Below are 288,358 nucleotides of genomic sequence, written 5' to 3' on the forward strand. Positions count from 1 at the left end.
TTCATGCTGAATTCAGGAAACAATATAAAAGTTTAATGACTGCAATGCTCAGTCAGCATGATCGTCTTAACCTCTCCACTGCCTGGGAGTGGGAACCATGTGATTACAGAATCAGTATCTGTAATCAATGTGCATTTGCAGCACTGCATCATAAGGCAAATCCTCCATCCCAAACCGGTCTTATTATCTGATGTCTGACAAATGATGATTTTACAGCTGTCCTGCTGCCTGCCTCTGAACATCTTTATGTCCCAGCATTTTCCAAAGGGGTCTCTTGTGGCTAACACCCACTCTGGCTGAGAACTGATAAACAACTTGGGGATTAACTTCAGAGACGCAGCGCATGTGCCAGGAGGCTTTGAGTCCCACAGCTAGAGCTTTAAGTAAAAAACAGAACAATGGGGTGTCCCTGAGTCAAAAGAACAGCGGCTCTGGGTGATATTGATTGGTGTGTTTATCCCTTGTCAATAGAGATATCTTCCCCCGACCTACAAAGCTATTAATTATAAAGAAAGACTCATTTTCCAGCTCAGTTGTGTCAAGGTCGATGGTGCAGAGACAGACTATTAGTAGCCAAAATGGGGAAAAACAAAAAGCTGCGTTTGGCAGATTAAAACTCCAGTAAGAGTTTGGACTTTGAGAAATTGTATTCTTTCTTTTTTTTAATGGGGAAATTTTCTGTGAAGGAGACAGTATGACTGTGTTAGATATATTTTTTAAACTGAGCCGAGAAAGAGGAAAAAAATATTCTGTTTTGTAAAAAAAAATTGTACCCTTACAAGAAAATGTAGGTGGCTGAAAAAAGACATTTTTGTCAGCTAAGCTCTTTTACAAGAAAACAGCACATGTCCATATGTAAGTATATCTTTGCATATGTCATCCTACAACTCATCAAAAACATGTGCACATGGTCTGTCCTTTTCACATGTGACAACTAAAATTTACAAAATAGTATAAAGTATATTAATGTACACAGGGTTTAATATCTATTGGTGGATGCTGTGAAGTTTTACTACGTAGTCCGTAGTTTTTCTTGCATTGTATTCTTGCCTGTCCCTCCAGCTGTGTCCCCATGTCTTCTGTCCTAGTCTCACCTCCATGCACCCTCTGTAGAAATCAGTCATGTGTCCATGTTTGATTACTTTTCCGTCTCTGTGTCAGTCTGTGTTTCTGCGCCTGTCAGGTCTCAGTGCTTGTTTACCTTTGGGCCGAGTGTGGTTTACAGTCCCATGTCAGGTTTAGTCTGTGGGTCTGTTTGTATTCTGTCATATCTCTCTGTTGGTATATTTGGTTATGTTCATCTGTGGTCCCTGTCATGTGTCTGTGTTCTGTTACTCTCTCCCTATGTCTAGTTTGTATGTCTGGCTCTCGGTGTGTTGTGTTTCCTGTTTTGACAGTCTTTTAACCCATGCATGTTACGTGCTGCTTTACTTCCTGTCTCCTGTCAGCTAGATTCCTTTCAGCCACGTTCCTCAGGTGTGTCCCCTCTGCCCTGTACATTGTCTGAATCTCCCTTTGGTCTTTGTTGTGTTTTCGTCATTCTTTTCTCATGTATGTGCAATGTTCAGTCCGCTTTCTTCTAAGTTACAGTATAGTCTGGGTTTTCCAACTGACAATGACTGCAGAGTGTCCGGTCTCTGATGAAGTGCACCATTAAACTCATTCACTTATCTTTTGTTGCAGCATAGTATGCTATGCTGTAGATTTCCTGCACTACTTTGGCCTAACAGTCGTAATATAAACAAGGCAAATTGACTTGTAAGAAATGTTTTCGGTTGGTCATTGTATACCTGGAGTCGAGTGTTTTGGTCAGTGCACAAAACCATGTATCTATTGATAGAAGTTGTCGCTATTATCCTTATGAGTCTTAATTATATGATATGCCAGCAAAAGCTTTTCTCTAACATTTGACTCTGCAGCTGATGGCTCTTTTTGCTTCTCATTCGTAAACTCTCTCCACACTCTTTCACATAATTCTTGCATAGATAGCACAAGAGGTTAATTGTGTTGGTGTCTGTGGTGGGGAGCAGTTTGTGCCATGATTTTCATAACATTTCATAACCTACAGAGGTAGCCCCTCATTTCTGAATGAGGACCTCAATTTATTTTGATGGTCCTTCTGTGGCGCCATGGTGACTACTGCAAGCCTCATCTAAATAAACTAAGAAGCATTGCAGTAAAGCAGGGGTCTTAAACTCCAGTCCTCGAGGGCCGGTGTCCTGCAACTTTTCCATGTGTCCCTGTTGCAGCACACCTGAATACAATTAGTAGGTCATTAGCAAGACTCTATAGAACTTGACTGCATGCTGAGATGGCAATTCAGCCATTTGATTAATGCTACAGCAGCTCATGAGTGAACGAACGTGGTGCAATAAAAATACTTTTAGAAGTGCATTTTTCCAAACATTTACTTAAATTTACTTGAGTATGGTTATGGGTTGCCACTTGAGCATGCAGTCAAGTTCTATACTCTTGCTAATGACCTACTAATTGTCTTCAGGTGTGTTGCAACAGGGACACATGGAAAAGTTTCAGGACACCGGCCCTCGAGGACTGTAGTTTGAGACCCCTGCAGCAAACTGTATTTTGGGACAGCAAGGAATATATGCTAGAGTATAATAGGAAACAATGGACAATGGATGATCATCATCTGATATATTTCGCCATATTGCATAGTCCTAATGTGTGAATGACGTTGAATTGTTCAATCAAATTCTTAACTAGGCGCTCCATGCCAATACATATATAGACAACCACACGTGCTGTATGAGCAAAGTGTACTTATTTATTATGTATGTTGTATTTTTGGAATTAACCGTTTTCCCAGTTTTATGAAACTGTAAAAAAGGGAGAATATTTAAAAAGCTGTGGTGTTCTCTGGCAGGGGAAAAAAACAGTTTACTGCACTTTTATCTCAGCAGTCTTTCCTTCTGAGACCAGACTGGTGGTGCTGTTAGGAGCATAAACGAGAAAGTCACCTTCCCGCCATTCTGTAGTGATAAACTGTTATATGGCATTCATATGGTATTATAAAATGCATGATAGCATCTCGCTATAGGCCACAATATTTCAGAAGCTATTTATATGTCTCCAGTGGTTGTCCCAGTGACCTTAGCATCTACTGGTCGATGCTTCATTGGTGATACAGCTTTGGAAATGGTCATCTTAATCTGTTCTCCCTCCTTTTTATATACGGGGAAAGCACTGTCGGCCTCCCCAAAATTGAAGTGCATATGTCTCGTTACCTGACTTGCAGATTGATTGTCATCGCTGCCATCGCCAGCGTTAAAAAGCAACACGCTCAATAATTTAAGGTACTTTGTGGGCATGTAATGGGTGATGAGTTGACAATGCCATGTGCCATTACTCAGCTAGATTGATGGAGTCTGAAAAACATCAGATTGTCTCTAGTCATCTTCCATCATAACATCTCAGCTGTCATGTTTTTGTCCTGGTGTTCTTGGCAGATGACAAAAAAGCCTGAACTGTGACATGTTAATAACTGGCCTCCCACAATCTTCTACAAAATCCTTTCCTCATTAAAGGGCCTGAAATATTTCAGTAAGTAATTTGCCATGCGTGAGCAGCTTGTAGAAAGACACAGCTCCTTTTTCTGCCATTTCTGCCATTCATTTAAACTCCAGGCCAAGGAGAATGATATATTATATGGTTTTACTTTGAGAGGCTAAAAGCAGGTAATTACACACAAATGGATGAAGGTGATTCAATGTGGCTAGGTGAAAGGACCAAAACCAAAACTACGCCTGGAGTCATTATGCTTTAGAAAGAACAGATTTATTCTTATTATCATTATTTTACACCATTAAAAATCTCATTTTCCTTTTGGGCTGGCATTCAGTGAGATGTATGCATCAAAGCTCCAAACCTGGCAGGTTCCAATCAGTGGGGAACAGGAGGATGCCCGACTTCCTGCACCATAAAAGCAAAAATTGTGGAGGCTCCATGCATCCCAAATGGCATGACAAATGCTGATGACTAATGATTAAATAGCCTCATAGACCTGCACCACCTGCTTACTGATCACTGGTGCCAGAAACACAAAGAGATCTTGCTTGAGGGCAGAATGAATTTATCTGCCACCCTGCAGCAAGTTGTTGGAAATCCACCTGTTCTGTAGGAGACGTGAGTTTCAGCAGAGCTGTGCCAAAAACAAAACCTCGAAAAAGAAGTTTCATGTGTGTGGTGAAGAAGTATTTTGTTACTGATCCTGAATAAAATCTATTCTCTCTTAGAGAACATTAGGCACATTTGCACTTCAGCGAACACTCTGCACTGTAAGAAAAAAGACTTGCACATTAAAATGCATCAACTTGCACACAAGAACTCTGAAATATTTATTGGTTATCTATTAAACATTCTAATGATTTGTGTATGCTTCTGTCTTCCACGCACTTGAGCAGCTATTCTGTGTATGGTTGACAGATCCTGTAAGCGACTATATTAGCCGTAGGGAATGAAACAGATCGTGTGGTTCAACTTATTGTGTGTAGGGCTGTTGGTTTAAGTGCAGTGCTGACTGAATTGGGTGGAGTGCTTCTTCACTTGTTTGGTCCTTTGACTACAGAGCTTTGAACAGCCTTTGAAGGTTCCTTGAGAAACGGAGTCTCACCAAGTTGCTTGTGGATTTTAGATATTTGACTGGTTTTTGTGTAGCTTTTTATGGTATACATATTATATGCAAATATGATACATGGCTTAGTCACCTTTTGGTGAATATGCAAGCATCCCTGTTAAGACACAAGCAAGGTGAGATTAACCTTTCCTAAAAAGGCTGCCTGTTTCCTTGCTGTGGTTGCTGCTGGTCTATACTCTGCCTCTGCATTTAAGCTGCTCACCAGTCATTCATCACCATATAAAAATAACTCGTTTCCTAATACTTTCAGAATTTGAGTTTCAGGGGTTTTTTTTCTGATGAGTTCTGATGGCTACTGGACTCACTGACTACATTCAAATTGAAACCCGGGAGAGACACATGAATGATTATGAATACAACAAAAGATTTGGCAGGGAATAGTTAAATAAAAGGAAACGATAACAAATAAAGAAGCAAAAGTTAAACCTGCTTTAATGAGTATTTCATAATAACGTAATAACTATTCTATCAGTGCTGTTGATAGAGATTTTCTACCTGTTCCATTTTTTCAATCCACAATAAAACCTCAGAACGTGCAGCATACTGTCAGCCCAGCAGCAAATGTCAAACACAAAGCTTGCAACTAGACTGGAGTACATAGTGCAGCCTTTAGCAGCTAAATAAGTAGTTATTTTCTCCTGAAGCCTGTACAGAGAGTGTAATAGCATATTAAGGCCAATGTGGACAGAAAAAAATATATACTTGAGGCTCTATTCTAAGAAAAACCTTCTACAAGGAAAATATAGATATTTTCTTGAAGTGGAGCAGTTATGAAGGAATAATGTGTTCATTTTGTCATGCCACCCTTTTGCTTTAATTTGCAAGGCTGGATTAACCATCACACCACAGATGCCACCTTAAGTATCACGATTTCCTCACATCTGTCCTTGTGTCATAGTAGCTGATAAAGCAGAATCTCTCACCTTCTCAAAAGCTGAATGTTGATTTTATGGGATATGGTACAAATTCACAGAAATGCCTCTTTATATGTTAGATGTTTGTTGATCGTGAGCTAAAATCTCAGATTCTGTCTATCACTTGTGTCTGTGAGGTGATTGCAACCTGGCAAATCAAAGCAGTTTGCTACCATTACTGAAAAAAATAAAGAAATAAAAGGAGGGAGGTTTTCTGCACCGCTTATGCTTTTTTTAAAAAATGTTAGATAATATCAGTATTTTCTAATAACTGTCTCACTTTAATCTCAGCTGATACCTGAGGAAACCACTGAGCAACAGAGCACATAACTTTGGGAAACATGGACCAAGGGAACACACGGCAAGGAGGGAGGATGCGACAAAGGATGAGGAGAGGATGCAGACATACAGAAGGTAATGAGGCGAGGGGAAAAACAGGTGGGACAGACAGCAGGAACAATCAGCAATAATGAGACAAGGAAAGTTAAACTAGACACAGTGCACATGGAACGAAGGGCTAATAAAATAAAACTATAAGTAACTAAACACAGGATTGCAAATGAAAGCTTGGCAATCACAGGGGAAGCATGATAACTAAAATGAGCAGAACCTATAAGGAAAAACTAAGAATACTTGAAACTAGAAACACTAAACAGAAAGTGAAAACAAAGGATAACAAGAACAAAGGGTTAAACACTGAGGAATTACAACTAACTTGACATAAAGATATACAACACAAATTTCTGTGAATAATTTGGAGCTCCACAGAAAAATCAAAGAAAAAGTGAATCAAACACTGAGCCGTGAATAGGCGGGGGTGGATTGTAATTCATTATTTATTCAAAAATGAGATCATTGTTAAACAACACAGATTTACAACTAAAAATGTCTTCATATCCAAAAGTGATCCCATCCCCCCTCCTGTTTGTATGGGTGCAATAGTTTAAACTATAATTTAGACACAGTGTTCCAATTAGCTCTGCATTACCAGTGTTGTCAAACCAGAGCCATAATACAGTTTATTACTAAAGATTATTAATTAATAATAAAAGTCCTATTTGTTTTACACATACATAACATTAAGAAGCACAGGATAATTTTTTTTGTAAAACTAAATAAACACAAAACAACAACACATATCAATATTTTTTCCAACACGTTTTCACTCCTAAAGCGTAACATTTTACGCTAGGTGACAAATCATTGATATATTATGCTTGCGGGCACCTAACACGTCCCTATATTACGAGATCGGAAAAATGAGGAAACATGAGAACCATTTTGAATGAATCTACACATTTATGTTTATTTTTACTTAAATCGCTTTGGAAAACACTGACGTCATTAAAGTGCTGGTTAGGGATAAGATTATGGTTAGCGCTGGAATACATGGCTGGAACATGTAGCATCATTCTACTCGATTTCATCCATAACCGACGGGGGGCCGACGCAACAGCTGCCTGTGAGCAAATACACACAGTTACAGCAAGACTTCAGACACAAAACCCAGAGGCTTTCATCATTATATCTGGAGACTTTAATCATGCCACACTGGATTCTACTCTGGCTGCTTTTCACCAGTTTGTGAATTGTCCCACAAGGAGCAACAGGACAATTGACCTACTGTATGCCAATGTGAGAGATGCATACAGAGCCACCCCCCTCCCCCCACTAGGGAAGTCGGACCACAACCTGGTTTACCTACAGCCACAATACACACCCCTCGTCCAAAGGCAGCCTGTCACAACACGCTCCATCAGGAGATGGACCCCAGAAAAGGAGGATGCTCTGAGAGACTGCTATGACACCACAGACTGGGATGTGCTTCTGAGCCCACATGGTGAGGACATAGAGGGGGCGACACACTGTCTTACAGACTACCTCAACTTTTGTGTGGACACGGTCGCCCCTGCTAAGACGGTACGGTGTTACCCTAATAACAAACCGTGGGTAACACAGGAAGTCAAAGCTGTCCTCAACATGAAGAAGAAGGCTTTCAGGAGCAAAGTGAAGGAGGAGATGAAAGCAGCACAGCGGGAGGTGAAACGCTGCCTGAGGGAAGCAAAGGACACCTACAGGAGGAAGGTGGAGCAGAAGTTGGAGAGGAACAATATGAGGGAGGTCTGGAATGGTGTGAAAACCATCACAGGCCACAACACCAAGAAAATCACAGTGGGGGGGACTATGGAGAAGGCAAACGAACTCAACAACTTCTTCAACAGGTTTGACCAGCCCACAACCCCCCCACCCTCACCTTTACTACAGAGCCCTCTCCCCACTCTCCTTCCTCCCTCGCTCCCCCCCCTTCCTGACACTATGATGACACCCCCCTCCTCCAATCCCTCTCTCAACAGCAAGACATCTTCCCCCCCCCTCCTTCCAATCATCTCCCAGTGTCACAGTGGATCAGGTCAGGAGACAACTGAGGAAGCTTCGCCCCAGAAAGGCAGCAGGTCCAGACAAGGTGTGTCCGAGGATGCTAAAGGCGTGTGCTGCTGAACTTGGGGAGCCGCTACAACGAGTCTTCAATCTCAGTCTGCGACTGGGGAGAGTGCCCGCCCTATGGAAGACATCCTGCATCGTCCCGGTCCCCAAAAGGAACCGGCCCAATGAGCTGAATGACTTCCGACCGGTGGCACTGACGTCACATCTTATGAAGACTCTAGAGCGGCTCTTCCTCAACCTCCTCCAACCACAGGTACAACATGCCCAGGACCCACTACAGTTCGCCTACAAGGCGGGTGTCGGAGTGGAGGATGCCATCCTGTACCTCCTGCATAGAGCCCACTCACACCTGGATGGGGGAAAAGGCACGGTCAGGATCCTGTTTCTTGACTTTTCCAGTGCCTTTAATACCATCCGGCCCTGTCTGCTTCAGGAAAAACTGAACAGGATGGAGGTGGACCCCTGCCTGGTCGCTTGGATCTCCGACTACCTCACCGACAGGCCACAGTACGTCAGGCTGAAGGACATCACGTCTGACACTGTGGTCAGCAGCACAGGAGCACCACAGGGAACTGTGCTGTCCCCACTTCTCTTCACCCTGTACACCTCTGACTTCTGCTACAACTCTGAATTATGCCACATTCAGAAGTTTGCAGACGACACAGCCATCATGGGGTGTATCTGTGATGATCAGGAAGAGGAGTACAGAAGTCTGGTGAGAAACTTTGTCGCATGGAGTCACACAAACCACCTGCAACTCAACACCTCAAAGACTAAGGAACTGGTTGTGGACTTTGGGAGGTCCAGAGCAGGTCCACTGCCGGTTCAGATAGAGGGGGAGGAGGTGGAGGTGGTCAACAAGTACAAGTACCTCGGGCTGTGGGTGGACAACAAACTGGACTGGTCATGCAACACAGAGCACCTGTATAAAAGCTCCTGAGGATGTTTTACCAGTCGGTGGTTGCTGGAGTACTTTTCTATGCTGTGGTGTGCTGGGGGAGCAGCACAGCAAAGAAGGACTCATCCAGGCTGGAAAAACTGATCAGGAAGGCTGGCTCTGTGGTCGGCATGAAGCTGGACACTCTGGTGACAGTGGCAGAGAAAAGGACACTAAAGAAACTGCTGGACATTATGGACAATGCTGGGCATCCTCTGCACACGGCCATAAACAACCAGAAGAGCCTGTTCAGTGACAGGTTGCTTCTCCCCAAGACAAGAACCAACAGACTTAAAAACTCCTTTGTCCCACACGCCATCAGACTGTTTAACTCCTCTCTGGAGGGGAGAGGGAGGGGAAACAGGAGGACAAAGGAGGGGGGAACAACTAAGCTGTAGTGCCTCTTCACCTCACTGTGCAATTACCTTTGTGCAATACTTTTTGTTAATAGTCAACGGTGCAATAGACTCCATACTTGAAATGTGCAATTCACTTGTATTTTTATTTTTATTTTATTCCTATTTATTCTATTTATCCCCTTTGTATATTTTTATCTATATATGTCTTTGTATTTATATATGTGTTTGTGTATATATATATATATATATATATATATATATAATATTCTGTAACTCTATAACTTCTGTCGGTGCTGTGCTTATTTGGAACCGAATTTCCCAGAGGAACCCACCCGAGGGATTAATAAAGTTTTATCTTATCTTATCTTATAACCTGGCGTGTAGCATAAGAACGCGGAAGGTCACCTTTCGTGTTCCTCAGGAACGTCTCGGGACTTGACAAATCATCGGTATATTACGCCTTGGGAGTGAGGGGAACTTTTTTTTTTCATTGACTGAGCATGCATAAACGTTATCGCTGAGACTGAGTGTCATTGTCATAAATAGCAATAATATAAATCCCAAAGTAGCCTAAATAAATTCAAAATAACATTCAGTGAAGTAGCATTATTCCTGATAACGCATTAGCATACACATGCTAATTTATACTTGCTAGTATTAAACATACAAATAATTCATAGCTACACAGCTTATTAACTGAGTAACTTAACTTAATATACTCAAATCATACTGAGTCAAATAGCAAGGTGATAGCAGAGGCTTACCTGGGCCAAGATTTCACTTGGTTAAAACTGTACCTCTATGCAATTGTATTAGCTAGCTGTTAGCCTTAGCTTGGTATTACAAACCTTCCAGAATACCTAATGTGACCAAGAGGGCACCAAATTATAATAAATGAAGCAAAGACAATTAACACAGTCAAACACACAACATGATGCATGGCAGTGATATCATCATGCTGAGGGATTGTTTATTTGGCTGCATTTATCCATCTTTCAGTTCTGTTTAGAAAGTTCCTAGAAAGAAATTATGGCTCTACTATCGTCTATACCAGCGGTCCCCAACCTTTTTTGTGCCACGGACCGGTTTATGCCCGACATTATTTTCACGGACCGGCCTTTAAGGTGTCGCGGATAAATACAACAAAATAAAACTAGTACCGGTACCGAAAAAAAGAAGATTTATTCATAACACACGTGAAAAGACCCAGGAAAACCGAGTAAACGATAAAAACGATAACAAAATAACGCTGAAAACCGATAAACACCCTGAAAACCATACATTTCACACCTGAGCCTCAACTCTCGCGGCCCGGTACCAAACGACTCACGGACCGGTACCGGTCCGAGGCCCGGGGGTTGGGGACCGCTGGTCTACACTGTATTCACATTATAAAGAGTTATGTCAGTTAAGATTTTATAATATATTTATATTTAAAGCAAATATATATTTATTCCACTACACACAAATAGTTGGTGTAGTAGGTAGGTTTTATTTCTTTCAGTTCATAAATAAATTAAACGAAAAGGCGAGTACATTAAACTCTTACACAGCGCTCAGGAAAAACAACTCCTGAGATTAGCTATTAAACCACTTGGTGTTAGCCATATGCAAATTCATGTTCCCTTTATTTCAATAGTAACTCACACCCACACGGAGCAGGAGAATTGCTGCTGGACGGGAGTGGGAAGTGAGCCTATTATTTGAGGAATCTCTTTCACGTTGTGCACTGGCTTTAAATACCACCGTTTAATTGCTGTGTCATGACAGGATAATTACCAACTAATCAAGGGCATCAACAGGCCTGCAGACCGCACAACACTATTCGGTGTGTTGCCACGATTCTGTTGGGAATTGTGGTTGCTGTTTGGTGGAAAAATAGTGATGGAAATAATATGAACATTAACTAAAAAGATAGAATAGTGGCATAGACATTCAAATAGAGAGGGAAAGGTATTGCTTCAACGTGCATCCCTTCCAGCTTTGGTTGAGTGCTAATGCACTCCTCACACCTAGCCAGACCACAGCAGTAACACAAGCCATGTGTCAGATGTTTAAGGGTTCTGACAAGTTTCTGTGCATCTGCTAAAAAGCGGCATTTCACAGCTTTTCTGTGATGCAAATGGCCATCATTTGAAATTCGATGAATAATTATTTGTCTAGAGTCATTCAGCCTTTAGCTGTGTTTAATAAATACACTGATGCACTTATCATGGGTTTTGTTGCACATTTTTGCTCACATTATGAATGCAGTGTGCAAAACCTGCATTTTAAATACAGATCCTGTCAAATTCTTCCAACCTTGAGCTTCGACTGATGTTTCCAAAAACTAAAAATCCAGAGACACAAAAAACATAAAATCATGCATGGTCACCTGTTGGGTAAAGAAAGAGCTAAAAAAAAAAAAAAAAAAAAAGGAGTTTGGAAAAAAAGAGAGGTACATTTTAGTGATATCTCTGAGTACTGAAGAAATCAGCATGTTTCACAGGATTGTTGGTTGGCTGCGATTTCTGCCCAGCTGAAGAGGTCTGTGAAACTGGATGCATTTCAGGTGCTAAGAGAGATGAGAAACCTGTGTAATAGCCAATGTAGAAATGTGCTGATCACTAAAATAAGGAGATAAATGGAGATAAAAACCTTTCATAACACTGAATTTTCAGTGTAAGGTCTGCCTATTTTTATGCAAAGGTAAATATTCATCAACAGTGGTAAACCAAGACTGCAATGATTATCAGAACTTTACAATGAACCCCTGTTAGCTGGTTTCAGGTCTATTTCCTCTTAATCCACTTTCATTATTGTGATGTTAAGCGTGCTTCCATTCCCACAACGTTTACATGCACTGGATAGCTATTAAACAGATGAAATATCTGACTACCAATTCTTGACATAGATGGCCATCCTGTCTCTATACTAATTTTTTTCATGTTTTTAGTTAAAATTTGCTCTTGGTCTGTTTCTATTATATATTATATGCACAACTTTTAACTCTTTGAATTCAGGTGTTTTCTGTCCCATTGCCACGGGTGTATAAAATCAAACACCTAGCCATGCAGACTGCCTTTACAAGCATTTGTAAAACAACTCTAAAGAGCTCACTGAAACTGAGCATGGCACTGTAACAGGATGCCACAGTTGCAACGAGTCACCTTGTGAAACGTATTCCCTCTTAAATATTCCACGATCAACTATAAGTGGTATTACAAAGTGGAAGTGCTTAGGAACCACAGCAGCTCAGCCACAAGGAGGTAGACCACATAAAGTTACAGCGTGGGGTTTGCTAAGGTGCTTAGTGTGTAAAAGTCGCCAACCTCTGCTGACTCGATGACTGCAGAGCTCTAAGAGCTCTGGCATTAACATCAGCACAAAAACTGTGTGCTGGAGGTTCACGGCATGGGTTTCCATAGCTGAGCAGCTCATGTAGGTGGAATGTGTTCATGGCCTAGTATTTCTTTTCCATATAGTGTATAAGGAGTTACGATCTTTAAATCCAGGAATTATTCCTGCTACATTTCCCCAGAGTATTCAATGAATTGGGGAAAAAGTTCATTCAGATACATTTTGATCTGTTGATCTGATACATTTAACTGTGACAAATTTACAAATAAGCAAAAGGGGAGCGGGGGAATTAAATTAGCAGGGGGTCAAATACTTTTTCATGGGACTGTACTATTAAAAATATTATAAACCAAATCAAGTTTGTGGTGCAAAATCTTGGACTGAATAATATAGTGAATAGTAATAGAGCTGTTAAATAAAAATAAAAGGACAGAAGGATAAAGTTGTGCAAAATTTTTATTTAAATACCTCAAAACTGTACTGAAGCACAGTTATTGACTAACTGAGTTAATTTTCACCACTGGGAAATGTTAAAACATGGGAGAATCAGATGAGAAATACTATCAAGGCAAGTCAAATCATAATCAGGAATCGTCCATCGATAAAACAGAGATAATTAAATCTGCAAAACATTTAGGTTCAGAGAGAGAAGCTAAAACATGTTTTCATGCTTAGTGCAAGAATACTTTCCCACCTTGGACCATAAAGATCTGAATCAAACAGGTAAGGGTTTTTATGCCTCTATCAGAGCAACAAACACAAAAGAAATTCACAACCTTTAGATTGGTTGAGGATCTGCTCACTGCAGAGCTCAAATAGATCCCAGGCGGCAGTCTGCATCTTCAGGGTGGTGGAAAGTATACGTGCTTGAGTTGCAAGTTACTATATTCCTGTAGCATTTCGAAGTCAAATGAAATGAAGCTTTGATGAAAATGTGACTCTATTAAAGGCAAAATTGTGTGCACTGACCCAAAACACTAATACCTGAAATCACCCCTTGATGACCTGCATGGATTCACTGTCACTGTGTGCACTGAGCTAGTGAAAATTTGTTGAGAAGGAAATCTAAGGGGTATGACATTGTGAACACTAGACAGGTAGGTTTGATTTTGTGTCATCTCACTGACATGATTTAAACAAAATGAGACTCTACAGAGCTTGGTTTTTGGTGGAATATTTCTAACATTTTGAGTTATTTTCCAGTGTTAGAAAATCAGCACTGCTCAGTGTTAGTCTTTGTTAATCTTCAAAATTGACTAGGTTACTTTTAAACATATAACACTGTCAAAAGTGTTAATTTAACACTCAACAGTGTTGTATTTAGCATTCAGAGGAGTGGACCCCTATAGACACTCTCTAGTGTTAATTTAACACTGGAGATTTTGCTGTGTGTGTGTGTGTATTTATGTTATTGCAGGTTCTCCTTGTATTGCACTGCATGGTGTATAACTGTGTTTTATAGGAACAGAGCGTTAAACACGCAGTATGTTCACACCTATTTCAAGATATACTTGTATTGTGGAAATACATATTTACTGGCAGGGTTGAACTCAGCAGGGGTGCTGAGAAATATACTCCGCAGACAAAGAGCTTTTTAGTCCAAACGAGGTGTCTTGATTGCAATACAATAGCCCTCATCAGGGAAACAGAAAGTCTGCAGATCCAACAGCTGGCCTTACTATTTATAGCTCTGGGAGGGAGTTATTATTTTCACAGTTATGCTGTAGATTGCCTGAGAGCTTAAAATTCACATAAATGTTTTGCAGTTGTATTTGCTAAAAGGCGTTGATTTACAGGTATTCAGAGCCAGAAAAGTCACCTTGATATCCCCTGCTACACTAAATATTTACTAGTCACAGTCTGTTATTTTGTGTCATGTGTATGAGTTGTGCAGATTATACTGAGAGCAGGTCTGAAAGATGAATCCAATCACAAAATGTTCCCTTTTCTATTTAATTCATCTGATTAAGCCAACAGGTTCACGTTTGAACACCTAAATGCTCCGCATGTGATTGCATCTCCATCTAGTGGGCAAGGTGTGAACTGCTGACTGATTCCAGTAGTGAAGACTCCCGCAGGATGCTTCCCATTTTTTCTTACTTTGCAGTAGTTAAAAAAAAAAAAAAAAACATAAAAAAAGCAAAACAGTACTTTCAATATTTATTTCAGTTTGTTGCATATTCAGTTAAATATTACTTTTAGTTTAGTCAAGTTTGGACTATTCCAGCACATCATTTTCATGCACTGAGCTGAGAGTTCTGTTAATTTTTATGCACTAAATTAATTTTTTGGTTGAATTTTGCTGGTGAAAAAGCCAAATGCCTATGCACATTGCTACAGGATGTTATGAAAAACACCAAAACTATGCACCAAGCAAGAGTTCAGCACATCATCTGCAGCTATTAAGTATTATAATTTGCTTTCAACTAATTACTCTCAATATTTCTTGCTAAATAATGTAATTGCCAAGTCAACACACATAAAGACGTTACTTATTTTGTTTTCATCTATGTGCAACTTAAGCTTTATTTAAAACAAACAAATAAAAGATATGCATGTAAGATGGGGAAAAAATAGGAATAATAACATTCAAGTAGACCCTGAGATGTAAAGTATATCTGAGAATCCATCAAAGATCGGGGCACTAGAAATACTAAGAAATACTAAGTCACAAACCATGGTCAGACTACCTGATTTGGAGGGACCATGCCCCGAGCCTGACTTCCTTCAAGACTCTTTTCCTTCCTAAAGGAGAAAGCTTATTTATAAGTTAGATGGCTCTCATGTTAAATTAAAGTTTTGTGTGGTTCAGAGGATCAAGCATGGGAACTGTCACCATAAGAGTTATTCAGTTTGGATCACTGAACACCAGCACCCATGAGGAAGAGAAGTGTCTTACAACAGGCTGCTTTTGCTTATTTTGTTTGGGAACATAATCTGTCAGTATTACCTCTCCAAGATCCGAGTTGTGTCCAAGTACACAATATTTTTAGTTTTTAGTTTTTCTTTTTTTAGTTTAGGTTTTACTAAAAAAAAATGTTTTTTTTGTTTTTTTTTTTATATAATAGCAGGGTGGCTGATTTAAGAACTTCATAAGAGGTAATACAACTTTGCTGTGTTAACTCACAGCGCGTTTAAGCTAGGTTTCATATTTGTCTAAAATCAACTTTTTATTTTATTTTCACTCCTAGTTTTAATTTGCTTTTAGTTCCCTGAAATAACCGGTCTCAGTGCTACCCTCCATTGGCGGTTTCTATGTAAAAAAAATAAATCTTTGGTTACCCTTGACTACACTACCCATAGTGCACCATGGTATGCGTCCGTTACTGTGATTGGTCCAGGTTGGTTAGAGACGTTGTTGAACTGCAGGTCGGAGAGAAAGAGCAAACAGAGGACCTCGGAGTTGTCAAATGGTTGAATTATGGCTGCTCCTGTTGGCATGTGCTGCCGTCTGTTTGACAGAAACGGCGCTTTGACACGTATTAGGAAACTGTTTGCACGGCGCGTGAACAGAAGCATCGCGCGGAGCTGTTCCGGTGTTACGCACGAGGAAAATGAACTTGAACTCACAGGCTCGACTATAGCTGGTTCCAACTTCAAAACCAGGGCAACACAGGTAAGTCAACCTCCAAAACAGTAACACAAGCCGGGCCTGCAGCTAAGATTGTCTTGTCTGTGTTGAGTCGCAGGCTGATTGAAACCTTTAAGGACTAAAGGTGAGAAGCTTATAACCTGAACAGGTTATAAACTGGGCCCAGGAAACACTAAACTAAGGAATAAATATTAAACCAAACGGTTATCCATTATGACAGCGTGGCTGTGATATAAAAGGGGGTCATGGGGTGTATTTTTGGCGTGATTGTGAGAACCAATCAGAGGGGGGAAAATCAGAATCAGAATACTTTATTGATCCCTGGGGGAAATTATTTTTTGTTACAGTGCTCCATTATAAACCAACATTAAGACAAGACAGACAATACAATATGAAAACAACACCTCACCTGCCTTACGTTTGTCACTGCTTTGTAGTTTTACATACTTGATATCATGTGATAAGATAGATGTGATAGCCAGCATGCTGCAAGTAGGAAAAGAATTGTTATAAACTAATAAAGTTGGTTGAGATTAAAAGTAAGTTTTTCTATTTGGATTGAAGTTGTGCTTTAGATGATACAGATTTTGACTCTTTTGGAGATCTTTTGGATCCAAAGTATAAACGGTTTAAGAGGGTGTTATTGAGATAGTCTACTTCTTTAAAATATTGTTTCTACCTCATACATACATACTCTATCCATGTGCTTGATAATCAGAGATGATTAACAGAGCAAGCATGCTCCTGAATGTCCAGTAGTCAAATAACAGAGTAGCATTCATTGTTCATCTTCTTGCTGTGTCTCTCTGGGTTGCAGGTGCATATTACATCAGTGACTATAATAATTATGATAGGGCAATAATAGGGAAAAATTGACAAAAGTGTGCATAAGTGGCTTTTATATGAAGCTTTTTACCTTAAGAAACAATGAAGGGACTTGGGAAGGTCTAAAAAGATCAGTGCAGTTAAATGATCAGCCTGTTGATTAACAGAGTGTCTCCGAGCAACTGCTGAGTCACTGGTTTGCTTATATACTGGTAACTTTTGACATAACCGCAGGTGCTCATGAGTGATGGGCAAAGGTCAGGAGCTGGGACACAGATTTGGCTTCAGCTGACATTATTGTGTCTCTGGCATGATGGGACTCAGAGGGGCTGTTGTGTTTGATTCAAAATAAGACTGCAGTGATGCCAGGGTATATAGTTTGATCGGTGTCTTTTCCCGGTTCTTTTCCTCCCCAGAAGAGGCTCAGGGACGACAGCATACTCCCCTTTTCAGCGTTCTTGACTGACAACTTTGGCCGCAGGCACAACTACCTACGAATCTCCCTCACAGAGAAATGCAACTTCCGCTGTGAGTAAATGTTTATTTTCTGTGGATCTTATCAAGAAACCATTGTTACATTCCCAGCCCACTAGTGGAGCAACATTATTAGACAAAGTTAACCATCGCAATTAGTAAACCTTTCACAGAAGTGCACTAAAATGCCCAAATTCTGCTGACCTACTGGAGAAAGAAAAAGTTTTTGGTTTGTCCCCTTGTTCCCTTTTATTTTGTTGTGTTACTTCAGTATTTATCGTAGTAAAAGAAGGAATTCTCGCTAATGTAGGCTAAAATACATCTTTCATCTTTCTCATTTCTAGGTCAGTACTGCATGCCAGAAGAGGGGGTGAAGCTCACACCACGGGGCCAGCTGCTATCCACCTCTGAGGTGCTGACCCTGGCTCGCCTCTTCGTCCAAGAGGGGGTGGACAAGATCCGCCTCACTGGAGGGGAGCCGCTCATCAGACCTGATGTGCTCCATATTATCAGTAAGAAACAAGGAGAAAATAGTTTGTGCAGGCTTTTTTTTTTTTTTTTCAATAATAAAACAACTTGGAAGCTGTTTTGAGTCATTTCACACTTTTTTAACACTTTGGATCAGCTTGTAGCAAACATAAACTTGCTTTCTTCAGTTTACCGTATGACTAAAATGATGTAGTGACACTGTTTTCAGAGGAGCAAGTCAACATTGGCAACCAGGCGACCGATGATTCATGTGCTAACTCTGCTGACTTGACTGCAGCTGAAGTGAAGAGAAACAATTTTGCATGCATGCCTTCAGTTTAAGGGTTTCTGTGGAAGGGAAAATGATTTGTTACACCGCAGTTGTGTTTTTGGTCTAATGATGTATTATTGCATCATTTGAATTTTACAGCCTGATTTTAAATTAAACTTTGTAAGTGAAGCCTCTGCAGCAAGAAAAAGCCTGTCGTGAATGAATGAGGGTGTGTGGCAGGACTAGTGGGTCAGGTCTTTTTGGAAAGAGGACCATTGATTGCCACTAGCTGTGTGTGAGGCTCATGAGACTTCATGCATAACTTGGATTTGGTTGCACTAGTTATTTCAGGAAGCAAGAGGATCACTTGAAATAACGGAATATAATTTATTGAAGTGTGGAGTTTGACTAATAAATGATTTGCCGACATTGGTAGGAAGAAATACACAACAGTATTGCTGATGGAGATTAGAGTTGGAGACTCTGATGAGGCACATTGAGCATCCAGAATAAAGGTGGAGATGAGGAGGAGGCAGAGCACACGAATGAGAGTCTGAAACGACTGCACTGAGATTTAAAGCTCAAGGAACAGAGGCTGAATGGCTCACAGGAGGAGGGTGAAAAAGCTGCAGTGAAGCTGGTTGTGTTGTTTTTGTTGGCTCACAGAACCGCTGATGTGGCGTGTACAGTTATAAACAGGATCCACAAAGATCTACTGGTTACAAGTAATGGTAGTTGGCTAGGTTTACTGGATGGATTTAGTTGCATTGTGGTGCTGTGTGTGTTTGTGAGTTCAATCTGCATGATCTTTGCCTAATGTCAAAATGACCGGAGTAACTGTACTAGTTATTGATAATAAAGACTTTAATAACCCATAAATTTATTTAAAGAAGTTTTTTCATTGATAGGCATTCAAGCAAGGAAACATAATTTCACGGTGGCACAATATGCTGCATAGTAACAGATAAAGATATCCACTTTACATGGCTAAAGATTTTGTTCTGTTATCATGCTGTAATGATTGATTTATGTATGGATAAACCCATCTGTTATATAATATTTCAACCTAAAGGTAAAAGTTCACTCATTGCATTCATCAGTTTTCTCTCATTCTGTCTTGCTTTCCATTTCTACTCTGCAGCTGAGCTCAGAAAGTTGGAGGGCCTCAAGACTGTCGCCATGACAACCAATGGCATGAACTTGGCTCGGCTTTTGCCAAACCTTAAAGACGCCGGATTGGACCTGATCAACATCAGCCTGGATTCATTAGTTCCTGCCAAATTTGAGTTTATTGTCAGACGGAAAGGTATGGAAGCGTCGTCAGTATATCAGTGTCAGCTGTGTGAGACATATGATCAAAACACCAATAGTGTGCGTAGATTGAGGAGGGGAAAAAAGCGACATCACGAGGCTATAACTGATTGACGCTGTAGTTTAGGAGTGTATAACCACAAAAGTGTCAGATGGTCAGTGAGATATTTTCTAAATCCCTACGTCTTTAGAAAATATGAAGGAGATAGTGATTTGGTGATGGTGGAGGCCATTTGAGTATAATGAACTCATTGTGATGTTTAAGATGCCAGTTTTACATGATTTGAGCTTTGTGACGTGGTGTGTTATCCTGCTGGAAGCAGCGGTCAGAAGATGGGAGATATCACTGTCACTGTGGTAATAAAGTGATGGGTACTGAGCAACTGTACTCGGACAGGCTGTAGTGTTTAAATAATGCTCATTTGGTGCTAACTGGCCCAAAGTGTGCCCAGATAATTGGCTGATTGACTGACTTCAGATGAAATTAAACATAATTAATATTCTTCATGTGTGGCTAAAAACTCTCACTGTCTTTATGTATGAAACTGTTCCTTTTTTTTTTAGTGTTTCCCTAGTTCAGCTTGTTTGTTGTGGGTCCATCCCACAAGCTTAGGGAAGAAGGCTGTAAGCTGTAAACACTGCAGGTGACAGCAGGGCAGAGCTATGGGTGGTTGGCTCGTGAAAGGCAGACACAGATGGACTAACTGAGATTAGGACATGAAAAAGAGCGGAGAAAAGAAAACTGGCTTTACAGCACCTGCCTTCTTGTGTTTGTAATAGAAGTTACTGTTGAAATCTTGTTTCTTTTCTTTATTCAGTACAAATTGCAGTTATGCAAACTGTAAATAAAACATAAGCCTCATCCTACATAAAGATCCTGCTTTGATTTAATTGTTTTGAGCAAGTGAAAACAAATAATGACTCTGACCTTGACAGTCTGCTTTTCAAAAGCTTGAGCTGCTGTGGAGGGATTACATGTTTCTATATAAGTGGTTTGTGGTGAATTACGGACATTATCAGCTTAGTTCTGATCTTTGTTTTTGTTGTATGATTCAGTGCATTTTTATTTCTCAAAACCTGCCTCCAATCACACCTCATTCTCAACTTTAGTCGTAGTTTAATAACATACAATTTAAAGAAACTTTACTATTATTATTTATTAGTAGCATTACTAATGCACCTAATGTAAAATGTTAATCTTAGTCACATTTAATTTTCTACTTGCCTTTTCCAGGGTTTCACAAAGTAATGGAGGGCATTGAAAAGGCCATTGAATTGGGCTACAGTCCTGTGAAGGTATTTGTTCATTTTCATTCATTATTAAGTCTCTGTTATGGAAAATATCCCCACTACGATTCAGTGTCTTCCTTTTTGTTACTGTTTAACATTTTTGCCGTTTATATATAAGTATTAAAATGGGTAAGATTTAATTGCAGGACAAGTGTTTCACAGTTGCAGAAATGTAGCAAGTGCAGAGTGCCCCAAAACTCTGAGATAATCAGCTAATATCAGTGAGAGAAAACAATAAAATCATGGTTAGGAAAGGTGAATTCCCTGTGATGACTTTCATATGGTGTTTTTGGATAATGCGTCAGAGTGAAAGCCTGGAACAGGAGAACAACAAGGGGCTGAGGATGGAGCCTTGGGGACCGGCATTTATACTGATCTAAGATCAATCCTACCGTGGCGCTGAGAAGTCAAACGCACTGAAACCTAAGCAAGTAGAAATGTTGCAAAAGCTGCTCCGCTCTGGATCAAACCACCAAAAATGTTGGTGGTTTGATTCTGTTTGCATGCCAAATATCCTTGGGCAAGATACTTATTCCAATTTGCTCTCCAATGTATCCATCAGAGTATGAATGTGTGTGAATATTTGATAGAAAGTACTTATGTAGGAAAAGAACAGAAATAAGTGCTTGTATGAATGGGTTTGAATGAGTGAATGAGGCAAGTCATATAAAACACTTCGTGTGCTCAGTTAGTAGTAGAAAAATGCTGCATATGAATCAGTCCGTTAACCAAAATCAAGCAATGACCACTATTGTGAGCAATTCCTTTTACTTTTTCATAATGAGAGACACAAACTGTTTTGCAGAGTGCTTTGGAAGTTGTCAGATTTTGGTTGTAGTTTACTGTTTCCTCCAGTAGCTTCTCGTAACCTGATTCCCCTTTAGGAAGAGTGTGATTTTTATAAGGCTTCTCTGTTGCGTTTAGGAATGCCAGCATAAAATAACATTATATGTCCATTACCTAGTCTAAAAAATTGTTGTTCTTCATTCTGTTTTGCTAAGCTGTGCGGTTAGCTTGATGCCCCTGACTGCATGTTGATCAAGAAGTGTTGGGGTTCAGCCTTGGGTCAGTGAAGGACCTTCATTTGTAGATCTTTAAGCATCAAATGAGTCACATTAAATCTGCTAGACTGTTAAAATAAAACATGATGCTGTTTTAAACTTTCACATTATTTATCAACTCTTTAAGAAGGCAAGAAAACGCTTATGTGGACGGGTCTCCTTTTGAAAAATTTAGACTTTAAAAATATAGTGAATTATTCCAGTCATTAACATCACTGGATGAATTGTCATGTATAGTTCATCAAAGTCTTATAAGACTGTTATTATTGTGTTACATAATTAAATATTGGCCCACACATCTTCAGTAAGTCATTTTCTGTCGGTTGTTACATAACCAGCTTGTTAGGAAAATAATGGCTCAGTAATCAGTGGGCTATTGTTGTTCACTTCTCTCCGTAGATCAACTGTGTGGTCATGCGAGGCCTGAATGAGGATGAGCTGCTTGATTTTGCAGCACTGACAGAGAAGAAGCCTCTGGAGGTGCGCTTTATAGAATACATGCCCTTCGATGGTAAGTGCTCACGCCCCATGAAGAGTTTAAAATGCTCGTGCAAACGTTTTAAACATCCATTGTTTAAACCCACACTGCCTGGTTTGTCTCCTCTCTGCAGGCAACAAGTGGAACTTTAAGAAGATGGTGAGCTACCAGGAGATGCTGGACCGCATCAGGCAGAAGTGGCCCGACCTGGAGAAGCTTCAAGCTGGACAGACAGACACAGCCAAGGTCAGTGTCTCCAACTGTACTAAATTACTTTGGAGATGAAACACTGACAAAGATGGTTGATTAATTATTATATTTATACTGAAAAATAAAAACTCATGTTTCTTGTGTTCCTCTGTGCATTTTCTCCGACACATCCGAGTCCCTCTGATCAAATAGACCTGCAGGATTTTTCTGTATTTCTGCTTAAAACATCATCAGATTATAACACAAGTCCTAAAAAGCAAAAAAGAAGACAACTCAATTAAACACATTAGACTAAAACATCACAGTGTGCAAAGTTTCAGGTGTTGGAGTCCAATTAAGCACTTTTTGTCACTGGTTGTAATTGGAAGTATATTTCACACTTTTCCCCCCCTGTTTTGAAACAGACATTTAAAGTGCCAGGCTTCAAAGGTCAGCTGGGCTTCATCACCTCCATGTCTGACCATTTCTGTGGCTCCTGCAATCGTTTACGCATCACTGCAGACGGCAACCTAAAGGTAAAGCCGATAAAGCTTTAAAGCTGTGCATGAGGTCTGTTATTGTCCTATGGCACAAATGACCATGTATGCATGTGTGCACTTATAGATGGGCGGAGCTTGTGGGAGGCAGGTTGTGGAGCAAAAAGGGTGGTTTGTGATTTGTTAATAAGTGACAGAATCTTTTGCTGTTACTTGAGTTTTTCATAATTTTGATGAGAATCTTATTGCTTTTATACATTTTTCTTCACCTTCATGTATCAGTGTCCCTTTTTCTTCACCATTAAGGTCCTTTGATTCTCCTTCTGGTCATTCCCTTTGTTTTTGAGACAAAACTTTTAACTAATTAGCATCAACATACACTGAAGGTGTAGAGGAGGCTGCATACACTTCACTCTGAAACACTGATTTCAGTGGTTTGTGCCAAGCAACAGGATACAAGCACAACTACAGAGCTGTTGCAGGCGCTACGGTCAAAGTTCAGCAGAATGTAACTTTGACCACTGTGAACTATAACGACTGCCTGTCTACCCAATAAGAAGAAGGCATCTCTTTCTACTGGTAAGGTCAGCTACAGGTCATCTCTGCCTTCAGCTGAATATGGCAGAAGATGGTATCTCCTTCTATTGGCCACAGTGAGCTGCAGAGCAAAGTAGAGGAAATGTTTATTATGATGCATTTGAATTCATTAAATTATACAACATTTGTTTGGGTTTGTATCGAGACCAATGTGTTAGACTGAGTATTTCTTCACCTCTCACCTCTTTTATATCCCCACGTGTTACATACCACTACAGCATGTCATTGAATTTTGTCTAATCTCTCCCTTAGTGTGTTTTGTCCTGATTTTTTATTTTTTATTTTTATTTTTTTCGCCTGTCCCGTTTGGTTCTTTTGCCATCAGAATTATTGTCTAAAGGCAAAGAAAGATGCCCAACAGATTTACTTTACCAAATGGACCCTCCCAGCCTTGCCGTATTGGTCTATTTGATTCACCTTTGCTTTTATTGTTTATTTTACTTTATTTTCACATGCTACACACGGGACAGACATGACTGGGGGAAAGAAAGGGGAGAAAGAAAAACAGCGGGGAAGAGGAACGGTGATAAAGGGCAAAAACCAACAAAACAAACAGATAAAAAATACATATATCAATCACCTGGATCACCTGTTGAGAAAGAAAAAAGAGAAAACAAGCAAAAAAAGAGAGAGCAATATAATAAACAACATCATCGCGATGATCTATGCGAATATAACAGTGAATACTAAATATTGAATATTATTGTGCAGCACATTGGATCGACAGCGCACAGTGTGCTTTGAGGTAGGGGCCAAAAAGGGTGTAGTTTGTGTCTGTGAGCACCCGTGTGTACACCTGTGAGCATGAGCACGCTTGTATTTAAAAGGTTCCTTCATGTAATGATCTGCTAGAGGGTGTGGGGAGCCACAGCCCTGTCCTCCTGGGCATGAAGCAGGTATGGAGGAGATCAAAACTCCAGACATCCAGAGGCCCTCAGAGCGCTGGGGGTGCTGATTTATTTCTGCTCTCTTTCTGTTTTATCTTCTCTCTTTGTTCACAGATAATAACTGCATTTACGTTCAGCATAGAAATTATACTGTGTACAATGTATGTGTTAAATACTGTGGCAACACAACAAACCTCGTTTTAAAAAAAAAAAAAAAAAAAAAAAAAAAAGTCGGGAGTCGGCTCTCACTTGATGGGAGTCGGCTCTTCTGTTTCACTACAAAGCTCTAAGAGTGGATGCTTTTGCTCATGGCACATCACTAACATAGGAGGCTTCAGCCACACACAGACAAAAACTGGTTCATCCCAAAGACAAAACTCCTAAACACAAACTTAACAACATAGTGTATGTGTATTTGACCTCAATAAATTAGATAGCTCCTTAGATAGCTACAGGCTCTGTGCATGCACAGCTCAGAAATAAATGAGCTCGGCCCTGAGCAAAACGCTAACTTCAGTGTCCACTCTATTAATCCACAGTTTAAAATTGCCTATGCAGTGCTCTCTAGCCTGTGTGCCATTTGTTGCCATTCAAGATTTCCCCTAGGTTGGCGCCGGTAACACGTCCAAAACTGAAAATGCTGGGTCTAAAACCCAGGATAATAACATTGTTATTGTGCTTTAAGTGAGAGATACATCAGGAAATTACAACAAAGTAACATCAACATCTACAGGAGGAATTATCTTTCAGTTAATCTGTTATTTAAAAAAAATTTTCGGTTGTGGAACTGGTTGTACCTGTAACAACCTGGTTGTACCCTTTTCAAAAACATGAAGAGTAGCTGTTTATTATCTTTTCATATGTACAATCATACCTTTAAACCAGCAACAGTTAAATGAGGACATTCTTCTTTGCCCTCAATTCAAAGCACAGTCATAGCTAACTGTACATTTTAACAAAATGCTTTTGCTATCAGTTTTTTTTCTTATAAAGGCAGAAACAGAGGAACCTCCCTAAGCTTCAGATGCTGAAACTTTCCTTTTTATCATATCAGTATAGGAACTAATGTCATCTGACTGTTAATAAACTGTGTATAATACAGAAAACGACTAAATCAATCAACACTTTGTTCAAATCAAACAATATGATGGCAACTGTTAAATCCTGATCTAATTATATCTTATAGAGGGAGGAATTACCTTTCAGTTTTTCTGTCATTTAAAATCATTTCATTATAGCTCTCTACTTGGTTTAAAAGTATGACTGTACGTATGAATGTAAAACTGAAAGCACAGCAGACAAAAACAATAACAGCTGCTCCGCCCATTTTTAAAAAGGGCACATCCAGGTTGTTTCAGGTACAACCAGTTCCACAATCGAAAGAAAGAGGACATTCTTTGATCTAAATTCACTTACCTTTGAAGCTAAAAATTTCTTCCATCGAAAAACTGAAAACATCTTTGTGAAAAGAAGTTAATTCGGTATTAAATAGGTTAAAAGTACCATTTGTGCTCGAGTCTTGCAAGGAAGGAGTGCCTCAAGTGAGTATCTGTTACTATTGAATTTTTTGTCTACGGGTTGTTTTTTTCCCTTTTGATTGAAAAACCATTTTTGTAGAAATTTGTCTCACCAAAACAGCTTGTGTTAAATGTATAGAACAGTAAATGAAAATATTTATACTCTTCAGTCATATAAATAACTAAAATAAGCATGTGCTGTATAATCTCTTGAATCAAACCAGAAAATGATTATAGTTTTTTCAGTTTGTGGGACTGCCATGGATACTCCATCTGACCCCTTTGAAAACAAAGAACTTTTTGAAGAAATTAAGGAAGCAATGAATAAAAGTCATGAAGAAGGGGCTGCTAAGATCATGGAGCTTTTGGATCAGCAGAAAAACACTCCACTAAATATTGCCATCACTGGAGAATGTGGTTCTGGGAAATCCACCTTTGTTAATGCTCTTAGAGACCTACCAGATGATGATGAGAACTCTGCGCCTACTGGTCCAGTTGAAACCACCAAAGAGGCCACACTATACACCCATCCAAAGTATCCCAATGTTAAAATATGGGATCTTCCTGGAATTGGCACCACTAAGTTTCCAGCTGCTAAGTACCTAGAGCATGTTGAGTTTCAGAAGTTTGACTTCTTCATCATTATCTCAGACACTCGCTTCAGGGAAAATGATGTGAAACTTGCTCATGAGATTCAGAGGATGAAGAAAAAGTTCTACTTTGTTCGCTCAAAGATTGACAACGATTTGCGTATGGAACAAAAAAAGAAAGGATTCAATGAAGAGGAGACTCTTTCCAAAATCAGAAATACCTGTACTGAAGGTAAGTTTGTTTTGTAATACAAAACATTAGTATAGAAATATTAGTGCCTTCTTAAATAATATTGTAAAGGTGGCATTTTCCTGATTTTCCTTTTTATTTCTTTAGTTTCATTTTTGTTATTCTAAGAGTTAAGATTTTATAAGGGCTTCAAAATGAAGGTCTAGAGTCCCCCCAAGTATTCCTGGTGTCCAGTTCTGAGCCCCACATGTACGATTTCAGCCTTTTAGGGGAGACTCTTGAAAAGCAACTTCCTGCACAGAAAAGGCATGCTCTGCTGTTGGCCATGCCCATCATCAACCTGGAGATAATAAGAAAGAAGAAGAAGATTTTTCAGGACAAGATAAAATATTATACTGCTGTAGCAGTTATTTCCTCATGTTATCCTGTTTTGGAGAATGTCATCAATGAATACCAATCTGGGTTTGGTCTCGATTGTGAGTCACTGCAGAAACTTGCCGATAGAATAGGACTGCCTTTGAGTGATTTAGAAGCTGTCATGAAATCTCCTCTTGCTGATAAAGAAAGGGTCAAAGCTCTTTTCACAGACATTCTGTCACTATCGGTGCGTTCAGCCTGTGCAACTGTGGATAGTGAAAAGTCTAATTTTTGTTCAGCTATAGGGCTCGTAGGATCAGCAGCATTGTCATGTTGGTCAACTTACAACAGTATAAACCGTTTGCTGGATATGTTTGTTGATGATGCACAGAGTGTTTTTACAAAGGTTTTAGACCATGTGACTGCTAACCCTTGATGGGCTGACATCACTCAGAGTAAGTTAAAACTTAAGGATCAACAAGTTGAATCTGTTGAGCAGATGTGCTATATACACTGCCTTTACTCTTTGAAGACGAATGGTCCTTGTTGGTATGATGATATATCTGATTCTGAAGTTTGTATAAAATCCTAACTAATCATAAATAGAGAACATTTTGTGAACAACTGTTGCATAACATTAACATGTCATATTTTTCTAGTGTTTTTAGATCAAATATACCCTTATGGATTTATGTTTTGTGTGTAGCTGTGTCTTTTTATGGTTGCTCAGTGTAAATTGGAATGATCATGGAAATCAACACGTTACATACTTGTATATATTTTTCATAGAAAAATGAAGAAAACAGAAGTTTCCTACCATTAAAGGTAGTAATCTTACATACCTTATTGGTTCTAGGTGACTACAGGTGATACAGGAAGTAGATTTGGAGACAGATGTGATGTTTGTGAATGAAAGGGAAAATCGGAATATAAGTCCTACAAGGGATATTTCTCACTCCAAAAAGTTCTAAATGTTTGTGAATATAATTGTGCATACTGTTGAGTGTTCTGTAGTATGAACAAATGTGTTTTTACATGAGTGTTAATAATTTAGTGGTCTGGGTAATAAATTTCTCTGAGTTCCTATTCTCTTCTGCAATTTCTTTTGAAATCAGTGCATTCCTGAATCTTTTTACTTAGTTGTGGTTGGTTTTTTGGGACAAATGGTTTTGCTTTCTCAAGTTGTTCTCTGCAACCAAATTTGCCTTTTCCACGCAGCCACACTTTGAATAGGCAAAAATATCATGAACATGACTCCTATTGATCTACTGAACTAATTCCAGTCTACTTGCAAAACTATACACACTCTAATCTCAACTTTAATGAGTTGAGGGTTTTATTGAGCTACAATGATACATAGAGAGGATCGTCTAAATGATCCTTTCTATGTATCACAAACAGTACAGATGAACGTTCAAACGTTTTACATGCTGAAAATTGTTCACAATAGTCCTTCATTCAGTTAGAGCATGCCTAGGTGAGTATATACTATTAAATCTTTTATTATAATTTTTATGCACTCAATTCAAAGCACCGTCATAGCTAACTGTACATTTTAACAAAATCCTTTACAACCAGTTTATTGGTATCTCTTTTATTCTCATTACTAATAATCAAACAAGGATAAGAAGGTTGTAATATTGCTCATGTAGGTATGACATCTTTCTGCATATTAAATAGGTCAAAGTGTGTGTGAAACATTGTCATAAGCAGGAGCGTAAAGGATAGAATTCACACAGTGATCTTTGCATACCATAGATTGTGTTGAATATTCGCTCCCCTCCAGTGTCTTGATGCATGCTCAATCATCCAGGTAGGTAAATCCCAAAAGATTGATTGTGTTCATCTGGATGTAGCGTTTTCATTGGTTTCGTCACTCATCCAAGTGACTTCTTTAGTCTCAGCTGACTGCAGGTTTCCCCAATCTTACAAACAGTGCATTTGGATAATGGCTGAAGGAACATCACTGAAGGAACAGTGGGCTGGGAGGTCAGTTCCTTGATCATTAGTATGCAAATTCTCATGACCATTGATCAAAGCCCACTGATCAATGGCCATCAATGGCCATGAGTACCATTCACAGAGAGTTCTCTCTTTCCCCTTACCCCAGAACCCGTCACAGCAGCGGATGGCTACCTCTCCCTGACCCTGTTTAAAAGGAAGTTTTACCTTCCCGTCATCTCAAAAGTGCTTGTTCATAACAGACCACTTGATTGTTGGGATTTTCTCTAAGAATCCTGTCGAGTCTTTACCTTACAGAATAAAGCACGCTATTGCTGCTGTTAGCTTAATATAAATAAACCTGGATTGAAATGAATTTTAGTGGGTTATTGTTATGGCCCTGAGCCTTAAGAGTGAGAATGCCTTTTTATATTTATGCAAATCCAAGTGTGCTAGGACTTGTGGATGATTGGTTACTGGGAGACCTGTGCCAGCCCTCTTCTATGCAGATTGAAGTGTGCCAGTCCACGCAGACGATTGGCTGCGTAGGGATCCCATGACACTCCAAGAGGAAATGACTGGCTGATTGTGTGCACCTGCGGGTATAAAAGGCTGAAGAGCCTTTACACTATGGGGACTGCTGCTCAGAAGTTAACATACAGTGTCCCCCTTGTCTGCCTGTCTTTTCACCTTTGTTTGCTAAACTTGTTCAGTGTTGCACTTTGTTTGTTAAACCTGGTATACAGCTGAACTTAGTTTTATTATAGTTTTGTGACGCTAGCTTGCCTTGGTTAACCCTTAGCTTTTACTTTTTTTTCTTTATGTATTAATTGGTTGCACAATGGTCTGTCAAACAGCCCTGTCCCTTTTCTGTGTAAAGTTTGCAATAAAACCTTTTATTTTACTCAGTTTTCATGTGGTGGCTTGTGTATTAAAATCTTAAGCAATTTTTGATATTAAAGTGAACTTTTTACACAGACTCCAGGGAGCCATTTAGTTCCACAGTCTCCAACCTTTTTTGCGCCACGGACCGGTTTATGCCCGACAATATTTTCACGGACCGGCCTTTAAGGTGTCGCGGATAAATACAACAAAATAAAACTAGTACCGGTACCGAAAAAAAGAAGATTTATTCATAACACACGTGAAAAGACCCATGAAAACCGAGTTAACAATAAAAACGATAACAAAATAATGCTAAAAACCGATTAAAAACCCTGAAAACAATACATTTCACACCTGAGCCTCAACTCTCGCGGCCCGGTACCGGTCCGAGGCCCGGGGGTTGGGGACCGCTGATTTAGTTAATATCTGTTTGGTGTCTATACTTGGATTTGGACTGCATTGCATTTGTGAAAACAGCTTTTCACTCTTTCCCGTCCGTCTCCTCTCTCAGGTGTGTTTGTTTGGTAACTCAGAGGTCTCCCTCAGAGATGTCTTACGCTCTGGCGCGTCTGATGAAGAGCTGCTGCAAATTATTGGTGCCGCTGTGGGCCGGAAGAAGAAACAGCATGCAGGTAGAAATCAATACATCATACAATTTTATGATTATGCGCACAGATTGTTGTAATATTTGTAATTTATTCCTCTTTCTCTCTTCAGGCATGTTCAGTATCTCTCAGATGAAGAACAGGCCTATGATCCTCATTGGTGGGTGACACAGCTGTACGTACAAAGACCTCTTTTGTGTTTCTTTAATGTTTTGTATTAGGATTGGAGCAAATCCACATCCATGCACTTTCCTTCTTAAAGATCAGGGAATGTTGAATCAAAAAGTTTAGCTATGGCTGAACGTCACGCTGGTTGCAACCACTTCTAAAACACTAGTTGGCAGCCAAGCAAAGTAGTTATGTCAGTATTCTTGACTCATTTATTTTTATTTTTTCCAAATGTTTTCCAGCAGGTACCACATCTCAGACGTTCCTGCCAAAGCTACAAGACAGCAAGAGGGCTTTCCCCATTAGTTCCCAGCTTAAAAATGACACGTTCCTCTCTCCAGCAACAACTCATCATTTAGGCAGCAGGAAAGTCTTGAATAGAGAGGATTGTTTGTGCCTTTCAGACTCCACTAACTTAACACAGGAAGCCAGTGTTTGCTGCTCTGGAACCTTAATGAGTGGGGGTACCCATGTTAAGATGCATATCAACACAGAAAAACCTAACCACAATGAAGTAGCATCCCTTCCCTCTGCAGAGATTGATAATGATCACATTAGTTGTCACACTACGACTGAATGTTTCAGAACATGCACAAATGTCTCAAGCTATGTTAATGAAGTCTGTCTCAGGAACGCACAAGCCCTGAGTCCTAATGTTCTGACGAGCCACGTGTCCAGGACCACAGGAGCAGCTGTTTTTTGCACACTGCTGATAGATGCCAAAATAAATCAGAGAAACCACCCTGTTAGATTCTGCCACAGTCAAAATTCCAACAAGGTTGCCAGTTGTAAACAGTCTGAGAGCAACCAGACAACAGATCTCAAAGCTCAGCTGACACATACAGACGCCCAGGGCCGCGCCACCATGGTGGATGTCGGGGGGAAACTTCCCACATGTCGAACAGCCATAGCCTGCGCCACCGTTAGCTTAGGCCCCACCGCCTTCCGCCTGCTTCGAGATAACCAGCTGGCCAAGGGCGACGCCTTGACTGTGGCGCAGTTGGCTGGCATCATGGCTTCCAAGCAGACCTCCACCCTCATCCCCCTCTGCCACCCTTTACCCTTAGACCACACCTCTGTCACATTTCACCTCGATGAGCTTCTTAATGCCGTCGTCATCACAGCGACATGTTGCACCACGGGCAGGACGGGAGTGGAGATGGAGGCTCTGACCGCTGCTTCTGTAACAGCGCTCACAGTCTACGATATGTGCAAGGCGGTGAGCCATGACATCATCATCACGGATATAAAACTGATTAGTAAGACAGGCGGGAAAAAGGACTTTCATCGTCATTCAAAACAGGAAGAATGAGATCAAAGACTGCACTATGGTTTTCCACAAATTAAACTTTGTGCCATCAATGAAAAACACATCCTCTTGGGCAGTTATCTCTCCTAGTCTGAATCATTTTGTCTAATATGTAATCTACTGAAGTTTTATCAATATTTTCAGTGTCATAATTCCTGTTTTTCCCTCCAGAGGGTGCACAAGTATTACATTTATAGTCCTCCCTGGAGGTTTTTGGAGTGAAGAAGAAACTGATTGCAGATGGCACTGATAATGTGCTTTTAAATTTGAAAGAATTGAATTTATGAAACTTGAAAACTGAACGTGAACAAAAGAACAGAGCAGCAAACGTTTCAGTGCATATTCCAGTCAGTCCCATACTCGCTTGCTCTTTTTCTTAACTTGCTTTTTATTGCAGTGACTAACACTACCACTATGATTGTTTTAACCTTGCATTTTTTTTTAGATAATTAGGATATGAAATTTTAGTTTTGATGTTTTCCTACCTACCTCTGTAGTACACTGCAAACTAGATTTGTACTACATGAAAGTAGAGGATGGTAGTAAAATAAACTTATCAAATGACTGATAACCCGTTACACAATACCACTTTTGTGGTGTCTTTACCAGCCGTTTTCTTTTGCTTTCGAAGAGCTGATTATTATGATTTTCATTGGTTGCATTATGCATTCACTTCACATCATCACACAGCTCTTTTTTTTTTTTTTTTTTTTTTTTTTTTACATGAAGTATGGCATGTTTTATGTTCATTTCCCCCTCAGAAGAATGGCAGTATTTTCCGGTTATATCATAATGTTCGTGCACTGGATATAAATGTTGAGCAATGTGTGACTGCACAGGGTGGTTCCACTCTGGTTACAACACACACCATGTTCCACTATGTTCTTCAGGTTATTAAAGAAACACTAACAGTCTTGGTACTTTTGCTGTAAAATTAATACCTTATTACTTATTAACTATAATTACAGGTTTAGCAAGACTAAAATAAATGAATCTGGTTATGAGTTATTTACAGCGGTAATACTGAATCTGACTGCATATATAGTAGATATTGAAGCTCATGTACAAGCTGATCTTGTACATGGCTTGGCTCGGGTGATGATATCTCCCCCCCTGACCTGTCGTGCTGGCTCCCCCTTGCCGTAGCATGTATGTTGTAGCTCATCAATCTCTAGCAGTTCATTCCATTCTTCCAAATGTTGGAACACTGAGCTACTATCGCTGTTTTGCCATCACTAAAATGCCATCATCCTATTTATGTAATTTGGGATTACTTGCATAGTAGCAGCTTACCATTTTCGTCTCTTGCCCACCAAGTCCCCGGTTCCTCAACACCTGACATGGACCTTGTTGTACTTCTCTCTCTCCTTGGTTAGCAAGGACCCCTTTTTTTTTTTCTTTTTCTTTTTTGCCTGTCCCGTTTGGATCTTTAGCCATCATAATTGTTGTCTGAAGGCCAAGAAAGATGCCACGTGAATTTACTTTACCAAGTGGATCATCATGGCCTTGCCATATTGGTCCATTTGATTGACCTTTATATAATTATAATTATGTATTATTTTATTTTCATTTTTGAAAGACGGACAGACATGACTGGGGGATAGGACAGGGAGGAAGAGATGGTGGGAAAGGGGGGAAGAAAAAAAAAAAAAAAAAGAAAAACAAACAAAACACCTGGATCACCTTTATGGAGAACCAGAAGAGAAAATAAACAACAAAGAGCAACATAATAAAAACAACACCATCACAATAAACTAGCTAACAATAGATAACAGTAGATACTTTAATTTCACCTGTTGAGAATGAAAAAAAGAAAACAAGCAGAAGAAAACGAGAGCAATACAATAAACAACATCACGATGATATATGGGAATATAACAGTAAATACTAAATATTAAACATTATTGTGCAGCACGTAAGATTGACAGCGCACAGTGTGCTTTGAGGTAGGAGCCAAAAAGGGTGTAGTTTGTGTGTGTGAGCACCCGTGTGTACACCTGAGCATGAACGCGCTTGTTTTTAAAAGGTTCCTTCATGTAATGATCTGCTAGAGGGTGTGGGGAGCCACAGCCCCGTCCACCAGGGCATGAAGCAGGTATGGAGGAGATCAAAACTCCAGACATCCAGAGGTCCTCAGAACACAAGAGACCAAGGTAGACCAACAGAGGGGCAGCTGCACCACTATCCCAGAAAGAGCTGAGGAGAATCCCAGATGAGGGGTCACTCAGCAGCTGTAGAGCAGAAGCCAGGGGGAGGGTTGCAGTGACGCGCCCGGGAGCTCCGCCGGCAGCCAGCTGTGCCAGAGTGACCGAGCCCCAGGTTGACCGGGGCCCAGTGCAGCAGCGCCGCCCGGCCCCACAGAGCCCGGGACAGCCCACCCGACCCCACCTCAGAGGAAACTGCACCCACTCCATCATCCACTCATCTTCCAGACTACACAAGACAATAGACGCCCAGGCTGAGATCTTCCTCCACCTCTCCTGCAGGTGGGAATTGAACCCTTGACTCCTGCTCCAAAGGCATGTAGTCTTACCACTATCTATCTATACACGTACCATTATATCTTCTCCTCTGTATTACTTCAATCCCTATACTGATCAGAAGTAGGAACAATTACATTATCTCCTATTTACATATTCCTTTATACATACTTTAATAATTTGATTATATTGATATATATTACATGTCTTACATACTGTAACAGGGAGAGTGTCTGAAATAATATCTGCCTAAATAAAATGGTTAATGTTAGATTAAAAATAGAAAAGATGCGTGATGTCAGGTAGAAGGACAAAGAGATGATGAACACTGGATGCTCAGATGCACTCCAATAGCTGATTGCTCTCCAATAGTAGGTAGGCCTGGCCTGCCTCCAAACAGCTGGAGGTGGATCTTTCCCCACTGATAACGCTATGTCTAGATCAACAGAATCAACGTTTTGGGAGTATCTCAAAAGTAAACGGTAAGTCTTATTATTTCCATTAAAATTTAAATCAGTGGCTGCAGTCATACAGTAGATGTTTTCATTTTTCACACAGTCTTTTGTTGCAAAAAGTTCAAATTATTTGCCTAAAACATGTTAAAAAAAAAAAAAAAAAAAAAAAAAAAAAAAATCATGACGAAAGTTAAAGAGATGAAAATAATAGCAGCCATCACCACCACTATTATCTTCAAGTGACATTGTAATTGCACCAGAGTCCACTCAGTTTACACAAATATTTGGAGCAAAAGTAGTCCCAAATAGGACACACATGATGGAAACACTCGGGAGACTAACAGTACAATAAAAAACAAAACAAAAACAAAAACAAAAAAAAACAAGGAAAACTTAAATACACATGAGGAAATTAGGGAAAGAGACACAGTGGGTGGAAACAAGGCACAGGTGAACAGATTAATGAGAAAGAGGGAAGGTGAAATTGAACACGACACACACCAGACAAGAGAGTCTCAAAATAAGACAGGAGACAGACACTAAGACACATAAACCTGACAAAATGTAAACACAAAGACAGGACTGACTAAACATGGGAGACCTAGAACACAGGCTAGACACAATGAACATAAGTGATCCCGCCCTGGTCCCCAAAGCCATACCCAAAAGCCAATTTACTGATCAAGGTGCTTTTATTGCTACCAAAAAACGGAAAGCATTAACTTCGAGGTGAATAAAGGCCAAAATAACAAACAAAGCATGCCACTCCAAAAAGGGAGGCACTACCTAAACCCTGTGTGAAACAAAAAACAAACCTTACCTCGTTTACAAGTGAAAGAGTATTTACACATTATATACAAAACTTAACAATTCTTTAAAGTCACGCGTGACAATTTGTCACAGATGACTAGGAGGCCAAGGACGGGTCTGCTGCTGCTGCCCAGAGACAACTCCTGGAGAAGGTTTTTAAAACAAACACTTGATGATGGAAACCATTCAGCAGCTGCTAGCTCTCCAATCGGGAAGAGGACCTGCAGAGAGACTTAAAGGCACATGACATACACATTGAATAAAATCCAGACACCGTGATTCCAAATATGGACATGGCCGTAACAGGGATACATCGGGAATGACCAATAAAATAACATCTACATCTCATCAGAAGGAGAAATTATCTTTCAGTTTATCTGTCGTTTAAAATTATTTAATTATAGCTGGTTTAAAAGTGTGACTGTATGTATGAATGTAAAACCGAAAGTTCAGCAGACAGAAACAATAACAGCTGCTCTTCCTGCTTTTGAAAAGGGAGTATTCGCCCAGGGCACCAAGGCTAGGACTGCCCCTTAAGTAATGTCACTGTTAATAAACTCAATTGTTAAATCGCGATTGTTAAATCACGATCTTAATATGTCTTTCAGAAAGGGGAATTACCTTTCAGTTTATCTAATATTAAATTTTATTTAATTATAGCTCTGTTTGGTTTTAAAAGTATGACTGTACGTATGAATGTAATCGAAAGTTCAGCAGACAAAAACAACAGCTGCTCCTCCCATTTTTATAAAGGGCACATCCAGTTGCTTCACGTACAACCTGTTCCACAGTCGAAAGAAAGAGGACATTCTTTAATCCAAATTCACTTACCTTTGAAGCTAAAATTTCTCCCATCGAAAAACTGAAAAACATATTTTGTGAAAAGAAGTTAATTCAGTAATACGTTGGTTAAAAGTATCATCTCTACTCGAAAGCAAGGAAGGAGTGCCTCAAGTGAGTATCCGCTAATATTCCGTTTTTTGTCTAGGGTTTTTTCTCCCTTTTGATTGAAAAACAAATTTTGTAGAGATTTGTCTCGCCAAAACAACTTATGTAAAATATGTAGAACAGTAAATGAAAAGATTTTTGCTGTTCAGTCATATAACTAAATTAAGCATGTACTGTATAATCTCAGAAAATCAGTTTGTGGGACTGCCATGGACACTCCATCTGAACTCTTTGAAAACAATGAACTTCATGAAGAAATTAAGGAAGCAATGAATAAAAGTCATGAAGAAGGGGCTGCTAAGATCATGGAGCTTTTGGATCAGCAGAAAAACACTCCACTAAATATTGCCATCACTGGAGAATGTGGTTCTGGGAAATCCACCTTTGTTAATGCTCTTAGAGGCCTATCAGATGATGATGAGAAATCTGCGCCTACTGGTCCAGTTGAAACCACCAAAGAGGCCACACTATACACTCATCCAAAGTATCCCAATGTTAAAATATGGGATCTCCCTGGAATTGGCACCACCAAGTTTCCAGCTGCTAAGTACCTAGAGCATGTTGAGTTTCAGAAGTTTGACTTCTTCATCATTATCTCAGACACTCGCTTCAGGGAAAATGATTTGAAACTTGCTCATGAGATTCAGAGGATGAAGAAAAAGTTCTACTTTGTTCGCTCAAAGATTGACAACGATTTGCGTATGGAACAAAAAAAGAAAGGATTCAATGAAGAGGAAACTCTTTCCAAAATCAGAAATAACTGTACTGAAGGTAAGTTTGTTTTGTAATACAAAACATTAATATATAAATATTTAATCTGTGCCTTCTTAAATACTATCATAAAGTATTATTTTCTTCATTTTCCCTTTTTTTTTCTTTAGTTTCATTTTTGTTTTTTTAAGAGTTAAGATTTTTCAATTAAAATTAATTTATTTTAATGTTGACAGTATATTTAGATGACATAAAGTCGCATGCATTAAATACCTTTTGTACTTTATTATACAGGGCTTCAAAATGAAGGTCTAGAGTCCCCCCAAGTATTCCTGGTGTCCAGTTCTGAGCCCCACATGTACGATTTCAGCCGTTTAGGGGAGACTCTTGAAAAGCAACTTCCTGCACACAAAAGGCATGCTCTGCTGTTGGCCATGCCCATCATCAACCTGGAGATAATCGGCAAGAAGAAGGAGATATTTCAGGGCAGGATTAAATATTATGCTGCTCGAGCTGTTATTTGCTCAAGTTTCACTATTTTGAAAGATGTCTCCAGAGAATACCAAGCTGGGTTTGGTCTCGATTGTGAGTCACTGCAGAAACTCGCCGATAGCATAGGACTGCCTTTGAGCGATTTAGAAGCTGTCATGAAATATCCTCATGCTGATAATGAAAAGTTCACTGCTGTTTTTACAGATATCCTCTCATTATCGGCGCGTTCAGCCTCTGTAGCTGTGGGTGAAAAGTTGAATATCTTTTCAGCTATAGGGATTGTGGGATCAACAGCATTGTCATGTTGGTCAACATACTACAATATAAACCGTTTGCTGGATATGTTTGTTGATGATGCACAGAGTGTTTTCAGAAAGGTTTTAGATCATGTGGCAGCTAAGCCCTGATGGGCTGACATCACTCAGAGTAAGTTAAAACTTAAGAGTCAACAAGCATGTACTCTTTGAAAATAACTCTCTTATTGAGCAGATGTACTATGCTATATACACTGACTTTAAGCTTTGAAGACGAATGGTCCTTCTGGGTATGTTGATATATTTGATTTAAAAAAGTTTATAAAATCAAAACTAATCATAAATAGAGAATGTTTTTGTTAGCAATATGTCATATTTTTCTTGAGTTTTTAGATCACCTATACCCTTATGGTTTTACATTTGTGTGTGTTGCTGTGTCCTTTTATGGTTGCTCAGTGTAGATTGGAATGATCATGGAAATCAACACTTGTTGCATACTTGGTACTATACAGTATTAATATATTTTATCTATCTTTGCTGTAATTTCATTTGAATTCAGTCGGTTCCTGAACCTTTTTAATTAGTTGTAGTTGGTTTCCTGAGACAAATGATTTTGCTCACTTTGGTTGGTTAGTTTCTCTCAAGAAAGCTGCAACAAAATTTGCCTTTTCTGCCAACCACACTTTGAAAAGGCAAAAATATCACCCTATATTAGAACATAACTCCTACTGATCAGCTGAACACATTGTGGTCTACTTGCAAAACTACAGACTGTCTCATCTCAACTTGAATGAGTTGTTTTATTGAGCTATGGTGATACATAGCTAAATCATCTGAATTATCCTTTCAATGTAGTATATGTAATTACTACAGATCAAAGCTGAAATAAAGTACATGATCAAAATTGTTCACAGTATTCCTTCATTCAGTTAGAGCGTGCTTAGATGAGTATCAACTATTAAATCTTTTATTAAAATGTTTCTGCCCTCAATTCAAAGCACTGTCATAGCTAACTGTACATTTTAACAGGATGCTTTTACAACCAGTTTTATCAGTATCTCTTTTATTGTCATTACTAATAATCAAGCAAGGATTAGAACGTTGTAGTATTGCTCATGAAGGTATTACATCTTTCTGCATATAAAGCGTGAAGCACTGTCATAAGCAGGGGTGTAAAGAATAGAAATCATACTGTGATCTTTGCATCCCGCAGATTGTGTTGAGTATTCACTGCCCTCCAGTGTTCACATTGTGTAACTACAACAGAAATAAGTCAGGAAACGTTCATCACCAGTAAATTGTGTTCTTAATAAACATGTGAGCACTAATCCATTTTTTTAATTTGTTTTTTTTGTACACACACACACATTGACCGCCCACAGGGGCGAGTAGGGAATTTTTTTTTCTTTATATATATATATATATATATATATATATATATACTACAAATTTTATATAGAGCAATTCATTGCAAAACAAGTGTTTCACAGTTATGGAAGCATAGCAAATGATAAACACAAAGCTGTCAGATTATTGAGCCAACACCAGTGATAGGTAACAATGAAACATGCAATGAGGTCCCCAGATGTCTCTGTGATGACTTTATGTTGCTGTAAGTTATGGCAACACATGCCCTTTCTTTAGTATTAAATGACTAGTCAAAAACAACCATATATGATTGATTAATATGAGAGCAAACCTCACACTTTGCCCCCAAAAATTTGTACCTGTCATCTGTTTCAGTGAGAGGTGATCATCAGTCAGATTTCTCTGACATCACTCGACAAATGGGTTGAATATTGGTTCAAACACGCAGTTTATGCAGAATGTTTTTACAATTTAAATCCAGCACCAGTAACCACAGCAGAAACTAAGAACTAAGATCTATCAGGGTAAAAACCAAACATTCATCAGCATCAGCGGTTAAACATGGACCATTTGTTACCTTGAATAATTTCACTTTTTCATAATGAGGCACAAATGGGTTTGCAGAGTGCTTTGGAAAATGTTAGATTTTGGTTGTAATTTAGTTGCAGTCCAATAGCCTCTCGTAACCTGGCTCCAGTTAAGGAAGATATAGGCAGGCTGTGACCTGTGCATGAATAAAGTAACATCAAGATAACATGCCACTAAACTCAAAATGAATACAAGCATCTCCTCATCCTCCTCATGATCCAAACACTTGACATAACCAATGAGAGTGAAGGAAAGAAAAAACAATCTGTTGTAAGGGACAAAAGTTTATTGTAACCCTACAAAAGACACAGGGTGAGAGAAAATACAAAACCAAAACAAAAGGAATGAAAAACATACAAAAGAAAAGCTTCTCGTTCTCATACAAGTGTCAGAACTATCCATCATACACGGACCACAGTTTAATGATTCTGATTTTTAATATAACATTTGTCGTAATGCGTCGTGTACATACAAAATATAGCAAACTAAATAAGGCAAATAAAACAAAACATCACAGTGAACAAAGTTTCAGGTGTCGGAGTCAAATCAAGAACTTTTTGTCACTGGTTGTAACATTTGAAAGTATATTTCACACTTTTTTCCCCTGTTTTGAAACAGACATTTAAAGTGCCAGGCTTCAAAGGTCAGCTGACCATTTCTGTGGCTCCTGCAATCGTTTACGCATCACTGCAGACGGCAACCTAAAGGTAAAGCCGATAAAGCTTTAAAGCTGTGCATGAGGTCTGTTATTGTCCTATGGCACAAATGTCCATGTATGCATGTGTGCACTTATAGATGGGTGGAGCTTGTGGGAGGCAGGTTGTGGAGAAAAAAGGGTGGTTTGTGATTTGTTAATAAGTGACAGAATCTTTTGCTGTTACTTGAGTTTTTCATAATTTTGATGAGAATCTTATTGCTTTTATACATTTTTCTTCACCTTCATGTATCAGTGTCCCTTTTTCTTCACCATTAAGGTCCTTTGATTCTCCTTCTGGTCATTCCCTTTGTTTTTGAGACGAAACTTTTAACTAATTAGCATCAACATACACTGAAGGTGTAGAGGAGGCTGCATACACTTCACTCTGAAACACTGATTTCAGTGGTTTGTGCCAAGCAACAGGTTACAAGCACAACTACAGAGCTGTTGCAGGCGCTATGGTCAAAGTTCAGCAGAATGTAACTTTGACCACTGTGAACTATGACGACTGCCTGTCTACCCAATAGGAAAATGGCATCTCTTTCTACTGGTAAGGTCAGCTACAGGCCATCTCTGCCTTCAGCTGAATATGGCAGAAGGTCTTTTATTGGCCACAGTCAGCTGCAGAGCAAAGTAGAGGAAATGTTGATTATGATGCATTTGAATTCATTAAATTATACAACATTTGTTTGGGTTTGTATCGAGACCAATGTCATAGACTGAGTGTTGTAAAGACTCACCTTTCAGCACATTCACTTCACCAGATGCACCTTGTTTCTTTTCCTCACCTTTGATTGGGTGTGGTGTTTGGCCTTAATTGCACTCACCTGTCACTCGTTATATAAGGACTGCACTCACCTACCCCTCACTCTTTCTTCACTCCCACATGGGGCGGCAGCTGAGTGATAGCAGTCCATGTGTGTCTTTCCTTCCTTTACCCATTATTCAATAAAACAACAAAACCTGTAAATAATTGACTGCTTATTCTCATTCTAATCGGATGAGCCCATGATGATGACTACTTAAACCCTAAACCTTCCTTCCTCCAAAACACTGAGTATTTCTTCACCTCTCACCTCTTTTATATCCCCACGTGTTACATACCACTACAACATGTCATCGAATTTTGTCTAATCTCTCCCTTAGTCTGTTTTGTCCTGATTTATTTCTTCTCTCTTTCTGTTTTATCTTCTCTTTCTTCTCTCTTTCCCCTTACCCCAGAACCCGTCACATCAGCAGATGGCTGCCTCTCCCTGACCCTGTTTAAAAGGAAGTTTTACCTTCCCGTCAATTCCTGCTTTTCCCTCCAGAGGGTGCACAAGTATTACATTTATAGTCCTCCCTGGAGGTTTTTGGAGTGAAGAAGAAACTGATTGCAGATGGCACTGATAATGTGCTTTTAAATTTGAAAGAATTGAATTTATGAAACTTGAAAACTGAACGTGAACAAAAGAACAGAGCAGCAAACGTTTCAGTGCATATTCCAGTCAGTCCCATACTCGCTTGCTCTTTTTCTTAACTTGCTTTTTATTGCAGTGACTAACACTACCACTATGATTGTTTTAACCTTGCATTTTTTTTTAGATAATTAGGATATGAAATTTTAGTTTTGATGTTTTCCTACCTACCTCTGTAGTACACTGCAAACTAGATTTGTACTACATGAAAGTAGAGGATGGTAGTAAAATAAACTTCTCAAATGACTGATAACACAAATAACCCGTTACACAGTACGTTAACCCATTATTGCTCAATATGTTGTTAAAGTCTGTGTTCCTGTAACTTCCCTCCACTTGTGTGCTGTCTGTACCAGCCGTTTTCTTTTGTTTTTGAAGATTGATCCACTGGACTCTGAGACCATCACAGTGGCAGACTGACCCTCTTCATATGGGTTCTTGGTTCTGTATTCTCCTTCCAGGGCACAGCAAAACAGCTTCATGTTGGCTGTCCAGTGGATCATCATGGCCACTGTGTCTATCTCCAGCTGTTGACACCTTGGTTCTGTCCTGCCTTTGATCTCTCTGGTGTAGTTGTCGCTTGGCATATCTCAGGTATGGTTCCTGTACTTCTGCAACCTTGATCTTAGCCTCTAGCCAAGCATCTCACTGATTACTGCTGCCCTATTGTAGTGATCTACTTAGTCTCGATAGATATTGTACACAGTGCTGCATTAACATCAACATCTAGCAGACCTAATATGGGGGTGGTGGGGGTGATGATAACTCCCCCTGACCTGGCATCCTGGCTCCCCCTTGCCGTAGCATTTATTTTATACCTCCCTCCTTGTCAGGGTGCCCTGGTTCCTCAACACAGACCTTGTTGATCACTTAGCAGGGGGTGGGGAGTCTAGTCTAGCCTAAGGACCCTTATTGGATACAGACACTCCGGGTGGGAATCAAACTTGCGATCCTCTGCTCCAAAGACGTGTAGTCTAACCACTACTCTAGTCTCTACACTACTATACTCTCTTGTCTGTGTGTTTTTGTCAATTTTGCCTTCCCTCTTTCTCAGCTGTTTGGAGGCAGGCTAGGCGTACCTTTATCACACATCTTTTCTATTTTTAATGTAACATATGCCATTTTATTTAGGCAGATCTTATTTCCTACACTCTCCCTGTTACAATATATATATATATATATGTATATATGAATAAACAGAAATAAAAGCAGGAATAAAAAGCAGGAATAAAAGCAGCTGGACAGTGTAGTGGTAAGATTACATGCCTTTGAAATAGGAGTTGCAGGTTTGATTCTCACCTGCAGTGTTTGCATCCAGTATAGGGCCTCGCTAACCAAGCTTACTGCAGAGAGAGAACTCTAACAAGGTCCACGTCAGGTGTTGCGGAACCAGAGACGAAAATACTGAACTGCTACGTGAATAGGATGATGGAATTTTCATCCATAAGTGTGTGTATGCAATGAGGACTCCAGATGACTTTATGTTTCTGTAAGTCTTGGTAACACACGCCCTTTCTTTAGCATTAAATAACTCGTCAAAAACAACCATATCAGAATGATTAATATAAGAGCAAACCTCACACTTTGCCCCCCAAAATGTGTCATCTGTTTCAGTGAGAGGTGATCATCAGTCTTTCTGGCCGTCATTTTATACAACACATTGTGCTCTGCTCTGAAATAACTCGAGAAATGGGTTGAATATTGGTTCAAACACGCAGTTTATGCAGAATGTTTTTACAATTTAAATCCAGCACCAGTAACCAAAGCTGAAACTAAGAACGAAGATCAATCAGGGTAAAAACTAAACATTCATCAGCATCAGTGGTTAAACATGGACCATTTGTTACCTTGAATAATTTCACTTTTTCATAATGAGGCACAAACTGGGGTTTGCAGAGTGCTTTGGAAAATGTTTTGGTTGTAGTTTAGTTGCAGTCCAATAGCCTCTCGTAACCTGGCTCCAGTTAAGGAAGATTTAGGCAGGCTGTGACCTGTGCATAAATAAAGTAACATACAAATAACCATTTCCTGGATGGAGCCACTTTATTTCTTCATCACTGGAGCCAAATACTTTCCTCAGGATGATGTAGATGCACAGAGAGTATTCATAAAGCTCACAATTTAGGATTTAAATCATCCATCTTCTTAAGACACTTGGTCACTTCATTCCTACATGCCATCAGGAAATTAAGCTCATTGGAACAAGTTAATTTGAAAACCATTGACATTTTTCAGAAATTTGATTTGAATGGCTGCCACTAAACTCAAAATGGATACAAGCATCTCCTCATCCTCCTCATGACCCAAACACTTGATATAACCAATGAGAGTGAAGGAAAGAAAAAACAATCTGTTGTAAGGGACAAAAGTTTATTGTAACCCTACAAAAGACACAGGGTGAGAGAAAAAAAACAAAACCGAAACAAAATAAATGAAAAACAAACCAAAAGAAAAGCTTCTCGTTCTCATACAAGTGTCAGAACTATCCATCATACACGGACCACAGTTTAATGATTCTGATTTTTAATATAACATTTGTCGTAATGCGTCGTGTACATACAAAATATAGCAAACTAAATAAGGCAAATAAATAGAGGTACAATTTACAGGAAAATGGAACATTCCTCATGTTTTCATCTTTTTTTTTAATCTTAACTCAAACATCAACAAACGTGTACAAAATGCTTTTTTTTTTAAATTTCTCCAACTGTATATCTTTCAGGTGGAGGATACGTTTTTCTTTTTCTTCCAAACATGAAAATACTGACTCCTCACATTTAAACAAGCTCGAAGAATGGGTGCAACTTTTCTCAGGCAGTACAGGCTGTAGTTTAACAGGTGTGTTTCAGTTTGCAAGCAGTTTTCTACGAAAGGAGAAACAATTCACACTTTGTGCACCCATCTTTAGGCATGCAGCTCAACGCCATGTAATGACAGAAATGTGGTATTGACATAAAATACCCCACCCACAACCGCCCCCCAATCCCTCTTTTTAAATTTTTTTCTCCAGACTCACCAAACCAGGAGACAGGACCTGCTCTGTACCACAGTCGCCTCTTAGTTTCCCCACAAATCCCATCTCTGCCATTCAACAGACTCTTAAAGTGTTCCAAGCGGCCCAGCCGGAGTACTCAGCCTCACTTTCCTCCCTTTCCTATAAACACCATCTTTAATTTCTTCTTCTTTTAAATTTTTTATTTTTATTTTGCACCACACTTTCGTTGCACCCTTCTAGTTTCTTGAGGGACCTCAGCCCTCGCTGCAAATGGAAATGTCCCATCATCAAAGTGCATTGAAACAAGCTACTTATTTCCATCTTTACACTCAAAAAAACCCCAAAAAACAAAAAAACCCATCAGCCAGTCAATGGCCAAATAGACATCCAACCATGTAGCAACACAAAGGTTTTAATACTGACAATACCCCTCAGGAAATAGTCTGCACTACAACACGGGTTAAAGCTCTGAATGAAGGGTTTAAAGAATCTGATGAAGTATAACTCAAAAAGGATCAGAGGCTAGAAAACAAAAGGACTAAAATATACACAAGATGCTGGTTTATTGAGAGAAAATCAGGTAATATCCTCTTTTTAAATTTTAAAAGTGTTTGAAAGTTTTAAGTGATTTTGGTTCACTGGTTAATCTCTGGGATACAATTTCTGTCTCACGTTGTTTTTTTTAACCTCACGGCAGCTTCTCTCTGCTTCAGAGAGGGGAAATGAAGAAAATGAACTAAAAGTGTGGAAGAACTCATAAAAGGAAGTGAGTGAGTTTAGCTGTGCACAGGTAACACATAACCCCAAACCTTTCTGAGGAAACATTTAAGTGCACCTGCTGAACTTATTTGGGAGATACTGGGTAGAGCTGTTTTTGACAGGTTGTGAGGTCAGTGAAGTGCACTATAATCGGCCACAAGATGGCGCCATATCCCTACCAAATTCTGTAAGTTTGCTTTGGAAGCCACAAATACAAAAGTGAAAACAGGATGAGAGGCACTTAAAACTGAACGTTTACACAACGAAGAACAGAAAAAACTCCAGAAAGGACAAACTGGGGAAGTCGCTGTTAGAAATACAAACATGGTGGGTCGAGACCTCTCTTCTGACTCTGAATGAATGTGATGGTTAACATGTAAATGTATGCTTGATGTTGACTTTACACCCCACGATTAGAGCCGTCTCTGTGTGAACACATTCTGCAGAGAAGCTGAAGCCAAAACCAAACCAATGCAGTGCCCAAAACTGCAATTCCTTTAATGGCCACTGGAGGCTAGCTCCAAAAGTGAGTCAATCTCCATAAGACTCCCATGTTAAAATGACCAGCTTAAAGCAAAAATAAACATAGTTTTGGTCTTTTTAGCCACTTTCCTACTTTATAACAATTTTGTTTGTGTAACTCCCCCATTTAAACATTATTAAAGATAAACATATAATTACTATCAGGTCCGTGGCCTCTTTTACTGACAGATATCTGGCAGGCTTTATCTCCGGAAACTGGAGACATTGATTGGTGTCTGGTTAATTGCATACAGACTATCTGTGCTCCAGTTTTCACAACTAGTTAAATTCTAGTACTTCATCTGTATGTTACTTAGCAGACACTTAATTAAAGCAAATGTTAGCTAAAAAATTAGCATTCCACCCTCTCATCCAAATATGGTCACTTCTGGTCCAAAAAATAAAAAACAAAACAAAAAAACCCCTAAAAGAACAAAACAAAATGAAAAACAAAAAACAAGCAAAAGAACAAGATGGCTTTATAATGGGACTTCAAAAACCAATGAGTGACATCATAGATGCTACATCCATCTTTTAATACAGTCTATGTGCACTGCTATATATATTTTTGTTTTCAAAAAGAATCAGATGTTAATACTGATTACACTACAGCCTCACTCCTACTGCTCTCAATACTTCAAATACCTTATAAAAAGGAGGTTGGCTTCCCTTTGTGGGCCTGATTTGACTGACTTGATTGACAAGCTGGAGAAAAAGATGAAAGTACAAATTCTTTTCTATGATGTGCTCTGATGTTTTTTTCCTGTGTGTGTCCCACCTATCCTCTTTAAGTGTTTTGTTGTACCCTGACATGACAATGAGAGATTCATCACATGGTGCGGTGTGACTCTACCACGGAAAAAGCTGAAAATTAAAAAAGAAAGCAGAGAGATACTGAATAGAGTGAGAATTTAACCTTACTGCAGTAAAGAAACTGCAGCTTGTGCCTTTAAATGAATTTCATGGCATTCCTTCATTATGTTAGTTACAGATAATCTGACAACATACAGGACGCTGTCATTGGCTTGTGGACTTCTGAGTGTAAAGTTTACAAAAAAAGCTGCAGTGCAAACAAGACGTACAGATGTGAAAAGTGTGAGCGATTACCTGTTTTTTTTTTTCTTTTTTTACATAAAGCGCAAAATGTATAGAAATTCACTTCAACGCCAACTTGCAACACCAACAAATAATGCATTGCGTGTACAAAAATCCCAAAACATAAAAAAAAGACCTCTTTGCAATTAGCTTGTCTGCATCTAAATATAAATATATATCAATGCCTAATTGCAGTATGTTTTGTATTAATACATTTACATTAGTTTTCTCTTTCCTTTGGCACTGTTAATGCCAGAACAATGTTGGTTGAAGGTGAGGCCTGACCCATGTGGCACAGTCATGTTTTAAATCAGGTGGATCAGGCTGAGAAGTTTCCTTGAGAAGAGCTGAGCACATCGGGATAGCCACGTCCTTCCCGGAGAATGTTGGTATGAATCTGGATCCTTCTTCACTCTTTCAGAAGCCTACAAATCATTCTGGGACGTGTTGACTCCTTGACTTTCTGTGGTTGAGAAGTCTCTTTTCTGGGGAACACCTGATGGTCGAGGTTATTGTTTAGTTCCCTTCAGCTTCTTTTTTCCCAAATCTGCCTGGAGACGCTTCATAGTCCTTTTACCAATCCTTTGTCTTTGCCTCGTGACTATATACAGTGTGACTGTCCGATCCCAATGTCCTGTGTGCTTTAAAGCCCAGTAGTTAAATGACAGGGCTTTTTCAGCACCGGAGAGCTTGCAGAGGATGTGTGAATGGGGGAGAAAAGTGAAAAAGACTGGGGTGATAGACAGCGAGAGCCTTGAGCACAGTGTTAAAGGATATGGTCAAATGACATGGGCTAATGTGTCACAGTGGTGTGTCCACTTGTCCATCCTGGTAACATCCAGAACAGACGGAGTGGAAATAGCTTTACAAGACCAATCAGAGGAGAGCGCTGCATCCTTCAACACGGTTCGGCCGTTCTTGCAAGTCCAATCCAGCCGTTATTTACATCCTCTCCAATGTCAGCGGTCACTGTCCCACAACCTGGACTAAAGGTGTTAAAAGCTCAATGCAATGGCAGATTTAAGGTGTTTTTTTTTCTTCCTGTTCCCTGACCTAGTAGTTAACCTTGGTGACGGTTCTTTCCCGGCCGCCACCCTCCGCCAGCTGATTGACAGAGCGTTTGCGATTTCGCTTGAACTTGTTCAGGTCTTTGTCGAAGACCTCGCCGGAGCGCAAAGCTGAAACCAAGTCGTCAAACTCCCCGCCGACTTCTTCCGTGGTGCCGCTCTTTTTGGCCCGTCGTTCCCGCTCCCGTTGATCCTTAAGCTGGTTAGGAATAGAATACAGAGTTATTGGAAAAAAAAAAAAATTAACTGTCATCACTGCCTCAGGTGTATTCTCTGCTTGTGTGTCTCACCATCGCCTCCATCCGGGCCCTCCGCTCCTCCTCATCCTTGCGTCGCTGCATGTTCTCGAGGTCCTGTCGTGCTTCGGTGAACGACTGCAAGAAGGTGTCGAATATCCCGAAAAACTCATCCGGCTGCATTCTCCCTTCTTCCTCCCCAAAGTGCTTCAGAGATTTGGCAAACTGCACAAAGCACATATACCGTCATTAATAAACAATTTTAAACACATTGAAACCAAATGTGTCATTATACAGGCTGGACATGAGCATATGAGCCTGCTCTTCAAATTCATCTACTGCCATTCATGCTGGAAATTAACACACACACACATACACGAGTAAGAAATGACTGCATGATTTGACCACCGTATGTCCACCCAGTTCTGTTCAAGCTGTTCGGTGCTCTGCGCCAGGACAAAGCCTGCGGCCAAACACGCTCTACATTCCCACACTGAGCTTTGTGCTGCAGTACTATAGACCACTACACGCACACACATACACACAGGCCCAGTCACAGTCCTAAAACACAACAAGATACAATCCGTACTGCGCAGAGGCCATGGTTTGAGGCAGATACTAGCAACACATCTGACAAGTTTTGCAAAATAACGTGCGATAGGTTATTTGTGGAAAAATTTGGATTTCATAAAGCGTAACTGTCACACATGTATTTGGTTTAAGACGATAAACAGGCCACACTGAAAGAGTGAAAGTGAGAGTCAGTATTCTTTAAAAGGGTAGCAGCTGTTCATTCTATCATCTGAAAAAAAAAAAAAAAAAACCAAACATTTGGGCACTTTTATAAATTTTGCAAAAATAAAATTTCAAAATACACTCAGGGTGAGGCTACATTCAAGCACAATCTGCAAAGCGCATTTGAAGTTGGTTTTTTTTGGCCATTTGGTTGGAACAGAACAAGCTGGGTAGTTATTCTTTATTTATCTCCATTGGGAAAATGTAAAACATCCCAAGTGTTAGGAGAAGCAAGTCCTCAAAAGCCCCCAGGTGGTTTTTGAGGGTTCATTCTCCTGTGCCCAGGTCAAGGGCACGGGGGAATGAACCCAATGCATTTTTAACATCGGAGAAAAACAAGATCTCCTGGAAAAACTCCAAACCCAAACCATGAGTATTTATCCATACTCTGACTTCCTAGATATCGCTAAAGGCACCATGGAAATCTCAGCTGAAGAAAATGCATGTGATTTCTCAAAATCCAGTTCAGCTTAGTTATTAGCGTTCTCTCTCATTCGTTAATTAAATTTCAGTTGAACTTTATTTTATTTATACAGCACCAAACCATCTCATGGTGCTGTTTATTGTAAGTACTTGAATGGTGGGAAATGCGGGGAAAAAGAGAAGAGAAAACAAAAACAACAAAGAATAAAATCAAACTATGGGAGCAGGCAAATGTTGAAAATATATGCCATGCTGAAGACAAAGAGAGTGAAAAGAGGAGAGTGTGCATCAAGAGGAGCATCCAATAGTCTGAGCCTATAGCAGCATAACTTAGGGATGGTTCAGGGTCATCTGATCCAGCTTCTAATAAAAGTTTCATCACTAAATTAAAGTTTCATCGTCATCACTGCTTTCATATTCATTTTTGTTTCACTCCTTCCTATTCTCACAGAGTCACATTTAAAGTCAAAATTCCCCAGCTTTTAGGGTAAATAAAATATATCTCATCTCAGATCACTAACAAAGACTCTTCATATATTTACTCTTTTGGTTGATTTATTTCAATAAAATAAACAATAAATGGTACATGTTAAACCCTTTAAAAACAGCCTATGTTGTTCTCTTCTGCACTGTGCTATTATCCTCTGTCTCATCTTCAGGGAGAGTTCAGTGACAGTAAACATGACTCTAGTTTATATGAGGTTAGCATCATACTGTAAATGGTCCTCGTGTTGTGATAAAACCATCCTGTCATTATGGTACTAGTCTCCATGGCAACCCCACCGTCATCACTCTCTCTCTCCTAGTAATTATGTGTCTGGTCAAATCTGTTTCCTCTCGTCCCCTTGGGTCTGAGCTAAATGAGTAAACACACGCACACACACACACACGCGCGCATGCACACACACACGTACTCCTGCACACACAATAAAATGAAGAATGTGAAGTTACAACACTGTGCAGCTCATTTCACACAACCACTAAAATAAACACAAGCTCTGTGAGAGAGCCATTATCTCTTTGCATTCTCTGATTATTTATTGTGCCTTATTTTTATTAATAATAGATTTTAAATTATGACTTTTTCTTTTAAAAAAATGAATAAAAAATAAAACTCTGTTTGTTGTTCAAAAACACTCAATGAAAACCTATATGACTGATCTGTTTACACATTAGATAAATCATATTTTATCCAACATGAAAACCCTGTACGAGATGATCGGTCCTCCTGTGATGATCAGTGAGCAGCGGTGTGGTTTCATGCTTAGAAAGAGCACCGTAGATGTAATTTTTGCTTTGGAAGATGAGATGTTGATGGAGAAGAACAGAAACAGTTGCTCTGTGTCTTTGTGGATCTAGAGCTAGGGTACCAGGGGAGAAATCGTTGTGCTCTATGAGAAAGTTAGGTGAGACTGGGGTATGACATGTATAAGGACAAGTGTATGTTAGGAGTGACAGATGGGTTCAAAGTGGGAATGTGATTACATTGGGGATCTAAGCTCCTTCTTGTTTGCAACAGTGATGGACAGGTTGACAGATGATGTCGGGCAGAAGTCTCTGTAGACTCTGATGTTTGCAGATGACATTATGATCTCTAGTGAGAGTAGGGAGGAGAGTCTGGAGACCAGATTGGACAACATTAGAAATGAGCACATCAGAGAGATACCCTACCCTAAAGGTAGCAGCTGAAAGAAGCAGATGATACAGCTTCACAAAAAGTGATAAATGCTGTCAGTACTCAGCTTTTAGAGGCAATTTATGCACCTTAAAATAAATTAATTAATTACAAAAATAGTCAAAGGAAATCCTAGGGTAAGTACAGTTGCTGAATGGAGGCATTTATTACAGCATGACACACTAAAAGGCCCCAACTGACAGAGAGGAGGATGCACATGCACAGTCAGCCTCACCAAGTCATTTGTCTGGAGGCATTGGCTAATACGAACATGCTGCCAAGCAAGCTAAAGAGGCACTTAGAAAGTAAACATTACTTCTGAGAAAAACTCTGGCTACTCAAAAAGAGTGCTGGCTCTGACTCAAGCATCCTCCAATGCTTAAACATCAGATACTCCAAAACCCAAGTACTGATCAGCCACAACAACCTGCTGGCCTAAGATCATGTAGGCACCAAAAGAGCTCAATGAAACCTAAAGGTTCCCAGTTTAAACTTGTAGCAAGACTATCAGTGTTACATCTTCTGGTGTATTTCCAGATGAGTAAAAGTTCTAGACAACTTTCAGTCATTTTGGTATATATGCTTACAATCTGAGCAATGCTTCTGATTTTGAGTCTACCATATCTGCAACCAGTCAGTCTCAAAATAATTTAGCAATTGTTTACTTCTTAAAATAGTCGGAGGCTCTAACAGAACTGCATAGAGCAAAATCTGTCTACTAGCTGGTAAGTTAAGCTTAAGCAGACCCTTTAACTTTAACAATAACAACGACAACAACAATAACGGTGGTTAACACTGTTGCCTCACAGCAAGAAGGTCCTGAGTTCAATTCCATCATCAGGTCGGGGTCTTTCTGTGTGGAGTTTGTATGTTCTCCCCGTGCCTGGGTTCTCTCTGGGTACTCCGGCTTCCTCCCACAGTCTAAAGACATGCAGTTAGTGGGGATATGTTAATTTGAAACTCTGAATTGCCTGTGGGTGTGAATGTGAGTGCGAATAATTTGTCTGTGTCTATGTGTTAGCCCTGCGACAGACTGGCGACCTGTCCAGGGTGTACCCCTGCCTCTCGCCCCAAGACAGGTGGGATAGGTTACAGCCCCCCCACGACCCTGAAAAGGATACGCGATAGAGGATTGATGGATGGATAATAATAATAATAATAATAATAATAATGACAACAGGCAAACGTGAAAAATGCTGTGATGGATTAATTTGATCATGTCTCTACAGGGTGGTCATTATGTTGATCTTTAAAGACTTAATAGACAGAGTTAATAAGTACCTGTAAGATGGCAAAACAGGCACTGTATTAAAACTACAGTTCAGAAAGCTTTGGAGAAGGTTTAGCAGCAGTATAAAGAAAAAACGTCATTTAAAACAAATGGACCCAAACATCCAGGGACTCTGGTTTGGTTGTATGAACAACGAAAGTGTGACTTGAAAAACTCTGTTATGAAGGCAGATTGATGACACAGGAACAGTCTGTAATGTTCTTTTTGGTGGCCAAATTCACATTAGTTCTTGAACTTTTTCAACAGGCCACCTTTACCACTATTGCTCATAATTCTTTTAATCTTTTGATTTTTCATTCAGTCCACTTGGCTTTCTCTCTGACTTTTTTTTTTTTGACAAAGCATGAAGCTTTGATTCTAAACTTATGGGTCTGAAAATGTAAGCCAGTGCTGAGTTTTTTAAACAAGCATTCTTTCTGACAGCCAGCAGGGGGTGTCTCGTCTGGTTGTAAAAATGTGATCGTGTAGAAGCCTTTAGGAAAATGTACCTTGTTCTGTAAGATCATTTAACAGTTAAAAAGGTCTCCACTGCTAGTTTCCAGTCTTACTAAACACAACATGATGTTCGTTTTGTAAATTAATGACCATATTAGAGTGAGAAAGAAGGGTGAAACGGGGTAAATATGCTTATCTTTATATAAAATCTTTGACTGTTAATATAAACCAATCCTGGCTTTTTTGAAATAATTCCCTTCCCTCCTCTTGAAACGTCTCTCTCTATAACTCACAAGAACAACCGTAATCCTTTCTAGTGATTTTTCCACTGTGTGTATCTCCATCGCTGACATGCATGCAGACATGCTTGTTGCCATGGATGCTGTGTGAGCCTCAGCAGGCTGCCTGCTCCATTTACTCGTTTTCTACCTTGTTGAGGATGAAGCGTACGCCCACACTTCCATCTTTTTATTCCTCTGGAAACTTAACAGGGCGTCAGAGGGCCTCGACAAGCACTGAATCAGTGTGTCAGACTCCCCACTTAACAACCACACAGACACAGTCTGGGCTGGTGAACACAGGTCTTTTTGTTTTACAGCGGTGCCCAAATCCTCCCCTTCTCTTCCAGTGACGTTCCAACTAGAACATTTTCCCTCCATTTTTTTTTTTTTTTTACTGACCTACTCCTTCAACAAATAATTAAGCAAAGACGAGGCTCAACCTGAAACACACGTCCTCCTTTCAATTGGTTCATGGCATAGACTGTATATAAAATATGCAAATGGACAATGTAATGCCACTTGTTGGCTTTTTGAAGACAATTCTGATGATAAAATATGCTAATACTAAGATTCATAAGGTTTCAGCGTGCCAGAATCGACATGCTAAATGTGCAGCAGATCCCCGAAGGCCTGGAAATTAAATAACGCGTTCACATAAATCTTTTCAACACTTTGGGATTCTCAAAGTCCCACTGATATCTTCAACTTACATACCTCCTGCTATACATCAATACATGAGACAGCATGGTTCAAAGGGCATTTGTCCCAGTGGTAAAAAAGAAAAGTGTGTGGATTTAAAACACTAACATTCAGAGACAGACACAAAGAGAAGACGCGGGGGGAGTACGGGGTAATCTTTCAATGCTGGGTTTCCCCGACCTGCCTAAAGTCATCCCGCTGGACAAAGAGGGATGCTCAGAAGTTTCTTTTCCCCCCCATCAGTTTCTGTAATTTTCATCTTTCCTGCTATTCTGTCTTTCTGACATGAAAGCTTGGCAAGTTGCCTCGCCACCCACACGCTCATATGAACTTACACTTACAGTACGACCCAAATATGAGCGGTTAAATATTTGGTTACCTTGTCCTTGGCTTCACTCAGCTGGTCCTCCAGTTCAGAGAAGCTGAAGCCAGCCACTGTGATGAAGTCACCAATCACGGCCACAAACTTATCCCCTCGTTCCCTCGTCCTGCTCTGCTGGTAGTGCAGCTCCTGATGCGGGTAAAACGAGACGAGAGGCGTGTGATTGGTCGGTCTCTGAGGCTGAAGCATGCTTCATTACAATTAGTTTCACTTAAGCTTTCTTGGAACTCGGGTGTGCGTATTTGTGCTGTAGCGCTCGTGTTCGCGTGTGGCAGAAAACATGACGTGTCGCTTTCTGTGTCGCAGAGCGTGGAACATTACCAGCATTTAAACACCTCGCCCTGCTGCCCATCTCCGCACTGCTCGAAAACATAATTACAGACAGGAGAAGAACCGATGGGAGGGAGTGTGACACAAACGCACAACAACTTACCGCCTCCAGTGCCTTCAGTCCACTTCTGATACTATGCACTTCTTTTTCCAACTCTGACAAACTGCAGAGGAAGGAAAGACAAATATGAAGACAAAATTTGTTAGCTGTTTATTTATGTGTGTCACAACTCACATTGTCTGTTGCTTTTTAAGAATTTCCTCAACATATTAAAAATCATAAACAATTTTACTCAAGTAACAGCTGACACGGTCCTACTGTAACCACATGCAGTCAGAGGGAGAAATGCTCTTTTCCCTCAAGTGAAATATTGCACACTTACTTGACTTTGGCAGCTTCTGGTAAGCTGCCGAGGTCCTGCTGGATGTGAAGCGTGTCCGGGTAGTTCTTCTCAAAGATCATGATCAAGTAGTGCAACATGGTTATGTTCCTATCGAATAATAAATAAAAAGAAAAATAGAATCAAGCAAAACAGAATTAACCAAAGTAATTTATGGAAGGATAAGGAATAGCCTCCTTTATTTTTGCTCACTTTATTTAAAACACAGGTCTTTGCTATTAATTCCATACTAACTATAAGATACATCAACATATACAGAAATTGCACTGGCACAACAGTTGCAGTACATGATATTTACTGATCGATGTACTCAATGAGTGCACCCGCTGAGCATGGCATGGTTCTGTGCATGCAACTGATGCAAGCAGTGGCTCTCTCTGAGTTAGGATTTAGTATAACTTTGCACAATCAACATCAGTATCTGAGGGGTTTTTTTACCATTTAAATATGAGCAATTGCAACATGAAAATGAGACAGAGCTGAGATACTAAATCCTAAGGCAAAGGTGTAAAGTAAACTAACAAAAGGAAACAAATGTACTTGTTTCATTTGTATTAGGGCTTAAGGTTCAAATTATTAGGGCTGTGGGCTCTTTGACTGATAGGTAGATGGAAACACAGCCAGCTGTGGTTGCTAGCTGCCTGCTAAGATTTAGCTCAGCCTGTTAGATCATTGAACTAGATCTTGGGAGCATGTTTGTGCTGCTGGTGTTCTTTAGATAATTTTTAGTGCACCTACAACTTTTAATGCTTGCTATGCGGGTAACTGTACTGACAGACCATCCAAGAAGTCTGTTGTCAGCTTTTGGTAAGTGAAATTCTTGGATTTTATTCAGCATTTTATGCACCCATAAGTCCTATAAATGCAACTTGCTAACCGAGATTGCTAAAACTGTCAACTGACCTATCCAAATAAACTAAATGGTAAATGGCCTGCATTTGTATAGCGCTTTTCTAGTCCCTAAGGACCCCAAAGCGCTTCACACTACATTCAGTCATTCACCCATTCACACACACATTCACACACTGGCGATGGCAAGCTACATTGTAGCCACAGCTGCCCTGGGGCGCACTGACAGAGGCGAGGCTGCCGGACACTGGCGCCACCGGGCCCTCTGACTACCACCAGTAGGCAAACATGGGGTTAGTATCTTGCCCAAGGATATTTGGCATGCAGCCAGGATAAAGCACTTATCCAAATATAGTTACTCCAATAAACAAGCAGGCCCGCAGCGTGAGTCAACACTTGTAACAAAGTGGGTTAACTGAAGACAGCCCACCTGTCTATGCTGGACTTGGTGTCAGCGATCTTGTTGAGGCTGGAGATCTTAAATCCGAAGGCGTTGCCTCTCTGGCCTTTGTTCATGAAGTTGCCGAAGGCCAGCACCACCTCCAGGACCTGAGTCAAACGTTTGCTCCGGACCACCTCCTTGGACGCATTCAGGATGGCTGTAGGAAAATGAAGAGGGAGGAAGAGAGAGAGAGAAAGAGAGAGAGAGAGAGAGGGTTGCAGCTGGAGACATCATTTAGCTGGTGACTAATATGTGTGCACTCTCAGCTTTTCATATTACATAACACTCTGGGCTTTCACCATCTCCTTCCATTCTGTTACTCTACTCAAACCCACAGACACGCATACAACCTAAAAATCACCATCCTTTCCTTCATTTCTAACATCCTTCATGATGAGTGATCAATATTTCCCAAAACAACTGGGCAGCTCGGTGGGGAAACCCATCGAGTCCTTCCATCCATCCATAAAACAGCAGGGGGAGGGAATATTCCAAACATAACTCTGTAGTGTCAGCCTCTTTCCTCCAGAGAGCTGCAAGGTCTGGCAAAGTGCAGGTGGTTCCCTGTTTCCACAGAGGAAACCTCAGTGTGAATGTGAAAATCATTAACAAGTTTCATCTTATTATTGTTACAGTTCTTTGTGCTGTGATGCAGCATGGGAATCAGTCTTCTGGCTCTGCTGTCAGGGTTCTGCTGGCTGAACACCGCGCTGTCTTCTGAAAGGCTTCTATTGAACCTGCTGGGTGGTCCAGGAAAATATAGACCAATGCAGAGTATATGACAAAGCAACATGAATAATAATAGGGGATGAACACTTTATTACGGTCATCCACAAACCGTGGTTTGCAAATATTTTGGGATTCTGGAGGTCTGAGTGGATCCACCAACTCACAGGATGCCTGTACTTTATTTCCAGTCCATCGAGGGATCAGAAGCAGAGGCGCCGAATTCATTTTAGAAGAGGGGATCCAAAAAAAGCAAACAAATAAAGTCTGTATCCAGAGAGATCTGGACCGGAAGTGAAGCTGCTGTTTATGACTAAAAAGCATGTTTTACTACACCGGTGACGTTTTTAGAATGTGACCAAAGTGAATAAATACTGTGGACATGACATGCAAAATGTCACTTAAGTAACAGTAACAGTGTTACACACGCGCTGTATGTGTGGTTAATAAAAGCATTTTGCCCGTATTCATTATGTGTGTTAATGCTACATAAAACACAATCTCTGCAAGCTGTGCAAGACATTAAAGACAGGAGTCAAATCTACGTATTTAAGGTATTTTTCACCACTATGAGGAAATAGTAAAAAAACAAAACAAAACCAAAAAACGGGGCCTACACTGAAAGAAATTATTCATTTATTTTTTGTGCTTTTTGGCTTCTACTTCAATCACTGGTGATTAGCTGTAACATTTTACTTGTTCCCAGACAATCTGACAAATGTCCCACAGCACACACAAGCTGAACTACCAGTCAGCAAATAAAACGTTGCTCTCATAAGTGATGTGATGCTCCTCAAAGGCCAGAAAAAACATTCAGGCCAGCAGAGCAGTGTCTTTAAAGTAGATCTGGCTCAAAGAGACTCAGTCACGACACACCCTGTGCATGCACGTGCATGCACACATGGCTATGAACCTCACTGGAAGCCTTTTCCCTCACTCTTTGAAGTTAGCTGCAGCATTTACAAGAGACGCTCTCCCCTCTTAACATGGGCCAGCTTTCCAAAACAGCCTCCCTGGTAACCTGAAAGCTGGCTTGATGGGGAAAAAAAACCCCATACATAGTTGACCGCCCTCTCGCATCATGCACACGCACACACAAATCTAACACAAAGGTAGGATTGTGAAAAAGCTTTGGTCTTGGTGTTAGCGGCTGATGACATTTCTAGTGTGGGAAACGTTGTTTTGTTTCTGGGTGTGTAACTGTGTGCCCTAAAAAGAAAATAAGTGCTCGAAAATGTAATCTTCTTTTCCATTTTTCTGTCAAACTGCGTCAAAAGACTGTTTGACGACAGTTCTGATGCATGAATCAAATCTAAGGTCAACTAATATTTCTGGCTTTCTAAGGAAAAGCTGCCATTATGCAATATTTTATGACTGTCTCCACCCCATCTGAAGCAATCAGCTGCGAGCTCCATTCTTGCTCAACATAATCTGTAAAAATAGGTCACAAATACATAGCTCCATTTTATGGCAACTGTGTGTGTGTGTGTGTTTTTGTTTTTCCTCTCATTACTCAGCAGCAGCACTGAGGGGCACTGGGATTACAGTTCTGTTTTAAAAGCCAAATAATCTAGTTAATTTTTCACTGTTTGCTTTTCACTGTTCATATAATTAAACATTTTTTTAACGATATTTTTCTTTTCCTTTAGCTGCCACAAAATTTAAATCCCTGCTGGATTTGGTTTCCTCACGTCAGCGCACATGTGCAGCTATGGTGCAGAGAGAAGTAGCAAGACAAGCCTTGATGAAAACATGAAGCAAAATTTTCATGCACATTGAAAGCCAATGCAATGACGGGGCATTGGCACAAGTTTGAGCAGGGCAACACAAATGGAGGTGAATTCCCGTTTGCACGAGTGAAACTGTCACTGATGTGTTTTATACAAAAATGGGGATCCAAGAAACAAAGTTCATGTTTACATAACCTTACAGTGGCCTCTGAGGTGTTTGTTCTTACCTTCAACCTTAGGCTTTGTTTCAGCAAGACGCTCTGCAAACTTCTTCTTAAAGAACAGAGCCTGCAGTCTCTGCTGGTAATGGTCAATTCTGTTGAGGAGAAAAGAGTGACAGAGGGGGGAAAAGGGGGGAGGTGAGTTACATCTGTCTCCAGGGGACTCCAAGTTCAAAGCTAGAAGTCACTCAACTGTGCAAAACTCCCTCTCTCAGTTTTCACTGCATTATCATCCAATAAGCGCCTATCAAAATGGAGAGTTGACAAATGGATTTGTTAAACTTGCTCAAAAGTTCACCAAAGGAGGGGGTGGGGGGGATTTCAAAGAGGGACTCAGGATATTAAATTGCAAAAAAAAGGAACTAACTAATTCCCAGATGTGTTCCTCAGACCAGCGGATATGTGGTCAAAAGGGTAGTAGCAGAGGAAACAAAGCAGAAAGGTGATATTTCATTAAAAGGAAACAAATAGATTTATCTGTCAGAAAAAAAAGAGTTCTGAGAACAAGAACAGCATCCAGGGAAAAGGCATTGATTTAGGCATTGGTGTTACTACAGTTGTCAAAACAAGACTAGTTTCTTCAGCTAAAAAAAATGAATCACACCCAAGCTTGAGGCTTGTTTGGGATTCCACCCTTGTCTCCGTGCATTGAAAGCTATCAATTTAGCACCCATTCCCTGACTGGATGATCTTTTCATTTTGCATTAAATCTGTTGCAGCTTCTTAGAAATTAAGTTCCTTTAAAATTAGTAAATTAAAACTGCAGTGAAACATATGAATTATACGCCTAACCTAGCATGGATGTTGTTACCTGAAGCCGAGTATCACACTATGTTTACCTGCTCATCTCAAAGAGGAAGCGATCAGCCCGGGCCATCCTCTCCAGCTCATGTTTGTGCTCCTCCAACAGGTCGATATCACTTTTCTCTGGGACAAACTTCAAAAGCTAGAAAGACAACAAAAATCCAAAAGTTCACGCAGAAGACTGTTGGCAGCATTTTAAACGACAGAATCGGGTCTGTTTTAATGCCGTGGAGCAACAATATTTAACAACAGATTGTAGCTTTGTGCCTTGTGTACAGAGATTTCACAGGCTGCTCTTAATCTAATCATGAAATTAGTAACTGTAGATAATCTGCAAATTCTTCTTTATTTTACATTTAGACACATTATTGTTAAACTCCATGCAACGAACAACATCTCATTTTTTTACTTCTACTCTTTGCGAAATGTTTCACCTTGTTATTTTACTTTACAATAATGCACCAATCCCAAATAAATATATCATTAAGATTTACTAACTATTGCATTCTGCTTTTATTCACTTTTTTTTTTTTTTTTTTTTTTTTTTACATTGCCTCACATTCCTTTGAAGCTTGATTATCATCAATAATTACATTTTCTTTCCATAATAAAGCAAGTATAGGGACATTGTTTTGACCCAACCAGTCGCAAAAAACCTGAAAAGCTTATTTTCACTGGACCATACCTGCTCCAGCATATCTTTAGCAAGCTCTTCTCTCTCATCCATCTCCAGGATTGCCCTCTTGATTTCTTCATTGCTCATTTTTAATCTAAAGAGTAAAAAAAAAAAATCTTTATTACAGTAAAAGAACTACTAGTGGACTAGCTCATTGCTCATAATACCAGCCTGGACCAGTGACAAACCCCAGGAACACTGCCAGCTGTTTTCAGTGCATCTGATCACTGAGCCGGGTTGCAATCAATAACAGCATTGTTAGTCTGTGCAGCAAACCCTTATTGACCAACTGCTGACCTCATTTGGGTCTAGTCTGTAGCCCAGGGTCATTTGCTATTGACACGAAAAGGAGTTCAGGGACCACGCTGATGTTTTGTCAGACACACAAAGAGCTCAGAAAGCATATGTATTGATCTGTAGAGGGGGTAGAGCTTAAATTATCAAAAGGGCTTCGGACCAGCGCTATTAGGAGACAGACAAATAGGAGCCATATTGCCAAGTGGATCTTAAATGATGACAATTGATTTAGGTTCAGATGCAGAGGGATTCAAAAGCCCTTGGGTGGGGGACTAGGGTTGAATAAATGCAAGTTAATATAATGTAAGCGACTCAATGTAGAGTCTGCTTGTAGCTGAATGTGTAATAATAGACTGAATTTTCACAGTAGAAATCAGAACATTACTTTCCAAGATGTTGCTTTAGCTATATAATGCTTTTAGATAAAGATGTATGGATTGAGTTACACTCACAGATGGCCTAGGTGTCCATTAAAAACACATTTCTGGCTCTAGATGCATGAGGCCATCATCCCAAGCAGCTCCCACACAGAGTTAGTGCTCTAACCCCTGACCTAATGTTACTTATTTATCAGTGGCCTGCGCTGAGGCCATTTCTTCAGCACTATAAAACTAATTAGCAGATAATTACTGTGGTTGAGTGAGCTCCAACCACTGCAAATACAACAAAGCAAAAAAATAAAATAAAATAAAACAAAAACAAAAAACATGCTGCAAGTAGTCCAGAAAAAAAAAGCTGGGAAACTCTTGGAAACAGTCATGTTGGACCTAAGCTGAAGGAATTAGCTGGAAAAGATAGGTTTCCAGAGAAGATCTGAATATGATTAAAAAGAAAAGATTAAAACGGCCTAAGTGAAAAGGTCCTGTTAGAGTTACACTAGGCATGAATCTAGAAATCAGGACTAAAAAGCTACTGGTTTAATGGCCTAAGCGAACCAGGCTTAAGAGTGTTCCAGGTCTGACAAATAGCCTGAGACTATACGTTTCACTTGTTTATAATATTTTAAATATTTTTTATAAAATTATTGCTTAATTTAATGAGGAAGTATCCAATATAACACTGTCACCATAGGCAAAAATATTCCTACATTTACTTCTCAACTATCAGGAAATAAGCCTGCACACTTCAAAATAAAACCAATAATCTCTCCAGACTGTAGTGGAGACTGGATGTAATAAAAGCATGAAAGACCTTCTCAAGCTCGTTAAAATAAATAAAGAAATAAAAGCCGTCTCATTGAAGAAAATAATCAAATATGAAGCCAACATTCTTCATATGAGATTTGCATGCTGAGAAGAGTCCGGTGTCAGCGATACATGTATACGTGGGAGGACAAACTTATCATACATGGTATATAGAAGGGACGGAAAAACCTTTAGCTTTGAAATAACCTGATCTATAAGTCTAATTCAAGAGAAAAATTAAAAAATAAAGCCAGACTTTTTTTAGCATAACAGTTACAATTTGTTACAGCATTTACAGAAGACTCACATGTATGTCATACGTTAGTGTAATCTGCATAAGAGTAACTCAAAAGGCAGCTTTGCAAGTTGCAGCGCATCGAGATCTCACAGCAGACGCTAATCAGCTGTTCACTGATGATGCGATACACTATGATTAATCATTCAAGCCGAAGCCCCTTACTTTGAAAGCAGGATGACACAATTCTGTGCACGTCTGCCATCAATGACTGACAGCTCTTTGACCTTCCGCGTGCTGACGTATATGTCATCCATCGAGCCAGTCTCTTTCTGCAGAAAGACAGAAAAACAGATTACGTTTTGCTCGCATAAAACGCAAAGCGTGCACACTGTAACGTCTTTTCCTCGCATCTGCATGACATCTTTAGCTGGTTGAGAGACGACCCCTTCTGAGCGTTTAACAATGTGATAATTTAGAACAGATTCACGAAACTCTGCTTTAAACTACCAAAGACAGTTTGTTGCAGTTGTTTAATCATTTATCAAACTCAGACTAAAAGGCTGCACTCTGGCCAAACACTTTAGTCATTCCCCCGACCTGTTTTTGCAGTTTTCTGAGGCCATAACGCACATCTCATTAAACATTATAAACTCCTTGACTCAGGATGGGAAAGGGCATGAAAACATGTGACACAAGCTGTGGAAAAAAAACAAAACAAAACAGCAGGTCTTGGGCGAGGACATTTTTTTGGTGAGTCACCATTGCAAATCCAATGCAGGCAAACCTATAAACTTTGCAGAGCAACAGGAAACATGGCTGATAGCTTGATGCAAGCCAGTCAGATATTTCTGTAAGCTCTGCACAAATGTAATATTAAAATGCACCAGGGGAAAGAACACATGTCTGAGAGGACTGCATGTTAAACGCATTCTATTTATGGTCTGATCTGCTTTCCTCCCTGCCAGAAAATGTTCTTCCTGAGGTCGTTGAGTATGACATTTGTAAAACAGATGTGGCTTGTAAAGAAAGTGTCGTTTTTCCATGTCCGTGCTGACCCAAGGTGCCTGGCAGCCGACTGAGGTTGGCACCGGGTTAGGGGGACAACTCCCATTCACTGAAAACTGCCAAAGCCCTCTCTGCACAAGCGGTGAAAGCTATTGTGCCAACTTAACCAAGTGTAACTGGAGACTTTATCTTTTCTAACAGCTATGAAGTAACAATGATGGAAATGTGGCGTTTACAATTGCATATTCAGGCTTTTTCCAGCTGAGATTATAATGAATAATTAAAGAAATTAAAGATGATTATTGTAATTATGGTAATCAACACAATAACAAACAGGCAAGATAAGGAGTAATAAGGCAGTGATGATTGGGATTAATGTGGACCCTCTACTCATTTGTATTGGCACCATTATATTATCCAGTGATGAAAATCATATCTTTAACACTGGAGAATTATTAACCTTAGTTTAAAGCAGTGCAAAATAATCTGATTTATGAAGCGTGTATGACATAAGATAGTTTTCTGGAAGTTTTCTGCACTTCTAGAGAGATGCCAGGAGAAACCTGAGACCAACTGGCTTCAAAATTTAAAAAAAAAAAAAAAAGACTGCACTTTTAGTTAATTTTTCTGAGATTTTTTTTTTTCCAAATTCTCCACCGTGCTCACTGGTTAATGTTGTTGCTAAATTTGGTTTTACTCCACTCATCGAGACTCTTTTGGTGAAGAAAGCTTTGGCTGGAAATGGTGCTAACAAGGGCAGTGAGATTGAACGGAAACTGCAAAACCATGGGCCATAAAACCAAAACAATTATCTTAAAGAAACGGTAAGCCTGTTTCAGCAAAAACAAAACAAAAACAATAGGTTTTTATACTAGGTGACCACTTTGGTGCCTAAACTGACCAAACAGAGAATGGAAAAAAAAAGTAATTAAGATAAGATCTCGAATGGCACACAAACTTGTGTTTCCTGGTTAAAAGTCATTTATCTGATTTGGACCAACACCATGCCCTCTGCCTCTCTTTACTGCCTTTGTAGTACTAGAGCCTAGAATTAAGCTGAAAAGAAAGCCAACACAAAACTGCAGTTCCTCTAGTGGCCACTAGTGGCCGCTAGCTCCCACAGTGTGTCAACCCGCAAAAACTTGCACGTTAAACCATTTAAGTTTACAGCAAACATAAACATGCGTACAGCTTGGTAAAAAAAATTGTTCATAAAAATTTTACAGTGCCTAATTTCTTTTCTTTTTTAATAACTTCAACACCTGGATATTGGCGGCTTTGTTAGAGAGGTATATGCCCACATAGGTAATGGATGCTTGTAGCTGTCTTGCTACACTATGTTTGTGAAGTTGGTGCCTTCTGGATAATTACTAATAAAAATATCTAGAAATTAATATGACTTGTTGGTGGATGTGCAATTGTATGGACCATACAGCAGTTCTGGTTGGTTTTAATGTTTCCTTATTCTGTTAGCAAAATTAGCAGATATGTGGGTCTGTCTATTGCAAACAAGCTAGCTTGCATTTGCTGCTAACATATTAGTCCACTGTCATCTAAATATAGTAACTTCTGGCTCCAAAAAGCCAGCATGGTGGTAATGGTGATGCTAATCTTACAGCTTTACAATGTCCCCAAAGCCAAAAGGTGATATCACTATGGCCACATCCATCTTTGATATACAGTCTATGGTTTTTGCATATCAACTCCACACAATGCTAGAGAGATATTTGATTTGACTGATGTTTTTGTTCTAACATATTTAGGTATAATAATGTTTAGAAACGTTCAGGGCTGCAGTGCACGTGTTCTGTCGTTAAGCTATGAGAATGCTTTGGCATTAGGAAACTGCACAGGATAATTTTATGTCATAACTTTTACACTGTATGACTTATCATTAATATTCAAAATCTTGATGCTAAGGTATGCCGATCAAAGTTCATACATTCAAACCCATTCATTACACTATTCTAGCTGGCTGGCTGGCTGCTTCTTTGTTGCAGAAGAGAAGATAACAGAGAAATAAAGATGGTTGAGAAGCTAGAGGATTTAAACTCACCTGTTTGAAGGATTGGTTAGTGAGCAGGTCCTGCCCAGGCAGTCGAAGAGTGCAGAGAGACACAAAAAAATTGAAAACACATGCAAAGATTAGCACATCAAGCAGAAAAAAGGTGGTGGCTAGAGCAAAGAAATATAACTACGCACACTACAAGCTGAAGCCGGGAAGCCCTCTGTGAGAAAAATCATCTACCGTCCGAGTCATCAGGGGCTCATGAATCTAAACCTCTCTGTACTGCATAAATTTGGTTTCTGTCTTCTCAAAGAGGTCGTGATTGTTATAATGAATTCTTTTGATTGCATCTACATCTGCCCTGACGTGGAAAAACACAACCATGAAAAATGACTGCGGTAACTAATCCTACCGAGGGCAAATGTAAACAAAAGCCCATTTTTAAAGTAGAAGGACCAGTGACAAGCTTAAAATAAGTAATTATGCCATGAATAAACACTGCAATACTGTCCAGCTGAATCAAATCTAGCCAAATGGAATCGAGTTGTCAAAGCCAGGAAGATGTTGGGTTTTATGTGGCTACGTCCATAGAGATCTGAATTTAACCGTTGGCCTGCGCCAATAAAAACCTGCTCTGTATAAATAAATAGCCACAGTAAATCACTGTCAGAAACAACCTCAAGTGACCCATTCCTCTTTAATAAAAGCCTGCAAAGAGAGGATGGGCTTAAGGCTGTCAGAAGGCTTTTAAGCGACACTGTAAAATACATTACAAAGGAATTCAACAATGTTAATGCTTCAAAAGAGACTTTGCATTGAGCCAACTAATTAGAGCAAATCAACATTCCACTTAAACATATTTAAATCTGCGTAATATATCAGTTTGTGTAATTCCACCCAATATTACCACATGACAAGTGGTGTGCAATTAGTTTGTGGCACAGAGGGGTGTAATTGCGCCGCACTGTATGGTGTTGCCACCAAGACAATTATCCTATTAGTTAGTGCCATGATTTAGTGAATGCCCTCTTTATTTTAGCTTTGGTAAAAAGTTTCCTGTATCGTGACTCCTCGTGACTTCAGCGGTTTCCTACATGTCGCCCTGATTCATGAGCCCATGAAGAACCAGTCAAGGTCTCACACAAATGCTCTGCAGACACTAGTGCAAAGCAGCAGCTCTGTGGTATCTCTATAATAAGGCATTCAGCAGTGAACAGCTGCTCATGTTAGCCCGGAGCTGGACCTTGGCACTCTCAAAAGTTCCTTTTTACACAACCCACCCTTTAGCCTGTCACACACACTTTCACTAATACACACAGTTCAAGAATCTAGGCCAATATGGTACTCCACACACACAAAACAATTGCTTATACGCACACACTCCCACACTCACTTCCAAGTCATAAAACTACAAGCCACTTCCAAACAAATCCAAACCTGTTGTCTCTGATATGCTGAAAACATCTTCTCTATGTCTTTCAGGTCGAGGATCTTGAAAGCTCTCAGATCATCAATGTCGCTCCAGATGGTGCCATTGATCATGTTCTAAAAACAGGGTGGAGTGACATAAGAGGTTCATGCGTATACACTGATTCATTCACAATTGCTCATTTTAAAACGGTTACAGTTCAAAATATGAGGTCAGCATATGTACAAACAATCCCCGCGCGCCAAAATTTTCAGGCTTCAGACTGCTCTAAACACTCCACTTCAGGATGTTTTTTTCATCCTCTCCTCTGTGGGATGTCACAGAGTGGGGACATCCTTACATGGTTGCTGAGGCAGACAGCTTTGGCTGTGAGCACAGAAGCTGAGTGAAGTGGTAGATGGGACCTAGAATATGATGAACTGAAGGTGAACTGAAATGAAGATGCAGTGTTACATAAAAAAGGAGAAAAGAAAACCTCTGAGGCTGAAAAAGCAAATGTAGAAGTTCCAAAAAATACATTTCCACAAAGCAGATATGCAGGTTACCAGAACGCCAAAGTTGAGGCTTCAAAATGAGACTCCATCTTTCCATCTTTTATATACAGTCTATCCCCAGAAGAGTCCAAAAATGATAATGTAGACAGAAAAAGCACAATAGGTCCACTTTAAGTGCTGATTTGAGTTTTATTATAATTCATATCCACTTCATATTTATTTTTTGCTATTTCAGAGTACTAGAAGTAATACTAGAAGTACTAAAGAGGAAAATTTTCTAATTTTGACAACAATATACAGACATATATATGTCACAAATTAATGGCCGGACATGTTCACCTTTTATACACAAACGATAGTTCAACCCTTTTATGTTAATGTGCTTACATTTTGGGAAACCCATGGCTTGAATGACCCCCACCCATTAGTTTAACAATGCAGTTTTCCATGTTCACTCACCTCTCCTAGTTTGGCCCAGTTGAAGGACTTCAAAGGATGTGAAGGCTGAGGGATGGACTTGGAGTGCATGCTGCTCATCGAGTTAAACGATGACGGAATGGGAGGAGGCGGAGCTCCAAAAATAGGTGGGGCTCCTGGTGGAGGAGGTGGTGCCCCAGGTGGAGGAGGTGGAGGTGGGGGAGGCGGGCAACTGAATGGTAGAGGAGGTGGGGGTGGAGGAAAGCCGCATGTCATAGGTAGTGGAGGCGGAGGCATAGGGCCGCCAGGAGGAGGAGGAGGGGGAGGTGGGAAGGATACATTTCCGCCCTGCTGGAGGTCAAATGAAAGATCAGTTACTAAATAAACCATAAAAAAAGTGATTACAAATTACTTTAAATTGATGAATAAATTAAACATAAACATTAGCAGCTCACAGCGATGTCACTGATGCGCGACGACAGGTCCAGCACTTGTTCCCGGGCCGAGCGCAGCTCCACACCTTCACGCTGTAGTTTATCCTTCATCTTGTTCAAAGTCTTCATCATGTCCTCTTTTTCCTGCGTTTTGGTCTCACACTCCCGCTCTTTCCGCTCCAGTTTAGCTAGCAGCTCTGCATGCTCTAAAATCAAACAGTGGTGGAGCAATGGGTTGGCACGGTGTTAGCAGATTTGGATAACAGTGAATACAGGCAAGAAGAAAGATAAAACCATGATGGGTTCTGGTGAACTTTAGCTTTACCTTTTCTGAATTTCTCTGCTTGTTCTCGCCATTGTTTCACCTCATTTTCATTGACCAACCTGTGAGGCAGACAGACAAAAATAAGCACAGAGAAAGTGGACACTGGTCTGCAAAGAATTCTTGCATATAAGAGGAAACTTCAGTCCAAACATGTCAATACAGGACATTTGAGAAACCCATTGATCAGGGTTACTTCTGCTTTACTTCATCTTTGCGAGAGGGATTGAGATTTATTTCCTGCATTGACCGGTTTGTTGCAGTTTCCTCTTTTAAGCATCGTTATACAGCATTAGTGCTCAAATAAAACCTGTCAGTTATCTGTTATGAGTTCTAACTCCTGGTTCTTGGCTCAGATTGAGGTTAAAGTTATGTTTAGTTTTAAAATTAAGGTTAAAGGAGGTAAGGAATGCACATTGCTGATCATTGTACATGTAAACAAAAAACACAAATATGAGATATAAGTGTAAGTTAATAAATATATTGTATTTAGTGGGATTTTTTTTTTAATTGTAGTAGAAATAGTGGAAAGTGAAACCTTGAGCTCCACTGGTAGCTTTGGCTAGAGTTGAGAGAAAAACATGTTGCATCATCACTACTCACAGAAAAGCTGTGCTTAACAAGGAGCCTAAATACATAAAATATTAGACAATCAATGCACCAAAAATAGGATTGCAATAATAAATAATATAATTAAAAATATCATTTTTTTTAAAAGAAGAAATTTATTTTTGCATTAATTGCTGTGTTTTGATTTATTTGCGTGAATTTATCAATTTACCCACTTAAATTTTGTTTTTTGTTTTTTTTAAACTTAACTTGTTAAATAATACATTAAGAAAATAGATGTAACTATGATTATATTAAAATACAATAGTTACAATAAATAAAATATTGCTTTCATTTATTTTTCATTATTTTTTATAATCTATTCAACAATTTAAACCAAAAAACAACAGGTAAAGATTTAGATTGTAAATATAAATCGTAATTTATTCATATATTTATTTATTTGGTTTTCATAGTTTTGGAAGTTTTGGATAGTTTTGGCACTTTTGGTCCTCCATAGCCTGGCTGCCACAGAGGACAATAATACCCACTGTGATGATGGTTCACACTTAAAGGCATCAATTCACACCAGGAAAGCAAACTGGGCATTAGTCAGTTTCGGGGCCTTTAAAGTGGTCGTGTTTAAGAAGTTGATTACAGAGTCAATACTGCTCTATTTATAGTTGAAGCAATGTTAAAAGGATCCAACTGATTAAAACAAAAAGACACAATCAGTTTTTGTTGACTGGTCAAATAAACATTTTTGCATGACTGTGGAAAAATGTGATTTGTACAAGAGCGTTAATTCTGGGGTCGGGCACACGTGTGAATATTCAGAGCCGTCGTCATAGTGACCACAGATGATGAATGACTTTGTCTCCCGGCTGTTTTAACATGTGCTCCACCATCTGAGCTAACACGGCACTAGTCGTACGTTCTTACCCGTTAACCGTCAGGACCTCCTGCGTGCAGCCGATCCGGTAAGGAAATCGCAGCTTATGCACGCTTTTTCCAGGCAACATTTATTCTAAGAGAGTTTATGGAAACACAACAAGAGGCTGGCAGCAAATGTAAAGTGAGGGGAAGGTTTCCACCACTCTGATGCATCTTCAGTTAATAGCAATGGGCATCCAGGCTCAGATGCAGCATCCAAGTTTGCATTCTGATCGCTACTGGAAATAATTCTGCTCAAGCGTGCTGATTGCACTAACAACAGTGGGTGAATACTTCACCAAGCTACATGTTTTATGGTGCTTTCACCACAAAGACTAAACACATTCATCTGTTATGGTAAGCTTGCTTTTAAAAATAACAAAAATGAGGAGAACTGAAGGGAAGAATGACAGCACCAAGCTACGGCAAAGACAGAGCTCTAAATTCAGTCTGTGTGCACTTGTCATGTACCGAGACCCTGACTTAGCAATGATCATTTGGCTGTGCAAACCTTCTCGTTCCAAGCCATAATGCTTCCCCTCTTGTCTGCCTCGCTGCACCTGAACATGGCTGACTTGGCCCAACAGCCCTCCTAATGCGATTAGAACAATTTCCTTTTGATCTCTGGCTTCCACTTCCATGCCAGTTCACACACATAGCAAGGTTTCCTCCGATTCAGTCCAAGACCCCCTGCTGCCACCTTCACATCACCTCAGCTTCCTGTAAAATTACATTCCCTGCTCCCTTTTACCACGTGCTCCTCTGCAATAGCCTGCAAAACCCTGTGGTTTATTGTATATGCATATGCTCCTCTATACTAAAACACCATATTCCAGTGTTTATCTCTCCCAATCTTTGATATAGAAGAAACACATGATATCAGGGCTTTGATCTCTGTTGCTAGTGATGCTGATTAAATGCATTAACTACAAGATTTTCTCAGAAAGTTGGAGTGTTTACAGTACTGGGGGATGAGGAGAAGCTTTTGAAAAAGGCATTGAGTGGTTGATTGACTTGAATCATCACTTGCAGCAATCATTCCCAACTTTTTCCCGGTGGGCATGAGGTACAAGCAGCCCTGGCAGGGTATCAATCAAGATCCTGTCATATAAATACATTACTATAGTAAAAAGCTTCATTAGCAATCATGTGTCTACTGTTGATCAATGAGAGATTTCACTCACATGCGAATGATGTTCTTTACATTGAAGTTGTCCAGAGGGGAGATATCGGGGTCCTCTCCCTTGTCGTCCTGCATGACGATCTGCTGGAGGATCCGGTCTAAGAGCTGCCAGTGCTGCAGGGTGCCACCACTACGCTTATCTGTTTTTTAGGGTTTTTTTTTCATGAATAAAAAGCTCAATAAGCTCAATATAAAAAGATGAACACTGAAGCAAAGTATAGCCTAGAAATACTTGATGTTTTTTCTCCCCAGGTAAACGTGAGTACTCACAGGGCATCTGCAGACAGTGTTGCAGGATGGAGAGGAGGTGTGGGTAGGAATCTGTGTGGCTCAGCTTCTTCTTGATCAGCTCAAACATGGCACCAGCACTTTTAGTATCTACATGGGTCTGTTGAGTAAACAAAAGGAATCGGTACCACACAGCTGTTTAATTAAGTACAATCGAAAAGGAACACACTAATGTCAAACCAGGGAAAACTCACCATATCAAATCTTTTGGCCAGCTCAGAGTCGTCCTCGTTTCGCACCATCTCAAAGAAATCCAAATGCCTAAACAGAGAGATAAAAAAAAATGTTCCTTCATTTGATCCCAAACTTCTGTATTTATTTAATTACCTTTAGAATTTTACTACTTGTTAATAATAACTGCTTGTAAACATTGGGGGTGGGGGTGGGGGGGTAATGAAAAGGGGACAATGCATTTCTTTGTGGAGTTTCAAATGTTAAAGAGGGCTTACTCTCCTCATTTCCAGCTCCTTATTTCTATTCCTAGACTGTACTAGGGTAGCATGATTCACTATATCTGATTTGGTCTTGATTGGATTTCCCGTCTATTATCTTAATCAACATATAAACATATAAACCCTGTTTGAGACAACAGTACCGCAGTGATACTCCATTTTAGGAAAATTAAATGAAAAGGGGGGGTGTCTTATTATTTTTAAAAACACATCAAAGATTTAAGTTTCCATTTCTTCATCAGTGACTCACCTATCCAAAGTGGCGTTTTCATGCTCTCTGAGCTTTTCGATGACCGGCTGTATGCCCAACATCAGGAACTCGTACCTTAGATGGAGGCGAAACTCCAGGTTGTCCTGAACATAAAGGATCAAACAATAAGAGAGGACACGAAGCTGTAATAAATCCGTATGTCATATTTAATGGGACATCAGATACCTCAGAATCTAAAAAGTGTTGCATGTACCTTGGTATGTATCATCTTTAAGCAGCATTTTAGCATAATTACAAAAAGAAGGCTTTGATTCCAAAACCCACTGCTATCTCTAAAATTCTCTAACAGGTCCTGTCTTTTATTTTGTTTACTCGGTACAAAATCTTTAACTAAAAAGTCAACAGTTCTTAGAGGAAAACACCATCTATGTTGATCATGATGATCCACAAACAAAAGCCATGCCACTCCATCCATAGTCAAAGCATGGCTGCACTTTATCGTATATTTCACTCAATTTACCTTTAAGCTCAGAATGAAACAAACTTTATTATTTGTGAACCATAAAAAACAAACAGCCTCTCCTGATGCTTTAGTGACTTACAAGTATTTAAGAAATCTCTTTCCATGAGAGTTACACTCATTAAGTTTTGTATACAGTTATTTAGAGTGTGTTTAACAGGCATGAGGCTGTGAATGCAGACCTCTCCAGCCCCAGCGTTGAGCACGGCGTTAATGAAAGACATGATGGCGGTCTTTAAGTTGACCTCGTCTCTGTAGCGTCCTGTACTTTTGTCCAGCTCATTCAGCAGCGTCTGGAAGATCAGAGGAGACGGCAAAGTTAGTCAGCAAGTGCGTTTGATCGAAAAAGAAAAAGAAATTAATTGGATAGTAATTTCAATCTATATTTAATTTAACAGGGAAGCAGCACAGGGCTGCTGTTCTCAGTTCTTGCCCCCTTCTTTGCCTCTTAAACTGACCTTTGGCACTCTTTAGTATCTTAATCATAATTCAAAGAAACATTAAAAGCCCTCGTAAGTTTGAATCACTCAGCTCCTGTGGTGTTAGCTTAGCCAAGGTGGCATGATTTACCGCACACCCCAGGGGATGTATGAGATGTGGTTTGTTGATTCAGTCCTGCTAGTCACTAAAGCACTACACATACTGTGACCTCCATAACTTAAGATGTCCTCACCTGCCTTTAATAACGCATGTGTGTTGACGTAACCCAAGGCCAGCCGTCTGAGGCACTGAAGCACAATTCTCCAACTTATCAAAATGACCGCAGCTTGATTTATTTTAGCATTACCCAGAAATATTTGTCTGCCTTTACCCATAATCTATGTCTGCCTCACACTGTCAGCAAAAGCTCCTCAAGCCTGAATGTGCCACGTGACATGCCCCTGCGTTAACCTCAGATACTAACAAAAAAAGCTTCTCTTACCTGGAAGCGAGTCCTCTCAGCAGCATATTTCTGGTAATGTGCCATGGCTTGAAGCACCTTCTTGTGTCCATCTGGCACCAGGCACACCGCCCCAAGAATCTCCAGTACTGCCACTTTGGTCTTGAAATTCTCTGTCCGGAGGCTCTGTGAGATGGTATTGATGCTCTGCGGGTGGGCCAGGACATGCGCACGGCCCTGCGAGTTGTTCATCAGTGCCTTGATGCACCCGATGACGGAGGTGTGGACGCGGCTCTCTGACGTCTCGTAGTCCATGCTGCGCAGGAAGTTGAGGAGGCAGGTGAGGCCGTCCAACTCGATGAAACGCGTAACAAACCTAATGGAGGAAAGGCGCAGGGTAAAGACTGAGCCAGTGTGCTAGTTTACAACCAACGCACAATATAAAGACAAAGGTTCATACTAAAACTGTAACCTAACCCATAGTTTAACAACACAGTGAAATTCATGCTTCCATAGTTCCCGGTGATACACTGGGCCTTTCTCCTCCAGACCCCTTCCCATGTCTTCTCTCCTGCAGTTTGTGTTTTTGCCTTCTGTTTGTTAATCACAGTTTTCCTGTGCTCCTCTTTTCTCTCTTCTTTTTCACAGCAAACTCTCAAGTGTTGCTCACAGGGGATCATATCTTTTGTTTTTCTTCTCCCTCTAGTGTAGCCATAGAATATAAAACTCTGTTAGAGGCCAGTAGTGGTGAACTGGCACTGGACAAATATAATGAAAGTGAAAGTGTTTGTGCCTCTGTGCTCACAGATGGATGAAAAAAGTTGGGGATTCACTATGGACATCAATCTTTTTGGACTTCACTTTTCCATTTATCTCATTTGAAGGGAAAAAAATCCTCATTTTTGACACTTCTCTCCTGCTGACCATCAAGTGGCTGAACTAATTAGAGAGCACTGAGCTATTGACCTCTGTGGATGAGAAGCAGACTGGTTGAGTGGCAGGCAGGACATGTAAACAGTGAGGGATGTCACATCCAGCGAGCACAGTGGGGGCTGGACTGTAAATGACCTTCCCACTCACTAAGATTCCTGATAGGCCTCATAAATTACTTCAAACAAACATGGGATTGTAAGGAGAAAAGAAAGGGGAGAGGAAGAGGAAAGAAGCATGGAGTCAAGAAGACAAAGGGACAGAGAGGAAAGAGAGCGAGAGTCTGACAAGAGGGTGCTGAGAGCTGAGATTTATTACCATTCATTGTAGCAAATACATTGTTTTGACGCTTTTAGAAGTATGCAGACCATTCCCCTCCCACTGCTGTCTTGGCACAAAGAAATGTGAAAAAATATAATGCCGAAAAATCTATTTATTATCCTTTATGACGAGGCCAGAGCTCTTCCTCTGCTCACACATGATTAATCCCAGATTTCCAGCAGATGCACTCACAGAAACTCAACCTGGCACGTCCAGTAAATCTCTTAAAGAGATATCATCCTCTGATCTCCAGCAGGCTCATACAGTATGCACGCATGCATACAGTCAGCCTTTCTTGGCAATGCATTCAGAACACTCATGCAACCTTTCAGCAGACTTTCCTGTTTGAGCAAAGACGCTGTAGTCTCCACTCTGCACCACGGTGACAAAAAAGAAATCCAACGTATGAGATATGAATTGAGTCAGATGTAGCACAGACAGTGGAAGCAGAGAAGTCAGAACAAAGCCAACTGTTTTAAGTTCCACATTATATCAGTGACAAGCCTTTGGCCGGCCACGCGCCTGTCCACGAACCGAGAGCCCACCTCAGAGAAAGAGCTTTCATAGTGGAAGAGAAATTAAGCTGAACATCGCTGTGATTAATGTATGGAAAGCTGAGGGTGACAGATGTTGTTCTTGGAGTTTGGGTTCAAAAGAGTGGACGAGATTCAAGACTTCGCTCACTGCCAGCTTCACTTCGCTCCCCAGTATGCACCAACATAACCTTTGCAGCATAACCCGATGCCCGTGCGGGCGCTTAAGCAGATACATGTAAAAATATACATGCATGTCTCTTTAAAACATTCAACAGTGACTAATCCTCTGGACCGTTACTAAACCTAGTAAGCTGACATTCAACAATTCTCTCCTCCTCCTCACTTTATTTTCTCTCCAGTGAGCACTTGAATCAATGGATCCCATATCCTCTGACTTTGTAGTCCCCTCTTGTCTTCTCCTCTCCACTGACATTCACGCTCAGCCGACTGGCGCGCATGGGTTTCTGTCCTCCCCCCTTTGCTCTTGGAACAACCGCTGCATACTTCAAAACCCGCAGTGAAAGCTCAACAACTGCATACAATATGAGCACAGGCAGAGCTGCCGAACAATACTGACGCTGAGCCAAACACACACATACACACACAAATAGGTCTTCACACAGATGAAAGAAAGAAAGAAGCAAGAAATAAAACTTGGAACAGTATGAGGCTAAACAAAAGCGACAGAGGAGCAGGAAAAAGTCAAGGCCTGCGATGGTCAAAGGTAAAGTCTCGGATTAAAATTTGAAAAAAGCCCTAAGATATTTGCTTTATCTTAGATTATTAAATGAGTTTCAGTGCTGCTATCTTAAAAACAACATTGTAATTTGTATCTGTATTGATCTAAAAAGCATAAAAACCCCTCAGCCAGAGGCAGAGGACGGTGTGGGAAGCTAATCCAGATGCTCAAATTTAAATTTCATTCCAACCAAACGTATTTTTTGCTGCAAGACATTCTGCCTTTTTGAACTGTGGATGACCCGTGTGTGGCAGACAGTTGGCCGACAGTTCGCTCTCGCCTCAAAGCCTAACCACACAAACTTATCAAAGGCCAACACTTCCACACACACAAACTCAAGTGATCATGTGCCTTTCTAACTCTCGTTTACCCCTCACTTAATCACACGCACACTCATCATCTCCTTCAGACACCCACTCATCTATATCCAGACACATTTTCACACGTCATGTTCGACTATAAAAGGTCTCCAAAGACAACGAGAGCCCGGGAGGTTCTCCAGAGGTGCTGATTAAACTGTGACCAAGGTGTCTGCAGGGCTTTTAGGAAAAGTCATACGATAATCAACATTACTCTCATTTTACTCGATGTGGTAAATGAAGGGTTGAGCATAAAACTGTCACATATGTAGATAGAAGTTACAATACAAACCCTATCTGAGGTGCACACCTGTGATTTGTACATATATAGTATATCATGACTGAATGGTTTACTGGTTGTACGTGTATGTGTATATGTGTGTGACTTTTTCCGCACACAAACATTGACAGATCAAAGATTCCTTGTACAAAGTCAGTGTGATGTTTCTGATGTGTTCAAAGATTTTTAGTGTATGACTGAGTTGGCATCATGTGTCTCACCTCCTGCTAAATCTACCAGGGCACCACAGCCAGCCTACATGAAGCAGGAGTATTTCCAGTTGTGAAAATGTACCTGACTATCTCCTGCTTTATGCCACATGTGAGAAAAGGCAACTGTCAAAAATGATTCTCATTACACTCAATTCATATGAGGCAATGACTGTAGTCATTAAAGTCAAGTACAAATCATGTGACCACACCACAGCAGTGTTCTAGGGCGATCAGATAAGATCACTTTTTTTCTAATTCACCCAGAGAGTTGAAGCCTTTATTTCCCAACTAATGATGATGTCTCAAATGGCATCATGTGGGGTAATTTAATGGACTAGACCCAGCATTGCCCAGGGGAAAGAAAGGTTTTATACAATACTTACAAACAGGTTTCTAAAAGTAAAATTAGTTGTGTTTCTCTTTAACAGACATAAGCTCTGTATTTGTAGGTCAAAAGAGGGTAATTCAATGGAAACCTAATGGGAATTAACTATAAAGTATAAGTATTGAAGATAATTTATCTCAATTTCAGGACTGGGACCATACCTCATACACTCCTCTTCCGGTTCTCCAGCTATGTATGCTTTCCTGCACTGTGGAAGACTTGTTCTCATTTTCGTGACTCACCCTCACTCGCCCTCCCTCACGCCCCTTTTTAGTCTTTTCTGTCAAATCTAATTGAGGATGTGGTTTCTGCTTGCAAAAAAGATGATCTCAACTACTTTTTCTTTTTATGGATATAAAATACTGAAATTTCACTTACCAAAACTAGAGTACAGACTTCTTCCATGGTTTGCTTATACATTTAACTGGACAGCAAACCATAACTATATTAAAAATAGGCACTAAGAGCAGAAACATGTTCAGTTCTTGTCTTTTCATTTTGGCTTTAACCCATGAGGTTGCCGTTTAGGATTAAAGTGAAAGTGAAGTATAACCCCTGTGCTCAACTCCACTTTTTCCCCACTCTCCATCTGTTCAAACCTGCCTGCATGGTCCACCTGGCCATCACTCGTTTCTTTCCATTTCCTGTTTAACTACTAAGTACCAAAGGGAGAGAAATCAGCGCTCTAAGAGAAGCAAACACTCCATCTGAGACTCTTTGAAGGTGTGAGACTCTACTCCCCCACTAATGTATTTGGTAATATGTGAAAACAGATATAAAGTTCACCCTCTGTTGAGCGGAACCTTTGAGAGATCTGTCGACAAAATGTTTTGAAGGATAATATTTGCATGTGATGGCAGCGAAACATCCAAAGAGCTGTTGACACAAGAGCAGGGTGAAAGGCTGCAGTCGACTCGAGTAAATATTCTTGCTGGAACAGATTTGCAGAAACAATGTCCACAGAGAGCCGCCTTGGGAAGCACTACAATGCTCTGCTGACATGAGCCTGGGAGTGCAATGCATTGTGGGCCAGAATGGCCTCAGTGACCTCCACGATAGCTCAGTTTCCTGTCCTCGTGCAGTTATGTCGCAACGGAAATGACAATGATGGAGGAGGGTCACGTCTTAGAAGCGCAAAGCACGCTCATCAACATGAACATAAACATCAGTGCAGATGTGCAGATGACTCAGATGACAAATCAACAGTGATTATGAAAGTATATCCAACTGCATAGTTAAAATACCACAAGTAAACATTCAAATATTTGGACGCTAACTGGAAATGTACACCAGAATGTGTATATTTCATTTAACTACATAGCTGCAGCAGTTTGTGTTTGCCTATCTACCCTCACATGCCCACTTGAGTTGAGATTCAGCTTTACGTGAGTAAATACACAACCGCAGTGTGATGCTTCAAGCTCCATTTGACAGCTGGTAAACAAAACAATAACTACCGGCATGGACGCGTGATAAGCTGCTAACTCGAGGGGAAGAAATCATTTTCAAAATGCCTCCTTTTTTATGGCTGCTTAGAAATAATCACATTTATATTTGAATGAAGACATCTGGGCCATTAAATTAGTTTCCAACCATCAAAAAAAGGTTTCTGGTAAATGGCAAATTAAGTGCAGCATCACTCACAGGGGAAAGAATATTTCGCCTGTGGTCTCCTCTTACAGGGAGGCATCGATACAGTCCAATTGTTCTGTTATTGAGTGATTTCATTTTTCTTGCACCAGCCTACCAACTTCAGTTTAATAAACATTAAGCCTTTGGCATTTTAAGGCATGGACAAACTTATGCATGGGTCGTTTTTTTCTTTTAGATTTTGGGTCTCATCTTTCCACTAGTTTGATAGATTAGGTTTTGTGGAATTAAACAAGTCCAAAATTCACATTTAGGAATTTATTTAAGTGCATGTTGTCCAACGGAAATTGGTGCTTAATGAGATCTAGAACGACGTCTAGCAAAAGCCACAAACCTCACCAAGCTCTAGCAACCACAACTACTAGACCATCATCTCATACTTCCTCTATTTCCAGCACTTTCATCCCAGAAACCTTGGGTTATTTACATATATTCGTATATTATAATCAGCTAGTGTGTCTCTAGCAGCTTTCGTCCAAAAAATATACTTCCTTCTTCTGTAGCTACACGACATATTGGTTAATGAGTTTACCACTATTGGTCATTATTGATCATCTATAAAATCTAAGACAGCAGATCACTTTGAACTCTGTGATCTAAACATATTTTGTGTATTTTACGTAAAGTCTGTAGGCAAGAGACCAAAGATTTTAAGCAGCAGAAGATTTCTGCATTGCATTTTCTTGTAGAAAATCAGTTTGCATGAAGAGCAAAGCAGGGATGGTATTTTCTGAAATGCACTGGATAGTGATCAACTATTGTCTAATGATGAGTTAAGTGATTACTGGCATTTTCAAATTATCTGTCTTGGTAAACGATGACTGGTGCAAAAGCCAGAAATGCTGGCATGGATACCTGCTGGCTGCAACAGAGACCCCGAAAAATTGTCTGGTGCCCCAAGAGTCTTAAGTGAGCAGACGAGCTTATGTATTTCCAGACTGTGAAATCAGATTACGGCTGCGGTTAGGCTGAGTTCATTATTAAAACGACAACAGTTTGTTTTGTTGCTCTCAAATTCTGTGGCCTGTAGTATTAAATCCATGTTTGTTGTTCCAGGAACTGAAACTACAGCCAAATCAACCAGGATCAAAAAGATCCTTCCAGATTATTCTGTCCTCTTGAAGTAGCAATGTCAGGAGGAAAGAATGTGCAAATCTTAAAATAACGTTCACACACACAAACAAACACTTGATTGAAACATGTCACCAGAAAAACAGCCTGTGAGTGAAAGTGGGTGGCCTGCTGATGATGTGCTCTGCCTGACACCGTGCATGTCTACAATGTGTTTGGGTCCCGTGGCCCTGCAGAGCAGCATGAGTAGCAACAAGGGCACGTCTTCACAACCAGGCCCAGCTGCCTCTCCAAAGTGAAGGAGGGCGGGAGCAAGGCCATTTCAGGCAGGCATCCAAAGCTGGGCATGAGTCAAAGCTGAATACACACAGACACCACCGTGTCTCACAAGATGAGGCCGTAAAAACTCTATACATTCACGACGGGACAAGGAAATGACACGTAACGCAGGTGAGGCTCTGCTTTATGTATCCCAGACAGCAAAGCACAAAGTCATCATTTCGCTTTAACTGCCCGTTCATCACAAAGACCACGCTTGGCTGGACATTTCCCTGAACACCCATATTCTGTGCGACACACCTGCTGCCCGCATCGCTGTTCCACTACTTTAAAACATCTGCGTGCTAATGAGCAATAACTCACTCTGTGAACAGCATGGGAGCAGGTGGACTCTGAATAGTGTTGGCAAAGTCACCTTTGATGAGGTAAAATAAGTGAATACAACACTACGAGGAAATGAATAGAGAAAAAGAGACATATAAAAAAAAAAGCCTTAAACTATAAATTAGGTACAATAAAAACAGGAGAACGTGGAACTGCACTGGGGTATCAGGTGGGGTGTCACTTGAATATATGTATTTAAAAAAAAATCTACATTTATTTTATGTAACATACTATGTGGCAAAGTCACAACAGTTGCCTAGCATAGGAGAAAGGGAGCAAGCAGGGAATCATTTAGCCTACCGCTATCATGGAAAAGTGGACTGAGCAAATTAAAGTGTTAAGTCATAACATTTACCTGGTCTTCTTTTTTCTGCTTTGTTGTTCTAATTCTTTCAGGCTGCTTTATGTGTGTAAAAAACAGTTTACGGTAACACCAAGATAATTACATTCATTAGCTAGTTGTAGCTCGTTTCTAAAAACATTGTAACAGTACAAAAAAAACCTCCCTGATGCTTAGGCCCAGCAGGGGGTCAGTTTAGACCTGGAATAACTTAGCACCAACAGTGTGGTAATGATGGCAGAGAGATCACAACCTAACTTGGCCTCTCAAGGATTGAGTTGCTCTACAAGTGCCAAATACTTTGGGATTTGGCCTTTAGAGAAACTATAGTAGTAAAATTGCAGAAGTTTAACTGCACTTCCCAAATAAACACTGGGTAAATGTTATTAAGTGTTTGTGAGACTAGATAGCCATCTCACCAAAGTGATGCTTATGTTGAAGTAAATTTAAGTTTACAAGTAGTCGTCCTGCTTTCCTGTTACAATTACAACATTTTTTCATCATGTACTGCAATACAGTTTGAACTGTGCAAACCCCTCCTGAAAACCTACTCCTTTCATAATGCACTGCATCATCTAACCCTTTAAAATTTCTTCAATAAATTAGCCCAAGGCACTAAAATGGCATTTTCACAAATGTGCAAATCCTGTTACCTCAGACTCGGATAAGTATTCCTACTTCCCTGAATATGTCAAAGGAGGAAAACTGTGACGATATATTCAGATATGTTGTTTGCCACAACAGCAGGTAATGGCATAAAGTACATATACAGGGAGTGCAGAATTATTAGGAAAGTTGTATTTTTGAGGAATAATTTTATTATTGAACAACAACCATGTTCTCAATGAACCCAAAAAACTCATTAATATCAAAGCTGAATGTTTTTGGAAGTAGTTTTTAGTTTGTTTTTAGTTTTAGCTATTTTAGGGGGATATCTGTGTGTGCAGGTGACTATTACTGTGCATAATTATTAGGCAACTTAACAAAAAACAAATATATACCCATTTCAATGATTTATTTTTACCAGTGAAACCAATATAACATCTCCACATTCACAAATATACATTCCTGACATTCAAAAACAAAACAAAAACAAATCAGCGACCAATATAGCCACCTTTCTTTGCAAGGACACTCAAAAGCCTGCCATCCATGGATTCTGTCAGTGTTTTGATCTGTTCACCATCAACATTGCGTGCAGCAGCAACCACAGCCTCCCAGACACTGTTCAGAGAGGTGTACTGTTTTCCCTCCTTGTAAATCTCACATTTGATGATGGACCACAGGTTCTCAATGGGGTTCAGATCAGGTGAACAAGGAGGCCATGTCATTAGTTTTTCTTCTTTTATACCCTTTCTTGCCAGCCACGCTGTGGAGTACTTGGACGCGTGTGATGGAGCATTGTCCTGCATGAAAATCATGTTTTTCTTGAAGGATGCAGACTTCTTCCTGTACCACTGCTTGAAGAAGGTGTCTTCCAGAAATTGGCAGTAGGACTGGGAGTTGAGCTTGACTCCATCCTCAACCCGAAAAGGCCCCACAAGCTCATCTTTGATGATACCAGCCCAAACCAGTACTCCACCTCCACCTTGCTGGCGTCTGAGTCGGACTGGAGCTCTCTGCCCTTTACCAATCCAGCCACGGGCCCATCCATCTGGCCCATCAAGACTCACTCTCATTTCATCAGTCCATAAAACCTTAGAAAAACCAGTCTTGAGATATTTCTTGGCCCAGTCTTGACGTTTCAGCTTGTGTGTCTTGTTCAGTGGTGGTCGTCTTTCAGCCTTTCTTACCTTGGCCATGTCTCTGAGTATTGCACACCTTGTGCTTTTGGGCACTCCAGTGATGTTGCAGCTCTGAAATATGGCCAAACTGGTGGCAAGTGGCATCTTGGCAGCTGCACGCTTGACTTTTCTCAGTTCATGGGCAGTTATTTTGCTCGAACAAGTTTCAACAGCGCCTTGGTTTTTCCACACGCTTCTTGCGACCCTGTTGACTATTTTGAATGAAACGCTTGATTGTTCGATGATCACGCTTCAGAAGCTTTGCAATTTTGAGACTGCTGCATCCCTCTGCAAGATATCTCACTATTTTTGACTTTTCTGAGCCTGTCAAGTCCTTCTTTTGACCCATTTTGCCAAAGGAAAGGACGTTGCCTAATAATTATGCACACCTGATATAGGGTGTTGATGTCATTAGACCACACCCCTTCTCATTACAGAGATGCACATCACCTAATATGCTTAATTGGTAGTAGGCTTTCGAGCCTATACAGCTTGGAGTAAGACAACATGCATGAAGAGGATGATGTGGACAAAATACTCATTTGCCTAATAATTCTGCACTCCCTGTAGCTCAGCAAGAAGTTTTTCCACTAATTAGGATTTTCTTTCCTGGTTATCAGTGTCTGAAACTGTATTCACAGTTCAGTTTCACTGAGCACACAGAGAGCATCGGTAGTCCCCATGTGGGATGAGTGTGAGATCATCAGAGCAGGTTTAGGCTGTAAATCAGCTTTAATGAGCACACTCAAAGCCCATCCCTGTCAGCTACATACAGCTTAGGAGGTCTACCACATGAACAGGGCTGATCTTATTTAATTAGCTTTGAAAAAAAGTGTAACTCTGACCTTAAATATATTATCCAGAACCTTCGAGGGCACCTTTGTATTCATATTACTTTCTTTTTTGTGTGGTCAGTAAGTAAGAGTTAGAAGTCACAGAGTGTTTACTATATATCTGTATTTGTTCATTCAGCAGCACAACACATATATTTGTCCTGTTTAGTTGCCAACGAATTATTTCAATCATCATATCACACGTTCGAACCTCAGTGATTTTTATTACCAGAATTTTGCCAGTACCTGCAAATTCCACTAATTACTTAAATATAGCATGTTGTTGTCCATTTTATAAATATATTTTTAATGTTACTGTTTTTTTCTTTTTACATTATGTTAAAAACACCATATTCATCTACAGTGACTCTTTGAGACTTGCATTTAGTTTGTTTGTTTGCACATAAATACTGATTAGGCTATATGTTAATGACGATAAACAAGAAAAAGATGTTTAGGACCCATCTGACTTAAGCAGAAGATTTCTTTTAAATACAAAATTAAAACTGCAAATGATAAAACAGTCAGTTGTAATGTTTTACCTGTTCAGCTGCTATCTGTCAACTTACATTAACTAATAAGGAAATACCATAGATTAAATCATTCTTTGTAAACCCCGTTTATCTTGATTTGGTGCCAGCTTACCAGCATAGCTCCACTGTTCCATCTGTGCCTCATAATTAGGATTATATCAGACAAAAAATAGACATTAGACTTATCTAAGCAGCTCAAAGTCAGAGGTCTAGATCTGTTAAAGTTAAATTGGACTGACTTGTTTTATTGAGACATGATATCATCAGTAGTGGGATTTCACTGCTATTGGAATTGACAATAATTTCTGGTATCCTTATAATATTCCAATAAAGATTCACATTCAAGGCCAGAAAGTCTAAAACAGAAAGTTTCAAACGATTTCTTGTCTTCTGTCTAGACCTCTGAGTCTGCTTCTCACCAGCTTTGTTCTGTTTTGGATCCCCACATGTCTGCACATGGAGCAAACACAACCACACACACTTGGCCTACAAATACACCCACACAACCCAGACGCGACCCAGACGTGAGAGCTGCCCTGAGTTTTTGTCACTCTGCACATGAGGCCTGTCATTTTATAGCCGTCCTTGAGAACACTCAACACCCCCCATTTTGGGGCAGACCACTGCTTCATAAGACTGGCACGGGCTGATGGACAGCTCCAAAGGAGGTGCTGACTGGGAGACGTAGGCGGTTTGTGTTGGGGGGATGCCCAGTATCCTTGAATATTTCTTTGTGGTGACGAGTGAGGCCAAAAGCCGCTAATGACCACAGCGTAAATGTGGACGACTGAAAATTTCTTTAATTAATCACTTTTCAGTTTGAAGTAAAAAATAGGCTCCTTTAGCATGACAAGAGACAGACTGCGCTGCAGCACGAGATCCATTTTTAAATCAGATTACGGTGTGTGGTATAACCTCAACAAGTTAAATTGTAGGAATGGAGCAAAGAGCTCAGCGCTGTGTGCAGCCCAAGGGAAGGTCACATGGAAGAGTTAAATTTCACTCACCTCATCGGCTGAGTCCGAAGTGCCGTCTTCAGATCTTCCACCACCTTGTTCCTCATTTCCATTTCCTCCTCGTCAAAGGCAAACAAAGTCTGCATCTGCAGATAAGAAGAGAAATGGAGATTTCACTGGAAAAATAACAGATTCATAGAGTTCAATTCCAACTCTACATCAAGTGAGAATGTTACCTGCTGGTATTAATTTGGTACTTTCCATTTTTAATTAGAGCAGGGTTCCTACAGCCCGAGGAAAGTTGGGTTTAAGACTTTTTTAATGCCGGTCAGAATAAAATTTAAAATCAATTTCACACAAACCAAAAACTGAAGACAAACAACATCAACTGATTGGGGTCGTTTGGTTTTTGTGGTTCAGTCGAATCTCTCGTCCAACAAGCTAATTTATGTAGGCTGTTGATACAGACCAAATGCACGCAACCACATGGCAATTTTGGGAACACTGCACGAGATTTCACTCTCAATTACCATTGTGCATATGTTTTCTGCAAGAAATACACCATGACTTGTAAGTTACCTGACATGAGACACTACAACAGAGAAATATGGACTTAAACAACTCAAATTCTGTAAGGATGTGGTTCTCCCAACCTTGAATGCAAAGAGCCAATCAACAAAACAAATGACTGATCTTATGTCCTTGAGCTGAAGGCAGCTGCATTTCTTTCTGAGGTTTTTAAGACATTTTACTTCTCATGCAAAAGGCTTCTTTGGTTCTAAAAGATGATGCGGATGATAAAGTTGGTCTAAGGTGACAACCCCATGAGAGGTTAAATATGTAGGGCTTCTTCAAGAACCTAAAAAAGAAGTCCAGTTGCCTTGAACTCAAGCACCTATTCTGTTCCTGCTCGAAAACGACATGCCCAAAATGAATTAAGTATTTCTCTGCAATTACAAACTCTGTATAAACAATCCTGCTATCAAAATAAAGCTAACACTTGTGAGACTTCATCAGCGTTGTAAATATTACAGCAGATGCTAGTTTGTCAAAGCAGCTGAGGATGGAAGATAGAAAAATAAGTTTTTTTTTCCTTGCCTAATTTCTGTTCTTTTCCCTGTATTTTATAGCACATAAAGCCTTTGGACATATGCTGTGGTACACAATAAACTCCACAACATCATGAATCAACATATTGACATTATCTATACAAAGACTGATGCTGCTGAAGTGAAACACAGCAGAGTTACAGAGATTTTAATGAAGGCATAGCCAAGCATTTTGCAATTTGTTACATTTTGCCACAGTCTGTGAGAGTTGAATTTTCTTAAGTATTGAAGAGCAGAAATGACTCAGCTTTATTTACAAGCCTAAAAAAATGCTTGTTTTTGAATATTTTTGGAAGAATTACCCCCCCCCCCCCCCCACCCCCCACACACACAGGCATAATTGTCCCTGCGTGAATGTAATTTGCACAGCGAAAATAGTCTTTGGGACTTTTTGATGGCCAATAACTTTGGCTTCTATTGGCCATTTTGCATGACTGACCCTTCTTTTGAATCATTTGAGCCAATAGAATCACAGTAACATCAACACATTTACAATCACAATTTGCAAGGCGAGAAATACACATGAAGCAAAATGTACAACACTCTCCGTCATCCAATCACATCTCTGTATCTGGGCAGAAAATCTTATGACAGGAAACAGCTCTGAGGCGTTGTGGGAGATGACTGCAATTTTTAAAATGTTTTCCCTCTAAAAGTATGTTTATTTTTTTCCCCCACTGCAATTTAGATTTCTACTAGACTTGATCAAAAATATTCAATGCCTCTGTCTCTTCTCAGGGACAATGCTAAGAAAAACTAAAAGAACTAAATTAATCCTACATCTTAACTAGATTAATGAGTAGATATATTTGCTATCACACTGCAGCTCTGTTTATTGCAAACATTTTCTATATAGCGTCAGTGCTGTGCGAAATTACATGCAGTTTTATTGTATATGCAGTGATTACTGTATATGTATGGTTCTTTATTTTTTCCCTTTTAATGTAGATATTTAGATGAAAGCTATTTAAAATCTGACTGGAGACATTATGAAGACGGCTCCCGTGAGAAGAGATGATTCCTAAAAGGACCAGTTTCAGTCAGGCTGCTTTCCTGATCTTGATAATACAAAAAACAAAGGTTCTTTTTTTAAATGTATGTTTCCAATATTTACAAAACGTTCCATTTTATGATCAGAGTGTGTTTTGCCTCTCGCTCTGTGCAATGTTCATTTTTTATGTTTGTTAAAATTTTAAGATCAGATTGATTTAAGATATTTAAAGACTTTAAGGGTTCGCGTTATCCACAGACACCGTGTCAGATCTTTTCGGAGCTTATCTTTAACAGAAGAATATTAATTTTAATTTGGCAGCAATATGACTGCAACCACACATTTAGTGTCTTTAGTGTGATTATATATGATACTAGGACTAATTGGAACAATCAGAGACTCATTAGCAGGCTTATGCTTCTGGCACCACAACTCAAACAGATTGTGTTTGAAGCTACACAACATACCAAAATAAATTATGCAGACAATCAGCTCTAATCAACCTAAAAAGAATAGTAATAGTGATAATGCATTTCTGCATCACTTCAGTGATTTTGTCTGCAGTATCAGAGGGCAGTCATGCTCTCATTAGTCAGTGCCACGGGCCTTCTGCTTAGCATCTCCAGGTTTTTTCCATGGTAGCTCACTACCAAGCACCGAGGCCAAATAGTGCATGTTTCAGCCAGTCACAGTGCTGCCCATTCATTTCCCTCAAAAGATACTTGTTTGCGATTGCTTTCAAACTTTAAACCTTAAAATTTTGGTGCAGCTTGCTCATTCATTTCTAAATAAGTCTTGTCTTGTGATGATCAAGCCACTACAAAAAAAACAAAACAAATAAAAACATCAACCTAAAAGTTAGGTTGATGGTTCAATACCCAGCCCCTCCAGTCTGCAAGTCGTGCTTGCACAAGTGCTTAACCTCAAATTGTCCCAGATGTGTGAGTGTGTGTGAAAGCGTTTAAAAGCGCAGAATAACAAGGTTTGTGGACCTTGGAAAGAGACACTGCTGTTTGGTTCTACTAAGGCAGCTTTTTGTTGCTTTGAGGAGTCATAGACAAATACCACTGGACAACTTAGACTAAGGCAAAAATAAAAGACCGGAGGAAGAATATGTAAATTTGATTTGGGGGTGCACTGTCCCTTTAAAAAGTAACACACAACCCCCCCACCCGCCGTTTGTAGAATTATTTTATAGACTGCCAACTAGCTACCATGACATATCTAACTGAATCCTGACCCAATGTTTGATTTTCCAACAAGAGCTCAGATCTGTCCAGTGTGCAAGAGTGTTTAATATAGAAACGGTACACTCAAAACATCCATCGTGTCGACTTAGCCTCAAGTACAGATGGTTCAGGAGCCCTGTGCCAAACGCTCTGGCTCCTGTTGCTCTAAATGAGCGTGTTCATAGTCAATGGGAAGTTGGACACAACAAGTGTTGGGCTGAGTGAATGATTGGGTCGTGCTGTGAGCCAGTTCACCGTGTCAGTGAGTCTAGCCAAATGGCTCCTTCCTACATCTGCTATTAGTAAGCTCACCCGTACCTGTGGCCAACATGCACATAAGGATATCATTAGAGCCAGTTGGTAAACCAGCAGACGGTACTTCCCTAAATCCTTATGATGGGAAATGCCCCCCCCCCCAGCCAGAACTATGCCTTTAAGCTAGTCATAAGAGCATCGTTAACAAAGATGAATGCTACTAATCGAAGTCTTAATGTGGGCCATGTGGATCATTGACGCATCAACCAAGAAAAAAAAAAAGAAAAGGAAAAAAAAGAAGGGATGAGTTTAATCTAAACCAAGACAAACTAAATTTTGTTAACTAAAACAAAATAATTTAGTGAAATCCAGCTGTCATCGTATATTCCACCATCAGAAGATATTTGGAAGGCTTACGTCAAGTTGCATTAAAAGTAAACGTATATGTTTATGTTTCATATCTCGTCAGACTAAAAAAATTTTCTTGTAATTTATCATAGCCTGTATTTAAGCAGTGAAGTGACTGTTTTTCTTTTAATACCTGACATCAGACGTCAGGGACACTGCACGCTCATATGGTGGCGACTTGTCAGTCGCGAAAGAGGCCGACCCGAACTTTATCATCGTATTTGATGTAAACAGAACCATAATTTATAAAATAAACATATTCGGACTTGGCACTAGCAACTGAGACCATAAACTCATTGTGTAAGCATTTGCCGTAGTCACCGGCAATGCGAACAGTAGGGTCATTTTCTCATACGCTTCTTTGAAAGCGGACTAGAATAGCCCCCCCGCTGGTCACTAGAAAGCATGCAAGTTTAAAATACTTCTGCTTTGGCTCCGATTTTCAGAGCTAGACTGTTTTGTAAAAAAGATCTCTAAAACTGAGCAACTCACATTAACACAGTATTTGGAAAATAGCACTACAGGCCAGAGGAAGCACGTGTATATTTAATGGTGAGATGAAGTGTCCATATAATAATTAAATGAAATCATATCCAGAAATAAATGTAATAAAAGAGATTTAGCTAACAGATCATTCTGAATGGCTCCAAAGATATACAGCTTCCAATCGAAACATTATGAAAACACGATGCAGTTTATTTGCAATACAATTAATCCTGTACATTGTAAAATGTGTCACCTAATCAACCTGCTAAAAAGCACAGAACCTCAGTTCATATCAAAGTTCATCTCATCCCATTAATCAGTCTTGTGATTACTTCCAGAAGTTTGAGACCTTCATGCATTTTCCTTTTTCTTTATTTCTGCAGAAAAAACGATCCAGCTGGGAGATCTGAAGCTCTGCACACAACTCGGGCACAGCGGGGCTACAGAAACTCCTGTCAGAGTCACAAGGGCGTTTGAGTTATCACGCGGTGGCCCACGAACAACCTCAGGGCTCTGACACAATTTTATGAATGAACATCAAGATGCCGATTGTACAGTAATCTCTCCGGGCGGCAAAATGAGATCATCCAATAACTCAGCTACTGTGTAGGGGCCGACCCCGGTGAGATCGCTCCGGAGCCAAGACATGAAGTCACGGGGTAGGAGTGGAGCGCCTCCAAATTTTAAAATGATGTTGAAGATCGTTTGGAGCTCCGTGGTGGACCAAATGCAGTCAGAGAGGAAGGGGAGGAAATCAGTCTGAGGAACGGTGAATAATGGAGCTTAAAGTAGGTCTGCTTGTGCAAAAAGGAGACTGCTACAAGTTGTAAAATCTTTTTCATGCATGTCACCCACTGATGTAATATTAACTGACGCTACTGTGCTTGAAACCAGGTTTCTCCCTGATATTATTCCAGACACATTTTTTGTAAAAGTCTCGAGCAAGGGCGGCCGCATTTTCAATAGATGTCAACTTTTTAAAACTTCTGGTACTGCACAGTAGACTTTTTAAAATCACCGTGTTTTGCAGGAAAAACAGGAAAAGAACATCTGAAACATAACTCTGACAGAGCGTCTGACACCTAATAGCACAGCGGCTCCACTACAGCCCTGGTGGATTTCAAATTCTTGGCAACTCACAAATCAGCACTTTCTCCCTGCTCTACTTAAAATACGGTTTGTGTGAGTGTGTGTGCGTGCTGTCAAGCGTCTGAGCCTTCAAGAGACTGAAAAATCGTTTCTCCAGACCTCTACGCTCAGCTCAGGTAGCAGTGTGCTGTTCAGAGGCAGTTCTCGTCTCTGGAGTGGAGGCAGTAAACAAAAACAGCTGCAAAAATTGCAACCGACGACAGCTACGCTCGACAAACTGCAGGGCAATAAACAGATATTAAATGCCGTTACGTTTCGGCTCGGTGTTTATGGTATGTTAAGGTTAAACCGTTTGTTCTACCTCACACTGGAAAGATTTATGAATGCAAACATGTCGGACGGTTTGGCTAGTCTCTACATTTTGTGCTTATGTGTCACCTTTCAAGAGACTCGCTTAAAATGTCATGTTTTAAGATCTCAAAACATTTGGGAGGCAGCTTGTCGTTCACAGAAGGACTCGGGGTGAGAGGCTGCTGGCACGAACCAGTCGGTTTGATATAATACAACATCATATAACAACACTTCTGTCTAAAGCGACACGGGGATCACAGCAGAAGCGAACTCTGCGATGGTATCACACCGTTTTTATTGGCAGACACACGGTCTAGAACTAATGAATATTGTCATCCTGGCTTTGCTCCATGTGTCTGACAGTATTTCCCACTGACTGAACTGCTGAGCGCCGAAATGGCCTGTTTGTCATCGCAGTGTGTGTGAATGCTGGGGTCACAGCGAAGGAATGTGCTCGTGGGAATATAACAAGCAGTCAGCAGGGAGATGATAAAACGCCAGCCAAGATATCTAAGAGAGAACGGCTGAGCGAACAGTGACCTCTGTGGGGTCTGCATTAACTAGAGTTCAGTACCATCAATGCTCCTAAAGCTGTTGTAAAGGGGACTTATTATGTTCCCTTAATAGGCCCTTGATATTTTTCATGCGTGGTCGGAAACAAGCAGATTTAGCCCCTCACAAACACAATGCTTGAATGGTAGTTATTAGGGTAATATGCATTCCTGAGATGGCCATCATACAACCATTTCTATGGCATTTTATGATAGATGTTTAAAGAGAGTACCTGGTACATATATGATGCAAACTAAGCAAAAGCAGAATATGTCTTCTCTTATCTTTTTTAAAAATAGTGGAGAATCAGTTTAACTTACAGCCGCCATGGAGTTAATGCGGTCGATGTAGTAGTCGGGCCAGCTGGTTGCCAGCTTGTTGGGGTCCTCTTGCTCCTGCACATGGACACAAAGAAAGTGCTTTAATACCAAGTCAAAAAATATTCGCTTTTCCACAAAGCTAAAATGCTGATCACAGTTAGAAATTCCATTTCTTTTTAAGAAGCAAAAATTAAGCATGTGGGTTCTTGCTCCTTTTATCAAGATTTCAGATGTTTTATTCATTTTATTCATCCACTTTGCATCATATTGCGATGTAAAAGCACTTTTCCATTTATTGTTTATTTATTATTTACTTTACAATATAAAGCATCTTGAGGCAAATATTGTGATTTAGGCCGTATAAATAAATCTGAATTGAATTGAAATCTTCTTTCCAGTTACCATAGGAGACAGACCCTTTGTTACTTTGACAATTGCAGCTGGTGTTTACAAATGCAGCAGCCAACTCACTAATGGTAATGACTGGTTATGACAATTACCAACACAAACCATCATTTTCTGAACAGAAGTTACAATCACTAAACAAATGCATTTCATTTAAGCATGTTGGCTCTGCTAAATTAGCACAAAACGTCTGAAAACGGCTCATATTCAGCAACAAGTCTAAACAGCTATGAGTAAAGCTTGATACTGGTAGTTAGGGTGCAGAAGTAAACTTAACCAGAGTCAGCTGGTTTTAAAGTTCAGTTTATTTATTAGATCCACATTTGGATTATTAAGCCAAGCATTATGAATAAACACATCTATTATATCAATATTATTTTCCATCAGTCAGGAAAGGAAGTTATTATCAGTAGGACAGATACTCTGTGTAGTGAGATATTATTTCCACTGATTAATGCTGCCAACTGAGCAGCTAAAGCTGACATTAAACACAACAGACATGGCATTAATTAAGAGAGAAACTGCTGGGGTGGAGGTGGGTTGTAAAGTGGCTTGCATATCCCCAGCAACTGTGGGCAAGCTAAAGCCTCTTGGGTAGGGTATGCGATATGAGATTCTGAGTTTTTGAAAATATTAAAAAAAAAATAATAGTAATAATCTGAGTGAATATTTTTGCTTCTGTCAATCATGTGCTCTTTCCACAGAAGACATCATCACACTGGGGACCAGACTTTTCTATTTTGGACCATATGTTTCCTGTTTGTGCCCGCCCCTCCCTTTTGTTTTCTACATCGGCCCCACACGTCAACATCCACATGAAGACTAAATAGATCAGGCATGCCAATCTATAATAATTAGGTCACAACATTTCAGATTCTTCATTCAAAAGAAGAACTGCCCAGAGGAATGAAGTGTGCAGCACACTCGTTTTCAAATAGCTCTGCCTGAGATCAATTTGTCCTGGCCAATTCGAGGATGCATGATGCCACAAACAAACAAAACAAGGGGGAGTACAGAGACCACGTTCCTCATTCACATCTGGTCTTATTTAGCCTAAGCTTAGTGTACTGGTGGAGCATTATTGTTGTTTTTGTTACTGTGTGTATACCAACAATAGTTGGAAAGTTAAAGTGTGCCAAATTAACTCAAATTTGAACAGCTTTGCATGATAACGTTTTTGCCAAAGGTTAAAGTATATTTTAAACATCTACATACATATTAGAATTTTTCTTCTTCTGCAAATTTCAGGAAAAATGTTTTTAATGATTTTTTATGCAGGGTCAAACACTGCATTAGAGAGGTTCACATAGGCAGATTTTCTGCACATGAAAGTATTAAACCTGCATAAATCCAATACAAAAGAATAAAACTTTACAAGGCCGTAAATCAGTTTAAGACATAAATCCTAATTTTTTAAAAAAAGTTAATGCTTTGTCTGTTTTCGCTCTAACTTTATTAACTTCAAAGGCATTCTTGCAGTAGAAAGCAGTCAGTTGTCTCTGTGTTCCTTTCTGATGTGAAAAAAAAATCAATATTTTATAGTACCCATTCCCTCCATAATTTAAAATGCTGCTTCAATATTTGCAGGGTGGCCCCATTTCTGTTGATTAAGCCACAAAAACTATTTTCTGGGACCAGCACCAGATATAAAATCCTCTTATTATCTACAGAAACTAATTGAAGCTCAAATGTGGGCATAAAAAAGAGCTGCAGAATCAGCATTTCCACTTATTTATGAATCGCGTACGCTCTAGCAGCTATACTTATGTCTAAGTTTGGTTAAAGTGGATTTCAGGCCTCATAATAACCATTGTTTCTGATCCCCAGCATTCTTTGCCAACATGGATTTAAAGCTAGGTTAAAACAAAAACAATAGCACTCAGTGTGCTACTCAGACTGTGTTTTCCAGTGTTCTGCTGACACATTCAGGACGCGATGCCAGACAGATCCTGACGCTGAGATTAACAACTTAACTGCCTCCTTCTGACCCTCGAGCCGAGTAACAGTCGTCGACACACCCTCAAAAACAGTCCAATGTAACATTTACTTTGGCAGTTTCATGAGCTTGAAGTAAAGTACTATAATTTGCGTCGTGTTTTTGGACAAATGAAAAATAGTGACAGCGTGAGGTTTGTTTCGGCCAGTCTAGTTATATCAGTGCACACACTTCCTCAATTTTCTGCCCCTTTCACGACATTTCTAAGAGGTGAAGTGATGGTAAGTTTGTTCTTGTGCTCTGCTTGCTTGATCAAATCATTCTGGAAGTTAATCACACTTGATGACTGTTTAAAACCTTGTGATAAGAAGCCAGACTTCCTAGATTAGTGCTCATTACAATTGAATGGTGCGAACAGCAGGCTCTGGATATGAAAGAGAAGATTGTGTTTGTCTTCATGAGTAAACATTTGCATGAATGTGCTTATTGCATTACACTACTACTCAAATGTCTGGGGTCACTTTTAAATGTCTTTGCTTTGAAACAAATATAGCAAGAAATCATCAAACCTGCTGTTAATGTTTAATAAAGTCATTCATCATAAATCGTTTATGTAAAACTCCCATAAGCCCAATTTTAGGATGCATTACTAATGGGCGCCAGTGACATGCTGTCTTTACTAATGCAAGTTTGCTTAATACACGTTAAAATTACTCTTTAATTATGCTTTGTTTTAAAAAAGCTGGAAACTGTTGGGCATATAGAGCATCTTTGAGGGTTCAGCTATAGACCAGCCCAAATTAAATATTCTTGAAGTAAAGTTGACTGATTTCACAGACGCATTTAACCAAATACACCAACAGGTCACTGTATTAGGTACATCACACTAGTACCAAGTCAAACTCCCTTTTTGCTTTCGGAACTGCAGTAATTCTTAATGATATCGATTCAACAAGATACTGAAAATGTTCCCCCAAGATTTTTTCCATTGGCTGCACAAACATGATATAAATTTCCCATTTCCCCACATCCCAACGGTGCTCTACTGAATTACAGTCTAGTGAGCCGTTTGAAATGACGTGAGCATTGTGACTTGTTATCCTGCTGGAAGCAGCCATCAGAAGATGGGCACGGCGTGGTCATAAAGGGATGGGCATGATTATTAACAATACCCAGGTTGGTACAGTTAGTAGGACCCGAGGACTGTCACTCACTTTGCTTTGGACCATCCTCTGTCAAGTCCAGAGATGATTGTGTGGAGAAAAATAGATAAGCAGTTTTAGGTTTTCCTAATGTTCACTTAGCCTTTTTTGTTTTATCAGTAAGGGTCAGTTTATGCTGTTCTATAAAGTGAGTAGGGCACATTGTGTTAACAAAGCAAAGGAATAGTTTCATTTCTTAGAAAAAGAATAGTCTCGTGACTTTTAAGGTAATATAATTTGAGATGATAAGCAAAGAATTCAGCTTTTCTAATGATGTAAGGGAGCCTAATATGCATCTGGACTTTTTATATTTACATCTACCTACATATGTCATTAAAATGATTTATTAGCACTGTTCCCTCATATTGAGAACGTTCTGCATTTGAACCAGATGTTCTCCCTGTGACGGCAGTGGTTTCCTTTAGGTCTCCCCAGCCAAAAAACATGCAAGTTTGATGTTTTTCTTTCAACAACAACATTCCTAAGTGACCCCAAATCCCTGAGAGTAAGTGCACATCTTTGTATGCAAGTGATCTTCTGGTCCCCTCCTTGGTAAAAACATTCCAGCCGTGTACTCAGTTGCAGCAGTTACACACTTATACTACACATTACCCACGTCTGGTGACACTAACTATGATTTACACTCCAGGTTGAAGCATAGGAGGACAGGAATCCCCAACAGTGTATCAGGTATGTATCTGTAAACCTTTCCTCTTGTTACAACCATCTGTTGAGGTATATATCGTTTCTCTGAAGGCCCTAATACCCGCCTAAAACCAGCGTTCAGGATTATTTCCCTGTCTGTTTGGCAGGCTGTACTGTTTGCAGAGGCACCTGTTGAAAGAGAGGATGAAATTACATATTTCAGCCTCCCTGCTGTCATGTAGCGAGCCGTCTTTAAGATTTCAAACCTCTTAAAAAGGTTTCACTGACAATGATAATTGAGCTCATTGATTTATATGCACATATACCTTTCAAGTCAGAACTTCACGTACAACAGGGGGTGGAATTCAAAATACTCAATTGGCCACAGTTAAAAACAAAGCACTTTGAAGTGTATTGGCAACCTTATACCAAATGCTCTTAATTTTAAAGATAAGCAGGAGTGTGGGAGGAAGGTACAAAGAAATAACACCATGCTACAAACTAAGACAAACCGATAGCATCACTCGTGTTCGCATGTTTTGCCCAACACATATCTGACAACAGCACATTTGCATGTTCACATTTTCCAACTATTTTCTCCTGGCTTTGGCAACCATCTTGGCACAGTCACTCACTTAAATGCAGTCCAACTGTTCTGGTTCTGAGACAGGGCCAGAATCTATAGATTGGCTCGTAGAGACATGCTAACATGTTTCCACGCAGTCTCTAGTTTCTCTGGCGATTGGCCTGCTTGTGAGGCGCCTCACACTCTGTTCCCATTTGCTCAGAGAGGCCCTGGGGGACCCTGGCTGTAATGTGGGGACTCTCATGAGCCATCCAAAATCCTGCCAGCACCAGCAGGCAGCTCTGTGCTGAGTGAAATACCCTTTTTTCAAAGACAACTTTATAAGCAAAAAGGAGCACACTGCAGAAGACTGATTTCAAAACGTGTTTTTTGCAACAAAACATCAGCAAAAACATTAATTCGCTGAGCTCAGTCGATTCAAGTGTTCAGTAGTATGTCAAACTGGTTCCATCTCATATTCATATGAGGGGGGGGTTGTAACTTAATAAATCCAAGCTTCGAAGACATATCCACTGAATCAAATATACATTTATATCTCTATTTCACCATTTCATCTAGTGCATCATCTTTTTTTTGCGGGGGGGGGGGGTTGGAACCAGATGCGACTACATTTAGAGGAGAGGGTGACGTGCCAAGTTAACAAACTACATCAATGGATTATAAGGACGTACAATAAAATGCCAGAATTTCACCAACTGCACAGCAACTGAAAATAAAGCTCTTGAATCTTAAGTTATAATAACGGAACCAACACAGCCGAGAGGTCCAGTTCAGTGACTCCAACTAGCTGAGATAAAGCATAGAAGAAGCAGGTCAGTCAAAATAATGCAGACAGTAAAAGCTGACATTTGGACATGGATGTCAACTTCACCGTTTCACTCCCAGAAGTTGTGCAGGAAGTGTTATTAAATAAGTGCATGCATTGAATTTTTCCATGTAGCTACTGTAATGTACAGTAGAGGACATAAGCGATGGGCTGCCCAGTAACTATAACGGCAGTTTCTTAATGCCTACATGTCTATCCACAGCAATTATTTGAGTCAATATTTTCTCCATATTTTCTCCTCCAGCTGTCACGACAATATGTTACCGCCTGTGGAATGAGAGAGGATCATTCGAAATTCCAGTGAACCGGTAGGTCCGAGGTGAATATTTATCTGAGGAAGCCGCGATATAAAGTCTCACCTAAGGAGGCAGGAAATGGACAGGATATTGAATTCTGAAAGATTATGTAACACTTCTGCAGGTAGCAAATGTTAAGAGTAAGCAGAATTCTTTGCCTGGGGTCACATTAAGTGATGGGGATACAACACATGTGGCTAATAATTGGAGACAGACGGGAAAAACATTTCAGGAGATCATTACACACCATCAAGCTGGGTTATTTGGGGGAACCCACAGAAAAGCCTATTTTAATGGAAATTTAGGGCAGTTTTGTTAACAAAAGCAGTTTTGTAACTACTTTTGTTAGTTTGCCCCCGGATAAAGGGACATGTTGTGTGATCATGAGCTGAAAACACAACATGAGTGAGTGTGTGTGTGTTTGTGTGTCAGTGCAGCGCAACTAATAGGAGTCAGGAGACCTGTTTGGCTCCTAGCACTGAACACTTATCAGGAGCTACTGGATATTACATCGTGTTCTGTACCTGAGGGCTGCAGGATACAAGTCAGGCTTGCAAAAACAAACACACACACACACACACAAACCCGACTACAAGCAAGGAATGCAGTACTCTTATTCAAGGATTTACACATGCCATTTCTGTTTCACTTGTACTCAGCACCAAAAACAAATCCCTCTCTCCATGTTTTGCAGATAAACACACCGATAAACGCCCAGCACCTCCAGCTGTGGCCAACTGGGTGGCTGAGATCAGAAGCAGAGATATCGGTGTAAAGCCTGATGAACTCTTCACTAGACCATAATTACGTCCAATTCTCTTAGATCACTGCTCATGAAAGTTTGCACGTTCCTGTTACAGGAGAAGTGTCTAACCACCTAACATTAATACTAAGGTTGCATTAATCTAAATTTTTGTGCTATAATGTTTTGAATCTATCTTTTAATGAATAGCCCTAAATTTACCAACAAACAATGATGTTATTTCACAGGGTCACGTTAAGGCCATCAATTCCAACACTGCTGAGAAAATGTGTTTTCTCATGTCAAAATAGCACCGAGTGGCACACCACCCATGACGCCTACAGCCTAGGAGTGACTCACTTTTGGAGCTAGCCTTGAGTGGCCATTAGATGAACTACAGGCCAAGAGGTTGATACCAGGCTGAGCTTCTGCCATCAGGAGAGGTCAAAATTATCCACAACACTATGTTTTTCCTCATTGTGATATTTGGCAATAACAGTAATTATCTGAAGCTCCTGACTTGCATCTCCATGATTACAGGCATTGCCCTGCGGCCGCATGACTGCCCAATTAGATAACTGCATGAGAAAGCTGTAGTACAGGAGATCCCAGTAAAGTGATCCATGGCTATCTGTTGTTGTTATTAGACCCGTAGTCTTATTTGTTGTCCCACAAAGAAGCTTTCAGTTCTTCAGCTGGAGTAAAAGACTGCGCCAAAATGGAACTGTTAATTACAGTTTGCTGCAAATGTGTTAACCGGTTTGTTTTGCAGGTGAACAAAGTTAGTCTGTTGTGCCCTCGGTGGCTGCCTCCAAGTGTTATCTAACCACAACAACTGGATCCGACAGTTGGCCGAAGGAAACAAGGGGAGTAGTGTTTGTCTCAGAGGGGAGACTGAGGGGAAATTCTGCTCTCTGTTTAAATCACTGTCATGCTGTAATTCTCTGCAACAGAGGGCAACGCTGTATGTTGTACTTGTGTTTGAATAACATGCAATTTTTCCTTCCTATAGGGTGGTTCATGTTTGTGCGGTTGCGTGCATGTGAGGGCAACACACACACACACACACGTCATTATTCTGATATTGCACACCAGTTGTTTTTCCCCCTCATTCTCCATTATGCCGCCTCCATCCATGAATAAAGGGTTTGTTTGGATTTTCCTCCGGCTTTCCGCTGTTCAGTGTTACCCTGGTTTTGCTCTCTGTTTCCTGGCCTGGATACACAGCGGATTTCTTTTTCTTTCTTTTTTTTACCTTAGCTTCACAAAGGAAATTATTTCTGACTAGCAGAGATGGGGGAGGAATGACAAACTAAAATATCCTACATCTGAACCCGCACAGTGCAAACCATTTGAGTTCCAATATGCCCAGGCTGCTGCCAACACTTTGTTTCCACTGCCTTCTACAACTGTACAGTGAATCCTTATAAATGTCTGTGGCTATTCTGTGAGATATTCAATAACTGATACGGAGGATTACAAAACTTTTATGTGGGTTCACATTCTGCCAGAAATTCAAATTTTCCTTACTACGCAGGGTATTTAAAGTGCAAAGCATACTAAGGTTATATCAGAGATCTTATATGATATCATAGCACAGCAACTGCTGTAGATCTACCTAATATGAATATAGTCAGGTCTCCTAACTGTTACTACAGGTGCTCCACAGGGATGCATTTTTGGGCCTCTTTCATCTACATGTACTATCTCTACCACCCATATCTTTACAGTTTTACTCAGATGGCATTTTAAATATATGTCACTGGGTGTTTCCTTTAACTTAAGCATCACTGATCTACAGTCTGCATTTGATATACAATACAGTGCAAAAGTCTTCATATCTTCATATTTTTCTGGGAAAATGGCAAATACGACCAGCAATTTATTAAAACGTGCAACATAAATGGAAATATAGTCAATAAAGAAAAAAAGAGTCAATTCTGAGAAGCTTGAAGTGTTTGTTAAGGTCAGCTTTATTCTTCCACACAGCCTGAATCCTCTTTTGATTTCTTTTGCAGTCTTCAGGACCAGTTCTTCAGGGTTCTTGAAGAACAGTCAAAGCTTATTGAATGTCCGCTGCCTTTTGTTCTGTTCTCTGTCAAGATGATAACACAGTGTTCCAATACCTTTGAGATCTGAGCTCTGGGGAGCCCGGTTGAGCAACGATAGTGTTAATCCTTTGCCAATGCAGTAAAAAGCATATCTGAATAGAAAAAACAGTGTGTTTGGAATCGTCGTCATGCTGAAAAATCTGATTGTCATAATTGCATCAGTTTTGAGAAAATTTCAAATGCCACCAACTTAAATGCAGCCCCAAACCACGACACAGACTCCACCATGTTTTACAGATGGTTGTACACACTCACTGTGGTACCTCTCTCCTTACATCTTCCGTACTCCGACAAACCAAAAATTTCACATTTGCATTCAGCACTCCGTCAAACCTGCTGCTTTCATTTTGTTCTTGTGTAATTTGGCTTCCTTTCCTTAAGAATGGCTTCTTGATGGCCTTCATATACACATGTAACAGGAATCATATGTACATCTCATTTTCTGTATCACTTTTTCAAATGTTCTTATCTAATACTTTCCCAGCTTAGTGAACACACTTATGAGCATGATTTTATTCTTCTGATGATAATTATGTGGAAGTTTCAGTAAAATCTGACCAATACTGTAGGAGGAGTATTGATTCTTGTGGAAAAAAATGGAAATGTCCCCATAAAAAGAGAGATGTAACCTTGACCAAGAGCACAGTTTGGATGAAGACCCATTAGGGGATCAGTGTGCAAGTTTTATTGTGAACTGTGACAGAACGGACAGATGACAGATGCTTTGCCATGGCATCAGCTCATCGGTCCTTCAACTGGATGAAATAAGAAGGGGGAATTACACTGATGATGTGGGCAAACCAGGTTATTCCCCGATTATCACCCTTCAGGACTGAAGCGACAGACGCCACAGATCTAGTTCATGACTGGCCCTTACTAATGTGAACACAAAAATAAACCTAATGATAACACATACACATGTATTGTATATGCCTCTTCCATCTATAGATAGATGAATAAATAAAGACTTTAATATCGTTTTATAAGGGTTTAACAATAATAACAAAAATAAAAAGATTACAACTTCTTCTGCTATTAATTTAACTGGCATTTCATTTCATTTCATTGTAAACTGTCGTGGTGCTCCAGTTTCCATCCTCGCCTTGACATTCCTCTGAACACACCACAGTTCCACTACTCTTCTTTTTCCTAGTAACTCAATACAAGCAGAGACTTTTACACACGCAGGTGCGCACAGACACACACACGTACACACACAAAGCAGTGTGTTTACCCCTTTTAAAAAAGGTTGTCAGAGCATATCACATCAGCGAAGTCAAGCTTGCATGCCCAGGAAAGTGGAAGGAGTGGTCTAGTTCTGCTTCCAACACCAAACGCTCAGCCAACAAAACAAATCAGCAAAGAAAAAAAAAAAAAAAAGAAAAAAAAACACAGGAGAGGGTTTACAACTATTTATTCAATTTGCAATTGAGGGATGGAGATGGGGCGGAATTCTCCTAAAGCACAATGTAATTTCTTGGTGGATGTTTGACCACAAAGTGAGACCAGAGTTGTTGTGGAGAGACACGCTGAAGGGTATGAAGAAAACGAGCGTTGTTTTGGCAAGGGGAAAGGGGTGAAAGAGAGGGCTAACCATTTTTTTCTTGTGCTCTACGCTATGAGGACAATTCATAGGCAGCATGAGGAAATTGCTTGCATGCGTATAGAGAATTAGGGCCTTAAAAAGGTTGTGGCATGTAACCACAACCTGCAGAAAATATTGTGCAATCTATAGCTGGCATAATATGTCCATATGTTTACGTCAATGCAGAAATGAGAAGCTGGAAAAGAGGCGGCCTGTGTGGCTGAGCTGATTGAAAATTGTTAAAAGGCTGCCTTCAATAACATTCACTGCTGACAGTTTAGCTCTAAACTGTGGGTTCAGGCAGCCAGTCAATATAGGGCCAGCCAAAGATCAGAGCCCATGTACGAAAAAGAACGGCAGAGGCCAACTCACCTTCTTCTTGCTGCAGTAGATCTGCCATTTCTTCTCATCGGGCAGAGCAAACATGGCCTCCCGGTTCTTGTCTGTCAAATCCAGTTCATCCTGCGAAAAAAGAAGAAAAAAAAAGTTTGTTTTTGTTTTGAATTTGATGCTACTGATATATTTCAGTAACAGGGACAGTGGCATGCTTCCCACTACATGTCATCACATCTTCTTATAATAATACCCTATGAGTGGGAACTGAGGAGACTATTTGCTGAAGTTCTTTAGCCAAATTTCCCCCCATTCTATTTGACATAGTATTTCAGCTGCTTCTTTTTATCACAGTTTTTTTTAGCCAGGCTTTTTACAAGCAAGTATGGATTGCAAGTAGTTTAGAACTCGAACTCCTTTAATGAAGAGCCATGCATGTTGGAATACAAGCAGAAGGTTTTGTATTGTCTTGCTGAAATCCAGAATGTCTCAAATACACAGTCATCCCTGAAAAACACATCACCTGGATGGGCAGCCATGTAGCATTAATGGTGCCTTCACACATTTACAAGTTACTCATTCAATGTGCATAAACACCCACCCCCACCCCATACCATCATAATGTACACTTTGAATTGTAAGCTAATAACAAGGCTCTGCTTCTCTTCAGCATCTTTGACTGTCAAATAGAATTTAAGATTCTGGTTGGTCAGACTAGAGGACAGTTTTCCACTTGGCCTCCACCTCAAATGAGCTCAGGCCCGAAACGAGTCTCAAATAAGCTTCCATGCTAGAGGTTGACATTGCATTTGCGGATGTAGTGATAAAATGTGATGGTTTGCAATACAGACATTTCCAGCCTTTATTGCCTTGTTGTTTTGTTCTAGTATCACATTTAAAAATACTTTCCAAAATATGGCAGCAATTTTTTTTCCAGTGTCAACATTTGATGTTCTTTAAGAAAAAAAAACAAGAACTTTCAAATGATTTGCAAACTATTGCGTTCCTTTTTTTTTTAACATTCACCACAGCACACATCCCAACATTTCAAAACAGGCTCGTGTTTTTATTGCAGCTCATCAAGAATAAATGTGCAGAAAAACAGTGATTAAGAATAAACAAACATAACAGCCCAGTAGCATTTAAAGACTGACATAATATAATCAACCCGTCCCTCAGGACACATTCCTAGAAGCCCTGTTGTTTCCTTATCCCTATAACAATACAGACATTTAAGCAATGAGTCAAGTTTACACAGCCACATTTAAATCTCCTTCCCACAGACAAGTGTTTTAATATTCACCCTGCTGCTCTACTCAATTCTTCAGCTCAGTACAAGGAGCCTCCTGCACCTTTTGAAATGCATATGAGCCCAGGAAATGAGTCTCTGTGTGCCAGGGGAGGAAAAGTTTAAAGGAAGGGGAGTCAGATGAAGGAAGGACGCAGAAAGAGAAATGCATTCGGGTTAGAGACCCGGAGGCTATGTGGCTCTGGAAATGGGCTGGCACAGAAGAGACAACTAGAGGCTACATCACCAGGGCTTTGTGCTCCGGCTCAGGCTAATCTCACCATAATAGTTTTGCTACGATGACGTAAACGAGAAGTGGGCGAGCCTCCTGGGGCCCCCTGGAATGAAGATGACCACCAGTGGCAGAGGTGGGGCCCCTTTAAAGCCGACCGGCAGATTCGCAGGGTTTGCTTTCATCGCTTTTCAGCAGGACGGGCTGAGGTGGCCTGCATTCCAAGAATCGGACACTATGAAGGATGACATCATCTCTCGTCCTTTCAATGGGCTAACCAGCAGTAGCATTATTGTGGGCTTGAGAGGAAAAAAAAAAAAAGGGAAAATCCGATGGGTGTGAATTTCAAGAGGGTCTATTACAAGTAGAAACCACAATGAAGCCTTAGAATCTTTAGTTCAAGTGGCTTTCATCTCAGCAGCATGATTCACACCCAGAGCTCATCATCGTGGGTCTACAAGGCCGGCTGTATCAAGGGGGAAGCTCACCCCAAAATCTGATTTACATATTTGTCCTCTAGCCTGTAGCACACTCTACCCATATGTATTTTTTATTTCATTTTATTTATTTATTTGGTGATTAATTGCACCAACCTTGTGAACAATGTCACAGAGTGACAAGTGTGGAGACCTGATAGTCACATTCACACTTACAAGCAATTTTGAATCACCAAAATACACGTCCTTGTGCCGTGCAAGTACAGGGAGACTACAAACTCTAAACAGAAAGAGTCCCAGCTAAAATCAAAACACATAACTCACATTTAAATAAATGACTTCATTTGCTATTACATACATTAAAAAGAAAAAATATTTTTTAATTTGTAAAATGGGACATAAATTGATATTTCTGTTACCATTTGGGTCTTTATTCGTTAAGCAGACACAAAAACAAGTGTGAAAAGGAAGAAACCATGGGCTACAAGAAAGCAGCTCATTCTGGCCTGCCGCCTGCTCGCCGGGTCAAATCCCTGCTGTCCAAGCTGTTGGTCTTTGGAGGAGCTAATACAGAGAGCCGGTGGGGAAATCATGAGAATGAGACCCGTGGATTTGAACCAGATGGCAGTTGAGCCTGTCTCAGTTCATAGCTGATCTCTGTGCTATTTTGTGTTCTCCGTATAGACTCCTCAGGCCTCTCAGTTTAAGGTCTTATATGGAAAGAAATTATGTGAGAAGAGCATAGATTACAATAGTATTCCATTTAAATATAATTCATTGATTACATAAGACTTTATGAACAGGATAATGTTGATGTTCTCAGGCTCTGCCGGTGCTGTTCTGCGTCAGAATCAAGAAAAAGGGAAAAAGAGATGAAGTTGAAAATGAGGACATCGACTGGGTGTAGGAATGTTCATGTCATGCCAGCTGTAAGGAGGACTTTTCACTTTCCAGTTATGCAATTTCCCATCGTGCCCCCCCCCCATCACCTTTAAAATGTGCTCCAATACCACATCCACATCACATGGCATCTCCTCATGACCAGTACAACACCCAAAGAGCATGCAGTCCCTTTCTCATTTTTCCAAAACAAAACCAAACTACTTTCCACTTCATGAAGTACCCCAGTCTTCTCACTCCAGCAAGCTTCAGTTGGAAATTCAATAAAAGCAAAGCTAATATTGTTACACCTGCTGTCTGAGAGGGGAAAATACATACCTAAGGCCTCCCAAGCCTTCTTTCATATTTCACCCCGAGCTCCCCATCTAATAATATGACAAATTTATTTATTTTTTAAGAAGTGCTACAGTTGCAATCTCCGGGTGACATGCAGGCATGCAGACAGATAGCTCTGTCACTCAATTTCCTGTTTCTAAAGACTGTTGGGCTTCTCAAATGTCCTGAGATAAAATGAAAAGGAGTGGAAGTTCCCACACAGTTATTCAAAGCAAAACTATTTCCATATTCAGCATACAAATGAAGAAAACTGGATTTTTTAGAGCTGCACAATGAGAACAAATATAGAAACAAGGCATAAAAAGGACAGAGTAAGGTGCAATGAACAAACAGTTCCTTTATCATAGATGTCAGATGACATGACATCTGGATCACAGCTGCTGTGACCCATAAGTTAGCGAAGTCTCAAACTAACAGTTTTTGCTATCATCATCATGGTGCTTTGAATCCAGATACCATGACAGCAGGGCAGAACTGCCTGTGTTATCGAGGGACACTGAATGCTCACCCTGTGTAGCCTCCTTCATCCTTTAAAGGTGACCATGGGACAAAATGCAAGAGTGCAGGTTTTCAGGCACTTCCACATTTTTCAGGCCTGGAAAGAGCGCCTGAACCATGCCTATGTGTTGCAGTGATCTACTCTGTAAATATAAAACTAGCCTGGTCTTTTTATGCAAGGTGTACATTAGCTTTTAGCTAACTAATCATAGCTAATGAAGGCAATGACCTTTGCTTTAATAATCATTTCATTTCCCCAGTGGCAGCATTATTTAAACATCCAGATATGAATATGAATATAGCAGTATTTTATTTTATGACATCAGTATGAGAGGAGAGAGTCTCCAGAAAATATGTAAAATGTAATGTGTAAAATGGATGTAAAGTAGATTTCAGTGTTTTATGTGGATTGCAAACACCCAAACTTCCTGTCTACTCAGTTTCCATGCCAGTCATGTAATGGAACAAATGAACTTAATTAAAGGTATTATTTAAATCGTCCTAACTTTAAACTGACAACAACACAACTATTCCTTTAAAAAAAAAACGATTAGGAGTGATGCACAAACTTAAGCGAGCCTAAAGCAAATAGATGCAGAAGGTTTTCCAATACTGCCAGCAATCGTAATGATGAAGATATCTTTAAACATTTGGCACATATTGAGGCTTCTACAGCAACATAAAAGTAATTTGTATGAAATAACACACGTCAGATGATTCAAACACGTCTGCAGGGACTCTGAATTATTTATTTCCACCATATGGGAAGAATGTAAAATAGGACAGAGGGATGAGTCATGCGATTGAAGTCTAAGCTGTGTATGAAACTAAAAGCCGTACCGCTGCAGGAGAACGTTAAGTGAAGAGAAATTAAGTGTGGGAGTGAAGACAGAGGGTACAGACCAGAGAATGGGAGCGAAAAAGGTAAGGAAAGACATTTTTTAACTAACAACTGACCTTTTAAAAATATTCCTTGTGTAGTCATAGTGTCAGTGCTTTAACTAATAGGCCGACATGGTTTTGGGGTTAGGGCTACATCAAAGCCTGTTGGTTTGGCACGTTCTTAATGCTTGAGTATACATGTCGACATGGTGCCGTGTGGACAAAGAACAGAGGAGGAAATGCCTACTTTGAAGTGGACCCAGTCCGCTCATTTCCAGCTCCATATTTTTATTCTTGAACTCTAGAGTACTGTGGCATTATTCAGAGGTCAAAATTATCCCTATTTATCTAATTCTGGCTCTTGGTGAAGCCCCTCAGTGGATCCAAGACATTGTAGCTCCTCCCACTTTAAGCCAACCATCTTCTGCTTTACCTGCCAAACAGAATGCTTGGAGAGCAGGTGGGTGGAGCCCCATGATACAGAAAAAAGGGGGGGTTAGAACTCCTGCAAGTTTTGGATGTGTCCTTGATCCAACACAGCTGATTTAAATGGCTAAATTACCTCCTCAACATGTCTTAAAGTTCTCCAGAGGCCTGGTAAGGGTGATATCTAAAACCTGCAGGACACCCACCCTTGAGGCTTGGATTTCCCCACCCGGCGAATCTGAAGTCTGAGCTTTTGGCTCATTACTTGTACTATACATACGCTCACCTCATTATTAGAAACTTTGGTCTATTTAACATGAATAGCAAATAAGAGATAAAAAAAATTAAAGCAGACCTCTTCTGCTTTAAAAAAAATGACCAGTGTACATGTGGAGTATAGGCGTGACACTGAAACCGGAGGGAAGCAAAATGTGCAGGAAGAATGAGAGGTCAGTGAGTTACAATGTGTGAATGACTGGCACTGGAGTGGGAGTGGGTGTGTCTTTGTGACTGAAAGTGTGTGGGGTTCCACCTAAATGGGAAATGTGGAATCCAATAATGACATCCTCTCCAATGCATGTGCGTCTATGAGGTGGCATTTCCAGAGTGGATATGAATGTCTTTACCTCATGTGAAGTCTTACAGTGCTGGCTCAGAGGATTAGTCTGGTGTAACACACACACGTATATATCCTCCAGCAATCTCTGGGCGAGACAGGAAGGCAGAAGAAAGACGTGCAAGATGGCAGGAAGTCATATGAGGCCTCAAGGGGACCCACAGGAAGCTATAGCTGCCATTATTAACCAAACAAGATTCAGTGAGTTTGCCTGTGTGTGTGTGTCAGCCTCATATACCAGACGCAGCCTCTTGATTACTCCTAAAGACCAGTACTGTTATTAACAACAACAAAGAAAAGATCAAAGATTGACTTTTTTAGTCTTAAGACATGGTGAGAAATTAATTTCGTCACATCATTCATCTCTACAAACCATCACATATTGGGCTCGCTCCACTTAGCAGCATTGAGATGAGTCAGAGTATCCTTGCTTTGATGAGTCAGTCAGTAGCTGTTAGTAGCCTACAGCTTCTCCCCTCATACAAACAGGGCTTGACAACTTTTATAATGAGACTGGCACAGGACAGTGAGCACTGGCTTCACAACAGAGAGCATCAGAAATGGGTAGATCGCTCTACGGAGAAATGCATAGGAAGAAGGAAGGGAGGAAGGAGAGGAAAGAAGGTGCATCCAGGGCATGCACTGGGAAGGAAACACACTCCCAGTGGCCCAGAGGGACAAGAACATTTCCATTCCCTCCTGTTACGCAATCCATTTCTGATCTGTGTCTGGGCTCAAAAGCCACACTGGAGAGAGCATTTATGTTTTATCGAGTCTGCTATTCCTGGAAACACAAATTTGCCATTGCAAAATTTACTTGCTTCTAAAATCAGCAACTGAGAGTCACATGGAGAGGATGATAATAGAGGCTGGTTCATCCAGATGTATTGACTGACAGCGGACAGCTGGACGACTGATCAGTGCGGTTTGGATTAAAACTGTCCCAAATCTCAGGACAGAGAAAGAAGGAACGAGGCTCCCACACACAGAGAGACAAACACAAAGCAGACAAAAAGAGGGCAGAGAGACGCACACTAATCTGACCCTGCCAGAACTGCACTCGCCAGATGTTCGACTAGTAGACCTGATCCAGTTGCACCAATTTGTATAAATATCCTCTCTCATCTCAACTCAAAACACATGGATAACAGCACACTGAGTGGCATGCAAGTTTTTTGCAACTTGTATGCAAAAATAAATAGTACTATGTCGATGATGAAGTGGCATTTTCTCTATTTTCTCAATTTTTTTTCTTTGGCGTGGTTCAGTAGAGCTCTGTAGCTGCAAATGTGTCCACACATTGTCACCATATGCCGACCTTTCCACGGCAAATGTTTGTTGTTATTAGCTGACACTTGTAAATCCAAGTCTAGCTGTCCCCAAACAACCTCACACTTGGTTTCTCTTTGTAGAAACCAAACTTTCATTTTGATTTAGTGAACTGCCACCACTGAGAAATGTGCCCAACATGATTAGGGAGAGCTCATTTTCAATTACCCAAATACGAGAGTAATTTCAAGTTTGTTGATAAAAAGTTATTAGCGGAGAATTGCCCCCATAAACAAAAATAAAGCTGTCAATGTTTTTGGTGCGCAGTCAGACATCCCACATGGCCTACATATCAACTATGCGTGAGAGTCCTGAAGCACTGGTGGAAAAAGCCATTTAAAATGCACCCAGATCCAAAAAACAGAACCCAGAACTGCAGCGCATTTGCTATCAGGAAACTGTGCAGCCAGCTGCAAATGTGTACTTTAACTGATGTGATCCATTAGTCCCTTCAGATGTGGTCTTTACTTATTGTGTCAGAATCCATGGGGATTGCTTCCAGGTTCATTTGCATGAGTTTGCTGAGTTTTTCATCATGAACAGGAGGCTCCATGAGAGACTTGGAAACATTTTTTTTCCTACAGGCTTTCTCCGGGTTGAGATGTTCCACATTTCAAAAAGGAGAGTCCGTGTTTACTCAAGGTAACCAAGGATGGATCCCACATGTGCTTATTCTGCAAAAATTAGCTTAGTGAGCTATAAACTGGAGACAATATGTCTTCTCTGTTTTTCTACATTACCAAGCACCTGCGTTTATCATGAAACAGCAGGAATGTTGGCAGAGGCTTCTATTAAAGTTAAAAAAAAAAAAAAGACTGTAAGAAACGTCCCAGTCAGATTTGCCAGGGTTTATGAACCCTTGTCTCACTTGATTATTTGTTGTTTGGCAGGCAGTCCCACAAACACAACATCAAAGTCTTAACACAAAACAAGTGACATAACCATCCAATACATGCCATACTCACCAGTTCTGCTGGTTAATGTAAATATCTAACCAGCCAAACACATGTGAGCAACACAGTGAATTCAGTCATATAGACATGGTCAAGATCACTTGTTAAAGTTTAAACTGAGCATCAGAATGGTGAAAAAAGTCATGTAAGTGACTTTGAACATGGCTTTGGGAGAGTTGATGAGCCCTTGCCTGCATCACAGCATCACTTCTTACTGTACTTTGGTATACTGAGGTGATAAAGGGATGGATGTGGTCAACAACAATGCTCATCTCATGAGATCTTCTGATGGCCGTTTCTAGCAAAATAACGCACCATGTCACAAAGGTCATATCATATCAGCTGGTTTACTGACAATGACAAAGACTTTGTGCTTATATGGCCCCCACAATCCACTAGAGCACCTATAGGATGTGGTGAAAGAGGAAATTTTCATCATGGATGTGCAGCCGACAATCCTGCAGCAACTATGTGATGTTATCATTTCACTATGGATAAAAAAATCTCTGAGGAATGTTTCCAAGCACATTGTTGGATTTACAAAAACTAAACTCTACTTGTATGAGTTGTTATTCTCACGTGTTTATAAAAAAACTGTAGAGAAGCTTCTTGTATATTTTTTGTAAACACAGTTAAATATTGTACATGAGAAAAAATATGAACAACAACTTGAAAAATTTACTGTATTTTATTATCACAAGTCTCTGCACTCAAAGGAAAAATACAGTCTCATATTACAAAAATAAGTACAGTTGCCTTTTAGTAATATTTTCTCATTATATTTCCTTAGAGGCGTCAGCATGTACAGTATTAAACTGTGCATAATTTGCTATATTTTTATATCATTCTGCTGCTGAAAGTAGGCATGGATACTGTAGGTTTGAAATGCCACAAATTCATATTGTTTCTTTCAACAGTGAAAATACTGTACATGTCATAAGAGGTAATAGGGTTCATCACCACAGTTATACGTCTGTTATATCTATTCTAGTCCACTGTCATCCAAAACTGGACAGCAGTCCAAAAGTCAGCTGAAGTTTTTCCTTCCACACACACAGAGTAAGCCGAGTGTGCACCGCGTGTCTCTCGACACAGCAGAAGACTCCATTATGAATGTGAGGACACATGGAGGTGGTTTACTCCTCCGTTTGGCCCAGATCTGTCGCTCCCACTCCAGAGGCTCCATTGAGTCTCATTCTCCTTCTCAGGAAAGGCTTTCATTTAACAATAATCTCCATTGCCCGTTGCCACAGAAACATACTATGTTATGTTTTTCTTCATTTTTCTTTATTTCCTCCCATGCAACATAGGTCCACCTCTCTCCACATCAGTTCTCTGCCTGAGTAACAATCAGTGTGTCCGGGCTGGCTGACTCCAAGAGGTCTGGTACTACAGACTTTTGGATGCCCAGTTAAATCTGTGTCAGCATGTCGGTTCCTGGATCAGTAAAACAGATGTGCAGAACCAATAGCTCACCCAGATGAACATTATTAGGTAGAATCAGTCCGTACATTGGTCAGACTAGACATGAATCCAGCTATTACAGGCTGAGGGATCATTATTTTGGAGCATCATTTTTCCTTATTGAATTTTAAGACATTCTAAATATTAAAGCTACTGTGTGCACAACTACAACACAAGTTTCATGTGTAAATTGCTTCTTTACTGCTAATATGTGAAGAGTAACTTGAAAAAAAAAAAAAAATGTGTTCCCTGACTGTCTACCTAAGAATTTCCTGCGGATACTTTTATAGGCTAGATGTTCCTGGAAAATCCTAGGATGTAAAGTTTCTGTTCATCATCCAGCACCTTTTCTCAATTAGAGATCTGCACAGTAGTCGACTTGCATTCAAATATTGCTGCTCTTTATAGGTGGTATCAGAAATGCTAGTCGGTTAAATACATTTTTATTTTATTAACATATAACAGCCTTTTGTTCAAAGATGCTATAACTTCACTTGCCTCAAATTGGGGTTGTAGCCCCAAGTAATGCGCCAATGTTGCCAATTTAAAAGTGTCTAACATAAAAAATGTAATTTGCATTGTTGCACAAAGCATTTTTAAGTGTTGCATCTAGTTATGGAAACCTAAAGTGAGGCACAACCCCAAGTTCTCAGCAAACAGGCCATCAAAAGTAGCCCTACTAATATCTATCTGAACTACAGTTTTTTCAAAAGTGGATGAGCCCTGGTCCGATGAGAAAACCCTGAATCATCTTTCTGAACTAGTCAAGTGGTTTTAAACTCAGGGCCGAATCTTTCCTCCCTACTTCTCATTCAGCACATCAATCTGTAAGTTTCATTTTTAGCTGAAATATTTACCGCACAATAAGCTGTGGGTCACTTAGTCCTATCAACCATAAAAACTGCCATGATTTGGCTAAGTGCTCCCATATGACGGCATGTTTTTAATTTACCCCAGAAATACTGGTCTCTGCTGGCATTAAAGAGGTTTCATTAATGTCAAAGCCTAATTTGTTTAAGTACTTTTTTGTACGGCCATGTACAACATATCAAAGGGCAACCTGTTAATCCCTCAGAAATTACTGTGTTGACCTCGCAGCTGTATAATATGAAAGGCTTTTCTCTCTCCTGATTGAGACAATCAGTGTCTTGATTGCTTTTAAGCTTGAATTTTCGTCAACCAAGCCAATAAATATGCTGCAGCTACAGGCAGCTAAGCTTTAATGGCTCATGCATTATTAAAGAACAAATTCAGGGTATAATTCTGTGAGTTAGCTTGAAAAAAAATCACTACTGGGGAAACATCTGCTTTGATAAGCTTGAATAATTTTCTTATCATAAACGGAAGTTCCATTGATCCCCTGAATTGAATTTAACAGTGGAGTGATATATCCTGCAGGCAGTAAAGTTTAGCATTCCCAAACACTCAGCAGTGCCAGAAGCAGTCCTGTGGCCACACCAGTCAACACATTGTTGGGAGACAGAGAGAAGCAGACTGGAAGTGAGCAAATGGAGAGACAGAAACAGCAAAGCTGTAAAGCCATGACCTGTTTGCAGGGCAGCTGAAACGAACAGCAGCCTTCTCCATTGACGCAGTTGTGACCTGATCCATGTCCACACCATGGGCACATGTCAGTACAGTTATCCTAGTCTGGCACAGAGACCAGACCATCAACCTCTGCCAACAACGATAGGGACTGTAGTGCAAGGGTGGGCTGCATACTGGAGAGGATGAGCTTCTGAATTTGTAGTGGCGATTGAGACATGGCCTCACCCAACCATCAAGGCATCCTCTGTAAGAAGTCCCCTTCTAATTCGAGACACTGCTCTCGTATTGTTTGGCATAATGAGCAGCAAGAAAAGAAAAAGAACTGGGCTGGACAAATCCTGGATTAATTCTTATGACAGATGTGATTTCACTTTAAACTATCCAGTTTGTAAAATGTTTGGAGAAGGGCAAGGCTTCTGTTCAACAGCCATGAGACTGAGAAACCACTAAATAGCACGCAAATCTCTTTCATGGAGACTAATATATAAGTTTCTGTTACTATTTGGTGCATGAACCATCTGCAGCAGTGTTTCACTCTGTTTTTCCAGTTTTTACATGGGATTTTAAAAGCCAATTCAACTCCACCAAAAAACAAACATGGGAAGCACAGCAGTCTGAAAGCAGGATAAATGTTGTCTGTGTAGGTTCTCAGTCATCCAGGTTATGGTAGTCTTAAGAGCTTGATAAGAAGGACAATAGACTTTGTTGAGTTTTCTAAAGATGTTTCATTTCCGATCCAAAAAGCTTCTTCAGTTCCAAACTGCTTAGAGGTGAAAAACTTTCATAAATTTTCCTCCCCTGCTGAAGCCCCTGGACGTTTAATGCTTGCAAAACTAATGCATTGCAGCATCCAGAGGAAAAGCCCTACTTGATTGCACGTAATCATCAGGATGTACTCCTGCAACTCTATATATTGGTTTAGATAAGGATGCTGGCTTGATAGAGCCTGCAGGGGGCACTGCACGTGGTGCCTACTTGCTTCACAAATCAACGCAAATCAGCATCACAAAAACTAACGTCTAAAACGAAGCCCTAGAAAAGTTCAGGGCAGCCCTGTGTGAGTGTGAAAACATCTGCTCCACTGCTAAAACAGCTTACTTAATCATTCATCAAGTTGAATCTATCTTTACTCACCACCAGTTCGGAGAAACGCGCATGCAGCTCCTCAGCAGGCGGCATGGGCGCACTGAACTCCAGCAGCTGCAGTGGCACGGTGTCCTTCAGGTTGATCTCCGGGGGCTCGCTGCTGCCGAAGCAGCACAGGAAGCCCAGGCCCTGTCGTGTCCTCTTCCTGGGAGGCATGATGGCTGTGGTAACACAGGTGGCAGTGGCGGTGCAGGTCCAGGAAGATAGAGGAAGGGGCCAAGGGGCAGGGAGGGGGAGTGGAGCGGAGGACGAGGCTGCTATCTAGGGGGCATCATCTGGAAAAGAGAGAGAGAAGACCAAGCAAATGACTCTCAGTTACTTTAAAGTGGATTTAAAGTTTCCTGGATCTTTAACCAACACATTTAAAGAGTTTAATGATGGACAGCATGTGACCTCTGGTGAGCAACACAGCATCTGGGAAGTTATAAGTGATGTGCACTGGCCCGTGCAGTGCCTTTAATCTATAAGAATTTATTCCAAACTATTCGACTTTTGGATTGAAACGGAAAAATATTTTTTTTAAATCAATCCCTAATCCTAATCCCTAACCCCAAACATCTCCTAACTCTTTGGTACCCCTACAACATCTGCAACACAGTGATTGCACTTTCTTCCATCTCAGTCCTCAAATGTGACCACAACAACCCCACCAACCAGTTGTTCAAACCTTCTGTTTTAAAGATGCAGCCAATCAGAATAAAGTTGGCTCAAACTACAGGTGAGGGCTGAGGGAGCTAAAGCAGCTTGTCTAAGTCAAAGAAGGAACCAAGATGCTAAATCTTATAAGACAAAAAAAAACCACGTTATTCTGTGCTGTGAATCATGTAAAGCTGCTCTCCTACAGTCCAAGATTTATAACACGCTAAGACAAGTGAGCATGACATTTTCCCCACACAATAAATTATTGATTTGATTCTCAGTCAAATACAGCACAGGATTCATGATGTTCCCAGATCTTTAAGGCCTTATGATGGTCTACACGCCCTGTGTCTCCTGTTGATGTTTCCTTGCAAAGAAATTATTTGTAGTGCACAGGAAGTTAAGCCATTTATGTTTCCCGGAGCCCTGTTTGTTTGGCATAAATACAGGAAGATATGAGCAGCAACAGCCACCACATAAATAAACAATACAGTTCCATGTACAGAAACTGCTAGAATGACTGGAAATGCACATTAACTTACAGTTTATCCAAGCCTATTCTTTATCCAGATTGCCTTTACTGTGTCCTTAAAAACATGTCCCAAGGACTGTAGAGATATTCTCGCTGTGTGGCAACAGGAGTCTTGACATTAGTTGCTCTTATGCCACAACAAAGAAAGCTCTTGTCCATGAGTACAATAGCGACTGTGCAGTATTTGTTGCCTGTGTGCATGTGTGCCTTTGTGCCCTGGCAGTGCCTTCCCCCCCTTAGACAACAGTGAGTGACACCCTCTACCAACATGAGCGAGGATCGAATGGTGTAAAACATCCTGGAGGATTTCCTTGATGCTACGAAAAGAATCCGGGTGGTCTTCACTGCGTGAATAACACACTCTTTACACTGTATTATGTCCTATCAGATGCACACACAGTTGGCAGAGCGCTTCTTTATGTAACAGTTAACTGCATTTGTGAATGAAAGGACCTCAGGCCTGTTGTGCAAAACCCTTAGGCATGCAAATCTAGCAGAAACATTTGACCAAGAAATCAATTTGGGAGCCATTTATGGGAACTACAAAAAGTGTCCAAGATGTTTGGAAAGCAGAAGCAGGACCAGATTTTTTAAGCAACTACTCCCATGTGTTATGCTTCTGTTGATATTCTCACATATCCTGACAAGCATTAAATAATATCTGGAGCTCTGCACACATCTGTTCAAGATGGCAGTGAAACTTTATGACCTCAGTTTCCAGAAGAAGCCACAATCTACTACATCATGACTCTCTCACATGCAGATTTGCTCAGTGAAGGAGTTCTCACCGCACGGTCTAAAATTAGCCACATGGTAAATTCTTTATGAATGCCCTGGACCCATGACAAGCGCTTAAAGGGGAAAAAGTGAACAGAGAAAACACTACATTTCCATTTTGCCCTTTTCGTCTTTTTTGCTCATTTGTTTTTTCCGCCTCCTTGAACCTGTCATCCTTCTCAGGGCAGAAGGAGCAGACCTACGAATGAACCGGAGGCTATTTTAAATAAAAAGCAACTTAAAGTTTTCTTTGGTTTGTTGAACGTGGAAATGCTTGCGTGTCCAACAGTGGGCTTATTTTCGGAATTATTCCATGTAATTCACCTTCTAGTACTTGGACTGTTTGGTAGTCATTGCATCAGCGCTTCAAATGTGAATTCCAGCATGTGCGGCATCTTGTGCCTGTGTGTGCAGTATATTTAACTCTACAGCGGCATGTGTGTTATGATAGCCGAGGTGACAATCCCAGAGTCCGCCGCCGCTCAAATCAGGCGGGGACTGAACTTGGCTCAAGGTTAAAAATGAGCTATGTGCACCTATTCACCTCTGATATCTCCTATTCATTATTCTAGATCAGTTTGGATCATCCTATAAAACAACCAAATCCTTTTTACACCCACTCTAAGAGTCACAATCCAAGCCAAAATCCCCTTAGTGATGTGATATATCCAATCTATACATATTATGTACATTATATACCAAATTCAAGAATGGTAAAATATGACTACATTAAAAAAAAAAGTCCATCCATTCATTTGAAAGGTTGCTGGTTCAGTCCTTGGCTGCTCCAGGCTGCATGTCAAAGTATTCTTGGGCAAGATCCTGAACCCCAAGTTGCTTTATGCTTATCAGAGAATGAATGTTGGACAAAAAACAGAGAAAAAAAAGTGCTCGTATAAATGGGTGAGAATGGGTGAATGAGGCGCATTGTATAAAATGCTTTGCATGCTCCAGTAGAGTAGGAAAGACCAATATAAGAACCAGTCCAATTACCGTGTTTCAGATTTAAGGTTTACCCAAAATGCACTTTTTCAAGCTTTCTCCAGTTATTATGCATGAAATTCCACTTGCACTTACACACACCATGTGAACATAACTAAGATGCACAATAGGAAAAATATTTAAAATAGCCGATTCCATATATTTTATATACGAGGGATACTTCAACAGGCTACACAACACATAATTCAAGGATAAACAACCTACTTTGAAGGACATCATGGAATGATATGTATAATTACAAAGAAAGCCACAGTTCTAAACATACAAACAATACCTGTAATACTCTACCAGTAAAGTGTACAAAACAGAAGAGATGTTTTAGTCACCACACAGTGGAACAGGAATATCCTCAAAATATTTCCATTTGTTGTGCAATTTGTGTCATGTCTGTACAGCTTTCAGCTCCACTGCCATTTTTTTAGATTGCTCCTTGGAAGCCCTGTTCAAACCACTTACACTGAGCACTCTGCAAGTTCACTGAGAGGAAAAAGCAACTTCTGTTTCAACCTGAAGAGTCCAGAGTTTTTTAAGCCTGAAGGCGACACATGATGTGAGCCAGGAGCATGCTCATCACAGCATTGTGTACTATAAAGGGGGAAACCGTCAATGTGGAGTTCTACTGCAACGTCTGAGGGGGAGCACTCACAGAAAATGTCCTGAAATGTGGTGGTGCCAGCTGTGAGTGCACTGAAAACTATTTTCTACCCACATCAACACAATCTTTGTTCACCACCTGCCCTATTAGCCATATTTTCCTCCCCGCAACTTCCTGAAAATGAAAATAAAATTGAATGATCATGTTTTGACATATCGGAGAAGCCCAAACACAACTGGACACGTAAAGGCTAGAAGAATAGTAGCTGTACAGAAAATGGTCCAGAGCTGCACAAGATGATGATCTTTACAAGCACTTTTTGATCACGCCTTATATGGACTTAGATGAGAATTCATAGTGGCGAGTTAGGAGGAAAAATGAGAGAGAACAGCACTTTAAAAAGGCAAGGTGGCAAAATTTGAATAAAGGCCCCATCAGGGAGATAAATCAAGGAGATTGGTTTACCTCAGACTGTAACAGTGACAGCTTGTTATCATTTTATTAGTATAAGATATAAGCACAGTGCCAGAGCTTTATTGTATGGAGTTAGTTATAGCTGCTGCCGACAGCTGGCCGAGGCTAATGGAAAAGAGGCCGCTCTACAGGGGTTTTAAAGCCATTCAGCAAAATGCACTGTCCAGTGTCTCTGTGTGTGTTTCTATCTTCACTCTCCCACTGAGCCCCACGTGCAGCCAGTCTTCACTCAGCACCAGGTCTGCTGGCCTGCTTCCAGCCTGTGCCCCGGGAAAGTGGGCCAAGGAATCCAAACATTATATACACAGAAAAAATACTGTATATACTGTATGGCAAATACAAAGAACCAAGACTATACCCATGACTATTTGTGTAACCTTTACTATGCTTTGTATGAAGGAGTCACCACACAAACACAATCCAAATTGACCGTGTCCACTGCCATATGTGACCTGAGAGCCCCTCTTCATCCCCCAGCTTTTCATTTCTTCACTCACTGTCATCTCCCATTATTCCTCTCTTTCAGGGTGAACAGAGTCCTTTCATCAACCCCCCTCTGACAGTAACATCTGTCATTTGTCCTTGCCACTGCTCACCATCTACTCCGTCCATCTTTAATCCCCATCCTCTGCTGTTCTGTTCCTTCCATTTAAATGCTTTCCATCCTTGACAAGCTGTTACTTCTGCCTGGGAGCATATCTCAATATGTATACTTTGCTGTCTTTCTGGGCAACAGTCGGGAAATGTTTAGCTTATTGCTTAGCTTATTAATGTATAGCTGAAAGGAAACGCAAACAACACAGTTTTAGAGGAGCTGGTAAGAATGAGGCTGCTTCTCTCTTGCTCTCAGTCTGTTTGTTGGTTTTGGTTTGAGTAGCTTGGTAGGAGAAGGCAGCCAATATGTAGCACAACTAGGAAGAAAGGAATATTTAAATGCATGGTTGGCGAAAAAGAAACATTATCATCTAACATTTATTTTCTTTTGCTGTGCTCCCTATTTTTATACCAGCTCCTATACATCCACATAAACACCTACCAGTGAAGTACCAACATGGATGCCCTGGACTTATGGGCATGTCGCTTAAAGCCACATCACTGTCCCTGCAATTACAACTGAACAATAGTAACCTGAGCGGAAAAATATGCATAAACTGGAGACATGCAGCTTAAAATGATAAAAGAATGGAAAAAAATAAACTGAGAATAACCAAAAACTTGAAATACTATAATGATAAACTTTTACTATTAAGAAGATTATGAGAGTCCATATTCTTCTCTTGGAAACAGGTGAAGCTGTACCAAAAATGCCGCCCTAAATCACACGGAGACTTCCTAACACGCCTTTGCTCATCTCTGGGAAACAGATGCATGTATGGAAAAGGAAGCTTTCACTGAAGAGCAAATGGTTTGTGGACCTCTACGGACTCAAAACATCTGTGTCGAAATGGGAATAGTTGCACAGAGATTTGTCACTGCTTGTCAAGATAGAGAATTTCTGTACGCACACAGCCATGTCTGTAAAAGTCATGAAAACAGACATATTCTGCTGTATGCCATTTATATAGCCAGACACTCATGTAATAAAATCAAATATAAGATTCAAATATAAGCAGACACTTTAAACCAAGAGATGTCAAGGAGAGTGAGAAACCTGCTCCCCTATCTCTGAAGGGTCTGAGCAGAAAGAGAGAGCTGGGAAGGAGACAAGGGAAGGAAAGACAGGAAGAAGGGAGGAAGAACGGAGATACTATTGCTGCCACTTCTCATTGAGCCTGCTACCTCATCCTTCATCCACAGTGTTAGGAAGTAGGTCAGTGGAAGAGGAGGACGAGGAGGAGGGGAATGCAGTGAGGAGAGACATGCTGCTGCTGCTGCAGGATTTTGTGTGTGTGCAGAAGACCAAAGAAGAGAAGCACTGGCTATCTGTACAGAGATCAAACATCTGTGCCTGCATAATTTCAACCCTCTCCACAACATCTGCCAAACAACACAAAGCTGTCCGAACCAAATGCAAAATGAGATCGAAATCAAGATCTGTTTTTCACCCATTCCTCTTCCATATAAAAAGCTGAATTATCCACTTACTCCGAGAGGTCATTTTTTACTCTGCACAATACACGCTCCTTAAAGATGCTGCAGTGAGTTCCTGCAACTCTTTCATTCCCCTGTCATTCTTTTTTTTTTCTCTATCCACCTTTACATCTGCATCTGCAAGTATCTTTGTCATTTGCTTGTGAACACATTGATGGATGCATTGGATGCATGAATTCTAGTTGAGATACTTAGAGAGAAAGAATGGAAGTCAAATGCGTTTTGGTGGAGGAGAAAAAAGCGACAATAAAACTAGTCGAGACAAATAACAAGCAGGATAGGCCATTGACTATGTTTTACAGAGGCAATGAATAAAAGATCAGAGGGAAGCGTGTGGTGCACATTTATGCTGCACACATATTGTTTCTGGGTCCCACAAATGAGGACCATTCCTTTGGGGTGCTGGGCCATGCAGGAGGCGGGCTTATGTAAGCCAGTACCAGGGATGGGAGAGCAGTGCCACACTGGCACAGACAGGAACAAGATGAAGCATTGACTGAAAAAGTGGCATTGTTGAAGCAAGCTGCAGGGACAGAGATGGCAAAGGTGGGATTAGGTTGTTTTTTTTTTTCACTTTATGTCCTACTTGATGTAGTGACACCAATAAATGCTGAGGAAAAGCCATGATTCAATTCAATTCCAGTGGCACTCTAATTACAATTTTAATTACAGAGTTTCCCAATTGGTGTTGGAAATGACATGCATCATCTACTGGGAGGTAGTAAACATGGCTCAATCAACCTCATCTTGATTACTTATCACAGTAAAAAAAGAAACCACTTGAGGTTAGCTCCAAGAACAATCACCAAATGGGACGGCTAAACACAGAAAATCCTAAAATTCCATCTTTCTAAAAAAAGAAAAGACTTGGCTAGATAAGCAGAAATGAAGAAATCCTTACACTGGATTTCATGACAATGAAGAGCAAATGTTTGACAAAAGTCAACTGGACATGCAAACACAAAGTGTGATAATGCAACAGAAATCTTGTCCTGGCTGCATGTCTCCATATTTGTTGGTAGTCATATTTTCATACGTAAAACTTGCATCTGTCCTTGTATATGGATGTGAACTATTCATGTTGATTAATTTAACAGGAAGTAGCGATTCACCCCAGCCGCTGAAGACAATTAAGCCTTGGCTGTTGTTGCCCCAGACATGCCCTCTGCAGCATGTCCTGCTAACCCCTTTTACAGTCTGCCTGTTTGTCCTATGACTAATGGGCCGACCCTTTGATTCATTTCTCCCCACACTAAAACCACTGGCTGCAAACCAAATCACCTGGGACACTGAAAATTCACTTTCTCAAGGATGTGGCCCACCCACGGCCCATGCTCCTGCCCCGGGGAGGGCATGTACACCACATACATCTTATTCTGTTAGAGTGAGGGGTTATGCTGTAATCATTTACTTAACAGTGACATATAAGCAAGAACCCCCCCGCCCCCATTACAAGACATACATGCAAACACGTAAATGTAAGTTTGTTCTTTCTGCCAACAGAGATTAAAGTCATCTTATTAATGCATCACTTCCTCAATTACAGGCAGTTTAGCACCATGGGTGGTCAGATTATAGAAATAAATAATGATTAATCTGAAACAACTGGCTTGAATAACAGACAGGATCCACTGGTGATCTAAATAACGTAAACTGTAAATTAGAAATACACAGTACACCACACACACTGTGACACGCATTCCCGAAGCATGACATCACCCATCTAAATCCAGTTTAGAGCTCCATGGTTAGCAGAGCCTCAGCTGACAAATGACCAGAGCTGACAGCGGAGTAGCTGCCATTATTTCACGGCACATTTGCATGCGCTGCATTCCTGTGCTTGTTCTGAAAGCACACATTCTGCGAGGGATTTCATGTTGGAAGGCCAACAGCGCTTTCATGAGAGTCTGTACACCGAGTGGCTTTCTCATGTGGACCTGGACAATGGGTCAGATTTGGTTGGAACAATTCTGCTGGGGCCCAATGGGGTAGGTTAGCGCAGTCTCCGTCAGAACACTGCAAGTGAATGTGCATCTGATCTTCAAGGGGACAGTTATTTTTAGCTATGACACCATGCTCTCCTTGTCCAGTATTAATGGCCTTTTCTATTAGGACGGTTGTCCTTAATTAGCATGTTTTGGGCTCTGAAGAAGTCACCTGACAGAGATAACCAAAGACATACCACCATGGAATTTAAAGATGGAGATTGTGCTGTATTTTTGGCTACAGAAAATATTCACTCAGAGAGAAAGCTAGAAGCAACAGAATGACTAGTTTATTCTGCAACCAACAACAGAGTACACCCACTACCTGATTTAATTCACAGTTGGATATTTTCAGAACTTAACAGGAAGTCCATGATTTTGGTCACCTTTTGACCACCTTTTTCCTTTTTTTAAAAAGAATTCTGGCTTTGTATAAAAGTGAAGTCCAATCTGACTATCAGAGGGCACAGGGAAATAAAGAGTGACTTTTGATGACAACACAGTCTTCCTATATTTTCACTCACACAATACTGAAGCCAGATTCATGGACTCTACAATGTTACAGTCAAGCCTTGATCTACACATAGCCATCAAGAGTTTAAGGTCATTACAGATTAGGGTTGTCTGTGCTGGTATCCCTACGTGCATCTTTCAGGAAAGGACTTCAGAATCGGAAGATAGGAAACCCACCCTTCCCTTCACCCCCTACTAATTTAACTAATTCCTTCACAACCTTCTTGATTTCTTTGCTAAGTCCTCCCTTTAGTCACTTCCTTTCTGTCCTGGGATCAGATAAGGGAAGCTGCAAGACAGCTAATGACTGATTCAAAGATGTTATGTCTTCAGCCAGGACACACAGTCGTGTGAAAAAGAAAGGATTCTATGCAGTTATGTAAAAAGTGATCTACAACCCCATGATTCAGTGGCATGTAGACCCACCTTAAGCAGCAATCACAGAGGTTTGCACACATTTGTTTATGCATAGCTCTCTTAAGGTCCTGCCACAGCATTTGAACTGGACAGATCTGGAATTTCTGGAATCTTCTGCAAGACCTTGATTCATTTATTTATCAATTACTCTGCTTTATTATTTATTTTCTGCTGTATTTGTGTTTGGGATCATTGTCTTTTTGCATGACCCAATTTCAGCAAAGCTTTAGCTGTCAAACAGATTGCCTCAAATTTGACTCTAGAATACTTTGGTATTCAGTAGAATGCATGATCAAGTCAATGAATGCAAGATGAACATGTCCTGTGTCTGCACAACAAGCCCAAACTGTCAACCTTCCACCACTGTGCTTGACAGCTAGTATGATGTGCTGTGTTGTGATGTTTGCATTATGACCAAACATCTCCACTTTGGTCATTTTTAGACTTCGTTTTTCACATGACCGTCGTGTGGCTCAAGACTGACTCACTGGGAAAATTCGTAGTGAATTAACACTTCTGAAACACATGACCCACAAGTACAAAGAATTTCATGGCCGCCCTCACATTTCTCACAATAGACGCAACAAACTAACAAAGACGGAACAACACAGAATAACACAAAGCAGGCATTTTTAAGTAGCTTCCATACAGTATAGAGTGAGAAGTACACGTAATATAGGGACAACCCCCCCCCCCCCCAAGAAAACAAAGTACCTCCACTTAAACTGCCCACAACCACAATTATTATTAATTACTTTAATAGTTTGTGGTTAATAGTGTTGCTTAAATATTTCCAGACTGTCTCCAAGGCAAATGCAATCAAATTTAGACAGAGGCATTTTTCATTTTATTTTGTTTACAAACAGCTCTGTCAGACAGCCAATGCAAGGATGGGGTAATTATATGGATTTGGCCCATGGTTATAGAGTATTTACTAGTTATATTTATGATCCCGACAGACCATCTTAGAGCAGCGTACGTTTTACATCTATATGGTTAATTGGTTATTCTAGACAATAGAATCGTCAGACTTTCCCATGGTGTCCTCATTGTGCCATTTTACCGATCAATCAGTCCATCACATTGTAAATTTTAATCTCTTTCTCTCAGGGGTCCTATTAGCTTCTAGCCTCATTGAAAACAAACATATAAGCATAGTTGGTTTTAACAAGGCCATGAGGCACAGTAACCCATCTCACCCATTAAGCGGAAATGCCTCAACTCAACCACTGGAAAAAGGGGAGGGGGTAGGAGATTTTTCCAATCCTCCAGGGATGTCATTAATAGCCATTTAATTTAGTCTGATTCATTAAAAAAAATGCAATTTCCTGATGCAAGGAACATTTATAACAGTGCAGGCCACATAAATTGCCAGGGGGTTGTTACAAGTGTGCTTTTAAATTGTTGCTTTAACCAAAACAAATAGCAGCTCCATAGAGCAGTGCAGGGCACCCTTTAAGTACCCAACCATGTACAGTTCCAGTTTGAAGCAAATTATTAGAAACATGGTAAACCCCTTCACAGAAGCCACGAACCACAGACACGGGTTACATGAAAAAGAAAAAAGAAAAAAAAAGCTGAAATAAGAAGCCATCCAGCAACAGACATCTTGGGCCACGTTAACAAGGGATTAACACGACTTTGAAAGCCTGTCTGCACGTTTTGGAGATTTGGTAGAGTAAAAGACTTTTTCCCCTCAGTGTTTAATACCAAAAGGACAGCACTTACAAAATGATCAACCATGTCAACAAAGATGCTAAACTACATCAGGTACATCAGGTAACCCAAAAGTCCTGTCCTTTTTTTACTGTTGGGTGTTCTGTACTAGAATTGCAACACTTCAGTTTAGCACCACAAACGTATATACTGGAAGAGTGCATCCTTTTCAAAGACATTTTTACAGTTTGCTTTTTCCCACCCTCAGGAAGACAAAACCAAAAAATGATAAAAATTAATGGAAAAATATCCAGGAAAAAAATAAAAACAGCAATGCACTGACACATTCATAGATACATTTATCCAGTCGCTCAACCCTGATTAGTAACTGTATTCTGCAAGACATCCACGTTGCACAAGGAAAAATCAGTCTGCCAGTTGTTTTGTGGGACTCAAACAATGCAGATGTTAATGTTGGCTCCGGGTGAAGGTTCTATCAAGCACAGAGGCCAGCAATAGAAAATACAGCCATGCTGTTGACCCATTTCTACAAAAAGCCAATGGGCACATCTCTGCTCGTCAAATAGACCGGATCACTGGGATATCTATGCTATTAATACTGGGAATGAGAAGAAAGTCAGCCACGCCACATTCCAAAGGCCTCGACATTCCCACATATTAACAGGGCTCAGAATGAAATCCAATACTTGGCATCCCTTCCCTTCAAACTCCAAAACGCCATCCTGCCGTGTCAAATCGCTTTCTTATTTCATCTGGGAGGAACGTTCCAGAGTCACGAGCTCCCAGTCTAGCTAAAGACGTGTTATTATAAGTGGGAACAAAGTTGGCACTAGTAAAATCTTAGAGCTAGTTACCATGACTCTCAAGAGGGAAAAGATGTAGAAATTCGCAGAGACTGTGCTCCTCAAACACCCTGCAGTCTTGTCTTCTTGAGAGGATGAGCGATCTCCATCAGTAAAACTGAGAGAGATTGTTCTCTTGAACCAGTTTGTTTTCATACATGTTACAGCTCACAATTGCACTCTCCGATTAAGTAGATGTGCCTTTGTCACCTTGCCATTATCTGACTTCTCATGCTTTGCACTACAATGTGAATGGCTACTAATCTTGCCTGGGTGAGAGGTCAACAGCTGCAGCATAGAGGACATAGGGCTTCTGGGTAATGTCTGGAATGCTCCGCCGGGACAGTTATAGCAAAGAAGACAGGAACAGCTCTCCAAAGTGACGAGCACTTTTTAAAATAGCCTGCGGTAATACTGTACTGAACTGAAGCACTGTAAAGAGGAGATATGCTTACACATCATAAGCCCCAGAAAGTGTGTCACTGGCACAAATACAATAGCAGCATTTGACACACACTGTGTGGGGACTTCCAGTGAAGGGGAGAGAGGACCAGCAGCATTTTTCCTAAAATCTTCCAGGGTTCTGCCCCCCAGACACTGTAACTACTCTAATGTGAACGCAACATGAAGATGATCCTGGCCAAAAGATCAGATAGTTGACGTCCAAGCAACTTTACAGAGCTCATCTCTTTTTTCTCTCTGTCCCTATCCTAATGAGCAGGCCATTGAGCTGCCAGTCAGCAGCAGGGCTGAAGCGATAAAAGGCCAACCCTTGCTTAATAACTCCCCCTCACACTCCCTCTAAGCCTGAGAGAGCAGTTCATGCATCCGTAATGGTCGATAAAATATGAAAAGCCCCGAGAGCGCTGACGGCAGCAGAGGGTGTATATGTACACTTTCGTTAATGCTCTCCCGGCACGCTGAATCTTTTAGTACTGTCGCTCTGTTTGCCCCCCAGCGCATGTGGATGTAGGAGGTCTTCCAGCAGACTGCAGAGTAAGCTTTTAATGTGGTGGAAATAAATACTATCTTGTTCACATTGCAAAAAGACATCAAAGAAAAACACACACGGCCCTTTGACTATATAAATGAGTTTTGCCTCTGGTTCAGTGGCCTTAAAATGCAAAACACCGAAAGGGATGAATTACATGAGTGTTACAGAAATAACATGTGTCTCGTGTTTTTTCATACTGCTGCATTAGCTGTATAAAAGCCAAGTCTCCAGAAAAGAAAACATCACTCTAAAATGCTATATTATCTAGTTGGAAGATTTTCCATAAATAAAACTTATGCCTCAGTAAACCCTAACCCTCTTTACATCCATCATGTCACCAACAATCCATCTAAGGTTAGGGTCAAGTTTGTTTTGGCCACATGCCAAACAGCCGGTTTCAAATGAAATCTTACATGTTCTGGGACAAGTTTTTTTGTTTTCTGAGTTTTCTATGAAATTTTTTTTTTTTTTTTTTTAAAAAGGGGTAAACCTTCACCAAATCCCACACCTATGCCTAGTCCTAACTTAACCTTGAGGGATGTTAAGAGACTAAGAAGGGATCCCTAATCAATTTCTTAGTTGGAAATTTGGACGGCTGGTGAATGAACTCAGATCACCATGCTTTTAAAGCATGCAAAGGATTTACAGCTGACAGACTTTCAAGTGCTTCCACTGAGAAATAGAAGCCTCCGGAAGCCAAAAGAGTAAAGTTGGGTGTTTTCACCACTCTGAGGGGCCATGTAGCCATGTACTGGCATCCCTTAAGGAAGCTTTGAAAGGACTGTCAGTTAAAAAGAACTGTCTTCCATACATACTCAGCCCCCAGTGTCTATAATGGGTTGCATGGGAGGAATATGGAATGGAAGATGACTGTGTGATTGATGATGTGTGATCACTCATCATCTAGGTCCCAAAATAGCACCCATTTTACATATGATACTATCCCATCACCCTTCAGTCTTTTAAATGTGAACAATTCCCCTGAAATATGCATTAGACATCTTGTAATGTGATTTGGTTGAAACTAAATGTTGATGTCTTCCAACTCACATCTGCAGCAGCAGCAATAACACTGAGCCTCCGATCATCCATGAAATCATGAAACTCCCAAAACTTCTAGAATCTCATGTCAAACTGAACCCAAAAGCATCACCATTAAGCCAAAACTGTTCCTTACACAGTGCAACAGCACACATGTGGGTACAGCAAGATGTCCTGTCAGCACCGTTGGAGAACGAGCCCAAACATCAAGACCACATTCATTTCACAACCCAACTTTTGCTCCCGTTTATGAGCTATAAAGCCACTGTAGTGAAAAACGATTGTAAAATACTGCCCTTCCCTCCAATCACAACAGCACAAAATGTGGAAACTTTATCACAGGGGAACAGCAGCCCTTGTTGCCCACCAGGTCTTTTTGCCCCCCTTGCTCTCTATGAGCACTCCTACCTGATGTTTATTTTATTGCCTGCAGAAATCTTCAATTTTCCTGCCTGGACTAAGCAGCAGGAGCATCTGTAGCCTGTCATGGGTGAACAAGACTACCGAATAGCTAATACTCACAATGACCGGGAAGGGTTAAGAGTATCAGTATCCAGATCAAGTATCGCCTACTTACCCACTTCAGACGGGTTGCACTAAGAGATGAACCGTCTCTGTGTTGCCTCACTAGCAAATGAAAAAAAAAAAGCACTCCACAAAAGAAAAAAAAAGTTAGAAGAAAAATTTAAAGCAATCCCGCATCTTCTGCTTCTACGCAACCGTTTTTACTTTTTGGAGCTTCATGACCAAATTCCATGGGTTTGCAGAGTTTGACAGACGCCGTTTAGTTTCGTCTGCTTCACCTCTCCGAGCTTCTGAGCTGAGCTCTAGATTTCAGCTGACTGTGCTGGGAGCTGAGCTGTTGACATTGTCCCTGCTCTCTCTCTCTCTCTCTCTCTCTCTTTCTCTCTCCCCTCCCTCTCCTGCTCTGTCTCTCTCTCGCTCTCTCACAGTCTCTCTGTCTTTGGATTACTAATCTACCTTCCCCTCCCCTTCTGGATTCCAGCTCCAGCATATGACAGCATCCATGTGGATGTCAGCTAAAATGTTATGGATTTTCAGTGAATATACCATACATGCATTTACCTTATACTATAGTATCTGTGCGTGTCTGTTATGAGAGGCCATGGGAGAGGGCAAGCTAAAAGGAAATGACCCTCACCGGCCTGTGCTTCCTATGCCTGCCCGCAATTCCAACTCCACCCAATACATTTAGGTCTAAATGAGCAGTCGATGTAGGGATATCACACACAGTACCCAAAGGAAACCTCTTTCCTGCCCCGTTCTCTCATCTTTAACACATGCATAAAAGCACACACGCCCATACACTGATGTGCCAAATATGGCGTTGTCCATTAGGAATTACCCCTTTGACACAGACAGGAAAAGGATTTCCCTGTGATTTAGTCATCAGTGTTGATTGAGAAAAAGGTGAGTCAGAAACCTTGATACACAAAGATCTCTTGGCTTGGTCAAGTTTGCAGTATAAGCTCAGCCAAATGTAATGTGTGGAAGGGTGGAAAGGAGCTGAGGGGTGGGGAGGAAATCAGCTGGAGGGCCACACCACAGAGGATTCAGAGAATTGCAGTTCAAGTATGTTACTTGTGATAACATGAGTGGCAAGAGAGTGCGAACAAAAACTTCAAGACACCGGAGACTTCCTGTGAAAGAATGAAACCATCATCTCTTCATCTCCACCCCTCCTTACACCCAAACCTTCAGCCAGACAAAATAAAACACCTATGCAGCAGTTTATCAGAGTTTATGGCCCCCCCACCCCGCCCTTTCCCATCACCAACTGTGCTTCCAATGTTTCTAGCACCAGATTAACACCAGAAAATAAAGTCAATGACCACAAAAATCCAAGTTTCATTAATTTATCAGCAAGGGGCCACTCTTCTAATTGCAAAAAAAAAAATCAATAAATAAAATAATATTACATCTAACATTACATTTAGAAGCACTACAGCTAACTGGAAAATTTACCTCAACAAAACATCTGTATTGTATGCAGCATGATATCCATTTAGTAAACTATCATCGCTTGTAGAGATAATTATATGATAAAGTATGGTATGCTTCATCATCACTGACAAGTCTGAGTATGAGCATTCTAAAGTGATCAATATGTCTGAAAAAACATTGACATGTCAATCGTGATCTTTAGACATCGACAGCTTCCTGACCACAACTGACTGATCAATACTATTGATGTAACTTTAAAGGCATGGGTCATGCAGACTGAGGTCATATGACGTCGTCTTATCTTTCATGGGACTGCCTGTCTGCTGACCAAGTTGGAAGAAGTATTGGCTTGTCTCTAATATTGACTTCAGTATAAATGCATGCATATGGCAGCATCATTAGAAGACATAGCATACATTTTCACTGCTATGCAGATGACACCCAGCTCTATCTGTCCATGAAGCCAGATAACACACACCAATTAGTTAAACTGCAGGAATGTCTTAAAGACATAAAGACCTGGATGGCCGCTAACTTTCTGCTTCTTAATTCAGATAAAACTGAGGTTATTGTACTCGGCCCTGAAAATCTTAGAAATATGGTATCTAACCAGATTCATACTCTGGATGGCATTACCTTGGCCTCCAGTAACGCTGTGAGGAACCTTGGAGTCATTTTTGACCAGGACATGTCCTTCAACGCACATATTAAACAAATATGTAAGACTGCTTTCTTCCATTTGCGCAACATCTCTAAAATTAGAAATATCCTGTCTCAGAGTGACGCTGAAAAACTAGTTCATGCATTTATTACTTCCAGGCTGGACTACTGTAATTCATTATTATCAGGATGTCCAAAAAACTCACTGAAAAGCCTTCAGCTAATCCAAAATGCTGCAGCAAGAGTACTGACAGGGACTAGAAGGAGAGAGCATATTTCTCCTGTTTTGGCTTCCCTTCATTGGCTTCCTGTTAAGTCCAGAATTGAATTCAAAATCCTGCTCCTCACATACAAGGTCTTAAATAATCAGGCCCCATCTTATCTTAATGACCTTGTAGTACCATATCACCCTATTAGAGCACTTCGCTCTCGCTCTGCAGGCCTACTTGTTGTTCCTAGAGTATTTAAAAGTAGAATGGGAGGCAGAGCCTTCAGTTTTCAGGCCCCTCTTCTGTGGAACCAGCTTCCAGTTTGGATTCGGGAGACAGAAACTATCTCTACTTTTAAGATTAGGCTTAAAACTTTCCTTTTTGCTAAAGCATATAGTTAGGGCTGGACCAGGTGACCCTGAATCCTCCCTTAGTTATGCTGCAATAGACGTAGGCTGCCGGGGGATTCCCATGATGCATTGAGTTTTTCCTTTCCAGTCACCTTTCTCACTCACTATGTATTAATAGACCTCTCTGCATTGAATCATATCTGTTATTAACCTCTGTCTCTCTTCCACAGCATGTCTTTTATCCTGTCTTCCTTCTCTCACCCCAACCGGTCGCAGCAGATGGCCGCCCCTCCCTGAGCCTGGTTCTGCCGGAGGTTTCTTCCTGTTAAAAGGGAGTTTTTCCTTCCCACTGTCGCCAAAGTGCTTGCTCATAGGGGGTCATATGATTGTTGGGTTTTTCTCTGTATCTATGAAGCGCCTTGAGGCGACTTTTGTTGTGATTTGGCGCTATATAAATAAAATAAAATTGAATTGAATTGAATTGAATTGAATATACTGTAAATGAGAGCAAGTGACCACATTCTAAACAAGGACTGTTACTTGGGGGCCATTAGAGTATACCAAATACTTTTCCCCCCCAATCTATTTTTTCATTGTTTGATTTAGGAAAAAAAAAAAAAATCACATATTTAGATTTAGTGATAAAGGGTTGGCCTAGAGACCAGTCAGCAACCCCCGGCAACCACAGGTCAATCGGGAGAGGTGTAATGTATGGTCTCCAACCAGTTGTCTAGTGGTTGCTGGCAATTACTGTGTGAAAATGGTTGAAAAGAGGTATATGGTGCTGCACTAAAACCTCCTTGTCATTGCTTTGGTCACTAGCAGATTGCTGTAGTCAAACATAGTTTGAAATATGTCGGTTGTATCTAGAGACCAAAGCAATCAAAAGGAGTTCTTTTGTATAGCACATTTAAAATCCAGCACATTTGCTTCTTATACTTTTGGTATTATACTTTTATATTTATTTATATTCATTTATTATGTTTATTATACTCTCTGTGATGGAACCACCACCCACTGAAACTATTGTTTAGACATTCACACACTCAAACTGGAGCCACTGATATGCTAAAGAGTGGAGAAAGGGGCAGTCACAATAACATTTATCATCTTTCTCTAGGGACAGAAGACAGATGACACCAAATTGCTGGCGGTAATGCTTGGGTGCATTCCTGAGGAAGCCCTGGGGACACATCCATTAACCCAGCTGAGCGCCAGAACCAGCTTGTTTCCATGATGTTCACTAGTGTCAAAGTGACATTAGTTTGCATCACTTCTCCATCCCGTCTCTCTCTTTCTAGAGGGTAACTTCTCCATCACCAAAATGAGGGAAGATACCCCAAATAACCCCAGAGGAATAGGCTAAGCACAGGCTCCAGTATTGCTGAGTGTACCAGTAACCCCTGTATCATCCATCACAGCCTGATAATTGACGCAAATGGAATGGGTCTGGCATGCATGTGATAAAAATCATGGTCTCTAAAAAAAGAGAGAGGGTGAAAGATCCAACAAGCTCTCGATTCCATCTGTTGTCCTTTTCTTTTTCAGGGTTTGCTGATTTTCACTACCTCTGAATAGCACGCATGTTACAGGAAGAAAGAAAAGAGGAGCTTAGACACTCATGTGTACCTCCACATTTACAAATGACTGCAGATCATAGCTTCTACTGACTTGGCTTCAGTAAACCTCACCCTGGGATATTCATATCAACTCAAGCAGGGTTAGGCTTTACCCACAGTGAATGGCAAATGTCATGACTGATAAACCAGCTGCAAAGAGAGAGGCGGGGAGCTTTCTCCTACCCTGAGCTGTGTGCTGCCAAAAGACACACAGCTACCTGTCACTTGTCAGTCAGTTGGGCGAAACTTACTGAGCTGCTTTCCAAATCAGTGATTCCCTGCTAGGAGTACCCCAGGGAGTGGTAATGCATGACCGGGAGCTAATGGACAAATTATCTCAAGTATTGAAGGAAATCAACTGAATTAAAAATGAGAGTTTAGCTCATTCAAGACAATTATAACTAAAGGAAATGAAGAAATTTGCATACTGAGGAATTTAGAGAGATTGAAATGAGTGAATGTTGATTCAAAAAAGGAACAGAGTAGTTGAAATCATTTGTCAAAAGTCTGTCTAACAATTAAAATCATAAGACATTGGTCTAAACCCTTCTGTGCCCACTATATGGAGCATTCATGAAGTAATATTTTAAGAAAGAATTCACCATCATATCACAGAAACAGTCACAGCCTGGCTAACAAGTGCTAAATTTAGCCAGAGAAAAAAGGGAACTTGGCACTTGGTGTTACGCTGGACGAAAGGTGAATGGAATATTGGACGAGACGAAGTGGGTCACCCAAGGTGGTCTCCTCCAGGCTCATAAACCACACTTTCTCCTGCAGACCCCTCTAACGCGCAGCAGCAGTCAAACCTGATAACAGCCAGAGAAAAGCCTGTAAAGAGGCATTTGAAATTACAGATATTGGCATCAGGAGGACTCTTTCCAGGGTTGTCACTGAAGAGAAGTGGCTGGTGCAGCGCTCCAAGCCAGCAGCTGCCAGAGCTAACATGGCAAACGGTCATGCTTTACGATGTGTTGTTCCTTAATGTATTATTTAGGGCTTCTTTTGACCAGGCAGCTCTCATTTAACTGTATTTTGTTTAGGCGAGGAATTCCTTGTGACAGCACTTTGCACTTTCTTTCACACCCACGCAGAAATAAATTGCCCCAGAGAAAATACTTCTGCTGTTCAAAACCCTGAACTCTTGACAGCATAAATATGAGTGCACATTTTTATACATGGTGTAATTGTATGTTAGCTATAAATCATGATACGGGAACGGTATACTATCCATCTTTCAAAAGCCTCTGCACAAAAGCAACCTAATCACAGCAAAGCAGTCAACCATAAATCTAATTTAAGTCACTTTGTTTTTATGGTGACATTTTTTCCTGCTCTTATTATTTATATCCCTGTTGCATGAATTCATGCTTTCTTCTTCTAGCTCGACTCTTTGTGGCTTTCCATCACAAATGTTTGACAATCCACCTGCTTTTACCAACTTCAAATGAGAGTAAACACGCTTTTCAACACAATTACCTCTCATTTGTACCAAGTGCTCCCCCCCCCCTCTGTGTTCTGCAAAAGCAGTCTGTATCTGAATGGCTCTTTTGTTTAAAAGGCAGACTGGGCAGGGTCAAAGGTCAACCAACTGCCTGCTTCCACAGTGGCTCTAGTGTCTGCTTGGATATGTGCCAGCTACGTGCTGTCATGTTTAGACAATGGTCTAGCTTTCCACTGACTGACTCATGACAGCTTCATCATGTTAACCAATGATGTAATACCTTGATCTCTGGGCATGAAGGCCGTCACTATTGGACTTTGAATAACTTATAAATTATGTCATAGTGTAACCATAATGAAATGCGCCAATGGCGCGTTTCTTCTTCTTGACTGGTTAACAATTTCAGCTGTTTACTCTGGAAATATGAGAATTTAAGCCGGTAGGTTAATTCACTTTTTGCCTTTAATGTTTTTTTCCTTTTCCTTTTTTCATTTTTAATTATTATTTTGTTTGTTTTGTATAATTCTATTTGTGTTGTCTCAAATTTAAATCAAACTAACCAGGGATAGAAAGGACACTGCTAACTGGACCAGAGGAGAAGTAGAATTCCTGGAGCCATGGACATGCTGATTACCAGATGGATGTACTTTTTGAGTAGTGAGATCATTAGCCTTGCTATTTCTACTTTATCCAATTCCTAAGATGGGCAGGATGTTAAGCCTCAGTCTCACAGATTGAGACCAGCCAGTTACCCCCTGGCAGTCTATAATTTTTGCAACTTCCAGCAACCACTTACCAACCTCTCTGCAAATGCACTTTCCCCCCCTTACCATCTGGTGTTGAAAACTAGGTTCTAGGTGTGACCAAGACTTTAGATATTGAAGTTTGGGTAAACAACATGGGAGACATCTATTTGCAAACCATTTGTGAATTTCTGGCGATAGCCACTCTCACACTGACGTCAGTGTGCAAGCAACACTTTGCCCCCCCAAAAAGCAAATGATTGGTTTCACGCTACAATCAATAGCCTGAAGACTGCTGAAGGCATGTATCAGATATTGCAATAAGTCGCACATCTTATGACATCTTTATATAACAAGCTTGCAAAGTTTCCAAGTTAACATTGGAAGTCTCTGAGTAACACACACTGTATGAGTGAAATACAGTTCACTACGGAAAGATTTAGTTTAAAAAACACATCTGCTAACCCTAATGTGCTTTTATGTGACTATATTTCAAGTATATGTTAGCAGAAATCAGAAAAGACTTCTACCCCCTCTCTTACCTGGAAAGATGTACAGTCCATCTAAGCAACTTGCTTATAGTATTACGGGTTTTTTTTTTTTTTTTGCTATCTTCTTCTGCTTCTTTTAAAATCTTTTTTAAAGCATTTGGTGCCAAACATCAGCTTATAAGAGTCTATAGCAGTACAAGCAAATCTCTTCAATTTTAGAAATATGAGTTGGTAAATACAAAGATGTATAAAAGGTCATGCTTTTAAGGCGGCTTCACTTCTCACAGCTCTTTTTTGCCAAAATGAGTCCAGGTGTGTGAACTGTAAAAGTGAGAATAGAGGCTGTCAGTAAAAAATAATGACAAAAGAAGACAAGAAAGGCCTTTGCTCTTTTTCCAGATGCTTCCATTTAAAATCTAATTTTATATATTCCTCTTGCTGTTATATTGGCAACATGGGGCTCTCCTCCTGTGGCTGTATGACATGACAGTTTATCAAAATTCCTTATCCTGCCATTCATAAAAAATAAAAATAAAAAAAGCACAAATCTGACCACTCACTGAACCCAAAACTAATACCTTCACCTGAGCTGTTCCAGGTGCCTTAATGTCACTTCTTAGTATCCATTCAAAGCAACATAAATCAAGGCTTTTACACCCTTCAAACACAGGCCCATGTATGGCGGTGAATGTCAGAGTTATGTGAATGAAACCATAAGTCCAATTCTAAACAGTGCAGTTTAAGGGGTTGACCCCACAGAAATACATGGTCACGACTGTCATAGTGTCTAGATAAAAACATCTGGGAGTCATCTGTTCCGCTAACAGAGGCCCCCTGTGAACAGAGGCCCCCTGTGAACAGGTGCACGTCTGCATCCAAGGCCTCATACCCTTTTTCCTTGACCCTTCACCTCTAGTTAAGGCTGGGAAGCTCTTTGAACCCACTGGCAGCACTGGACACAGACAGTGCTGTCTGATCAGCCAAGGTCACGTTGCATTGGACAGTGCAGTGATCACGTTAGCGCTTCAAACAAACAGAAAGCATGCTCCCATGTTTTAATTAGCTAATGATAGGTTGTGCCCAAGGAGCTGCAATGATTGGTGCACACATAAATCAAATACCGCTGTAATTATGTACTTGCATCATGCTGTGACAGCAAAAGCAACAACTGACCAAAACTTTGAAGCCAAAGTGACCAAGCAAGCATCCTCTCTCTAAAGATTTTAATCACAAACCAGAGGAAGTGGGTTGCCTAAAAATAGCCCACCAATTTTACTCTCAAAGCCTTTGGTCTGGGCTCGCCATGACGGCTCCAACAAAGCTACAGTTTACGCCGAGATCCGCAGCTGAGAATAAATGACATTTTTAAAACTTTTTCTCTCAGTCTTGCTTAATGTAATGCTTGGAATGACGCCCCAGCTGGGTGTTGCACTATACCACAGTGAAACCATCTTCCGAGCTCTCCCGGGATAAGAGAGTAATAACAAACACTTCCTGTTTATCACTACAGTAAGTTAGAACAGTCTGTTCTGAGCCACTGTTCATTCCAACACAAATAACAGTGGTTATCACGTCTTAGTGTTTCAGAAAACAAGAAGCAACAGCAAATTTAAGAGGCAGTAGAACACCTGTCAACACATTCATGGGCAGATGAGGATAAAAGGTAGCAAGCACGGACCAGATTTTAAGGATTTTTCTCCACAAGCATCCAACAGGTCTATGTGGAGAACTATATAGCGTCAGTGAACCACACGTGCCTCATGCTCCATCCAACCACACAGTGACTCTCCCTGTCCAGCTGCCTCTTATATGGTGGGAAGGGTCAGACATGTTGTAACACTGATTTACTTCCCCACCTAAATCAAGCAGCTCTTCCTTTGCAACATCCTGTCCCCCAGCTGAGAGGGGGCGCCGTAAAAGTTATCCTGCAGCGTACGGTCACATGGATTACACTGTTGTCCAGTGGGTTACATCCTTTAGCGGTTTAGATACCGAGGCAAAGGGTCCTTAAGATGCATACATTCAGGGCTGGGTCGGGACTGTCCTGGTGCTTCGGCTGATAAGCAACACTCAGCCCTGTCCGCAGGAAGCTATGAGACGTATACAAACAAGTGAGAGGAGATTACACCCAGGCTAAAATGATAGGAACCCAATCTTAATTTCTCACTCCATTCTATTTCCCATCTATGTCACAGCGGACAAAGACATATTGTGGCTGCAGAATAAACTTCTCACCCTCCATACCCTCTCACTACAGCCTAAAACATTCAAATGCAGCCTAAAACAGCCTAAAGCAGCCTAAAACATTCAAATTCAATCTGGTACAAGCTGAAACCTATAAACAGTTGAATTAGTCATTTGTTTCTGCAGTAATGAATCACTGAGTCTACTATTAAGCCTGATTGAGCAACATACTGAAGCTTCAAAACTCCAGCCAGTATCCAACATCCAAATCAGTGTTCAACCACAAATATCCCAAATAGCCCATTAAATAGGAAACAGCAATCCAAAATTGTTTATTACACATCAATATTAATTATTATTAGTTATCCTGAGACACCGACATTTGATCTTGGTGCGTCATGGCTATCATCTGGTGGGTGGAAAAAATTACAGGATCAATAACTTATGGTCAGGAGTTAATAAGGCGTAGCAGCATAATAACTAAATTATGGATACATCTTAATACTGTGCGGTCACATAATGTGGTATGTGTGCAAGCTTTAGGAGTATAATAGCAATAATATTATGGCTTTACTTGTCTTACAGGATGCACTCACTTTTACTCTAACTTTATAATAATTTCATAATAATTCAGCATTTTTCCTAAATGGTTATAACATGCAGAAATTATAAGGGATTTGTTAAAGTTATAATAACCTCTGATTATCCCTGGAGCTGAGTATAGTCTACAAGCCGTGTAGGTGTTTGGATTGAGTGAATGAACAGAGTGAGAATGAGTGTAGAATCGCGCATGTGTATCTTGTTACTGCTGTGTGCACAAGAGAGACAATGTAAATATATATGCTATCACACCATGTGGTGCAGAGGGATGTTGAGAGAGCAGTGGTGAAAGGGAGTGTTGCTGAGGGGCTCCAGTATGCACCGACTGCCTGCACGAGGGCTAAATGATTGTGTTGATTAAAGCCAGCTGAGCCCGGGGTAGCTCCTGTAGCAGAAGACACACGCACAGCCCCATGTGCCCATGAAATCCATCTGGTCACTCAGTAACACATGCTTACCATCGAGCGCTGCGTGCTTTATGTTCTGCAGCTAAAAGTGTACACAAACACACACCCAAACACCCGCCATGCTTATGAAATCAAGCTAACAAACAAGTCTTTCTCTACAATGCTCATCAGCTGTAATCTGCCCACTCTACACATAGATGCTGATTAGGACTTTCCAGTGATTAAATTCATTCCTTTTTCTTGAAAAAAAAAAAAAAAAATGAGGCCACGTTCACTCTGAAGAATATGCAGTCCTTTCATACATTTCAATAGAGGCAGTTCTTCTATTCTAACAGGCTCCATGTTCGACAGAACAAATATATGATGGCTTTAGCGTTTAATTTTTTTGTAAACTATATTGTTTCACCTGTATGTTCAACAACAAATCGTCACCAGGGACTTTTATTTGGTGTAAATCCCAGATAAAGGGATCAGGATGATTCTAAATACATGCTTGATGAATCACCTCGCAAACCCTTTTAATCCATGTTGGAATTACTATTTTCATGTTAAAGTTGGTTGGGATAGAGCGTTCATGTTTCAATGTTTACACTAACTCAAAGTTACACTATCTTACCAGCTCTTTGAAGCCATATGCTGTATCAAGGACAACTTGAATGTCCAAATTCTCTGCACTGCATTTGGCAAGTGTTCAAATTGTTTCAAGCTTTTCACAATTTATAATTTGTTTCAAAATGTTAATAACTTCAAAAAAGTCTGATAACTTTCCAAGTGGCCTTACTGGTGCAACCAACATGTTTCAAAGGGCACAACTTTTACTTTAGTACATAATGAGTGCTTGCACACAAGTCATCATCTTCCATGCAAACAATGATTTTTAGATTTCTGAGGTCACCCAATTACAAGGTTTGCTGAGCAGTACCAGATACTTATTTGTGTCCAGTTTCTCCTAGCAACTGCCAACATCACCCAACAGCTACTTACCAACTGGTGCTGGGGTGTCACCTACGACAGGTCTTAATGCTGAGATACCAAAAGGAAATCATGCAGTCCAAGGTCTCTCTGCACCTCTGACCTTGCAGTGGACACACATGCACTCCCAGATATTGATGGCAGATTCTCCAATACACCACCAATGCTGCAAGCACTATTCCAGTTTTGATACGTTCTTTTGGGTATTTTTCCTTCACTGTTACGTAAAATACATTCAGTTACAGAAATGTTTAACACAATCAGAAGTGTTCAGCAGATGTAAGCTCCCTGAGCATCAGGCCCATCCTTTAGTCATACAGGGAGTGCAGAATTATTAGGCAAATGAGTATTTTGTCCACATCATCCTCTTCATGCATGTTGTCTTACTCCAAGCTGTATAGGCTCGAAAGCCTACTACCAATTAAGCCTATTAGGTGATGTGCATCTCTGTAATGAGAAGGGGTGTGGTCTAATGACATCAACACCCTATATCAGGTGTGCATAATTATTAGGCAACGTCCTTTCCTTTGGCAAAATGGGTCAAAAGAAGGACTTGACAGGCTCAGAAAAGTCAAAAATAGTGAGATATCTTGCAGAGGGATGCAGCAGTCTCAAAATTGCAAAGCTTCTGAAGCGTGATCATCGAACAATCAAGCGTTTCATTCAAAATAGTCAACAGGGTCGCAAGAAGCGTGTGGAAAAACCAAGGCGCAAAATAACTGCCCATGAACTGAGAAAAGTCAAGCGTGCAGCTGCCAAGATGCCACTTGCCACCAGTTTGGCCATATTTCAGAGCTGCAACGTCACTGGAGTGCCCAAAAGCACAAGGTGTGCAATACTCAGAGACATGGCCAAGGTAAGAAAGGCTGAAAGACGACCACCACTGAACAAGACACACAAGCTGAAACGTCAAGACTGGGCCAAGAAATATCTCAAGACTGATTTTTCTAAGGTTTTATGGACTGATGAAATGAGAGTGAGTCTTGATGGGCCAGATGGATGGGCCCGTGGCTGGATTGGTAAAGGGCAGAGAGCTCCAGTCCGACTCAGACGCCAGCAAGGTGGAGGTGGAGTACTGGTTTGGGCTGGTATCATCAAAGATGAGCTTGTGGGGCCTTTTCGGGTTGAGGATGGAGTCAAGCTCAACTCCCAGTCCTACTGCCAGTTTCTGGAAGACACCTTCTTCAAGCAGTGGTACAGGAAGAAGTCTGCATCCTTCAAGAAAAACATGATTTCCATGCAGGACAATGCTCCATCACACGCGTCCAAGTACTCCACAGCGTGGCTGGCAAGAAAGGGTATAAAAGAAGAAAAACTAATGACATGGCCTCCTTGTTCACCTGATCTGAACCCCATTGAGAACCTGTGGTCCATCATCAAATGTGAGATTTACAAGGAGGGAAAACAGTACACCTCTCTGAACAGTGTCTGGGACGCTGTGGTTGCTGCTGCACGCAATGTTGATGGTGAACAGATCAAAACACTGACAGAATCCATGGATGGCAGGCTTTTGAGTGTCCTTGCAAAGAAAGGTGGCTATATTGGTCGCTGATTTGTTTTTGTTTTGTTTTTGAATGTCAGAAATGTATATTTGTGAATGTGGAGATGTTATATTGGTTTCACTGGTAAAAATAAATAATTGAAATGGGTATATATTTGTTTTTTGTTAAGTTGCCTAATAATTATGCACAGTAATAGTCACCTGCACACACAGATATCCCCCTAAAATAGCTAAAACTAAAAACAAACTAAAAACTACTTCCAAAAACATTCAGCTTTGATATTAATGAGTTTTTTGGGTTCATTGAGAACATGGTTGTTGTTCAATAATAACATTATTCCTCAAAAATACAACTTGCCTAATAATTCTGCACTCCCTGTATGTAGCATCCACCAACACTGAAAAACTATAAAAACATCACCAAGTCACTGTATTTATTTAAATTCAAAGCAGATGTTTCTTCACTCATGCCTTAGTGTATATCACTGCAGATATATGGGTTCAAGTTATAAGTAAAGAGAAGCTCTCACACAATATACAGGTGTCTGACTCACAGGCACCCATGGGATGAAAACCTACTGGGGAAAAGAAAAAAAAAAAAAACTAAACCCTTGACCCCTGCACTACAAATCTGGGTTAATCTGCTCCGGCGGCATACAATCAACACACATTGTTCCGATTACATGCTATTAAAGTTAAATGGTCAGGTTGGGCCTCGAATCCCATTGCACGCTGTAGCAAAAATGTGGGTCAGTACTTCTTCCCCTGCAGCCTTTCCTCTCCTTGCATCTGAGTTTCCTTCACAGAACAATGAGTCTGAGTTTTCTTTTTCTTTCCACGGCAGCAGGACGTGCAGTGAGAACTGGCATTATTACGGTGGTCACTGTGGAGCACTGAGACCCCAAGTTGCGATGCAGGGTGTGATATAAGAGAACTCGGTAACCTTTTAAAACACAGTCCAAAGGAGGCATTTCAATAATTATGAGCATTGATTGTTGTGAATGTAATGAAAGGAAGGATGCAGTAGATCAATGAAAAAAAAAAAAAAGGGGGGGGGGTGATTTAAAGGACCTCACCTGTCAACAGCTTCCTGTTTGAAGGCCTTTTCTGCGGGGGATCTTAAAAAGTTTTGACAATTGTGAAAAAGGGAACCCGAGCCAGAGAGGTGTTTGCAATGTCGAACACCACGGCTAGAAATGCACTACAGTAAAAATAACCGATGCACCATCATGTCTGAAGGTTTGCTTCTAATGAAGATTAAAAGGAAGAGAAGCCAAGTCTGGGAAATGTACTGCACAGCACTGACCAGTAGCTAAACGAATTCAGACAGATTTATGTTCACCGCCTGTTTTAATACTTTGTCAGTGGCGCTCTAAGACAGTTTGTGTGTGCAAATGAATCACAGCAGGGCTTCTTCCATCCATTCTGTTTCATGGGCCAAACCTCCAATCAGCAGATACCTTTCCTCTTCCCCAGATCTTGGAAAGAATGTCAGGAGAGCAAGGTCACGTCAGGTAGGGTGGGTGTATGTGTGTGTGTGTTCATTCATGAACACTACCGCTCAGCCGTTTGGGTCACTTTATGCTTTTAATGCAGTTCCATTAGCATTTTCAGCAAGTATAAATCATATTTTTCAGTAGCATGTTGTGTTTACTAATATGAATTTATCAGTAGGAAAATTATATTGGAACAAACAAAATTCTACTGAAACATAAAAGAACTCTTGCTCTTATAAATTACCAGAAATCTGACAGGGGCATTTCTAAGTGTCCAAAACTTTCAAGCTCTACTTTACACTAAAGCTTTCTTTTGCAAGTTGCAAAAGAGTTTGCAGTTTAACACATTGCTGTATAAAGTTTAGTAATCATATTACAGTAAGCAATTATGCTGTTACTTGCATCAATATGGGTGAATAGAAAGAAAAATTCAAACACACCTTTTTTCCTGCAAGCTTGCACTACAATCACCTGATTCAGTTCGTGTGCAGGAAGGAGGAGAGTATTCGAGCAGTCTGCTGCACAACTCTTGCAGAGTGGAGATATAAATATTGCTGTCATTTTTATTGCAGGAAAGAAAGTGACGACAAAGTGCAAACCGTGCCCAGCCAGAACTCATGTGCAAAGACATCATGCAAACACAAAGCTACTGAAGAACCCAGATTGATGTTAAAGCTGAGCGTATGCTCACCCCAGCTAAGAGCCAGGGCCTTCAACAGGTAACAAAGGAAGTGATGAGCCATCAGGTGTGAAATGTGAAGAAAGAAATCTTGAGCATGTCTTCATGTGTGAGACTGTATCCTAAGTTTTATAGTGTTATATTATGTTGTGCAAATGTAATGTAGCAAGTTACTCTAGTGAGTAATTAAGTAACGTTAGTGATGTATTAGTTCTTTTTGTTTAAATTAAAAATTAATATGTAATACACTACTGTTTTTCCCTCCCTTATTTTTTACCTTACATCCTCTCCTCAGCATTTGCAGAAATTGTTGTTCAGACATTATTCATTGTAATTTTGTTGTTTTGCATTTATAGACGTTTTCTATCCAGAGTGTGTTCTTTTTTATGAGTTTGAAGACCATAAAATGTGGATATAATGCCCAACTGGGGATAAGGATTGAAAATTAGCAATAAAATTAAACTCTGTATGCAGCCCGTCAGTTTAATGCTCTGTACTGAAACTATGTTCAAGTGCATCATCCTACTGAAAGAAAAAAATTAGTGAATGAAGATTTTGTTTATCGCTGATTTAAAATGATGAACACTGAAAAACAATCCATTTGCTTGTGAGATTCCTGCTCCTAGCCGAGGACCATGGGAACACCATGCAAGGGATGAGAGATAACGAGAACGACTTTCTGTTTAGCAGTGCTACGTTCCCTGAACGCAGCCCAGTTTATGTATTGCAGCTTGTTGTCAAGGAAACCTGGCAGCAAATAAGGGCAGAGCACAAGAGAGGCAGGCATCCAAAGACTGGAAAAAGTGAGCGAGGGAGAAAATTAGGTGAAAAATAACAAAAGTATCAACATAAAATATATTTATTATTCCGATGGTTTCATCTTTGAACGTGAAGTTGAGACAGCACACTTTTCCTGCACTACAGATTATTCACAATTACAGGAACATCACCTACTTTTTTCAATTAGGAGGTTCAAAACCCACCCACCTCCCTCAGGTCAACTGGAAAATCCCATTTAATTCTCACTAATTGAATGTGAATCATTATCCTGGAAATACTTCAACAAACTCAGTGCAAGTTTTGTCTAAGATATCCTTCCTCCCACAGCCACTAAAAATCAAATTACAAATGTTGCATCTTTATTCTTTAAAGATAATCTCCGTACTGCTGAAATAGTCATGGTCACTCGCAGTTAGTTGTGCACTTTGGGGATTTTGTCTGTCAGCACAGCAGGGTGGGTGCTTGGGGTTATGAAGGCAGTGATGTGTGCATGGGTTGATATGGTAGCATTTATGTCTGTTCCAATGGTCCAGGTTGTCAGAGTAATACCTTTAATCCACCCCCTGCTACTAGTATCAGCCCCAAAAGATAGAGTCAAGGGCATGGTTACAGTCCAGTAGCATCCCTATTCCCCTTTTTCAGCTCCCTCTCTCCTTCTGATAATCACAATATGAGTCTCCTCTTTACAGGGCACAGTTAATCCCTGTGGCTCCTGGACCATGTGACCAGTGAGGAGGTAAAGAAGAGGATGAAGCTGACTGGACTTTAAGAAGCCATTTGCTAGATGGATCACTGCCTGAAGAAATAATACAGGCTGTAAGACTTTGAAAATGGGCAGCCCATCTAAGCTTCTGCAGGAAGAGAGAGCGACAGAGAGAAAATATATCAGCCTCCAGTAGCTTTAATGCAGGCCAACTCCTGCACTGAGTCAGATGGCTTGGCACACAGAGCACTGGCTTATGGGTTATCTCTCCATCACTCCACTGCTGACAGCCTGGACCCTTCAGCACATGTGTGCACACACACGCGTACATTTGCGAGAGCTTTTAGCATCCTGGGTCTGCGTCTCTCTCACATAAATTCTTTTGTTTTCAAAACTGCTTTTAAAAAGGCGCACCATTACAGACACAGTGGTTGGACAACATTCAAATTTTACAAACATTTAAAAATCAGCGCTTGCTAATATAAAGGCAGAAGGCTGTTGAAATATCTAGGGCTGAATTAAAATGTCATGATACAGTGCAGTTCCTCTAACGGCCACTTGAAGCTGGCTCCAAAACCGAGTGGCGCTCCATGACTCCCATTATAAAGTGTACGTGTTTACTGTCTGGTACAAAAAACTGTTTTGTGTAGTCTGTGATTGGAACGACAAAAGCAAATACAGGACCTAATTGATATATCCCTAACATTTGCATTTATCTGGGCAATACATCAGCCAAAACTGCATGGGCTAGTCTATGGTACTCTGCTGCATCCCAGAATGCAAAGCATACCTGGCTACAGGAAGGCATTCAGCTCAAACTTGCAGCATCACCTGGTCAGTATGAGGTCAGATCTCACCATAAAATAATACTAAAATAATACTAAAAGTCTCTCAACCCTAATGGCCACCAGTAGGAGCAGATGTGTGGAAAGCAAAAACACCACACAGAGCTACAAAACCACACGACTAAAGAACTTCAAACATAGTTATAATGACTAATTGTTTAATGTCAGGACATCACAGTGTCATTTTTCCAACCCATGCAATCTCACAAGTGCACAAACAAGTTGGCCTGGTCTGTCACAACATTCAGGTGGTTAGTACATGGCAAAGTAGTAACCACATGAGTGCTGGGACTGTAGGTTTCCCAGCAGAACATTTCATCATAATGGGATGACTGATATTATTCACTTCCCCTGACAGTGGTTTAAATGTTGTGGCTGAATCAGTCACTAACCAAAAATAACCTCCTCTTCAGATTTGCTAAGACATTCTTGGGTCATCTGAGATTTTCCTACTGGCTTCTGTCGTTTGTTTAGCCCCACACTTCCTGAATGCTGATGGCAGACAATCTCCTAGTTTACATAAGTAGAAGGAGAAGAAAACCAGCACACTCTCTGCAAAGAAGGAAGACGAGGAGGTGCATGAAGAAGAAGGGAGTATCTTACTCACCGAGTGAACGGCACAAAGAGGGTCACCTGATGTCCACATGTGATCTTTACCACAGGGGGAGTGATGGAGCGTATATCAGAGGAGGATGACATCTGTTTTAAGAGGCTTCCTCTCCATCTGCACAACTATAAAACAGGACGAGTCTACACGAGTACCTGTGTTTTTCATCAGTATGGACGAAGCAGAGTAGATGAGAAGAGGATGCTGTTGTCACTTATGGCAAGCACACATGGAAAACACCACAGAGCAGGTTGAGAGGGAAAGTCTGGGTTAGAGTTACAGGTGAATTTAAGAATAACACAAGTGCGGGGAGCGAGCGATGGCCTGGTAGTGTTTTCAGACGATGGAGAACACCCACAAAATCTTAAAATCTGGAAAAAGGACACAGTTTATAACGCAGCACAAATAAACGTCCTGCCTTCGTGCCTTTCAACAGTCCATTTGAAGTGCAGTGCCAGCGCAAACCTGCGCGAGATCAATCTGCTCTCCGGAGGGATAAAAGCAAAAGACCCCATTTCAACAGGCCTCTCCAGAGACAGAACCCCATTCATTCCTCCTCTGAATGCTTTAGTTGTTGCCAACCACGCGGTTTGTCACTTGGCGAAAAAGAGTTTTTGAAAAGAACTCGCCAGGGATGAAGGATCTATGGCTCAGGTCCACTGTTCGGATTCTGTTTGTCTGTTTAGTTACTCAGTAGCAAAGGGACAGAACCGTTCTTGGATCCTCGACTGCATCTGCTCATCTATCTCAGAGCTCAAACACAATAAGATGGCAGTTAGCTTGGATGATGCATTAGGGCCTGGGAGAGAGGCTGTAGAGCACAGTAAAAGTGCCTGTCACAGCTTTCTATTCTGCTTAGGAGCTTTGAAGTGCACCATAAAGTCATTACATGATTAGAAAGAAATGCATGGGAAAATACAGAAGCCAAATTTAGTAATCCAAGACTCTCCCCGAGATTTATGATGGCGTTGAGCTTATAAAACGTTTTACTGTTTAGTAATGGCCTTTAGTTTTAAACAAAGTGACATCACAGGGGAGGTTTGGTCTGATACTGTATGTCTGAACCATATTTTTTCCTCAGGTCAGACTATTTATAGGCTTATGGGTTCCAAGCGCTGCAGGTGGTGATAGGATAAGAATTATTCAGATGGATCAGAGGGGGAAAACAAGAGGGGTAAATGTGATTCAGCTACTTCTTAAATCTTGTTAAGATGCTCCAGCCTTAGATCACTTCAATAAAGCTCATTTGTCACACTAGCAAAGTGAATTACAGTAGACTAAATTGAATTGAGGATTAGGGTAGGAGGCTTGGCTATCTGACAGCCTGTCATATCTTGTTGTTGTTGGTCAATATAAAGTGCCACACACACACACACACACACACACACACACACACACACACACACACACACACACACACACACACACACACACACACACACACACACACACACACACACACACCAAGTATGTCACCATGACACTAAATACACAAAACCTGTGTTTCAGGGATTTCCCGTAAAGCAAATGTGAAAATAAAACTGCATCACTATCCATATGCAAAAGTGGAAACAAATCACTGCCAACAACAATTGAATGCATTAAATGAAAACTGAAATTCAAAATCTAAATATAAAAAGCCACAAACTCTGTTTAATGAGGTAATTTCTCCAGCCAAATGACACATTCAGTACACAAACCAGGAAAAGTCTCTTTAAAAATAAAATCAAATAAAATAAAACCCAGCAACCTCCAAGCTATAAACTTTACATATTTCAGGTTCAATATCCAACCCTGGAGCCAGAACATATTTTGCATGGGTAGCCAAAGTAAACCCGCCACAGTCTGGCCCATTCTCAAAACTCTGTGTCACATCAAGACCCACATCGCAATCTCAGGCCTCCATCTGAAGTGATTTATTGGCTGTGAGTTCTTTTACCAGGCTTCTTAATCACTGTGCTGAAGAGCTTGAAGGATCCACCAACCTGATAAGATAAATCCTACTGCTGAGCCTGACGATAATGCAAATAACTCCAGTTTGGGAATCTAAAAACTGGGCAAAGGAATTCTGCCACCACTTCTACCACTAGGATCTGCTGAGGCAAGAACGGTCCTGGAGGAGTAGTGGGGCTCAGCATCTCTGAGCACAGAGGACCCCCCCTCACCTCCCCAAGGGAAAAGCCGGTCCAGAGAGCGGGGGAATCTCACGGACAGTTGAGAAATTTTCCCACAATCAAACACAAACAGAGCCGCACAGGGCAGCACGAAGGACCCCTGTCCACCAAGGAGACAGAGGGAGGGAGGGAAAGAGCGAATGGTTACAATAACACAACCCATAGAAGTACATGCTAGGCCATATCTCTTGTAAAGAGGCCCCTCAAAGAGAATGCACTGCTTTGTAAAGAATATTCAGTGATCCAAGTGAGGTCTCAACAGTATTCCAAGGATGTTTAACCTGTAGATAACCTTCAGTAAATTTCAGAAACCCAGAGGGCTTGGATACCCCTCTGCACAGTTCATTGGTAAATGACCTCATTAAGGTAATCTGTTTTCAGCACAATCCACCACTACAAATAACATCTGCTACGCATTAAACAGGGTGTCAAGCCACAGAGGACATCTGGATTGCTATCGTTGAAAAGTTTAGGCTAATTTAGGCACCGTCTGAACTTGAGACAACATGAAGATAAAAACTCAAGACTGACAATCTAGACCAAGAGATTTAGCATCATTTTGGCCACTGAGATCAAATCTGCTCAGCTTGCAAACAGAGGATATTCCCATTTTAAACAGGAACGGGTTGAACTTTGTCATTACAGTTCAGTCAAAACAAAGCTACAGACCTGGATATTGATAACTTCAGCTACCCAATGCAACAGGAAAATTCAATCTAAAGCACATAATGGCTAGGCCTTTGTAAACAAAATCAATTTCCTGAAGGGCAAGTAAAGCACTGGGATGAGGTCACAGGTCAAAGGTCACCTATCATCAAACTCCGCGGAGTATAATTTCAACAAAGCCATAAGTTTGACCTGTGATATGAAGAGGTGACGCAATCACAATCACGAATTTCAAACATTCACAACTTTAAATACTTTGAAGACACTCTTGGATGACACAAAAGCAGAAACCGACTCAGGGAGCTGATAACTTTAGGTTTCTGGCTTTGTCCAAAGCCAAACACGACATTCTTCTCCTGTGTGATTCAGGGCTACTTTCTAATGAAAATCTAAAGGTTACATCTTGCGAAAATGTGGCATGCAAGCCTCCTTTCGAGTGGGTCGGTAAAAGTCTTCAAACTTCCTTTTATAGAAGTAGCCCCCAGAGCTGGATATCAAAGCCATTATAAATAAGAAGCTGGAATGCAGAAAGGGAAAAAAATAAACATCCAAGCTGCTCCGTTATCTACACCCAGCTGTGCAGTTTAGAGCCCAATCCTTGGAGATGATGTCACTTTGGCATTGGGTTACTGTTAAAATACTGTCCTTATAATTTAGAGTGGATACTAATTCATTCAAGTAGTAGCCAACAAACCCTGTGTGTGAACCTAACTCAAGGTTAGCACAGACCTTGAACTGAGTTCATACAACCTTAACCCGAATGAAAAACGCCCAAAGATAAAATTATCACTATCAGTTAAGACTGGCATGAACAAATGCATCACTTTAAAAGAGATCTATATAGACTCAGCAGCCACTTTATTAGATACATCGGCTCAACTGCAAATATCTAATCAGCTAATCACATGCATTCAGGCACGCAGATATTGTTAAGTTGACCCCATCTATCCTGCATGGAATTAACACTTCAGGCTGTTGGTGGTGATCTGTGGTGGTGTGGGAGATCTATTTTCAGCACACCTTGGGCCCTTTAGTTCAAGTTGAGCATTGTTTAAACACCATATACCATGCGAGTATTGTTGCCAACTACAACCATCCCTTTATGACTACAATATACTCATCTTCTGCATCCAGCACTGTTACATGCCATGTCACAAATCTCAAATCATCTTAAACCAGTTTCTTTGACATGACAATGAGCTCACTGTACTCAAGTGGCCTTGAAAATCATCAGATTGCAATCCAATAGAGCAATTTTGGGATGTGGCGATTTGGGTCATGGATGTGCAGATGACATGAAGTCTACAGTCATCATGAGACTGCAGTATAAAAAACTAAAGTTCTGTTCTTTCTGGAATTATTTCTGTGTGAATTTTCCACAAATACGGTGTGCTTGCTCCTGAGATCCTTGCCACAATGTCTCATTCAACTCTCCTACAGCACCAACAGCAACTTTCCAGTGTTAACTTAAAACTGGAGTTCACCAGTCAATAATCTTGAAAAATGTCCAGCAATATTTCAACACAAACGCCACATTAAACTCCACATGTGTCATTTTTTAAGCATTTTTCTTTCTGGCCTTTGAAAGCCAAGACTAGCTTGCCAACCTTTTTAGGACTTTACATGGCAAGCCACTGCAAATCAAAGTGTATTTATGGTTTACCAAGGACTACCAAGGAGAGCGAAGGAGGAACATCTCCAGGCGCCACTTTTCAACATAATTTCAGAGGCAAAGTGAACCTGAGATGCAGAGGTGAGGGGAGACCTGCAGCCAAGAGAATATGGTGGGGCTGACGCACTGGAGGTTTGATAAATGATTCCATATGTGCTCCAGATCCCTAGTGAAAGAGCTGCTTTGTGTTCACTGAGGTAGCACGTGCACAGGTCCCAAGTGCATACCCCTCCCCTTCTTTCTGTTCCATCTACTGACAAAACCTATTTGGCCTTTTCTCGGCAGGTCAGGGTAATATTAGCCAAGTGTAAGTGGCAGGCGCAAAAGGTCTGGGTGCCCGAGTCTCAGTCCGCCTTCTTGCAGCCTATTTTGACGGGATCTAATTGCCTGTGACTACATGGAGACAGTGGACCAAAAACAACCACAGCATTGAGTTAGATGGCAGAAGGGGGTGGGGGGTGGGGGGGGGGGGGGGGCAGGGTAAAGTGGACAGAGATTGAGACCAAGGAGAGAGAGGTATTTGGGGGAGGGAACTGTCAGTAAGTTAAGAAATATTGGGATATTCTCAACCTCTATTACCCCTAGTGCTAAATCACTCCCACCCATGGCAAAATAATTCCTCAGAGCATTTAAGAGGCAATCTTCGCTGCACACCTGTTCCTTTTGAATTTTGTCCTGCTATGATGGAATAGGTAATCACCCAAAATACCACCTTTATTGTGGTGACAAACTCCCCTCTGTAGAGGTTCAACAACATATGGTGAAACCAAAACTTAAATTGCCTTCAATTTACACCAGTGGTGGAAACATGCAAGTCTGATCAGGTAGTCAAGGCAGCAGGCTACTGTTTCCACTACAAACACTATAGCAGCACTAGTGCACAAAAACAAGTTTGCAATGGCACAATGTGCAAAAAAAACGGTCAAGAAAGCAAAGTGTCTCCTCCATATTTAATAAACACATGATTGTGTAACTCCACATTTCTACCTTGTGACTGTTGCTAGTGAGAATGACAGGAAATTAAGACTTTAGTGGCAGCTTGAGGGGGAGGACATAAAAGGAGGAAGAAGCACAGCAGAAGGCAGAAACGTGTCCTGCACTGTTTGATTCCACTGGACAGTGAAGACTCCTCCAAAGCTGGGTTTTTTTGTATGTATGTAAACTCTTATAAATACAAGTGGTTTACATACAAACCACAATAATTAAATGAGAACAAAAGAAGGATCCACAGAAGAGAAAGAGAAAGTAAATTACTGACGTGTATTAAGATCATATCATAGCACTCCTTTACAGTTGGGTTACACCAATGTTGGTCGAATGTCAATGGTTTCTGGCACAGTGGGAGCATTCCTGCTATGCTGGAGTTCCTTTTAAACTTAGGTTTTTAACAGCAGAGAACAACCTCACTACTGTATGGGTGAAGCAGACCAGAGCCTGTTGCAACCGCTCATCAACAAGTCCTGCACACTGGGCCTCTGTGGCCAGGAGCTACACTAGAAAAGCTGAAATCAGGCTTTTGACTGAAGTCAATGAGACATGTACTCTTAAAGAGTCTCTCAAACAGAATGAATCTCAAATGGTACAAGAGATCCATATGCATTCATGTACTTATACTTTTCAATGCTTATTTAAGTTCTTTCAGAGTAATAATGTGCATGCTTGGTCAAGTACTGAATCTTGTTATGATGCACCAGTTGAGTTTATTCTGACACCTTTCATGCACTCATTTGTTTTCTGCTGAGCTCAGTGAGCTGTTAAATAAAAATGACTGGGATTAAAATAAAAACAGTGTTACATGAGCAAAATATATAAAAACAACTTAGGACAGAAAAGTAAAGAATTGCACTGAAGAAGGTGCTTACTTAAACAGATAATGCAAAATAGTGGAGCAGGTTTAGCTCAGTGGGTGAGCAGAAGACCATATGCCACATGACTAGAATGCAGCAGCATCGGTTTGAGTCTGACCAGTGGCCCTTTGCTGGGCATCTTCCCTTTCTCTCTCTCTCTCTCCCCACTTTCCTGTCTGTCTTCACTACTCTACTATCAACAAGGCAAAAATCCCCCAAAAAGCATCTGTAAAATAATATAGGTAATAATTTAAATGTAAAATGAATGCAGTTACTGTGGCAAAGACTCTACATCTCTCTGGAGATGATGTAGATGTTGCTTGTCCAGTGAAAGATTCACAGGGTGGTCAGGATCCATCAACTATCCATAACCATTTACCACAGCCACAGTCATTTGGATGAGCTCTAAACTAGTTGAGTAACATAAGCAGCAGGCTGATTTATTTCAAACTGTGGCACAAGTGAAGGACTAGAGTTTTGGGGTGTAACATGGGTTTCGCTTTGTTGGTGAAGGTGACCACACAACATGTATAAACCTGTGTGTACTGTTTGCACCTAAAAGGGTTTGGCTAAGAAGGAAAACACTCCAAAGTGCAAGTTTGCCATCAATATCAGCACATCATCAGCACACTCATGTGTCACCGTCATAAAGTCCCTCGCAGAAAAAAAAAACTATGGAAAAAGGCATGCATGTCCCAGTAAATTCAATTTAGGCTAATCAACTAGTCTGAAAATAAGAAGACATCAGAGTGTGGCGTCTTTTTCTGACATCTACACACCTGCAGTGAATGTGGTTAGATTGCACCACCAACATTAATCTAGATTACAATATGGACAACCCAAGAGGAACCATAGGCAGAGCCTCAGGTAGTGATGGATGGCTTCATAACCCAATAGTGAAGTGGTGTGAAATTCCAGAAAGGATAGATACTGTGCAACTTTCTACTAAGAGGACATTTTATGTGTCCTTGCATGGATTTCAAAGTGTTTCTGAACATATGTACAGCTCTAACCTTTAAAAAAAAAGAAAGAAGAAGAAACCCTTGGCTGTACTGTATTCATGGCATTAAATTTGGTTACCTCCTGCTGTAAAAACAAATCATAGAATCAAACCACTTCCACTTTTTTCACATGTACTCATAAATGAAGGTCTAGTAAAGTAGGAAATGGGAGGATGAGGAGTGAAGAGGGGTCTCATAACCACTTGTGCCTGAGGATTGGAAGGAGAGGAAGGGGGCGGGTGGGCATCCAACAGACCCAAAACTGTGTCTGGTAGTGGATTATAACCTCACAGCTAATTACTCCCAGACTCCTTAGCTCTGCGCCAGAAACTCTGCACAGATACAGTAAGTCAGCACGCTGCCTCTCCACCACACAAAGAGAGAGACTGGCAGAAGGTCTACTGCAGCCACTCAGTGTGTAATTGATGAGGGACGAATAAAGAAGGAAAATGAAAAGTTTTATGAGGGGAGACAGGGACAAATATATCGACTTGGAACACTTGTTGATGAACTGTAAGGGTGCACAAGGGGGTGTCGCTGCTTTCTAGATGATGAGATGATCAGCACTTGTTGCACAGTGATTTATTTAAAGTTTGGATCAAGTCTGAACATCTGATAAAGCACATCATCAGTCAGCAGGCTGCAGAAAGGAGAAGCGACATGCTCTCCCATGACCAAGTACAGGCTCACTCCTGCCCCCTCCTCACTGCCACAGTCTCACCTCACAGTCTGGACGAGCAGCAACAGCCAGCCAAAACATCTGGCTCTGTTAGAAGAGAGTGCACTTCTCCCTCAACTGCTCATCGGGAACAATGGTCCTGTCTTTCCCCAGCTGGCAAACAGTCCTAGCTTAGACCAGGCACAGTCCACAGCTTTGTGGCCACTCAGATACCAGGTAAAAACACACACAACCACCCAAAGCTAAGCAAGGCTGCTACTCATGCTTCTGGCCACAGAAACAAACATACACATCCAAAAGTAGTCCAGCTTCTGCTCAGTCAGCAGGGGCACAGCCAGAAGCCAAGCACCTCAGCCCACCGGGCCTGTTTCTCTTGGATTACACATGTGTTTTTCTTCCTTACCTCCTCTAAAAACACACAGGTAGCTGGACAAGGATTGCGCACTACAGTCAAAACAGTGGACTCAAAAATACTCCAGGAAAATTGCTTCCTTAGTCTGATTTAAGGTTAAACGGGACAAATATTCCTGCTTTATATGTGGATTTTTGCATGCCTGTGAAAGAGCTTATAATGTATTAAAAGCTCAGCTCTGCTCAGAGATATGCAACAGGACTTTTGAATAAATCCATCCATCGCTGACATCCTTTAACACAAGTCTGTTGGTTCAGCGGGCAACCTATTGCTGCCTGTGACGTATGTGCATTACACATTGTTTAAAAAAAATCCTTCAGCAGCTTTACATGCACAAATCCTCCAAGCCACTTACTTAACCAATGATTAAAATGTAATTTCTATGCCATAATCCACCCCAATCCTTTCACCAATAATGGCCTTTTTATACACACACACACACACACACACACACACACACACACACACACACACACACACACATATATATATATACAGATCCATGGCCAAAAAGTTGGGGATCACTGTGGCTTTATTTGATGCAGCACAATCTTGATCCGGAAGAAGGAATGACGCTAAGCCATGTGGGTAAGGAGGAGAAAGAGGAGGCAGAGGAGGACGAGAAGGAGGGGATCATTTTGTGCTTAGCATGGTGCTGTGCTTGTAAAGCCTCAACCACTGGCCAAGAGCAGCCGACGCTGCATCACTGCCAGATGTTCAGACGGATTAAACAGCTCCTGATGCCTCTGACAAGCAGTGTGGCCATTAAGTAGGGATGCCTGTATCTTCTGATTATTAAAGTGCAGTTTTCTTTTTCCAATAGCAATGCAAGATTCACAAAAGCTTCCCTTTTATACATGATCCTTAACATTAATATCTGTCATTTGAATGGCCTGATTTCGGTTAGAGACGGAGAGGTTGTCGAGTTTTTACACATCTGGATGTAAAACAGTATGGAAGATAGAAAAAAAAACTGCAATCAAGACTAAACACATTACTTCACAAATTCCATTAAATGGATCAAAAATAAAAGGCATATCGATCTCTGCACTATCATATCAATGAAGAAGTAAGTGAAGAGGCCATCACATGATACTTTGAATGGTATTTAACTCTGAATGAGAAAAGAAATGTTGAAAGAAATATAGAAATAAATAGGTTTAGGGTGATAAACAGGGCGAAATGTTACAAAATTAAAAATAAATACATTTAACAGAGAATAAATTAATGAACTTGAACAGCTGGTGTAGCCAGACTTAGTCCAAGAGAAAGGGAACTCCTATCCACTCAAAGAAGTATGGATCAACAGGAGTCCCCCAATAGGTTTGAGAGTCTGAATCTGGTGCAACTAGCAGAAAATGTTTTCCATTTCATTTAATTATAATAATAAAGTGGGGAAAAAAATCAAAAAAAAAAAAATTGTGCTCAAGTCTAAATGCCTTTCCTTTTTTTTCTTGAATTACTTGATTTGAACCGATCTTCTTATGAGAAGCTATTTCTTTGCAGTGTGGGTGATGACACAGCAGTGGAGGTGGCGCAGCGCCCTCTATAGGCGGAGACAGGAACTAACATCAGCGCTCGTGTGGCCCAGTGAACGCATAGGTGGATAATATCGAGGTCAAATGCATTGAGCATCGTGCAAAACTCACTGCAGTCCATCATTATAACACAGAGGGACATTATTATTTCAAAATTATCACATCACTGTGAGAAAACCGTCAAACAGATCAAAGATAATCGGTGGGGGCTGGCTGTCATGCGCAAAACTGCATATAAATGCACAGATATACACCTAATGGCACCAATGATGTGTTATAACTGAAGCCATTAATCATTTTCTCCCTTTAATATTAATGCAGGCGAACTAGCAGGCTTCAGATCAGGTGCTGGATCCTAATTGGCATGTTGAGCAGGAAAAAAGGGCAGTCAGGTAAAGCCACAGCAAAGGTTCTTTGATCACATTTAAAATTAAACTCTAATCTGTCCTAATCAGCAGAGACTGTAGCATCAAAATGACACTTTCCCACATCCAGGGGTTCAAATATATATCCAAACCGATGGCCCCGATTGCCTCTACGGCTGCTGAAGGCAGAACCATCCCAGCCTCCAGCTCAGCCCAGGCTGCCTGGCAGAGGAAACGTAAACTTACCTTGCAGACGCGTTGCGGAGAATCAGTCGCTGCTCGGAAATAATAATCCCGTGTGGCTGTCAGCGGGAATATGGGAGAGAAATCACAGCTGGCTGGATAAACAGAGAGCCGCTGAGCTGTGCTGACTGTACGAGGAGGTTCATTCAGCTGAATGATAGTGGAGAGTGAAGGCACTGACAAGTCGGTCAAAACAGCAGCACCACGCCTCCCGTCTTAAAGTCACCGCACTCTGCCTGCCTGTCTGCCTGCCTGCCTGCCTATCCGTGTGGGTGTGTGCGTGTGTGAGAGGTGAACACGACCGCATGAATTCATAGCTTGCTCATTACAGGAAAATAATACAAATGCAATCGTATAATTCTTTTTTTTACTCCATATATACTAACTGGACAACATTTCTATGCTCCTGTGAAGCTCTTCATAAAGCACACTAACACAGGCTGTGCAAGAGCCTGGAAAAGGTTGTGTATTGGAGTCTTTTCCTCTACAAAAGCCTCTGATAATATACTTTAGGCCCTTAACGTAAAAGTAGACATTATGCATATCATTTTAATGTTTCAGCTGGAGACTGCCGAGTAGATTTACAATAGAATATTAGATTATCATTCATCTTAACTGCTAGCCTAATTCAGGGTCAGGGGTTGTCATAGGGCAAGACCCAGCCAACTGAATGGCTAACACAGAGAGGAAAAACAACCATTAGAATCACCAATTAACCGAAAACACGCATCTTTTTAGAGAAGCCAGAGTTCTCAGAGAGAACTCGCAAAGACTACAAAAAAGGATCTGCAGCTGGAGTCAAAACCACAACCTTCTTGCTGTGTTGCAGCAGAGCCAAATAGTGTACCACTGTGCCATGGTTTTGCATTTCAAATCTGCAAAGTAAGAAGTAACTAATGCATTGCAATAAATAGCAAGGAATATCAAGTGTGATATTCAGTGGAGTAAAAGTAGAATTTAACACAAGAAATACTTGAAGTACCAGTAAATTATAATAGTACTTGAGTAAATATACAGTATTTAGTTGCAATCCACCATTGGTTACTCCATGCAGTACCACTCTGTCCTTTATACTGTCATACTGAGAAGTATAGTGATGCATACTTGTTACACTAAATAACACTGTATTGAGTAATCACAAAGAACACTTCTGCCATGGTAGAAGGGTAAAGACTCATGGGACTGTTACAGGCTCAGTGACAGAGCAGATGAACGGGGCAGGCAGAGAGAGGGCATTAGGCTCAACTGACTTTGATACTTCGGTTTTTAAAAAATGCTGCCTGCACAACAAATTCAAGCAACATAGCTGAAACAACATAATGAACTAGTACACATAATAACCATAAATGCACAGTGCACTCATTGGCAATTTGTTTTGTGAGTTTCAACTGACAGAGCTGATGATTGCCTCTTATTAGTTCCGAACAGAGTCGTAAGAGGTAGCCAGCTTTCCAAGGTCTGACATGTCTAGGCCATGCGCTCCAAAATCCAGGATTGTCCTCAGTCATGCTGCTACGATTGGATCAGATGCTCTAATTAGCATGGGCTTGATTTTTATTGATGTTGGCATTTAACTGTTTATAATCCTATCATACAAATTAATTTTATTCATATTTATAAAACTATGTCAGCAGAGTTCAGTTGAGAGGGTACAGTGACCTTTTTCAGCATGCTCAGGTGTCTGGGACCCCTGTCCACAATGCTGACACTGGACTCTTATTGTTTGTCTCGAAATCCTTATTTAATAATTGATACAACTATCAATGAATCACTCAGAGTTGGTGTTCATGTTCAGGGTTGTTGTCCTTACATTATTAAAACCAGTGTTCATGTCATGGAACACAACAAAATTAAGGCTGTATAAAGTATATTAAGCAGAATAATGAAGAACAGGTAGTTCTTCATTGCATACTTCTGTATGCAAGCGCAAGGAGTCGTGGACCTGCTAATGTTTAACATGAAATCCTTATTCTCGCAGCGTTTCGATCAGTTATGTTGTGTTTAGACTTTGCTTCTTGGGGCTGTGTAATATGTTTGTGTGGCCAAGAATAGCGCAATGGTTTACCTTTTAACAGTCCACCATGACTAAGACTTCTGTAGCGATTAATGACTCGCAGTCAGTGTTTGTGTTCACGGTTGTCATTCATACATTATTAAAAGTAGTATTCCTGGAGCACTGAAACTGTAACTTTGTTGTCTCAAAATTTAGACAGCAAGTTTGCTTCTTTTTTTTTTTTTTAAAGTAAAGCCAACTCATTTCGTTAATAGTGAATAATTATTTGCACACTGTCATTGATCTCAATAAACATCTAAACAGCCAATATATCTCTCTGCAGGAAGAGAACATTCATGTCACATAACCACAAATCCTAAAATTTATTGTAGAAGATAAGTTCTTCAAACTTACTGCAAATTTCTTGTTTTCCTGTGAATTAAAGCCTAATAAAGTTCCCCAAATACAAAGCAAAGGTCTTGCCGGAGCAGCTGCTAAGCACTTAATCCTCTGAAATATGAAGAAACAGTATGACTGGCTGTGTTTTGATCTCCTCACAGCCTGTAATCCTTCATTAATTGCAAATTCTGGGCATACACTTTGACCTGGGCTCAAATGTGGACATCAGCACTAATTTATATGTTTGAGGGTGAGAACGAGTCCTGCTGTGGTGTCAGCATGTGACATAATTCCTCCACATGCAATATGGAGTGTTAGAATTCATGGTTGTATAATAGATGGAAGCTTTAAAGTTTACCTGTTCTTGTTTTCCTTACTGACTCTGCCCCTTGGCAACCACCATATAAGAGCAAACAGCTAGAGCTGTCTATTTTAGAAAGTCCATCAGTCAAAGTAACCTCACCCATAACTCAAACCAAACTCCAGAGCCCAGTTGTTATGAAGGATGAAAAGATAAAACATTGGTTTTCTGTACAAGACTGAAAATGGTAAAAGTAAATTTGATCATTTTAGCATGAGAGTCTCTGAGGTAACTTGCGACAGAATGACTTAAAAGGAGATTCAGTTTTTGTGCAAAACTGCATTTCAGTTATTGTGCAAATGTACTGTTTATAATGTTGGGGAAAACCTGCAGTCAGCTGAGACTCAGTCACTTGGATGATTAACAAAACGTTTCTCCTGGTGAAAACACTACGTCCAGATGAACAGAATCAACCTTTTGCGAGATGCAGTTTAGTAAACTTCCTCATTTGGTCCATTTTTCAGGTCTGTAGGTTACTTCTTGGTCAGCATCCACACGTCAAAGAAGAAGCAATGCTCCTAATAATGTGAAAGTTAAATTCCTAATCAAAACTTAAAGAGGTGGGGCTCTTTTGAGAAAAAACAACTTTTTTTTAGTACCAAGCTGTAAACAGTTCAGAGAAAAAGTATATGCTAATGGCTTCATTTTTCAGCCCCAAGTTACTAGTTTGTTAGTTAGTCCTGCACTGCGGATCACTGAATTGTAACTATCTCACATAAGAGGATGAATTTGGACATTTTGACATGTCTATGGGGATTGACTCACTTCTGGAGCCAACCTCAAGTGGTCAGTTGAGGTACTGCATTTTTTTTTTTTTTTCAGGTTTTCACAGTGGCACAGGAGTAAGAGATACCCTAGCAATCATCGGGATAGACATGCTATTTTATGCCGATGCACTGCACTGATGCCAGTCTAATCACAAAATTAACACAGGGGCAGGTGGGGAATGGTTCTTCTCATGCTTTATGTGATAATAAAATTTAAATAACTGAAAGAATAAAAACAGTTCCCAGGAACTTATTTTCTAAATATATCAGCCTGTAGCCAGAACCATTGTGGAAATAAGGTGTCAAACTGAAAGCAGACACTTAGCTGGTACCCGCATTATTTAGCATTCTTTAAATACTGTCATGCTATTAGACTATAACCAGTTTCCTAAGCTCTCAATGCTATTTTACATTGAGTTACGGAACAACTGAGTGCTTTGAGTTGTTGCTATGGAGGTATTGTGCCTTAATTGAAAAAACAAATCCCCTTAAACATTTGTTACACAGTAAGAGACAGATTCTTTCTCTTACTGTGTGACTTAAAAAATTTAAAATAGCTTGCACTTGTCTCTATGTATCATCACTTTATGCCTAGAGCAAAATGTGTCAGCTATTGCTGAAACAAGGGTATACTGTATGTGTTTCAGGACGAGGAAGCCAGAGTGGAGCTTCCCAGTAGCTCAATGGCTTGGCCTGTCAAAGCTGGGTTGACATTATCCAGCGAGAGCGAGTGATTCAGGCTGTGGGAGAAAAGCAAGAAAAATGCTTTGATTAATCTCCTCAATTTGGCAAAACGGGAGGAGGTGGTCAAATCTATAATCCACTGAGGATAGAGTATCATAGAAGAGTGAGATTAATGGCAGATAATGATACTCAGTCAGTAACTTTAACCTTAGCTTTTTAACCCAATCCCCCACCTCCCTAAAGTTAGTGAACTGGATTTGGCAACATGTAGAGTTTGGCTTCTAAGTTTAGTGGTGGGTCAGACTTATCTTAACAATCCTATTGTTTGGAATATAAATGTACAACATTTAATATAATATAATAAACCCGCCATGTCATAGTAAACAGTATCTTAAGTGACGCCACCACAAATTAAGTATTTTTCCAGTAAACTTGTCCAAGGCTCAGAGCTGGAGAACAGAGTGGAGAACAGATCCAGACTCTGCTGAAGTGGAGCTGAAATACTCCTAAGTATAAATTTGGAAGGCATGACGACCGCTGGACTTCATAATCCCGAGTGTCCAGGCAGACAACTCAAGCACAAGTCAAACCATTTAAATAAGAAGAAACTCTGAAGTCTGATGCAGAAAGCCAAGAGAAACAGATTTAGTTACGGGACGATATTCTGATTGTCCGTCAGACGGGAGCCGGGCTGCTTGTAGTTTGACAGGGCTGCAGATGTCAACAGGTCCAGTCAACACGTCGAGATCTCAAGGGTGTCTGGGAAGGAATGGCGCTAACTGAATAAACACATGTCGACTTAGTAAGTAAACACACACAGATTATTAATTTAAAAACCTTTAAGAACCATAGATTTTATTCATTAAAATCAGTTTTGCTGATTGAGATCACCTCCCCAAAGGAGGTTGTTACGTTGCTTTAAATTGTGTGTTTCTTAGCAGGAATCTAAAAGACAGGGCCAGACTTCTATAAAAATGTTAGCAGAGGTTAAAAAATAAATAAATAAATAAAAATCCCAAACTGCATGTAGCCTGATGTCAATGACACCAGGCATAGGACTGCCTAGGACTAATGCAAAACTGAGCCTGTTGGAAGTGATTGACCTGTTGATTCGAACCTGAGACCAGCAATTTTTTTAAAGATTGTTCACCATTGAACGAGAACATCTCATCAATTCTTCAGAAATGGATATAAATAAAAAGGGATCCTTCATCTTTATGTTTCTAGACTATTGTCTTAGAAACTGACTGTCATCAGTGCTTAAAAACTGTGGACTCTTCGCAGGCTGAGTTTTGCAAGCTTTTATTTAATTTTAACATCTGTTGCAGAATTACCAGAATATGGATCTTTTTTGTTGTTGTATTTTTCTTTTTCTTTTTTTTTTGCTTCTGTTGCTGTTGTCTTAATGTCAGTCAACTTCATAAAGAAAATGCTAAACTATAACTGTTGCGATACCTGTTCAGAGTGCACCAATAAATTATGTAAACAAAATATGAACAACACTTAATATTAAAGAGTTGTTTGTTATCACACATAACATTAGCCTAAGACTAATAGGCAATTAACTTGAATTTTCCCTCAACAACCTTTGCTAAAATCCTTTTTGTTAGTCTTTCCAGTGTTTGCTTGTCTTTGTCTGTTCCACATCTTGTTTGTTACTTGTGTTGTGTCCTCAAGCCTGGCAAAAAAAGATTCAGATTCTAGGCTTTTGCTTGTTCCTGGTAAATTGTGTTTGGTTCCTTTCGTGTGTGAGCTGTCCCACCTGCAGCTGATGTCACAAACTTACAAAATCAAAAACCAAATACCAGTCAAATACTATTTGCATAAAGACGGATACATTCTTTTCACTTATACCTCCTGGTATAAAAATGAACAGGGGCACTTACTTCAAACTGCCTCAATAACAAACCAGCTGAATAAATGATGGAAACGTTCAGTTTAAGTGGTAAAAATGACTCCACTACTCAGCTGAGTGAGTGATGATGGAAAATAAAAGGGAGCCGCTACGAGGAGAATGACTTCATGCATCCCAAATGACACATTAGCATCTAAATCTCAATATTTCTGGGACCATCTACCCCCACGGTCATGCTAATGTCAGTTTTCCAAGGAGACCTGCCTCCAGGATTCAAAAGATTCAAAGCGTTCAAAGATAAACATGTGGCACACATTGCCAGACTCAGGGATGAAATGTGTTAAAATGCCACATGTTATGATTCACTGGCCAACAAATATACAACCAAGTTGCAACCTTTTGTTTGCCAGAGTAAGTATTTAGGTATGAGATCTTACCAAAGAGCTCATTTTAAAGTATGAGTCAGTTCTGACTTTTTATCAAAACCAGCAGCTTGTTCTGTTCTGAAAAAGTCAGTCCAGACCAAACTGACTGTTTCATTTTACTTGCTGACATGTTGAAATTTAACAACATCTGTGTGTTTTTTTTTTTCCTGAGGTCTGTACTACAAAGCAGGATTACAGACTCACTTCAGACTTAATCAGGGATAACTTGTTACAGTGTTATGAATGTGGTTCCCTTCTTACAGTCAATGAAGCACACCTGGCTTTCAGAGCAGGTGCCTCTACTATAAGCAAGCGCAACATGGAACAGAAGAGAATATCTTTTTTATCATTGCAAATGTGCAATAAAGTCTATATATAGAAAATAACATAGTAGAACAGTAAAAAGCACAAATAAGTGACATGTTTTACAATCATATAGTAAAGCTTACAGAACAATTACATTTCTGTAAAAATTTGTTTGCAGATAACAGGAGGGAAAAAATGAAAGAAGGATGTTCAGTGAGAGAATTTTTTTTATTACTGATGCTCATCTGGGAAACACAAACACTTTAGATGCTCTTAAAAACTTCAGAAAAACTTAACTTACACAGAAGTCTGAGGGATTTTCATATTCAAATCCAAAGAGGAAAATCGGGGACAATTTATACCCTGCAGGTTTAGTGAGGAGTCAGAAAAATCAGCATGTGATGGGAAGACACACCCAGCAATTAAAACTAACAAAGAATACAAACAAAATCTAAATGTCAAAGTAAAATACAAAAAAAACTCACATCAGACCCAACAAAAACAAAGAGTCTGGAACAGATGAGACCAGCGCTTCCCGATCAGTTCCAGAGAAACGAACCGACCGGGAAACGCTGAGAAAACTGTGATTACCTCTAAATTAAATCAAGACTTCAAACAAAACACAGGATTGCAAAAATGAAACTCATTACCATAAAGTAAAAAAATAACCATAAAGTAGGAAGTAGGAATCAAATGACTCAAGATTATAAGAACTAAGAGTCACATTAAACTAAAAGATTAAAGACATCAAAAGAAGAATTAGAAAATTTGCCAAACATCAAACATAAACCAAGATATAAAAATATTAACAAAGAATTCAAACCTAAAAAAAAACCATGTAAACCAAGGACAAAAACCAGGGATCATGATAACTGCCTTGCACACCATATGAACACAACAAATTAAACAAATGAAATAAAAAAACCAACAGAACTTAAAGACAGACTGTGATGCTGATGAGTTCATAAAAAGACACTGTCTGCATTTTCTTTCCTTGCTGGCTGGCTGCCTGTTTTGGACACTTTAAAGCCTCAACAATAGCATTTATCCACCGCCATGTACAAATACTTCATTACTGTACTTGAGTAGAATTTTTGAGAACTTTGAGAGTTTGCTTTTTGCAAACTTTTTGCTTTTACTCCCCACATTTTAACAGAAATACATCTATTTTCTACTTTTCAAAATAAAAACTGTTATTTTTTGAGACATGTCAGATTTAAAAACATCAATGCCACATAAAAGTTATCTACCACCAGTGCTGATAGCACAATGATGAGATAAAAAAGAAAAAAAAACTATAAGATCTATGCATCATAACACAGTACTCTGAGTTTAAAGTAAATGCTCCTTAATATTCTTAAATTATTATTATTGTTGTTGTTGTTGTTGTTGTTATATTATCTACTGTTATTATATTGTCTACTAAGCAAACTCTAATCCTAAATGGGTCACTAGTGATTAAGTGGATGTTAAATAAAAGGTCAAAAAGGAGAAAAAAGAGAAAGCATGCGGCTTACACCTGAAGGACGCCTTCTCACACCTTCCTGTTACTCCTCACCTGACATGACTCAGATGAGTCACTCATTAAAACAGAGGCCCGGCTCTCTTCGACTGAACTGCATGCTCTGATAGATTCTGACTGCTGATATGACGTAGACTGTAGGCACAGACATGCAGAGTATCTGTTTTTCCATCTCTGATGAAGGGTGAAAGACAGAAGCAAAAAGTGCAGCTCAATTAGCTCTCCAACCAACCTCTCGTATTAGCTTTCAACGTGGAAGGATGCAAAGTCATCTGGATGTGCTTTCCATCACCCTTTCTTTTAGATTACCCTCTCTTCTTTCTCTTGCTTCATTTACTGTGATGACTACAGAGTCTGAGAATCAATAAGGTAGCACTCTGTTCTATTTTTGCCTCGTGTGATACATTCCCTTTCATTTCCTGACTGTCATCAAAGCCTCTTTGCGTTTCTCTGTCTTGGCTGCAGAGCCGTAGAGCTATTATCTTCTCCTGTTTATGGTGGAACACTGTGTGCATGCTTTAATGTGTGGGTTTGAAGAAAAAAATATCACTGCAGTGCCATTACATGAACACTGATTTGGGCAAAATAATGATTCCTGATGACAACTAGAGAAGAAACTGAGTTTGTCTTGCTGTAAAGCAGCATCCCACTCCACATTCTCTAATCTCTTTACTTTGGTCTGATTAATGGTGACACATTGCTGCCAATCAATGCACAAATCCATTGTTGCAACCAACTGTCCCCAGTCCTGCTTGTGGATTTTAAAGCATTATGTAACCAAATGGTCAAATGACACAAAGCAAATATAATTTTATTTGCATGGTAAAACGTTTTAAAACCCTTTATGGTTTTCAGTGTGGTCCAACTATTTATTCTGTTGCCTTGTTTTGTTTTGGGCTTTTAAAAAAAAAAAAAAAAAAAAAGCAGAATGTGTTTGGCAGCTACAATATCACCATGGACTCTCTGACATGACATGACATGGTTTGCCAGGGGTAACAGTGACAGCCCACAGGTTGTTGCGTGAGGAGTGGCACGCAACAGCAGCAGCCCTAAAGCTCTGACTATAAATAAAAGATAAAAGTAGTCTGTAAGTGGTAAGTGGTTTATTAAGCACTGTGTTTACTGTAAATGTTAGCGCTGTTTTGTTTTTTGTTTGTTTGGTTTATTGTTATTGTTGTTGTTTTTGCTTTGAAATCAGAAGTGACCATATTTGGATGAGATGGTGAAGTGCTATGTTTTTAGCTAAAGCTAGCTAGCTTGTTTAGCAAGAGACGCTACACAGATACCTGCTAATTAGTGCTAAGTAACATGTCACCACCCGATCCGTACCGGAAACCCGATCCGTACCCCGCATGCGCAAATCTTACGTCACTTCCTCTCTTTGCCAACATTGCGAATTCAATATATTTGAGGGACACGGTTAGCGCCCAGTTAGCTCCTAGCATTTCTCAACAGCTCTGCCTCCTTTTCGACTACCGGGAGATTTAAACAATGGATAATCCGTATACAAACAAATTCACGCCCACGTAGACCGTGAAGGCCGGGTCCTCAGGAGGATGCAGCCCATGAATTTGGACACAGCTACAGAATTTATTTGACCAAAACTGGAGCGCAGCATGCCTGGTAGTTTGTTAACACAAATAACTGCAATACAAGCCACATTATTTGTCAGATAATTGCATTTAAAATGCTAAATAAACAAAACCCTAACACAAATACAGTAACATGAATTCATGGCCTTAGCTACAAAGACCCAAACAATTTTAGTAGCAGGGTGTAAACTGGTTTATTTCTACAGAGACAAAGCAGGTACAAACTCCAAAACACGCACAAATTGCAAAACTCGTGCAAATTCCGAAGCACGTACAAACTCCAAAACACATGCAAACTCCAAAACACACCGGAAGTGCTCCAGGACGCTAGGGGCAGTGTTGAGCTTTTGTTACCTACACAAGCTACACAAGCCAGGAAGTACCAACGACCGGATTTGGTTTGTGGTAGTTTTTTGTTGTTGGTTTTTGTTTTTACATTTTTTTAAATTATTTGAATAGATATTAGTGTGGTTGTTCTATCCTTGCAGGTGTTTTCCACCGGTACCCAACTCTATGTGTTTGCAACAAACTTGCCGTTTATTTTGCAAATCGAGTTCAACACTGCCCCTAGCGTCCTGGAGCACTTCCGTTGTGTTTTGAAGTTTGCATGTGTTTTGGAGTTTGTACATGCTTTTTAGCGTTTGTACGTGTTTTGGAGTTTGTACGTGCTTTACAGTTTATGTGTGCTTCAGAGTTTGTACCTGCTTTGTCTCTGGGGCCACTGTATATTTCTGTTATAAAGTTAGACATTGTAACATGGGAGTTTGTGGAGACTGCCTTACCTTTGGAGAAGATTTAGCTATTCAGCAGACATATTTGTTAAAATATGAATGTATGCCTTGGTCAGGATTCGAACCCACATTACATTATTGTTACATTATTTACATGCCACGACTCCAAGTTACCCAATGCCAGGTCGCATAGAATGAGAGAAAAAAGCATCTGTGAAGGAGAGGTAATCAACATTACCCTGACATCTGGCTAATGAGCATCCTCCATAAGCACAACCCAATCCCTCTCTTTGTGAGTCTTTAAGGGAGAGGTAACACTTTGGCAAAGCAGCACTAAAGCAATGAAGAAACAAACTCACAACTCCAATTTGTAAGTGCTACCTCAACGCACACACTACACACAGGCTACATATACATTGCTGTGCTGTGGTGGATGGAGCGTGATTTACTGATTACCCACCACCTTTTACATACTTTGTGTTTATACAGCTAACATTTTTGTTTGACCCCACAGTTTAACAGTTTAACATGGGGTCTATGAGGATTTTGGAGGCAGTCTCAAGTGGCCATTGGAGGAACTGCAGTTTATGGCAGCTGTTTCATTTTTAGTTTTTCTTTAAACATGACTTTAAAGGTCGTTGAGTTCAGCAGTGCAGGTTAGTGAATTGTAAGTCTCCCGCATAAGGAGATTAATTTGGATCCTGGAATATCCTTGCCAGCAGGAATTCTTTGGACCTGCGGGAACTCTCATGACAAATTCCCACTCAACTCATTAGAATCAGCCGGCAAGCATTTCCACAGTTCTTACATAACACTGCACATGTGCTGGACCATCACCTGGACTTGGTTTGTGCTGGGAAGTGGACTTGGACAGAGAGCTGCTGGCTCTTGCCCATCATCACATAAAAAAAGGTGGAGAATGTGGATTTACTGTAGAAATCCTGCCCAGTATTTCCAACTCTTGCAGTTCTTTCAGAGTTTCTCATTCCAGCTGCAGATGTTCTTCTGCTGCTCTTTTCACCCTGTCTCTCGTTTCAAATCCATTTATTTTCCCTCCATTCCTGCACTCCCTATCCTTCTTCTTTCACTGCTGACCAAAGGTTAGAAGGAAATTCCACTTCTCAATAAAATCAGTATGTTTTATTGTACACACATTCTCCTTGCTGCTCTCTGACCTCTTGCCTCTCCTTTTTGCTTGACAGTGAAGTGAAGATGTGGGCTCGCTCAAAACCAAGTTTGTTCTATTTATACGGTGCAGTTAGAGCGGTTAGCTCTGAATTCAGAGCTCCAGGCCTTGGAGGGAGGGATTAAATCCACCCTCTTTACCCGCTGCCAAGCATTGCTGGACCAGCAGGACCGCCCAGTTCCACTGTCCAAACTCCTGACCGCATGAATTTGGGGTGGAGAGTTGGAGCAGGAGGAAGGAATGGCCAAAAAGGAGTTGCTTGACAAGAATCTGCTCTAGTGTTTGGTCACTTGCGAGTGAAGTGCAGCCTTTTCCATGAGCAGAAACATCTTTTCCAAACGACGAGGAAGTTGAGGTGACTAAGCTGTTATTTACACAGATGGTTAAAAATGAATTACAGTGGCCTAAAGTGAGAGGAAAGCAAGGTTTGCTGGGCTGCAGTCAATGAAAATGCTTGACATAATGTTCATTATGCAACAACGGTCTAAAAATTCCCCCATGCTAAAAATGCCAAGCACGAGAGCTGCTTTAAAAGGAAAAAGTGTGCATCAGATTTTCCAGTCAAATGTGTCCGTTCCACACGTCAGTAATTGTTTTACCATTTTGACAAGTTTTTAAAAAGCTGTGATCAGAAAGAGTTGTGCGACAGTGTCATATCTACTAACAGAACTAAATGCTTTTTAAGATAACCTTTGGGAGATGTTGTGGCAGGTAACCTTGATTGCCTTTTATTGTATAAATAAGTAAGAGATGGAAAACAGTTGCTTAGTGAAGGAATTCTACATTCATTTTTCCTTGTGGACAGACTACATGTCAGCTAGTTGCATTTCACTGCTGTGAAACACATCTCATTTAGAGCAAGGCATTCCTAAAGAAATCACTGAAGAGTAATTTATTTCCTCCTCAAACTGACAGAAAAAAACACATGCTGATGGATCCAGAAAATGCTAAATGTCACTGTGCATGACTCCTGGCTCATCCCCAAATCCGACCCACAATATTGCAGGTCTTTTTGTCTTGGAGGTTCATATACAGTATTTCAGGAATGCAGACTGAAGTCTGATATGCCGGGGCCGAGCAAGCATAACAGAGGGCAGAAGCCTCAGAGAATAACACATAGCGAAAAGCCCTAAAGAATTCCCTTGGACGCAGCGACTGACCAGAAAACGGTGCACTGGAAAGGAAGGCAGGAGAGCTGCTGAAACCCCAGACTGAAATAGCAAAAACTCCACTGCTGCAAACGACACTCAACACTTTGGTTTATGCTCCATCTGGCCATAAAGTACTTTTAAATATATTTTTATGATGCACTGAAAGTGATATTGAAAGCATTTGAACTATATATACTTTTTTTTTTTTTAGTAACAAGGATCCATCCAAATGTACATCATTCAAAAGCAGCTGGTAAAAAGATGTCAAGATGGGGAAATTCAAAACAGCACAGACATTCATCTTATGTTATTAATGATTAATGATTAAACATGCAATAGAGATTCAGAATCACTTGATTTTGCACTAGAGCGTTCACCCTGTTCTGCTGCAGGCATTTCCAAATTATGCACAAGGTGTCCGTTGACAGCAGAGAATCAGATTAGAAATTAGAAATTGGAGCTCAGTCGTTCAGTTCTACTGTTCTACACCTCCAAATGAAAAAGAGCCAGTTGAAGTCAGATGCTTCCTTAGCAAAGTGACCAAGTGTCCCATTTTATGTGCAACTATGCAATGGCTCCATTGTGCAACTATTGTCTGCCTGCATTTCTCCCTTTCCTAGCATTGTGTCACACCAACCCTGTGCAGGTTCTCCTACAGTCATGAAGCGGCTGTGTGCAGGCAGGAGAGGACCCAGATGCAGACTCATACGTGGAAACCAAAACATGAACTCAAAACACTGCTTTATTGTAGGCGTGGAAGATATACAAAGAATAAACTACACTGGGAAATGCTAAACTAAAACACGAGACACACAGGGAGACACAGCCATGAGGGACGACGCGACACAGAACTGAGGGAGACTCTGACATAAATACACAGAGAGCTAAAGAGGAACACAGGAGCACACAGGAGTATTGCTGACACGGATAACTATAACGAGACAGGGGAAGAGCAAACACAACATGACGGACACTGACGGAGACTATCAAAGTAAAACAGGAAGTACAAAGATGTAGACTGGAGAGAGAACACAGATGAGCACGAGGGAGAGAGGCAGACATGACGGGCTGAGAAAACAAGACGGAAAACATAACAGACTAAGGGAAACACTGTACAAGAACTCACACCACAAAAACCACAGACACACAGAGGGAGACACAGAGTGCAAAGACACAGGGGGAAATGCAAAATAATCAAGGGCCTAACGAGGGAACATAACTACCCAAAATACAGAAATATCACAAGGAAACACAAAATGCTGGGCCAGAACGACCCAGAACTCTGACACCTACAGTACATTCATGAATTTCCCCTGAGGTCTTTCTCTTTTCTTCCTACCATACAGCTCCATCTTCAACATCATTTGTAAAGTATATCAAATGTCATCTGCACATGTCCAAACCAACTCAGCCTGACCTGAGCTGATATACTCATTTTTAATCTTGTCTATCTTGTCTAACATTTATAATCAAAAGTCAACACTGCAGAAGAGACACTTTGCTAAAGTCGGGCCTGTGATGAAAGCTCAGAGGCTGTCGTCGTGGATCGAATGCAGTTTAACTGCTTTTGCTGTGAGATGGTCGGGGAGAGGGAAATGTGGGTATCTCTGCTTAGACTACTATCCCTGTGACATGGACTCAGATAAGAGGCAGGAAACGGATGGATGGAAGGATAATATATAATGTTTGTTATTATTATTTTAGTGGTCTTATACAACATATCATCACTGTGTACTGGTATAAATCTACCAATGTATATATATATACCAGTTAACATCAGTATAGTAAAATAACAATGAATTAGGTCATGTTCACTATGTTTTAGTATAAATATAAATGTAGAGAAACAGAAATACTCCCACATGTCTGTGTTTGGTTCTCAGGCTACTGTAAGTCCTGTAAGCATGCAGTGGCAAGTAGAGTTAATGTCTCATCCACTTCTGTGCAGTCTACTAAAGGGGTTGGATTTGGATCAGGTACCGAAGCCGTGAGGCAAAAGAGAAAAAAATATTCTTATTCACTGTTTTGCACGTAGTTAGGAGGATGGGTTTTTAAAAGCTCACATTTTAAAAAATGTGAGCTGGATGTAAGTCAAGGGAGACTGGGTGATGTGATGGCAGGTCAAAGCCACAAACCACAGAGTTTGTCAGCTAAAATTCTCTGACTCGGAGCACACCTTTTTGATCAAGAGCCAGGGAAAAGCACTAGAGAGACAAAGGTGTTCAATGCTGGCAAAGATGACTGAAAAAACTGGTTTCCTTCTTTGCCTTTAAGGACCTATGAGCTTTGAAATGTGCTTGATTGAAGCATGTAGCCTGAGCCTGTGTCTGCAGCAAAACAACAGTCTGTACCTTAGTCTTTTCAGAGGCGATGACGCATGCATTTGCGAGCAAGTCTGTGTGCGTGCGCACGCATGCTTGCACATGTCAACTTGTGTAATCATCACTGAATCCACTGTGAAACCTGTGTACATTTTTATTGTCACTTGATCTGCCTGTGAACTCTGTACAGGAAATTAAAAATATGAAAGTGAAAAACACTGAAGCTGAGTTACTGGAAATCAGTCATTAGAAAAATTCACTTTGCATGTATGTAAAACTGCAAACTTTTTAAAGAGTGTCCATCATTTCTTGAGAGCAAAAATGTGCTTGATCCAGACCTGAAGTCCGCTTCCGTGCGTCAGTCTCGTGCAGTGGCTGCTCCATTGGGGAGAAACCACAGCTATGTCAGCTGAAGCTAAAGACAACACACGGACCAAAACAGGATATTAAAAAAAAAAGAGTTCACAGCTCCCAAACAAGCCCAGTCCAGCCTTTGGTTGGTGTTTACGGCATGTACTTTTCTGTCCAGGAAGAACATTTAACTACACTGTATGACTGCTGTGCAGAAAGTGGACGTGGCTGCTTCCTTCTTGGAAATGAAAAAAAGGTTGCATTTTGCATGCAAAGAATCAGTCCTGGAATCATAAGACACTGTTGACATATTTGTGAAAGAGTTCAGCTGGTCTGAATTGTCACTGCTTTCACATGAAAGAATCCAACTTCCTTATCTTTTTTTTTACTGCATTGAAAACACAAGAGATTAGCAAGTGAGACAACAGGATTTCAGTAATGAGTTGTCGTTTGTAATGTGTCACACACCGTGATAAAAACACCTCAGTGGTGAAACAAGGGCCACAATCAGATTTCAGGAGCTGTGTGAGAAACTAGAATTGCCTGTCTCCTTCCCATCATGTCGACTCATACTATGTGCAGTGAAGACTTTAAAGGAATTTAATATTAAAGATCTGACTTCAGGAACATACCAAAGCTGAAATATGGCCAGAGTCTCTCTTTCTGTTCCTGAATTACTGCGACTAAAATGGTAAAAAATATGTTTTTGCTAAAATTTATGACACCATGAAGTTCACCTTTGACCTTTTGAATATCACTTTATCCTACCTGAATACTTAATTTCAGTATGATCTTAGAAGTAAAATAGCCTGGAGTATATGTATACTTATGACCCAGCTTCCAAATAAATTGCTGGGTGAGATTCTAATAAGAACTAAATGCAATGATTTACATTTAAAAACACATTGAAATGAAAAAATATTATTGCTTTTGAAAAGGAAAAAGTCAGGAGAGGTGTAAATAAAAGACTGGAAATGCTACATAGTACTAAAAGAGTTGTGGATTAGGCTTTGAATAATGCAGCACCTCATGTCGGCTGAGTCTTTCAGAAGTAACTATCAAGTTAGTTGAACATTCAGGAATGATATTATCAGGTTATGTAATATTTCCAAACATTTGTGGATTCCAACTTTTAGGGTTCATAATCTTGTGAAAAGTTTCAGAGAATCAGGAGAAATCTCTGCACACAATTGGGACAAGCTGCTGAATTTAAAAAAAGATGTGACTGTTGTGGAAATCACTGGTTGAAAGATTTGCCTTACATGCTAAATCCACCCTCATGAGGTCACAAGCTTGTGTATTCCTGGTGCCGGTCCTAAATTAAGTGTAAATGGTAGGGCAACGTCAAAAAAGGCATCGGGCATAAAATCTGTGCCAAATTAAACATGTGGATCCATCTGCTGAGGCAACTCCTCAGGAAATAATGGAGCAGATAAAAGTACCTGGCTTAGGAACACATCTAAAAACCATCATTAGTGAACACAGTTTGTTGCTGCATCCACAAGTTCAAATTCTACCACAAAAATATGATGAGAAGGAAATGAGACCCAGAAATGCCACTACATTCTCTGAGCAAAGCTCATTTAAAGGTATATTTCCAAAAGTATTTGCTTGTCTGCCTTCACACACATATGAACTTAAATTACATCCTATGCTTAATTCATAGAGTTTGATATTATGGTAGGGCTTTCCACCAGCTTCAGGAGTGTGTTTGAATTTTTGACCATTTTTCCAGAAGTGCATTTGTGAAGTCAGATACTGATGTTGGACAAGAAGTCCTGGCTCGCATTCTCTACTCTAATTTATCCTAAAAGTGTTCTGTCAGGTCGAGGTCAGGACTCTGTGCCGGCCAGTCTGTATGCGTAGGTGCGTGATTTTACACACCTGCAACCAAGTGATTGGAACACCTGAATTCAATGATTTGGATGGGTGAGTGAATACTTTTGGGAGTATAGTGTATACCCTCACTAGGATATCCATCAGATCTCACTGAATTACCCGGACTTTGTACTATGAAACAAGTTCAGAAAACTTTTTTTTTCTTTTTTCCATATTTGGCTTCACAAATAAGAAATCAGGCTAAGAGGTCATGTGAAGGTGTCTATCAACTCAAAAAGTCAATCCATAGTTTCCTACGTGAAAGAGGCAGAGTCAGAAGTATGTAACCAATCATAAGCACGGACAGGTCTACCGGCAGCAGAGCAGCAGTTTTTACAAAGGAAGATCTCAGAAAAGTATGAACAGGTTAAACACACAATACAGTCTGAAAGGAATTCAAATGCTGGAGACAAAGCAGCAGAGTGCGAGTGTGTGAAGGGAAAGGCATTAAAAGCCCTTCATGAATACAGTATGTGTGTGCATTTCCAGTAAAGCTGGAAACGTTCTACTATATCAGTAAGCCCTACCATATTAATAAAGTTTAGCCTATTTGAAGTGAGGTCGAAAATACCAGCTGTACTTTACAAGTGAACAGCTCTATCATCAGAGAATCTGACAAACTGCTTAAATCAATATTTAGAGATAAATAGGCATGTTTTTATTCTTTCAGCTCCAGCTTTGTTGTTGTTGTTTTATTTATTTTCTTTTTTGTTTTCTAAAAGACAGTAAAAAGAATAATAAAAATTCAAGCCTAAATATATACTCTGTGCAAACTGGATATAAGGTGTGCAAGTATAAATCGGTACCATTGATTAGGATTATATATTAATGCTTATAGAGCAAAACAGTTTTTTAGTTTGCAGTCAGCAGGAAAAAACAGGGATAAAGTTACTACTAAGATAAAAGACAAATACTTTAGACCCTCATATGATTCATGTACAGGGGTTTCACTATTTCCAGAGAACTGACTGATCTGTAGGCGGTGATTTTGTTGATCTCTAACCTGATAAATAAATACCACTTTTTTAACACTAAAAACCATGGGTTAAATCTGAAATGATCTCATTTAATCCTGCTTTACCACAAGTCTCTGATAGCCCGCCTGGTGTGCAGCTTTTGGGTGAAATACCACAAACAGAAGGACACATATAAACTGGAACCCGAGACAGCTGCTCAGCTACCATCAACCCATCTCATACCCATTTTCTCAAACAGAGAGACCCGCAGCACAGTGAAAACCAGCTGATAAGCAAATCTGCGTTTCCATTAGAGAGAAGATCTCGTACTTATTCACAGTCACTAACAATACATCAAGCAAAAAATTCCAACCACAGCAATAAAAGTTAACCTGCAAAGCTTACATAAAGAGATGCAGTGTAATATCTGTGCCTGAATAGACTGCTATACACACCAGGTATAGCAACTGTATTTGACTTCTTTGTAGCAGAAAACACACAGTGGGAAAACTGCAGCAGTGTGGTTTTTCACATTTCTCATTTTAACACACTCTGGTTTCTCTGATCTTTCATTTCCGAAAGAATCTGGTCTGTGGTGGATCAAAGAAAAGTTAGTGAAATGCTATGATTTGCTGCTACTTCTGGTCATGTTTTGTTTATGTGTAAAGTAAAAAAATGCAATGCAGCTTTATGATTACTTCCTATTTCCTCTTTATAAATCTATAACTGCCAGACTGGGCAACTGTGGTCACACCTATTTGCATTGTGACTAAGAGCCGTCGGCCTTATGTGTGGGGAGTGCCAACAGTGCTGAATACACTTCTGTCCAGTGTTGCCAAATCCTCAGTAAGGAAAATCGCTATTGGTTGTCCTAAAAGTCGCTAGAAGTCGCTAAATGACGTCATCGCCTAATTTGCACAATTGGTCATGCTAATCTAATTGTAACCTACGTTGTTGGAGAGAGAAATAACATCGTGGAAGAGACATAAAGTGAGTAAAAAACGTCCTAAATGCATTTAGAGTTTATTTAAAACTACAAATTAAATTTCTTTTAGCAATTATTGTTTTTTTTAATGTCACAATTCCAACCCTGCTCCTTTACCCGGGCTTGGACCGGCAAAAGTGACCCGAAATAGGCACTCTGGTGGAGTTACTTTGTGTGTACGTGTTTATAAGTAGTTTTAAACCTTGTGATCCACAAAACAGCATAAGAGTAAAAGAGTAAAAGAAGAACTGACTGATTGTTTTTACCTGTGACTGTGCCACCTAATATATTCATCCACCACACTGTGCGCTACAATAACACCTATTCTTAGCCGCCTGACTCTTTGTTTTGTGGTTACACTTCCTGTATAACTATCTGAAAAGACCAAGAATTATATATTGTGTTACTGATTCAAAAATGTAAACTGTTTCAAAGTGAAATTAATAAAAACTGCCAGTTTGCAAAATTTACTTCAAGGGGGCATCTTGATATCAACAAACGATCTTTGTTGGCGGAACACAGTTGCCTAGCAACCAGATACAACAAACTCCTGCCAGCAGGACCGTGATGCTAACGTTAGCCAGATAGCTACCTGGCTGAAAGGAAAACAAACCGGTTTAGTTTCATTTTACCGGGGGAAAAATGGTGAAACAGACGATTCAGATATTCGCTCGCATTAAACCCACCAAGAAAAATGTGGCGGTAAGTGCCTCACAGTAACATTTAGTCCAACACTACTCTGGATATAAACAATAAATATATCTGTGCCAGATTCTTTTGCTTAAACAAGGCCTTACATTAGATTATCAAGTCTTATCTACTACACTTGTTTTGCACTAACCTAAATCTATATATTACTTTTATATTAGTGGAGTAGAGTCCAATAAATGAACCAGAAAAGAAACAAAACAGTCTGAGAGACCTGGAGAACAACTGAGCGACAGTGTTGTTACTGCACACAGCAGGCAAACTAAAGGAAATCAGAGATTCCACTAAGGTGGATAGATACAAAGAAAGAAAAAACTCGCTGGGTAAGTTTAGTAACATATTTGGGAAGTAGTTTAATCCTTAATCCAGTGATATGACTCGAACTTTCTGTGTAACAGTTCACCTCTGTCAGGTGTAAAATTAGATAGTAATTTATCTTTAGGTCTAATCTTCTCTATGTAAGGCAAAAGGGACTGTGTGTGTGTAATTACATACATATAGATCTATGAAGCTGCTGAGAGTTAAGAAATTCAAAATTTTGGATGCAAGATAGTAGAAAAACTGTTATAGACATGAGACTGTGCACCGTGGACAAATCAACCACATACATAATGAAATCTGAAAAAGGCCTTATTTATTATTTTTAAAAAATGTTTAAAAAAACATAAACAAGATTTTGTTACTGTATGGAGACTGATCAAGCTTCCACGTGTAGTCACACAAAACCCCTTTTTAAAACAGTGAATTAAATTTCAAGAGTATATTTCAGTTTCTTGAATTTATTAAGTCTGCTGACATTAGATGCACATTACAATTCAGATAACGCAGCAGGAAAGACACTAAACTTCAACAGTAATACGATTTTTACATCTTTATGTTTCAAACAACTTGTTTAATACTAGAACTGGTTTTAACTTTCTAGCTGGCACCACAACAGGCCCACAGGGTCCAGTTCGGCTCTCTGGATGGCTCTGGAAGTGTAAAAGTAGCAGTGAAATCATGAATTATTCAAGATAATACTTTTGTATTCCTGGTGCAGTGAACCAGAAAGTTTTTTACACTTCTTTTTAGTTTTAGTTCACCATAATAACCTTGAATTGCATGGACTCACTAGTCAAATTTAATAAAGAAAGCACAATTTTTTTGATTTTCTCACAAAATAGATGAATATATAATAATAATTATGTTTTATAAAAGGAATTAGTACCCAGAAGTTAGGTTGTACTTGTCTGTGTTTGTCTTTTATTGACTAGTCTCGTGGGGTGGGGATAAAACCGATCATCATTCTGTTCCCATGTGATTTATGGATCTTGAATCCCCTGCCGGAGGGCACTGGGAGGACAACAGGCTGCTGTTTGGATGAGTTGAGTCCTTTGTGCCTCTCAGTGACTTCCTGAGGCTCAGCTGGGTGCAGGCCAGGCAGCGTGCGCTCACTGCTGTGCTGTGCCATCCACACCAGCCTCTCTAGGGCCTCAGCATCCCTGTACCAGGTGGTGAACAGTACCACGTGGTGCCCTGATGGAAGTCCCTGAGCATATGAGGCCTCATAGCAAAGGTTGCAGAAACACCTGAAGCTTGTGGGCCTGTTGTTGTTGTTGTGGGCCCTATTCCTACCGGAAATCCTATTTGTTCTATGCATGTGCAAGAGGGCTTCTTCCTGGTCTTGCCTTTCACAATAAAAGTTTACAACACGTACACTAGACTTGCAGCATAAACAACTAAATAAAAACAACAAATAGAAGATGATTCAGTGACTGGAGTTCTAGCTGTGAAACAGAATATCCAAATATTGTATGTTTAATATTTGGAACTAATGAAACAGTATGTCTAAAGTTTGTGGTTTAGATTAGTTCAGCGCTATATAACAATATGGATGTGAACATAATGCACAGAAATAACTGAAACAACAAACTGCCCCAGTGCAAACTGGAGGTCGTTGATCCTGAGATTACGGAGACTGATACCCTCTGCACGATACCCTCGAAAGCCCTCTCCAAGTCCACAAAACTCACTAGTTGGTATGGGTATAAAAACTAATTATTACAATCATTCTAAGTAATGATGTAATATCTTTATAATCTTTTTGCAGAGAGCTTCAGACTCAGCATGATGAAACATGAAATTATGAGCCAAAAGGTATAATCAGCCAACTCACTTGGAGTTATTTTGCAATGAAGTACACACCTGCTGTGAGATGAATGCCACACATATAGATAGATAGAGAGATAGAGAGATAGAGAAAACTAAACAGAAAATGTTTAACTAATTAAAAAAATAGGAAATGATAGTCATTGCACTCCTGGGAAAATCATTTTCTTCTCCTTGTTTTATTGTGTGAGCACAGCAGCTGGTGGAAACAAATAAGCCTATTTCTTTAAGGTTTTCTGTGGCACCCACAGTGAAATGAGAACAGCTACCTCCTGGGGGCTTTTTGAGGTTTGGCACATGGAAGAGGCAGTACTGCAGTGACAATGAAAAACAATCCAGTTATTTAGGTCTTATCTTTTATTCCTGCAACCTCAGGGACTTGTAATTGCATCAGTGTCCATTAGAAACATATGCCAGAACATATGTTGAAGCTTGAAGCTGAAAAACGAATGGTAGGAGTGTTTAGGCTGACCTGACTGACCTCACTTTCAATACTCTATATTGGTTTAACGTTGTGCCGTTTTTCCTCGCCTCCCCCGAGGCACGGCTTTGGCTTCAGCTTCGGTTAGTAGAGGTGATTTTGCAGGGCTTGCCAACACTATACGCTGATCGTGATTGCTTGTTCAGTTCTATTTGTTTCCACAGGATATGAGCGCCATAAACTCCACCCTTTTATTTTCAGGGCTCGCAGTACCCAAGCCGCAAAACGTCTAAACGTATATTTTAGACCTAACATGATATATTGTCTTTGTGTTTAACTTGGGCCGCATGTATGGCTCCACATACCGTAACAGCATGCACACTGAAACATATAGAAGACTACGAATTCTTGTGTGGCTACTGAGCTGGAACATAGCTGCCTGTGCTTATAATCCGTCTGCATAGTCCTGTGGTATGATATAGAAGTCTTTAGGCCTTCCTCTGCTATATAAAACTGACTCTGCTGTTGTCTTTGGCTCCCTCAGGTGTACTCTGTGGACAATGAGAACCAGACAGGTTCCTCTCTGGAGTTTTTTGTGCCCAAGGACCTGGCTGATGGCTTTGTTAACAACAAGAGAGAGTGCTACAACTTCAGGTATGTGACAGCCAGAGATCAAATGGTATTGTTGTAGGGTCTTTCTTTGAACAAGAATCGGTGAAGTGCTAAGTTATCAAACAAAAGCTAGATAGCTTGTTTAGCAAGCTGCATTTATAGACACAGAATCCTGCTGTGTCTATAAATTGATAAGTAAAATCCAAGCGTGCCCTGGGTGACTCTAAGTACTGCTAACAAATGCAACCCATGTTATTTGTCATGTAATTGCATTAAAAGGTACAATCAGCACAAATAGCACAAATTGAGAGGTCAGTTCACTGAAGCTTAGCGAGCTAAAAAAAAAAATGAATGTAGCCACCCTGACATCACCTATCTTTGTGCTTTGAAACTGGATGTGACAAAGGAGGGGCGAATCTGCTCACCCTTTCCAAAAATAGGCGCACTTTGTGCTCATAGAATAGCGACTTGTCAGTCATACATGACTCTTTCATATGCAGTCTATGGTCATATTGACCTTTTAGCTCCTAATACTGCAAATTTGGGCTTTAAGAGTTATATAATTTTTTTTTAAAAGAACTAGTGGCTGCATGTTACAGTGGTTAACCATAAAGACCCCCGTTTTCAATACCATAAAATCTGTACCAAATCAAATGTGCAGATCCATCGGTAGAGGCAGCCCAATGGAAAATATCAGTAGAGGCAAAAGTACATATCTACTTCTAAAAAAAAAAACATTAAAGCTATGACATAGAGAGTTTATTGCTGCTATAACGCTGGTAATTTAACATTGGAGTCTATGGGGTTCAGCCTCAAGGGGATATTAGAAGACCTGGAGAGTTTGTCATTTCCACAGTGGCTTCATTTTTAAACGTGGACGTTACTGCTTGGTTGTGTCTGTAATAAAAGTCAAATTAGCTACAGTCTGAAATAAGGGCATGACATTAAAAATGTCCAAGAAGAAAAAAAAATTGAAATAGATCGTGTGAATAAAGACAACACACAGAATTCAAGCTCTTAATGTTGCACAAGAACTTTCCCGTGAATAATTCATCCCCCAGTCCTGTCAGTGAAGAGCCAGAACATCTGTTTAATGCTGGTAGTGAAAGCTGCAGCCTTATATACCCTCTGGGCAGGGCTCATGCCACGCTTCCAAGCCCTAAATTCACAGTTGGGGAGTCAGACAGCACTGGACACTCAGAAGCCTTGAAAACCACACAGTCTTATAATAGCCTGTGGAGGTTCCCTTGTGCCCTTATAGAAATAAAATTTCCACATTTAACAACCTTCCTGGGCGGATTCCTCGCTTCATCTCTCTCATCTTACTGTGGGATAAAACATGACGGGCTGTGACTACTTTAGAAAACAGAATGACCAAACTCCTCCTCTTCCACTCAGGAAACTAAATTCTTGCTGCTTTTTGTGCTTATTCAGTTCTGCTGTGGGTACGTGACCCCAGATATACCAGCAACATATACAGCCCAAGTTCCTGCTTTCTTGTGTTTGTTTTTTTGCTGTTGTCACATTTACATATTTTACAGATTTTTTTATATATATATTAGTCAACAGTATATATACAAAATGCTGGTTTCATTTATTAAGAGAGAAAAAGCTCTCCGAATGTACCTGTGCCTGTTTGCTTCAGGGCACGGAATTCAAGGTTTCACCAATTATGGCAAGTCGTCGAGAAGCAACAAAGCAGCAGTTCTTTTTATAAAATTGTGTGTTCGTTTTACATCAGAAGTAACAGCACAAAAGGTTTGGCATTTGTCTCGTCAGTCCACAAAATGTTTTTCCAAAAGTCTCGGGGATCATCAGGATGTGCTTTGGCAAATGTGAGACGAGTCTTTGTGTTCTTTGTGGTCAGCAGTAGTTTTCGCCTTTTCCATGGAGGCCATTTTTGCACAGTCTCTTTCTTATTGTTGAATCATGACCTTAACTCAGGCAAGTGAGGCCTGCAGTTCTTATAATAATGATCTGGGTTCTTCTGTGACCACCTGGGTGAGTCATCGATTTTGAGTAATTTTGGTAGGATGGTCAATCCTGGGAAGGTTCATCTCTGTTTTAAGTTTTCTTCCGACTTATAGATAGTCTACTTCACTTTGTCAGACAACTTCTATTTAAGTGATTTCTTAATTCAACAAGTCGGGCAGTAATCAGGCCTGTGAGTGGTTAATGAAATTGAATTCAACTTTCCCAAAAACTGTGATTAATCAGAGTTAATTTATGATCTAACAAAGGTTTGGATAATTGCCTTCCCTTTACTTAGTAACTCAGGAAGACAAATAGTTTTTTCACAACTCTGCCTATATTAGACTCGGGGTTAAACAGTGGATTAAATATCTGTTTTGTCAAGTGTATCATGGTGGTAACACCTTTTTTACCTCTCACTTTTTTCCAGGTTCCAGAAAGTGTTCGATCAGGTCGCCAAACAAGAAGAGATATTTGAAAACATCGCCAAACCAGTTGCAGACAGGTGTTTTTCTTTTACCTAATCTTAACCAACAGTAGCTTGCCTGCTAACATACACAAATTTCAAGTTATCTCACAAAGCAAAATACTTCCTTGAATGGATAAAGTTGGCTGAATTGACGATTTTCAAATGATTTTATCTGCTAATATTGTGAAATAACTAAACCATCAGGTTAATGTAGTGTAGCTACGTTACAACATCTTGCTTATCTGTTGCTACAAAATCATATGAAAATGCTGTTGCTGATGTTTTTTAATTGTCATCTTTTCAAGCTGTTGTAGCGCCACTGTCGCTCTACTCAAGAATTTCTGTGTCTCTGTGCTGAGAAATCATTGTAACGCTGGTAAAGTATGAGTATGAACGAGTATGAACTAGGTGTTAATCACTTAATGGTACAAAGCAAAGCTACATAGCATTTATATTGCAATGGCGGTCAACAAAGGGGCAGTTAGATAGTTGTAACTTGGCATCTATCTGGTATTCATAACTTCATCGTGTCCAGGTAAACTTTGTTGTCGTTTTACCATTGCGCTGATGTACAAGTATGCAGTATATAGCATACAGCTAACTTTGAAACCGCAGCCATCGCTGTCCACCTGTCCTGTGCAGTGTTCCTCTCTGCACACTGAGACCACACATGCTTCAGATGCCTTGTTGACAGGAAGTGAGTAGGGCTTAAGATGTAAATGAAGGGTGTCTGTGATTTTTGGCATGCTTTGCATACTTAAACCACTAAGTGGATGGAACTGGCAGGCAAGATGGCACACTGTGCCATCATGAATGTGAGAGCATTTTCAAGCCACAGTACAGAGCTTTACTGTAAACTGTAGCTGATTCATTTTTATTTTGACTCCAATGTTGAAGACAGCATTCATAGAGCAAGGCATTTATCAGCAGAGCTAATTATTTTACCTGCACTATTCAGTTCCCTTGAATTAATTAGCAATTACCTTTTCCGGCTCAGGTATTTTAGAAGCCAAGGTAACTCAAATCGTGTAGCCTGTAACAACCTAGAGTAAGGTTACCTTAAGTGGAGGTCAAATGCTAATCCAGTAAGCTAATATACATTCCAATAGCTTCTTAAAAATAAAGCTGAAGTAGCAGAACAGAGTAGAGCCCAGCCAGTGTAGGCTTTTTAAGACTATCAGCTGAATTTTTTTTTTTTCAGACACCCACATAAACCCATGTCTGATTTTGACTGAATATTTTTTATCTGTTGTTATTTGTGAGTTCTAAGATAGTACTACATAGTAAGACTATGTGGTACACATACAATAAGTACAGTAAGAGACACTATATGAATGTTATTGAGTATTTTTGTAAAAACAAAAAACAAAAAAACATGCATTTAAAAATGTACTTTGATACCATTTGTTAATGGATAGTAGTAGTAAGTATTAAGGCTTAGATAAAGTAACTACAATAAAGAAAGAAGAAAAACAGCTAAATAGAATAGAAGTCAGTGAAAATGATATAACTGGAAAAAATAAGATTATCTCATATCGGGCTTTAATTTAAAAAATGATCATGCATTCATGAAAAAACCCTATTTGTTGACTTTATAGACCATTTTGTCATCTCCCACAGTGCAGAATGGTACCTCAGTGATAAATTGCAGTTTCTTGCTTCTTTAAGACTCCTCTAAATACACACTGTGTCTTACAGAGCTTTACCCCCTGCCCGCTCTGACATTCAACACAGAAAAACAGCACACAAATGGAATTTACTTGGAATTTCCTGTCATCAAATGCAAGTTATGCTGTTGTTATTGTTATGTGAACAAGATTCTTCCTCTCCTTGTCGAACCCTGTCCTGTCTCAGTTTCGTTCCTACCATCACTGGTCTTAATCACAATAGAAGCTATTTATGGACTCCCACAAGTGCTTTGAATTATCTTTGCCATTAGCAGACATATAAACAGCACAGTCAGATGTCTGGTTTGGTTGACTAAGGATGTGGATGCATTTGACCTGACTCATGCAGGTTATTAGGTTGCTCTCCCCACGCAACCTTTCGACAGTTTCCTCTGTGTTCTTGCATATGGTAAAAATCTAGTTAAAAAGTCGCAGTCACAGCCTGGCATTGTGTTGCTTTATCAGTTTCAAGTTAGCATCTTTTAGTTGTTTAGTCTTTAATCTGATATCAAGGAAGTCCATTTGTAAGTGTCTTCATGTTGGCAACACCCCTCGGCAGTTATTTTGGGTTAAGTTGACCCTCCAGGTGGAGAACCAGTTGGCAATTTAAGTGATTGCTGAGACATACAATTGTATCAATAACATCAAAAAGAGATTTAAAAACTTTTTTCCCAGCTAATGTGACTTGCTGGCTTTTACAAGTATGCAAAAAAACACAAAGACTCATCTCAGTCTATCAGTCAGTATTCTTTCCATATATGTAAACATGCAGATGTTTATTAAAAAAGCAAGACAGTAAGGGCTTTGTTTAAAAACTATCAGGGAAATGCAGTATCTTTACATTAGTAACTTAATGTGAAGACATGGCTTTATTCCAACTAGTTATTGCTTAGCTGTCGGACTTGAACCCAGGCGGCTGCTTTTTAATACAACAGATAACAGACCATCAAAAGAAAAGTCAAATGTCTAGCAAGCCAGCAGGAGATGAGGTTGTCCCTGAAAACACATCAAGGTCTGTTAATTGGAAATCAAGAACACAACATAGGCCGAGTGCTGTAAAGTTCTGTCTGATTTCCAAAGGAACACAACTAACTTCAACTTCTTGAAAACACAACATAAACAGCAGCATAATGAATGCATGAAGGCCGAGCAATGGTTGCTAATATAAATCATCTAACATCAACTCAGACTCATAAAAGTATGTCTGAGCAGCATGTGAGCATCTAGTGCACAAGCACATTACAAACACATTGCATGTGAATAAAAACAGGTGTCCAGTAAACATAATGAGTAATGCAGGCTTCAGAAAAATGCTGCTGCACATCAGTCTCGGAAAGGTTATAATGCCATTTCTAAAGTCTATCATTCTACAGTGAGAAAGATTATTCACAAGTGGAAAACATTCAAGACACTGGACAACCCCAGGCTCAGCTTCTTGTTTTGCTTAGAGAAACCGCACAAAGCTGACTCAACACTGTACAGGTATCATTTCGTTGAATGTTATTGTTCATGGAAGCACACTGAACAACACTGAACAAGCATGTGTTGTTTGGAAGGGAGAAAGCATCTTTTCTCTAAAAAGAACATGGCAGGTTGAGGTTCGCAAAGTTCCATCTGAACAGACCTGAAAACATCTTAGAATTGAAAAAGGTACTTTTTTTTTTTACTGTGACTGTTAGGACTGGGCCATATCATACCGTTCACAGTAATACCGGTATAATGTTGGGCAACAATAAGAAAATGAAATATCGCGATAGAGTATGGGTAAAAAGCGCATGCGCAGTGCCTTTGTTTTCATACGCACATGGCGGAAAAAGCATGGCGGAGAATGAGAAGGGTGAAAGCGGATCGTTGAATGAAACGGATGAACCAGAATTGGTTGTAAAAATGCTGCAACTTCAGTGGTGTGGAACTGGTTTAGCTTTCGTCCGTCAGATACACAACAAAGCACTATTTTTGGTAGAGCATGCTAGCGGGCCGTCGTTATTACAGTGTTTTTTGGAAAATACACTTAAAATCAATCCTTTGATTTTTCTGAAAATCAAGAGTGCCCCTTATAATCCCGTGTGCCTTATGTATGAATTCTGGTTGTGTTTACTGACCTCGAAACGATTTTATGTCGTACACGGCGCTCGAAAATCTGTCAAATGTTTTAGTACGACTTTGCTAAGCTACGAAGCCGCACCGCTTGATGGATTGTCAGAGCATTACGGCTATCGTAGGCAGGAGCCTCGCGGAGTGACACGTACTGTGCTTCAACATAATATTACCGTATTGTGTGTGTATAACCTCTTTAAGTTTTCTGGATATTATACATGGTTATGCTGAGGATATGTACGGCCAATATGAATTTGCATTTGCACTGTTACATTTTTATATAACTTTAATGCACATAAAAAACAGCTGCTTGTTTAAGTGAAAATGCATTGATTTTTTTTTTTGCACTAATAAAGTTGTGGAGTTGTAAACTAGTTTGTCTAGTGTCAATTATATAATCAGTTATATCGTTATCGCAAATTTTCAAATGTATATCGTTATAAATATTTTTGGTCATATCGCCCTGCTTTAGTGACTGTAGTAGTAGAAACTGTTCCCTCTCTGTGTCCCCAGTCAGTCGTGTCCCTATGGCTGTTTCTCCCCCGGCCTAAGTGTTAAGTCCTCGTCTCCATATTTGTTGTGGTTGATGTTTTATTTTGATAGTCCCATGTTCTGTGTTTAGGGTATTTCGTTTTGCTTCCTCCCTGTCTCGTTATGTCAGATTAGTTCCAGCTGTGTTTCCTTCCTGTTGCACATTCCTTCATTACCTTCTGTGTATATATTGTGTTACTTTCCCTTTGTTTGGTCGTCTGTTTGTCATGTGTCAAGCTCAGGTCCCCCCATGTTAGTTTTGTGTTTGTTTTCTCCTGCGTTTCCTCCGTTTTTTGTTTTTGTTTGTTTTTTTCTTCCCAGTTTCTAATAAACAGCTCACTCTTTGTGGAAATCAAGTTTTGTTTCCGCGTGTCTGCTTTTGGGTCCATACTTCAACCTTCACATGGTCTTGACAGAGCACAGACCTTGACACAAACAAAATATTTAGCTAAATATAAGAGATAAACAGGCGAAACGCTAGTGAAAAGGAAGTTAACGTACATGAGGGTATTAAGCTGACAGTCATGGTTAAAACGATGAATGGTATTTAAGAAATGGTGATCATTTGTTTAAAAGGAGTTGGACTGAATTGAGTTGGGATCTGACCCTCTTTGTGACCTGTTGTGGTGACGAACATAAGTTAGATCTGCAAAAGCACTACATGTCTACTGAACTTATTCTGTTTCATTCAGGAATTTGCAGCAGTTTCGCTGTTGTTGCACTAAAACTCGGCTGCCTATCATCTCGGCTAGCAGTAACTGTCAGGTTGCTGTTTTGGTTGGTGCTCTGTCATACTTGGCACACTTCAAGTTTAGCCAAAAGCTCTAACTCGTTTACTTGCACTAAAGTCTGTGTCTGTGCTGTGGTGTAACTGGAACCAGTTATTTCAACTCCAGCACAGTAGTTTAAAAACAAACCAGCATTAATAGCTCCACAAGGGGACGAGCCAGTGAAATGATGTCGGGCTGGCACGTCAAACCCTCTATCAGGACAGTAATCTATTTCACAAGGCTGTGAAACCTGCTGCTGAAGTTCAGTTAGGGTCTGTTCAGTTTTATCTTTGCACCTGAAGAGGTTGGACACACAGCTTCGCATTTAAACAACAGAAAGAACAAGGATCTTTTGAGCGATCACTCTCCAATCTCCAGGAAAGTTGAGGTGTAAACAGGAACAAGCATTGGGAAACACCCAAGCCTCAGTGGCAGGGCCCAGGCCGCATCATTAGTACTGACATTAAGCTAAACACTGAGCCAGTGTCTTTTCCCCACGCCTGCCAATCACTTCCATGACTCACAGTAGATTAAATGGACGCCCGTTGGCTGACCAACCAACCGCCGTTCTCATAAGTGGACCCAGTGTTTTATTTTAACTGAGATGCAGTTTTTTCCCTCGCCCTTTTCGTACAGGGTGTGGAACACAGGGAAGGAAACCCACACGTTGCTCAAACCTTGGCTCGCCTACACCATTAGAATAAGTGCGAGGCTTAAGTTCGTTTATAATTCATCTCGAAAAATATAGTGTAAAGATATCCTTTTTCCTTGCTATTGGCAGAGTCAGGAGCACACAGGATACCCACACCTTTGATCCAAGCTCGCGTGTCAGAGGCCCCTCTGTCATTTTACCATTACTAGCTGGTTTATTTCCAAGAAGACACAAAATTTGTTTTGCCTATAAATTTTGACTCATGTGAGCTCTATCATTTTTAGATGTTCATTTTATTCAGACAGATCTGAATACCATTGGTTTCCATGGCCCTGAGCACGTGCAGAAGGACATTTCTGTGCCAAACCAAAATTTACCGGACTTGCTACAGCTGAGTGGTTTTGGGCTCTTTCTGTCACTCCAACACATTCCTCCTTCACCGGCAGATATCTGTCGCCATCGCAGTTCTCTGCTTGCCGTCGCCATCCGTTCCTGTGGATTTGAAGTGTCACATTCAATTAACAAAGGCCTCTGGTGTCTGCTGAAGATGGTCTTTTTCAGATTTAAAATGCTGATGTCATTGGAGGCGTATGAGCAAGAACTGGTGACATTTAGGGAAGTCCAACCAAATCCAGTTTTATTTATAGGACCAAAACAGCACAGCAAAGCAATGAAGATGACAAGAAACAAAAGGCAAGAAGACACCACTCTCATTCTGAGTTAAAAGGCAAGGAGCAAAAAATGAGGGGATCATCTGTGGCTGAAAAAACCCAGTTACCTTTTGTTTTGAGTCAAGCTTCAGGGACTGCAAGGAGCAGCTGGTCCACTGACCTCACCGACCTCAATGGGACTCTTGCAGTCAGCAGCTTACATATGTTGGTGCTGATCTATTAAAAGTTATAAAAACAAATAATAAAACTTAAAATGGGCCCTAAAATTAATGGGAAACCAGTGGCAGGAAGCCACGATGGAGTAAATGTGCTCATGTTTGTGTGTACCCGTTAAAAGATGAGCATAACTGTGAGCATTACTGAGGTTCGTTACTGCTGATATTATATACAGCTGCAAAGGGCCCAGGTCCAAAAGAGGCGCAACACAACCACATCTGGAAGTGAACACAATAACCTCAGTTTACTAAAATTTAAAAAAATTTAAGGCCATCAGAATTAGAAACATCCACATTTGGCCAAGTTGTGCACACAGACAAGAAATTTGAGTCCAGTTCACTTTGCTGTTCTGCACTGGTACCAAGCCCCAAGTGCAGATAGAAGTGTGATCTTGTTCCTTCCAGAGTTCCTTATAAAGGAAAAGTGAGAGCACGTCAGTGGGACAGGACAGACTGGGCTAAGTAACAGATTTCTTAAAAAATGAAAAAGTATTGTTTACAGGTTTGTGCCACTTGTTTCCAGACTTCAAAGTGGACCTATTCTGGTCATTCAGAAATATATTTTTATGGCTAGACTCTACTAGAGCAACTTTGCATGATTTACAGTTCAAGATACAGCTGTCATTTATCTTATATGACACCTTCAGTTCACTCGATAAAGCTGTTTTAGCTTTATGTGAATGATGGCCTTCATATTGATCAGATGAAGAAACTATTGGGAGATATTAGTGTGCACTGTCCACCACTATCATGTGTTTTGAAAGAATATATTCAATGCCAAGGAGCTTTCTTTTACTTTGATTTGTCACCTGTGTTTATGTATTTGTGTGCCTTCAACTTTTAGAGAAAGGAGTCAAGCACAACTTGAAAAGTATAAACATGGCATTAGTAATAGATATTTAATGGCTCATTTACATGGTAGTACTTTTATTTTGTGACTTTAGCTTGAATTATTCGTGAAAACTGTGCTAATAATGTGGGTGTCTTTGCAGTGTGTTGGCTGGCTATAATGGCACCATATTTGCATACGGCCAGACGGGAAGCGGGAAGACCTTTACCATCACAGGAGGGGCTGAACGGTACAGTGATCGTGGGATTATTCCTCGCACCCTTTCCTACCTATATGAACGGTTCAGCCAGGTCAGCAAACTGTTGTTCATTTGCCTGTTTTTCAGTTGATTATGTACAGAACATAACAATCATCTTTTTACCCGTTATTATTATTAGCTTCAGAAAAATGTCAAAAATATGTAAATCTTTTATGTGATTTATTGGTGCTCCACAGGACAGCAGCATGGTTTATACCACACATATCTCTTATCTGGAGATCTACAATGAGATGGGATACGACCTTCTGGATTCCCGACATGAAGCATCTCGACTGGAAGACCTACCGTCAGTGCCCATTTTCGGTTGCACATGGTTGCACATGTCAACAACTAGGGTCATATGGTGTATATTTTAACTTTAATTTAGCCACCTCAGCCTGGCTCACAGTTATTGTGTGGTGAAATATGGAGACTCTAGTGTTTAGCAGCCCACTATGAACTGCCAGCTGACATAATGAGGCTGTGGGACCGCAATGGATGTGGTCAACCTGGTGGCAGACTGCAGGAGAGCAAAAGAGTCATGTGGATAAATAGTTTTTCAAAGCTGGTCATTGCAGCCGGTCTTTTTTTGTCCATCTGCCATTTGTTTGCAGTATTTCATGGGCTCTTTTGTTGCTTTACTCAGAACCTTTTTCTTGTTTGTTCGTTCCTTTCCATCGTGATCCTCTTTTTTACTTTGCCTCCATCTTTCTTTGCAATCATAATTTCCATCTGTCTAGATGCTGGTCTGTGCATTTAATTTTTTGCCTATTGTGTTTGTGTCACACACAATATTTATATTCATTCACTTTATTTTACCTTTAGTGGGACCTTCTGAGGTATTGCCATTGAACCCATGATAGGACTTATCAGTAGTTGTGACAATATTGTACCTGGCTCATTCCATGTAAATTGAAGCACATAGTCAGGGGACTAGGTCTGCAACCCAGTATTCTCTCTATTGTTTGTATTTTCTCTCCTCTGTGTCCCTCTCGCTCCCTCTCTCTGTCTCTTGTGTCAAGCTTGCATGTCCCAGTTCATGTCTCTCCATGTTTCCTCTTTTATTTTGAAAGTCTTCTGTTTCCATGTTCAGTGTGTTTAGTTTTGCTTCCCCTCTGGCATCTTGTTCATTTGTGTCAGAGTTGTCTCCCCAGGTGTGTCCACTTCCCTCATTATCCTTCTGTGTATCTAAGTCCTCTGTCTTCCTCTGTTCATTGTTGGGTCGTCTGTTTACTTCATGTCAATTCTTGTCAGTTTACAGAGTCTTGCTTTCTACTGTTCATGTTCATGTTCACGTCAGGTTTAGTTTACTTCACGTCCATGTTTCACATGTTCCTGTTCAGTTTCATGTTCTCGTTGTCATAGCTGTTTATAACAGTCTTTCTATGACATTTGGTATGATGAGATATATCCTAGATTCAGTAGAAAATTGTACCAATTAAGTGTCCATGACAGTTACAAAAGCGGGCATTGGTACCTTGGGTGCTTTCTATGGTTTTACTGAAGAAACTAAAATGGGAATTTAAATGGGAATGACGGTACAATAAAAGTACGGAGACGGAAAGAAACAACTCATGATCCATCTCATCTATCACACATGGTGGAGGCAATATTATGGCACTGGCATGCCAATGCAGCGGAGTGTTTATTGATGATGTGACTGCTGATAGAAGTAGCAGGATGGATTCTGAAGTGTACAGGTCTATGCTCTTCTCAGATTTAGCCAAATGCTGCAATCTGATTGGACAGTGAAAATGGTCCAAAGCAAAGTAGAGAAGCTACCCAAGAATTTCTCAAGGCAAAGAAATGTGATGCTATTCAAAGGCCAAGACAATGCTGTTCAGTTATTCGTTTAAAAACCGAATGCAGAAAGATGCACATACAACAGGTAACTGAGGATGGCTGCAGTAAAGATTCGGCAGAGCAACTGATTTCACAGGGTTTATGTATGTAACTTACATTTTACTTTAAATTACATTTCATGCTGTCACGATCTGGTTGTAGGGACTCAAGCGCAGAGAGGTTAGATGTCTCCTAAAAACAGTTTTTATTTCCGGCTCCAGTGCACAATATATATACAGTGAAGGGGAATCCAAAACTCCAGGAAATCACAAGGGCTCTCTCACACTCGCTCACGTCTTCTTGCCCACACTCACACACGTTCACACGGCAGGGAGGTCGCAGGTCCGGGGGGGGGAAGGTCTGAAGCAGAAGAGAAGGGAAGTCACAAACTAATCACAAATCACGAAGCACAAGTTCACAGGAGCTGTGAGAACACTAATGTCAGTAGTACAATCATCCAGCGACGAGAGGATCTGTGTTCCAGCCTCAAATAGTGCTCCCAGTGATGACAGGTGATTGTTGTCAGGTGTGTGGGCCAAGGGCGGGAGCCCACAATGAGCTCCGCCCAGGCAGAGAGGGAGAGAACCGAAACAGCAAATGTAGCCTTGTGGGGCCGGCCGGGCAGGCACGGAGACCATGACACATGCAACTTATGGCAAAACTATTATTTTTTGCTACCTTGTACTGAAAACAGTCGGTCTTGTGCTTTTGCAACTTAAAATCTAGAAGAATCAAGGCAAATCCTACATGTTCCTTTTTTCTCAGAAAAGTTAAGTAATTAGGTTATACCCATGTAAAGTATACCTGTAGAGGCAAAAATAGACTTTTACTGTCACCTCTGTTTCTGAGAGTGTTATCCAGTATTTTCATGTACTTGCTCGATTTAGGTTTCTCCTCTCCATTCACAGAGAATCCAGCTCAAGGTTTAGATACCCACAAATCACAGTCTTCTGGAAATAGACAGTGCCCGTCGTTAACTGTGCTCTGGCCACACTTGCTGATTCAAGGAGAAGCTGTGGCACTGACTGATGTCTCTCTTTCACTGCCTACAGTACCCCATTCTCTTCTTTATTTATTATTTCCATCACATACTCAGTTTTCCACCCTCTCGATGCCAGAAGTCTGCAAATTACCTTAATCCATTCTCGGTTTTTGTAAAAATACAATAAACATTTATATTTCGGGTTGGCGTGGCTGTTTAGGAAAACAACCCTGCCAGACCACAGCTTTTAATCACATTAAGATTAATTCTGTTTTATCAAACCACCTCAATTGCCTACACATGTTAGTATAATTGTCTGCATGTGTTCGCGTATCATTCCACCCTCTTTGACATGTCAGTCTAGTAGCCATACTGTCACAGCCCCTGTGGCGGGATGGAAATAATGTGGTGAGATCACAGGGGCTCCTTAAGTGCACCGTATTTCAAAGGGTGCCTGATGTGGGCAAGAACGAATCACCTGTTTGTTTTTAAAAGCAAGCCCTGTCTGTTATCAAATCATGAACTCCCAGATAGATAAAGCACAAAGTGGGTCGCAGCCCACACTGACATGCATGTGTGGTTTGTTTGGATTCAGAGCTGAGCGACGCCTGGTAAAGAGAGAGAAATGGATGACATAACTCAGATAATTCTTTTTTGTAATTGCTTTGCTTGGAATGATTGGGGGTTTTGTCTGATTTCTGGTCATTTGTCTTTGATAATTCCCCCCAATAAAGATTCTTTTTCTGTTTTTTCAGAAAAGTAATGATTATGGAGGATCAAGACCAAAACATCCATCTGAGGAACCTGTCCCTGCAGCAGTCAGTGAATGAGGAGGAGGCTCTAAATCTACTCTTCCTTGGTGACACCAATCGTATGATCGCTGAAGTAAGAGCAAAAAGGGAAATAAAGGCTTCTGCTTTTTAATTTACATGCTATGAAAGCAGTGTTAAGAATTAGGATTGTAGGCAGCATACAAAAATATCGCTAACCACTACCGGGGTAAGCAGCATAAAAGGCATTTTTTGTCCACAAATGCAATATGCCTTCTAAAAGGTACCTTAAGACCCATCTAAAATATTATTTTGGTCCCATGTGGTCCTTTTTACCGTGTTTTTCCCCAGTAAAACCAAGCATTCTCTCTGTAATTTATGTTTATGTTGTGGTGTTGTTTTTTTCCACACTCAGACGCCCAGACTCCCCACGCTGATGAGATATGCGGTGGGTCAGCTTTTGCTTTGCAACCTGAGCTTTGGAGCAAAAGGCTGATCTCACCTCGTTTGCTCGTGTCGGTAGTTTGTAAGTAAATAGCAGACAGTAAAAGTGAACAGGATAATCAGGTTTCAAACAGGCAGGCTCTTTAGTCTTAATGAGAATGTTGAAGTCTTTTTTTGTGTGCGGCTGTGATGCTATCATGAAACAAAACCAAAGTAAAAAAAAATATAGTAGCTGTTTCAGGATCTAAGATTGAGTTTCTGGAGCTTTTTAATATGTTTAGTAGGTAGTGTTTCATACAAGTATCACAAAATGAGGGAAAATATGAACATCAAATAATGCAGTTATTCCACTGAGCCTCATCTAGACAGGAATTGTAACACAAACATGTGAGACAGAAAGAGCAGCACCAAAGGCATTTAAAAACCACGAAACAAGCAAAAGGTTCTGCAATAAGGACATTAAGGATTCAGCGGAATTAAAAATATGAGGGAAGAAAAAAAACTAGAAACAATAAAAATACAATTCAATACAGCACCTGCTCGACTATGACAAGAACAAGTCCGTTTGGCGACAGACGTGGTTAAACATAAGAGTCTAGTAATGAGATGGACAGAATACTTGATCACAGGTGAGACTAATTCAGCAGAGGTTATATTAATGGCGGTGGGACAATCACAAAGAGTGGAAAATAACTCTGTATGTGATGATATCTTTCCGTGACCCCCTCAGTGTCAGAGCCCGGACCCTGAACAATATTACATTTGTTTTGCATCTGTTTGGTTGACACGCTTCCTATGTCGATTGCTGTGAAACCTTCAGGGATATTTCAGCGCAAACACATTCTCAGAAGTCTCATTATAAAACTTTTAAAGGGTTGCGATGTGCAGCAAGGGAGACCCCACCGCTGTCCACCCACATTCAGACTTTTGTTGACTCGTCCTCTTTGGGACTTCATCACAGGAAGGTTTCTCTTGAGCCTGAAGCAAACAAAGAACCCTCCACATGGTCAAATGGTCTCTGCCAGAATCAGCACTCAAGTCCTTGCTCCATGCAGACCCTCCAATAAAGTTAAAAGCAATGCTTTCTTTCTTCTGTTACTCCCAGCCATGTGGCTAATAGATGACACATCGGATCACATCGCACTCCGCAGGCAGTGAGCTCACTCGGTTTGAGACTTTACAATCCCCTCCACAACTTTATTGAACAGGACTTAAAAAAAAAACGCACCTTAGCTTCACAAGGAAAGGTTTCCTCTCATTTGCTCTTTTCTGTTTCGGCTTCACATCGATGTCAGACTTAGACCTCTCCTCTTCTCTCAGATTTCCCCTCCATCTTATGGGGGTGAGCTGGGTGCATAGAACCAGAATAGAATCCAATCAGAATCAAAATTATTTACAAGTTTGTACACAAATAGCCAAATTTCAGCTTCCCTCTCAGTATTTTGGATCAGCAATCTCTATATATTTAGCAGTTTGTAGCACCACTTTCTGTTGATCCCCTGCGATACTGTGTGTGGTTAGTGTGAGGTTATCATAAGGTCTGCATGTGGTCAATGTAGAACACAGGAGAATAAAGGACATGACTCCATTGAGGACAACTTGTACTTTACTGATGTTACTCCATAGTTTATATGTTTTGAATTGGGATAATTTCCCCTGTGGACACATTGTTTAGAACTATTAATATCCATTGTGTCCCCAGTGTGCCTGCATGCTTATATGCTAAGTTACTCTATGACTTCTGGAACTATGATCCATCTGTTCATCCATCCATCCTATCATCAATCCATTTTCCTCCTGTCGGGAAGGGGGGCTGAAGCCCATTCCAGATGCCACAGGGCAAAAGACTTTCTATATTTAAACATCTTTAGCTTGCTGTGCATCTGCAAGCCTCCCTTGCGCCAGCTTCTCCCTGTCTTGCTTTTTCTGATTTAATAATCATCCTTACTTATCATTTACATCACTACTCTGTTTTCCACCTCAAGTTTTCCATCTGTCTACATGGTAGGTCCCACAACATATATCCATATCCACAAGACTACAGATGGAAATAATGGAAAAGGGTTCCTGAAGTAAATTCTCTAATTTAGCATGGACACACTATCCCCAACCTTGACCCATTATGCAAAACTATTAGAAATGTGATCCCAGCTCAACATATAAGAGCTGCCTCACGTTACTTTGGGGATACAATATGGAGAAAAGATAGACATGTGCAGAGTGAAGGGAATTTGCACTGAGGAAAGGGATGACAGCAGAGGGTTAAGATAGTGAAAGATCTGTCACTAGCTGTCATGACCCTAACAGTCAGGTGTTGGCACTTTTATGCCGAGAGTAAGTCAGAGTCAGAGCAGCTTTTTTAGACTGTCTATGGTGATCTTTTTTAGCAGAGAGAAAAAGTGGCTCATGTCAATATCTTAGATGACTGAGAGTTACAAGATGAGATGACACCTCCTTTCTAATTAAAAGCTGCTTAATAGAACCTGCATCATATGTTCAAACTGCAAGAAGTGCATGCTCAGCGCTATGTCAGTGAATGTCCATTTCCTCTGTTTATTCTGTCAGCGATGTCCTCATCCTCCTCTAGTTAATAAAACTTGTTTGTGCAGAGTGACTCATGCTCTATTTCCGTCTCCTTCTGGACTCAACCTGCTTTCTGCTGTTCCAGTGGCCTTCTGAAAATCAGCCTCAGCTTTTGTCAAGCTGCTACCATGTGTTCACCGCGCATTGGTTACACATGCTGTGACTTTGATCTATAAATGAGTGGGAACAAGAAAAAAATAAGAATCAAAGGGAACGTGTTTCTTTGTTGTTGTTTGAATTGGAAAATACCAGAAATGAAGAATTAATTCCCCCCTTTGTTTTTTTGGTTTCACCATGTGTGCCAGTTTATCAGGATTCAGGATTATTACTCTCACACAAACCTGCAACTGCAACATTATTTTAAAATCGGTTCTTGTCACTTGACCACTTTTGTCATCCTCAGACTCCCATGAACCAGGCGTCCACTCGTTCCCACTGTATATTCACTGTGCACCTATGCAGGCGTGAACCTGGTTCAGCCACCCTGCAGCGATCCAAGCTCCACCTGGTGGATCTGGCAGGATCGGACCGAGTTAGCAAGACTGGTTTAAATGGGCAGCTGCTCACCGATGCAAAGTATATCAACCTCTCTCTCCATTACCTGGAACAGGTAGGCTTTTTTTTTTCTTTGTTGTATAGTAATACAGATTAGAATTTAAAGAAAAAACATGTTTAGTGTAAAGATATAATCTACCAGTTGGTTTAATGTTTGTTTTCTTGTTACTGATACCAAACAGAAATTTAGCTCTTTCCCCAAGGACTTCAGTTGCTTCATTTGTACTACTCCCTGTGAGTTAATAACATTGACTTTTAAAGAGTAACAATTGATGTACAATTCATTACATTGTTGAGAATGGAGGCAGTTTGGTTAGCAAACTGCATTCATAAACTGAACAGATGCAATGCACAGACACACATATTGAGTAACAGGTAACAAATAAAGGACTAATAAAATGGTTGAATTTTACTCACTAAACTGAAGCATAGACTGCTTGGATGCTCTATACCACAGATAAGCCATTGAAAATGCTCCAAATGGCATCAACTGCACACACACACACACACACACACACACACACACTGTGAAAAGATGTAGTTTATTTGTAGGATTTGGGCGTGGACATTTCCAGTCTACATATTAAAAAGCTAAACTGTTGGCTGAGGATGCCCGATTTTTGTTTTCAAGATTTTTGATTTGCAGTTTAGTCCCTCGTCGTCTCTTCATACAGAGGTACAGGGAGTGCAGAATTATTAGGCAAATGAGTATTTTGTCCACATCATCCTCTTCATGCATGTTGTCTTACTCCAAGCTGTATAGGCTCGAAAGCCTACTACCAATCAAGCATATTAGGTGATGTGCATCTCTGTAATGAGAAGGGGTGTGGTCTAATGACATCAACACCCTATATCAGGTGTGCATAATTATTAGGCAATGTCCTTTCCTTTGGCAAAATGGGTCAAAAGAAGGACTTGACAGGCTCAGAAAAGTCAAAAATAGTGAGATATCTTGCAGAGGGATGCAGCAGTCTCAAAATTGCAAAGCTTCTGAAGCGTGATCATCGAACAATCAAGCGTTTCATTCAAAATAGTCAACAGGGTCGCAAGAAGCATGTGGAAAAACCAAGGCGCCAAATAACTGCCCATGAACTGAGAAAAGTCAAGCGTGCAGCTGCCAAGATGCCACTTGCCACCAGTTTGGCCATATTTCAGAGCTGCAACATCACTGGAGTGCCCAAAAGCACAAGGTGTGCAATACTCAGAGACATGGCCAAGGTAAGAAAGGCTGAAAGACGACCACCACTGAACAAGACACACAAGCTGAAACGTCAAGACTGGGCCAAGAAATATCTCAAGACTGGTTTTTCTAAGGTTTTATGGACTGATGAAATGAGAGTGAGTCTTGATGGGCCAGATGGATGGGCCCGTGGCTGGATTGGTAAAGGGCAGAGAGCTCCAGTCCGACTCAGACGCCAGCAAGGTGGAGGTGGAGTACTGGTTTGGGCTGGTATCATCAAAGATGAGCTTGTGGGGCCTTTTCGGGTTGAGGATGGAGTCAAGCTCAACTCCCAGTCCTACTGCCAGTTTCTGGAAGACACCTTCTTCAAGCAGTGGTACAGGAAGAAGTCTGCATCCTTCAAGAAAAACATGATTTTCATGCAGGACAATGCTCCATCACACGCGTCCAAGTACTCCACAGCGTGGCTGGCAAGAAAGGGTATAAAAGAAGAAAAACTAATGACATGGCCTCCTTGTTCACCTGATCTGAACCCCATTGAGAACCTGTGGTCCATCATCAAATGTGAGATTTACAAGGAGGGAAAACAGTGCACCTCTCTGAACAGTGTCTGGGAGGCTGTGGTTGCTGCTGCACGCAATGTTGATGGTGAACAGATCAAAACACTGACAGAATCCATGGATGGCAGGCTTTTGAGTGTCCTTGCAAAGAAAGGTGGCTATATTGGTCGCTGATTTGTTTTTGTTTTGTTTTTGAATGTCAGAAATGTATATTTGTGAATGTGGAGATGTTATATTGGTTTCACTGGTAAAAATAAATCATTGAAATGGGTATATATTTGTTTTTTGTTGAGTTGCCTAATAATTATGCACAGTAATAGTCACCTGCACACACAGATATCCCCCTAAAATAGCTAAAACTAAAAACAAACTAAAAACTACTTCCAAAAACATTCAGCTTTGATATTAATGAGTTTTTTGGGTTCATTGAGAACATGGTTGTTGTTCAATAATAAAATTATTCCTCAAAAATACAACTTGCCTAATAATTCTGCACTCCCTGTATATCTGATTGGCCAGTAGAATTCTGTTAGCAGCGTACAGATAGAAAGGTCTTATGTAGTGAAGATGTGATTAACACTGTAGAAATAATGCAAAAATAATGGCAGCCTTTTGAATCATGAGCCGTGTGCCGACTTTTCCCTGGTTTTCGTGGTATTTCTCAGTCATGTCAGCACTTTTCTCTTCCTCAGGTCATCATAGCACTGTCAGAGAAGAATCGTTCCCATATTCCCTACAGAAACTCCATGTTAACGTCTGTTCTGAGGGACAGTCTTGGGGGCAACTGCATGACCACCATGATTGCCACTATGGCAGTTGAGAGAAGGAACCTCGAGGTAAGCATGGTTACAATGAGGACATGTTCAGACACAAGTCTCTTTGATTCCCTCAAAAAAACAATACTTTGTTGTAGTTTTAGGACACTACTTTTGTCGGTGGGCTTTGTAGAGAAAGTGTTGTTACCTTTGTTGAGTCTCTGCATGCATTCCTTTGAGGAAATGTACAGTATCACATGATTACTAAATTATGGTGTAATCAGGGGTATTAATTTTCTTTCCCTCCTATTGACAGATCGGATCACTGACAGATTTTTCAAACTATTTTCCTCAGGAGTCCATCTCGACGTGTCGCTTCGCACAGCGTGTGGCTGTCATCAAGAACGAGGCGATACTGAACGAAGAACTGGATCCTGCGCTGGTGAGACAATCAGACGCTCGCGCTGCTTCGCCAGGCCCTCGGAATTCTGACGCTGAGCTCCACAATCACACCACAGATCCATGACTTAATGTGCCGTTTTATTTTGGCTAGACCCTCCCTTAAGCTTCCAGACCTTAAATTGATCGGCAAATGAACGGCAGTGAGAATCCAGTTTCTAAACTAAGTGTAACCCACCATGTGCTTAAGTGTCCTCTTTGGGTTTCCAGCACCAAGTTAGTTTTTCCATTGTGACACAGTCAGTCTGAAAGAAGCCGTTTTCCACCCTCAACACGTGGACGCCCGTCCATCTTGTGATATTTAGACTGCTCACACGTCCTGTTTGCAATCTCTCTCTGTCTTGTTTACATGCCTCCAATTCTGTTATGGCATATTCTCTCCCAATAATTCCCAGCCTCTTGAGAACATATTCAGCTGGTGTATACATATGTCCTTGCACGCAGTCATGCAAGGAAGCAGAAATTACATATTGCACTCCTCACTGAGTAGTGTTTCCCCAGATGTAGTTATGAGGAGACATTTTTCTTAAAACCAAGAGTGGGTAGTGGGCTGAACATCATTATTTTTATTTGGTATCTATATATTTGGGATTAACTAATAATACTAATTATTATTTTAGCAAGGAATAACCAATACCTCGGGAAGTTTTGAATAAATTCTGGTTAAAACTTGTAGGGGTGTAGAGTGGCAGCCCGTTCTCACTTCCGAGGCATTATATACTGACGATTTGTCAAGTCCCGCGGCGTTCCTGAGGAACGCGAAAGGTGACCGACCGCCTGCGGTCCTATGCTACGTGCCGGTTTATGGATGAAATCCAGTAGAATGACAGTCCCGCGGTAATACACAATCCAGCCATGTATTTCAGCCCTAACCCTAACCTTATCCCTAAAATACACTCATTAATAACATACCTGATAATAATTCATTTTATTTACTTATAATAACAAAGCCTACAGGGGATATAAACTCTACACAAATAAGTAGCAACACAGGACAAAAACTAACGAAAAAACAGGGCTTGTCAGGAGGAGATGAGTGCCTTACAGTGGACCATGCTCCGCCGAGGGAAGAGCAATTCCCAGAACTTTTTCCGTGGGCATGGACAGTGCCCTTCCTGTCTCCGGCTAGAGACAGGCTCAGAGTTCACTTCTTAACCAGCGCTTTAATGACGTTAGATAGTGTTTTCCAAAGCGATTTAAGTAAAATGAACGTACATGCGTAGATTCATTCCAAACGGTTCTCATGTTTCCTCATTTTTCCAGTCTCGTAATGTAGGGACGTGTTGGGTGCCCGGAAGCGTAATATATTGACGATTTGTCACCTAGCGTAAAATGTTACGCTTTGGGAGTGAGAACGTGTTGAGAGTGGGGTCATGTTAACAATCCATTGAAATTTGCCTTTCATCCACTGAGGTCTTCAAGGTCAACTTAATGATTTATTGGTTTAAAACTGACAAAAAGCATAATAAGTTAGAAACTATGATTCTTACAAGTAATATTCATAGTCATTTCATATTTGACCCCTGACCTCAAGGTCACTAGATGATCCCAAGGTCAAAATGATGACAATGCTGTATAGAGCTATTTTCTTACTGTCATTTTTTGTATTGACAACATATGGAAAGGTAAAGACAAAGATATATGACAATTCAAAATATCACATTACTTTGGATCACTGACCTCTTCAAGGTCAAATAAGGTCAAACTTTCTTAAAATGTCTTTTATCTTTAAAGCTTTGCTTAAAATTCTACTGCCTTTGTTTTTGTAGGAGATGGTGCTGGTAGATGGGGATTCTATATATCACGCTATAATTTGCATCAAACTATCATGTCGCGTTTGACCTCACTCACATTTCACATGTGCCTTTCTTTTAAATTGATCCCAAAATATCTTTGAAGAAAGAAGTCAAATGAAAACGATTGAGCTGCCTACTTAGTTAGAAATGCATTGCCGCATAATATTGTATAAAAAGCTTGCAGTTAACAGTGCGGTTAACAGTCATGTCATTATCAGTACAAACGTCTTAAAGTGTGTTTTAAAAAAGCAATGAAAACAACATGAATATATAGAAAATACAATACTACTGTCACGTCCGCCGTGTCAGACATGTGGGGGTGGAGAATTAGGACCCAAGATGCAGGCAGCTGAGATGCAAGTGAGTTTATTCATAAGGTGGTGATACAAACAGAAACAGCGAAGGTGTGGACGGAAACTAAGCAAAACCTAAACTGGAAAAAACTAACAAAACGCAGAACTGAAACCTGAACGGAAATGCAGGGAGACGCGGGGAGATGACACAGAATGATGCAGGAAAAAACACAGGCAAATCAGCAACGAACACATGAGGAGACACACTATAAATCAGGGGTCCCCAATCCCAGTCCACGAGGGCCGGTGTCCCTGCAGGTTTTAGATGTGTCCTTGATCCATCACAGCTGATTTAAATGGATAAATTACCTTCTCAACATGTCTTGTAATTCTCCAGAGGCCTGGTAATGAACTAATCATATGATTCAGGTGTGTTGACCCAGGGTGAAATGTAAAACCTGCAGGGACACCGGCCCTCGTGGACTGGGATTGGGGACCCCTGCTATAAATACACAGGCAAGAACATCAGGGTACGAGTAACAGGTGGGAACACAGCCGGAAGAAATTAGACCTAACGAGACACGAGGAAACGCAAACTCAACACACTGACATAAGACACGGACCTTCACAATAAAACAGGAAATACACCTGGCTCAAGGGCACAGACTTGAAACTACACAGAGGGGACAGAAAACAGGGACCTGAGAACTAGAAATACAAAACAAACCATCAACCTATCAGTCAAAACCTAGAAGTAAACAAAGCTCAATGATAACACAAAAAACCAAAATGCTGGATCCCCGACCCAGGATCATAACAACTATTAGCTTAAAAGGTCGATGCAGCCTAGAGACTGCTTTGAGCTCTTGGGGGCTTTTTTGTTACATATTATTTCATTCACTAATAATAGGAAATCACATAATCACAGCCAGGTTAACCTCTGACACGATGCCCCTCCTTCACTATTTGTGGTAAACTATATAACACTGTTCTTAACAAAGCTACTATTTGCCTCACAGAAATAATTAATTTAAATTCTCAAAAACAGTAACAAAATAGTAATTCTAGTTATACTAGATACTTTGGAATACCTGTCACACCTTCCACTGTTGCAGTTTGCAGACCTGGTAGTTGTTAAAAAGGCCTAATGGGCAGATATATGGTAGCGAGTCATCACTGCTGTATATACTTCCTCTGTTCCCAACCTATCGACAGCTACTGTATTACTGCTGCTGCTAAGACTTGGCTGGCCACTTGCAAACCCCACAGAGGTATTTTTAAGAGAGTCTGCGGCTGGCTCAGTAATTGTGACAGTGTCTGGCTGCTCCCAGTCGGGTCCGGCACAGTTACAGCTCCAGGCAAACCCAACCTCCGTGGGCAAACCTCTTGTCTCTGTTTATGGATTTTTAGTGTATTTCTCATTTTATGTTCATTGCTTCTGTCTCATCTATCTCTCGGCCCAGTTTACTGAGGAAAATGCAAAGCAAGCAGCAGCGCAGCATGCAGAATAGAGTGATGTCATTTATTGTGGTTTGGGGGGGACACACTGACTCCAATTTTTGGCCTGCCCCGTCTGAAGGCGCACTGTGTCTTGGAGTCGCTGGCTTTGGTGATTTAAAACCTGAAGTTTGCTTTTCACAATGATTTGTCTGGTCCTGGTCCTATACTGTAGCCTGCAGGCTTCAAATCCCGAGGAGCAGGAAACCAGCCAGACCAGACAAAACACTGAACACATCTCTCACTGACAGGCAAAGAATGAGGTGTTGAAAGTGACCTGTGATGATGATTAAGTCAGCCACAGTGGCCGCACCATATAAGGCTGCATCGGTTAGTTCCTCTAAGAGCACTGATGTTGGCGTTAATCCTTCATTTAGACCCAGCTGATCCCAATCTGCATTCATCAGTGGAGATTGTCAGCAGCTATTGTAACAGTCACATCTCACTGATGCATTTATGTGTTTATACTCCCATTATTTATATTTCTTTAATTCTTAAAAGGGTTAAAAATGTTGGCTTGAGGTTATGCATTTGTGCAGAGGTTAACTTAGGGGCCCTCTTAAACTTAAAGCCAGTATTCACAAAAACGCAAACAACATCCAGCTTTAAAAGACAGCTCTGATTAGCGCATACCTGTGACTCCAACAGACGCCTGCTTATCACCATCCAGAGAGACATGTTCAGGAAGCTAGTGTGAAAATCCTTGCATGGGGTTTTTAATCCTGGGTCATTAATCTGTCCTTTTATCAACCGTTGAGACAGGTGGTGATGCAATGGTGTGTGGGATATTTTACTGGGACACCTTGGGCCTCTTAATCCTTTCTTTAAATGTCATGGCATTTAAAGACTATTGGTTGGAGACCATGCACATCCCCGGATATGGTCAGCTGACCATTTTTGGGAATTTTGCATTAAGTTCACTGTACTGAAAAGGCCTCTAACGTCTTAAGATCCAATAGAGCATCTTTAGAATGTAGTGTAATGAGACATTATCAATTGTAACTGCTCATTCATAGTTTTTTCAAGCTGTTTCACTAGTTTTCATGCTGTTATTTTGGATAAAAAATAAGATGATTAAAACTAGAATTAATGTCTCTTAAAATGGCCCCAATACAATGTATTACCAAATACAATGTAATACCAAAGTAGTGCCATATGACACAAGAAATTCAGCCCATGTGTTCGCATTTTGTTGTGGAGGATAAAAACCTAGCACACAGTTAGTTGTAATGGGACATTTTGCCTAATCTTCCTTTATAAAAGAGGCCCCATAATAGCAGCATGTTTGTGAGTGGCATACTGCGTAACGCTGCACATATACATTTTTAAGGTGTAACCTGTGGTTATATTGCGGGTTATACTGCAGTGCTTACACTTTAGTGTGGGTGGTTATGTGCACAGGATGGAGGGTATGTTTTCAAGAAGAGGAGGTATAATTTAAAGTTAGGCCTGTTTAATGTTTCAAAGTTAATTGTGTTTGTCAGTACATAGACTGTGACAGACATAAAGGTAGAGAGAGAGAGAGGGAAAATGAACATCTGGATGTTTCTTCTATCATCAGATTTGTGTTGTTGGGTTTCCATAGGGTTTGCTGACATCATCAGTCACATGGTTTGAGTCCGTTTTTATTCAGAGCCTGCCCTGAAACTGTGGTGCCAGTGTGGGCTTGGCGCTCTGAAATAGACTGCACAATTCTGCTGACCAACAACTGGTGGGCAGCTTTTGGGGATGCAGCTGGAAGAATTACATCAGACCACGAGCTCCAAAAAGGAGATACAGGGAGCGGCTCTGGTGAAGAGTGGTCAGATGTGGTGTTTGGTGTTAAAGCATACAATAAATACAGGGACGGGATGATGTGGGGTGATCGAGGTTGAAACAGCAAAGTCACGCCTTTCCAAAAACACACAACAGATCTGTTTCTTTTCGGAAGCGTCTCAAGTTGTGTTCGAGTGTCTGGCTGCTTTGGCTTTTCAGTTTGAGGTTGACACTCAGTCTGACCTTTGTCCTTGATTTAATTCTCACTGACCTTTAACTCTTTAGCAGTTCTGTGTCAGGAGTGGCACTGACTAACACTTGCACACAGTTGCTAATTTCTATTCCCTTTGCTCTTTGCTGTTGAGATATTTAAGTAGGATTTACCCTTAAGTAAGGGAGTTTTAGCAAAAAGAACAATGGCCACTTGTGTTTTTAGAGGGTTTAGTGTGTTGTTTCATTTGGGGATTTATGTAAAATTTTTATTACAGTGGGTTTGGCTTCATTTCAGTAATTTCATGATCCATTGATTTTGACTATTTTCCCCACCATTAACATGTAATTGCATGTCTCTGTTTTTCTCTTTTGGGACTGTTTCCTCTTTTTGAACAGATTTCCAGTGTGTAAATACCAAGTTATTGAGCCAGTCATTCACAATGTTTTTGCTGTCCGGATCTACATTTTCATTTTACCATAGCACTTTACATTAGGTCGTGGCACATGAGAATTGGACTCACCTCTGACCTCTTGCTCATCATCCTTCAACCTGGTTATTTTGGAGAGCTCTTCCTGTTAAAAGGAGTTTTTCCTTCCCACTGTCCCCAAGTGCTGCTCATAGGAAAACACCTGATTAGTGTTCTTCTCTCTGTTTAATATTGTACTGCCTATGCACAATGTAACTGTTGTGGTGAATTGGTCCCACATCATTGCAATATTACACATCTGCAAAGTAGAGGTTCTTTTTTTTTTTTTAACTTTTATAGAGAAACATGGTCATAATGGATAAAAAGTGAATTTGCTGCTGATCAAAGTATCACAGAGTCAAATGTTTATCTATCTTTTGGTGTTAAGATGATGCAAGCATGCAGTAAAATCTTTTGTAAGTTGTAATAATTTGTTCTCTTTCTGCACACAAATCTTTTCCTCATGTGGAGCCAATTCCCTGATCAGTCTGACACTTTAAGGATAAGAAGCACATTTCCTGTTTAAAATGTTTTTGTGGGTGATTGGCAGTGTTAGTTCAGAGGACCTTAAACGATTAACCAAATCATGTCTCATCATACCATTATCCCCAGTATCACAGTAGTCACCGGTATCTCGCGTTTTAGTGAATTAAGCAGAGTTAATAGAGCATTAACACATTCATGAAACCAAGCTGAACTTACACTGTCCCATGAGACGAGCAGTGTCCAAATCTGTGATCACTGACTGACTAATCCTTTACGTGTTAGGTAGCCAGATGGCAGTTAATCCTCTGCTAGACTGACATGAGGCTGCTTAGACTGACCTCTTTAGGCATAGAGCCTTTCAAAAGAGGCAGACACATTCTTATCTCCAGAGAGTAAAGGTTGTGGTGGTGAATTCACTTTTATCTTTTGTTATTGAGCCTCTTTAATCAAAAAATCTCTCTAGGAGCCTTGGTTCTCAGTGATAAACAAGCATACTGCTGTCAGTGTAAATCACTCGAACAAGGCTTCTTGCTGTAAATAAAAACAGTTTTCTTGATCAGTAGTGTTTCTCAGGCTTATGATTTTTTAAACATTAATATAAATTCTTCTTGTAACTTTTTTTTCCAAAGCCTGGCTGTCTAAGTACTTATTTAAGAATCCGTGTCTGGGCTTGGTGTCATACTTTGCTTTTTATACGTATATATAGAGTAACCAGACCCGGACAGCCAGCAGCCTGTTGGCTTGCTGAGTCCTTACCAAACACGTGTGGAGAGACAGCCACCGCTGAGGTTTAATGCTATTTTGTGTTTTGCTTTCTGCATTTTTCTTCTTCGAGTATCCACTTGTCTGGAATCACTTAAGTTTGACCTCAGAAAGCATCAGCAACATAAGCCGCAAGATTATTTTCAGCAGGATTGTCTCATCAGTTGGCAGCAGCTGGATAGTTTCTGTCTGCACGTGCTTGTGTATGAGCGTCTGTCTGTGTGGAGTACTGTACTTGCAAATGTGTGCATTAATCCCCACTTTCGTTGTATATGGTGTGTATTTCAGCTGATAGCAAGTTTGAAAAGAGAGATCCTGTCACTTAAGGAGGAGCTGGCCATGGTGACTGGAGAGCAGAGAGACGACCGACTAACTCCAGAGGAGATCCAGAAGTATGTCACCTCTACTTTTTAAAGTCCTCATCTTTTTAATCGTTGCATCGTCAGATGTTGTTCTCGAGTTAACTAAGAATGTAGAGCAGCTCAAACGTGTATCCAAGCTCCACAGATTGTATGTAAAAGATGGAAGTAGCCGGTGTGATGTCACATAATGATATGTGGGTTCTGCATTAGTGTTATCACCATCATCATGTTGTTTTCTGTGCCAGAAGATGATCAGATGAAGATCACGCAGACACAGATATTGCTAATTAGTGCTTAGTTAAAATTTCCGTGCCATTTAGTTTCACTGAGTCAGATATGACCATATTTGGATTAGAGGGTGGAAGGTTAAGTGCAAACACTAAGCGGGTTTGTTTGCAAGCTGCATCAACAAACTGTATAGCTGCATTCTTGCCAATCTTGAGACCTCAGAATTAGGGAGACATTCAAAAGGGCTGTTGGGGGGGTGGTATACATATACATATATATATATATATACAAAACACTTGAATTTTACAATGTTTATTTATTGGATAAAATAAGTTAAATGACACCGTTATTATTGTCCGGCCGGAAACAGCGGGGGTGTCCAAATTCAGAGGCTGTGTCCACCTGACCGGACCCGGCCTTCGCGGTCTAAGTGGGCCAGGTCCTCCGAAAGCTGGGTAGACTGTAAATGAGTGACAGTGAAATTGGACGGTCTAGCCTTCAGAATTACGTCACGAGATCTCTCGGTGAAGTGAAACTCTGCTGTCTGCTCCTTGCTATCTAAAATATAACCAGACACTGGCGTAAATTTTCGACCATCTCACACTTCTGTTTAATCAGTTTTCTGTTTGACGTTTATTCAGCTGTGTGAAAACCCTGGAGGAACCCACCCGAGGGATTAATAAAGTTTTATTTTATCTAATCTAATCTAATAACTTTAATCTCAGCCAAGCCGATTTACTCATGAACAAATAAAACACTGAAAAAGGCCAAACAATAACATGTTTAAGTTATTTAAGTGACTTATATATCATGTTTAACTTGAGTAGCGAAAGACCGAATTTGAAAACAATGTGCTGGGAGTTTGCTGTTCTCGTCGGCTCAGATATTTGAAGTTTACACAGCTACATTCTCGCCTGAAAATACGCTAAAAGTTTATTTTGCGAACCAGAAAGAGTAAAGAGTAATATTGAGCTAAGTAGCTGCAGTAGTAGTAGCCATTGTTGGAAACTGGAATTGGCTGGGCCAATCTGGGATATAGTTTTTCAATTTTGTTGTCCGAGTGGAAAATCGGGAGAAAATCGGGAGAAATTTGGGAGAATCGTGGTGCTGTGAGATTTTTGGGAGGGGCACTGAAATTCGGGATTCTCACGGAAAAATCGGGAGGGTTGGCATGTATGTATAGGTGCTACACAGATGTACAGGTACCTGCTAATTAATGCTAAGTAACAAACAATTTCCTAGAATTGCACTCACCAAAACTGGAGCACAGACTTCTTAAATCTTAGTACAGTGAACCACACAGAAAGACATTCATTTTCATGTAATTGCCTTAGAAAATCTCCAAAAGGCACCAACACCACAAACACGGCCTGTTTCAGATGAAGCCTAACGGACAGCTAGCATCAGCCCCTAATATTATAATCAAATTATTAGACCAAACTATTTTCTGTAGCTAACTGTGAACATGTCTATTTCTGATGTAAAGCTGAATCTTTAACATTGAAGTCTGTTGGGATAGTCGTTTTGCACATCACTGAAGCGTTTCCTTCATTTTCAGGCCTAGAGAGTGCTGTGTTGATCCTTTGGTGCTCCTCAGACCCACAGAAAAGTGCAGAGTATACTTTATGAACTGTAATTTGTATTTGCAAAGCTCAAACCCACAGATTCTTAAGGAAAAATGTCTGGTGATTTATAAGTATTTGGGGACTGCTAATGTGCGTATATAACTTATGGTGCTGGCTTCACATTGGTGCTGAGTTGAAGTCTTGCTCAGTGCGGCTTAACCAGATCTCATGGCGTTTCCCAGGATTGCTTTATTTCTGCTGCTGTACTCAAGTGGCAGACTGACCCAGGCAGTCGGGCAGGGCCAGGGTTCAGACCAGAGGTTTCATGGAGGATTTGGCAGATTACTCCTCAAATGCTGATGCATTTCCCATGCCTTCGCCCCCACAGTTCACCCGTTTTATTATTTCCTCTCTACCCAGGTGATTATCCTTGATTTGCCTCTGTTTGTGCCAAACTCACACTGGGAATCTTTAATAGTATCTATTATGACCACATTTGCTGGAGTTTTTTTGTTGTCGTTTCCTCTCTATTTGATGTCCCCACTCATCTCCTGCGCTGATCGATTGCGCATATCCTGGGTTATTTACTGTCACAGTTCCAAACGCACACACATCCTCGGGACTGCTGGGCTTTTATGTTTCCAAAAGACACTTCTGTGTCAGTCCACTTCTATACAAGCTAAAGTCAAAGTAAATGTTTTAACAAGCAGTGTTAGTTTGCTACACTTGCTTGATAACGGCTCACATCACACACAGTTGAGCCACTTCTTGGAAAGTTTCCGATTCCAGTGTTTTTTTTTTTCCTCTTGCAAAGTATTGAACATTGCATCCAAGGGCATTCTTAAGGTTCATGAAACCACTGATGTCTTGCAGGACCCTGAAACAGGACCGCTGCATTTGTTTTAAGTCCTTCATCATGTAAACCTTGCATGTTCTTATGTTGAACAAAAAATAAAAACCACACATTGTCGTGTCTACATTGGATGGGTTTGGACACTTGCCTCCTGCTCTTTTCCTGTGGCCGCTTCCAGATCTTGAAGAACTAATGTTTGGACTATCGTTTAATGATAGTTTATCAACAGTCCAGCCCAGTGGAGCTGAAACACAAGTTTAAGTAAATAGTTTTCTTTGACCAGACCCACATTTTAAACTACTCAAATGTACATCTTAACTGTTTAAGTGCTGAGTGAGGAAGAATATAAGAGGGAGTGTGGCACTGCTTAGATGGTCTCTGTGTGTTTATGTGCACGTGTTTAGATTGGAGGAGCTCGTCAAGGCTTATCTGAATGATCCCGATCCAGATGTGACACTATCACTGGGACCAGACATGAGAAAGATCCAGTACTGCGTCTCCCTGCTAAAGGTAATGTATTCACAGTAACCTCTGTGTACAGTCTAAGGAGCTTGGAAAGAAAGTGACTGGACTTAAGTTTTGTGAAGACACTCACCTCTCATCCAAGAGGCTTCTTCAGTTTTAAAACCAAATGGTGGAGAGTTCCAGATATTTAAACTCTGGTGGGGATTGTCCCTTAAGAGTGTTGTTGACCCATTACTGATCATGTGCCTCATCACATGACCCAAGGTGTGAAACAAGGCATCGGTCATTACCCGTATTATTCGGTAAAATCACTGTGAGACTACCATTACTTGGATGACTGAGAATCTACACAGACCTGCTAAGTTGCCTCAGCTGGTGAATGGGACAGTTAGACACAGTTTTTTTCAATTTTCATTAATCGGGTAGGGCTGTGCAATATCACCGAAATCTCATATCTCAATTTAAGACATCTATTGTCCCGATAACGATATAAATCACAAAAATTTTATATTTTCTGTAAATTCTGTGAATCTTGGGCAGCTCGATTTGTGTGTTTCCATCTGGGTGTCGTGTACCTGGAGTCGAGTGTTTTAACCGATGCATGAAACTATACATTTTTAGACATAAGTTGTAACGGCCGCCGTTTTCTTTGTGAGGATTTATTACACAGTGTGCTGCAGGGAAAAGCCTGTTCTAACGTTTGAGTCTAAAGTTTATTTTCCTTCTCATCCATAAATACTCTGCATACTCTGTCACCTGATTCAGTTTATTTTGAAAAGTCTCAACAGGATCTTGAGCTTTATTGTGAAAGGTTTATGTGGAATATAAACAAGCTGACATGCAATGGTTTTACCGTTGTTGTTGCTAACGACAACGCATAAAAACAGGCGCTTGTTCGTCTGTAGTGTGGTTATATTAAATATAAGAGAAAGAGAGAACTTTAATAAATTAATATAGCCACTACAGTGACCATCAAAACGCTGAAAAAATATTGCCGTAAACGGTTTATTTTGCGACACCGCGAAACAAATGTTAGCGTAAAATGAAACGATAGACGTTTTTATATCGTCATCCGATATATATCGTTATATCGAACAGCCCTATAATCTGGTGTTAATGTCTTTTTTTAAAATTAGGTTCTTTTGATTTGAGCAACAGATTTTCAGTGAATTCATCATAAATTTAATCATTTATTTTTTGTCATGTCTGTTAAAATATGCAATTATTTTACTAATTTGATCACACATTTATTAATGAACTCTAAATCTTTTTAATGTCTATTTTACAGTTCAGTTACTGAATTAATGAAACCACCAAAATTTTTTATTTCCCACCATTCATCACCTCAGCTTTGACCACTGCTCGCCCAGCTGTCACCCCCTGAGTTATGGTTGAAACTTATTTAAATGAATTTCCTGCTTTCAAGCAATTAAAGGCTCTGTGGAAGGTTACTGACTAATCAGAATTTTATCACTGTAATTTCACTGAAATAGCCAACATTAAAATCATTAACTAGAAATGTATTGTATGCGTACGCAGTCACGGGAAACATCTTTTTGGTATTGTGTGTGGCTGCTAAATCTCACTCTGAAGATGTTTTACTTCTTAGTGATGTCAGATTTTACTCAGAGTTGTTGATTTTGATGGCTGAAGGCTGATTTTCCCACAGCCTGGCTAAAGTCTGAAGACAGAGTTTTGCAGTTATTTGCCATTTAATTAGATCCTAGGTGTAATGTTGACACGCCGCCCTTAATGCACGTCTTTAAGTTAAAACTTTCCAAGAATTTCCACCTGATCGTAGCAAACAACCCATCTGAAAACTCATCCATGCCATTTTCTTTCCCACTCACCTAACCCGAGTCACTAGAAGGCAGCGGCACTGCCATTTGAAGATGTGTTGTGTATTTTTCACAGTTTAATGAAATTTTCTAGCTACATGAAAGTGATGGCCCTTTCAACAGTGAATTAGATAAGCAGTTAAGGAAACAGTTAACTAAGATCAAACATATTTACATGAAATAGTTTCTTTATTTCCCTTGATAATCCTGTTCCAATAGTAGATGCTCTTTTCCAACATGGTCAAAGTTTCACATAATAACTGCTCTAAATGCTCAGTTTTACACAGTTATTTTTTTGTTTTGTTTTGTTTTTTTAAATTCTTGGCTGCGTATTGTGTCACAGAGTGGAAAAATCACAGCAGTACGGTGGCCCTGGGAGGCCAAACGGACTGCAACGTAAGAAAACACCAGCAATAAGAAAAACGCTGTTTTTCTCTCCAGAAACACTTCCCTTGTGCTTTTGAAAAATCTGTTTTTTCCTATTTCCGTTTTTGTTTGTTCTATTTTTGTTTTGGTTTTTCCTATTTCCGTTATGTTTTGTGTGCTTTTACAGCGTTTTTCTTATTGCTGGTGTTTTCTTAAGTTGCAGTCCGTTTGGCCTCTCAGGGCCACCGTACAGCAGTGACCAACATAACATTAAGAGCAGAGTACATCCTGGCTACTTTTGTATATTTACTGTCCTGTAAAAAAGGTCATCTTCATTGTTTTCTATGGAAGTTAATCAATAATAATACTGCAAAATGTATTCAATTTATATTAGCAGTAGATTTGCAATAGAAATTTATGAGGATAAGGATAATAATTATAACTTTAAACAAAACTGTTTAAAACACACAGTTACAGAGTGCTTTATAGTTTGGATTAAAACCATACATTTGAGAAGCGTACATAACAACTATACAGTACATTTAAGCATACAGTCGAGGATGTGTTCCTACATGCATTTACGCTTACCTACAAGATAAGATAAGATAACTCTTTATTGTCATTGCACAGTCATACATAGTACAGTAGTACAATGAAATTGGAAAACTGTCCTACGTCGGCACTGCATATAACACAACACGACACGATATGACACATCACAACGCAACAAACAACACAACACAGTATATTAACTTAGTATAAAAAAGAAGAATAAGTGTATGTGTATTGCACACTGTTATTATTGCACATTAATTATTATTGCACCTCGTTATAAATATAAATATTATTGTTATTGTTTTAAACATTGTTACCTCCCCCCTAAAAAGTCCAGGTAGGTAGCCAGTCAGGTCAGCTATTTGCATTGATCAGGGCTATTGCCCTGTTGTAAAAGCTGTCCTTGAGTCTATTTGTTCAGGACCTCAGCAGCCTGAACCTCCTGCCAGACGGCAGCAGCTTAAACACCCGGTGTCCTGGGTGTGTACCGTCCCGTAGGATGCTGCGTGCCCTCTTGAGACAGCGAGTGCTGTACAGTTCCTTCAGGGAGGGAAGAGGATGTCCAATGATTTTTTGGGCCATATTGATGACCCTCTGGAGTGCCTTTCTGTGTGCTGTGGTGCAGCTGGAGAACCACACACCGATGCAATATGTCAGCACACTTTCAATGGAGCAGCGGTAGAAGACGGTCAGCAGCTCCTTTTTCAGGTCCATTTTTCTGAGGATTCTCAGAAAGTGGAGACGCTGTTGGGCCTTCTTTAAGACCGCAGAGGTGTTAGAGCTCCATTGGAGGTCTGTGTCTATGTGCACACCCAGAAACTTGAAACTGGAGACCCTTTCCACGCACTCCCCGTTGATGCTGACAGGCTGCAGCTCGGACTTCCTCCTTCTGAAGTCAACTACCAGTTCTTTTGTCTTGGTGGTATTGAGGTCCAGGTTGTTATCTACACACCAATCTGACAGTTTCACACAAACATTTGGTGTGAAACAAGGGGTTAATGATTAAGGAAGAACTAACCTGTAAAAATGAGTTTTCGGTAGCCCTTTATATTTACCTAAATCTGCAAAATCATTGTTTTTTTGTTTTTTTTGTTTGGTTTTTTTTTTGTGTCCCGTTTGGATCTTTAGCCATATGGAGAGAAAAAACAGAAGAGAAAGCAAACAACAAAGAGCAACATAATAAAAAAAAACAGCACCATCACAATAAACTAGCTAGCAGTAGATAACAGTAGATAATAAATATTAAACGATATTGTGCAGCACGCAAGATAGACAACGCACAATGTGCTTTGAGGCAGCAGCCAAGAAAGGTGTAGTCCGTGTCTGTGAACACCCGTGTGCACACCTGTGTGCACACCTGTGTGGATCAGCATGCTTGTATTCCAAAGGTTTCTCCATGTAACGATCTGCTAGGGAGTGTGGGGAGCCATAGCCTGAAAAATCATTGTTAACGTAAGCTTTAAAATAAATGTGGTAAATACTGGACATCCTGCATGCTACAGGTATCTCAGATAGAAAGAGAGAGAGGCAATCTTGTTGTTCAGAGATTGTGTCAAATAAACAAGTAGTTTCCATAGAGAAAGCTTCTGGTTTTAACTTGTTCTTAATTCAGATCGTCTGTCATTATTTTAAAATAGTGGGAGTAGCTGAAAAGATTGCATCTATTCATGTTCAAGCTTGTTGAACATGAAGCTTGAAGAGTGCCATGTTAGTTGAAGTGATCTGATAAAGGGCTCTTTACCTGTGGAGGTTTTGATTGCGATTATAGTAATGACACTGTTGCTGTCAACTCTTGAAAAAAATATCCTCTTTCGCCGTTGCTGTAGCAGCGCCACCTGTTTGATGCTTGTGGTATTTCATAGAGGAGAACCTGCAGCTCCAACTATGACAATGTAATTTTAACTGCTGGTGGTTTTCCCTGTAGATGCTTACTGGGCTGCATCCTTTAAGCCTTTTTAATCATACATGTGCTAAATATACTTGATAGTCGGCATTCATCTACACTCAGTGTTGGCTTCCTGCTGTGTCAGTAAGGTGGCTATCAGCCTGGCACTGGTTATGTTGTACCCTACAGAGTCACATATCTCTAGCTGTGAACTCCAATTGATTTTCAAACCTTTTAAAAAAGTTGACTTAAATGTTCTAAAAAGTATAAATTCATGTGTTTAAAAATGATTTAAAACTTTTGAAGGAACATCTGTCATGACCTTATGTCCAAAACATCTATATATGGTGTTGAAGCGATATCAACTGAAGTTTAAATAGGGTTGGGTTGTACTTAAGTGCAATACCAATTTGTATCACAAGATGCTACACTGTGTTAATACAACCCTTATTCAACCGTTAGAAACATTGATTTTCAGTGAAAACAGGCAAAAAAAGCCTTTTGCTGAAATGCCGGTAGCTAAAAAGAAATACCAAAAACATACACAATAGTGAAGGTGGTTGGTGCTGCCAGGTGGTGAAGATTTAAGATTGATCCTTCAATCCCAGAAAGTATCTTTAAAGGGAGGGGTTCCTGAGACGTTTGTTGAAATAAGTATATCAAAGGGACAGCACAGGTTGAGTTACTTGGAGACAAAGTTAGAGAGGCAAGGCGGAGATGGTTTGGACTTGTGCAGAGAAGTATTGTTGTATTTAATATCTGGCAGCTGGTGCTCAGACTGAACTAAACACTTGGGTGAGTTGTTGTTAGAAAATTTGTGTTTTTACAGTTCTTTTTGCTTTGGCTATCTACTCGGTTTGCCCTTGCATGTTGTGCATAAAATGTTTGTAGAAAAGTTCTCATTTATGGAGAAAGTCTTAGGCAATGACGTGCTGCTGCTGAGCAATGGGAAAATGCTGCAGTACTCACGCCGTCCCTGGGCTTTGGTTTGGTTGAAGTTTGAGCAGCCACCAGAAGCTGTTCCAGACCCCACTTGAACGTCTGTTTATCTCTCCTTCAGTTTGTTATGATCCGCAAACTCTATCTCCCGTTCAGTTTACATTCCTCCGAGCATCACCCGAGTCGCACTCCAGTGAACCTGTAAGAGTTCGTCCGGTTTGAATTTCATTTCATTTCTCTTTGTTCCCAGCGCTGATTGTCACCATTTCAGGCTTTTGTTCAACAGTTTATCTTTTGTGTTTCTGTGCCACAGTGATGATATGAAACTGAAAAGTTATTTTACAAGCCTGGGGAGCATCATCCTAACACAAAATGTTCAGGGTCAAGCTTCACTCCTCATCTGTGCCTTCTGCATTTGGAAAAATTACATTTCCCCTGATATGTTTCAAATTTAAAGACCCTGTCTGAGCACCTGTGTTAAAAAAAAATGTAAAAAAAAAATCACGAAATCTTTCTTGTAACTGTCTTTGTGTGCGTGTCTGTGTGTGCGTGCGTGTGTGTGTACAGGTAATTATTTGGGACAAAAAGGGAGGAGAAAACAGATCCAGTGATGACAAAGCAACACCAGCAGCAACAGGGAGGGAAGAAGAAATTCAACACAGCCACCAAAGTGCAGGAGAGGTGGCCAAATTAAAAGAGATGCTCGGGCAACGTGATAACGAGATTAGTATCCTTTGGCTTGCTGCAGCTAGCTTACTTCAGCTCCAGTTAATTTCTATAAAGAAATATCTGATATTTCATACTGGAAGACTTTTTTCTTTCTGTTTCTAGTCTGTGTTTTATTGATCCATCATGTTTGAGCATTGGTTGCACATAGATCAAAGCCTGTGTGGAGAGGCAATAAGGGATTGAATGTTCTGAAGTGCAATTTCAAAACCATCAGCTACCATCTGACTTTTTTTTTTTTTAACAATCAGCAAGGCACACAGAACACAACGTCTTGGCCTACATTTCTGTTCTCCGTTATTTTGATATTCTGGCTCCACAAGAAAACTTGGCAAAATTGGCTTTTGCATCCACAAGCTTAGTCATTAGAATAGTTGCCAGGTTCCTGGACTGAGCGTCAATAAGAAGCAATAAAAATCTGATTGTACTAAAAAATTGTTTTACAAACAAAGGGAAAAATAATTAGGGACCTTGGTATGAAACATCAAACCTCTTATGTGTTTTAACTTATTTTGACTAACTACCTATCCCATATGGTGAAATGACTGTTGAATTTTTACCCAAAATGTACTTTTCAAAGATCTCTTCTGTGAATTATCAGGAAAGAGAACAATCATCCAGGGTACCATTGCTTGTTTCTGCTACTCTACCTCTTAGACATTAAATTGGTGCAGTTTTGATGTTGAAGCTATGATGTATCCCATGATACTGAAGCTCCAAGTTGTTAGCTGAATAAAGCTGAATAAAATCAAGAGTTTGGCTTTAGGTTGTGACACTTGGAGCGTGTCTAAAATTGATTTGGTTTCAGTTTTTAATTGAGCTCTTTCATCTATTATGAGAATCAAAAATGCAGGAAAAAGTACCATTGAAACAACTTAAAAACTATAAGCCTCATTCATCCAATCAAACACAGATTCATACAAGCTCTTTTTTGCTATACTTTGTCTAACCGTCAGGCACACACTCACTCCGATGCATTGGCATTAACTGTGGGTTCAGTATTTTGCCCAAGGATACTTTGGCATGCAAACTTGAGGAGCCAGGGAGCAAACTGTCAACCTTCTAACTGGTAGAAGATGCTGAACATCTAAAACAATATTAAGTCATAACATTTGCTGGCTTCTTACTTCTTTACCTTACAGTTTTACTAACTCATTCAGGAGATAACTCATGTTAGCACACCCACACATACCCAGACTCATCTGTTTTGGAAGTGACAGTTATATGTCAAGATGCTACATGTAATGATATTTATTTAATGCATCAGTAGGGAAATGAGGCAAAAATCACCTTGACTGGTGAGCTGTATTGACCTGATAGGACTGCGTGCACATTTGGTGCAATTTCAAACCACAGAGATTCAGATCCAGATGTACAGCATCTCATTCCTCTAATATACGGCTTCCACTGTTCACGCTTAGCTGAAACAAGAGTTACAGTGTTTAAGGAAATGGCTTTTTTAAATTGGGTGATAATGGGTGGAAAATAAATTGAGCAGAGTGGATTTCAATTTAAATTGGTCTTTCTGCATCCCACCTCAGCATTTAATCACACTTACTGCTGATAGTAAAGCCTTCATTAGGAGAAAGGTCTTTATACGAAATGTGTCTGTGTTATTGCACGGTTGGGTTACTGCACTTCTGTGAAATATAAGTAGGTTAACATTCATCACTAGCACACCACAAAAACACAGATTCTAATGACTGCTGTTAATCATAATTACTATTAATCATAATAATGGTATTGGTGTGTGAATACGATATTTCTAATGGCTTTATGGGATTATTCCACCCTCAGCCCCTTTTGCTGTGGCTTGCCGTTAGATCACTGCACATTAGCTGGAAAATTGAGACGTCTGCTTGATTATTTAGCCAGAAAATCCGCAGGTCTCCTAAACAAATCGAATATTATCATACAGATATTTTTTACCGTAGTATTTCTAGGACCTGTTTTTTGGAATGTAAATTCCTTTCTTCTTTGATTTTTTTCCCCTCAAATTGTCACATACTGGTTTTCACATGATGCACGTGTAATTGCCAAAAGTGCCCCTGTACGTGTCTAAAGGCGCATATTACAGGCACTAATGTACATGCTCTCCTGACCATGTTGCCTTCTTTCATTGTGAAGTTTGTATATAAGGTTGCAGTAGCCTAAACTGTCAATCCTTCAGTCAGGGTGGTCTGTCTGCACTTTGTAACATTATAGTCTGTAAGAGTGACATTATTTCCAAACAGATCACTAATAACTATCTAGATTTCAAACCTGTATCCGCTAGCTAATTACTGTGCTGCCCATGTCTGTATGAATGTCCTACACCCTTGGCTCTACAGCGACACTGAGGAGTCCTTACAGGGTTCATTATGGGAAAGTTCCCAGTAAAACAAAGGGGGGGGGGCATCCCATCTGCATGGGAGTTAGGGCACCTGGTTTTGCTTAGTTGACTCTGCAAGAGTGAATAGATATCCACCAGTAACATGATGACAGAGAAGCAACAAACATAGCAGATTTTAAACAAACGAAGAAAGCACAGTGGTTAGGGTGACAAATAAAACAAGCCGATGTCAAAATGACAAGGTTTTCTGAGGACAGCTCATGTGGTCACATTGCACCTTAAAAACGATGACTAAAAAGGATCGGCAAATTTCAGAGAAATCTGAATTTATGAGATATAAAACAATAGAATCCAAATTTCATGCTAATGAAATGAGAGAAAATATTGACCTGATTTCTGTGGAGCTTGAATATCCCGAGTTTTCCTAACAGGTAAGTGTTTTTGTTTGTGACTGTCACTCCAGAGCAACTCATGTTTTCAGGTTATTTTTATTTATTTATTTATTTATTTATTTATTTATTTATATATACACTTTTTTTTTAAAGCAAAGTTTATGCTAGTTAAACTCAAAGTGTATATATTGTAGTTTATATCAATGCATGCTGACACACGTCTCTGTCATGCATTGTGCCAGTTTTTCCATCTCTACAGCAGCTTCTCGGTGGTCGGTCATCTAAACTGACATCAGAAAGTCTGGATTTAAGTCACATGACCTATCCAATACATGTTCTACAATAATCAAAGTGACAACTGGGTGGCTTTAGCCAATTAACTCTCACCTTTTCTTTGGTAATAAGAAATTTTGTGTCCTTGACCTCCCAAATTGCAGCATCCAGCTCAAAAATACTTAGACCCACCTGTAATTTTGTGCACTTCCTGGCTGCAGTGTAAAAAATAACCTGTGAACTGTGATGAATTGTGAGCTGTATGAGCGACAACATCACTGACAGTCTCATTTGTGACTCAAATACTATGGTGGGTGGTGATATAGATCAAAGGTGCTCAAAACTTGTGTAACACTATACTCAGCCACCACTGAACATAGATTAGTTAGACCTGGGTGGTGTATCGTGTTGAGATCTCATGACTTATCTATCCAGAAGCAACATGGCTATCACTCAAGGCATCACTGGTGTAAATACTAAGCCCACAAAGCATCATGTATTACTACGTGGAAACAACAAATCCTGATAGTAACTATAGTCTCTCACTGTGTATCTGTGATAACAACTTAAAATTGACAGGCCTGTGCTGATGCCCTGTCTTTGTTAAAGCAGTACCATAGGTTGTCACTTATTACACATTCAGTGGAGAACATCAGCTTCTGATCATTTATTGTACTTGGATTAGTTTTACACTGTTCAATTCATCCAAGATGTTTCCATTGGAGCTGTTTGGGTCTCCTTTTACTTAGGTGAAAATGTGAAAAATATCTTTGGGCTAGGGCCATTAAAGCTTGGTTGGTTTTGAGCCCAGAGAGGACTCGGTTGCTTGGTCAGGAAAATATCCTGGCTCCAAATATTTTAGAGAATGGTCATGACCGTGCTTTAAAGAAACGAACACTTCATTTTGGCAAGAAACAGAAATATTTGACCCGTTTAGGGGCAAAGCTGGCCAAAAGATATGAGTTCAACTTGCTTGCACTAATTTCCTTTCCTTGAATACTGTCATTGTATTCGTAAACGTAAAGAGTAGGGAAACAAATTGTTCCTTATAATTTTTATTGGATACATTGCGTGGTACATTGAAACTGGAGTAGTTTGTGGCACCATTGAGAATGAAATCAAACATCTGCCATGTGTGGCAATTTTAAAGGCATTTTGTGTATTTCCTGTAATGTCTGGCTTGTTGGAAAGTATATTAGAGAATGACTAAAAAGCCAAGGAGGAGAAGAACATCATGAGCTGAATCTAACCGCAGCATTTTACACCACATGGCATGCGAAACAGCCCACAGATCTCACGTTCTTACTCCTATAGAAGTTTTTATCTCCACTAGACTTCTGTGGTAGTTTTGTGCATAAATGAAGATATCAGATGCCAATAATGGAAAAACCTGATGAACAGCGGTTTGAAGTAATGACTTGTTTGAATCAATGACACAGGACCCACAGAAACAGGCTCTTTTTCTGTAAATGTTGGCTACAGTAGGTCATTTGGAAGTGTGTTAGGTTTAGATTTTGGCAGTTTTGAGAACACTGTATGTTTTATTTCAATGGAAATTGTAATTAGAGACTACTTCTTCATATTATTGTTTCCACTGACATCCCCTTTTGTCATGGCTGAAGGGAATAAAAGTTAAGTTATGCCGTTTTTGTCTTTAAAAATCCCCCCGCGGTTATAGTCTGACTATAGTGAGATGTCTGCAGATCTCATTGTTAGTTGTGTGACTCCAAATTAGGCGTAGGCAACTCTTATTTCATGCTGACTAATAAATTAGGGGAAGGGCCATTCACAGGATAAATAAATCAAAATATGGTTACACATTGAAATGAAAATATTACTAATATAAAATAAAATCCCTTTAAAACAATTTTAACTATAAGGATAACTTTCTACACTTTTCTTTTGTAGTCAGTGACTGCAGGAAGTCCAGAACCCATGCACATCAACTAATGCTGTTTTCCCCCTTGAAATGTTCTGCCAGGCCTTCACTGTAGCAACCTTTGATTGTTTCCTTCTTGTGAGTCTTTGAGTATTCAAGTTTGCATTTAATAACTTTAAAAAAAATGCTCTTTATGGTTGAAATCAGATGACTGACTTGGCCAGTGTATAATATCTAATTTCTTTGCATTGAAAACTCTGGTTGCTTTTGCAGTATGCTTTGGGTCATTATTTATTTGCACTGTAAAGCGTTGTCTAGTCAGTTTTGCAGCATTTGGCTGAATCTGAGCAAAGGCTATAGGCCTGTGCGCTTAAGAGTCCGTGTTGCTGCTTGAATCAGCAGTCACATCATCAATAAACAGTGGCCCATTTCCACTGGCAGTCATACATGCCCATACTGTAATGTTGCTTCCACCATGTTTGATTGATAATGTGGTATGCCTAAGATCGCGAGCTCTTTCTGTCTTGTTTTCTTCCCATTATACGAGTAAATCTTGGTTTTATATGTCCTTTTTTGTAAAACTGTGCAGACTCTTTTCTTTGTTTTCTGCTAAACTCTAAACTGGCCTTCCTCTTCTCAGGTCTTTCCATTCCCGTTTCCCCTTTGGTATTCTCATTGTGTTCCCATCTTATCTCTGTTTTTATCTTTTGTCAGATTCACGTCTTAGTCTGGGTCTCAGTCTGTATGTGTGTGTCTTATATCTTGTGGGCTTCATATTGAATTTTACTTCCCCTGATATGCTGCAGCCGTCTTCCCTGGTGTTTTCAGTCTTCCTAATTACCTGCTGTGTATTTATTGTCTCAGCCTTCCCTTGTCCCTTGTCATGTCCTCACCTCACATGGTAGTGTGTTTCTTAGCTCTGTGTTGTGCTGTTTTCCCCCTCAGAGTTAATTCCTAGTTTAACATAAGTTTTTCTTTTTGTTAACCTTCGCATTGCCAAAAATAAAGCAGGCCATGAAACTTATGTGTCCAGTTAGTTTTGAGCCCATTAAAAGGGATGCATTATAAAAACTGCTATAATTCCTAAATTATGGGCCAGAGGCCTTGTCCAAATACTTTTGGACCTAAGAGTAGTCAGCTCGAACTAGCCCTGGGACAAGATCTAAGAAGAGTCAGTACAGTCACTCAGTTATTCTCAGTTATACTCTTAAGCAGACAACCACATCAGTGGAAAAAGACTCCCAAGAAATTCTTGGCAGTGTCATCTCTGCAGGCTTTTGGCTCCTCTCCACTGACTCATCCCAGACATTGCACCTTCCCCTATCTCTAAGGTCGGATGTCATTTAGGAAATCTCTACAGATGCACAGCCTTTATCAAATATTGAAACATTTGGGAATACTTTTATAACAATTTTGTCAAAAAAACTCTAGAGCAGCTACCTAACTGCCCTCATACAGGGAGTGCAGAATTATTAGGCAAGTTGTATTTTTGAGGAATAATTTTATTATTGAACAACAACCATGTTCTCAATGAACCCAAAAAACTCATTAATATCAAAGCTGAATGTTTTTGGAAGTAGTTTTTAGTTTGTTTTTAGTTTTAGCTATTTTAGGGGGATATCTGTGTGTGCAGGTGACTATTACTGTGCATAATTATTAGGCAACTTAACAAAAAACAAATATATACCCATTTCAATGATTTATTTTTACCAGTGAAACCAATATAACATCTCCACATTCACAAATATACATTTCTGACATTCAAAAACAAAACAAAAACAAATCAGCGACCAATATAGCCACCTTTCTTTGCAAGGACACTCAAAAGCCTGCCATCCATGGATTCTGTCAGTGTTTTGATCTGTTCACCATCAACATTGCGTGCAGCAGCAACCACAGCCTCCCAGACACTGTTCAGAGAGGTGTACTGTTTTCCCTCCTTGTAAATCTCACATTTGATGATGGACCACAGGTTCTCAATGGGGTTCAGATCAGGTGAACAAGGTGGCCATGTCATTAGTTTTTCTTCTTTTATACCCTTTCTTGCCAGCCACGCTGTGGAGTACTTGGACGCGTGTGATGGAGCATTGTCCTGCATGAAAATCATGTTTTTCTTGAAGGATGCAGACTTCTTCCTGTACCACTGCTTGAAGAAGGTGTCTTCCAGAAACTGGCAGTAGGACTGGGAGTTGAGCTTGACTCCATCCTCAACCCGAAAAGGCCCCACAAGCTCATCTTTGATGATACCAGCCCAAACCAGTACTCCACCTCCACCTTGCTGGCGTCTGAGTCGGACTGGAGCTCTCTGCCCTTTACCAATCCAGCCACGGGCCCATCCATCTGGCCCATCAAGACTCACTCTCATTTCATCAGTCCATAAAACCTTAGAAAAATCAGTCTTGAGATATTTCTTGGCCCAGTCTTGACGTTTCAGCTTGTGTGTCTTGTTCAGTGGTGGTCGTCTTTCAGCCTTTCTTACCTTGGCCATGTCTCTGAGTATTGCACACCTTGTGCTTTTGGGCACTCCAGTGATGTTGCAGCTCTGAAATATGGCCAAACTGGTGGCAAGTGGCATCTTGGCAGCTGCACGCTTGACTTTTCTCAGTTCATGGGCAGTTATTTTGCGCCTTGGTTTTTCCACACGCTTCTTGCGACCCTGTTGACTATTTTGAATGAAACGCTTGATTGTTCGATGATCACGCTTCAGAAGCTTTGCAATTTTGAGATTGCTGCATCCCTCTGCAAGATATCTCACTATTTTTGACTTTTCTGAGCCTGTCAAGTCCTTCTTTTGACCCATTTTGCCAAAGGAAAGGACGTTGCCTAATAATTATGCACACCTGATATAGGGTGTTGATGTCATTAGACCACACCCCTTCTCATTACAGCGATGCACATCACCTAATATGCTTAACTGGTAGTAGGCTTTCTAGCCTATACAGCTTGGAGTAAGACAACATGCATGAAGAGGATGAAGTGGACAAAATACTCATTTGCCTAATAATTCTGCACTCCCTGTAGATGCTTGACATAAGTTCTTTGATTTGTGATCTGTCTAGTTGAATTGAGGGAGATTTTCTTGCAGTATCTTACCTCCAAAACAAAGACAAGTGCATTCTTTAATTGCTTGCGACAGGCATCCTAGTTAAGATGTTGAAGAAGGAGAAAAAAAGAGCCCAGGATGCTGCTGCTCAGCTTGCAAACATCACCAACAGCCAGAGTCAGAGTACATCGAGTGTGTCCACGGTGGAGCTGTCACAAGAAGGAAGTATGGAGACCATCTCAGCAGATCACAGAGGACGAGCTATACAGTACATGAAAAGAGGTACGTCAACCTCAAGGTTTTCCCCTTGTCTTAAAATGCAATATTGAAAAATTTGGCATGTTACACGTTACATATGCAAAATATCATGTTACACATGTTACACATGCAAAATAATGTTTGAAAGACTGCTGATATGTTGTGATATAGAGTCAAAGTGTGAATCAGGTCCAGCTTCTTTCAGATGTTTTTTCCTAAACATAGCAATTTCTGGCCTTAAAATGAGGCCATATAACTTGGTTCAACCAACTCAAAAGGAGTTCATTGAGCCAAATTATTGAAGAAAAAAAAAAGAACAGGTAGTACAACTAGTGGTATTTAAGAGGAACTTATAAGAGGGACTTATCTCAATAAAAGCTGTCTGTACTTTCAAGGAAAAAAATAACATAGGCAAACATTCTCTGATGTAATTCCTTTCTTGTCTAATGTTCTCTAGATTTTTCTACTTTCAATAGAAAATGTCTTTTTTAATAGTATTTCTACTATAAAAAAAAAAACAAAATTAAAAGGAAAAACATCCATCAACAAACTAGTAATGTAACTGTTTGTAGAATGGAATGTTTTTAGTCCAGGCTGTTAGAGGCCTGTTAGAGAAGGTTTCATTGTTTTAAATTATGTTACAATCTCTTTCAAAAGCATTTAATACATGAAAAGAGTTTAATCCTGTATGTTAAAGTATTATGCATTTCCAAAACATTTCAGTGTTTCTAAAGACAAGTGTCCACTTGTCCACATGTTGAGAGTGAAACCAATGTCATTTTTGCATTTGGTGTGGTATTTGATATATGTGAGCTATCAGTGCTCAAGACTAAAAGTAAGAAATGAAAACTGGCTGGGTAATATTCCTCAGAAATAGAGCTGACCTAGTACTAATGCTGTTCACGCTTACCAAAATATTCAGAACAAGTCCTGTCCCACATGGACTAATAAAGCACTGTATGAATTAAATCAAATTTTCACAGATGTTGACTCCATTAAGCGTCACACTCGCTCTTTTTAAGCTTTGAAAAATTAGGTGCTAAGCCTACAGACAGGTGATCTCTCTCGGTTGGAATGTAGGCTGTTTTTTGTGGTCTTTTAGATTTTCACTGTGCCTTTTGTGTGTGTCTCTGGGCCATAACAAATTCCTGATTTGTGGATTTTACTGCATGGTAAGGGTCTGACATACCAGAACCCTTTTCTTTATTTCTACACAATGCCATGAGTAGGATTATATGTATTAAAAGGACAGTACGGTATTTTAAACCTGTAATTTGTTGCTGATGAAAAGCTGATGGGTTTAAAACCTGTAATACTGACTGGAACGTGAAGCCGAGGCCGTGAGCCAAGACTTCTGCAATGTAAATACAAGAGACGCTATGCAGATGTGACCAGGACACTAAACCTGGACTGACAGTTTTTGAGAAAGCATCCACTTAATTTAGAGACAGAATGTCTGTGCTATTAGAAAACGAACTGCTAAATACTGTCCATTGTGAAGCAGGCCAAAAAGGTTATTCCAGAAGTCCTGCTCGCAGTTTTCTACATCCAGTTCATCCTCAGTATCACGAGAAGCTGCCAAGCCAGATGAGCTTCATGATTACCTGATTAAAATATGTTTAATCTCCTTTTCAAGATCGCTGTCTCTTGCTTGCCCAGATCTCATCCAGGAAGTCCCGATTTGAATATTTGTATTCTGCGCCCACGGTTCTCAAAGTCAAGCATGGTACGCACATTAACAAATAACACCCACGGAGGACGGCGATAGGAGCTCTTGCTACAAACAAGCAGTTTCCAATCCTGAAACCAGTGACTCAGCTGAGCAGCGAGAAAAGAAGCATACGTGTTGTGCACTATAAAACTGTCTTTCAGGGTGAGGTTGTCAACCGACATCGAAGAGTGGTGCTTGCCATCAAATGCTTGAAGAAAACACATTGAGAAAGGCTTTTTTTTACTACACACTAACACAATCTTCACAGGCGCCCCTGAACCACTTGCCAAATATGCCTCCCTACAACTTTCTATACTTCTGTGTAGATCCAGAAGAGATCCAGCACACACTGCACAGGCACAAGTATGAGTGAACATTTGCAGAGTGAGCAGCCATACTATCCAGAATTGCACAAAGAGATGATCTTGAAATCTAGATTTTTTTAAATAGATCTATCCCAGAATTTTTTGATCACATCTTGTATAATCTCTTTAGTCTGGGTCTCCTCCCAACTGACCATCCAAAGTTAGACGACTAGGAGATATCCTGATAAGATGAACCTGTATGTACCAGTAACTATCTCAAGATACTCAAGTTCTTTGGCAACAACTCTCCTATAGTGCAGAGGCAGCTGTCCATTCCTGTTTTTGGATGAGAATCATGGTCTCCCATTGATGGTGCTAACTATGTTCTGTAACCTCATTGTCAGCTTTAACTGTACGTTCTAACAGTCATATTCAGAAAGGCAAAAGGACTGCATTAGATTCTTAAAACCAACACCCTCCTTACTCTGAGTGTGCCCTGAGATCCTGTCTATGAATGCCAAATACGTAATTTGTTTGTAGTTCTCAATTCAAATCCAAAAATGTATGCATAAATACATAAGTAAATATGCCAGAGGATATTTACTCTTTCGTTTTGGCAAATGTGTACATAATAAAGAACCATACTGTTTTACTTAACTGGCAGCCTAAGTGTGGTTGACAGCCTTTATGAACTAAAACTTTAAAGATACATGATAACAATGACCCAAAGGTGGCAGCTTCAGAAGTAGAAACTTCATCTGCAGCTTCTCTTTGATAGTCTGTTCACTTATAACTTCTTTAGACATAAACTTGGTTTAAATGTAAGGGGAATGCTGAGGTTAAGCAAGTTAAGCTTTTGGATGAGCTCTCCAGCCAAAGGCGGCATTTATTTGGCTTTTTCCTGCTTAATTTTGGTTAAGTGGAGCCTCGAGTGTGATGATGAACTTGAGCGCTTGTAACAAGCTTGGTCATAGCCATCAGGCTCGGTATGAGCCAGAAACTCATCAAACCAAGCCTGCGCTCTTGTCTCTGCTAACCACAGCTCTCTCATCCTCTCTGACATTTTTGTGTCATGGTGCCCGGTGCAGTAATAAGACCAGAAGAGCCTGTTTGAAAACAAAATAAACACTTCAAGTCTGTCCATAAAGGACTATAGAAGGAACAAAGACCATGAACAGGGGTTTTTAAAATCACTGATAAATGATGTTCCATATGTATTAGATCATCTGATATGCAGTTAACATTATTATATGGGCTGTCACAGCAGAAGATTTGTTTTCATTCGGCCTCAAAAGGCCATTTTATTTCTTTCTTTCTCTCTTGTGAGACATGAACTTCCATGGATTACGGTTCCTCTTAGTTTTACTTGGGCAGTCCATCCAGGTATATTAACAGCTGTGAAAATATATTTGATGATCATAGATCATTGCAACTACAGCTGATCCACAGCTGTCATGTTAAAGCCTTCAAAATCAGTTTTATTCAAATTTTCACATCAGAATTCTGCAAACAATACCCACAGTGACAAAGTGTTTTCTTGAGGTTCGCATACTTATTGTGCATAAGTATTCACAGCCTTTGCTCAACACTTTGTTCAAGCAGTTTTGGCAGCAATTACAACCTCAAGTCTTTTTGAGTATGATGCTACAAGCTTGGCACACCTGTTTTTGGGAACTCTCAGGCTCCATCGGTGCACATATATTTTCAGATCTCTCCAGAGCTGTTCAGTCTGGTCTCTGGCTGAGCCACTCAAGAACATTCACAGACGGGTCCCAAAGCCACTCCTTTGCTATCTTGACTGTGTGCTAGGGATGTCTCTGTACTCTGTATTCATCTTTCCCTCGAAAAAAAACAAAAACATCCCCACAGCTTGATGGTGCCACCACCATGTTCAGTGTAGGGATAGTATTCGCCAGATGACGCTTGGTATTCGGCCCCAAGAGTTCAGTCTTTGTTTCATAAGGCCAGACAATGTGGTTTCTTATGGTCTGAGAGTCTTTCAGGTGCCTTTTGGCAAACTTCATGTGGGTTGTCACAGTTTGACAAAGTTAGTGGGGGGTGGCTTCCATCTGGTCACTCTACCATCCAAGCCTGATTGGTGGAGTGCTGCAGAAATGGCTTTCCTTCTCGAAGTATCTTCTTTTCTCCACAGAGCAACGTTGGAGGGATGCTTGTGCCAGTAAGGGCATCTGGTGTAAAAATCTGTGGCAAGTTAAATATGAAAATTTAACCACTGTGGTTGACCCCTTGTAAATGCATGGAGTATTTTTTCTACAGTCACCTTTTTCAGTCACTATGTGTTTATACACCACTCTTCATTTAATTATTAGTTATTATTAATCTCTCTTGTTTTTTCTTTTGTCCCTTTTGCAGTTATGTTGTTGCATTTTTTAATAATCTCTGGCTCTTTGCCACAGCATGTTTTTGTCTTGTCTTCATCCACTCATCCCCAATCGGTCGCAGCCCATGGCCATCCCTGCCTGAGCTTGGTTTTGCTGGAGGTTTCTTCCTGTTTAAAGGAAGGTTTTTCCTTCCCACTGTCGCCAATGCGCCTGCTCATAGGGGGGCATGTGATTGTTGGGGTTTTCTCTGTTTTCTTTGTATTATTGTAGGGTCTTTACATTACTATATAAAGTGCCTTGAGGCAACTGTTGTTGTGATTTGGTGCTACATAAAGACTCAGAGGTATGGCGCTACATCATCGGTGTCGACCTAAGCAACTTTGTAGCATTTTGTACTCTTTGTAGAAGAAAGAGGCACTTCTGGTTTACATCAGAAATAAGGAGACTGCAGCATTCTTGCCTCAAGAAAATGTGTGCCCTTTTCCAGGCTGGAGGATTATAACAGTGGTGGACGGCATGCTGACCAAGACTGATTTAGCATTGCTGTGGAGTCACAGACTGAGATGGTGTTTGTAGATGACTTCATTCTTAAACCAGACTATATAATGACTACATTTTTTAATTTTGCCAACAGTATTAGTACTGTCCACTCTGTTGTGGGGAAAGTTGCACACCCCCAGAAATCTCCAGATCCTGCAGTAGTTACACGTCCACTCAGGAATGTTCAACCAATTTTCTCACACTTCATGAGAAATTCCTGACTCTTTCAGCCTGATGCTGTCCAGGGAGACTCTGTAACTTTGGGAAGCAGGTTTTAAGACCACACTGAGTACTTACAGGAGAATCAGAGAAGACATTTCCTACAGTTGTCTGTGAAGGTTCTCAGTCATCCAGGTCATCGTAGTCAAAGGAGCTTGCAAAGAAAAGCGTCTGGACTTCTTTAAGTTACTTGAAGACGTTTCACCTCTCATCCGAGAAGCTTCTTCAGTTCTAAGGTCAAATGGTGGAGAGTCCCAGATATAAACCTAGTGGGAGTATCCCCCCACAGAGGGACAAAAGGACCCCCTGATGATCCTCTAATTGCCTGAGCCAAGGTGTGAAACTGGGTGTGGGTCCCAATCAGCCAGAGTTTCGGGTGTGTTCATTGTGAAACCTGGCCCCACCTTATCATGCGAATTCCTGAGGTCAGATAGCCCAGGATGTGAGTGGGCGTTAAGGCGTCTGGGAAGGGATCTCAAAACTGGATTATAGATGGCAGAGAGTTGGTGTCGTAAACCCCCGCCTCTGTTCAAAGATGGTCGCTCACAGTGGACATAGATGGCTTCTTTCACTCCTCTTTCAAACCATCTGTCCTCTCTGTCCAAAATGTGAACATTGGCATCCTCGAAAGAGTGTCCTTTATCCTTAAGATGCAGATGGACAGCTGAGTCTTGTCCTGTGGAGGTGGCTCTTCTGTGTTGTGCCATGCGCTTGTGAAGTGGCTGTTTGGTCTCTCCAATGTAGAGGTCTGGGCATTCCTCGCTGCACTGTACAGCATACACCACATTGTTAAGTCTGTGTTTTGGCGTTTTGTCTTTCGGGTGAACCAGTTTTTGTCTGAGCGTGTTGCTGGGTCTGAAATGCACCGGGATGTCATGCTTGGAGAAAACTCTCCTAAGTTTTTCTGATACACCAGCTACATAGGGGATGACAATGTTGTTGCGTCTGTCCTTCTTATCCTCCCTCGCTGGTGTCTGGTCTTCTTTTCTGTGCCTCTTTGCTGACTTTAAGAACGCCCATTTAGGATAGCCGCACGTTTTGAGTGCTTCCTTTACATGTGTGTGTGTGTGTTCCTTCTTTTTTCCTTCAGGCTTAGAGGGAACATGTTCTGCCCGGTGGTGTAGGGTCCTAATTACTCCAAGTTTGTGTTCCAAAGGGTGATGGGAGTCAAAGAGGAGGTACTGGTCCGTGTGTGTGGGCTTCCGGTAAACTTCGATGTTGAGTTTGCCGTTCTCTTCAATGTGCACAGCGCAGTCCAGGAAAGGCAAACAGTTGTCCTTTGTGTCTTCCCTGGTGAACTTGATGTTTTTATCCACAGCGTTAATGTGCGCAGTGAAGGATTCCACTTCTTGTGTCTTGATTTTGACCCAGGTGTCGTCCACATATCTGTACCAGTGGCTGGGTACTCTTCCTTTGAAAGAGCCAAGAGCCTTCCTTTCCACTTCCTCCATGTAAAGGTTGGCTACAATAGGTGACACGGGGGAGCCCATGGCACAGCCATGTTTTTGTCTGTAAAAGCCTTCGTTGTATTTGAAATATGTAGTGGTGAGGCAGAGGTCTAACAGTGTGCAAATCTGATCGGGTGTGAAGTTGGTCCTGTCCTCCAAGGAGCTGTCTTCTTGTAGTCGTTTTCTGACAGTCTCCACGGCCTCCGTGGTGGGTATGCAAGTGAAGAGAGAGACTACATCAAAGGACACCATGGTTTCATCTGGATCCAGGGTAAGTTTCTGGACCTTGTCAGTGAAGTCGGTGGAGTTCTTGATGTGGTGTGGGGTGTTCCCCACAAGAGGAGCAAGGATGGTAGCAAGGTGTTTAGCAATGTTATAAGTGGCTGAGTTTATGCTACTGACTATGGGTCTGAGTGGGACAGCTTCCTTGTGGATTTTAGGAAGTCCGTAGATGCAGGGTATGGCATCCCCTGGGTAAAGGCGGTGATATGTAAGGCGGTCAATAATTTTGTCCTTTTCAAAGTCTTGAAGGCAAGCTATAACTTTCTTTTTGTAGCTGCTTGTGGGGTCTCGCTTTAAGGCTTCGTAGGTATTGTTGTCACTGAGGAGAGTAGTGATCTTTGTATGGTAATCTGTAGTGTTTAGGACCACGGTGCATCTTCCCTTATCAGCTGGTAAAACAGTGATGTTGTGGTCTTTGCTCAGGGAAGCGACGGCCTTCTTTTCCTGTATTGTGAGGTTGGATGGAGGGACTTTGGCACTGGAGAGCGTGGCTGAGACTTTCATCCTGATTTGCTCTGCTTCTGTCTGTGATAATTTATTAATCCGTATGGCAGATTCTGTGGCTGTGATGAGGTCCACTATGGGCAACTGTTGTGGAGAAATGGCAAAATTGAGTCCTTTAGCTAATACTCTCTTTTCAGGTTCAGTGAGAATCCTGTCTGAAAAGTTCTTAACCCATTTCTCCTGACTGACTTCAGGTGTGTTTTCTTCTCTGGGTTGTGTAGGTTCAGGATGAGGAGTGTGTGTTTTTGAAAGCAAGGTGTGAAATTTCCTGCGTTGTCTTTCTTTTCCTTTAGAGTGTTGGGCCCGCTGAGCCTTGTCCACAAACTTGTAAACCTCTTCTAAGATTGGAGAGGGTAGAAGGATTTCCAGTTCCTGCAGGGTCTGGCTGATCTTGATCTGGAGGGCATCTATGGTGAAATGGACCTGTCTTATCCTTTCACTTAAAAGGTGATTTTGTGCTCTCTGTAGAATCAAGTCTGCTCTGTATCCCCTGACAGTGGATCCAAGGCGCAGGCTCTTAGGAACAACTCTGCTTTCCTACAGTTGTAATGCTTTTTATGTCGGGCACAGGTGGGGTCAATATTTATTTATTTGTTTTTTTTTTAGACTTTGGTGTTCATGCTGCATTTCTACAAAGATTTATGAGGTCCATTCTTTATTCTCTGTTTAAAAAGAGACCATTTCTGAGAAAAACTCTCAAACTCTGAGATTCGATTTTTGAGGAAAAATGCACAAATTTTAGAAGAGGAAAAAAATCAATATTTTGTAGATTATCTAGAAAAAATATACAAAAAAAGATTACACTTTGCAGTCAAATTCACTAAGGGAATAATAATAATAACTGTAGCTCTAACTCTAATTTCAAGCTTTAAAGAGACGCTGTCATAAAATGGGTGGATTCAGAACATAATAACACACTGAATTAGACGAGCTTTGTGCAACATCTGTTGTTTCTGCAGTTTTATGTAGCAGTTTTACAGAGGCTGGTGGATTAGAATTTCAGCTTTTTATCTTTATTTATTTTGGCTTTCATTTTTCTAAATGTCCAATTTTTTCATGTAAATTGAAGTCTAATCTTACATATCTCATCCTTTTGTTTTTCAGAATGTTGCCTCCCTTCATCAATGTATTTTTTATTATCATTATTATTATTCATTTCACAGGTTTTCTTCCTAATATTACAATTTTCATATCAGAAAATGTCGGATTTATTCCTACTTTTGCCTATGCCTTTAAATATATATCTTTTAGAAACCTCCCAGTTTTCCCAGTTTGTTTGTTTCTTTATTTTCCATTTTTAGAATATTTTAGGATTTTTGAATTTTATTATTAGCTCAGAATCCCTTGTTTTTTTTTAATTTTAATCAACTTTTTTTTCAGAAAATGCCACCTCCCTCAGCCAGCTTGCACCCTTATTTATTTAAGGTTTTTGTTTGTTTTGCTCAAAACGTGCTTTTCCTTTGTATTTATTTATTATATGTTCTTATTCTTTGCAAAGCACTTTAGCACTCTTTCCAAAAACCTTACTATTTCTGTTGTTACCTTTATTTAATATGCCACAGTAGTAAATCAGTACCTAACTATTGAATTTTTAGACCCATATAGTAACACATTGAGAAAAAAGGATAAGAAAAATACAGCTGTCCTTGTGCGTCTGCTTATGTGTGCTCTAAATACATTTTTTATGAAATACACAGAATGAGCAGAATACCAGAGGGACACACAGTTGACGCAGTTCTTTAACAATAGAGCAGATATCATATGTTTCTCATCTGAAGTGGCTGGTTTCCATGACCCACTTGGAGACTCAAACTATATGCACATTAGATCATTGTTCTTTATTCTGTCTTAATTTAAAACAAATGCGCTACACTTATCATGTCCGCATGCTCAGAGGGTCGCTGACTGTTTATGTACATTTCAATTAGGTCTAATCTTTGGGTCCTGCTGCTGCAGTCGCTGGATGAAAATCACTGTCCCCTGAAGATGCACTGTAAATATAATGATGATGAACTTTCCATGGAAACCATTTGTGATTATTGAAAGCCATACTGTCAGACTCTGTTCTTTCCTTCTCTTCTTGGCCTCCTAGCTCAGCCAACACATAATAGAACCTGGACATTAGGAAGGGTTTTCTGATTACCACTGTCTCTGTAGAAGCACTCTGCGCACATTACGTCATAGAGCTGGATTTCTGCTGCGTTTGCTGTACAATGAAAACAGGACTAATAGGAGTGTTTAGAGTCTTATGAAGGTACAGATGTACAGTGTCTCCTTCCTGTTCTTTTCATAGAGCGCTGATAGAAAGACAAAGTGTTCCTGTTGTGGCTCAGACTGTTAAAGAATTGAATTAACCAGAAATGAGACGAGTCTTAAGCGAGAGTTAGATCTTAACGTAAATCCAGCTAGCTTGTAATGAGACGCTGATGATTCTAGCAGACCGAGCAGTTTCTGTGATCTGGACCAAATGGAGACACCTCGGTGAGTGAGAAAGTGCAGTAGGAACATAAAATTCACCCAAAAATAATTGTGAAAGCTCCTAGCTTCTTCTCTTTGCTGGCATTTCACCTCTAAAATTTGTTGAAGCAGCAACAACAGTCACAACACATTCAAACCTCTGTGGTTTGTCTGCACTTGGAGCACGGAAAAGAAAAATGAGGAAAGTTGGCCTGAGGACCGTGTGATCTCATTACCCCACAAATTCTGTGAGCACAACATAATATGATGTTATATCACCCTTAGATATTCCTGGAATGCTGCTATTTTACAAGAGTCGACCGGAGTGCATTTCCCCTCAAGATCCCCTCATGCTGATTTGTAGAGTTTGGCTCTTATAGCGCACGTCTAAGTTGGTTTTAATCAGGACTTTCCAAAAATAAAGAAACAGCATTCCTAACTGTCCCACGATTAATCTCACATGAGTTAGTGTCCTGTGTACGAATGTCTTTGGTTAGAACGGATAAGTCCACAGATTTAACGGGGGGTGCGGGGATTTATTGGAAATCATGGTGGCATTTTGGATTTTCCAAGGAACAGTTGGAAAACAGTTGGTAACAGAGAGGAAAACAACAACTTGTTTTTCTGCCTTCTTAATAAAACAGAAAAAAATTAGAGTGAATTCCAGTCACCATGATACATGCAGCACTTATAAATAATAAATAGCTCCCAGTCATTTAATGTCTACATACAAGTTTAGCTTTTTGTGTTAAACAAAGAGAAATAAAGGTTATACAACAGATTTATTATCATGTAATAGCATGAAAAATAACAGTGCACTAATTGTAAGATTTTTCCCTAATACCAATATAATCTGTACTGATCTCATTGTGTTATTTAAGGAGGCAACAGAAAAAAATCACAGTTGACTGACTAAGATTGCAGTGTCAGTATTTAAGGTCAGGGTGTGAACTTTTTCAAGCAATGTAATCCAAACCATGCAGTGACATATTAACGTTATCTTGTGGATGGGCTCTTCTCAAGGATTTTCTTAGGTCGAGTTTGGTCAGATTTTGGTGTCTTCTTTCTGCCATATGATGACAATTGCCTCTGCCCATCAGGAATCTCAACAAGAACTTTTATTCAGAACTATTTAACCTACAAATAAACATCCTTCCTTTGCTAATGTGTTTATATTAGTCTAACCATAGCTTTGTAGTTAGACTCCAGGTGACTGAGCATTTGGACACAGAGATGGTGCATAATGGTTACCACACAGATGTGTCTGGGTCATTTCACTCCTTTAGGAACCTTCCTGAGAAAAAAATTGACAATCCAGCCTTTCTAATGCAATCGCATGTTCAGAGGGAAACCAAATCAACACTCTCTGCTGTGTTGTGTTTTATCCCCTTGGTGGAAGTGCAGTATTTAAAGCAGATGTGTACAGCTTTAATAAAAACTTGAGCAGTGAGCAGGAAGTTCAACATCATGTTTCCTGATGTGCGATGCACTGCTGAGGTTGAGCAGCGAGGGGTGGGGTATATCCGCTATGTAATCTTGACATGTTCAGAACTGCTGTTTATATTTGTGTTTATGTTCTCGCTAATCATCAAATGCCGCGATAATCAGCCATATCAGTAGAGCTCTGTAGCGCACATCTGGCTCCCAGACTGGAGTCGAGTACCGGTGAATGTGGGAACATGTTCACATTTGTGTGAATGTGAGAGTGAATGAATAGTGGTATTGTAAAGCGCTTTGGGTGCCTTGAAAAGCGCTATATAAATCCAATCCATTATTATCCATTATTATTTGCACAGCAGGACCTGGCATGAGTGCGCAAGTTAGATGATGTTTTTTACCGTGGAGCTGCTGATATACACAGTGTTTATGATTCATAAAATAAAGCACACTGTGCATCTCAGTGCTGATTTTTATTCTCTCTCTTTCAGGCCCCAAGCTGTCAATGGGAAAACAAGAGGCCTTTGAGATCTTCATAAGAGACCATGAAGACCACCTAACCATTGAAGACAACAAAAGTCTGCTGAAACAGAGGTTTATGACTAGTAGAACAAAATATTATCCTGATAATGTCCAAATTAAGGCAGACTACTTCAACGTATAAGCAGTACCACAAAGTTCAGCATTTCAAGGATATCGTTTTCTTCTCGGGCACCTCTTTCTCTAACACCAGGAATCAGTCTGAGTGGTCACATGAATGTGGTTAACAAAGTCACATTCACTCAGGAAAATGATTCTTTGCCCTCATAAACACGGAGCAATAGTTTTGAGTAAAATTCAAATTACATATATAAAATCAAAAGTTTATTTAGTCAGATAATTAATCATTAAGGAAATATGTAATCCAAATAAGGTAGTTTCTTTTGTTTGAGTTCCATTAAATTTTACATTTTACTTTGTACTTATGTATGGAACTTAAAGAAACTTAAAGTTAGCATTTTGTAAATAAAGATTTTTGGGTGGATCAGTCAAGGTGGGCACGTCTTTTTTTTTTTTTTTTTCAATTTCCAGAATTCTCAGAATCAGAAATGGAGGAGCATGTGTCTCTACTTCACTTTGATATAGAAACAGAATAAGACAAAGAAGAGGACCTGCAGGAAAGTGAAGGAAATCAGAGAAATTCTTGATAAGTTCTGAAGCTGTTTTATTGTAACTGGATTACAACTATTTTTTTATACTCCACATTTGTGGAATTCCAGAAACATTTAAGTGACTGTATATGTGTGAGTAAAGAGAAAAAGCTTTGCTTTACATTTGGTCTGAACAACCAAAACATTTTTGAAAAGTCAAATGAGTAATTTTTAGAAGAAATTGGATTGAAAGCCTGTTTTCCTCTTTATCTCAGTGAAGCACGAATGCACTGTAACTTGACCACTAAGCAGGACTGATAATTTTCATTAGGATTATTAAAACGAGTGCTAGAGAGAGATTTAAGGTTTTAAAAATGTGTTTCAGTGTTTCAACAGTGCAAACACTTTCAACAGTTTCTGCATAGTTGTTGAAATAGAAAAAAAATGCACAGAAATAAATAATTTTTCAAGAATAATTAAATAGATTCAACATCTTTCTTCAACAGAATTGCAGACTGCACAGATGGTATCTTTCCAAAGGAAAAAGTACTATAGCTTACTAGGGTATATTAGACTTAACAGTTACTATATACAGTAATGGACTTCTATACATTTTACATCAGATTAAAACTTTGGGTGTAAGATTCAGATAATTATTTATCAAAAGCTAGACATTTTAAATAAGAATAAGAAAGAAAAGTATGTCTTTGTGCCCCCTTTTCCCTGTTAATGCCCTATCAGCCCCCCTGGCTAAACTTTGCTAGATCCGCCCCTGCACAGTTACCAGCGGTCAGCTGCATAGAAAAGGATCCTGGTCCAGAAAGTAATATTAAATAAATTCTAACAACAGCTTATCAAGGTTAAACGTGCTGCTGTTGTTCAGCCGCTGGTTTCCTCTTTCTGGCGCGAAGTGGGCGATAAACAAAGAAGAGAGAGGGACTCGCGACAGAAAAGCCAATCAGCTGATCATTAAGCAGTTTCATGACTGAAGTAGCAACAGGAGAGGGAGGGAGAGAGAAGAGCCACTCGCTCCATATATCGGTTGTTAAGCTTAACGTGGGAATGCTTTACAAACATTCAGAGATGAACTTACACACTTGCTTTACTTCTCTCTGGGATCACTTCCTCGGAGATGAAATGCCAGTTTGGTAGGGAGGCTACAAATACACACAGCTGCTCTATCACGTGAGCACACTGCTCCAACGTGCTACGGTTATGAGCCGAGTTACGCCGTGTCGCAAGTTTTGTGAGGTGCTTTTTTGATATTTAATGGATTGGATTACATTTTTTATTCCTCTCCGATATCCGATCCAGTAATTTACGTCCGTATCGGACCAATACCGATACGTAATATCGGCTCGGTACATCTCTAGTAAAGACACATTATTGCTGTATTGTTTTTCAGTGGATTTTCTATCCTCAAGAGACACCAGACATTTCCACAATCCAGATGTATAAACAGCACAACAGGCCAGAGGAAGCATATGTAAATGTGATTTTGGGGGTGAACTTTGCTTTTAATTCTTTGATTCTTTTGAACAGATCAGCAGAGGCCCGGAAACTTGGAGAGGAACTGAATGAAGCCAGAAACAGAATCAGTAAGTTTTCTCATTCTTTTTGAAAAACACATTACACTCAAGAGCTGCGTAATGTTCAGGTGTGCAGTCTTCTGTCATAGAATAGAATAGAGCCCTCTATTCAAAAGAAAGATATAAATAGTAAAGACATCATCAGGAATTAATAGCAAACAGAAGAGAGGGATATATACAAAACAAGAGAAAGGCACACATCGGAGAGCAAATTGCTGGGAAGCAGTGCAAAAGGACTTGATCATCCTAATGGAAACTGAGATACAGTTGATAAGACGCTCCATTTAGTTCAGTGGTGTGTTCTTCTGTGTTTAATTCACCACAAATCAGCATCAGAAGAGCTAACATAGCATGAAGCAAGCTAAGACCAAAGAGCGAGCAGTTTGGAGGTTCATGCTGCGATAGCAACAGCCTTTCGCTATATGTTTCAAAAGGTTTTTTCTTTTTCTGTGTGTTCGGCGATACAGTGGTGTAAAAACAGTGTTTGCCCCTGCTCCTCACATGTAGGTTTGGATTTTTCCCCCTTAATAAGAAACACCTTTATTTACAAACTGCATTTTGTGTTTACTCAAGTTATCTTTGTCTAATAGTAAAATTAGTTTCATGATCTGAAACATTTAAGTGTGACAAATATTAAAAAAATAGGAAATAAGGAAGGGGACAAAGACTTTTTATACCACTGTATAGGAAGAAGCTGAAAGGGCGTTGATTTGATGTTGGGAAGCTTCTGTTGTTACTATGGCAACATAACGTCCTCAGCTCGATTAATATTTAATATTTAACTAGTTTCATATTTTACTTCACCTGTTTCTGTCTGACAATAGGCGACAATAATGCAGGTTTATTTTTCTTGGATTTGTTGTCTTGTGTCTTTACTTTTGAATATTTCCCAATTTAGTTATTTTGGTCAGTTATTTTAACAAGTTTCATATTAATACATTTGAAACAGCCTGTTACTGAAGAGTTACTGTTACTGAAGATTCCAACCTGTGCTTTTTACTTGGCTGTCACTCTTGTGCTCTTGTGTAATATCCATAACGGGTAAACTTGGCATTGACTTAGGCCAAAGCTGAGTGGTTCTAAGCCTTATGTTGTTAGTCTGGGACTATATTCACTACACAATGTGTGTCTTCTAAATGCCCACAAGTGACCCAAAGTGCAGATGAGACCGTCTCTGTCTCATCTGCACTTTGTTTCTTATTTCCAAGTAAATATTTTTATTTCTGGACTCTAAATGAGTCATAATTCAAAATAATTCTTATGTATTGTAAACTTGGTTTATGAGTTCATTCTCTGCCTGAAACAAGCTGAACTAGGAGTCTGTCATACTTCCATGTAACACGACATTCTATGACACAAGATGGGGCTTCCATTAAGAACAACGCTCTGAGAATGCAGAACATTTTGAGGAACTGAGCTAAATTACGCTAAATAGCAACAGACATCTGAAAACATTCCAGTGATAATTTTCTTGATGTAGGCTAGATGCACTGAGTAGTCTTCTTCTTCTTCTTCTTCTTCTACTATTAGTTATTACTGATCTCTCTTGTTTTTTTCTTTTGTTACTTTTGCGTTTCTTTATTTTTTGCTTTTTTTTTTTTTTTTTTTCATTTCAGTTTTGTGCAGGTAAAAAAAACCTTCATTTTAAAAACTCCTACAGCTGTTCCATACAGAAAAAAAAGGAAAAGCAGAGAAGGTGCACTTTAATATAGAAATCATAAAAGATGCCTTGTTAGAAGCTCAGTATTGTGTCATAACCTGCTGCTGTTTACAGAAACACTAAAAGCCGAGTCCTGTCGCCGCTGGCAGTGAGTTTAAATGATATTAATGTTTGGTTGAACTTTCCAGTAAACTCAGAGCAGTTAAAATGTGTTTTTATCTGGTTTGCGTTTACTACTGCAAGCTACATTTATAAATTTCCCTGCTCTGTCTGTGGCTCATTTCACATGCCGTTGAAATGGATAGGTTTACACCAACGCCTGGCATCAGCGCTGCCTCTGAGCACGCTCAGTGGTTTAGTAGCATTTGCCCGTTAGCACCACACATGCCAGTGCACACTTATCACCCTCTGAATTAATTTTTTTTGTCTTTAGCCTTCACTGCACGAGGTGCTGACACAGACGAATATGTCACATGTTATGCAGAAATCAACCCTGACAGCATGCAGATTATTAACTCTTTAAATGTGTTCTGCAGACCACACTGAGGCTGAAGCGAGGAAAAACTGGATTTTTACTAATTTATCCACATTCCTCATCTTAGTCAAACATCTCAATGCTGTCAAAGCTTATTACATTTTTAGGTGCACAGAGCTGCATTCTTCCTGGATGAGAGATGGTGTTTTTAGTGGCTGGAAAGTGGCTCGCTGTGTTTTAATGCCATCTTGGAGGGTTTGCTCGGAAACTTTACACCACCTGTGTCTCATGGTTAAAGGAGAACATGGAAACTTTTAGGATAATGTGCTTTTTTCTAAAGGACCCAACTTGAGGGTTAGAGGAAGGATCAGTCTCTAGTTTATGCTGTATTTCTTGGCCGCACTATGACTCTAGAGATCAGTCCTACTGCAGAGACGCATTCTGAAACCATAGGTCGAAAGAAGAGATATCTATTTAGAAAGTCACAGATGCACATCTTCTGTAGCAGGAGTATGAGACTGATGTGATTCTGAGCTCCCACTAAAGCAATTTGTGTGAAGTGGCGAGAATGAGAATCAGTACCTCAAAGTCTGAGACCGTGGTTTCATGGCTCCAGAAGGCTAAGCTTTTGATACACCTGTCAATCTATGTTTCAGTCATCATCGGTACTTGAGATCTGAGCAGTAGTCAGGAAAGTGAGCTCATGAATGCAGGTTTACACACAGGGTGAACAGTTTGGACATCAGGATGGAGCTCAGAATAAAGCCATTGCTCTTCTGTTTCTTTGGAGGTTTTCTGAGCATTCCCAATTTGGAAAGGGAGAAATTATATATGTTATCTGGATTGGGAAATCCTTGGAGGAACCAGAACATTTTGTTAGGGAGATGGATGTCTGGAATATCCTGTTTAGTCTGTTGCCAATGCTACGGTGCTATAGATACTGTATGTGCAGATTTGACCTAGATCAGTAAAACCACTGTATAAGAACATACATTCTGAACATTCTTATTTATTTTAATTTACTGTAGAAGAACCCCAGCTGTCATAGTCCGGGGGTGGTGGTTTTGGTTTTTGTTGGATTTTTCTTGGATTACTGTATTGATTTCTTTTATTCTACCAGATTGCAAGCTTTTCTGTGACATCTTTGAGTCTTTTCATTCTTTGTTTTACTTCATAGCTATTCTGGTGATGCCTTTCAGTTTTCCTGTGTTTTGTTTTATGTCTCAGTTTTCTGTTTCTGTTTTCTGCAGCACAGTAATACTTTGCCGTATTTTTACAAGGCAGCTACAGTTCCAAATGCATGTATGTGGAGGCAGGAGGTTGTCCTAAATCAAAATCATTAACGCTTTCTGAATATTCAAGTGGTTTGGTTATATATTTATTCCTGAGAAAAATTTCTAAATTCCAGATTTCTTATATAATGTTCCTAGAAAGACACGCCTCCTGTTTTTACACCAGTTTTAACATCCTTTGGTGGGGCAGTTCTGTTGTTTCTTACTTTGCTGAGGAATTTGGGCTGAGCATGTGACACCGTCTTTGGTATCACTTTGATTTCACCTTTGCTGAAGTGACTCACAGATGCAGGAAAAGTGAGTATGGAGCCAGAGATGTGCCACACTTTTTAGAACAAATACCAGAAGAGAAATATTGTAGTCTTTGTTAACATGAGCTGCATTTTACTGTGCTGACTGTTTCTGTGATTAATTCCTGTGCTATTAGCCGTATATATATTAAAGTGGTTTATAAAAAGTCCATAGTTTAGGTCAAAGCCTCAGTCAACAGCAGCATGAACCCAGCTGTCCTACAAAAATGGAGAATGTTTAGTGCAGCTCTCTGTTTAATAGAAACAAATCTTGCTTCCTGTGTTCTTGCGGTTCTTTATTTGTCTTGTGAATTTTAAACATTTACCAGATTACTTTGTGAATATTATTCTTCATCTACACATAGGTCAGATGCTGGAAAGCTGGGCTGCAAGTATGGTGCTCAAATCTCACCTCACTTTGGTATTTATGTGGCATATCACATTCAACCTCCCGGCCACAAAAATCACCAAATATTTATTGAGGCTTGTAGCTTGAAACCAGCCTTTAAAGTCGACAGCACGTCTACTGACGGTGGGGGGGGGGAGACCCTGTGTGGTTTGGAAGAGTTTTTGGTGTTGAGCTCACAATCTTGTCCTGGATGGAGAATAGAAGCACTGAAGTCTGCACCCCACCTTTACTTGACAAATATCCTGGATTTTTGTTGTTGTTGTTTTGGTCTGTTTTGGGACTTGAACTGGCTTTTGTGACCAAAAAGTTTTGATTCTTTTTTTATTTCTCTGATCATTGCTGGGACAGGTAAAAAGGTAAATCTGTTGTACATTAACCCTTTTGAAACCAGAGTCATATTGGGTATATGGTGTCTCCTCCCTCCCACTGATACCCTGCAGATCCTGAAGAAATAAGAGATATTTGTCCCTTGGCCAGTATTCAGTCTTTTACTGTAAACACAGTTCACACAGTCACTATTGAACATTTTCTATCTCAAACTTTGGCTGCATTTATGGTAGGTGTGGTATGGTATTTAGTTGTTTAGGTTATTAGTCTAATCCTGGTCAAAATCATTGAATCAGATTGTCTGATTCAGGCACAGACTGTACATAAAAGTTAGATGTAGCAGTGGTGTTGTCACCTATTGTGTTGTTTTGGAGCTTTTTACCTGTTGCTTTCTTGTTTTTTGATTGTTTTTGTTTTGTGTTTGAGCCAGAAGTGACCATGTTTGAATGGGACACTGGTTAGCTTGGATGGCTACATGCAGTTCAGTTTAAATTATAATATGTATGTAACTTTGTAATTTCAACATGTTGTCGCCTCTTGGCCAGGACTCCCTTGAAAAAGAGGTTTTTAATCTCAATGGGACTTTTCCTGGTTAAATAAAGGTTTAAATTAAAAAAAAATTCAATCCCATTCAATTCTATTTATATAGCGCCAGATCACAACAACAGTCACCTCAAGGTGTTTTATGTAGTAAGGGAAGACCCTATAATAATACAGAGAAAACAGACAAAACCCAAATAATCATATGATACCCAATGAGCAAGAGCTTTGGCGACAAAGGGAAGGAAAAACTCCCTTTTAACAGGAAGACGCCTCCAGCAGAACCAGGCTCAGGGAGGGACGGCCATCTGCCGTGACCGGGTGAGCGGAGGAAGGCAGGAGACAAAGACATGGATCTATAGACAGTAACTTCACCAACTAAAACTGGAGCATACTTAACATATTTCTTGGATTGTCTGCAAATGAGCCACATTTTTGTCAGACAGCTGCATTAAAAGTATTCAGAAAGGTGTCAAAAACACTGGCTGCGTTAGAATCCACGTTCCTAATAATACAAACTTTATTCCTTAAAAGAATTTTAAAAAAAGTGTGTTCTGCATACAGGCTGCAAAGATGGTTAGTTCAGCTTTAAAGTTTGATTTGTAACATAGGAGTCTATACAGTACTCACTTTTGTAGCCCACCTCAAGTGGACATTAGAAGAACTGCAGTTTTTGTAGTTCATTTTTCAAACCCATTTTAAAGAGATCGTTGCTTGGGTGCAGTCCATGAGCCTTTAAGAGAGATGTGTGACGAGTTTACACAGAAGATATTTGGAAAATTTATGGCTAAATAAAAGGGTGGGGCCATGCAGGGGCTTCGGGCGAATATAACAGATCTGTTAAAGAATACTTTGGCCATGACCATGTACGGATCAGAGTGAACACAAAAGCCAACCAAAAAAAATGTGCTTTTTATGTTGCCTTCACGTGCTCCCTGCCCCTTTTTTGTACCCTGTCATCATAGCGTGGTCATGGCATAAATATTTTTTAATCCTTTTATGTTATTATGAAAGGGGTTGTGGGTCATGTTTGAGAGAGCTTTGTCTGTTAGTGAAGTTTCAGGCTGCCCACCTCACCACAACGCGAAGCCACAGGGCGTCTCAGTACATCTACATTTTCAGCTACCCACACACAACCCAGCTTCATACTCCATAGGCATTTGGAAAAACACTGTCATCATGGGCACACTGTGTCAGGGCTGCTCATTTGTAATGTTTCACATCATCCATTCATGTCTCTGCTGTCTACTGAAACCCTCAGAAAAGTGGTCCTGGAAGACGAGCTGGTTACACGGGCACTTTGCAAACAGATTTAACGTATTCCACAGGAGAAAGCCGAGCAAGAGCTCTAATCCAACCATTTTGTGGCGTCATGTGAGGTGTTACAGAAACCCACACCCCCTTTTTTCCCCCACATACTTCATCTGGATTTCCCATTTTCTGATTTCCACTTGAGATAGGGTTGTATTATACAAAGAGCTGCAGCACAGCAGCGTCTATAAGTGAATGACACCTGTGGGACTTGTGTGGAAACACCACAGAAGATACTGCCATTCAACACTGCTTTTATCTTGTAGTCTGGCTCTGATCTAAACATGAAATTGCATCCTGTGTTTGTCTTATGGCAAAAGCATCCCTGGACATTTTTGTCCCTTTACTTACAACTGTCTTCTACTACCGAAGTGGTTTATTACCAATTTCTCCAACAATGTAATTAAACACTTCAGTTCAGCAACAGTAAATGACTTGCCCATATGTGAAGGCTGCACTATAGCCACAAGAATCAACATTCACCCGAATGCCTCCTCCTTGTTGCTTCTTTGCTTACTGACTATGGAAGTTTATAAATCAGCACCATGTCCTATCTTGACTATTGTTCTGTTTTGATGTATTTCCTGCAGTACTGTATAGTAGATAATCATAATAAACTTGAGAAAATTTTCAACTTATGAACTCATTGTATATAGAAGTAATCCCTGTGAGGCCTCATACTCCTCCAAACACTGTTTCACACAGTTTTTTCCTATTCTTGGCTCGATATGATGATGATGATGATCATATAGATCTTAGGCAGAGGATGAACTGAGAGGCTGTACTCACGCACTTTATAAGATAAATAAGGTAAATATGAATTATTCTGAATTGTAAGTCATGCAAAGCCAGTCTAGTAGAGTTGAAGAGTAAAAATAAGAAGTTAGAAATGTGCAGAAAAGGTTAATCATCTGGAAATAAATCATAGGTTCAAATGTCTAAGAAGAATAGAGTTTGACAGGCCAACTCCAGAGGGAGCTTTAGGATTTGCGTGAGATTGTTGATTACAGCTGAATTACAAAAACGAAGTGTGAGATTTGAAAGAACTGTTATGGATAGAAGTTTAGCTGGTGCCACTCTCAATCCTAGATAAATTGGGAGAGAGCTTTCGGAGTATCTTACCAAATCAAACATGCCGATCATCAAGAATAATGTTTGAAATAATGTTTTTTTCTTCTGGGTTATAATGAGGACTCCCTGTATTAGGCAGCACATGGGTTTTAACTCTTTTGCATTGCAGGCGTTTTAAGTAGGTGAATGACAATCCAAATGTTTCTTCATAAACAATGTCATGCAAATTTTACTCGCTTGACTTTTATGAAATCATGTGGAACCAGGCCACTTTTTTTAAGTTATGAAGCCCAGTGGCCTTGGAGATTGATGTGCTTTGAGTCTCTTGATGGAAATTAAAAAATGTTGTTGTCGTTCTCCTTCTCTCAGCTGAACTGAAGAAGCAGCTGGATGTGCGGAGGAGACAGAGGGCCGCTTATGGTAAAAATTATTTATAACTTCTGCCCACACCAACATCTAAACAACAAACATGTGAAGCAATTCTAATTCACCACATTTCTGCACATTTCTTGCCTTTGCATTGGAATTGCAGCTTGAGGAAGTATCAGGTCTCTTTATTATCATCTTTTTGATATTGAACTCTTCTCAAAACAGGATGATAAACGCTGAGCACATTGTGGCCCCTTTTCAACTGTTGCTGGTGGCCACTTCAAAGCTTTTGCAGCAAGCCTCAGTGAATGAAAGCTTACTGGCCAAAGACTGGGCGGCTCAGGCTCTAAGACGCCTTCATTTGCTCCATTCTGACTGTTTTGATCAGTGACATAAAACCTTTGATGAGGAAACCTGGTTGCAAAGCATGCAAACACCTCCCACCCGAAGGCTTTTCTTGTTATTTGGAGTTCCGCATCAGAGAGCTCTTCACAGCAGCCTGGTTTCCATTATCCGAGGCCAAAAGTTTAAATGCTTTCTTTGAAGCCAATGGACTCATGACACACACAAATTCTCAGCTTCTAATCTTGCACTTGTCATTTTATAGAAAACATGACTGTGTTTCTTTTTTGTTTTTAACTCTTTTGTCATCTCTGCAACCTGTCAATTCTACACCACAGGTGTCATGGAAAGTCACACAGGGTCTGAGGAGGAGTTTGACCCAGCTGAAGAAAACCTCTGCAAGCACATTGAGGAAGAAAAAAAAGGGTGAGTTTGTAGTGCTTTTTAATGAATTACTATGGCAGACCCTGCTTGCATTGATTGGATACAGCAAATCCTTCGTAACGTGGACAAAAGATGAATGCGGTACCGTTAATTTCTCCTGTCAGTTACAAGAGCATCGTTGGCCGTCTAAAAGTGCTGAGGACCGAGATTGAGCATCTGCAGCTGTTGTTGGAGAGGTCAAAGGTCAAGCTCCAGAAGGACTTCCATAAGTGGTGGAGCCAGGAAGCTTCCAGTCTGCAGGTGGCTGAGCTTACCTTCCTCTACCTATCCATGTGACAACACCACATAAAGCATCTGGGAGCCTGATGTAAAGTCCAGGGAAGAGTGTTAAAGACGTGTCTGACATTAGCCTTGTCTCTGGGTTTTTGTCTTTCTGTTTATGGTGGTCTTCCTTCGTTTGTTTTCTGAATGCAGGGCTCTGTGGTCGTGTAAGTTGATATGCATCTGTCTTTGACTTGTGGGGCCTTTATGGCACCAGTGTGACCCTTGCAGCCTCTGTTCAACATCATGCTCAGTGGGTCCTGGGGGGAAGATATGTAGGAGGCAAATACACACAAAGACATTTTCATGGAACTCTTTGTGACCTAAACAAGAGCCTGGAAAGCAGCTTAGGGGAACAGCAACAGATGATGGACAGTCCCAGCAGATAGCATTAACAGGAACAAAATGTCACACAGTGGAGGCAGCCAGCTAAACATAGTGGAGAATAGTTGCCATAACGCTATAAATATTGCATAAATTTTAGTAGCTAAAGATTTAGCTATTGAAATTGTTGGCTAACAGTCTTTAACAGACATGTGAAGAATAAAGTTTCCATACAGCTATGTACTGCTTCCATAGGAATTCAGAGGCTAAATAGCTGATAATCCAATTCACTAATTAATTATCAGGATGTGTGAGCATGTTTATAAAAGCAGGAGCCTTGGCATTTTGCCGGTCTGGAGCATTCAGATGTGTGTCAGGACAATGCCGCAATGTTCGCAGAAGTGGACATCCCAGGAAATTCACCCCAGGTCCGGAGCACTCAGCGCTCAGCAAAACTGTAAAAACACCCAAGAGCTACATCTCAGGCAGAGTCAAATGTGAGACCATCTGTCTCACAGCTAAAGCTTGGTTCAAACTGGGTCACAGAACAGGACAACGATCCCAAGCACAGCAGCAAATCTGCAACAGAACGGCTGAAAAAGAAAAGCATCGCGGTGTTGCGATGGTCCAGTCAAAGTCACAGTGAAAAAGTTCACAGTGTAAAGTATAGTGTAAGAAAGCGAAAGATGGAGGAATTAATATTATTTCCCAAAGTATAGATACTAGAAAAAATTCAAATATAATTCATTCAGATGTACCTTTAACCAACTTTTGAGCTTTTACCGTATGATGTGTAAGTACTTTACCAGTATCTACATGGCTATATCTGTCTGTGATCTCTGTGGGTAATAAGAGATAAGTCTTCACCATATGATGAAAGAATATGTTTGCAAAAGTTTAAAGAGAGAAAAGCTGATAAAATTTCATGTCTAAAACCAAGTTAGACTTGTCTCTCCGCTCGCACGCTTTCCTCAGCCTTGATGGCTGTCATGTGGTTGGTTTCGGAAACCAACTGCATAGAAGATGTTAGGCACCAACATGTGATGAGCAGACGTCGCTGGCTGCCGCTCTTTGGTTTTGATCTTATGAATGGAGAAGAATATCTCATTCACATCTGAGAAAAGTTTGGAAATGTGTCACTGAGTGACGAATGGGAAGCAGAGGAAATCCGACAGACGGGCCTTACACATGCAGTTTGAGTCCACAAAGCAGGATGTCCTTTTTCGTGCCTGTATATATTCATCAGCTTTGTTCACACGTTTATTGTTCTGTTTTTGTTCTGCACACATGCGATCGCTTAAACTTTGTGTTATGGCAAAGCCAGAAGACACAAAATACCTAAGGTTGTCTGGTCCTTTTAAAGAGAACTATGGCCACATTGCATTTAACTGTTACCAGGCTGGCATGATGTTTTTTGTAGAGAAGTGGTACAGAAATATTTCAGTAAATTAACTTTTCATTATTTGTAACCAGGAGTCTGAGCCAGAGGCTGCAGCCCAAAGTCACACCGGGACACTGAACAGGACCATACAGCCATCTACACCTCGAGCTCCGGGATTTGGGTGAGATTGCTTTTTGCCCAGCCTTGCAAAAGATGTAATAAAAGTCTGGCCAGTCGGCTGGTATGCACTCTTAATATGTGTGTATTAAATAGACATTTTTAGCTTCCATTCAGCTCACACACGTATCAAAACTAGCAAAGTTATAATGAGAACTACTCTCTTTTTACTGATTTATTAATAATATTATAGTTTCCTTTTCATTTCCGTGCTTGTACACTTGATTTTTAGCCAGCAACCTGCAGCTTGTTTCTATGAAAACCTTTTTTTTTACTTTAATAAATAGCAAACAATTGCTGGAACAATGTTAAATCAATAAAACAATGTTTTTATGTGAAAGATGCAAACAATACTAAAAGACATAAACTTCATCACAAATGTTGAAAATGATTAAAGAAATTATTAACCACCATTTTTTTTTTTTATAAGGAATATAGTACAAGAACTAGAAAAATGGAGCTGAGAATATGGCAGCTTTAGTTTTAGCTCAGTGAACTTTGCAGAAACTCCATTAACAAAATGTTGCTACAAACTATTTTTGTGTTGTAGCTTCCTCTGGTGGTTGGCTCATGTACATGCATGCAAACTTTAACTTTCCTACAGATGATATAATGTTCTGTGGTATTTTGCTGTCAGTCTTCATGAAATACTCTTCTAATTTTAATTAGGGCTCCTGCTCTCAGCAGTACTGTGAGAGACTTGCCAGCAGGCCAACACCTGAATCCAGATCCTTCTATCTCTGCTGAGGAGCTCAGGTCAGCTACGCTTCACTGATCCTCTCATATATATATATATATATATATATATATATATATATATATATATATATATATATATATATATATTTTCTTTGAATTTCAGAAGTTTTACCCTTGAAAGCAAACCTCCAGGACCAGCTGTGCCAGCATGGCACAATAAGCCTGTGAACAAGAAGGTGACAGACTTCACCCCTTCTTCTGAGTGGAAGTATGTGAATCACAACAAAGGTTGACAAATATTACAATCAAAAGAGGAGTTTTAAACTATTTCTGGCCAAAATAATCTTTTGGAACAACATATTTAGGCCCTACAGTGTCAGTGACACAGCCTTGTTAAGTATAACTTTGTTTTTTAACATTACCAGTTGGTGTAAATTTATTTATTTTTACATGTTACTAAAAAATATTTTATTTTCTTTTGTCACATGTAGCTACGTTGGGGTTTTTATGCTTATTATCGTGTGCCCTTTAACTTTGAATCTTTATTATTAACTTCAATCTTTATTATGTTTTTAGTTTTGATGACATCGTTGAACTAATACTTACAAATAAAATGCTTACATTTCTTAAATCTCACAGGGGTTCCTGTGAGATTTAATACAGATTAATGAACATAATTATGGGGGTGCATGTATTCTATTCTTTCACTTGTAAAGAATAAAGTGACAGAGCTTGATTTCCAGTATATTCTCAGAGTTCTGCCATTTAACATGTTCAGAGAAACTCTTGACTTCACTCATATCTCTTTAGAAATAAGAGATATCACAGTCCTTGTATTGTCTATTGTTTATTTTTTACATTTTTAAAACAAACTGAAAGTTCTTTGGATTTATTGTCGACATTTTGAAGTGCGGACAGCACTTAAATCTGTACATAGACGTGTAGATTTTATAGCTTTGCAGTGTTTTTTTTTTCAGTCATGAGCACGGCTATGATTTTTTATATCTTTGTGAAGTAATGTCTACAAACTGTGCTAACAAATCAAACAGGCCTAACTGCTGCCTGAGCTACCTTTTTACGATCACAGTTAAACACTCGTGCTTTTGTTCCACCAGCACAGAGACTGCATTGTTACCTGTTTCTTATAAACCTCTGGATTACGAATAGTCAAGAATAACAGGACTGCTGGGTTGTTAAAGCAATGAATGATGATGGCTGCCTGTCACAGTAACTATTCATACATTTCAGGACCCTCACCTCTGCCACCGTCTCATCCTCTATTCCGCTGACTGGAGACCAGCAAACTGATGCTGACATCCTGGCCTTTATCAGGGCTAGGCAGAATCTCGTCAGCAGGGCAGGTAACACACACAGATACACACATGCAAAAAACACACCTTAAGCACAGTATGCATTATGCATTCAACACCGCCCTCTGCTGGCCTGACAATAAAGTTTAGCTTCTTTCAGGACTTTTCGTAGCTTTCTTTATCCTCGTTTTCTGTCCACTGAGGGAATAAAGGGACTTGTTGCTTCCACTTCTCTGTCACAGTGTTGCATTATGGTCACAGACAGCATACATATATGGTGGACACTCCCTTTCACAAAGCCCTGAGGTTTATTACAAACCTTACTTACCAGCTTACATTCACTACAACTTAGGGAGCTAGTCTTACTGAGCGAATTTGAGGTTGAATTAATTCAATAATTGCTTGAACATTAATATTGAATACAGTATTTTTGCTGTATGGATTCATGTGTGTTACTTGAATGTATTGCCATCTCTCTTGGTCACGACACTGTTGCAAAAAAGATTTTTAATCTCAAGAGTTATCAAGAAAATAACTGCTGACTTTCTTCTTGCTTGTTTTCTTGCTTTATTAGTTTATTAAACTGTTTTTCTTCGTCTTTTCTTCCATCATTATAGCTTTCTCTACTAAATGTTTACTAACTTGTTTCCTTTTTCATTTTACTCTTTTATTCTTTGCTTTCTTTGTTCATTACCTGTTTTCTATCTTTCTTTCCTCGACTTTATTTGGGCACTACCAGTGTCAATTTTTACTCTTTCTATATTTATGTGTATACATCTTCCCAAAACACCTTCCAAGACACTAGTGCGTTCTGGGAAGTGTAGTAACACTAGCAAAGGCAAATGAACATCACCACACAATAGCTTATTGTAACTTTTTCTTTGTTTTCTGAATTTCAGGCAAACATCAGCAGTGATGTGTTTCAAGTTTGACCTCCACGTCTACCAGTTGAAATAATTACTCATGACCCGGTACATGGGTACAAGGCTTCTCCAAGAAATACAACGCACACACACACACACACGCAGATATTATGCCTGCTGTCAAATGCACACACTCAGTTACTGGCTTCTTCCTGGTAATGACGTGATATAATGGTCATGAGTGGAAATCACAGCCTGCTCCAACTGTTTGACAAATGTTGTCTCAAGATATCAGAAGGAGCGGCCAGTCGGAAGCCGGCTGCTCCAGTTTGTGGAAGTAATGAATGATAACTATGTAAATGATGCAGAAACAAATAACTTTCATATTTCCATCTAATTTTACTTTATTCAAAAGAGGTGTAAAAGTGTATAATATCTGGACATTTTCCTATTTAAAATGTACAAAAAAATGAAGCAGAATTGTGCGATGCTACGACACACACTACTGCTGTTCTTACTTCTGAGTTTCTTGTTTTGTGTATTAGGTTTAAACTCTCCACTCTGCCTGCCTTGTGATTTAAAATCCACAGATCATAGCTGTTGATGCACAAAGCTCATTTTCTTTTGCCATTTATATTAGTAATCTTTTTTCATGAGTGCTTCCTTATTTCTCTTTGATAATATGTAATAGGTGTAACAATGGCTTTTTTTCCCTTTGGAATTTAACTGGAAAATTCCATCCTAAAAAGTGGAAAACCACTGTCAACTACAGTTCTAACAGCTCTTACGTCTCCCTGAAATTTGAAGATGATCTGTATGAGATCGTATAAGCAAAAACAGTTTTTGTGCAGCAGATTTAAAATTACATCAGGCATTCACTCTGACCCTCAGATAGTCTCTCAGTCTTGTTCTCTAAAACTTAAAGACTTATGGATTTGATCAACTGGTCCCTTAACAAAATTGACACCCTATTCTTGATGAGAAGCCTGGGCTTAGGAGAGCCCGATTCTCCTGCAGAGATGTTTGCTGCTGGATATGCGATGGCCGGTTGCGTCGCTTCCTGGCGACACTCTCGTTGGACAGCATTGAACGAGATCTACCTATTCTGGACCATGATAACAGAATTCTGGCTGATTGGAGCTGGAGCGGACCTGGCTTATCGAAGAACAAAGAAAGCGGTTACAGCTGTTCAAAACCCCACACGGTTGGTCAACACGATTGACCATGGGCAAGCCGTGAGTACTCAGACTGTGTTTACTGAACGCAATATTGATAAGATCTTGGAGAAGCTCACGGCTCTGCATCGGGAATTGAGAGACCTGATGACCAGTGATGGACATTTAGACCAAATGTGAAATTGGAATGCAGTTGTTAATTTGAACCCAAATGACCATCTCCTTCATGCAGCTACTCAAGGCCAAGACTGCCCAAAACAACAAAGGACTGTATTTTGACTATCTGCTCCTATACTTCAAGGTCACCTGCATCACCTGGAGGACTGTTGACTTTTGCTTAACCGGGTGAAAGGACACTCTTTCAAGTTGAACACAGGTTACACACACACACACACACACACACACACACACACACACACACACACACACTCAAATCTCATTTACACAGACACCCCCACCCCCCCACCCCTCCCAATGCCTCCGAACCATTACTCCCATCCGAATTAGGCAGGCGGATCTGTCCAGCGCTGGAAGACTGACAGCAGGACTGGGCTGCTGTCTACATGGGTTGACTCCTGAGCCCCTCCTTCCCTTTGCACCTAAAGCCACCTGTGTCTGTATTCACCTGTCACTAAAGAAGCCACACCTCTAATTAATGTAAACTTTAAGCCTTAATATGTTTGCAGGCTGTAAACATATCTATTTCTGCTATGAAGTTTGACATTAACATAGGAGTTACTTTTGGAGCCAGCACCAAGTGGACGCTACAGGAACTGCAGCTGATCTGAGCTGCTGTTCAGGGAAATGATCCCAGCATGCACTGTGCCAAAGGTAAAGAAACACCCATGGAGAAGTGTCCAGTCGGTAAAAAGCTCTATTCAGATTGTGTTACAAACTCTTCTTGTTGGATTCTGAACTAAATAGTTATTATTAGACACAGAACACAGAACAGTGAAAGCTCTTGACACACCCTTCATTTCTTTATATTATACTTTCAAGGAGGAATTGATTGAAAGAGTTACTGAATTTCGTTTTTTGGGTGTAATAGTAGATGAAAATTTGACGTGGAAATCTCATATTGAGTATATTAGAAAGAAGATGGTTAAAAACATTTATATTTTGGGAAATGTAAGAGATTTATTAGATTATAAAACAATGCGCATTTTATATTTTTCATTGTTTTTCTCATATTTTAGTTACTGTGTTGAAGTTTGGGGGAATACATATGAGAATACTATAAAACCTCTAAACTTATTACAGAAGAAAGTGATACGAATGATTCATAATGTTAAATATAGAGAACATACAAATAAATTATTTATAAAATCAAAATTATTAAAATTAGGAGATTTAGTGAAATTACGGACACTATTAATTATGTTTAAGGCTAAAAATAATATTTTGCCCTTTAAGTTACAAAGAGTATTTTTAATGTGTTCAGGGGGAGAAGATAGCAGAAGGAAATTTTATTTTAAGCATCAGTTAGCTAGGACCACACAAAGATTAATGAGTCCAACGGTTAGGGGTATACGACTGTGGAACTCTCTTCATTATAATTTAAAGAATTGTATAAGTTTACATTGTTTTAAAAAGTGTTACATGCTTAAAACGATAACTCAATATGAAGAATGCGAATGAAATTGGAGTTCATTGAAAAAGGATCCATTATAATTTTTTGTTTTATTTATTTTAATTTTATTTTTCTCCTTGTTACTATGTGGAGTGGTATATTCTGATTGTAAATTTGTTGTTTGGTTTGGGTTAGGACCGGAGAGAAATGTTAATATTAGTTTGTTTCCTGATTTTTGGTGCCCACTTGTAATATAAGTTGGATTGTAGATAGGGGGCAGGGTTTAATAAGAATATTTTCTTCTTCCTGCTCCTTTTCACACATGGTTGTAGTGCTTTATTGATAGAAAGTGTGGTTGGTTTGTTTGATCTGTTGTACCAAGTGTGAAATAAATAAGAAAATGAGAAATTGTTGTCCAGTCTTTCTGAAGTTCTTTCTGAAGTTCCCCTGTGGCCATTGGCTACTTTTTCACTCAAGTAATTCCTAGTTAGGTAAAAGTTTGCCATGTCTTTGCATGGTGTGCAGTGTGTCCTTAAAGATTTTGAGGAAACTAGACAAGCGAAGGACAAAAGAAGTAGTACCAGGCCTAAAACCTATAGCAGGTGAACACTATCTGAAAGTCGTGTCCTTTGGAAAAAAAAATCCAGAGCTGATTGGTAGCAGCTTCCTCTTTCAACATGACACTGATCCCAAATTTCAAACGCTAATGTGAAAGTATGTATGTAAAAATATAGAGTGAAACACAGTCAGTCATGTATTAGCCTGCTGTGACCCAGACCTCATCATTATTGAAGCAGTGTGGGATCATCTACATCTGACAGAGAACAAAAAAAGCAACCACCATCCAAAAAAAGAGCGTTGGATGTCTTTCAAGTAACCCGTAGAACTATTTCTGAAGACTCCATAAAAAAATGACAAGGAAGTTTGAAATAGAGAGTTCAGGCTGTGTTCAATAATTAAGGTTTTCTTACTAAATACTGACTCATTAGACAGTTTTTGTCTTATATACTATCATTACATGCATGTTTCTACATGTTAGTAAATCACTGCACCTATTTCCACAGTAAGCAACGATAATATAAGTTTTAACTTGAGGCTTGTTTACAGCTATCTCAGGGAGATTGTCAGGTTTGAAAAAAAAAAAATCAATGTCTCCATCAGCATCAGCTAATAAGCTGTGTCTGCCTACCTAGCTACCTCAAAGCCATCTGTCCAAACAGAGACAACCTGTCAACAGGTTTACATGGCTTTGCATCAATTTGTTTGACACATGCACGCTTTGCATCGAGGCTGAGTGGCTTTGGAGAAAGGTCCTTTTTCGGTCACGTCATTACATCTGTTATTTCCCTCGGGAACATCACTTCCCATCACTGGGTTCACTAATAATTGTAATAGAGAGGGTGTTCCCAGGAAGAAAAACGAATAGTTATGTCTATAATTTCTGTTCCCTGAAGGAGAGGAACGAGGTACAACACATAAGTATGGGATATCACGCCCTCGCGTGTCCTGGCTGAAGAAACCTTTAATCACGCCTTTAAGGCAGATGACGTGTGATGACACGCGCACGGCCCCGCCTGCACATATAGCCGCTGTCATCACAGTCATCCCTCAGTTCGATAGCCGCTCTTCACCGAGCCAAACTGCTCAGTGGGGCCACCTTGTGTTGTACCTCGTTCCTCTCCTTCAGGGAACAGAAGTTATAGACATAACTATTCGTTCCCTTTCAGTCGATTCACTCGGTACAACACATAAGTATGGGACATATATACACGCCCCACAGAGCAGCAACCGAACCGGAATCGGACCACCACATCCTTAGTGAGTGGTAGACCCAGCAGAAAGGACAGCATGAGCCACCGAAGGGGCTGTAACGTCCAACCGATAAAACCGCACAAAAGTGTGCGGTGATGCCCAACTAGCTGCCGCACAAATATCAGCTACAGGCACCCCTTTAAAAAGAGCCCATGAGGTTGCCATCCCCCTGGTGGAATGAGCTCTCACCCCGTGGGGCAAAGCAAGACCACTGGTGCCGTATGCCAGTGAGATAGCTTCTATAATCCAGTGGGACAGCCTCTGTTTCGACAGAGCTCTACCTCTATTTGGATTAGCGAAGCAGACAAACAGCTGGTCACATAAACGCACATTCTGAGTGCACTCAATGTAGGTGCGTAGCACACGCACTGGACAAAGAGAATGCATCCTCCTCTGCTCCTCAGATGCAAAAGGAGGGGAGCAAAAACTCAGCAACTCAAACTCCATTGAGCTAGAAGATGCAGGCATGATCTTGGGAAAATAGGCAGCATTTGGACGCAATACGACCTTGTGGCCATCAGAAGAGAACTGTGTGCAGGAGGGATGCACAGAGAGCGCATGAAGGTCACCCACTCGCTTTGCCGAAGCCAAAGCGAGAAGTAATGCAGTCTTATATGAAAGAAATTTCATATCCACAGACTCAATGGGTTCAAATGGGGGGCTACAAAGGGCCTCCAGCACCAAAGACAAGTCCCAAGCAGGGACACTGGACTTAAGCACGGGCCTCAGCCGGCGAACTCCTTTCAGAAAACGTATGGCGAGGGGATGCGCACCTAGTGTCACCCCGTCAAAGCCAATATGACAAGCAGATATAGCTGCCAAATAAACCTTAATTGTCGAAAATGAAAGGCCCTTATCCAGCAGCTCCTGCAGGAATGTCAAAACATCCACAATAGAGCACTGAAATGGGAGAGTGTGGCGGTCCTGGCACCATTGCTCGAAGGCTCGCCATTTGTAAGCGTACAAGCCTCTAGTAGATGAGGCCCTAGCGCTCTGAATTGTCGCTATCACACTAGGTGGCAAACCCTTAGCAATCAAGTTTAACCTCTCAGCAGGTAAGCATGAAGGCGCCACAGATCTGGGCGCGGATAAAACACTTCTCCTCCCGCCTAAGAGAGGAGATCCCTGCGGAGAGGAAGCTGCCAAGGACTCGCTGCTAGCAGGCTGATTATCTCTGCATACCACGACCTTGTGGGCCACCAAGGGGCCACTGGAATCAGAGAGAGGGAATGCCGACGCACTCTCTCTAGAACTGGAGATATCATTTCCACTGGGGGAAATGCATACAGGAGCACGTCTGGCCATCGGTGCGCTAGTGCGTCCAAGCCCAAGGGTGCATCGTGGTCGATTATGGAGAAGAACAGGGGGCAGTGAGTATTTACCCTGGAAGCAAAAAGATCTATTTGCACCTTGCCAAATAGGTCCCAAATCTGAGCCACTATTAAAGGGTGTAACCTCCATTCTCTCACCAGAGGACCCCCCCTGGAGAGAAGGTCCGGCCCCAGGTTCAGGTGGCCCGGGACATGGGTGGCTCTTAGAGACAGAAAATGAACACTGCACCATAACAGCAGAGAGCGAGACAGGTTCAACAGGGGAAGAGAGCGTGTTCCTCCCTGCCTGTTTATGTAAGACACCACTGTTGAATTGTCCGTCCTGACTAAGACATGCTGGCCCTCCAGGACTGGACGAAAATGCTTTAGAGCTAAGAACACTGCTAACAGCTCTAAGTGGTTGATGTGCAGCTGGCGCTGGGCTGCGGACCAGATCCCTCTCACTGATGCACCCTCGCACAGCGCTCCCCACCCTCTTAGGGAAGCATCTGTGGACACCACCTTGCGAAACAACACCCTCCCAATCCGAGAGCCCTGATGCAGCAGCCCGGGCTCCCTCCAAGGACGGAGAGCTAGCATGCAAGACGGGGTTACCGTCAGCCTCCTCCGGAGGTGAAGCGATGCACACAAACGGTGAGAGAGAGTCCAGCGTTGAAACGCTCTCATTTTTAACAGTCCAAGTGGCACTACGGCGATCATAGATGCCATCATGCCCAACAAGCTTAATATCGTCTGGAAACGCAGTCTGCGTCCCAGCTGAAACTGAGCAAGGCAGCGATGAAACGCGGCCACTCTGTGCTCCGACAAACGTGCGCGGCTGGAAAGCGAGCATATTTCCAAACCTAGAAAAGTAATCTGCTGACTCGGGATTAGCGAGCTCTTTTGAAAGTTCACAGAGAATCCCAGTGTCTGAATGTGTGACAGAACCAGCGACAGCTGTGTCTCCACCTGCTCTCTGGAGCAAGCTACGAGAGCCCAGTCGTCTAGGTAGGCTAAGATGCGGATTCCTCTCTCTCTGAGGGGCGCTAGCGCTGCCTCGGCACATTTCGTAAAGGTGCGAGGAGCGAGCGACAGCCTGAACGGCAGCACTAGGTATTCGTAGGCTACGCCCTCGAATGCAAACCTCAGAAATTGCCTGTGTTTCGGGTGTATAACCACATGAAAATAAGCATCTGTTAGATCGATTGTTGCAAACCAATCTCCCGGGCCGACCGCATTCAAGAGCTGTCTGAGTGTTAGCATCTTGAACCTGTACGTTCGTAGGTACGTGTTCAAGACTCGCAGGTCGAGGATGGGACGAAGCCCTCCCCCTTTTTTCGGAACAACAAAATAATGGCTGTACCAACCTTTGTCTGTCTCCGAAGCGGGGACCACTCGTATTGCCCTTTTCTGCAATAGCGCCTTTATTTCCTCTCTGAGTATCATGGCCGCCTCGGTGTTGACAGTCGTGTTTACACTCTTTGGAAACGGGGCGGCTTGACCCGGAACTGCAACCGGTAACCCATGGCAACGGTTCGCAGCACCCACGGAGAGGGGGCGCAAGCGCGCCACTGAGGGAAGTGAGCGGCCAGCCGGCTGACCTGCAGCACCGTCGGCGGGGCGTTGTCGACCCCCAGTGTGTCTGCAGGGGACTGCATCACCTGCCTGACCTGGCTCATTCTGCCTGCAGGCTGAGCATTTGTGATTGTTTGAGAATAAACAACACTCTTTATTGATTGTAACATGGAAACATGTACATTTATACATTTTGTTGGAGGCACCTTTTCTGGGGCACAACAATGAAAAACAGCGGGAACACTCGATGTGGTCACCTGAACATTTAACACACCTGAACAGGGAGTTACCTGAGGCATTTTGTGTGCAGGGGTTTTGTGCTTGGGAGACAGTGTTAGGAAAGTGCAGCGCCTTCTGGGGCTGACAACCTGAACAGAACTTAAGCGGCACCTCTTGTGCGGCAACAGAGGGGTAAAAACAGCGTCTCCCTGCTGCTGGACCCCCTCTCCACTCAAAACCACAGCTAGGAGGGCTGAGGCTTCTTCCTCCTGGGCGTCGGGTCCCGCCGGGGGCCCGAGGGTGGGCCTTTGCCCCAGGCCGACTGGCGTGGAGCTCTTGCCAGTCGGCAGAGGAGCGGCGGGCCTGTGAGAGCTAGCTGCGGGTTTGGGCTGACGTCTGGGGATGATGTCGCGCAGAGCTTCCGTCTGCTTCTTCCTCAGATCGAATCTAGCCTGAATGGCTTCAAGTGAATGTCCGAATAACCCAGCCGCAGACACTGGTGCGTCCAGATATACAGCTCTGTCCCTATCCAGGACATCAGAGAGGGTCAGCCACAGGTGCCTCTGCGCCACTACTGTCGAAGCCATCCCTCTGCCCAGGGAGAGCGCTGCACAGCAAGACGCACGGAGGATGTAATCTGTGGCGACTCTGACCTCGTTAAGAAGAGGTGCCAGCGGGCTGTCATCAGGAACCAGCGATCCGAGCTCCGTCAGGCACAGTGCCTGGTACGTCTGGAGCATGGTGACAGAGCTCATGGCACGAGCAGTGCCGGCCTGAGCTCTATAAATCTTCTCCAGCTGCGAAGCAGAGAATCTGCAGTGCTTGGACGGCAGAGTTGCGGGGCCGCCGACACCATGGTTATGGGACGGGGCCAGATAAGCAGCCAGAGACGGCTCCATAGGGGGTGGGTTAGCTAAGCCAGCCCCCTCGGCGCCGTCCAATTCCATGTACTGTCCATAGCCGGGCACCGTGACGCGGGTAGACAGAGGTTTGTCCCATGATGCTGTTAGCTCGCAGAGAAAGTCTGGGAACATGGGAAGGCAGTTTTTGGCCATTGCGGGCTCCGGTGGGAGGAAAAACCCCGTGAACCGCGACGGCTTCTGAGCTGGTGGAGGAGAGGGCCAGTCCACCTGCAGCTTCTCAGCAGCACGGCGAAACAGGGAGAAAAGAGAGGTGTCATCGTGGCCGACCGGCGCAGCAGCGGCGGTACATTGGGCCGACAATGAGCTCTCCTGCTCATCCTCCGCCAAACCATGGATGTCCAGGCCGATGTCCAGCACGTCATCATCGTCCTGGGGAGTGCTGGCGGGCTTCAACCCAGGCTGAAGCCCGTCAGCGCTCCTGCATGGTTCCGGCTCGTCATCGGCTAACCTGTCAACATATTCCATGTGGTCAGCCCAGCTAATTGCGGGGACATCGACCGGAAAATCCTCGTCTTCGGACTCGGACGAAGCCGGGGCTCCAGACTCGGAAAGGAGAGGGTCATGCCGTGCGACAGCCGAGCGTCCCAGCACTTTTTCCACAAACGTCACCCGTCTTTCCAGGGTCGAGCGCCGGAGCTGGCGACAAAACGCACAGGCTTCGGGCTCCGTCAACGTTCTCCTAGCATGGACGATCCCCAGGCAGACAGGGCAGGCATCGTGCTGGTCGCTGTCGTGCAAAGAGAAACCGCATCCCTGAGGACAGGGGCGAACAGAAGATTTCTGCTTTGCTCGCTTCGGTTTGGAGTCCATTCCAAAACACAAAGCAAAACGCTGCACGGGAAAACTTGAAATTAGCGCTCCGCGGGCAGCCTACACACCAACTGCGCGGTGGAGGCTAACACCAACAGGGGCAGTTAAGCTAAGTTCAAGTCGGCAGACAACGGAGCTAACTAGCAGCAGCTAGCTAGCCCAACTCAGCAGAGGTGTTCTCAGCGAGGTGAAGAGCGTAAGAACTGAGGGATGACTGTGATGACAGCGGCTATATGTGCAGGCGGGGCCGTGCACGTGTCATCACACGTCATCTGCCTTAAAGGCGTGATTAAAGGTTTCTTCAGCCAGGACACGCGAGGGCGTGATATCCCATACTTATGTGTTGTACCGAGTGAATCGACTGAAAGGGAACTGTCTAATTAGAGCTGAAGCATGTTTTTTTTAATAAAAATAAAATTTGAAAACTGTGTAAATCTGCAGAGAATACAATAGTTGGTCATGGAAAAAAATCTTCTGACCAACAATGACATGCATTTTTTCTACTTCTTGTACACCCCCCCCCCCCCCCCCCCCCACCGAACACTTTAAGGGATGTGCTAGGATTGCTGCACTTCCCAGAATGCACTAGTTCCTTAGAAGCTGTTTTACTTTGCGTACACTGCTCATAAAAAAGGACCACTTTTAAATTTTAGTATAGCATCAAGTCAGTTAAAACTTTGGGATACTGATCTGTTCAGTATCTGGTTTTAATTAAATTAAGAACAGGTGCACTATATGAGACAACCCACAAAACAAGGAGGAGATTCCAGTAGGTGGGAGGTTAGTCTTGGAGAGCTGGATGGGGGTATAGAAGGTCCTGAACCTATCAGCAGGACTGGTATCTGCTCCTTTGTGCAAGGAAGAACAGGCCAGAACCCTACAAAATAAACTCCAGCAGGCCAGACAATCAAAAACAGACTTCATGAGGTGGCCTGATGACACAATATCCTTTAAAGGGCCCTGTGCTCCCTGCACTGTGGAGCCCAGTTGCTCCACAGACTGTCCAGGAGCTCAAAGATGCCTTGGTCTAGAGCTTGGAGGAGATCCCCCAGAATACTATCTAATTATGAGCATGCCCTGATGTTGTCAAGCATGCATATAAGAACATGAGGACTGTAAAAACCACTGAGTCCCTTTAACTTGCTGGAGTGAAATCTCAGAAAAATGGTCTGAAGCATCATTTTTTCCTGCTTTGATTTTTGGAGTAAGATCAGTATACTTTCCTAGTGAGATTATGGTCTTAGTCACTAGTGTTATTCCAATAAAATACAACATGATGTTCAGTTTGTAAATGATGGTACTGTTATGTAAAGTATAAAGAGGATAAAAGGGTGGTGCTCCTTCATAACCATGTAATATCAGTTCAAAATTCAAGATGACAAAAATGTTGAACTCTTGGCTTTAAAACAGGAAATCACAAAACACTGGGTAACATCCAGTCCGTTTTTTATATGACAGAAACCAAAACAGAGTAAATATTTGACATCTGTTTGATTAATTTTTTTCCAGATGCCTCTAAATAATTGATAACTTTTGGCTGTGTAAGCCATATATGCCTAATGGTTGATGCTGTTTTCTTGATGTGTTGACATTTTTTTAAATTATTGTAACCTACGTGACTGAAAAACTAAATCCTGTTTAAGTTTCTCCTTAATAATCATAATGAGCACAGTCAGAGCCGAAACTTGGAATAGGCATGTGGGGAAACCCAAAGTTATAGAGGTAGGTGAGTCTGGGCTTGTGTACAGGCTGGGATCAGATGGCCTGTGCTGCTGCTGGTCAAACATTAACTTCTGTTATGCTGACAAGATGTTGCTTCCTTATTAGTGGAAACAGTTGGAAGTGTATGTGTGTGCCCAGATGTCACTAATGGAGGTGAAGTAAGTTTGGCCATTACCCAGATAACCCATAAATTTACAGGACTCTGACCAACCAGAATGAGACCTGATAACCTATCGACTCAGAGCTTCACCAAACATTAGCCTGCCCTCATCCTGCTGTGATATAGAAATGCTTTCTCCTTAAGCAAACCGCTTTCGTTGCCTGTTTTCAAAAAGAATATCTCACACTGAACGAGGGTTTGTCTTTCAATTCTTTCTGAACTAAGAAAAAAAACAACCAACTCCTCCAACAAGTTTGTTGGTTGGTATCGTATCCTTTCTGTTGGTGGCGGGAGGTCAATGGCGAGCTTTCACGTGGTGCGGGTCAGAATGAGCTGGACGGCTCTTTTGGCTCTGGCCCATTTCATCTACCTGCTGGCTGGAGCCACCATCTTCCGAATACTGGAGCGAGAGGCCGAAAACTACAATCGAAACCATTTTCTGATGGAGAAGTTGAATTTCTTAGCAAATTACACCTGCTTGGATGGAGACGCCTTGGAGTACTTTGTTAAGGTCTGGCATTTATTATACTGTCAGCATGTGTTTGATAGTCCCAACTTTACCAACACAGAATAAAGTGTTTGTATGTGTGTTGAAGGCTTGACAGTAAGTAGCTTTGAGTGCTCATTTAGATTAGAAAACTGTAATTTACTTGCCTGGCTACTTATCCTAGGAGACTGTCACAGACAACCTGATGGGTCTGGATGGTTAAGAATGTACTGGGAGGTCAGTAGGGCTTCCAAAAACAGAAAGTGAATGAACAATTGTATGATTATGGACGCAGTTTCTTGCTACACCCATACCCCTCACATCCACAATGTAGCTAATAAGACCAAGCTCTTGAGCCGTACACATACATGCAGGAGACTTTAGATTAGATTACATACACCTGGTTGGACCCACTTTTGCCCTTTTTCTTTGTGATATAGACTCAACAAGTTGCTGGAAACAGTCACGAGAGATTTTGGCGCATGTTGACATGATAGCATCACACAGTTGATGCAGATTCCAGCCCACTATATCCCAAAGACGTTTTATTGGATTGAGATCTGGTGAGGTCATTTGAGGAGAGTGAACCTTGGTTATAACAAATGCTTTCTCACCACTCTCCAATCAGTGATCCTGAATTGGAGAGTGGGAGGAAAATCCCAGCAGGTCAGCAGTTTTTAAAAAATTCAGGCCTCCTTGCCTGGCTAATTAATATATGTGAGTAGTTTTTCTACCAATTTTAAGTTTGTGCTGCATCTTTACATTATCAGACTCTACCAAAATGTGTTCAGCATCAGATCTAGTGCCATGATAAATGTCTATCAACACCATAAATGTTAATAATGCAATGAACTACATATCTAGTGATTTTACATGAGAATCAATTATTACACTACAAGCTTTTTTTTACATCATGACAATAACGCTTTTAGAAGATGCAGCCTTAAATGCATCTCAATGGACATTAATCAGTTAAATTATGTAAAAATAGATTCTGCTGTTGTCAGATACAGGACACGGTGAATATAGGATTATGGCTGCTGGCCCCACCATTATGTTAAATACATGGTAATAGCTGACTGTAACCTGACCTAATGAGTCATTTAGTGTGTTCTGATCTAAAATATTTGCCAGTGTGATTACTGGCTCCCTTTAGTGTCATGAGTCATTAAATGTTCAGGCACATTTAATCCTGATTTTACTATCTCTGTGCTTGCATTTGTGTGTGTGTGCGTGCACACAGGTCATTTTATATGCCAAGAAAAATGGAGTAAATCCTTCAGGAAACTCCACAAACCCCAGTAACTGGGACTTCAGCAGCTCCTTCTTCTTTGCAAGCACAGTCATCACAACTATCGGTGAGCACTTTCACATTTCAGTTTTCCCATTTGTGGGAAATGCCTGCCCCGCTTAATAACGGCTCCTTATCTGGTTCACAGGCTATGGAAACCTCTCCCCAAGCACTGTGTCTGGACAGGTGTTTTGTGTGTTTTATGCTTTCTGTGGGATTCCCTTGAACCTGGCCTTCTTCAAACAGCTGGGGAAGTGTTTCACTATCCACCTGGGGAGGCTGGAGAAGGGACTGGTCTCAGTTGTTCCTCACAAGGTACCGCTTCATGTCCATTAGCTACAGCATGGAGTGATATTTTTTAGGGATCACATCAAATCAAAATTGTTTATAAGCACATTTAAAGCTAACATAGGTTGGCCTATTATCTAGTACAGTCTAGTGAAAAAGCCAAAGAATAAAAATGAGGTGTTAAAATGTCCAGTGTTGATGAGATTCTGATGTGAATGACCTTATCAGCACCATCAGTGGTCACCAAGACATAAAAATGACATGTATAGAAAGAAACTTCACCAACTTTCCAGCATTTTTGTTTCTTTGGTAAACTAGCTGGGAGCCCATGTAAACAAGCAACACAGGTGATAAGTGCCCTCACACTTTCACATACCACTTATTTTCCTAACCTTCACCAGGTAACTGCTGGCCAATCTAGGGACAGGGTTAAAGTTTGGTAAACAATCACATCTTTTTATAGATTTTGCGCCTTTTGGAACACCGAAGTGGAAAAACTTTAAAAAAACAAACAAACCCCTGGCTAAAACCTCTAACACCAAAATGTTTCTTTTAGTTTCTGAAACTATACCTTTTTTAACAGCTTTGACAAAACCTAATCTTACACAGCTCCCATGTGAATTGGCAGATATTACAAGCCAAGCATCACATTTCAGGACCTGCTTCAGATACTGAAAGCAAATACTGGCTTAAACAAAAGATTACAGAAATACTCTAACTACTCTGTTCATTTGTTTATCAAATACTATAGTGCTGCCAAAAAGACATCAACGTTTGTTGCATTGATTGGATCTGTAGGCCACAGCATGCTGATAGCCTTTATCTCTGTGTATAATATCAAACCTTTTGTCCTTTGCAGCAAGCATTTGAGGCTGTTGCAGCGAGTTTGTTCTTTATCGCTGGCACTTTCCTGTTTCTGGTCATCCCCCCTCTGCTGTTCAGTTACGTGGAAGGCTGGACATATGGCGAGGGCTTCTACTTCGCCTTCATTACCCTCAGCACCATTGGCTTTGGAGATTATGTGGTGGGTGAGTAGAGAGAGCAAACAAACACCACAGAAGTCAACCTAACCTTTGTGATTCTATCCAGTGGACTGTAAAAGGCATTTGGATGTAATCTGCAATACGATTTAATGTACGTGCAGAGGCTGAACATGGATGGAATCTAAAACATGGGCACAGCTTTCAGATGTGAAAAGTGAAGCCATTGTGAATGTGCCTCAAACCTGAATGCTTCCTGACGGCCTCAGTTTTGTCTGAGCTAAGATGGCAACATCCCAAAATGCTCAGCTCAACGTTCATAACAGTATTTTTGTTTTTGTTTTCGGGTTTGTCTTTGCAGGTACCAACCCTGGAAAGACCTACATCTATCTGTACCGCAGTGTTGCAGGCATTTGGATCATCTTTGGCCTCGCTTGGCTCGCTCTCATCTTCAACATGGCAGCTAGTATAATGGAGCATGTGCTGGACCAGACTTACCCAAGCCTCAGGAAACAAAGGGAGGCAGAGAACATGCCATCCAGTGAAATAGAAGCCACATCAAAGATCTGAAAATGAACTGCAGATAGCACCATATACAGTGCGCAAAATATATTTAGCGAGACTGTGCTAAAATAGACGAAGCAGGATGACTTCTACCTCATTCAGGCCACACAATCGGTGCTTTAAATATTTGCGTTGAACTGTTATAAAATGCAAACAGTTCACACAAATAACACTGTTCTAATTAATTCTAATTATTCTCACTGAGAGCAAAATGTTTTACATATTATATACAAAGTGTGCTCAGAAAGTTATGAGAACAGGTTGACAGAAGGGGGGAAAAAAATCAAAAGCCTCACTTCATTTAAATGTGGCCAATCTCCCATTCAGCACTATTTTCTCATGCACCTCTTGACAGATTTTAGATCTTCTCATTTCCCTTTTCCCCTTTATTTCGTGATCTCCTCCAGTTTGTCAAAATCATTTAACTTAATGGAAAATCTGACAAGTGAGTCAGTTGGTATCTTAAGATTGTGCAGGTGTTCTTGCACACAGTTCAGGTTGTTTTTGTCACATTTCCTCCCTCACAATACTTGGGATGTTCTTCCAGAACTCTGCACTGATGGGTCCAACCTGAGGGGAACATTCATGCTGTAAAACACTAGTGGCAGTGTGAATGTGGTAACAATGCCATGATATTTCATACTGCACTCATGGTAGCTCCCAAGTCCCTACTGGGTCAGCTCACATTTTTGCCCATGTTGTTCCCCGTGTTGGTATCAGTATAGGTTAACATCCCTCCTATTAGCGCTCTACTTAGCTTCAGCTCTGAAATCTTCAGGAGTACCACCAGTGTGATTGGTTGGTAATGGTTCTCCAAGAACTGACTGCCATTAAAAAATAAAACAAATGTAAGTATGTGACTTGCAAAATAAAATGTAGCCATTCTTCAGAAACACAAGTTAAGAAGATCAACTTTTTCAGTGTTAGTCATAAAACAATTAAAGGTGCTGCCATAATGAGCTGCCTCTCAGCATTAGAGCCTTTCTTGTTTTGTAAACATTATTTCAACATTTTCTTAGATGATCTAGTAGAGAATGTGTTTACTCAGGCGGAAATCATGTTTTCTGCTACACGTTTGTGTTTTTTATTAACTCTTGTGTGTGTGTGTTTCTCTGAGAGCACGTCTGCATTTGTGTAGTGATGGAAAATTCAGGTGAATTGAATGCAGAGGGCTATCTTAGACAAACACAATAATCAAAATGGTGAAGTGAGCTGTAAAAAAAAAAAAAAAGGAGGATGGCTTTCACCGGTCCCACTTTTTAGTTCGTTTTAAATCCATATATATATATATATATATATATATATATATATATATATATATATATATATATATATATCTGAGTATGTGAAGCGTATGACTACACTACCTGTGTTTTATTTAACAGTTTTTCAGTGTTTTCAAGCTCACTTTTTTCTAAATGTTTAATTAGTATTAATGATTCATACTGATGAGCAACTGTGTAAGTTCTTATCCTGGTTGAACACATCCATGAAGTTCTAAATGTCATGAGCACAGTCTTAACATGATGCTGTGTGAGATTTGTCATGAATTTGTGGAATTAAAACTATATTTTAGCATGGTTTTTTTTTTTTTGGGGGGGGGGGGCAATAAATAAGAAAATGGATGACTATTTAACTACTTCAATGTTAAATGTTTACATAAACAAGCTTGTTTTCAGAGCTTATCAAACACAGAGAAACTGTAAGTTTTAGGTTTGGTACATGGAAATAAATGACAGCTTATCAGCACAGAGTCTGCTGAGCCTTTACTGAAAATGAGATATTATCAAAGACATGTCCCTACCATAGACTTCATATAAATAGCGGAAGCACACAACACCCCTGGTGTGTGATTATCTAAATGAGAGGGTAAAATGGCCTGGTAAATGGCCTGTATTTATATAGCACTTTACTAGTCCCTAAGGACCCCAAAGCGCTTTACACATCCAGTCATCCACCCATTCACGCACACATTCACACACTGGTGATGGCAAGCTACATTGTAGCCACAGTCACCCTGGGGCGCACTGACAGAGGTGAGGCTGCCGGACACTGGCGCCACCGGGCCCTCTGACCACCACCAGTAGGCAACGGGTGAAGGGTCTCGCCCAAGGACACAACGACCGAAACTGTCCCAGCCGGGGCTCGAACCAGCAACCTTCCGATTACAAGGCAACTCCCAACTCTTGAGCCACGATCACACGATCGGGTGGTGCTAACTTATCTGCCAATAGCTTGGCTGGCAAGCTGCATCCATAGACTGGGTACAAACACATACACACTATTCAACCCAACTGAATTCAATTCAATTCATATAGCGCCAAATCACAACAACAGTAGCCTCAAGGCGCTTTATATTGTAAGGTAAACCCCTACAATAATACAGAGAAAACCCCAACAATCACATATATGAACAAAATTACCTGGCCACCTACACATTACAGCTACAGGAGCTGCTTGGCAATGAAGAACTATGAGATGATGCTCCCAGTGCCCAATTTATGTATTGATCTGCTCTGTAAATTAACGTCTGGTCTGTAACTATGTGACTGAGTTTCTATTTTGTTTTTTGTTTTGTTGATTTTCTCTAAATTTCCAATTTGCAATAATGCCATTTACAGTTGATTGTAAAAGAAAAGAGCAAAGAAATTAAAGGCAGATGGCTAGGTGCTTGATTTTATGTACCTGCGGCCATGGATCTGAAAGTACAAACATAAGGTGTTTTTTCCATGCTGTACAAACATGCTTAGTATTAGTATTAGTAAGTATCAGGTAATGGACTGACAAAATCCTGGAATTTCGTTCAACACAACTGGAGCATAGACTTTTTGGATAAGCGCTTATGGTTAAGCGGTAAGTGGTTGTGAGATAATTAGTTTTAAAAAAGGCTCCAACAGCACAAACAGTGATTGGAGATCCAGTTCAGAGACTCCAGTTAGCTGAGCGGAAGCCTTGTAGACAGATAGCGGCTATAGTCACCCGCAGTGCACCTAAAGATAATGTTTAATTTAAATTTAAGTTTGGAGAGCCATCCTCATTAGGGGTGGGTTTTAATTATTGATTTTCCAATTAAAATCGATTCTAGCTTGAATGACGCGATATCGATTCATTAAAATCCTGAATCAAATTTATTTTGCCTGAAACAGAATCTCAGGTTAAACCTCACAAAATTTCGACAACCACCAAACAGCTAAGACAGTAAATGAGAGCATGTACCTGGAATCTGCACAAAGAGTAAACACAAAGCGCAGACCCGACGACGCATCAGACACGCAGACGGGTGAAAGCCAACAGCTCACTGATTCTGATGCGGCGGCGGGTCCGCATTTGTGTTTACGTCTTTTTTTGTGCTAGATTCTGAAGCTGTAGGGTTGTCTCTCTCCAACCAAAATTGATTGAACCAGCAGCAAAAGAAGATCTAAACTACTCTTCACATTTTGCTTCACATACAGTGGGATGCATAAGTTTGGGCAACCTTGTTAATAGTCATTATTTTCCAAATTTATGCACCTGCCTGATTTTGTTTAAACAATTATTGCACACTTTCTGTAAATCCAATCAACTTCATTTCACTTCTCAAATATCACTGTGTGTGTCTCCTATATGACATATTTAACTGACATTTTTTATTGTAACAATCAACTATTTATACAGGAAAAATAATGACTATTAACAAGGTTGCCCGAACTTTTGCATCCCACTGTAAACATCGTCGTGAATTCCCTCTTACTTTTGATGTTTTGCTTCCACCACGATAAAAAAAAAAAAAAAAAAAAATCACACTTCATGCACAGCTCTCTCTCTCTCCCTCTCAGCGTACTAAAAGAACAGTTTCCCATGTCAAATCTCTGTTTTCTGCATTATTCGCTTGCTTATTACCCACCAGTCTACCGTTATGTACAGCGCTGTCGGACGCTTTTTTTTTTTAAACTCACTTCCGACAAAAAAAAAGTCTAATTTCTGCTGTTTAATACTGAAGAAATGCAAACTTTTTAAAATTATATGAAATTGCAAAATGATTAGTTGTGTCTCTAATTAAACCTCTGTAACTTTGCTCTGCTTTACTTCAGCAGCATCAGGTAATGTTACTGCAGAAAATTTTAAGGTGGTTATCTGCTATAAAAAGCCAGGCCAGGAAAATCTCCATGTTTTTCTGTGTTTTATGCTCAGTTACTTTGACACAAAGACATCTGATGTGATGCATACACCTTTGATAAAGTCTCACAAGCGTCAGCTTTCTTTTTATAGATATAAAAATATGGATATGTCCTGATAAATGATCAGAATTATAATATTTCTGACTGTCTGGGGCAAAATTTCCCCGATTCAAATGGAATTGAACCGGGACCTTGTGAATCTGAATCGAATCGATCGTAGAAATAAGCTATGATCACCCCCCCCACGCATGGTGGCACTGTCAGCACTTGGTCACTCTCTGCGGTAGAGTATCACTTCCTGTTTCAGCACATAGTTGTATTTTTGTGTAGCAATTTAATTAAAAAACTTACAGATAACTTCTTATTTCATGGTGTAATTTCCACGTGCTTAATTAGCAGCACACTCTGTGTATTCACTCGCAAAATAATGTTGACAATATTCACTCACTGGTCTTTAGGGTTTCGCTAGCTTACCTTAGCTCATAGCCGACTCGTTAACAACATGGCCTCTTCACCTTTCTCTTCTTCTGCTCATTGTGTCAGATGTTTAGTTAATCATCGGCCTCGATACTTGTAATAAATGTAGCCTATCTGCAGCTCTGGAGGCCAGGTTCACTGAATTGGAGACTCGACTTCGCACCGTTGAAAAACTCGTAGCTAGCCAGGCCCCTGTAGCCGTTAAGGCAGAAGGTAGCGTAGGCCCCGCTAGCTGACCCCCGACAGACTGTCCCGAGCAGCCGGGGAAGCAGGATGGCTGACTGACGGCAAGGAGGAAGCGTAGTCTTAAACAGAAACCCCTGGTACACCACCAACCTGTTGGTGTCTATGTGTCTAACCGCGTTTTTCACTCAGCACCACACGTGCCGGGGATCAAACTCTCGTAATTGGTGATTCTGTTCTGAGACGTGAAGCTAGAGATACCAGCAACCGTGGTAAATTTTCTTCCAAAGTGGGAAGAAGGCATAGCATATGTTTTCACTGCTTTGCAGATGACACCCAACTTTATCTATCCATGAAGCCAGAGAACACACACCAATTAGTTAAACTGCAGGAATGTCTTAAAGACATAAAGACCTGGATGACCTCTAATTTTCTACTTCTAAATTCAGAAAAAACTGATGTTATTGTACTTGGCCCTGAAAATCTTAGAAATATGGTATCTAACCAGATTCTTACACTGGATGGCATTACCTTGGCCTCCAGTATCACTGTGAGGAACCTTTGAGTCATTTTTGACCAGGATATGTCCTTCAATGCACATATTAAAGAAATAAGTAGGACTGAATCCAAAGTCCTGCTCCTCACATAAAGGTCTTAAACATAGAGGCCCCATCTTAACTTAATTACCTTATAGTATATCACCCCACTAGAGCACTTAGCTCTTGTACTGCAGGCTTACCTGTTGTTCCTAGAGTAATAAAAAGTAGAATGGGAGGCAGAGCCTTCAGTTTTCAGGCCCCTCTTTTATGGAACCAGCTTCCAGTTTGGATTCAGGAGACAGACACTATCTCTACTTTTAAGATTAAGTTTAAACTTTCCTTTTTGCTAAAGCATATAGTTAGGTGCTGACCCTGAATCCTCCCTTGGTTATGCTGCAATAGGCGTAGGCTGCTGGGGGGTTTCTATGATGCATTGAGTATTTCTTCTTTAGCCACCTTTCTCACTATGTGTTAACAGACCTGCCTGCCTTGAATTATACTTGTTATTAATCTCTGGCTCTCTTCCACAGCATGTCTTTTATCCAGTCTTCCTACTCTCACGCCAACCAGTCGCGGCCGATGGCCACCCCTCCCTGAGTCTGGTTCTGACTGAGGTTTCTTCCTGTTAAAAAGGGAGATTTTCCTCCCCACATTTGCCAATGTGCTTGCTCATAGGGGGCCAAATGATTGTTGGTGTTTTCTCTGTATTGTAGGGTCTACCTTACAATCTGAAGTGCCTTGAGGTGTTTGTTGTTGTGATGTGGCACTGTATAAATAAAACTGAATTGAAGTGAACTGAGAATTTAGCATGGGAGTCTATGGGGATTGAAGACAGCTTCAAGAGGCCATTAAAGGAACTGCAGTTTTTGTCAGTTTTATGACGTCTTCACTTTTCAGGTGGAAAGGCTTTAGATGACTGCAGAATTTAATGTCCAATTTTTAAACTATTTTTAATGCACTGTGAGAGCTTAAGTAGATTTAAATAAATCCATTATTGTATCTTTGCTAAATTTGATGTATTCTAATAAAAGCATGGTGTTGAAACCCCCCCCATCGTAAAATTACCGTAGTTTTATTAAATACATGTTGAAATACAGCCATACAAGCACACAACCTTGAACTATCATATTTGTGCCATTCTCTGTAATATTAAGGTAAAAAGAATGAATCAGCAAATTCTACATACTTGGTCTGAAATGCTAAGATTAAGATTTTGTCATGTGCCTTTTCTTATTTTGTCCTTCTGGATTTGCATGGCAGGCCTGGTGTGATTGAAACAGTAGCACAGGTGGAGGTTCATTTGCCTGCAATGCAGCACGAGAAGCCAAAAGCAGGTAAAGCCTGAGCAGTGTCTGTCCCCGGCTGCATAGGTTGAGACATTTGCCAAGATGGGAGTAAAGGAAAAGTTAAGTCTGATGCAGATCCCCTCCATTCTTCTGCTCGGCTTTGTTTATGTGGCATATGTGCTGATCGGTGGGGTGGTTTTCTGGAAGTTGGAGGGGGACCTCGGAAAGAAGGACGTCAGCTACTTGCTTGAAAAAAAAGAAAGGCTCCTTAGCACATACCCATGTCTCAACCAAGCTGGCCTGGAGGCCGTAGCTCAGGTGAGAAACAAAAATGTGGAAATGAAACAAACTGTTTCTATACATATCTGCAATTTATGATTGCGCGTTTTGATAGACCTTTTCTGCAGCTGTCTCTACCACTGTATTTACATCTTAACCACAACCATAATGATTTTGCATTTTTATATTCCTTTATGGAGACAGTCCACCATTGTGGAACATTGAAAGCATATGTTAAAGTTATGAATGTTTTTTAATCTGTCTGGATCACTATGAATTTACAGGAAGGGCATTCTGGAGTCTGGCACTGTTGAGCTTATTGGGTCGAGAAATAAGTGTTACTACATGCATTTATATATTTATACATTGACAGAAGGAACTAATTTATTACAGTTTGCTTTTTGGAACTTATTATTTAATAAATGACTTACTAACCAATTTAATATCCAGTGATTAGATATAAATATATGCTTAAGGTGGCTTACTATATATTGATATGTGTTGTTTATGAACTTTGAAAATGTTTCCTACCATAAATTTGTTAATTTACTTCAACAAATTTTTATGTTTTTTGTTACAATAATTTGACGGTAATTTGTGGTAATTTTACACTAATCAATACACTGTAACTATATGTAATAATTATATTTTGTTCATGTTTTTTTGTTTGTTTGATTTTTATTTTACTCCTGTATGGATAAAAGTCATTGTTATCTATAGTTAATTGCAATGTTTTACAATTGCTGTCATGGGTAAGGAAAATTGTATAGGTATGATAAAATATTATTAGAGCTATTAAAACGTTTGTACCATCAAACTGAGCACACATTGGTAAAACGCTGCCCCCTGGTGGTGAAAGTTTAATTACCTACATTTTGAAGAGGGTAATTAGAAAAAGTACATTCAAAATAGATGTGCAGGATGTTTATGTGCTCAGTCTTTTATACCTTCAGTAAATTATTTAAGTGACTGGCAACAGTAATGGGTCAAAACAGGTGAAAATGAGCCTGAGTTATAAACTTGTTTTCATGTGACAAGGAAAACAAGCTTACATGCAAATAGCAGCTCCTTCAGACATTCCCAGCTGCACTTGCTTTGCCTGTGACATGTGACCAGATTTTATACTCAATTTCCCATGAAACTCATAAACTTAATTTAAAGGTAGAAAGTCGTCCTCAAAAATGAATATTATACTGCATGTAAGAGTAGAAATGGTAATCACAATGTAATAAATGGCTGAAATTTTCTGCCTGTTGATGTAAGCTGCTTTGATTTGCATTGTGTCAAAGCAAATGCGGACAGCTTGTAAAGTTGGTTTGTTGATTGTTTTTAGTTGCTAATGTTTTTATTCCTTTCTTGCCATAAATATATATATATATTGCATTTCATATCTTTTTTTTTAACTTTATCTTAATTTTAACTTTTTTTCTTATTGATTTACCTTCTGCTGCTTTCTGTCTGATAGCAAGGTCATTGTGTTTCAATACCTCTTTAACAAGGCGGACCAGTATGCAAAGCAGTTATGTAATTGTGACTCATAAGGTCTTATGGGAAATGTTCCTGTCAGGTCAAGAACTAGTGAAAACCAAGATAAAAATGTGGGCATTATTATTTTTATTATAGTTGTTACTTCTATTATTGTTAATTTGTTTTTCAGGTTGTTAAAGACACATCAAAGGTGGGCCTGAGTTTGAAAAGCAACTACACGGCAGACGGCTTCTGGAAATTCACCAGCTCAGCTGTGTTTGCTGCCACTGTGGTCACAACTATAGGTCAGCTATGAGGGAAGGGAACAACCATATATATATTTTTTCCCATTCTCATTTAAATGTTAAATGTTTTTCCTTTATTTTCATGACTATCTCCATTGTAGATTCTCACTGAAGGCTAAAAACTTATGTAGTAAACAAAAAAGTATGAAAAGATTCAAAACATGTTTGATATTTTAGATTCTTCAAAATGGTTGCCCTTTACTTTGGTTACTGCTTTGCTCACTCTTGGCATTCTCTCAATGAGTTTCATGAGGTAGTCACCTGAAATGCTTTTCCAACAGCCTTGAAAGAGTTTCCAGAGATGCTGAGAACGTCTTGGCCCTTTTGCCTTCACTCTGCAGTTAATCTCATCCCAAACCATCTCAATTGGGTTTAGGTCAGGTGACTGTGGAAGCCAGGCCATCTGGTGCAGCACTCCATCTCTCTCCTTCTTAGTCAAATAGCCCTTAAACAGCCCAGAGATGTTTTGGGGTCATTGTCCTGTTTAAACATGAGTGATGGTCCAACTAAACGCAAACCATATCGGATGGCATGTTGCTCCAGGATGCTGTGGTAGCCATGCTGGTTCAGTGTGCCCTTAATTTTGAATAAATCCCCAACAGTGTTACCAGCAAAGCACCATCACCCCTCCTCCTCCATGCTTCACCTTTTCTGTGTCGCACAAAGACACGGCGGGTGGAACCAAGTATCTCAAATTTGGACTCATCAGACCAAAGCACAGATGTCCACTGGTCCAATGGCCTGTATTTGTACAGCGCTTTACTAGTCCCTAAGGACCCCAAAGCGCTTTACACACCCAGTCACACCCACATTCACACTGGTGATGGCAAGCTACATTGTAGCCACAGCCACCCTGGGGCGCACTGACAGAGGCGAGGCTGCCGAACACTGGTGCCACCTCTGACCACCACCAGTAGGCAACGGGTGAAGTGTCTTGCCCAAGGACATAACAACCGAGACTGTCCAAGCCGGGGCTCGAACCAGCAACCTTCCGATTACAAGGCGAACTCCCAACTCTTGAGCCACGATCGAGTCTAATATCCGTTCCTTGTGTTTCTTGGCCCAGACAAATCTCTTCTGCTCTTTACTTTTCCTTAGTAGTGGTTTGTTTGCAGCTATTTGACCATACAGGCCTGTTTTGCACAGTCTTCTCTGAACAGTTGATGTAGAGATGTGTCTGCTACTGGAACTCTATGTGGCATTTATCTGGGCTGTTAACTTGTGATTTCTGAGGCTGGTGACTCAGATGAATTTATCCTCAGTAGCAGAGGTGGCTCTTGGTCTTCCTTTCCTGGGGCTAACCTCATGTGAGCCAGTTTCATCGTAGCGCTTATGGTTTTTGCAACTGCAGTTCTTAATAATGGACAGTGGTTCCTCTTTACTTAGCTTATTGGTTCTTGCCATATGAGTTTTTAATATAATCTATCTATCCGTTTTTATCACTTCTGTCATAATACATAATTCCATCTTGCTTCATATAGTTGATGTCTTCAGTATGTATCTACAGTGTAGAAATTAGTAAAAATAAAGAAAAGTGAAGGGGTCCTCTTCACCAAAGAAGTAAAAATGTGAAGGAAAGAGACAGTGCTACCAATATCTTGGTAAAATGTCATCCTCATCCAGGGCTCCAATACATGACAGCCTGCTTACATGTGCGCATTCATTCTTGAAATTCTCGCTGTTACTTATTGTCAGCAGATTTAGCATGTGACTGTCTGATTTCCAGACAGCTGACAAGAAGCCCACTAAACAATAACAACAACTGGTTGCAAGCTAATGTTATTCCTGCTAATATTATAGGCACTTTCTCTCTGAGAAACAGATCGATTACATTGTCACATTGTATGAGAGTTTATTCATGAAGTGTCAGAGTACAACAATGTAAGATCTATGTCAAAGACGGCTTCACTGCAGCTAACAGCTTAACAACAGAAAAGTTGTCGATCGTGGCTCAAGAGTTGGCAGCTCATCTTGTAATCGGAAGGTTGCCAGTTCGAGCCCCGGCTCGGACAGTCTTGGTTTTTGTGTCCTTGGGCAAGACACTTCACCCGTTGCCTACTGGTGGTGGTCAGAGGGCCCGGTGGCGCCAGTGTCCGGCAGCCTCGCCTCTGTCAGTGCGCCCCAGGGTGGCTGTGGCTACAATGTAGCTTGCCATCACCAGTGTGTGAATGGGTGGATGACTGAATGTGTAAAGCGCTTTGGGGTCCTTAGGGATTAGTAAAGCACTATACAAATACAGGCCATTTACTTACCATTTTAGTATCGCTTTCATTGGGCAGACGTTAACTTTACTGACTCATTTTGGACTCCTTTCGCAAAGTTTTATAGCCTCTTATCGTGTAAATAGTTGAGCATCTCACCCGGCATTGACAGCTGAGGTAAAAAGTGGCCCGACAACTTAGAGAAAACTCCCGGGCAGATCTGGTCTAGAGTCACTTTGTTATCTGAGTGCACTCACTACCAATGAAACCTAAAATACCAAAAAAATATTTAAAATATTTGACTGTATTAGTTTGTGTAAGTGTTATTTAAATATGTTAAAATATAGTGTGCACAAAAAATGTTGTTTTTTTTTTTTTTTAACAAAGATAGCAGTAGAAACATGCCTTTATGAGGTACAGTAGCCCCCGTAGCTACGGATATGCACTTGCAGGTAGAGGGAGAAAAAGGAATTCAGTTGACTGCGATCTACAGACATCTAATTGTGATATTTTGAACACTATAACTTTAAAGGTTTTCTTTAAACAATGCAGTACACTCCTCCATAGTACCATTCTCCTTCGACCACAGTAACAGTTTAAAGTTTTTCAGGTTATGGGAACATGTGTCCCAGCACTACAGGTGGCCAGATCTTCTGCGTGTTCTTTGCGCTCTTCGGTATACCACTCAACATTGTGGTTCTCAACAGAGTGGGCAAGTACATCCTAGCCATAGAGAGGAACATCTCAGACTTCTTCGAGAAAAAGACTAGTCGAAAAGTAAGGATGTCCTGATTTTAGATAAACCTTTTCAAAAGGAGCGATTATTCTTTAGAGGATGACTAACACTGCTTCACTTTCCCATGTCTTGCTGCAGACATGTACCCGCTTTTTCATCCACTTTGTATGTTACATCTGCGGAGTGGCTCTTTTCTTCATCATGCCCATGATTGTGTTCAAGGAGCAAGAGGGCTGGACACATGCAGAGGCCATCTACTACTGCTTCATCAGCCTCAGCACCATTGGCTTTGGAGATTTTGTTGCAGGTAAAGCAGAATTGTGTTTTTTGTTTAGAACAAACGTGATACCAATCGAGTCAAGAAACAGCATGAAAAAAGAAGTGCTGTGGTGTAGATGAGTACTAAAACAGCTTTTAACACATTGACATTGATGGTAAAATCATAGGCAAACTTGTGCAGAGAGTAAATATTAACTTTAGAGTCAGAGTGGCCTGACTTTAAAATCATTCAGCACTGCTGATTAACACTGGGTCTCTAACTCCCGCCTATAATTTTAACAAAGCTGTTACTCTATAATTTTTATCAACATTCACAGATATCATTTCATTAATTCTGTACATGTATATTCAGAATTCTTGTTGGCAAGGAACCAGATCTTTGGTACTTGGAGCTTCTGGGTTCCTGTTTGCAGTCCATGTTTTACTGACTAATCAGTTTGAGCCTGTTTGAGCAGGTTTTGTTTGTGCACAGATAAAAATGGAATGGTATTTGCCTAAATGCCTCGGATAACCAGTAAAATGTCTTTATACTTTCCAGTTCTAAAAAAATGTCATCTGCATTCGCTGTCCAGAACAGGAAGTCTCGAACTCATTCATTGGCTAAACCAGTCACTCTAAGAAATTACCAATACAAAGTGGATGACAGATAATACATATAGTATATGTGTTAATAGTGAACCGTAACCCAAATACTATTAGGATGATGTGGGACAACATCAACACGGGGATATGAGACACACCAACATGGTGTTGTTCAGACATCAACATAATAATTATGGTCCAGGATCAATATTGCAACTGACCACTTCAACTATCATTTGCTAAGGAGTTAGCTAATGCTTTTAAAAACTATCACTATAAAGCCAACTTGAGTACTCTAAATTTTCCCTTTTAACGGGAAGACAAACAACAAAAATGTACTGGCATGTCCTAGTAGTGTATAAACACATTGGAAATGAAAACAAGTGAGAGAAGAAGAACTCTGTGAATCACATTAAGTCATGCATCAGTCTGAGCCTATAAAAGAATAGTTGACGGATGGTTTCGGGCTCTAACTGTAAGGTTTATTGAAAAAAAATCTGAGTTTAATATTAAAACTGAATAGAGTTTCTGGATACTTAATACACAGGAGAAGATTCTGATAGGTGAAAGCTCTGGGTCCCATTTTACGTTTAGAAACTTTAGCACGCTTTGCTCACCTTTCACCCTGCTTATCAAATTTGCATCTATGCAAGTTGATTCTTTTCTCTGGAATCCAGGGAGATTGTTTAGGAGGAAGTTAGAAGAGGACTTCTAAGAAGTGATTTAGGAAAAGGGGTTCAGTGGTGTATAAAAGTATAAGCCACGTTTTAGAAATGATCGCATTCTGATCACATCTGTTTTGTATACTCGACTCAAACTGAATTTTATCTTGTAAAATCCCCAAATCCTTTCTTCTTTCCAGATAGCAATCCAGACAAATATTACCCAAATTGGTACAGCGTCCTCATAGCCTCGTGGATCTTCTTTGGCATGGCCTGGCTGGCGCTGGTTATCAACCACTCAATCGAAATCCTGGAGCGGCTCAACAACTACTTTAAAAAGCAGTTCAAAAAGAATGATAATCAGCAGGGGGATGAGGCAGGCGGTACAGCTGATAAAAACCCAGAGACACAGATGGAGGAGGAAGACGAGATCACCCAGCCTCCAGTTACTGAGTCCACCTAGTTATAGAGTTGCCTACATCTGTCTGTGGTGATTTGATACGTGCCTGAGTTATTGTTTGTCAGTTTTAGACATTTTCTCCGTAACTGCCACTAAACTATTGGCTCATTTTTGTTGAGTCAGGTTTATGTAACAGCAGCATTCACGCACTGTGGTCTAGTAGACAGGACAGTCAGCCTGTTTCCTATACTTAATCAGCTGACCACAAGTCATTTACCGACTCAGTGGCACCAGCTTGGCTGTAGTCAAAGCCACAGTCTTTTAAAATGATCTACTTTGCATGGTATAGGGACTCCATGGCCCACAGAGGCCTGGGGATTATTATTATTCAGCATATTTTAAGAGGTGGTGGAATTTCCTAGGTTATAAAATACAGTAAAGTAAATTAACTGGCCTTACAGAAGAGCAAGAGAAGGAAATTTTATTTCATTTGTCAAGGTGTAAAAAGTTTTTGTCTTAAGTATTGTTTTAACACTTCCAAACCAAATTAAAAATATTTATTAAAAGGGACCTGCTCTGCTTTTCCTTATTGTCTGTCAGACTGCTCTAACTGCTGAGGTTCACAGTTATTCTACTCTTAGAACAGAAGTCCCTCCAACAACCGCCTCATAGTGCATTCAGACAAGTGATCGATGCTGTTAATTACAATAAAATCCTTTTTGTTTGTTTGTTTGTTTTTTGCAGCTGCAGTCAATTTCTATACTGTGGAATTAAGAGGAAGTAAGAGTTACCATCAGTTTTAACAGCTGCCTGGATGGTCAAAGGGAATATAAAAATACAAACAGATCGTAACAAAAAGCTTTAGCTTCTTTAGATCCTTAATGTGTTTATTTACTGAGGGAGAGAGATGGGAAAGTTGCATTTAAATAAAATATAATCTTCCTTACTGTTAAATGCAAAACCTGCAACGGGCATGGTTCATTGCATGAATTTAGTCTTAGATATGTCACATTTCAGTCTACCTCTTGGGATCTGGGCAAGGTTCAAATAGTCAGTCTAGCTTAGGAAGTTTCCTCACTGAGTTTGATTTACCCTGAAATATCAGTAGGGATAATAAAAGCTGGACAGATTCATCCATTACATAGGTGAAGAAAACTAATTTATTTTATTTCAATTCTGTAAATTAAGATTGCTAATCAGAGTAAAATTAAGGGTCACCATGATTTAGTTACAGACATTCAGTAACTTTAGACTTTACTAACAGGAGGCCTTTATGAAAGCAGGAGTTGCTTTGGATAACCTTTCCATTAGGAAGGGCAACATGAATGGACAACATGAGCAGCTATTCAGAAAAATTATTCCTTTTTCTGTAAAGTTGCAACCTTAATTATGAAATGTTTGTAAGACCTGCATGAAACAGCACGGTAAGGTTTTGTAGTCCATCTTCAGGGTATTGTAGTTTCACCACAGCGGACATATGTCTGTATAATTTAGGAAATTTGTGAAAGTTCTGTCAGATTCTCTGAACTGCGTTCTTCATAAATTCTCCTTCACATCTTGTCTTTACTTCATTAAATTTTAAATGGAAATAAAAGTGATTAGAAAGACGAAACATGAGTATGGGTGCAAGTCACATCTATGTCTATGTCCACTAGGTGGCGCCGCTGTACCAATAGTGTACAAACTGGCTGTTAAAAACAGAAACAAAGCAACAAATACAAAGTGCGGAGAGAAATTACTGCCAAATTAAAGGCAAACAAACCAAAACACATTGGTTTCCTCACTTCCTTTCATGCTTTCTATGCTGCCATAGCACAGCATACAGTATCGGTCAGTATCCTAATGTTCACATACAAAGTCAGCACTGAGGAGGAGAAAATGAGAAAGACAGATGGTGGAGAGGAAAACTGAATGCGTGGAAAAGTGTTGGCATTAAAGGTGAAGGATGGAGGTGATGGAAAAAGGAAAAATATCTGAGGGAAAGTGAGAAAACCCCCAGATGAGGAGGCAGTGATTTTTTTTTCTGCAAGGAAAAATCAAAAATAGTTGGGCCCCAAACTTGGAGCCAGAGTTATGACAGCTTCATGTTAGATCATCAGTTTTTATTTTTAGTGTCATACAGTTGAGATTAGTTTAAGTTCATTTCCAGAGTGAGTTTTTGTCCCCAGTCCTAACTTACTTCTTTCTTCCCATTGCTGGTCCTGGTGCCTTTTGAAATTCAGCCCACATATGTTCGCATCTGAGAACCAGTTGTTATGTAATGTTATTATCAGATGGTATCAGGTTTATGTTGTGATTGCATTTATTCATGTAAGGAAAAACACAAAATCCAGCAGGAGCTCAGATATAATGGAGAAAAGTCTCAGGGGTTCTGTGTTGCCTAGTTACACAGATGAAGACACGATCTACTCTTCTTCCTGTTATCTTGGTGCGGTTCACGTTCGTGTGTCACCTGGTCACTGTAGTGAAAATTTAAAACAGTGTTTTTGGGATTATTTTTTTTTAGGAATTATACACATCTCAGTAATGTTACTAGCAGAATAAGAACAAAATCAGATGCCCACAAACTACTTGATTTACAGACTAACAGCTTGCAATTCATCTGTCAGCTAGGGTCAGCTAACACTGGCCAGAATGTTGGCTAATATGTAGCCAACATATGAGACAAACAAACAAAATATGAGACCTATTTTTCCCCACTCAGACTCTCTGCTTTGGTTAAACAGTAAATGTGACAGCAAACAGCAGATTTTATATATGACTGAGATTTTACTGTTATGTAAATACTGTATTATGTGCTTCAGTGTAAGTGATTAAATCGTATTACCTTTTGCAGCACCTCATTGAGAAATGTTGTTTTGAAAACCCCCAAACCCAATTTAAAAAAGAACAGATATAAAACATGAGACATTTTTCCCCACTCAGACCCTCTGCTTTGTTTACAGTTTGTTGTCACAGTAAATGTGACAGCAAACTTAGGGTTTACTGTTATGTAAATACACTGAAGCACATAATACAGTAAGTGATTAAAGCTTATAAATCATTTGCTTATATTGTTTCCTACAGCACAAACAAGGCTGCAGGCTGCAAAAACCAGGTGACACTGTTATTATAACCGACAGCAATGTGAACCTGAATATTTCTCAATGGGATACACTGCTGCTAACGTTTGACTTCTTTATTAAACGTGCAGAGGAATGTCACAAACCTGCAGATGTTTTAATATCCACTTAAGGCTGGCTCCAAAAGTGAGTCAGTTTCCATAGACTCCCATGTTAACATATCCAACTACCCATACAACATCTTGCTACTCATTTGAGCACTCAAAGTGCTTTCTTACTACAAGTCTCTTTCACCCAGTCTCCCACACACATTCATGCAACACTTTTATCTATTTCTAAGCACTTTCACACACGCTCAGGCTATGATCCTGAAAAACAATCAATCCCACTAGTGGAAGTTAAAGTTGGCTCTATTTAGTTTCCATTTACCTTTTATTGTTTGAAACTATCCAATTTCAGTTTTGTTTATTAGTTTAAGTCTTAGTTTTATTTTTTATGTTAAATTTCTTTTGAATAGAATAAATAATTTTTTTACACAAAAGCAGGCTGAGGGGCGGATGCATACATGGGCAGCTGTAGCTCAGGAGGTATCCACGTCTAACAGCCTGAAGGTCAGTGGGCCAATCCCTGCACCCTTAAAGCTGCTTATCAAAGTATCTTTGGACAAGATGCTGAACCGCGAGTTAAAATTGCTTATGCATAAATGAAAGCACATGTAGTTTTAATTATAACAAGTAGCAGTCCATTACCATCCTGCATTCATGTAGTGAGCTCATTCATATGTCATCATAGGTCAAATAAAATAGAAAATCAAAAACAATTTCTAGTTTAACATTTAGAAAATGTTTAAAAATGACTTTTATGAAATTATTTTAACAAGGAATCGTGGCTGTAACGCCAGCCTTGGATCAAAGTGTAGGTAAAAATGTTATTTAAAATATTAGCATATGAACATTTAAAATATTTAATGTTTAAGTGCTATAACCCAAAATGTACTTTTTGAAGCTTTCACCAAGTGAATTATCAGAAAACAGTCAAAACATCCAGTACTTGTTTTTATTACTGTACATCATAAACATTAAACTGATTCAGTTTTGCTTTTGAAATTATTGTAATCTCATTATATCAATGACAAGACATGATTTTGGATTTAGATTGCAATGAGCTATGCGAGTGGCGCTTTTGGTGGAATTTTTTAACAAAGCTTAAATGTAGTTTTTGGCCCTAAAAATTTCAGGCAACATCTACATAGCAGCTGGAGAAATACGGCAATAAAAAGTGTCAAATTTTACCCCCCATTTTCCTAATAGCCATGGCCTCATTGACTAGGATTAGGATTCAACTTTATTGTCATTACACATGTATGAATACAGGGTAACGAAATACAGTTCATACAGTGAAATTCCAAAAAGACAGTCTGCTTACTCTGATTGGCTCAGATGGGAAGCACTTCCTGATTTTCTATCAAATAATCCAGCTAGCAGTGGGAGAAAACCTGAGAAATTAAGGTGAATATAACTGCAATGAGAATCACTTTAGGGCTTGTTGTCTATATGACTATGGGTAGTCATATTTTGTTGAGTCATTCACAGATAAAAGATTCTGTGCCCTAAATCTTTTGTAGAACACTAAAAGTGTGGTAATTGTTAATAGCTGATACTTAGTGTTAGTTATAGTAGCTGGCTGCAGTATCTTTTACCTTTGTTGTGTTGTGTGGACCACATGTCTGCATGTGACTAAAGATGACTGGATTATTGACCTATCTCCTGATGTTATCAGTTATTCTTTCTCCCTGTAGCAAAAACCCTCTAAACAGATGCTAAAGACAACTTTACTAAACAGCTTTTTGTGACATAGCTGTCTATGTTGTTACACTTACAACAGAAAAACAGGAATTTATGGTTATAATTAGGCTAAATGAAGTGATAAAAGCCCGGAGAAGAAAAAAACAACATTTCACCTTTTATTTTTCATTTTTAACAGCCCATCTGTGTCACCCAGACCCTACGTGCTACTTTTATTTTTATGCAGGAGTGCTACTTCAGCTTGCTTAATGCCATGTTAGTTTTCAGGTTCCCGTTGACATCATTATATATGTATAGAGGACCAAAACAGCCAAAATCATATAACGGATAAAAATTTCCCTGACACAAATAAATATGCCAAATAAATGTACATAAAAAATAAATTGACTTTTTTTTTTAGATATTTAATCATTTCTGAAATATGACATAATTTGGTCATCTTGATCAAAATTACTTAAATGCTTCTTATTTGCTTTTTTTTAAAATTCTCTTCCAGTTTATTTCTCTTATTTATTTATTTATTTATTTATTTATTTATTTATACATATACATGCAGTTAACCTGTTTATTTCTTTATATCTTTTTACATTTTATTCTTGATTAACTATGTAAATAAGAGGAATGTCATTCAAAGATGGCCATTCAGTAAACTTAACGAATGCCCACAATTATTTTAGCATAATTTGCAGTGGAGTTAATTGTTTTCATTTCTTTATTAGTTTTGATTTCGACACTTTCAGCCTTCCATAACAGACCAGGTATTTTTTCACAGTACTGTCTGCTGCCCAGTACTTCTCTTTAGGTGGTAGGTCATTGGAGGTTAGTTGTGGTTTGGTCAAAGAAAGGGAAAATTTGTGTGCATGAACAAACAGATCACATTTCGGGACTATTTTGTGATTTTCCATGAGACCGGGATGATTCATCATGCAGATTTGCTCTCGGTGCTCCTTTGTGTGACCTGCTTGATGTTCTCTTTGACCTTTTGCAGCACCTCATTGAGAAATGTTGTTTTGAAAAACCCCAAACCCAATTTAAAAAAGAACAGATATAAAACATGAGACATTTTTCCCCACTCAGAC

General features: G+C 40.3%; 8 protein-coding genes across 20 annotated transcripts; 7 read left to right on the forward strand and 1 right to left on the reverse strand.

The window, feature by feature from the left end:
- The first annotated feature begins 6,957 nt into the window (after positions 1-6,957).
- LOC146365633 (uncharacterized) lies at positions 6,958-9,748 on the forward strand. Its single transcript, XM_084915563.1, has 2 exons — positions 6,958-7,790; positions 9,694-9,748. The coding sequence occupies exons 1-2, from the start codon at positions 6,958-6,960 to the stop codon at positions 9,746-9,748; spliced, it is 888 nt and encodes a 295-aa protein (XP_084771689.1).
- A 6,208-nt stretch (positions 9,749-15,956) lies between these two features.
- On the forward strand, positions 15,957-33,064 carry mocs1 (molybdenum cofactor synthesis 1). 4 transcript variants are annotated; one of them, XM_084914733.1, is made up of 11 exons: positions 15,957-16,264; positions 17,482-17,593; positions 17,884-18,051; positions 19,420-19,584; positions 20,824-20,885; positions 22,340-22,451; positions 22,552-22,664; positions 23,033-23,143; positions 30,580-30,700; positions 30,786-30,848; positions 31,087-31,199. In XM_084914733.1, the coding sequence occupies exons 1-10, from the start codon at positions 16,070-16,072 to the stop codon at positions 30,839-30,841; spliced, it is 1,215 nt and encodes a 404-aa protein (XP_084770859.1). In that variant the 5' UTR covers positions 15,957-16,069; the 3' UTR covers positions 30,842-30,848; positions 31,087-31,199. The 4 variants fall into 4 exon arrangements, with proteins under 4 accessions (XP_084770859.1, XP_084770856.1, XP_084770857.1 ...); XM_084914730.1 differs by having other exon boundaries at positions 15,958-16,264; positions 30,786-30,833; positions 31,084-33,064; XM_084914731.1 differs by having other exon boundaries at positions 15,958-16,264; positions 30,786-30,833; positions 31,087-33,064.
- Positions 23,150-30,584, forward strand: LOC146365635 (interferon-gamma-inducible GTPase 10-like). Of its 3 annotated transcripts, XM_084914735.1 has the most exons (3): positions 23,151-26,129; positions 26,352-26,927; positions 27,071-30,584. In XM_084914735.1, the coding sequence occupies exons 2-3, from the start codon at positions 26,366-26,368 to the stop codon at positions 27,676-27,678; spliced, it is 1,170 nt and encodes a 389-aa protein (XP_084770861.1). In that variant the 5' UTR covers positions 23,151-26,129; positions 26,352-26,365; the 3' UTR covers positions 27,679-30,584. The 3 variants fall into 3 exon arrangements, with proteins under 3 accessions (XP_084770863.1, XP_084770861.1, XP_084770860.1); XM_084914737.1 differs by having other exon boundaries at positions 23,150-26,927; positions 27,147-27,231; XM_084914734.1 differs by having other exon boundaries at positions 23,151-26,927.
- Positions 33,065-36,554: 3,490 nt separating the features above from the next.
- LOC146365636 (interferon-gamma-inducible GTPase 10-like) lies at positions 36,555-39,654 on the forward strand. 2 transcript variants are annotated; one of them, XM_084914738.1, is made up of 3 exons: positions 36,556-36,849; positions 37,031-37,614; positions 37,849-39,654. In XM_084914738.1, exons 2-3 carry the CDS (start codon positions 37,053-37,055, stop codon positions 38,451-38,453), a joined length of 1,167 nt encoding a protein of 388 aa, XP_084770864.1. In that variant the 5' UTR covers positions 36,556-36,849; positions 37,031-37,052; the 3' UTR covers positions 38,454-39,654. The 2 variants fall into 2 exon arrangements, with proteins under 2 accessions (XP_084770865.1, XP_084770864.1); XM_084914739.1 differs by having other exon boundaries at positions 36,555-37,614.
- A 5,107-nt stretch (positions 39,655-44,761) lies between these two features.
- Positions 44,762-157,852, reverse strand: daam2 (dishevelled associated activator of morphogenesis 2). 6 transcript variants are annotated; one of them, XM_084915205.1, is made up of 27 exons: positions 157,627-157,852; positions 115,181-115,467; positions 103,177-103,266; positions 92,471-92,545; positions 85,732-85,826; positions 74,131-74,464; positions 73,391-73,501; positions 72,728-72,831; positions 72,220-72,286; positions 72,008-72,125; positions 71,739-71,877; positions 69,611-69,634; positions 69,076-69,134; positions 68,772-68,956; positions 68,359-68,664; positions 67,414-67,521; positions 66,025-66,054; positions 63,186-63,292; positions 61,254-61,338; positions 60,604-60,710; positions 59,771-59,859; positions 57,076-57,244; positions 55,779-55,886; positions 55,499-55,559; positions 55,063-55,194; positions 49,139-49,309; positions 44,762-49,047 (listed from the first exon to the last, which is right to left on the reverse strand). In XM_084915205.1, exons 2-27 carry the CDS (start codon positions 115,346-115,348, stop codon positions 48,835-48,837), a joined length of 3,255 nt encoding a protein of 1,084 aa, XP_084771331.1. In that variant the 5' UTR covers positions 115,349-115,467; positions 157,627-157,852; the 3' UTR covers positions 44,762-48,834. The 6 variants fall into 6 exon arrangements, with proteins under 6 accessions (XP_084771331.1, XP_084771327.1, XP_084771328.1 ...); XM_084915201.1 differs by having other exon boundaries at positions 68,359-68,667; positions 157,627-157,851; XM_084915202.1 differs by lacking the exon at positions 157,627-157,852 and adding an exon at positions 129,349-130,462 and having other exon boundaries at positions 68,359-68,667.
- A 19,780-nt stretch (positions 157,853-177,632) lies between these two features.
- On the forward strand, positions 177,633-255,598 carry kif6 (kinesin family member 6). 2 transcript variants are annotated; one of them, XM_084915141.1, is made up of 23 exons: positions 177,633-177,788; positions 180,908-181,017; positions 183,377-183,451; positions 191,011-191,158; positions 191,304-191,413; positions 194,686-194,815; positions 198,131-198,337; positions 200,715-200,858; positions 201,133-201,219; positions 208,794-208,897; positions 211,918-212,023; positions 218,129-218,288; positions 226,300-226,488; positions 238,201-238,303; positions 240,382-240,437; positions 248,173-248,223; positions 248,853-248,940; positions 249,063-249,198; positions 251,017-251,105; positions 251,771-251,857; positions 251,964-252,068; positions 253,049-253,161; positions 254,010-255,598. In XM_084915141.1, exons 1-23 carry the CDS (start codon positions 177,729-177,731, stop codon positions 254,024-254,026), a joined length of 2,475 nt encoding a protein of 824 aa, XP_084771267.1. In that variant the 5' UTR covers positions 177,633-177,728; the 3' UTR covers positions 254,027-255,598. The 2 variants fall into 2 exon arrangements, with proteins under 2 accessions (XP_084771267.1, XP_084771268.1); XM_084915142.1 differs by lacking the exon at positions 251,964-252,068.
- A 9,949-nt stretch (positions 255,599-265,547) lies between these two features.
- On the forward strand, positions 265,548-268,970 carry LOC146365639 (potassium channel, subfamily K, member 16-like). The gene is made up of 5 exons (XM_084915222.1): positions 265,548-265,760; positions 266,980-267,094; positions 267,176-267,342; positions 268,175-268,343; positions 268,657-268,970. The coding sequence occupies exons 1-5, from the start codon at positions 265,548-265,550 to the stop codon at positions 268,863-268,865; spliced, it is 873 nt and encodes a 290-aa protein (XP_084771348.1). The 3' UTR covers positions 268,866-268,970.
- Positions 268,971-275,534: 6,564 nt separating this feature from the next.
- LOC146365640 (potassium channel subfamily K member 17-like) lies at positions 275,535-282,969 on the forward strand. Its single transcript, XM_084915221.1, has 5 exons — positions 275,535-275,819; positions 277,438-277,552; positions 280,364-280,530; positions 280,628-280,796; positions 282,213-282,969. Exons 1-5 carry the CDS (start codon positions 275,604-275,606, stop codon positions 282,473-282,475), a joined length of 930 nt encoding a protein of 309 aa, XP_084771347.1. The 5' UTR covers positions 275,535-275,603; the 3' UTR covers positions 282,476-282,969.
- Positions 282,970-288,358: the final 5,389 nt, after the last annotated feature.

Source organism: Perissodus microlepis, chromosome 19 (genome assembly GCF_051167445.1).
Source record: "Perissodus microlepis isolate ML-2025 ecotype Zambia chromosome 19, ASM5116744v1, whole genome shotgun sequence".
Lineage (NCBI taxonomy): Eukaryota > Metazoa > Chordata > Actinopteri > Cichliformes > Cichlidae > Perissodus > Perissodus microlepis.

Excerpts from the sequence above, each read along its gene's own strand:
- LOC146365633 (XM_084915563.1), top strand. The coding sequence starts at position 6,958 with ATGGCTGGAACATGTAGCATCATTCTACTCGATTTCATCCATAACCGA. Across the intron at positions 7,791-9,693 it reads CTCAACAACTTCTTCAACAG|CATAAGAACGCGGAAGGTCA; the intron begins GTTTGACCAGCC and ends CCTGGCGTGTAG.
- mocs1 (XM_084914730.1), top strand. The coding sequence starts at position 16,070 with ATGGCTGCTCCTGTTGGCATGTGCTGCCGTCTGTTTGACAGAAACGGC. Across the intron at positions 19,585-20,823 it reads GTTTATTGTCAGACGGAAAG|GGTTTCACAAAGTAATGGAG; the intron begins GTATGGAAGCGT and ends TGCCTTTTCCAG. Across the intron at positions 20,886-22,339 it reads TGGGCTACAGTCCTGTGAAG|ATCAACTGTGTGGTCATGCG; the intron begins GTATTTGTTCAT and ends TTCTCTCCGTAG.
- LOC146365635 (XM_084914734.1), top strand. The coding sequence starts at position 26,333 with ATGATTATAGTTTTTTCAGTTTGTGGGACTGCCATGGATACTCCATCT. Across the intron at positions 26,928-27,070 it reads CAGAAATACCTGTACTGAAG|GGCTTCAAAATGAAGGTCTA; the intron begins GTAAGTTTGTTT and ends AGATTTTATAAG.
- LOC146365636 (XM_084914739.1), top strand. The coding sequence starts at position 37,053 with ATGGACACTCCATCTGAACTCTTTGAAAACAATGAACTTCATGAAGAA. Across the intron at positions 37,615-37,848 it reads CAGAAATAACTGTACTGAAG|GGCTTCAAAATGAAGGTCTA; the intron begins GTAAGTTTGTTT and ends TTTATTATACAG.
- daam2 (XM_084915201.1), bottom strand. The coding sequence starts at position 115,348 with ATGCCTCCCAGGAAGAGGACACGACAGGGCCTGGGCTTCCTGTGCTGC. Across the intron at positions 63,293-66,024 it reads CTAACCAATCCTTCAAACAG|AAAGAGACTGGCTCGATGGA; the intron begins GTGAGTTTAAAT and ends GTCTTTCTGCAG. Across the intron at positions 59,860-60,603 it reads TTCCTCTTTGAGATGAGCAG|AATTGACCATTACCAGCAGA; the intron begins GTAAACATAGTG and ends TCTCCTCAACAG.
- kif6 (XM_084915141.1), top strand. The coding sequence starts at position 177,729 with ATGGTGAAACAGACGATTCAGATATTCGCTCGCATTAAACCCACCAAG. Across the intron at positions 212,024-218,128 it reads ACTGCGTCTCCCTGCTAAAG|GTAATTATTTGGGACAAAAA; the intron begins GTAATGTATTCA and ends GTGTGTGTACAG. Across the intron at positions 218,289-226,299 it reads GCAACGTGATAACGAGATTA|GCATCCTAGTTAAGATGTTG; the intron begins GTATCCTTTGGC and ends TGCTTGCGACAG.
- LOC146365639 (XM_084915222.1), top strand. The coding sequence starts at position 265,548 with ATGGCGAGCTTTCACGTGGTGCGGGTCAGAATGAGCTGGACGGCTCTT. Across the intron at positions 265,761-266,979 it reads CCTTGGAGTACTTTGTTAAG|GTCATTTTATATGCCAAGAA; the intron begins GTCTGGCATTTA and ends GCGTGCACACAG. Across the intron at positions 267,095-267,175 it reads CACAGTCATCACAACTATCG|GCTATGGAAACCTCTCCCCA; the intron begins GTGAGCACTTTC and ends TCTGGTTCACAG.
- LOC146365640 (XM_084915221.1), top strand. The coding sequence starts at position 275,604 with ATGGGAGTAAAGGAAAAGTTAAGTCTGATGCAGATCCCCTCCATTCTT. Across the intron at positions 275,820-277,437 it reads GCCTGGAGGCCGTAGCTCAG|GTTGTTAAAGACACATCAAA; the intron begins GTGAGAAACAAA and ends TTTGTTTTTCAG. Across the intron at positions 277,553-280,363 it reads CACTGTGGTCACAACTATAG|GTTATGGGAACATGTGTCCC; the intron begins GTCAGCTATGAG and ends AAAGTTTTTCAG.